The sequence below is a fragment of the Trichomycterus rosablanca genome, chromosome 16 (assembly GCF_030014385.1).
Source record: "Trichomycterus rosablanca isolate fTriRos1 chromosome 16, fTriRos1.hap1, whole genome shotgun sequence".
Taxonomy (NCBI): domain Eukaryota; kingdom Metazoa; phylum Chordata; class Actinopteri; order Siluriformes; family Trichomycteridae; genus Trichomycterus; species Trichomycterus rosablanca.
The window spans coordinates 16,383,864-16,672,221 of NC_086003.1; the positions used below are offsets into that span (position 1 = coordinate 16,383,864).

The following is a 288,358-nucleotide window of genomic DNA, read 5'->3' on the forward strand; positions in this document are numbered from 1 at the left end:
GGGTTAACTTAGACTTAGACAAACTTTATTGTCATTCATTATACACAAGTGTACGCAGAACGAAATTTCGTTGCAATTGGCTTGCACGGAATTTAAAAAAGTAGGTGAAAAAAGCATTGATACATAGTATCATAGAATTAGGATATAAAAGTATATCAAATAAAATATACAGCAGCACAGATTTAAACTATAAAGTATATGATGTAAGTGGCAGCACAGAATTAAAAATAATAGTATATGAATATACAAATAAATAGCAGCAGGAATTAAAATATAAAGGTATATATACAGTGTATCACAAAAGTGAGTACACCCCTCACATTTCTGCAGATATTTAAGTATATCTTTTCATGGAACAACACTGACAAAATGACACTTTGACACAATGAAAAGTAGTCTGTGTGCAGCTTATATAACAGTGTAAATTTATTCCTCCCTCAAAATAACTCAATATACAGCCATTAATGTCTAAACCACCGGCAACAAAAGTGAGTACACCCCTTAGTGAAAGTTCCTGAAGTGTCAATATTTTGTGTGGCCACCATTATTTCCCAGAACTGCCTTAACTCTCCTGGGCATGGAGTTTACCAGAGCTTCACAGGTTGCCACTGGAATGCTTTTCCACTCCTCCATGACGACATCACGGAGCTGGCGGATATTCGAGACTTTGCGCTCCTCCACCTTCCGCTTGAGGATGCCCCAAAGATGTTCTATTGGGTTTAGGTCTGGAGACATGCTTAGCCAGTCCATCACCTTTACCCTCAGCCTCTTCAATAAAGCAGTGGTCATCTTGGAGGTGTGTTTGGGGTCATTATCATGCTGGAACACTGCCCTGTGACCCAGTTTCCGGAGGGAGGGGATCATGCTCTGCTTCAGTATTTCACAGTACATATTGGAGTTCATGTGTCCCTCAATGAAGTGTAACTCCCCAACACCTGCTGCACTCATGCAGCCCTAGACCATGGCATTCCCACCACCATGCTTGACTGTAGGCATGACACACTTATCTTTGTACTCCTCACCTGATTGCCGCCACACATGCTTGAGACCATCTGAACCAAACAAATTAATCTTGGTCTCATCAGACCATAGGACATGGTTCCAGTAATCCATGTCCTTTGTTGACATGTCTTCAGCAAACTGTTTGCGGGCTTTCTTGTGTAGAGACTTCAGAAGAGGCTTCCTTCTGGGGTGACAGCCATGCAAACCAATTTGATGTAGTGTGCGGCGTATGGTCTGAGCACTGACAGGCTGACCCCCCACCTTTTCAATCTCTGCAGCAATGCTGACAGCACTCCTGCGCCTATCTTTCAAAGACAGCAGTTGGATGTGACGCTGAGCACGTGCACTCAGCTTCTTTGGACGACCGACGCGAGGTCTGTTCTGAGTGGACCCTGCTCTTTTAAAACGCTGGATGATCTTGGCCACTGTGCTGCAGCTCAGTTTCAGGGTGTTGGCAATCTTCTTGTAGCCTTGGCCACCTTCATGTAGCACAACAATTCGTCTTTTAAGATCCTCAGAGAGTTCTTTGCCATGAGGTGCCATGTTGGAACTTTCAGTGACCAGTATGAGAGAGTGTGAGAGCTGTACTACTAAATTGAACACACCTGCTCCCTATGCACACCTGAGACCTAGTAACACTAACGAGTCACATGACATTTTGGAGGGAAAATGACAAGCAGTGCTCAATTTGGACATTTAGGGGTGTAGTCTCTTAGGGGTGTACTCACTTTTGTTGCCGGTGGTTTAGACATTAATGGCTGTATATTGAGTTATTTTGAGGGAAGAATAAATTTACACTGTTATATAAGCTGCACACAGACTACTTTTCATTGTGTCAAAGTGTCATTTTGTCAGTGTTGTCCCATGAAAAGATATACTTAAATATCTGCAGAAATGTGAGGGGTGTACTCACTTTTGTGATACACTGTATATATATATATATATAAATTGCAATAGCAAAAAAAAGTGACCTGTAGAGTTAAAAATTGTTCATATCTATTTGTAGAGGTAGATAAATGAGTGCACAGAAGGGCATGGTGTCCAGTATTTAACCTTGAAATCGTCCAAAAGTGTTACGAGTTCAGTAGTCTGATGGCCAGGAGGAAAAAAACTGTTACAGAACCTGGTAGTCCTGCACCGAATGCTCCGGAACCTTTTTCCAGAGGCCAGCAGGGAAAACAGTCCACAGTGAGGATGTGAGGGGTCACTGATGATGTTCAAGCAAGGCACTTAACCCTCAATTGCTTAGACAGTACACTGTCACAGTACCGTAAGTCGCTTTGGATAAAAAAAAGCACCTGCTAAATGCTGAACATGTAAATGAAATGTAAATGTGATGGGAATCTCCAGTGACTGCCCTCACAAATATGGTTGTTGTTTAAATACCGACTTTCATACCTTATTTTACCGACTGAACTTCTAGTTTTAGTCTGTTAATTTTAGTATCTGTTCTTAATCAACTTCTAATTCATTTAAATGTCCTCTAGGCCACCCAAGGAAGATGAGTTATATTGAGTCTGGTTCCTCTCAATCTTTATTCATTATGATATTTGCCATCTGCTTCAGGGGCGGCTCGTTCCTTAGGGCGATCCGGCGAGGCACCACCAAAGGGCGAAAGGGAAGAAATTTTTCTATCACAGCTGTGACTGTTCTGGACAGCCTGTCTTGCCTCTGAATATCGTAGTCCAATCAGCGTCGAGTTGTGTTCCGTACAGTACCGCCCCTTTCGGATTGCTCTCATAGACTCTCGTGTTAAGGCTCTTTTTTTCGAACTGCAGGTGCTGCAATACATTCTGAATGGCTTCCGGGAGGGCTCGCACTTACATGCTTGCGTCACACGTAACCTGGTGTCGCGATCTCGTCACCATGACTACCATTACCTCGGTTCGGAGCAACTCCATCGTGTCATTAAGGGAAATAACATTCAGTCATCGTTGTAATCAGGATGAATTAGCAACTTAAGAATTAGGGCCACCCAGACCAAATTTAAACATCAAGTATCTACAAAGGGGGGGGAAATCATATAAGTTACACGTAAATTACAAGTAAGTAATGTAGTTTTTAAATTGTGAATTGTAATTGCACTTATTGTATCTCCCCAACTGTTTAATTGTACTTCTTTATTCATTGCACATCAGCCCCGATGCCGATCTTTATTCTGGATCTGCTGCACCTAAAATAAAATGCTATCTGATGAAGCCTGAATTAAATTGTTAGTGTGAAGGCTTTACTTAATTTTATGATTATTGGTAAAGCTGGTCTCTCTCCATGTTTAAAGTTGTTTGTGAGGGCAAACTGACAGATGATTTAAAATGTTAATTATTTAAGCTTTAATTTACCCATTGAACGTGTCACCTTGGCCATCATCGCAACAATTGCCCCCCCTGAGAGATTTGGCAGGAGCCGCCACTGATCTGCTTGCTCATTAAAGGTTTTTGGACCTGGAATCTGTACACACAAAGCGTCTTGATGACAATGTCGATTGTAGTATGTCGATTTAAAATAAGCGTGACACGAGCACTCACTGTGGTGCACTGTAGTACTTTAGATTCCGAGAACCCTGCGTGGGTAGGGGGTTTAACACCGATCTGCGGTTCATAGCGGAAAAAAAAGAAGGTGACAAAAACATCATACTCGCACCGGCGGCTGGTTTCGCCCCCTCGGTTTTGTCATCAATACGTAATGGAGGAAGAAAGCCGAAGCCAAACCCCCCTCCTCACAGAGAGATACATACACGCCGCGCGCGCGCACACACACGCGCACTCATGCTAACCTACGTCTATTAGCTTTGTCAACACGAGCTCCGATTTAATAATCACCCCGAACTTCGGACTTTGTGCAGAAACGTGAAGTTTATCTCAAGTCGTCGTGTCCTCGTCGCTCTCTTTTTCCTCCGACTGGCCTCTTGTCTCCCATATCAGAAGACTGACGAGTCAAAATATGACGTTAAAGTCGAATAAAAACGAACCGGCGGTGGTTTTGGAGCGGGTGAACAGCGCGCGCTCGGCTCTGTCAGACCTTTATTTGGAACAGCTGCTTCAAAACAAACCCAAAGCGGACAAGGTAAGACAATTCTGTGGAATAGAACTCTGTGTTCTTTCTATGGCTGACACAAAGAAGTCACTACTATATTATATGTGTGATATTTCTATTTCTATTATATTCAAATGTACACCGCTGTCTATGTGGAAGTCACATTTGAAAACTGAATTGAACAAATATGTACGAACATACACCGGGCTACATCTCGCATCCTGTGTAACCTTCCGCACATTTTCTGTGTATTACTCAAAAGTGCAGTCTAACACACAGCAAAACGACTCGACTCTCGCTTCCTTGGCTCTGTATGAATATTTTCGTTCGTGTTTTTTTTTAATTTTTTTTTTTAGGTTTTGTTTTCTGAGGTAATGGTGCAGGGTTTAACAACAGCCTCATCACTAAAGCGCAAAGGTGATGCTGGTCCGGACCAGCGCGGTCCGGTTTGTCTAAGCTGGTCGCTTACGAGATAACTTTAAATCAATGTAGTCCTTCAACACATTCTTTAACTAAAATTATCTCTTTGCTAACTTAAAAATACATTATTTTTTTGTATTTTGCCTAGAACCTTATGCTTCTGGGTGGTAATTTAGCACCATGAAGGCATTTAAGAACAAGTAGGGGAGGTCGGGGTTGGTTGCAGTGTTATCCGGGTCATTAAAGGTGCACTAGAAAACCATATGGGATTCAGTTTTTGTGCATATATTATAAATGTTTTCTGTCTGGTCATAAGTCCCTTATGTTTTTGTGTGAGAGATAAGAAATTAGGTGTTGCAAAGTGCTCCAGGGCCAACTTGGATTTGCTTTGATTCTGTTAATGTTATACATAATAGTATAAACAATTACATTTTGACCTGGGCATCTAGTGGAAAGTACACAGCTTTAAAAACTCAGTGGTCTTTATTTGTCATATATACACTGATCAGCCATAACATTAAACCACCTCCTTGTTTCTACACTCACTGTCCATTTTATCAGCTCCACTTACCATATAGAAGCACTTTGAAGATCTACAATTATTAACTGTAGTCCATCTGTTTCTCTACATACTTTTTAACCTGCTTTCACCATGTTCTTCAATGGTCAGGACCACCACAGAGCAGGTATTATTTAGGTGGTGGATCAGTCTCAGCACTGCAGTGACACTGACATGGTGGTGGTGTGTTAGTGTGTGTTGTGCTGTTATGAGTGGATCAGACACAGCAGCGCTGCTGGAGTTTTTAAATACTGTGTCCACTCACTGTCCACTCTATTAGACACTCCTACCAACTGTAGTTGGTCCACCTTGTAGATGTAAAATCAGAGATGATCGCTCATCTATTGCCGCTGTTTGAGTTGGTCATCTTCTAGACCTTCATCAGTGGTCACAGGACGCTGCCCACAGGGCGCTGTTGGCTGGATATATTTTTGGTTGGTGGACTATTTGCTCTGTGTGTTCCCTGAATCTAAGACTGAAGGCAACTGTAATTTAGATTTTTCACACATTAGGATCAGATACTCAATTCCAGTATTTGAAGTGAAGCACTTTCTGTCTCATATTCAATTGTGATAGTGTTTTTGGACAGTTCACAGCAGAGTACAGCTGACTGATTCCCCAGAGTGAAACTTGAAATGGGAAGTGACATGATCTGAAAAAATATGCTGCATTTATGTACTTTTGCTAAATATATAGAAGGTAGCATTTTCACAGTAATGAAAATACATTATAAAGCATATGTCACTATTTCACAGCTGTAAATAATTCATTTTAATGTTAATTCAAATTTGTATTGATATGCCACTCACAATCAACATATTCGTACACACATTTTTTAAGTATTTAATTTTCTGAATCTTTAGCCCTTTGAAGTTTTGCCCTTTGAAGTTTCGTCTATATATTAAATATGACATGATCTTAAGCTATCAATTGTTTCTATCCACTTGCCCAAAAACGGCTGTCAAAATGTAGGCTTCTTTAAGACAAAATATTAGTACCACTCCCAATATGGATTTATACTTCTAATCATCTTTACTGTCATTTTTTATTCATGTACATTAACCAGATTTATCAGTATCAGCGGTGATTAGCTGCTTTTTTCACATTGACCTCATTCAACACATGGCATGACTCAGCCATCACTATACTGCAATCTCAGGGTTTTTTTTATAACAGAATGCTTAACGCTGTTAGGTAGTGAATGATTTTGTAGTGTCATTAAGCAACTACCCATACGATAGATAGATAGATAGATAGATAGATAGATAGATAGATAGATAGATAGATAGATAGATAGATAGATGTTGTACACACCATGTAATTGAATAAATAGAATAAAAAATGTAGTATGTCATATAAAAAACTTAAGAAGTATCCTAGTTTTAAATATTTTAGATGAGGTATGTAATATGTGATATAATAGGCTGTTGTAGTGTTAAATAATAACAGATATGTAGTATAGTCTTTATAAACAGAGTGCTAGAACATGCTCCATGAGTCTGTCCTGATAGTAGTTTAGTGTTCAATGATGTCCCGATTAATCATAGAGTGTATGTGTCTCATGGTTAAAATGGCTTTTACATATGATCTTGATGATCAATAATACTGGATGATTGGCTTTGGCAAATCACACTGCAGATTAAAGACTTGATCATTATGGTTTATTTGTTTTTTGTCTGTTGGTTTGGTGGGGGGATGGGTTATTGAAATAAGGCCTTATTGTTACCTGAAAACGGTTCAGTGCCTTTGATCAAGATGCATTAGCTCTTCTGATTACATTAGAAACTAGAGACAATCATTTAAATGCTGAGATTGCATTAAAGTATATAATCTTTATATGTACTTGTAAGGAAGATGTACTAATACCAGGTTCATAGATGTCTGTGACACTTTTTAAATATACAAATTTAAACCATTTCACAGTTTTTAATTAGTTTACTGTAGGATTTGTTTTTGGAAGAAACTAAATGTGCTGGGTATCTATCAGGGTATTCCTAATAACACAATTGAGCCAAGGGAATGTTCTCTGGCAACTGAAGATGCTGACGAAAATCCTTACTGCAGGGTGTGTTTGATCAGGACTGCAACAGAACAGTTTGTTCAGTTCTGCATTAACATGCAGGACATGTATTACTATTACTGATTACTATACAAAATGCTATAAAATGTTGTGTGATTTTACTGTTCCAGCATTTTAACCAAAAACTGTACACACACTGTAGCTCACAGAAGTGAGGATGTAGTAATTTAATTACACTAGAACATGATGTGAACCTTTACAGAGCTCCACCAGAGATAGTATGGGCTTGTACAGCGTTTTCAGCATGTCAGCATTTTGTGCCAGGACTGATGCTAATTATAGTGTCGGGCAGCAGATTTTTATATCATTAACCTGTGATGACCGTTCATACTTCAAAAAACACAATCTGCCTTGTGAGCTTAACAATACCTCCAGCTGCAGAGTAAATCATTTCTGCTGTCATGTTTATCTATCTTAGGCATGTATCCGAGGCTAAGAAAGCCCACAATGCTATAAATAGATACTGTCGCTTCTCCACTCTTGTTTTTTCTTATCACTGCAGTGGAAGCAGGGAAGTCTGGGAAACAACTTAGAGCTGGTTGCATAACACATGTGGTGTCCCCCTCTCCACCCGGTAATTAACCATTTATTTTAGATTTATCTCAATCCAGTATAACACACAATGCCTGGAAAGTAATGTAGAGTCTGTTGTGCTAAAAAAGAAGCCCCCACTCCAAAATAAGCTTGACGGAATTGTACCTGATCACATGAACAGTTGTGCCATTATGTATAGGCCTTGAGGCTACTGTTTAAAGAAGACCCTGCACCAAAATTATTAGTTTAAAGTATGGCTGCAGGTTTTTTTGCTGTGCTCGGTAGGAACATCCTGTGCTACATTGCAGAAAGTGGAATGAAGTCATTATAAATTGGATAGAATCATTGTAAAGGCAAGAGGGGTTGGGTGTTCCAGCAGGACAACAGTAGACAAAATATACAATAAAACTGGTTTTGAATTTGATAAATCAAGCTAAAATTCAGCTCTTGAATTTGTCTTCTCAAAGTACTTCCCTTAACCCTGTCAATAATAAATGGACTGGACTAAAAAGTTCTGTCTGGGCCAGAAAGCCAATCAAAAATCAAAAAGCTTACAAACAAATCCATATAATAGGGCAACTTAACACCTACAATCCTAACTGCTTGTTTTATTGTACCTTGTCACTGGTAAAACTCCTTTCAAATGCACTTTAGTTAACTGCCACTCATAATTTCTTCAGTACGTCAAAGGTCATTCTTTAGCAAACAGGCGGTCATAGAATTGACACTCTGTAAGGGCTTGGAAGGACAAGTTGTTTTGCTGTAGTATATCATGTGACCTAACTTCAAAGTTCGCAAAATAGTTGTGCAAAAGAATGTAGCTTTTCAATCAGTAGTGGTACACCTGAAAAAAATAATAATCATGGTCATTTTTAGTCCAGAAGAAGAACTTGTAATCAGGTTCAGTTAACTTCTTATTTAATTACTTCATTTTTAAAGGTACATAAATGTGCTAATTTGACACACCTTATGTTCTTTTGACATCCCTAATAACAGGCTTGCTAGCTAACTATGTTTAAGCGGTGATGGCTTGTATTTACCACAGGTAGACAAAAGAATGGGAAACGCATATCAACAACAAACTTTACGAGATCCACCCTACCATAAAAACGGATGGGTCTCAATACCCCACAAAACTATGGGAACAAAGTATCTACACAAGATGCTGCACAGGTAGACATGGATGGGTTTCAGTATTTCAGTCTTAATTAGCATTTTTATATTCCCAGTGTTCATAGTGTTTAATGTTCCCAGTGTTACAAGGTGGGCTTGAGGGCGGCACGCTGGCTAAGTGGGGAGCACTGTCGCCTCAGAGCAAGAGGGTCCTGGGTTCGATCCCCAGGTGGGGCTGTCCGGGTCCTTTCTGTGTGGAGTTTGCATGTTCTCCCCGTGTCCACGTGGGTTTCCTCCAGGTGCTCTGGTTTCCTCCCACAGTCCAGACATGCAAGTAAGGTAAATTGGAGACACTAAATTGTCCAAGACGATATAACCTTTGATATACCTTCGATATAACCTTGTGAACTGATGAACCTCGTGTAATGAGTAACTACCGTTCCTGTCATGAATGTAACCAAAGTGTAAAACGTGATGTTAAAATCCTAATAAACAAACAAACAAGGTGGGTCTGAACCTATTGCTACCATGACCAAGATGGAAACGATTACTGGAAATTAATGGATGGCAGACAAGACTTTGGACATACACGTTATAAAACAGAACAGTTATTATTTTGTCTGTGTCCCATATCGCATACTACTTGTACTAAAATGTGTTGAAAATGTCATTACTATTCATTATACAGAACAACTTACACAGAATATGGTCCAAGGACAAACCATGGCAGCTTGCTGGTACCAAAAACCCTTAACCTTCTGATTAATATTCCAGAATTTAGTTTTCCATTTTGTTTTATTTCTCTCAGTCTAATCATTGCAATTCCTCTATTGCAGTTCTTACCACATACAGAGAGGCACACTGTGAAATCATACATCAGAGGTCACAGTTACACAGCGACATTGAAGCCCATTCAACCATGACCAACCTGACTCAAGATCTCAGCTTTGATGGGCTACCTGAGCACCCTAATGTTCCAGTACCTTAACCACTAAGCCACCACTGCCCAAAAATGCACAGAAACCACTGTTTTGTTTACCGGAACGTTCCCTTAGTTAGCTAGCTATCTTAACTTGCATGTCACATTACCGTTACTAAGTCAGTGTGTCATTTTAATTCTGAGAAATGTTATTTTACATATTAAGATGTTGCTTTTGTGCTTTGATACGAATTTCACCAAAACACTACATTTATAATAGAAATCAGCCCTCCAAAATGTGTTAAGCAGTAAAAAATGTTTTTGTGTTTAGTGGACATTATTCTTATTATCTAGCCAGGCCATAATTAACTTTGATCAGACTGTGAAACAGCAACCTCGAACCTAAAATGACTTTTAAAAAAAAGAACAAGATTTTGAAGAGGTAGAAAATGGATACAACGCTAAAAAAACTCCAGTAAACTTTCATCCACTAAAATATATTTCATGGAGTATTTACTAAAACATTTTGGGGTTAAGTAGCATTTCGAACCACTTCAGTGGAAATTTGTAAAATAAGTTTCCAAATTAGCAACCATGTTGATGCATTGGACATAATTTTAGTAGCAGCTTCTAAGGAATTGAAGGACTTTGTGTTTCAGTACAAGAGCATGGAAAACCTTTACCTGGAACAATATATTAGGATGTAATTCTGATAAGATAAAGCTGATAGCACAGCTTGATAATACTTCTGGAACTGCAGGCATATATCCCAGTCATTTTAAGTGCTGTTAATAATTCAGTGGCCTCACATTGCCTCGACAAAGTGTTTGCCCTTTCCTGATTTCCTAACTATGAAGCTAATGTTGCTAATACACTGATCAGCCATAACATTAAAACCACCTCCTTGTTTCTACACACACTGTCCATTTTATCAGCTCCACTTACCATATAGAAGCACTTTGTAGTTCTACAATTACTGACTGTAGTCCATCTGTTTCTCTACATACTTTTTTAGCCTGCTTTCACCCTGTTCTTCAATGGTCAGAACCCCAATTTTGACTAATTGGTTGCATTTGGGGGTGCTTGTTGGCTTAGCAGTCTATTGCGCTAGCCCACCACAGGCTTCTGTCAGCCAGCCGGGCATCTGTACAGAAATAAGTGGCTATGTCTGGGAGGTGCCTTGTGCCCAATTTTTTCCAGTAGGACTCGACCTGCCTCAACCCTGACCAGGATGATGAAATGATAAAAACGATTGCATTTTGGATAAGTATTTCTTTAAAGTTCAGACAGTAACCCTGTGCATGCATTTCTGGACAATAAATCTTACATTTAGGCGCTAGCCATGTAAAATGAAGTATAAAACTGACTTGTGGACAGTAGTAGGAAGTAAATGCTGAGTATGAGTCAGAGCAGCCTCTTGACTAATATCTAACCCAGTTTTAAAATACGCAGATGAACTGTGGCTGTTAACAGACCTTAGTTAGCATATTCCTTTGTTCTCTGGTCAGATAAATGAAGTTTGAGCTGAGCCAGGCTGTTTTGAGGTTCTTATTTCGTTGATCAGGGCAGGCTGTTCGGGCAGTTTCCTAAAGGCATGTGACTTCCTCTTTCCTGTGGCCTGTGCCAGCATTTTTTTTTTTAAGTCAGTTGCTCTGAAGGTGTTGTCACGTCTCTATCAGCTGGCAGGTTGTGCAAGGTCTAGTTAGAGGTTTCCACTACAGATCAGTTCCAACTGGTTCTGTTCAAAGTGAAAAATGTAAAAGCTGACATCTGAAGTAAACATTTTAGCAGTACAAGAACATTGTGTAAGGGCTTTTTTTTTAAGTGACCTCTGTGATATTATTTGGAGGGTAGGTGACATGGTGTTTTAGTTCATTGTGCTTAGTTACTATATTGTTTAAGTAACTTTATGAACTGAATCATTTAACACTGTACTCAAGTTAAACACTAATAGGTTCTTTTGTTTCAGTTGCTTGTTGAGTGGGTATGTTCATGATTAACCAACAAAACATTCAATGCAGTTAGATAAAAAAAAAAAATTACATTTATTTCCAGCAAGTGACAGTAACAAGGGAGGAAAACCCTGGATGGGACGCCAATCCATTGCCGGGCTTCAATTAGCACCCCTTCGTACATAGTCAATCATGTCTGTGTAGATGCCCAGCTGACCGATAGAACTGCTGAGATTCAAACCTGTAGAGCCACATGTGCTGTACCCCAATAATGTGATTAATTGTGATTAAAGTGCTCTTAATTAATCTGATAATATGGAACAATAGACAGCACTATTTGAATTATTGGTCAGTATCATAAATGCAGATGTAAATTTTGTCTTACATCTATAGTTATGCCAAACACAGATTTAAAGTACCAGCTGATAAACATCATTAATAATCAGTTAAATACTAACAGACACACTAACAGCATCTCGAAATATTAAACACATCATACAGTTTTTAACAAGCATTAATGTAGTACAGTAAGATGAACATAAAACATAACATAAAGCTAGTTCAAAATTCAGAACCTAGGTTTTAAATTGTAGCAGGTACTGGACAGTTCATTACAAGTGCCAACTAAATATGCTAATCACAATTAATAGAGATGCATTCAATAGATTAAAGCTTTACTGAACATTATTAATGTGGTTATTGTTATTATAAGAAGATAATCAGACTTCTACTTTTATACTGGAGCATGATGCAAAATATCCACACCAATTTGTTCCACATGTACAGATCCACATGTGCAATTATTAACATGTAGTCAGATTCCATACTGACATAGTGCAGCTTCTATTTGTGATTTTAATGTTTAATAGTTCAATCATGCCGCTCAGGTGGCGCAGCGGTAAAAATGCTGGAACCAGAGCTGGGATCTCGAATACATCGTATCGAAGGCTGAGTGGCCACATGAACAACGATTGGCCTGTTGTTCAAATGTGGCTGGGATATGGCGCCTGCACAGAAATAAGAAAAGAGTGCTCTCAGGGTGTGTCTCTCCGTACACAACGCTGAGCTGCACTGCACTCATCAAAGTGTAGGTGATAAGATGCACACGGCTGCTGCCTAAGTGTCTGAGGGGGCGTGGGTTAGCTTCGTTCTCCTCAATCAGAGCAGGGATCGGCAATGGTGAAGAGGAAGCATGACAATCGGGCAAATTGGACGCTCTAAAATATGGGAGAAAATGCATAAACAAAATATAAAAAAAAAAAAAAAATAGTTCAATCATTTATGACTATAAATACAACAAAGTCTTTTCTGTTCTAATCGGAATAGAGGTGCTTTCCCTGAATGAGTTTGTACAGTCTTAAATTATCAGTCTAAACTTTAAATCTTGCAGTTCAAATCAAAATGGATTGAATTAGCCTTTTTAACCAACTGCATTAATCGAACAATGATTTATCTATTGGGTCAGCTGATAATCATTAATATCTTTAGATTAAACATGTGCATGCACATGTACTTCCTTTCTATACTTTGTGTTTTAGGTCTCCCCTCCCACCCTGTTATGCTCCCTTGCTGAGAGTCCATTATCACACCAGAGCACTTGCGTTGATAAAAATTCCTTGATGTAATTACTTAGACTTCACTTAACCTTAATGCACCGTTCAAGTGCAGATCAAGGACAAGCAGACACAATCCCTCTTCAGAATATATCGGAATTACTTACCTTAAAACACTACATTATGAATTATAAAGAACATCTGATCAAACAATGATGCTAATTTAGGCTACACTGACATTTACATTATACACTGAGCTTCATCTGGATTTCCAGAGGCACAGTTTGTATTTGTTATTTTGATTGTCCATACTCAGAAACGTCAGGGTTTTATTTAAATGTCCTCTTAGGCTTGCCACAGCTATTGCGTGGTCACTTAATCACATTTCTTTTTTCAATTTAATTTCATTTTCATGTTTTACCATGTTTTAACCTGGTCAGGGCTGTAATGGGTTTGGTTTTCATAGTATCACTGGGTGCAATCCAACACACTTTAGACAGGATACCAATCCATCGTGGGCTCATCTCTAGCAATTTTAAAGCAGGAAAGGTCAGACAGAGCTTAGCCGTATTGCAGCTGCAACAGTAACTACTGTCTGGTTGATGTGCCAGCACAAGTAGTGGAGAAACAAATGGGGGATAGCGCGACTCTGCATGCCAGCTATGGCTCTCTGTAAGAGTCCATCGCAGGCTGATGATTAAAAAAATGGCCAACCTTTTTACATGTGTCGGTGGGAACAGGTGCTAGTGTTTTGCCCCTCTTGGCTAGCGTAGGGGTAGTGGAAGTGTGGAAATGGAAATAAATGCATAAAGACAATTTAAAAAGGGGTCAATGTCAATTGCGGTGAGCTTTTTTGATATGTTGTTGAGTATAGTAAAATACACTTTGGATGTCTGTGTAGGTTCTCAGTCATCCAGGTCATGGTAGTCTTAATTGCTTGAGTCGAAGGCAACTGGACGTCTTTTGGGTTTTTGAAGACATTTCACCTCTCATCCGAAAGGTTCCTTCAGTTCTAAAAGCTGATGGGGTACTTAACCCCTCCTTAGATGTGATCCTGAGAGTCCTTGCCCCTCCTTGCCATCATGTGTGTCGTTAGGGTCACATTGGTCAAGGTGTAAATGTAGGTTAAACCTAGAGGATGAATATTTGGGACTCCCCATTATCTTGAGGTGAAACGTCTTCAAGCACTCAAGAATGCTCTTTGGATCACTGTACATCCATCTCAGATCCTTTCCAAACAGAGGGGTTTGATGTTCTGTGTGTTAGGACACATTGTGACAATTACAAAGTCTCCCCATTAAAGTGACAAGGAAAAAGAATGTCATCTTTTCTTTACAAATAAACTGTGGCTGTGTTATAAAGTACATTTATTAAATCTTTTACATCCCGCACTACAATTTATTTAGAATTCTTTGGATTTGTTTAAGTAACCAAGTGAATGTTGCTGGCCACTTTATTTCATTATAAAGGTGGTATAATGTCTTACTAAGGAAATTCTTGAACCTTATAAGGAACTTTGGGTTTTTCAAGTTCATCTTACGTAATCTCCTTATCGTTGTCTCAGCACATGGGAGCAAAGTCCCATTCCTGGAATTATAGTCATAAAAAACAGCAGGACCTTTAGTCTTCAGTATGGTGATGCAGATCAGATTTACAGTCCAGTGCTACACGTGAGCTTGGAATTCATCTGCATTCAGAGCACTTAAAAGCTTAGTCATGCAATAAATCTTGGCATGCAGTTTGAATAGTTCTTGCCATCTATTAGGGTTGGGTGGTATGGTGCGTATAAGTGAAAGAGGTCTGCAGTATAATTAATCTATCCAGCAGTTGACTACTGAAATGTGCCTACCAGGTTTATTTTGGGTTGTATTCACCATCTCGAAGGGGTGATGGCACACGTTTCTCTTTAGCGCATGATTTAAGGGAAGTGCCATATTGATTTTCACCCATTGGCTTTAAAGCTGTATAGCCAATAGACTTCATGCATAATTCGTTAGCAAGACCTGTAATGAATCCCTTTTTAAACTACATATTGATAAGTTCAACTATAGACCGTACGAACTATAGACTAGGCTTTTTGTTGGTCTAACCTGATTTGTCCCAGAATAAGGCTCAAGACTTTATAGCACAAAAGTGACTCTTATCTTAGGGTCTTACACTCTTAGTAGCAAATTTGCATACATCTAATAGGGAATTGGTAAATTTCAGGCCTTATAAGTGGTGCCATCAAACCTATCAAAGCTTTCAAAAGCAATTTGCAGCTGAGAGCAACCTTGTTTTTCCAAGTTTCTTCAGGTGGATACTAGTATTTGCTTGATGTTGCTGAACAGTTCAGATCATTAAGCCAAACACAGAACCATGACAACCCTGTCATGTCTTTGGGATCTAGTGAGGCATTAAAATGTTAATGATTAATGTTTAACTCCGAGCTAATGGCACAGGTAGATATCTGCTATAAAGCACAGCTAAAAGGTTTTAATGTGCATTTTTGTGTGGTGGTGCTGAGTTAAAATACTGTCTGTTATGTATTAAAGCCACCAGGATTCATTTCAAAGAATTTGCATGTACTAATAAATTAATTTGATTTTGTAAACGTTTTGCCCCAAAATATTCTCCATTCTTAAAAATGACAGCATTTATACATTGACAGGATTTTACAATTTGGATAGTAGAATGGAAGCTATTTAACTATTTACTATGTTAGTTGTTTCAGGTTTAATGGTGTTTTCTCACAGTGGAGTGCTTCAGCCTTTGTTTTTTATTGATTTTTAAAGCACTGCAGATCTGGACTACCACAGAATGCCTCAATGTTTTCTACTCATCCATTCTTGGGTGTTTTTGGAATATGTGTTAGGTTATTATCTTACCCATAATAAACCCATGGCACAGCTTTCTAACACTGGGGTGTACATTTCTGTCCTAAATGCCTTAATAATCACTTAACAGTAGGGATGTAACAATGCACCACAATACAGTTAATAACAGATTTAAAAATATACGATTCAAATCAATTTGACATGTAAAATGAATCGATATTCACTTTAAACAGCAGAAGGCACTGGTGCTATACACCTTGCCTGATTGACATAACTAGCGCTATACGCCTGGTTGCCAAATTCGGGTTTTTGTTTTTGCCAAATTGGGCTTAATTCAAAATTGTTTTGCATAGTTTTACCTACCTCAGAAATAAAGGGGCATTCATTATTTAGATGAATAAAAGATAATCACAAATACAGTATTTTATTTTATTTTTTTTAAGAGAAATAATAAAAGGAAACTTTGTCATAATTTGTCTTCAATTTCAGTTTAAAAAATCAGGAAAAAATCATATCGTGAACCCAGTATCATGAATCGCATCGCCTCGTGGGTAGAGTGTATTGTTACATCCCTACTTAACAGAATGTGAATTACACGGTTTGGATGCCAAAATGGTCTTTTTAGCTGTTTTTAAGTGGAAGGGTACAAATAATTTTGGCCATGACTGTACTACTTGTGTATTGAGTGCATTGTATCATTGTAAGGTACACTAATGTACTTTTAGGCAAACACATTTCTAAAAGTATATACACCCCAATTCAAATGTTTGTAATTAACAAACTTTGGAAAATATGTTTTACTAGTCTTTTCACTGGCTTCTCACAAGTTGTTGCATATTACCACTGATCCAATATTAATGCATTTTCAGATGACCAAACAGACATCTGACGTGAAGGAACTGGACATGTACACCAATGGCAGCACTGGCCACATAAACGGCAAAGAAGTATTAAAGATGCGTGAGGTGGCCTTCGAAAAGCACCCATCAGAACCATTGGTACTGCACAATTGTTTTTAATTGTATTAATAAGAAAACTTTACTAAAGTATTGTTTGTGTGCATGCAAAAAGCTTACACTGTGTGATATCTTCTTACTTTACTCTGTTTTCTCACAGGGAGTAACTTTAAAGCTGAATGAGAAACAGAAGTGCACGGTGGCAAGAATATTACATGGGGGAATGATCCACAGACAAGGTGCATAAGACTTGTTTCACACCTTTTAATTACAATTACAGTCTTTTATTTGGTAGACTTTTGTGTCTGTTTGACTGAATACAATATAAACATAAGCACTTATTAGACAGTGTTAGACACAGTGATAAAAAAATGAATAAACTGTCCTAAATGTAATCAGTAAGTTTTGAATAACTTTTGGAGTACACTTTTAAACATAAATCAGATAAGTATTTTTTGTCAGAGCAAGTATAACTTAGTGTTCAAACATCCAACATTTACCATATAGACATAAAATTGACCTGCAGTACAGAAATAGCTCAGTTTATATGCAGACCAGGGCATCTAGAAACCAGTGGCGGCTGCTGGTCTTTCAAAGAGGGGAAGCTCATTGTCGGCTTACATCATAAAATTTGTCAATTTATTTATACATAAATTCTGCCCTCTGTTCCTTTTCAAGAAAATGGCCTGAAATGGGTTGCAGTTTGTCTTTCGACTTCACTCGCAAAATCCGCGATGGGACTGAAGTGATGGTGTAGAGATCAAAATAGCGGTCAATCAAAACGGGATTCAGCCTTTCGACTGATCCTCCAATCATCTTGCAGAAGCTCAGCGTCCAGACCCGCCCACAGCTCCATTCACCCCCAGAGACGCTCAGCGTCCGGGGGCGGGACAATATCGTGGCATTTATCCAATGACCGGCGAGTTTCGAAGCAATGAAAAAAAACCCTCTCATGCAGCCCCATAGAAGTGAAGAGACGCTCAGCTTCTGCGGGCAAATGCATTGACGCTAAGGGAATGTATGAGAAGTTGATTTGTGATACGTAGCTGATTCTGTCCTATTATTTTGTGTAACTATGTAACCTATCCATTATTAGTAAATGCTCAGTTTGATTGTAACATGAGCTTTAGAATGTTCACTACTAAACTAGCATGACTGTTTACTAAATATGAAATAATGTTGTTTTTTTATTGCGTTTTTTCCTAAGGTTTCTTGGACTAAATGCAATTACTTTTTAAAACTGTGTTTTGAACGAACTCGTCTTCGAGATGAACGTGTTCTAACGCATTTGAAGTCAATGAAATGTTAACACAACTGTACATATTTGACCATTTAATTTTTGACATTTTAGGGGAAGCTGAGCTTCCCTTGCAGTCTTAGAGAAATCGCCACTGCTAGAAACTGCTAGTTTTAAGTGCTGTACTGTAAACAGCCCCTCTAATGCTCTAATACTGGCAGATACCATCCCATTTATTACAGTACCTATCCATTATTAGTAAATGCTCAGTTTGATTGTAACATGAGCTTTAGAATGTTCACTACTAAACTAGCATGACTGTTTACTAAATATGAAATAATGTTGTTTTTTTATTGCGTTTTTTCCTAAGGTTTCTTGGACTAAATGCAATTACTTTTTAAAACTGTGTTTTGAATTCTTGCATTATGTTCCAAGTCAACCCTGCTAATAGAGTCAGAGATACGTGTGCTGTAAGACTAAGTTTCCATTCACTGACCACATAAATGTGAGAACAGAAACTGACAAAGCATACATACTCACAGCTGTATTAAAATAAGCATAAACAAATAATTTGGTTATAAACACAAACACAAAACACATACTAACACTAACACACAGAAAGTCACAACTAAACTAAATGCTGACAAGCTCTTCTGCTGTAGTTCAGTTCAGGCTTTAAGCAGCTTGAGATAAAGTACACATTTACAGTTTTTAGCAAACTTACAATTGTGACCGAATACAATGTAGGCAACTGAGATTGGCCCAACACTGGCAACTTGGCAGAAGGGGCTTTAACCAGCAACCCTGCAATAACTACTCCAGTACCTTAACCATGGAGGTACCACTGCATTGAGAGTAACACTAGCAATGTGGGTCACCAAACATTTTAAAAGTCCTGGTTTAGTATGACAGACAGAGGACTATGGACGGTCAGATTAACAAGGATATAAAAAAAAAGTCAGTTACCACCACCACCACCAACCATTAATGAAAGCCTTGGTCTGGCCAGCAGCCACATATAGATGTAAAGCCTGGACACTGAAGAAAGAGGAAGAAGGTGCAGTTATGCTTTTGAGAACAAGTGCATCAAAAAAAAAACTCATGGAGGAAAATGATGACCACTGAGGAAGTTTACAAGATGGCCAGAACAAAAAAGAAACTACTGAATCACATTAAGTTCCACAAGATTCATTACTTTGGACATGTAATGAGGCACCCACATGACAACCTTGAAGGCAGTGTTATGACAGAACTCGTAGAAGGATGATGAGGAAGACCAAGAATAAGCTGGATTGACAACATCACAACATGGAGTGCATTATCAGGGGCTAGTCTGTTACAAGTGGCATGGGACTTAAAGAAAGCTGATCAATCTGTGCAGCCAACCATCACAAAGCAATGACACCATAGTGACATGACATGGCATGTTTTTTTATTGACGTTTTGTGTGATTGCCTTCTAGGTTCTTTACACGAAGGGGATGAAATTACTGAGATCAATGGCAAGAGTGTTGCGAATCAGAGTGTGGACCAACTGCAAAAGATTTTGGCAAGTATATTTTCTATACTGAAAAATACTCTATACACTATATACATATACGGTGTATCACAAAAGTGTGTACACCCCTCACATTTCTGCAGATATTTAAGTATATCTTTTCATGGGACAACACTGACAAAATGACACTTTGACACAATGAAAAGTAGTCTGTGTGCAGCTTATATAACAGTGTACATTTATTCTTCCCTCAAAATAACTCAATATACAGCCATTAATGTCTAAACCACCGGCAACAAAAGTGAGTACACCCCTTAGTGAAAGTTCCTGAAGTGTCAATATTTTGTGTGGCCACCATTATTTCCCAGAACTGCCTTAACTCTCCTGGGCATGGAGTTTACCAGAGCTTCACAGGTTGCCACTGGAATGCTTTTCAACTCCTCCATGACGACATCACGGAGCTGGCAGATATTCGAGACTTTGCGCTCCTCCACCTTCCGCTTGAGGATGCCCCAAAGATGTTCTATTGGGTTTAGGTCTGGAGACATGCTTGGCCAGTCCATCACCTTTACCCTCAGCCTCTTCAATAAAGCAGTGGTCGTCTTAGAGGTGTGTTTGGGGTCATTATCATGCTGGAACACTGCCCAGTTTCCGGAGGGAGGAGATCATGCTCTGCTTCAGTATTTCACAGTACATATTGGAGTTCATGTGTCCCTCAATGAAATGTAACTCCCCAACACCTGCTGCACTCATGCAGCCCCAGACCATGGCATTCCCACCACCATGCTTGACTGTAGGCATGACACACTTATCTTTGTACTCCTCACCTGATTGCCGCCACACATGCTTGAGACCATCTGAACCAAACAAATTAATATTGGTCTCATCAGACCATAGGACATGGTTCCAGTAATCCATGTCCTTTGTTGACATGTCTTCAGCAAACTGTTTGCGGGCTTTCTTGTGTAGAGACTTCAGAAGAGGCTTCCTTCTGGGGTGACAGCCATGCAGACCAATTTGATGTAGTGTGCGACGTATGGTCTGAGCACTGACAGGCTGACCCCCCACCTTTTCAATCTCTGCAGCAATGCTGACAGCACTCCTGCGCCTATCTTTCAAAGACAGCAGTTGGATGTGATGCTGAGCACGTGCACTCAGCTTTTTTGGACGACCAACGCGAGGTCTGTTCTGAGTGGACCCTGCTCTTTTAAAACGCTGGATGATCTTGGCCACTGTGCTGCAGCTCAGTTTCAGGGTGTTGGCAATCTTCTTGTAGCCTTGGCCATCTTCATGTAGCGCAACAATTCGTCTTTTAAGATCCTCAGAGAGTTCTTTGCCATGAGGTGCCATGTTGGAACTTTCAGTGACCAGTATGAGAGAGTGTGAGAGCTGTACTACTAAATTGAACACACCTGCTCCCTATGCACACCTGAGACCTAGTAACACTAACGAGTCACATGACATTTTGGAGGGAAAATGACAAGCAGTGCTCAATTTGGACATTTAGGGGTGTAGTCTCTTAGGGGTGTAGTCTCTTAGGGGTGTACTCACTTTTGTTGCCGGTGGTTTAGACATTAATGGCTGTATATTGAGTTATTTTGAGGGAAGAATAAATTTACACTGTTATATAAGCTGCACACAGACTACTTTTCATTGTGTCAAAGTGTCATTTTGTCAGTGTTGTCCCATGAAAAGATATACTTAAATATCTGCAGAAATGTGAGGGGTGTACTCACTTTTGTGATACACTGTATATAAAAAGTGTTCCTGGACAATTTGGTCTTGGAGATAAGCAATTTCAAATGAATTTTATGGTTGTTGTTGTTACAGAAAGACACAGATGGTGTGGTCACTCTGAAAGTCATCCCCAATCAGCAAAACCGCTTACTGGTTTGTGTGGTAAGCAAAACTGTGCATAACTTGTATCATGTATATGGCTGAGATTTTTATGTTTTTTATGATTTTTAGGGCCAGTGATAGCTCAGTGGTTAAGGTACTGGGCTAGTAAGCAGTAGGTTGCCGGTTCAAGCCCCGCCACCACGAAGTTGCCACTGTTGGGTCCCTTAGCAAGGCCCTTAACCCTCAATTGCTCATCGTGTTCAGGTCATTGTGTAAGTCGCTTTGGATAAAAGCGTCTGCTAAATGCTGAAAATGTAAATGTTTGTCATCATTTTCATACAACTCTGTAGGTTTGTACTGCATTAATCCTTATTTCTGTGGAAATTAAACTTAATCAAAAATGTTAAAAACATAAATAATAATGTCCGGTCTTTAGGCTTTGGGTGGCACAGTTTAAGTTCGAATCTCAGCTCTGCTCCCGGCAAGCCAGGCACCCATACGGACAATAAGCTCGTCCCAGGGTTGGAATGAAGGACAGAATTCCTCATAATTGATGGAATTATGACCTCTGCCTGCACAATAAGATGGGGAATAATAGATATCAGTGCATGACTCTTAGTGCATGATACCTCTGTATGAAACCACCTTGTGCAGGTAAAAATAAGCAAGCCGCGCTGGGTACACAAAGGGGGGCGTATGCCTAAAAAGGTTGAAAACCCTGTGTTAAAGAACGTAGTTAGAGGTAGTAGAGGTAGCAAAATGTGATCAGCTGGTTGGGTACAACTAGATTTTTCAAGTCATGTATATTTCTGAATTCTTAAGTTAAAATTATAATCCTATAAAATGATTTTTGAAAGACCACTATGGACCACTATATATGGTATATATGGTATGGACCACTATACACTTTTTCTATTTCACTTTTCTTACAAAATCTCTCTTCTACAGCACTGTGTATCAAATAAAAGAAATTACACATGCTCTGTTTTTTATTAGGGGACTCCTGTAATCCTCTGAATCAGGTGACTATTTAGGCAACAGTAGTGGCTAACCATAGAAAATCTCATTTCTCCATTAAACACCTTGTAGATTTTATTTTTGCAGCCGCTAACAAGCACTTTTAGTTTCTATCCACACTGACTTTTTTATTACATTTTGTTTTACATTTAAGGAGGCATTATTTTGTCCCCAAAAATGTAAGGACATCTTACCATGAGCTTGTCAGTCATCCCATTCCAAAACCATAGTATTGCTAAATGGTTGCCCCTACTATATTCTTTACTCTTCTGGAAAGGCTTTTCACAATATTTGGGAATGTGTCTGTGAGAATTTGTGCCGATTTCTGGCTCACAATTGACTGTCCACATCATCCCAAAGGTAATCATTGGGATTGAGGTCAGTCCAGGCCACTGGCGTTCCTCCAACCAAATTTCATCAAGCCATGTCTTGTATGGATCCCTGAAGCAGAAAAGGGCCTTCCTCCAACTTTTTCCATAATGTTGAAAGCGTATAATTTATTATTTGTAATTACTTTTATAAATAAAACACTATGTACTAATGAATCCTAGAGCTTTAATGTATAACCCTTGATTTAATAGGTTTAATCATTGTTTTTAAAAGGTGCTTGTTAGCCGAATGTAAAAAATAATAAATACTGAAAGGCTACCGTTCTTTTCTTACGCCATCTGCAGATTAAAAAAATTAAACAGGATTATAAAATATGTAATAAGATAATATTAGTATGAACATCCTTTTAGTGAATAGTGTCTTTCATTTTATAGTGTTTTGCATTTTAGCTTCGATTTGCTAGCATTTCCTTAGCAGAGACTAACATCATAGCTGTATTTGACTTAGCTGTAGCGATTACATTATTTTTTCAGCATGCACTACAAAATCTCCAGACTTTTACTTTCATTAGTATGTAGCTTAATTTAGTTAAAAAGACTAGACTCTAGATATAAAAAAACAACATCTAAAGCCCAGAATGCCCACCAACATTTATGTACACCTATTGGCTATGTTATCATATAGGTGCACTGACTAGTTATCTGTTGCCTTGTACAATTTGTTAGCACCTATCTACCCATCTATTAGCACAAAAAGACCCTTAACCTTGCAAGTGTATTTGCATTTGATGTTAGTATCCACTACCTAAATCATAATTGTTTATTTGTATATGGAGTAGAGAAGTATGATGCTTTGTAAACAGCAACAGTTCGGCTGAGATTAGTAATTGTATACCTACACAATGCATCTGTAGGGTCAGTGTACCTGAAAAATGACTAATAAGAGTGCAGGATAGGTGTACCTAATAAATGGGCTACTGAGAGCTAGATGTACTAAGGTAATAAAGTGGATTTATGCTTTCTTATTGGAAAAAAAAAGCAGAACTGTTGTGAGGTAATTGTTATATTCATGCCATATATCCAGTACATTTAATATTCTACAGCTGCCAATTTTTCTTCCTTGCAGATGTATATGAGGGCTCAGTTTGACTACGACCCAGCCAAAGATGACCTCATCCCTTGCAAAGAGGCTGGCCTTAAATTTCAAACCGGAGACATTATTCAGATCATAAATAAGCAGGATCCAAACTGGTGGCAAGGCAGGGTAGAAAATTCTGGCAAAGACTTTGCCGGACTCATTCCTTCCCCAGAACTTCAAGAATGGTATGCGATTTTGCTCTAATTAAACTATACAGAATTTTTCTACAGAACTTTTAATTTATCCTATCATTTTTTCCGTTATTCCTTTTGTTTATTTGCTATACAACACTTATCATTTGACAGGCGTGTGGCCAGCAAAAGTAAGAGCAAAGCGGAGGCCAGTCCATCCTGTAGTCCTTTTGGCAAAAAGAAGAAATGCAAAGACAAGTACCTGGCCAAACATAGTTCTAGTAAGTAATGGATCTCTTTTGTATGGACCTGTATTTTACTCATAATTGCATATTTAAGGTTACTAAATAAGAATTTGGGTTTTTTTTCCCCAGTCTTTGATCAGCTTGATGTCATTTCTTATGAAGAGGTTGTTCAGCTCCCTGCATTTAATCGTAAAACCCTGGTACTTATTGGTAAGTATAAAATGTTATACATGTAATAAAGTGAAATATACAATGCATTTAGAAAGTTTTCAGACCGTTTGCCGTTTTGCATACCTTGTGTTGTGGATTTGATTTTAAAAGGATATAACTACCATATTACTTAACACTAGATTCCACATAGAGTCCCTGTTGCCTACGAAGAACCCCCACAGCATAATGATGCCATCACTAAATTTCACTAAATTAGGAATTGTATTAACCAGGTTATAGACCTGTACATGTAATTAAGCAGTAATCTTAACTAAGCAGTGACTTCTGTCTTTTGCCACTCTGCTTTATGTAAAACTCATTGTTATACTTACTATTTACATTGTAAAAAAAATTTAGCATTTATTTCAAAAATGCTTACAGGAAGAAAAATGCTAGTTGATGGATTGGCTACTCTTAATTCCACCTATGTGTATGACTGACTGAGTCGTTTCTCTAGGCAGGGTAAGAATCTGATCAATAGATTCTTTTTCTATTTTGTGTAGGTGCACCCGGTGTAGGAAGGAGTCATATAAAAAGTTTGCTGCTGACCAAATACCCAGAAAAGTTTGCCTACCCTGCACCTCGTAAGTAGAGTTTATATAAAATTCATATTTCTAGGTGTTGCAGTAATTATAGAAAGCTTATGGTTTAAGAGCCAAGTTGCAAATATGATTATTAGAATTAGAATATATTAAAAATGTCATCTAACCCTAATTCCCTAATTCAACCAGACACGACCAGACCTCCAAGAAAAGATGAAGAGAATGGCCAAGAATATTACTTCATCTCAAATGATGTGATGACCAAATGCATTGTGGGGAATGAGCTCCTAGAGTATGGCAGCTTCCAGGGCAATATGTTTGGCACCAAGATTGAGACCATTCAGAAGATCCATGAGCAAGGCAAGATCACATTGCTGGATGTAGAACCTCAGGTAAGTCAGTGATTTGCTAGTATAAAGCTTTGCTTCAATAAAACCTTATAAACCTTTGCTTTAATAAAGGTAATGTGTAAATGATGTGTTGTATTTAGTCTTGGTGACTGGACTTGGTTAGAATGAATTAAAATTAATTCAAGCTTTCACCAGAATGGGTTGATTGGCTGATTTTAATTACCCTTATAAATAAGTGGTTGAGTGTGTGATGCTCTGCACTAGATTGGTGCCCAGTTCAGTGTGTATTCCTGCCACCATAAGGGTGTAAAGCGCCCAAAACTAATTGATACCAGAGGAAAATAGACAAATAGAAGGGCTACTGTGGCTTAAATTGCAGATAGATTTAATACTAGTGAACAGAAGTAAACACACTATACATGAAACCCCCCAGTGTACGAAGCTGTGTAGTCGCAAGCAAATCAAGAGACCAACTGCACATTGGAACATGGCATCAGGACGGTCTGAAAGACTATACACCTTGCAACCTACAACAGGACATTTTCAGAGGTCTTGTGGAGTCCATGCATTGATGTGTCAGATCTGTTCTGATATCAAATCAAATTGGTGGTCATAATGTTTTGGCTCACACTGCTATTGGTTTTATATTTTTAACCAAGGCAATTTAAGTTTTTCAGTTTAAGTCTTTATGGTTCTGAAAATGATGGACATAATCTGATTCTTTTTTAGACTCTGAAGCTCCTCAGAACGGCTGATTTCGCTCCCCTCATCGTGTTCATAGCTCCAACCACCACTGGTAACCAGGTCAGTTATTTATCTTATATTGTTATTCAGAATCAGAATGTGTTTTTATTCAAAAATGTTTACTTTATTAGTCAAATATAAATTTTTACATGCTTGACCCATGTTCTCTATCTGCAGTCAGAGGCACTGCAAGCAATCCAAAAGGAATCGGACACTATTCTCAGCACGTACCGCCACTTCTTCGATGTGATTCTGGTGAATAACGATGTAGAGGAGAGCGTGAGAGGCGTCGAAGAGGCCCTGGAGAAAGCGTCCTCTACCCCACAGTGGGTTCCTGTGTCCTGGGTTTACTGAACACCCACCACCAGATCCTCCCTCCGATCAAACCAGGGAACCCTTTCTATTGTAAACCAGGTGCAATACCAAGTCATGAGACTAAGCATGAGTGTTAGTTTTAATAAGCAATACATTTTTGTTTGTTTTGTTTATCGAATTGAATGTAATGGAAGTTAAGACAGAAGTGTTAAAGGGGAGAGCGCTACGAGGTGCTAATAAATATCAGGTAGAAGGTGTAGGGTAAATAATGCAAATAGGACCGCTACTGTGCTAAACACCACATTTCAAGGTTCGACTTTGTGGTTTTAAAATTGTTGTATTATTTACGTTTGCTAACAAACAGGGAACTTGTGTACATGTCGACGGGTTGTCCAGATGTTTCAGCTGTCTTGAAGTCTTTGATCGTAAGAGATGTTGCTCATAAAGTATTATACTTTTGGAATAAACTAAAACATTCACCACTGGAAATTTTTTTCTTTGTTTAGTTTTAGATTATTTATTATTGTAATCTCATACATTATATAAGTAAAAGTATGTGAATACTTGACCATATAAATTTTTGGACGACATTAAAAATCACAGGCATTAATAAAGTTCTTTGTGATTTATTTGTGACATATCTTCATGACACCCACCACTTTAAAAACAAATTGAAGCCAAGTTGTGTCCATTCAGCCAAACCGGGCACTGATGTTGCATGAGGGCCTGAAGTTCCTTCAAACCAAACTTTTTTATATCGTGGACCTTGCTTTTTGAGGTACAGTCATGCTAGAAAAAATGCCTTCCTTTTTTCTGTGATTGGTTTAATACATACACCGACCAGCCATAACATTAAAACCGCCTCCTTGTTTCTACACTCGCTGTCCATTTTATCAGCTTCACTTACCATATAGAAGCACTTTGCTCTACAATTACTGACTGTAGTCCATCTGTTTCTCTACATACTTTTTTGGCCTGCTTTCACCCTGTTCTTCAATGGTCAGGACCCCAAAAACTTTAACCAATAAGGACCTTTACACACATCCCTAGAAATCCCAATAAATTACCAAAAAGCAGTCTATAAATAGATGCTTAATTGATCAGTATGGGCCAGCAGCAACAGCTATGGTAGGGAGTTCCCCCAACAGATTGCAAATACATACACTGATCAGCCATAACATTAAAACCACCACACTGTCCTTTTTATCAGCTTCACTTACCATATAGAAGCACTTTGTATTTCGACAATTACTGACTGTAGTCCATCTGTTTCTCTGCATACTTTTTAGCCTGCTTTTACCCTGTTCTTCAATGGTCAGGACCACCACAGAGCAGGTATTATTTAGGTGGTGGATCATTCTCAGCACTGCAGTGACACTGACATGGTGGTGGTGTGTTAGTGTGTGTTGTGCTGGTATGAGTGGATCAGACACAGCAGCGCTGCTGGAGTTTTTAAACACCGTGTCCACTCACTGTCCACTCTATTAGACACTCCTACCTAGTTGGTCCACCTTGTAGATGGCTAGTCAGAGCCGATCGCTCATCTATTGCTGCTGTTTGAGTTGGTCATCTTTTATCCATGATATTAATACCATTGAAATACAGCATAGCCAAAACCTCAATAGCATTGCAAGTATTTAGCTATTTTAAAACTTCAATAGCTGCTAAAACATTCATCGAATTTATCTAAAACTAATTTTATTGTATCAAGAAAAACCCACATAACACACTACAATATTTAATTTAAAACTTTTACCTTTTAATACGTAATAAAAAAACTGATTTTATCCATGATTTTAATACCATTGAAATACAGCATAGCCAAAACCTCAATAGCATTGCAAATATTTAGCTTTTTTAAAACTTCAATAGCTGTTGACATATTCATCAAATTTATCTAAAACTAATTTTGTTGTATCAAGAAAAACCCACATAACACACTACAATATTTATTTTTAAACTTTTACCTTTTAATACCTAAAAAAAACTGATTTTATCCATGATATTAATACCATTGAAATACAGCATAGCCAAAACCTCAATAGCATTGTAAGTAAGTAAAATTTATTTATATAGCACTTTTCACAGATAAGAATCACAAAGTGCTTTACAAAAACATTGCATGACAAAATATACACTCATTTACATAATAAACACAACATAAAATAAATTAAACAACAATAATAATAATAATAAATAAAAAAGCAAATAAATGATTAAATAAGAAAATAAAAATAAATAAACAATTCATTCAACATTAAACAAATGCCTGCTTGAAAAGGTAAGTCTTTAGTTGTTTTTTAAAAGAATTTACAGAATCTGCAGATCTTAAAAAGTTGGGTAGTGCATTCCATAATTTTGGAGCGTTTACCTCAAACGCGCGATCCCCACGAGTCTTTAAGCGGGAGCGTGGGACAGACAGCAAGTTCAGCTTGCTAGACCTAAGAGAGCGCCCTGATACATATGGGTGAAGTAGCTCTGATCTATACTGTAGATGGGAACCTGACCATGCAATGCTCTACAACCCCTGGCAAAAATTATGGAATCACCACTCTTGGAAGATGTTCTTTCAATTGTTTAATTTTGTAGAAAAAAAATAAATCACAGACATGCCACAAAACTATAATTTCTCAAACTGTCAACCCTCTGGCATTAAGAAACAATAAAAAAAGAAACAAATATAATAGTTGTGGTCAGTCACAATTGCTTTTTTTTAGATCAAGTAGAGGAAAAAAATATGGAATCACTCAAATCTGAGGAAAAAATTATGGAATCATTAGAAAACACTGCACCATTATTACTTTGTTGCACCACCTCTGGCTTTTATAATGGTTTAAACTCTCTGAGGCATGGAGTTAACTAATGACAAACAGTATTCTTCATCAATCTGCCTTCAACTGTCTCTTGCTGTTGCCAGATCAGCTTTGCAGGTTGGAACCTTGTCATTGACCATTTTCTTCAATTTCCACCAGAGATTTTCAAATGGATTGAGATCCGGACTATTTGCAGGCCATGCCATTGACATTATATGTTTTCTTGAAGGAAAGTTTTCACGTCCTTTGCCCTATGGCAAGATGCATTATCATCTTGAAAAATGAAGTCATCATCACCAAACATCCTTTCAACTGATGGAATAAGAAAAGCGTCCAAAATTTCAATGTGGACTTTGGCATTTATTGAAGACCATCTCCCCTGTGCCTTTACCCGACATGCAGGCCCATATCATCAACAACTGTGGAAATTAACATGTTTTCTTTAGGCAGTTATCTTCATAAATTTCATTGGACAGACACCAAACAAAAGTTCCAGCATCATCACCTTGCCCAATGCAGATTCGCGATTCATCACTGAAGATCACTTTTATCCAGTCACCCACAGTCCACGATTGCTTTTCTTTAGCCTACTTTAACCTTGTTCTTTTCTTTTTAGGTGTTAATGATGGCTTTTGTTTGGCTTTTCTGTATGTAAATCCCATTTCTTTTAGGTGATTTCTTACAGTTCAGTCACAGACATTGACTCCACTTTCCGGCCACTTGTTTCTCATTTGTTTTGTTGTGCATTTTCTGTTTTCAAGACATATTGCTTTAAGTTTTCTATCTTGATGCTTTGATGTCTTACTTGGTCTACCAGTATGCTTCCCTTTTACAACCTTCCCATTTTGTTTGTACTTGGTCCAGATTTCAAACACAGCTTACTGGGAACAACCAACATCTTTTGCGACATTCCACAATGATTTATCTTCTTGAAGGAGTTTTATAATCCTCTCATTTGTTTCAACTGACATATCTTGTGTTGGAACCATGATTCATGACAATCTGCTTTGTGCAACAGCTCTCCGAGGTGTAAGCACTCTTTTTAAACTGAAGAATAATTAGCAAATCTAATCTGCTGCAGATGTTTTGTTTTTAAACTGCAAATTACAGAGTGATTCCATAATTTTTTCCTCAGATTTGAGTGATTCCATATTTTTTTCCTCTACTTGATCTAAAAAAAGCAATTGTGACTGACCACAACTATTATATTTGTTTCTTTTTTTTATTGTTTCTTAATGCCAGAAGGTTGACATTTAGAAAAATGATTGTTTTGTGGCATGTCTGTGATTTATTTTTTTTCTACAAAATTAAACAATTGACAGAACATCTTCCAAGAGTGGTGATTTCATAATTTTTGCCAGGGGTTGTATAGGTAAAAGTCAAAATTTTATACTGGATCCTATACTGCACAGGAAGCCAGTGTAGAGATCTTAACAGTGGGGTTATGTGACACCGTCTATTTGAGCTCGTAAGTAATCTAGCAGCAGCATTCTGTATTATCTGCAACCGATCACAAGCAGACATACTAAGAGCAGAAAACAGGGCATTGCAGTAGTCAATACGAGATGAAATAAAAGCATGTATAATCATCTCTAGGTCAGCATTTCAAACTATAGATCTCAATTTGCTTATATTTCTTAAATGAAAAAGCAAGATCTAGTCAGCTGTTTAACATGTGTGTCAAACAACAATGACTGATTAAAAACAACACCTAGATTTCTTAAATCTGAATGGACAGCAGAGAAGAGAGGTCCAAGACCAATTTCAATTAAGGGAGTCACCTTATCAGGGGCAATAATCATGACCTCAGTCTTTTCTGCATTGAGCTGTAGAAAATTATTTGCTGTCCAGTCCCTAATAGCACCTACACAGTCTAAGAGTCTGCTTATATTATGCAACTCATTAGGTTTAAATGAAAAATATAATTGGATATCATCAGCAAATAAGTGATAAGCAATATTAAAACTATTAATAATCTGTCCCAGAGGCAACATATACAAAGAAAATAAAAGTGGCCCCAAAACTGATCCTTGTGGAACACCACAAAGTAGTGGAACAGAAACTGACCCAACATCTCCAATAGATACAGCAAAACTTCTCTCAGTCAGATATGATTTAAACCAATCTAGCGCTATGCCCGATAAGCCCACCCAGTCACGTAACCTATCTAGCAAAATTTGATGATCTACAGTATCAAACGCAGAGCTAAGGTCAAGCAAAACCAAAACAGAACATTCACCTGCATCAGAAGACATTAACAAATCATTGGAAACCCTCAAAAGAGCGGTCTCCGTTGAGTGTCCCTTTCGAAATCCTGACTGAAACTTATCAAAAATATTATATTTCTCCAGAAAAGCAGTGAGCTGGTTAGCTACCACTTTTACCACAATGGTATTAATTGTATCAAACAAAATCTTAGGATTTCTCTTGGATGATAAAATTAGATTTGCAAAATAAGCAGAACGAGCATCTTTTACTAAATCATTAAAAGAAAGACGAAGATCTTTTAAGTAAAGGCGGTGTACTTCCAACCCAGTAGACTTCCATAATCGTTCATAACTTCGGCACTTCCGTCTTAAGGAGCGGACCTCATCAGTCATCCACGGGACACTGTTATGAATGGCTCTAGACCTGGCCTTTACCGGAGCTACTTTATCCAGTATTGAAGAACAATGATTATTAAAAGACTACATTAAAAACTCAGCATTACTGCAATCTATCTCGAAATCACAACCATAATAAGTTAAAAATTGATCAATCGATTTCTGAGTTATAATGCGATGTGTCATTTTTTTAGGACAAAAATTTGCAACATTTCCAGACAGGTTAAAAAAGACCCATTTATGATCACTAATCAAAAGATCTTCACACCAGATATGATCAATATCTAACCCCAGAGAGAAAACAAGGTCTAAAGTATGACCACCCAAATGAGTGGGACCCGAAACAAACTGTTTAAAATGAAGAGACTCTGTAATATTAATAAATTCTGTAGCTACGCAATCAAAGAGATTAAAATCTCCAACCAGTAGAACATTGTTCAGCTTAATAACTGAGGTTAAAAAATCAGTAAACTCAGATAAAAACTCACCAGCTGGACCAGGAGGTCGATATATTAAAGCACAGTAAAATGGCTTTAGCCCTCCAACTTTTATGAATTGCAGTTCAAATGTAGTAAAGTCTTCAATATTTACTAACTGACAATTATATTGATTTTTCCAAAACACCGCAAGACCTCCACCGCGACCAGACAATCGTGGGGTCCCAATAAAAGAACAGTCCAGCGGGCAAAGTTCATTTAGGTGAACAAAATCCATATTTCGTTGCCAGGTTTCAGTTACAAACAGAAAGGCCAAATTGGTCCTAATAAATAAGTCATTTAACACGTGAGCCTTATTCCCCACTGAGCGTGCATTAATTAAGCACATTTTCACAGGGGGAGCCAACGAGGTTTCATTAGCTGAGGGAATCCGTCGAAGAGTATTGAAGTCCACTCCACGTTTTCTATCCCGCTCCGCATGTAGTGTTGAGACGGAGCGCACAGCTGACCAGATAGATGGAATCGCGCTGGGACTGGAATCGGACTGGGAGTAAACAAACTTTCTCCGAGAGCTCCTATGAATGTAGCGGCGCCGGCGTAAAAGTCCAAGTTGTTTTATTGCTGATAAACACGATGGAGTAGTGTAGTTGTTGAGTTTCCTCAGCTGATTGACAGAATACCTTAACATCGTGTGCGTGTGGAGATCAGCTGTAGCTGCTACTCGTGGAAGCGGTGCACAGGACCAGACCACAAGGCAGGGCACACCAGAAAAATTCAAGTCCAGGTAAAAAGTTCCTATTGTGAAACGCTGACAGCAGATAGGTAGATAACGAGTCACTGTAGCGCCCTCAAAGAGAATTATGGAGATAGTCCTGCAGTAGCCAAACGTACTAGCGCTCGCATCTTTTAAAATAACCCAACACACTCCATAGTCATCTATCAACAGGAGCGGTAGTGATTACAGGAGTGAATAAAAAGATGAAAATAAAAGAAAAACACGATAAAAGTACAAAAAAAAATACAATAAAATACAGTAATGGTAGCGGCAGCCAAATGCGCCAGCGTCCACCGTCACCATGACAACTAAGAAGTAAGTTAAGATTGTAAGTATTTAGCTATTTTAAAACTTCAATAGCTGCTAAAATATTCATCAAATTTATCTAAAACAAGTTTAAAACAGCATAGCCAAAACCTCAATAGCATTGCAAGTATTTAGCTACTTTAAAACTTCAATAGCTGTTGACATATTTATCAAATGTATCTAAAACTAACTTTATTGTATCAAGAAAAACCCACAAAACACACTACAATATTTATTTTTAAACTTTTACCTTTTAATACCTAATAAAAAAGCTGATTTTATCCATGATATTAATACCATTGAAATAAAGCATAGCCAAAACCTCAATAGCATTGCAAGTATTTAGCTACTTTACAATTTCAATAGCTGTTGACATATTCATCAAATTTATCTCAAATTAATTTTATTGTATCAAGAAAAACCCACATAACACACTACAATATTTATTTTTAAACTTTTACCTTTTAATACCTAATAAAAAAACTGATTTTATCCATGATATTAATACCATTGAAATACAGCATAGCCAAAACCTCAATAGCATTGCAAGTATTTAGCTACTTTAAAACTTCAATAGCTGTTGAAATTTTCATCAAATTTATCTAAAACTAATTTTATTGTATCAAGAAAACCCCCCATAACACACTACAATATTTATTTTTAAACTTTTACCTTTTAATACTTAATAAAAAACTGATTTTATCCATGATATTAATACCATTAAAATACAGCATAGCCAAAACCTCAATAACATTGATAAATATGTCAACAGCTTTTAAAGTTTTAAAATTGCTAAATACTTACAATGTTATTGAGGTTTTGGCTATGCTGTATTTCAATGGTATTAATATCATGGATAAAATCAGTTTTTTTATTAGGTATTGAAAGGTAAAAGTTTAAAAATAAATATCGTGTGTTATGTGGGTTTTTCTTGATACAATAAAATTTGTTTTAGATAAGTTTGATAAATATGTCAACAGCTTTTAAAGTTTTAAAATTGCTAAATACTTACAAACTTATCTAAAACTAATTTTATTGTATCAAGAAAAACCCACATAACACACGATATTTATTTTTAAACTTTTACCTTTCAATACCTAATAAAAAAACTGATTTTATCCATGATATACCATTGAAATATAGCATAGCCAAAACCTCAATAACATTGTAAGTATTTAGCAATTTTAAAACTTTAAAAGCTGTTGACATATTTATCAAATTTATCTAAAACAAGTGGTCACAAGATGCTGCCCACAGGGTGCTGGTGGCTGGATGTTTTGGTTGGTGGACTATTCTCAGTCCAGCAGTGACAGTGAGGTGTTTAAAAACTCCATCAGCACTGCTGTCTTATCCACTCATACCAGCACAACACACACTAACACACCACCACCATGTCAGTGTCACTGCAGTGCTGAGAATAACCCACCACCCAAATAATACCTACTGTGTAGTGGTCCTGACCATTTTAGAACAGCATGAAAGGGGGCTAACAAAGCATGCAGAGAAACAGATGGACTACAGTCAGTAGTGGTAGAACTACAAAGTGCTTCTACAACCCCTGGCAACAATTATGGAATCACCACTCTTGGAAGATGTTCTGTCAATTGTTTAATTTTGTAGAAAAAAAAATAAATCACAGACATGCCACAAAACTATCATTTTTAAAAATGTCAACCTTCTGGCATTAAGAAACAATAAAAAAAAGAAACAAATATAATAGTTGTGGTCAGTCACAATTGCTTTTTTTAGATCAAGTAGAGGAAAAAAATATGGAATCACTCAAATCTGAGGAAAAAATTATGGAATCACTCTGTAATTTGCAGTTTAAAAACAAAACATCTGCAGCAGATTAGATTTGCTAATTATTCTTCAGTTTAAAAAGAGTGCTTACACCTCGGAGAGCTGTTGCACAAAGCAGATTGTCATGAATCATGGTTCCAACACAAGATATGTCAGTTGAAACAAATGAGAGAATTATAAAACTCCTTCAAGAAGATAAATCATTGTGGAATGTCGCAAAAGATGTTGGTTGTTCCCAGTAAGCTGTGTTTAAAATCTGGACCAAGTACAAACAAAATGGGAAGGTTGTAAAAGGGAAGCATACTGGTAGACCAAGTAAGACATCAAAGCATCAAGATAGAAAACTTAAAGCAATATGTCTTGAAAACAGAAAATGCACAACAAAACAAATGAGAAACAAGTGGCCGGAAAGTGGAGTCAATGTCTGTGACTGAACTGTAAGAAATCACCTAAAAGAAATGGGATTTACATACAGAAAAGCCAAACAAAAGCCATCATTAACATCTAAAAAGAAAAGAACAAGGTTAAAGTAGGCTAAAGAAAAGCAATCGTGGACTGTGGGTGACTGGATAAAAGTGATCTTCAGTGATGAATCGCGAATCTGCATTGGGCAAGGTGATGATGCTGGGACTTTTGTTTGGTGTCTGTCCAATGAAATTTATGAAGATAACTGCCTAAAGAAAACATGTTAATTTCCACAGTTGTTGATGATATGGGCCTGCATGTCGGGTAAAGGCACAGGGGAGATGGTCTTCAATAAATGCCAAAGTCCACATTGAAATTTTGGACGCTTTTCTTATTCCATCAGTTGAAGGGATGTTTGGTGGTGACGACTTCATTTTTCAAGATGATAATGCATCTTGCCATAGGACAAAGGACGTGAAAACTTTCCTTCAAGAAAACATATAATGTCAATGGCATGGCCTGCAAATAGTCCGGATCTCAATCCATTTGAAAATCTCTGGTGGAAATTGAAGAAAATGGTCAATGACAAGGTTCCAACCTGCAAAGCTGATCTGGCAACAGCAAGAGACAGTTGAAGGCAGATTGATGAAGAATACTGTTTGTCATTAGTTAACTCCATGCCTCAGAGAGTTTAAACCATTATAAAAGCCAGAGGTGGTGCAACAAAGTAATAATGGTGCAGTGTTTTCTAATGATTCCATAATTCTTTCCTCAGATTTGAGTGATTCCATATTTTTTTCCTCTACTTGATCTAAAAAAAAGAAATTGTGACTGACCACAACTATTATATTTGTTTCTTTTTTTATTGTTTCTTAATGCCAGAGGGTTGACAGTTTGAGAAATGATAGTTTTGTGGCATGTCTGTGATTATTTTTTTTCTACAAAATTAAACAATTGAAAGAACAACTTCCAAGAGTGGTGATTCCATAATTTTTGCCAGGGGTTGTATATGGTAAGTGGAGCTGATAAAGTGAACAGTGTGTGTAGAAACAAGGAGGTGGTTTTAATGTTCTGGATGATCAGTGTGTCAGTCCAGGTTAAAGAAGATTACCATAAGATACAAAGCTACAAAACCAATAAACCAATCTCTTTAATTCTAGACATGGGGGTCTAAATTTTTCTTGGCAAAAATGGATTGGATATTTTGCATCATGCTCCAGCCTAAAGGAAAATTCTACATTTATTTAGATTGTTTGGTTAAGAGCTTCTGAAGAACTCAATACCAAACTTGTTAGCTTCCTGTTCTACATTAGTTTTTTAATGAAACATGTGACTATTCAATATGAAACTTAGTGATGTGTTTATGTTCATGATATTGGGCAGACATGACCATGTTATCCCTTAACAATGGCACAAATTGCATGCCTAGTATTAATCATTGGTGATGCACTGATGATAAAGGGAAATCCTAAACATTTGACTACTTAATATCAATAGAATCTAGCAATGATTGATCCAGAATTAAAAGTAAGACACTTAGGAAAAAAAAAAACTTATTTAATCAAACTCATCTGGTTTGAAATACAATTTGATCTATATACAAAATAAAGGATACATTTCCACATATGTAAAAAGCCAAAAACAGATTCACAACAGACTGCATTCGCCTTTAAACAGGAAACAAAAGTAAAAATGGGCACAAAGGGGACTGAACATGTTGGCCATTCTTCCAGTCAAGGCTTACAAAATAAACATAACCGCTGTTACACTTGTGTATTGCCTTTCATCTGGCATACATTTAATTACCACAGTCTGATACTTGTAAAAAGGAACTAGGAACACTGTACAGATGTTCATAAATACTGTAAAAATCATACAGCAGTTTTCATTGACCAGACTTTTTAAAGGACGCTGCTCGGGTTGCTTTGTACCGCTCCATCCCAGCAATAAGCATGATAGCAGTGCTGAACACTTGTCAGGGTTGGTTTGATGTAAATCTTGAGACGTCAACATCACTGTAGATGAAACAGATCGGGTGAGAGAAGGCAAACGGTTCCAATTCTGGGCCTGTGTTCACTCCATGTTCCATTTGCTTTGAGTGCTTAAGAGTCTTGGAGATGTGTTCAGTCTGATGCAGCCTCAGCTTCTTTAGCCTTCTTTTTCTTCTTCTTCTTTTTAGCACTCTCTGTGACCTGTATAAAGAATCAAAGAATCTTTATTAGGTGCTAGGTTAAAAAAAAGTGCACTTTAAAAGCATCTGAAGACTGTTACATTAGTGTTTGGCACCAAACATGGCAGCTATCCACTTTGAGCACTAAACAATAGGTTGTTTATTAGTGACACAGACTAGTCAAAAAAGCCCTGCATAATAATCATTCGACTTCTTAAAGGCCACATATTCATACTGTGAGACTATTAAATTTAAGTGCAAGCACCAATTTGCTTGATGGACCAATTTGCCAACATGTAACCTGAACTATCAGGTTCTATTCACTATTCAGGTTCTGAACTCACCACCAAGGTGCTGGACTCAAAAAAGGCAACAAAACCTGGATCATATTTATTAGGATTTTAACATCATGTTTTACACACTTTGGTAACCACTCATTACACGGGATTCATCAGTTCACAGTTCATAATGTCTAACACAGTCACATACAATTTTGTATCTCCAATTCACCTCACTTGCATGTCTTTGGACCGTGGAAGGAAACCGGAGCTCCCGAAGTAAACAAACACAGACACAGGGAGAACATGCAAACTCCACACAGAAAGGACCCGGACCACCCCCCACCTGGGAATTGAACCCAGGACCTTCTTGCTGTGGTTACGGTGCTACCCACTGAGCCACCATGCCACACCCCCAATTGGATCTAGGACAAAGACTAGTTAAATCATTACTGAAACTTGAGTTCTATCTGCAGTGGGGGGGGGTCCCCATTGAATTTAATTGAAGAAATCAATAATAGGGTTATCAATAATAACCTGTCAAGGGGGTCTAAGATAAAGGTTGAGAACCACTGCTGTAGCAGACAGACTTGCTCTAACGTCACAGCAGGCTAAAAGTAAATAACACTCTGAAACTCAGGTTAAGGACTGCAGGCTATTAGCACTTGCTGCTGCTAACTCAACTTCAGAAGCACTAAGGTTGAATCAGAACTCCCTCACATTGGACTTAGTGTATGACTCAGTGTTATTCACACAAGTGTGAACATTTAATTGTTCCAACCTGCCCAGGGCTTTCTAGAGGCACAAATCTTTTCCCTCATTGTATTTGCATTTGTATTTCATGCCACTGATTCTAAACCTTATTTTAATAAGCGCACCTCTGCTTCCTCTTCTGCTGGTGCTTCCTCTGCAGCATCAGCACCTTCGGCCATTTCCTCCAGCTTCATTTTCTTGTCTTTCTTCTTTTTCTTCTTCTCTTTCTTGACCTCGTCTGTCTTTGGAGTGGCGGGCGCAGCTTCACCTTCACTTCCACTCTCGTCCCGTTTTCTCTGAAGGTGAGAGTTTGACTAAATAAGCATAATGCCAAACAGGACCAAGCTAGTCCAACATAATAAGCCAACAACCAAACTGACCTTTGCTCCGGATTCCTTAGCCTCACCATCTTGAGCTGCCACCTTGGGTTTAGCACTGGAAACAAAGGGCCAAGCAGGTGTTAAAATAAAAAAAAATCTACTAGAAATATTAGAAAAGTTAACACAAGTTACAACAAGGAATGTCCACAGAACACAAGAGCTTGTCATACACAATGCAGACAAAACTGATCTGCGTCCTGTGTTGTGATGTAGCAGACAGACTCCCTCTAGAGTCACAGCAGACCAAAAAGGGATAACAGTCTGCACATATACTCCCATGTAATAGAAAATCAAAGCAAGTGTAGGATCAAAACAGCTACCTGTAGTCTACATAGCCTTCTTTCCACTCTGATGGAGTGCTGCCGTTTGGCTTGCCGTGTTTGTCCAGTAGCCCCTTCTGGATCATCATTTTCTTCTGACTGGCCTGAAAGAGACAGAACGTTGTTTTAAGAAAATAATTACTCTGTTAAAGGTACCTTACATTGTCAAATATGTGGATAAGGTTTCTAATTGTTGTACATAGCTTCCCATTACTAATGGGTGAGAAAATAAGCATTTGACCCACACTAGCTTTTAGAAAGCAAAATAGCGGCAAAAGAGAATCATACACTTACGGCCATGAAGTATATATGAATTATAGTGAACAATTTTGCTGGTGTGGCTTACCTTGGGGCCTAGACCCCATTTGCGAGGGTACGTGTCTCTTTCCATTATGACCCTCTTGATCTTTGCTACAACCCCGTGGTCACACGTGGAGATGACTGCCGTCGTCATCAGCGCTACAGCTGCAAGGCAAATAGATTTCCTTAAAAACAGATCGTTTGGCTATAACAGTCCAGGCATAACAGTATGTGTTATCTGCCATCAGTCTTGGGTGATAGATAGGAGGTCATCTTTGCACAGAGTGCTAATGCAATCTATAGAACATCATGTGGCTTTGGTTTCCAAAGGAAAGAGGGGTTATGAAAGGAATAATTGTTTACCTGTGCAAATCGCCTCTCCTTTAGTTGTGATGACGACAATGTCTTGGTTCACCTCGATACCATCTTCATACCGCAACACACCCGGTAACATTATTTTAGCACCGTAGCAGATGGCATTGACCTGATGGACAAACAAATATCCAGTAAATATAAACTATTTGGTCAATGGTATGTGGACATATTAAATTTGGTTGTTTTGCCCATTGCCAACAGGTGTATAAAAATATATAATGCTTTTAACATTTTTTAATCTGGTCCCACTATGGTTTTCAAAATGTAACCAAGCCTCCACAAGGGGGTATTCGTGTACAAGTTCATTTCATGTTTGTGATTGTTAAAATTGATTTATTTTTTTCTGCAACCCATTTTTGACTTGCGGCCCGTCGAGTCTTTCAGCATGATTATGGCCAGAGCACAAAGCAATGTATATTAAGACATTGTTTGACCTGAGCTTGGGTCTCAACCCAACTAAGAACTTTTGGGATGAATTAAACTAGTACTGCCAGCCAGACCAGCTCTTCCAACATTAGGACTTCACTGACTAATGACTGAATGGCCACCATATTCCCACAGATGGACTCCAAAGTCTTGTAAAAAGGCTTCTCAGAAGAGTGGAAAAAGCTACAAAGGAAAGAGCAATTCAGTATAAATGCCCATGGTTTTGAAATGAAATGTCCAACAAGCTCATGTCAGGTGTGCCAATATGTTTTTTCCTGACGGTGTACTTAGTCAAATGTACCATCAGCAGCTTCTGTGGCAGAGCTTTCTATTTTTTGTGTTTATTATGAATGATAAGCGTTTTATGCAAGCTTTAGAATGCAGATTTTGCAACGCTCACTTGATTTGACAGTGTTGACCATGTTACAGAAGCTTCTCATATGGGACAGACCTATTTCTGATGGATCCTGGATCACATCCTGACTAATGACCTAATACAATGTATATTTACCATGTGTGGTCAAAATAAAGTATCACTAGAAAACACGAATCCTCAACAATATGCCATTAACCAACACGTGCCAATAGGACAAGCAAAAACACATACCGCACTGTCCTTCATGACAATCCTCTTGTGGGAGACGAGCAGCTTCTCCAGGGGATAAATAACTCTCCTCAAGTAGCTCTCATCCTTGTTGTGGTCAAACTGCCACTGGGCATCCAATACATCATGCATGGTTACCATACAATCCTGAAATGTTAAACAAAACACGAGTCCAATTACATCTAAGACCTTAATTAGCAGGTGAAGATAACACCACAGTAGAAATTGTTGGCTGAAATACAGTAAGGAAGCAAGATGAATACTGCCTTTGATGGTCGTTCAGCCCTCTTTATACCAAAGATTAATTACCAGAACTGGGGAGGAGCCCAGACCTGAACTCAACACTTTGGACTTCTACACAATGACAAATCTCAGCTAAACTCGGCGGTTCAGACACAGCCATACATATTCCAATATGTATCCACTGCTGTGTGCACAACCCCCTAATATCAAGAAAAGCTGGATCACCACACCCCCTCCAACAAGAACCCAATCTGTGGTCACTTATTAATAATAATAAGCAAATGGAATGTGTTTATTAGTCATATAAACATATACACATTAAGGCAGTTGTAGCCTAGTGGTTAAGGTACAGGACTAGTAATTGAAAGGCTGTTGGTTCAAGCCCAACCACTGCCAGGTTGCCACTGTTGGGCCCTCGAGCAAAGCCCTTAATCCTCAATTGCTTAGACAGTAAATGGTCACGGTACATTTACATTTTCGGCATTTAGCAGATGCTTTTTATACTTTGTGACTTATAGTAAAACATGTACATTACAATAAAATGATTTGAACCTGTGACCTTTTGTTCGATAGCCCAAAGTTTTACCCACAAGGCTACCACTTTCCAGTTACCACAGAGCCACATTCATGTGCCAACCATGCCAAATAAAACAAACCTAGAAAAGCTGCAGGGTTGATTAAAGCAGTCAACCGGCCACATTTAAATCCCAAACCAGACTTGACACACCAACCAACATACCTTCTCACCCAGCACTCCAGACCGGACCCTCCTGAGCTCCTGCATCTGCCCTCCAACTCCCAGCAGCAGCCCCAAGTGAACACACAGCGTTCTGATATATGTTCCTGCCTCACAGCTAACCCAGAAAATGCCTGTAAAATAGAAACATGACTTCAGTGGCTGCTCTAATACCATCACAGGACTTGCTTATTAAATTGAAGCCATCAGTCTAGGGTGATAGATAATTGGTCATCTTTGCAGAGTGCTAATGCAATCAATATAGCATCATGTGGCTTTTTACATTATAATAGGCATACAAATGGACATCAGGTTTTTTTTACCAAGTCTTCTCTCTGGGTCATATTCAATCAGCTTGCTCTCGTAGATGGTCCTGACTCGGAGTTGGCGTTTTACTGCAGCTATAAGAGGTGGTCTTTGGAACAGGGCTCCAGTGAGGCACTCCAGAGCCTATGAATGGATCACAAGTCAATTAGAACTACATTTCCCAGAGAATTACTCTCAATTCTTCAGTTTACAGGTATGAAATCAGACCCATCAAATCTTCCTTGGTGAATCACGGCCCTCCAAATCTGCATAGCAACCAGCGTCAGCCACAGCAGTAAAACACTGCAGCGGAGACAAGGAGGCCAGCAGAAAAAGGAGGGCACAGAGACACTCAGAGAATGGATAAACAGGTTCATCAAGTCTCATACAGGGTAAGAAGCAGTACGATTTGATTGTAATAAAGCACTTAACCAGAATGACAAACTTACCCGTGCAAGCTGATGCTCATTCTCTATTGCATTGTGCAGCCGTACTATGCCCACGTACTCTTTGCCTGCAAAACACGGCAGAAGAGTACTGAGGAAAGGCCACTGGATTTGCTAGACGAAGCCATGCTTATAAAACAAAGCAGCTTCAAATATCAAAACAGCTATACAACAGATATAAATCAATAAAGTAAATCAATCAATCTTGTATTTTGTGCAAGATACTGAGGGTGGCCAACTAATAATGAATGGTTTAAGATCAGGCACGAACACTATGTATAAAGTCTAATCACATATACTGAATGGATGCTTACATGGGAGTGGCAGACACCCTTCATTCACATTATATTACTACTCGTGGACCACTAGTCTAGTGAAACTTACCAGCACTCTGCTGGGATTTGACCAATCGTGTTGCTTTATCAATGCACACAATTAGACAACCTGTGACTTTTGGGTCCAGTGTGCCGCTGTGACCCGTCTTGTCCACACGCAGGATCCGCTTGATCCAGGCCACTACTTCATGAGAGGAGGGATTCGCTGGCTTGTCCAGGTTAATAAAGCCATATCTGTGAGATTAAAGAGAAAAAAAGGGGTTATAACAAACTGGTATGATTAATATTGGAATCTTTTGCATGTGTAGATTAGAAGCCATCAGTCTTGGGTGATAGATAAGAGGTCATCTTTGCACAGTGCTAATGCAATCTAGAGCACATCATGTGGCTTTTTTAAAACGTGGTGTATTAGATAGATTCAAGTACCTGACATAATCGTTAATGTCTCTCTTCAGTGGATTTGAACCATGTGGCAGAGGAGTGTAGTGTGCTGTTCTTATGTTAAGCTTGTCGAAGTTCTGGAAGGTAAAAACAATCAAAATAAAATGTTAAATCATACAGAGAAAACATTTACTATGCATGTATATTCAATTATATCAGTGTTTTAGTTACATGAACAAAGCCACAATATTTCAAGGATAAAGTTAACTACTTATATAGTGCTGACAGTTTAAAGAATCACAGACAAGTCAGTCTTAATCTTTCTCCTAAATAAACTCAGTAATATCAGCACTCTCATACTAATCTAATGCTGATGTGCCAGGAAATTAAATATTTCATTATTCACAAAAAGACAGAGGTATAACTATCAAATCTTCAATGTCCCAAACATAAACACAACATACTTGCCATCTTCCCTTTGCACACTTTTTGGCCATATTGCGACTTTTTCTGGTCATAATGCCAACATTTTCAAATAATTATGTCTAAATTTAACCACTTTATTATTAAACTGTATATTTAATGGCCGAAATTTTATTCGCAGACACTAAACAGGATACTTTGTTTACGCCGTTTGAAACACCTCATTGCCAAATACAGACATGCAATTCCACTGCTTTACCTGCAGATGGCAAAAGCCCTTCACATTACATTGCTAATCTAGCATGGCTAACAGTTACATAAACGTATTTAAATAAAACTAAACTTACAGGCATGTATACTTAAAAACCATTTAAAAAAAAACATATTCATTATTTTAAAAACAGTTCAGACACGTCTAATACCCAATTTCTTTTCTTCCTGTCAGATACAGGGCTACTGGAAACTGTTGGCATTTAAGAAGCATAAAGGAAAAGAAGCTAATAGGGATGCAAACCTTCACAAAATTTTTATTTGATAACCAACCAGCTTACAGAGTCCCAAAAACATCAGTGTTTCATGTTTCAAGCCCTTATATACTGTAATAAAGTGTAATATAGTTCACATTGTAGTAAACAGTTTGCTGCTAGCACCTACAATTATGCTAATCATAATTGCAAATGCACGATGCAAAATATCCACATCACACAAATCTAAGTCAGACTACAGCATCACAGCTGCTTATTTAACGTACATAAATGCATAAAAAAAACCCACATACTAGAAACTCCAAATGTGTCTAGCCACAAAAACATATATATAGTTTATGCATTTTCACGTCCAATTGCATCATGCTGCCTCTCCACTAATGCCAAACCCAGCTGACTGAGGAGAACAAAGCTAAACCAAGCCCCCTCCGAGATAGATACATAGATAGATAGTTAATGCATTTTGTCCCTTTTAACACGTCCAATTGCCCGCTTGCGTCATGCTTTCTCTCCACTGATGCCGACCCCGGGTCTGATTGAGGAGAACGAAGCTAAGCCATGCCCCCTCCGACACGTGGGCAGCAGCCGTATGCATTTTGTCACCTACACTTTGACAAGCACAATGTGGATCAGCACTGTGTGCGGAGACACACACCCTTACAGCACTCCTTCCCCATCTCTGTGCAGGCGCCATCAATCAGCCGGCAGAGGTCGTAATAGCATTAGTTATGAGAGAGACCCCATCCGGCTTTAATATCCCACCCCATCTGAACAACGGGCCAATCGTTGTTCATGTGGCCACTCAGTCCAGCCGGACTCGATACAATGTATTCGAGATCCCAGCTCTGGTGTTCAGCGTGTGTTTTACCGCTACGCCACCTGAGTGGCGAGGGTTGGGTAAGTTTTAAATCGACTCGGTGACTATCAAGTGCCTGCTGTTGGAAACAATTTAAAATCACACATTTTAATGAACAGCATTAACCAAACAGTTATTAGTTAATTATTCAGATCCCCAGCAGCTACTATTTTTACAGAACAGACATCACAAGACTACAGATCTATGCACGGATTCAAAACTAAGAAATCCGAATGCAATCCAAATCGCAGCATTTTTAAAATAAATATATAGTGTGTAGTATAAAAAAATATATATATATTTATTTATTTATTTTTTGAGTTATCAATCAAAAGTTTATATTGGTGAGCATGTGATCAGATATGTCCGCTCTTCTTAGTTTGAGCCACTTTGGTCTCTAGCACTAGCTGCCTGAACCTTCAGATACTGAACCAGCAGAACACTGGAAGAGCAAAGAATGAACAGGTAGCCAAAAACCTCCACAAGCCAAAACGGCCTACAGAGGCTGCAGAGAGACCGTGTTGGCCACACTCAGAGAATGGATAAACTTATTCATCATTTACACATGCTTATTAGGACTGAACAAAAGTTACACAGGTTTCACTGAAAACATTTACCTTAAGCAGCAATGGCCACTGGGATGTGTCAAGCTTGGCCACTTTAGACTCAGGTTTGATGAGAAAGTCACCAGTTTCTTGGATTTCCTGTAAAAAGAGCAATAGTTAATAGAACTTGCAAAGTAAATGGCCACAACAAGGTAACTATACTAGGGATGAACCAACCTATGACTGCCAAATCAGTGTACTAGAAATGACACCATCATTCTCCATGGTACAAACACATGGAATTCTTTGTTTTGGGAACTTCTGGCATGCAAAAAACAACAAAACTTGGCCTACTATAACAGCATAAGTCTTTTGGTCTTTATTATATGCCATACTAACTTGAAATCTCCAGACACAATTTTTTACAAAAATAAATCAGGGTTGGAACCAAACACTGGAACCACATTTCTTCTAAACTTTTGTTTAAAAAGTACATTTGTACTGAAATTAATGTTATTTAAAATCTCAATTTCTGAATAGATCTAACTGGCCAAATAGTTATTTTTGTAATAAAATGAACCATAACATATGCAGTGATTTAAAAGCCTGCCTCTATAATACCAGTAATAAGACAAATTTAGTCCAAATTGGCAAGGTTGTTTAAAGCTTCAGAGCCCAAAACTCAAATCTAATACAGTAGACCCTTGAGTTAAGAACAGTTTACCATACAAACATTTGGTGTTTCAAATGATCTTTTTCAACTTAACGTACAAACAAATTTCAGATTACGAACAGAAATTCACGAAACATGAGACGCCACGAACAAGTTGACTCCGAGTGTGTCCGTCTCTGTGTCTCTATCTCTCTCTCTATCTATCTATCTAGTGAGCAAACATTCAGACGGTGTTTTCTTTATATTTTTTAAAATTAACATTCTATATTAAAATGTCCCCAGAAAAGATGCAGAGAAAGCGGGTTTTTTTTTTGTTTTTGTTGTATAATTACCCCTGCCAGTAGCTGTCACTCAGACAGAGGGGACACTGAGAATTGAAATGTGATGTGGGTTTTTATGTACAGTACTACTGTGTATTGTTGTTTAATACAGGAATGTCTAATCTATAATTTAAGGGCAAATATACTTGTATTTATAACAAAAAAGACCATTTAAGGCACTAGTTTCAATTACTTTTAAATAAGTTTTGAGTGTGAAATTAAACACTTCTAGACTTCTTTAACAGTGTGGTATATTGATAGTGATGCTGGGGATATACCAGCCAGTCAGGGCACAACAAAAATCTGAACTAGTTTGTGAATCCATGACAATCCAGTTCTACACAAACAGTAGGTAGGTAGGTACCTGAAAACTAAATTAAGATAATTGAAAAGGATGTTTAAAAAAATTACCCCAACTTCTTCATCGGAAATCTTCTTTGCTTTTTTCTTCTTATCTTTCTTAACTGAAGAAACTGAGGGGGGAGAAAATAACAGGATCTTAACACCAATGCTTAATGCCACACAATGTTAAAGCAGTTGCACCAAGCCCAAGTTTATGGGAAATCCTTACCACTCATAATTTGGCAAATTGGCAAAGTCACCTAGATGCAAAATAAAACTATAAAAAGGCCATACTGAATTGTTAATAAGGACCGTTTGACTAAAATGTTCCTACTTGTGTCTGATCTAAAATGAACGAGGCCACGTGGCTGATGGGAACACGTGGTGCACAATAAATGAATTAATTACCAAAAAATAACAAACCACCTCGTGATCTTTAATACCGATCTGTAAACTGAACTTTAAACGATCAAAAGTAATATTTAAAAAGCAGTCTGAGCTATTAAAAAATCGATATGTAACTATTAATTAATTAAAAATAGCCTAACTGTTAGCAACCAAGCAGCTATACCATTATAATTTACCAAACAAGTTAAAACTGTACAAGAAAGTTCCTTTAATTTTTCTAAATTGAATTAAAAAACAAAACTATTAATACATAATAACTGATCATGTCCATGCTCTTGTGCGCCATGCCTGCAGGACCTTGCACAGATCTAATCCTGAGACATTCATAAAACGCTAAAGAACATAATACAAGTGACACATTTATATAAACGCATTATTAATAATATTGTAATACACTAAACTTAAGAACTTAAAATATCAACAAAAAGGATGAAAAGATTTTAAATCTTTACGCACCTTCACCGTCAGCCATCTTCCCGATCTGTGAACCGCGGAACTCAGAACACGTGTGAGAATCTGCGCATGTCTATTTTACCATTTCATCAAACGCGAACTCTCAGTTCACGCTCACAAAACCTCGCGATAACAAAAAAACTGGCAGCGCTAAGCATCCCATACTACAAAACATTACGTTTTTTAAGCAACTCTTAATATTATTTTACACAAAATCACTCATAATGACAAAGTAAAACGTTAAAAATTAATTAAAAATAAATAAAAAACTGAACTCTCTCATTCACAAAAATAACCCTTTAATTCAACAGTAGAATACCACATGGCAGCATTTAAAGTTGCAAGTCTTTATCCAATTCTTCATGACAGATTCTCTCAAGTTCCGATTGTATGGCGAGGGTCTGTAAACTGCCCTCTTCAGGACTCTCTACAAATGTTTACTGGGTTTTAAGTCATGCTTTGCCTGGACAAAGGCCAGAGTGGCAGAGACATGCCCTAAAGCCACTTTGGTGTTGCTTTGAGTGTATGCTTTGGGTCAGTGTCGAGTTAAAAATGTAAACTGTCACCCTAGTTAGAGTTTTGCCCAAGTTCAGTTTTCATTTCATTAGATCAAAAAATCGTCTTCCTCATGTTTCTTTTACATGCTGTTTAGTAAACTCCAAGCAGGCTGTTACATGTCTTTTACTCAACACTGGCTTACATCTTGACACTGTTATTAATATCATTTTTTAAGACACCACATCTTATCTTATAATCTCTTATAATCTTTTATAAGGAAAACCACTTAGGCAATATTCTTTGGAGTACTCACTTCTTTAGAGAAATGCACTTCAAAAATAAGTCAAAAGTGGGGTTGTGGTTAGGTCATAATCATTTTAAGCCTTTAAAATGTGTTCACAAAAATAGGTTGAGAACCTTTGATTAGATCTAGGCCTAATATATTCAGAAATTGGTAATACATCTTAATATGTATTTATATCTTATCTTATTTATTATTATATTGTTATTTTTACTATTATATATTTATGCACATGCACACACATACACACACTCACACAACCAACACAGTCTTGATCCCTGAACTCATACAACTACTTAGTGACTGCATTACTTGCATCTTTGCACAATATTGCAACTTTACTTTAACCTTACTGTTTTTATATCTCTGCTGCTATAAAAACCCTACACTTCTAACTGTATATCAGAATGTTTTGACCTCTATTATCATCTACTCAGTACCATACATTTGTCTCTAGTCTTGACTCCTTTAAATACTTTTTAGATTAGAAATGTGTTTTTTGTATTTATTGTAGGCCGTTGTGTATTTATTGTACTGTTGTTTATCTGCACTGTGTATATTGTACTGTCTTGCACTTTTTGTTCTGTGTTGCACCCTGGCCCTGGAGGAACGTTGTTACGTTTTAATATGTACATGTACTGTATATAGCTGAAATGACAATATAGCTCTTGAACTATTTTTTCCCTCTGTTAAAAACTACTGGCTAAGCACTTAATTAATTATAATTAATGTTAATTCAAAATAATGTATATATTTTACTCTACTATTTACCAAAACTAGATTGGTTAGCATTAAGTAGTTCCTCTAAAGAAGACATGGTAGCACATGTGTTATTGTAAAATATTAATACTAACATGTTTAAACTTTTGAGACTTACAGTAACATGGCAATCACAACAATTGTTTCAATTTCAACTGTAGTTCCGTCTTGAGATTAGTAGGAACTAAATAAGCATTTAAATTACTTTCATTAAGATAAATGGTTGCCATCTCCTCTGGCCATATGTATAAAAGCATACATAAAATCCCAGCTTAATGGTGTTTGTTTACGACAACTGGGATGTTTGGTGTGTTTTTTAATTATTTGTGAAAATATTTAAAAGAACACAAAAAGCAAAGCAGAGTGGCACAGCAATGGTGTGATCCCGACACATCGTATACAATCCAATCCACACTTTTGCTACTGTCTACATGGAGTCTGCCATGTTTTCTTTAATGAATAAACACAAAAACACTTGCATTAACAAATAAGATAAAATCTGTAAAACTATATCTTTATTTGTAAGGTGTGATATTGAAGCATTTGAGTGTAACAGAACAATACAATAATCACAGAGTAGAATATACAAAATGCTTAATCAATCTCAATACAGACATTCCGTACATAATTAGCAAAGAGTTTGGCTTTGGCGGTTGATAGTACATGATGCCTGTACAATGCAGCTCACCTTCTCAAAAATAACTTGTAGTAAACAACAACACTCACTTCCAGTTCCATTTGATAGACACATTGTTTATAGAAGGCTCATTATGGCTGATAATGTTTATAGCTAATCTCAAGTTTGCATGTATTGACATGCTTGTATTTCAGACACAAGGACGTTCTTGGTTGTTGGATTTGAGCTTTTTGGTACCTTAAGAAGGCTTCTGCATCCCTTAAAGTAGATTTTCAGACTAAGTACCTAGCAGCACCCCTTTCAGCACATATACTGTAGTTTCCCAATGTGTAAATTTTTAAGTGCCGTTATGCCATATCCCTTGTAGTATTAACTGATTCTAATTACTAATAAGTACTATTTTGTGTCAGTACCTAGTTCATAACTATTGGTAACTGTTTAGCTAGTTGTCTAGTAATTTTAATTACTTATGTGACACATTAACCTCTGGGTTTAGAGCTAGACTATCTGACCTGATCACTGTCCATGCAAGTCAAATATAAGCTTGATTTTATGATACATTTTGACCAGCACAAACCAGTTTTTGTATCTTCATGCAATTTGTCTTCATACAATTAGTAAATACTGAATTACAGTCTCTTACACACATGTAAAATATTAAATAGATTCCAGGAATCAATGCTTCTTGTCAGATAGGTGAACATTAGTTCTTACCCTCTGACCACACCCTAATCTAACTACCTATAAATAGAGAAAACAAGTACTTAGCAATTTCATCTAATTTTTACTTAAAATATGAACAAAAACAGATGTTAATAAACACAGAGTAAAATATATTTAGCTGTTTAATATATGTTAATATATGTTTCATGTGTAAACTGATAGGAGTTCTTTGTTGGTACTTAATGCTTATTTAGATCCCATATAGGAATGTAGTTTGTTTAAAACTAATTTGGACTTGCAACTGATAAAATGCCTACCTTTTGGTAATTGTAATCTTTGATCATCACATTAAAAGAATTTTATGTCTGTTTGTACACAATTTACAGTGAAACACTTTACAGTGCCACTTTAAAGTAAAGAATGATCATTGTATGATCACTGAGATCAATGTATCATTATTCGAAGTGCCAAAATTACAATTGCCCATCCTACTATAAACTAATTTTGTAATATTCTTCTAATAATTTGGTAATAAAACCTACTGAATCATGGTTCTGTCATGATTCTAAAAATGTCTGGTGAACCAAAGTTCCTACTCCTCGATCAAAATACATAAAACAGCACAAGGTTCTCAAATGTACAGATTTCTGCATTCTGCAGCTCCATTGCAGAACATTTGGTAAAGCTGGTTCTTAGATTTTTGCCAGTCCTGACTTCTGTTTAGGCTTGCAGACCCAGCGAGCGAGCTGTGTTGAGTACATCATCTCTGGTTAAATAGCAGCCACAGAGCTGTCGGAGACCAGTGAAGGACTCTCTACCATGAAGTACCCGCCAGTTATCAATGAACAGGACCTAAACAGACATAACACAACACCCACCTTTTAGTATAATACAATTACACATTATTATCAGCAATAAACATTTATGTTATTAGTGTTATTAATGTTATATGGTATGAATAAAATACACTCAGGTTTTATTACCTTGCCAGGTTTGAGTTTGACCCACAGTTCATTCTCAGGCTTCCTCAGCTCTTCGGTAAGCTGCCTGTGAGCAGCATACCAGCGCTGCACCACGTCCTGAGGAACTGTATTTATCACGGCACGGTCGTAGTTGTTATACCTACACAACATAAAGGACAAAACTATTTAGTAACACTTTAGTAACATTACACAAATACCAGTCAAGACAGTTAAAGGTAAAAGTTTACATTCTTTGCACCCATTTGGATTTGCAAAATTTTCCCTCTTTAGGATATAGTAACAGTTTGGGTCGTTCTCCAACGTTCAGCATTCCTAATGTTTTAGACAGTCCCCCTTTTGCTGCCAAAACAGCCCTGACCCATCGAGGCATGGACTACACTAGACCCCTGAAGGTGTGCTGCGGTATCTGGCACCAAGATGTTAGCAGCAGATCCTTTAACTCCCATACGCAACAAACTGCGATACACTGTGTATTCTGACACCTTTCTATCAGAACCAGCATTAACTTCTTCAGCAATTCGAGCTACAGTAGCTCGTCAGTAGCTCGTCAGTTGGATCGCCTTCGCTCCCCACGTGCATCAAAGAGCCTTGGCCGCCCATGACCCTGTCACCGGTTTACCACTGTTCTCTTCCATGACCCTGTCGCCGGTTTACCACTGTTCCTTCCTTGGACCACTGCAGACAGGGAACATCCCACAAGAGCTGCAGTTTTGGAGATGCTCTGACCCAGTCGTCTAGCCACACATTTTTCCTGCTTCTAACACATCAACTTTGAGAATAAAATGTTCACTTGCTGCCTAATATATCCCACCCACTAACAGGTGCCGTGATGAAGAGATAATCAGTGTTATTCACTTCATCTGTCAGTGGTCATAATATTATGCCTGGTCGGTGTATATTCACATGTAAAGGTTAACAGACCAGCGGCATTTTGCTTGCAATCCAAAACTGTCAAATTGTTCTATAGAATGCAGCACCACACTGATATTTATTTCAGACCTTTCTCCCTTTTTGTGTGTTATTAGCAAATTCAACATCAATCTCAATTCAAATTTAACAGTTAGCTGTTGGAAATAAATTAAAAACGTCATATTTTTTAAACTGCCAGCATTGATCATTGATACTTACTAAATGCAACAGAAGACAAATATCACATTTACGCTGTTGGTACTACTGGTATAGTCCACTGTCTGTCAGTGTTTTTTAAGTGCAACTTTTTATAGTTATGCAGAACACTAATAATAAGATGACAAAGAAAGATATAAGATATAAAATAACATTCATACCTGATCATGAAGACTTCATTATTCCATGGGTACACACTGAGCACTGGGCCGATGCCAATCATATGGTTATGGTGGCTGCCAAGGTGCTCAATGTACTCATGTTTGATGGGGACATGAGAGAGGAGTTCAAAGTTCTCAGGTGACTGCTGGAGCACCTTGTTGGCAGAGTAGAAGCCATCCACCAACAGTGTCCTGCCTCCCGTACCTTCATGCCTCAGGCAGTGGAACACCTGAATCCTGAAATACAGCCAGGTAGATAAAAATGAAAATGAATTAGAATTTTCAGGGATATTTAAATATAATTCCTAGCCAAGTATTTAACCCCCAAACTATTGAATTTGGTGCTTGGGTGGCAGAGCAGTAAACTATGCCAGCCCACTACCACTGAGATCCACACTTGATCTAAATAAACTAATAAGAGACCATGCTCACACATACACACACATAAACACACAAGACCAAGCCATGCATCTGTTGTGTGTTCTCAACACACCTTTTGTTATTGTTTTGCCTTCCCTTCTGAATTTTGCCTGAGTCTGTGTACAGTCTGTATAACCTCACTTAATCATTAATCACCTCGAAGGACATTTGGATACTTCTGTTAATGTTATGTTTATCTTAATTTGGCTTTTTGACATCTTGGATTAGAAATTAGACTTTAATATTTAATAAACCTCTCTGCTTCTTAAATGTCATATAATAACACAGAGTGGACAAATGGAAAAAAAATTATTTGCTGATTACGTGTTCGCTGCCTACACAGAGCCTTGGTTTCAACCCAACTGAACACATTTGGGATGAATTAAACCTGGATTAGTGCCCGACCTCACTGACTCCAATGACTAAATGGGCATACATTGCCATAGACACAGTCCAAAGTCTTGTAAAAAAGGCTTCTCTAAAAAGTGTATGAAATTAAAGCAACAAAGAAAAACGGAGCAATTCAATACAAATGCCCATGGTTTCAGAATGGAATCTCCAACAAGGTTATGGTCAGATTTCCCAATACTCCATGTATTGAAGTATACTGTATATGTGTAGTATTGTGGTTAAAATCATAGTGAATGTGGTTAAAATTTTATACAGATCTAATGCAGATACAAGAAAAAGAAAATACAGTATAAAATGTGCCTAAGAGTATTTGACAGTAATTTCTTAATCCATTGTCTTTTCAGCACTTTCAAAGCAGTCAGAAATTGTAAAACAAGCATCCGTTGACTGGTACAAAGTAGGATTGTTTACTTTTTTATATACTTACCCACAAGGCTCTTGGAAGTACGCAGTGTCAGTGTGGCGGTCCAGGGCCAGCTTTGTGTATGCAGTGTCTCCACGAGATAAATCAGAAGTAAAATGCCACATACGTCCATAAATCGTTTCTCTGGACATATAAAAAAACGTCTGGTCAGAGGACCGACTCAAAATAAAGCAGATGAAAAAAAAGCTAAGCGTGGAGCCCTTAGCGGAACCCCTTTTCACCCATGCATTCTGCACAGGTGCCTCTCTCTCTGCTAATCAGGGTCCTTACACAGCATTTGAAGACCCCACCCACATAATCCGGTCATCCTAGCAGAAACTCTGCAGGCACTGCCAATTATGCCTGCTAGCCGACCGCTGGCAACGCCAAGTTTCGAACCGAGGAGTTTAGAATCTCTATTTTTTTTAGTGCATTTTCTCCCTATTTTTTTAGTGCGTCTAATTTATACCTAATTGCGTTATGCTTCCTCTCTACTACAGCTGACCCCTGCCCAGATTGAGAAGAGTGAGACTGTCACATGCCCCCTCCGACATGCGCGCAGTAACCGACTGCATTTTTTCACCTGCACGAGGTGAGTTCATATGCTGATCAGCTTTGTACACAGAGGGCCACACCCTGATCAGCATTATTCCTCGGCTCTGTGCAGATGCCATCAACCAGCCAGCAGAGGTCGTAATTCGCTCAGTTATAAAGAGTCCCTATCCGGCTTGTCCTACCCTATGAACAACAGCCAATCACTGTTCACGCAGCTGCCCAGACCGGCCAGATGGCAGAACTAAGATTCGATACAATGTATTGGAAATCCCAGCTCTGGTGTGCTAGAATGTTTTACCACTGCGCCACCTGAGCGGCCTAATTTTATATATTTTTTAAATAATTAAATGGTGCTTGATTAAATTACCCTTCATGTAACCTATATGTGGCAACCCTGATACTGACTTAAACGATACACATATAAAATACACATATAAACATACACATACACAAACTCTGTATTGCAACTAAACAAGCATGCACTCACCTAAGAATGCTAACTCGTTTAGACACTGTCTCTGTGGCATCTAATGTAGCAGGTACGTCCTCTACAAATGCAATTCCGTACAGCAAAAAGTTATTCAAGAAATTTTTCAGCTCCTCGTCACAGCTCATAAACTTGTCCCAGCTGGCAGAAGGTATCTTAGCATTCGTGTAAATCTCAGAATTCCACAGGATACGTGGTTGCACGGCGCTTAATTTCTGGCCCTCGTAGCTGTTCTTTAACAGCCAGGCCAGGTTGTAGCGTGTAATATGACCATCAGGCCCTGCAAATGACAAATCAAAGAAACATCTATTACTAATTACAAGTTAAGTATGCAATTACAAATGTGGGCTGGGCTATGAAAGTGCTTTTACATCCACGTATATGTACAGTGCCTTGCAAAAGTATTCAGCCCCCTTGAACTTTTCAACCTTTTGCCACATTTCAGGCTTTAAACATAAAGATATGAAATTGTAATTTTTTGTGAAGAATCAATAACAAGTGGGACACAATTGTGAAGTGGAACGAAATTTATTGGATATTTTAAACTTTTTTTTTAAATAAAAACCTGAAAAGTGGGGCGTGCAATATTATTCAGCCCCTTTACTTTCAGTGCAGCAAACTCACTCCAGAAGTTCAGTGAGGATCTCTGAATGATCCAATGTTGACCTAAATGACTGATGGTGATAAATAGAATCCACCTGTGTGTAATCAAGTCTCCGTATAAATGCACCTGCTCTGTGATAGTCTCAGAGTTCTGTTTAAAGCGCAGAGAGCATCATGAAGACCAAGGAACACACCAGGCAGGTCCGAGATACTGTTGTGGAGAAGTTTAAAGCCGAATTTGGATACAAAAAGATTTCCCAAGCTTTAAACATCTCAAGGAGCACTGTGCAAGCGATCATATTGAAATGAAGGGAGTATCAGACCACTGCAAATCTACCAGGACCCGGCCGTCCCTCTAAACTTTCAGCTCAAACAAGGAGAAGACTGATCAGAGATGCAGCCAAGAGGCCCATGATCACTCTGAATGAACTGCAGAGATCTACAGCTGAGGTGGGAGACTCTGTCCATAGGACAACAATCAGTCGTACACTGCACAAATCTGGCCTTTATGGAAGAGTGGCAAGAAGAAAGCCATTTCTCAAAGATATCTATAAAAAGTCACCTGGGAGACACACCAAACATGTGGAAGAAGGTGCTCCGGTCAGATGAAACCAAAATCGAACTTTTTGGCCACAACGCAAAACGTTATGTTTGGCATAAAAGCAACACAGCTCATCACCCTGAACACACCATCCCCACTGTCAAACATGGTGGTGGCAGCATCATGGTTTGGGCCTGCTTTTCTTCAGCAGGGACAGGGAAGATGGTTAAAATTGATGGGAAGATGGATGGAGCCAAATACAGGACCATTCTGGAAGAAAACCTGTTGCAGTCTGCAAAAGACCTGAGACTGGGACGGAGATTTATCTTCCAACAAGACAATGATCCAAAACATAAAGCAAAATCTACAATGGAATGGTTCACAAATAAACTTATCCAGGTGTTAAAATGGCCAAGTCAAAGTCCAGACCTGAATCCCATCGAGAATCTGTGGAAAGAGCTGAAAACTGCTGTTCACAAACGCTCTCCATCCAACCTCACTGAGCTCGAGCTGTTTTGCAAGGAAGAATGGGCAAAAATTTCAGTATCTCGATGTGCAAAACTAATAGAGACATACCCCAAGCGACTTGCAGCTGTAATCGCAGCAAAAGGTGCCGCTACAAAGTATTAACGCAAGGGGGCTGAATAATATTGCACGCCCCACTTTTCAGTTTTTTATTTCTAAAAAAAGTTTAAAATATCCAATAAATTTCGTTCCACTTCACGATTGTGTCCCGCTTGTTGTTGATTCTTCACAAAAAATTTAAATTTTATATCTTTATGTTTAAAGCCTGAAATGTGGCAAAAGGTTGAAAAGTTCAAGGGGGCTGAATACTTTTGCAAGGCACTGTATATCTCCGATTCTTGTAACTCCACATGTCACTCCCTTGTCAAGCCTTGTGTCTCTGCTCCTGTCCAGTGATTGTTCCTCTGTTTCTTGTTATGAGCCTAAATTAGTTTGTTTATAGGTACACACTTGTTTCTTTTTCTTTTTTTTCCCCAAGTATTCAAGTATCTGCACTGTTTTCCTGTTCTTAGTTCTTAGACCATTTATCAGGATTGTGGATTGTGATTTGTGGACTTGAATTAAAATGAATCTTGGATTTACACACTTGCGTTCTGTCTTTCCTCTTTCCATTTTACATTTCGACTGATTTTGATAAAGACTGGAAAGCAAAGTTGGTGTTTATTTATTACAACGTACTGTAGATTTGTTTGTTTGTTTGTTTATTAGGATTTCAACGTCATGTTTTACACTTTTGGTTACATTCATGACAGGAACGGTAGTTACTCATTACACAATGTTCATCAGTTCACAAGGTTATATCAAACACAGTCATGGACAATTTAGTATCTCCAATTCACCTTACTTTGGACTGTAGGAGGAAACCGGAGCACCCGTAGGGGTTTACGCAGACACAGGGAGAACATGCAAACTCCACACAGAAAGGACCCGGACCGCCCAACCTGGGGATCGAACCCAGGACCTTCTTGCTGTGAGGTGACAGTGCTACCCACGTAGCCACCGTGCCGCCCACGGACTGTAGAAAACATAGATGTAGTCTGAAGGTAGATCAAAATAGTTATAGTAGCCGCAAAAAAAGTGAAAGTACCCTTTTAAGAGACACAATATTGTGCAAGCACAATGAAACTTGCACACTTTTTTTGCATTTTTATTCTTTGTAATGGCAAAACGTTTCTAAACATTACAAGCTTATACCAATTTTTACCAATGTTTTTAGGAGTTTTACAGTTGATACGTGTAAATTGGCAAGAGGCACGGGTTGCAGAATTATGCCCACCTGCTATGTCATTAGGTGACTGTCAGCAGCATTTTTTCAAATAAAAGTCTTTGTGTTTCATCAGCATAAATTCTCTGCAGCTTGGAGAGTCCTTTATATGCTGGCTTTGTTGGCCTTTTTGCCACTTTCTCTGTGGTAGTGTGTTTCGCTGGGGGTTAATTGCTGATGCCCATCTGCCAACAAGGATGTGTAGCCTTATGTCCCTGAGGGGTGAACATTTTTCTTCTCTGGACGACCGTATTGAGTGTGATACACTCTACTCTACGATTAAGCAACCTACATGTTGGGTTTAGTCTTCCTGGTCTTGCAGGTATGGGGCTTTACCTGTCTCTTCAGTGACAGGGCGTGATTTATCCCTTTACAGAATTGACAAATCAAAGCCAGTGTGTGTAGCTCAGCTTATCAGCTCTTACAAAATTATCTAGAAAAGTTGGTGGTTAATTATTTCTAAAGGTACTACTAAAGATACTAATGCAGTTTTTTTTCCTATCTTTTGGGTTATTTGATTTGGTTATTTGGTTTAATTACGTGCTTCTGTGAGTGTGTGTGTATATGTGAGTGAAAGTGAGATTGTCATCTAATGCAGGGTCTTTAAAAAGTAGGCTTCAAGGCAATTTAAAACATACAAATTACCATTAAAGTGCTGTTGAATCAAGTGTTTTGATTTGCTTCAGCTTGTTTTTGATTGCACTATGGTCTTGTATTACTCTGCCAAATATTATTAAATGTACATGGTAAATATCTAATCAGGACACAGTGTTCAGAATTCAGGACACATAAAACAAGGTCATGCTGACATACTAAAAACACCTCCATGACAACTAATCAAGTGTAAGTGTCTGACTGGTCCAGTTATCAGCTGAGACAAAATAATGGTACTATATTAAACTTAAAAAGCTCATAAAATTTTAGTGACACCAACCTTGAACCCATGAGGGTTCTCATGAAAGTCAATAATCAATGTACCGGAGATGTGTTTAAAGTGTCTGCAGTGGTTACAATATAACTATTTAATTACACTTGTACAGTTTAGTCTCATCTTTTACAAGTCAAAGTTCATATCTTTCCTATAATACGTTCCTATAATCCTAGGATAGAGTTGAACTTTAGTTTTGCAACAGAAAGGTTTGAAAGCAGAAAAGTTTATAATAACTAAAAAAAGAATGTGATAAGAACTAACAGGACTAGAGTCCCAAAATAACTGAAGAAGTATTTATTTAAAGAACCTGAATTTGACTGATATATTTGCCCAAGATCGACACGATGTAATTACAAATCAATTACAATTTTCAGGGCTATAGTGCTTATTCGAGCTAATGCGCTGAAGCTGAACTCAGCTTTATATAACGAGTTCAACTTGCCGCAGAGTGTTTGCTCTATGCATGTCAAAGCCAGAGTAGGGTTTAGTACCCCAACTTATATCTAACTTGTATCTATATTTACAGAATCTATGTAATGTTTTCAAGGGGTTCTAAAAGCTCCACTGTACTGAGGCATTCACAAACAAATAACAATGTATAACATGCATATCGTTAACACCCATGATGAGTTAATGTGTCATTTTTTTGGAAATAATTACTTAATACCTTGATTACTATAATAATAGTGAAAATGTTAATGCTTAAGTATAACATGCGGTCTAGAAATACACTCCCTACACTTTTTGACAGATTATTTTTTTCACTCGTCTTGCTCATGCACTAGGTTTTTGAAAAACAGACTACCCGTACTCCCCATGTCACCCCAACAAATCTTCAGTGTATTTTTACTATCATATTAATAAAAAAAAACAAGTGTAGAAATGGCCCCCATTGTATAAGAAGTTGTGCAGTGTGCATTTTATGATGAACACATCACAACCAAGGTTTTCTCTGATATTGTACTTTTATGCAGACCTAAGTATCTTTTACCAACCAATTGTTTTTTAAAGTTAGTTTTTCTTTTTTTTAAAGTAGATTTGTTATTATTATTATTACTATTTTATGACTAGACTTATCTGCAGGAACCCAAACCTCTGTTGAGTATTGTGAGCTGTGCAGCGAGTTTGGAATGTAGAGTAGAATGCAGTACAAGTTTGGAATGCAGAAATGCAACATTTAAAGACAAAGTTTCAAGTCGTCCTAGTCATTTAAGTACTTACATGTGAGGAAGAGGTTTTCTTCGTCAACCCTGGTCTTCGTGGGCCGGATGTTAAGGTCAATGGTTCCGGTGTCCAAGTTACGCTGGTTGGTTTTGGAGTTGTAGCATGAGGCAGAGCGGCAGTGGTCCCTCAGCCACACGTAGTCGAAGTGCATTACAAGACCATTGTAACGGAATTCTGCACATTGAGGCAACATGTCAAATAATAGCACTGGTTGTATCCTTTACGCAAGTTTTTCATACAGAGGTTTTATATTGTTACATGTTTAGTCCTGTTAAGACCTGTTAGACAAAATTAAAGTGTGTTTGTTGTTCGACAGTCAGACCCAACATTAAAAAGCTTCCAGGTTTAACAAGGAGCTCAAGTCCTTAGGTCCTGACTGACATCTAAACAGTACTAAATTTGCATAATCTTGCATAACTGTGGACATGACAAAACACACAAATGAGATAATATACAAATTAAGTTTTAGGTGCTGTTTGTTCATGATGACATAGTTTAGACTGCTTGGGCGTAGGCAGAGCAATAAAGACTTTGTCTTTATCTTTGACTTTGTTTGGTTATTATTAAAGCAAGATAATTATCTACATTATTATATAGGGGTCTGAAAAGGTAATGACCTCCTTTTTTTTTTTTTTGTTAAACTCAATGATTCACTTTTTTTTCCTATTATATTTGTGAATTTTCTCCCATTTTCTCCCAATTTAGCATAGTCAATTTGTCTTCCGCTGCTGGGGGATCCCTGATTGCAGTCGAGGTGGGTATATTGCTTATATATTGTGTATTGGGTATATTGCTGCCCATGATTCACAATTATCAAACAAATATACAATATTACTCAAAAAGAACTTCTAAAATGTATCCCACATTTATATCACCCTTGTGATGGGATTGTCCCCTTTAATATAATAACTGGTTGCAACACCTTTTACCGCAGCAAAACACTTTCTATAATTTAGTATAAATACTTATTTCAACTAGATTAAATCATCAAGAGGACATCAGCAATACAATATATAAAGTCTTCTTAGTGATAAACCTCACAAATAAAATTAGCACAGGATAAACGTGTTTCTGTGGTTGTCTGTCCTTCAAACCCATATGTTTGCATTGGATAAATTAACCACAGTCCATATGCATCATGGAATGTAGCTGTTATTACAACCAACCCAACCCATAGTCAGCGGGATCACTTTTATCTTGTTTTATCTTATCTTATTTTATTCCTGCAATATAGAGATGATGGAGATAAAGTTCCAGATCAATAAAATAATTTAAAACCTTCCATTTTTTACCATTCAGAAAGAGTTTACCCTGGATAAGCAGGATTGATTAAATATGGAGATTAACAGAGATCAAAATACTTTTGATTTTTAGATTTTGATTTGGAAAGAATGAGAATTATACCAATAAGGTCCCTGTAAAATACATGGATATGTTGCTTTGTAATTAACTCATTAAAAATAAGTGAGATTACAGACCAATCACTAAAATAAAATCACAGAAAGGCACCTGTGAATGATGAAATTTAATGGATCACGTAATTTAATACACTCCTATAATGCTGGTAAAGAGATTTTAACCCACTCCCATTCTCCACTAACTATATTCAATTCTCCTGTACTTGTACCTGCACCACTACTCAATTTTCACAGAAAACCTGTTTAAGCAACGCCGTCGTTATTTATTCTCAGCTTGTGCCAGGGCATTAACTAGACTGCAAGATTCGCTGTTACAGTAACACGAGATACTTTCATAGGGAAATCTACGTTGGAGTGAATCCTCTAAATATCTGACCACAAACTTGTTGGACATCCTATACCAAAAATATGGGCAATAATATGGGTGTGACCCACCCCATCCAGCACTGACACTTTAACATCTATTCTTCAGGCATATCTTTCAACAAGATTTTGTAGTGTGTATATATCTGTGCCTGTTACGTCAAAAGAAAAATCTTGGCTTGTGGTCGACATTCCAATTCATTCCAAAGGTGTTAAGTGGGGTATGATCAGGGCTCTGAGCCTTCCTCAAACTGTTGTCACAAAGTCAGAAGCATGTGATTAATTTTACATAATTTTTAACACCTGTTGGCAATAGGTGTGACTGAAAGACCAGAACTCAGGGGTGTCCAAATTATTTTGGTCATTCAGTGTCTTTTTATTATTTAAGCCTTCAACATTTCAAAATGTTGAAAGAGAAATGTTTTAAATTCTAAGAAAAGATAAGAGATGAGATATGACTTTATTGATCACATAGGGTAAATTAACCAGTTACAAGTTAAAAGAAAAGAAAGAAAGAAGGTAAAGTAGTAAATGTGTAGTTATTTACACTAAAATGATTCCCCTTAAAAACAAGTGATGTACTTATATTATTGTGAATATACCCAGCTACCCATTGTGCAGGTACCTCGACCGGCCAGCAGAGACTGTAATTGAAGCAGTGATGTGGAAAACCTGCTCATCATTATCTCTACATCCTACAAAAACACAGCCAATCGTGTGTCTGGGCCGATTGACACACTAGCGGTTTTATCAGGTTTGTACAGGTTCCTACTTAGTCAAAATCTTAATGTATCAGATTATGCTGTACAAGTCACCTACCAAAGCAGTTGTCCAACAGTTGCCAGGTACAACTAGTTTGAGGTTCTGTGTGTTGCCATCGCTTGCTTCTGAACTGAGTGTGTTTGTTCGCAGCCACGACAGGAGCCCATCCCCAGCTCTGAGGAACCAGCTGACGGGTGACTTGCAATCCGGCGAACATTCGACTTAATGCCATGACCTAGAGATTTAAAAACAATGTTAACAAAACATTTCCAGTTGATTTTAATAAAATATGTCTGAAGTTAGATTGAAAGAAGTGTTAAACATTATGGACATAAACCAAAATACAACCCCATATCAGAAAAAGCTGGGGTGGTATGGAAAATGCAAACAGTATGCAGACAGTATGAACCCAATACAGTTTTGTCTGATCAGCTTCATTTCATTTGTTAATATACGTCTATTCTTGCATTTCAGGTCTGCAATATATTCCAAAAAAGCTGAGACAGCAAGCATTTACCACTTTGTAATATTTCCATTCCTTGTCCCAATACTTAAAATACATTTTAACACAGAGAATACCAAATAATTACGAATTTCAGGTGTTATTTTGTCCCATTCTTCAAGCAAACCAGTCTTAGAGTGTATAACAGTACAAGACTGTCGTTGTCACATATTTAATTTCAAAATTCCATACTGTCCCAAACTTTTCTACGTTGGGGTTGTTAGATCTAGAGGTGTAATAAAAATCAGGTAGAACTGAACAATGATATAATGAATACAGTGTTCCCTACACATTTTTCAGTTAAGTGTGTCTGCAAAAATTTTGCCTGTTTAATCTACAGAATACTTGTTGGGTCAGGTACTAATTTGGAATCTGAAGGTTTAGCTCAAAATCAACATTTCAGCTCATTTCAAGTTCGTCTGACAGGGCTTAAGTCAGAGTTCTGTATTCCCACCAAAGTTGTCAATCCATGTTTTTTTAAACCTCGCTTTGTACACAGTGGCACAGTCATGCTGAAACAGGCAGAGGGGTTTCTCAAACCATCTGCTGGTGTAGCACATTTCCAAAAAATAAGAAGAAAATACAAAGTTCAAAGTAAAGGGAAATGTTATCAGATGTATACTAAGTGGAGTAAAAAGTTTAAATAAAAAAGTGAAGTGAAATTCTGGCTATTTCCTGCTGCTGTATAGTTGTGACACTGGTATTCCTCATTTCTGTGATATACCTGTCACATGAATCCACCCTGGACTCCAGTTTTGCCTACTGGTTGTGGGGCAGTTTCTTGTTTAGTTTTTTTGTTTTTGCTGATCATGTATAGTCAGCCTGGCCTTTCTATTCTCAGTTTTGCTTTGTGGCTTTAAACGGAAATGCTGGGTTACACAGAGCTGAGATCCTCCGTCACAGAAAGGTGAGTGCCTTGCAATAAAGGCGCCAGATGTAACCTCATGCCTGAGTTGTTAAGGGATGAACCCAAATGAAGAAGACTAAAACAAGGCAAAACAATACTGTGACTGACAAGACATGACATCAAAAAAGATAAATAACAACTGACTAAATAAACAAAATAATGGAACTCCAAAAACAGGTAATAAACCGAAATCTAACCAAAGCCGCTGCCCAAAGCAGAGCCGAGAAAAGACAGGTCGCTACATTACTAAGTAAGTATAAAGAATGCTTAAAAATCCCAACAACACTGCTGCACCTGATACACTCATATGGTACAACACACACTACCATGTAATCCCCATGTTAATGTCATTGCAGTGCTGATAATTGTCCACTACCCAAACATTATCTGATTGATAAATAATGTACACGGGGTGGGAAAGGGGTGGCAAGGAGGCTTGGTGGGTAGCACTTTCGACAGGAAGGTCCTGGGTTTGATTCCCAGGTGGAGCACTCTGGGTCCTTAAACATGACTCTTTGTGGGTTTCCTCCAGGAGCTTTTGTTTCCTCCCACACTTAATTGGAGATACAAAAAATTGCCCATTACCCATGTGTTTGTGTGTATGTCGACCCTGCGGTGGACTGGCGCCCTTTCCATGGTGTTTCTTTGTGCCTTGCGCCCATTGACTGGGATAAGCTCCTCCCCCCTTCATTGGGATAAAAGGTTTATAAAGTAAGTCAGTGAGCAAGTGAGTAAATCAGTAAAGGGTGGGAAAGTGTACACAGCAACAGATGCAGTGCTACAGTCAGTAATTGTATACCCACAAAATTCATCTGTATGGTAGGTATATGTCCTAAAATAAATAATGAATGTTTGTGTACCTAATACAGTGCTTTACCCTTCCTACCAGGCATGTTTTGGAGTAAGGAATATGTAATGTAACTGCTTTAATTAGCCATTAATAGAACTTGGTCATGTTTATACTGAATGCAACTTGTTACATATTTACTGTCTAGGCTTTAAAAAGTAAACCTTTACACAAACTAAACAATTAAAGAGTTAGGATTAAACATGTGGGTTGTAAAGGCTCCCTGCATGACAAAAAGTCTGACTGCTCTGTCTAACAAGAAACCCAGGCTCTGATCCTTGCCAATTTGAAGGAGCTTAGAAAAATTGTTGCAATGCATGATGCTAAAAGAGCCCACAAAATCATTTTCATTCGTTGGCTGTTTTACCATCGCTTTACACTATTCACGCAGCTTTACGATTAAATAGATGGTCAATATCTGTCACATGAATTATGCAACAAGAAGGTGGATTTAAAATAGATTATGCAACAACATAATCCATTTAAGAGAAGCAAAAAATGTGTGGAATTGCCAAGTCAGAGTGCAAACTAGGGATATCAATGATTAAACGGTTAACCAAAGTCAGTGTTCAATTAACATTGTCAGTTTATACAGCTGACCTTTGATTTCAATTGAATGAGACCTACAGGTCTCTACAGAGTAAGAGTGCTGATTTAAAATACACCCTCGCCCACCAACAGTGCACATGCACCAACTCTGTGTACAGATGCATAAAAAAATTCTAATCAGAACAAAAATAATGGCAATAATAAACCATTGAGCTATTACACATCAAAATGACAGGTGAAGCTGTTTTGAGTCAGTGCAGAGTCTAAATAAGGTTTTCTACCAAAATGATGTGGATATTCTGCATCATGCTTAACTATACACATACAACTGTGTGAATCATTGTATAATAACCACTAATAGTTTTTCAAAAATGTTAAAGATATCGACAGCAATTTGATTAGCACGTTTAGTTAGCGTTAGTAATGAACTGTTCACTACATTTTTGGATTGGTGAGGGATTTTGGGATCTCTTGTGTCTTTTCTATCTAATCTTTGATGGTGTTTAGGTGCAGTGCTGTTTGGATAAAATATCACTCCCTATTTCTGCTTCCTAATCTCCCAAAATAAAAAAAACACTGTATAGAGCCCTGAATTCATCCCCTTTAGGCATATCTACAATGAACTGGAGCAATTTGTTAGCCAACATCAAACAATGTTTAACTTCAACGCCTGACTTCATTAATGCTCTGTTCACTGAATATGCACAATTTACCCTCAGACTTGTGGAAAGCCTTCCCATAACAGTGGCGGCTGTTCTCGCTGCAAACAAGCTTGTGGTCAGGTGTCAGGTACAGATAATCAGCCATTTTGGAACTGTTTACAGCAGAACTATAACATAACCTAAGAATTACTGTTCATGCAAGACTGGTCACCTCACCACTGTGCAAGTCTGATTAGCAGCTACATGTTATTACAACATACTGTATTCACATGTTTGTCTGCATGTTCAAAACAGGACCTGAAAACACAATGACTGTGCTATTATTTTGGGTGGAGTGTGTTTATTATTGTGGTTTGCATGGATGAATGGATGGATGGATGGATGGATAGATAGATTGATAGATACTTTATTTATCCCAAGGGACATTATTGGCCTCCAGTAGTTAAACAAGCAATAGAAGAGAAACTAATACAAATAAAGCAAGTAAGGTGTTGCAAATGTACATCGTGCATATACACCGATCAGGCATAACATTATGACCACCTCCTTGTTTCTACACTCACTGTCCATTTTATCAGCTCCGCTTACCATATAGAAGCACTTTGTAGTTCAACAATTACTGACTGTAGTCCATCTGTTTCTCTACATACTTTTTAGCCTGCTTTCACCCTGTTCTTCAATGGTCAGGACCCCCCATAGGACCACCACAGAGCAGGTATTATTTAGGTGGTGGATCATTCTCAGCACTGCAGTGACAATGACATGGTGGTGGTGTGTTAGTGTGTGTTGTGCTGGTATGAGTGGATCAGACACAGCAGTGCTGCTGGAGTTTTTAAAAACCGTGTCCACTCACTGTCCACTCTATTAGACACTCCTACCTAGTTGGTCCATCTTGTAGATGTAAAGTCAGAGACGATCGCTCATCTATTGCTGCTGTTTGAGTTGGTCATCTTCTAGACCTTCATCAGTGGTCACACGACGCTGCCTACAGGGCGCTGTTGGCTGGATATATTTTAGGTTGGTGGACTATTCTTAGTCCAGCAGTGACAGTAAAGTGTTTAAAAACCAGGAGGCGGTTTAAATGTTATGGCTGATCGGTGTATACAATATACAGTATGCAAAAAAGTATGTGCAAATTGTGCATTTGGTACAATAATAAAAATAGGAGCAGTAGTGTATCTATTCTTATAAACAATATATACATATATATATACAGTATATATGTATACATATAGAAATAAAGATATAGTAATAGTTATAAATATACACAATATGGATGTGGAAGAATGTGGATCAGACCAAATTTTGAGCTCACAACTGTACTACAGTAAAAAAACCAGAAGATATTAAATTAATATTTATAATAATTAATATTATGTGCTGTCTTGAAGTCATGTAAAATGTATGTATGTGTAATAAACCAGTAATTAACAGTATTGTAACGAACTATACATGTTATTACTTATTTAAATGCACTAGTGTTTTAGGTTCATGAACTAGGTCTAGAAAGTCTCATATAAAATGTATAATGTATTTGAATTTTATTATTTGTTGTTTTCTGAGTGAAAAGAAGTTAACACATCCTCTGCATTGAAAAAATACCTTCTGCACATTTTAATTTACAAAAAAATTGTTAATGTGTATTTGCTGAAATGAACACATGGAAGTGTGCAAGCTTGTCATGTGCAAAAGTTATGGTTTACATTTTGGTTCTTTCAATATGGTCAATTCTAACATTTGCTAAAAAGGCAGTATTTAAGTTTGTTCCATGTTTACAATGTGCTATCTTAGAACATTAAGTTTGTTATGTAGTGTCCATTATTTTGCATTAGACTTTAATGAAGCATAGATAGCTGTATGAAGTGAATCTGTATGCACTGAACATAGTACTTACTTCTGAAGCGCCTTACAAGGATTGCTGGGTTGGACAACCTCGCTCTTACAACTCCAAATGTACCTTTAATTCACACTTATCCAGAAGACATCCGTTTATAATCAGGAATATGATTTAAATAAAATTATAAGCATAACAAAGACCACACAGCTTTAGCCTCCCGCCATGCGACTTCGTAGAACCGAGCCACGTTCAAGACTTGCGTACACAAAGCTTTATATATCGATAGTGTCAGCGCCCCGCCCACCAGTGCACTGACGTCACTTACTAGACCGCCTAGCTTTTCCCTTGTGCACAATGGCTACTTTGAAAACAGACTTAAAATGATGTGAAGTATTTCAGTTACCTCTAATATTGGAATATTGTCACACTGAATTAATTCATTACAAATTATTACACAAAAGGAAACTTTACAAGCACAAAACTGTTAGTAAAACATTATCCAACATGGATATATATACACCCATGGGTAGGGTTGCCAACTTTCAGAACTGGAAATAAGGAACACCCTGGGCTGGCGGGTTGGCGGAGGGCATAGGGTGGGGGTAGGATGGCAGCTGTTTACCTGAGTGGGAGCGGGGGGTAGGCGGTTAGGGTTGCACCTTTAAAAAATATAATGGGTCTTACACCGTCATAGGTAACATTTGTTCTTAATAGTGCAAACAACATTTTTACATAATCCATCTTCACACTGACATGCAGCCCCGGTTCTGGACTGCGTTGCTCAGGGGGGCAGTGAGAAAATATGGGGGGGCAATGCCCACCCCAGCGCCCCCATAGCACCAGCCCTGCTTGTGTTACTTTAGTTTCGCCCTAAGCTGGAAAAATATGCGTGATGCGATCTGTCCACTGCGCTACTCAAACAACGGTGTATTAAATAGGTTGTTATGCTGATATGCCTACGCACACACGGCGTTACTAAGACTAAAAGTGAACACTACTTAAAATAATAACCAAACGCTTTCTAATTACCACGGTAGCAGCAGTTTCTTTCTGTTTTATACATATCGCCCTGTCTCAGTCTAATCTGCAGCATTTCTTTCCCATTGATAAAAATACGGAACAAAGCATATCAGTTCAATACGGAACGCGACGTTTAGTTTCCAAATAAGGAACGATTCCGTATTTTATTGGATGGTTGGCAACCCTAATATACACCCATAGGGTGTATATTTCTTCAGCTGTGTGAGGTTTGAGGGGTTTCTTGCATGCACAGCCCGTTTCAAATCACCCCACAGCATCACAATAGGATTAAGATACGGGCTTTGACTTGGCCATTCCAGAACTCTCCATTTCTTTCTTTCTGGAGGCCTCAGAGAGCTCTTTAGATCTCACCATGGTGATAACACTTACTTCAACAATCAAGAGCCAACCAAACTAATGTCTGAGGTTTAAATAAAACTCCAATGTCCTCTAACGATGGTCTAATTATTGCAGCTGATGTGGTGCACCTGATTCTAATTTTAGACATTTTAATAAATGTGGGGGTGTCCCAACTTTTTCCTCAAAATAAATTTCCATTTTTGTTCATTACATTTTACAACTTGTGTATAAAAGTAATTTTTAACGTCTTCTTGTTTAGTTATATAATCTCCATCTCTCAATACAAAGCTCAAATGTTCATATGTTTAAATACTGTATGTTCAAAAAGACAAAGGTTTTCATGGGGTGTCCTAACTGTTTCACATGACTGTATATCACCTTGATGTCTCTTCTTTACTCAATCTAACATTAAAACAAAAGAAATTCCACCATAATAGTCAGGGTTCGAGTACATCTAGTGACAGTTAAAAGTAAAATGAAAATTAGAACTGAATAAACAGTAGGCACTTACTTTTTTCCCCCAGAGGTGATATGCTTGTTGGATAACTTTGTTCCTTAAACAAAGAGAATTTAATTTACAAAAGGTTTTGTGCTTTATAACAGTTTGCATATATTCTATGTGACAATTATACCAAGCAGAAACATTTTTATATATTTTTTTATTTTCACTATTACAATTATTATTATTAATATTAATAATTATTGTAATCTTAATAATATTACAGTTATTGCTTTTTATAATATATCTGTTTTTGGTAAGCATCTAGGTTACAACCTTTCTGTGGAGTAGCTAGTGGGGTTGAATTAATAAAGTTTTGTGCTTTATTATGATTTGCATATATTCTTTGTGACAATTATACTCGCTTACTCTCACTGAATTACTCACACCTAGAGGCAATTCAGAGCAGCCAGTTTACTTTCTGCCAAGTTGTTGGATGTTGCAGAAAACCAAAAACCTCAGGAAAACCTTTACAGACATGGTGTAAAGATGGGGTGAAACTATTCACAGACACTGGAAACAATGGAAAACCCAGGGCCTTGGCAATCATGTTAGTGTGCATTACCCACTCTACCAGAAACACCCCTTTACTGTCCTGTAACTTCAATTCAAGCCAATCTATCTAACTGAATATGCAAACACATTATTTCCAAAAAAGAGAAAATCTGAAACATTGGGTAGAGAGGGGTAAAAGTTAATTAAATAAAAGAACTGAAGATGTAAGAAGTGCATATGGTTACAAAGAATTGTCCAGCACAAATAAATCATGTTTACATAAAACACAATGACACCGTTATTGAAAGATTGGATGACCTATAACAATATGTGAAAAAAATACTTCACTGAACATTGAACAATTGGCTTAGGTTGGATTAGGGAGTGCCTATGTGGCTTTGACCCAAAGTAAGCCTTGGGCAGAGAAGTGTTCATTACCCACCACTGAGCAAAGGCCACCTGTGGTAAGATTAAGAAATGTTTGTCTATGGACTAGGTTAGTGTCCAAAATACTGACTTTAAGTTCTCCAAAATATGTAATTTTATATGCAATTAATAGAAAGAGAATTATAAAATCTTTATTACTAAATACATTATACAGTATATATGTAAACACACAAATATGGCCGATCAGGAGTATACATACAGACATAATTGCCTTTGTCTGCCTAGGCCCTGCGATGGATTGGTGTTCTATCTGGGGACATTGTACCCAGGGATTCCAGGAACCAACCGCAACCCTGACCAGAATAAAGTACTGGAAAGAAATGAAAATAAAATAAAATGAAATTATTACTAGCAGCCTGTCTATCAACAGTCCAGTACCTTAGTCACTAAGCTTTTGCTGATTTATTATTTCTCTTTATAATTTATATTTTCTCTATTGCAATTATCATTTTTAATATTAATAATTCGTGTAATATTAATAATATTACAATTATTAATATATAATATATCTGGTTTTCTGGTGAGCATTTAGGTTATAGCCTTTCTGTGAATTAAGTAGCTGGTGGGGTTGAATGAATGAATCAATCTTAGCATTCTTCTTTTTGCTATTCCTGTTAAGAGTCGCCACAGCCATATTCATCTACATACGTCTATGCATCTCCTTCCATACTGCATCCATAAACCTTCTCTTTGCCTTTCCTCTCCTCCTCCTGCCTGTGGCTCCATCCCTAGCACCCTTCTCTCAATATAACTATTACTCCTTCTCTGCACATGCCCAAACCATGTCAATTTCTCTTTCTTAACTTTGTCTCTAAAACATCCTAACTGTGCTATCCCTCTAATGAACTCATTCCAAATCATGTCCATCCTTGTCACTCCCAACAAGCCTAAAACTCACAGGCACTGTACAAGAAAGGCCAGAGTAGACTCAATTTGTTGAAGAGGCTCCGGTCTTTTGAAATACAGGGGGCCGTTCTCAATTCCTTCTATGTAGGGGAAAGAGGGACAATGTCCAAGCTTTCATTCTTAATGGAGAACACCTCTCAGCCAATGTGTGAGACAGTGGCAGCACTGGGCAGCTTGGCAACAGGGTTCTCCACCTGCGTATATATTTTTTTTATCTGTGTTTTTTTTAACCTTTTTTTAAAACCTGTTGTACTTTTATAAAACAGTGCAATGTTGTTCAACTTTTTTAAATTTGTAATTAAAAATTTTTTTTATATATGTTTTTATATATCTCTACATAAAAAATTTTTTTTAGGTATTATTTGGGTGGTGGATCATTCTCTGCACTGCAGTGACACTGACATGGTGGTGGTGTGTTAGTGTGTGTTGTGCTGGTATAAGGGGATCAGAAGCCGATAAAATGGACAGAGAGGGTAGAAACGAGGTGGTTTTAATGTTATGGCTGATCGGTGTATGTGTAAACACTTTTATATCTTGTGGGATAATACAAGGCTATCTTATCGAACAAGAGTCGCACCATCTTTATCTTTACCACCTCCAGCTCTCTCTCTTGTCTTTTTGTCAGCTCCACCAACTCCAAGCCATACAACATATTATGCCTCACTACTGTGTTGTAAACTTTATCTTTCACTCAGGCAGAAACGTTACTCCTGCTACTTACTCTACGCCACCCACTTCACCCTGCCTGCAGGGCACTAACTAAAATAAACCGTGCTACCGCCCTGGTGGCGGTAAGCGGAACTGCATGCAGCGCGGCGCTGGTACAGCTGTGTAGCAGGAACCGCGACTACTCGACATTCAGGAAAGATGGCGACCAGAGTCCTTCAGAGCCTGGGGAAGGGCCTGCACCAGGCTGGGACAGGACTACGGTCCAGACAGCAGGTGGCTTTAACTATCAGGTTAGAGCTGCATTTCAAGCTTAAGTGTTTAACGGAAATGTTTAATTCCTGAATTGTTTGTGTTCTTACACTTTAAGCCTTTGTTTACTCTCAAACCCAGTGCTAACAGGCTAGGCTAGTAGCACGTTAGCCCTTTAGCTGTGTTTGAATGGTCTGTAGGCGTCACATCCTTCTCTCAGTTTAGGTGGTTCAGATATTTTGCAGCTCTTATTTCGTGTGGTATGTATGTCAGAAGAAACGTTTCTACAGCATTAAACTGGACATGAAGTTACTGCATGGATTTGTCTGCAGTTCTTATCTTGAGGGCAATAAAACCTTTAGCTATTGAGTTTCAGCTCAAGGTCATTTTCAAACCAGTATAAGACTTAACACTCTGGAATTGTTTTAATGACCTGTGCCTGTTATGGACGTTCTGAATGTCTATTTAGTATAAAATAACGTACATTGACTTAATTGTAAATAAAGGGTGCTTAGAAAACAATTCCAGCGATGCCTTCTACTGTCTATGGAAAAATGATCAGTTTCCCAACACCAAAATATGCAGCTGTTTAGGATAATTAATTTCACCTTAATAAATTGTTGTCTGTTACACCATTATTCTTTCTATATGAAAATTTGCATAATAATAATTTGCATAGTTGGCTACATTTTTATTGACAGTTGGACAGTTTTCACAGGATTGAATGGATTTACTGCAACTTTCGTAATGCTGCCGGACCCCCGATTACACTGTATTTAGATACATCCAATTACCATGTGTACTCAGGAGACCCCTACAACTGGCTGAGGACGTCTGCAGCCTAGTGCATGCCTGCCAGTCTTTTACTCCAGCCAGCAGATTTTTACGTAGAGCAGTAATACAGACTCAAGATCATGCTACACTGTCTGTATTTTTCCACCGCCTGTACAGTACAGAAAGGACTGTGATGTTTGTGGAAAAGTGCAGTGGTCCAGCATATTCGACCGCTACATTATCCATCAGCTGATGTGTGGGGTCTGCATATATGCAGCCCTTAAGGACAGGCATTAAAACTGAAGCTTAAAACAAGCTCTTTGTTTACTTTATCCTGGTCAGAGTTGTTGCAGGTACTTGGTGACTCCTGGCACAGAGCAGGAATACCCTGGACAGGGCGCCAACCCATTGCAGGGCTTCGGCTACTCCTCAGACATAGCCAATCATGAGGAGATGTTCAGCCAGCCAATAACAGGGTCAGTGGTAGCCTAGTGGGTAGAGCTTTGGGCATTGGGCTATCAACTGAAAGGTTGAGAGTTCAAATCCCAGCTCTGCCATGCAGCCACTGTTGGGCCCTTGAATAAGGCCCTTAACCCTCTCTGCTCCAGGGGCGCTGTACAATGGCTGACCCTGCGCTCTGACCCCATCTTCCAAACAAGCTGGGATACATAGATGAAGATATATAGTTATATATGACAAATAAAGGCATTCTATTCTAACATTCGATCCCTGATACCACTGCACCTGAGCACCCAGGGTGTAATTATTTTTCTTTTTTACCTTCAGGAGTCTGTCTGCATCTTCGAACCTACACCGTGAAGACAGCTGGTTCAAATCTCTCTTTGTAAGAAAAGTTGACCCCAGGAAAGATGCACACTCTCACCTGCTGGCCAAAGAAGAAGCTCAAAACCTGTACAAAATTCAGTGTACGTCTCATTATCCAACACACAGATTACTCGCGTGTATCAAGCACAGATTTCCATTGCAACAGTTTGCTACACATTGCTACACATTGTTTGCTAGGCAAGATTACAATAGATTATGTAGAGATGTGCTCCATTAGTCAGTAAAGGCACAGTCTGTTGCAGTGCATAACATGCCTTTCTTTTACAGTTCACAATGTCAAGCCAGAGTGCCTTGATGAATATAACAAACTTTGGTAAGATCATCCATATTGAGAAGGTGCTGTGTAGTAACTTGTGTTTTGTTAAATTCTGCTCACTAGTCTCAATTTAATAAATATACAATCAGCAGTAGTTGTTTGGCTTTTTAAACTGCAGTTTTTCTCTGATTGCTTTCATGGTTGGGATAATAATAACTAATTTGCACACTTTATTTGTAACTTGTGTTGTGCTTATTAAAAGAGAGTGACCTTAACTTTTAAAATTGATCATTAAAAATCAATTGTACTTCAGTTTCTGTTATGTTTTTCCTCTACATTTTAATTAAATTTCAGAATGTTTGTAATGCTAATTGAAAGCTTTGTTGTTCTGAAATGTATAATCTGAAGATTAATGTCAGAAACTAACATGCTAATACACTAGATCAGTTGTTCTTCAATATGTTTCTCTTAATATGTAACACCTACTTCTGCACACACAGTGAACAAGTCTTACCATCTATCCATGCTGACCCTAATTATCCATGTGAGCTGGTGGGCACCTGGAACACGTGGTATGGGGAGCAGGATCAAGCAGGTGAGTCTGAGTGATTTTCAGTTACTTTTTTTAGTTACAAATGCATTTGCTAAGGTTTTGGCACACACAGTGAATACATTTCCGATATGTAATAAATGCTAATGAACATATGCACCATAGAAATAGCTTGTGTTTGTTTCTCCTATTTTTCTTTTAGTGCATTTGTGGCGATACAGAGGAGGCTACCCTGCCCTGACTGAGGTCATGAACAAACTTAGAAAGAACAAGGTGTGTATCCGAGGCAACTCCTGTGACATAAAACCTGTTCCATACTACTAAGAACTTACAAAATTCAGAGTCAGTTCCATCAGTAATTTATTAATTAACTATTCTGTAGTCTGTAATAATAACAATAAATATTATAGCACTTTTGGGCACTTAAACTTAATTCCATTTAATTGGGGAGCAGTTTAATTCAACATTTAAAAAACCAGTGTAAATATGTGTGAGAACTGCTAGTGGACTTAGAATATAAAACAAAACCCCTATATCACAGCAATACTTTTGATAGGATTGTGTCTACATCAGAGCACCACTGCACTATATGGACATCCCTGTTCACTCAAGGGAACCTTATATGTCAAAATTGTCACTGTTTAAAAAAAAAAAAAAATGCAAAACCAGGCCTAAATAAGTCAGAAGCATTTTGTAACCAAATGCTGTGATTGGTTAATTATTGGCAGAAGTACTTTTTAATTCAAGAAATCAATGACTGTTAGCTGGTGACAGAAAACTGTGATTTCAGTCACACTACTACATGACAGGATGCTCAAACTTTTGCAAGTCACATGTACTGTTTTAATATTTTTGATGTGTTAAATTCAGCATAGAAATAGTAATTTTTCATAAGTATTTGCAAACATATGTAATGTTTGCACCATGCAGATTGCTATTTATTTGTTATTTCCAACAATAAAGCAAACCAAATGAAAATACAACTGTAGTAGTTATCTACACAGCAAAAATAGCTTGATCTCTTAAGTCTTTAAATTAAAATGCATAACCATAAAGGTTTTGAAATCATAAATACAGTTTACAGTATTTGCTAAGGAAAAGTTCTCATGGCGTTGTTTGCTTTTCTGATACTTGTTTCTTTCATATTGGCTACTTTCATTGCTGTTTACTAAAATGGCTAACATGAAAATTTGTATCTAAACAGGAATTTATGGAGTACAGAGAAAACCGAGGAAGAATGCTGCTGTCCCGTAGAAACCAGTTGCTCTTGGAGTTCAGCTTCTGGAACGAGCCTGTGCCCAGAGACGGACCTAACATATACGAGCTCAGATCCTATCAACTCAGGGTATGAAATGTATAACAATAATGTCTGTGTATCAACATATATTTCATCAGTAGGGTATATCAGTGTTATATTGGTATTCACTGTATTCTGTAAGTTCTCTAAGTTACTATAATAAAAATTGTCATTGAATTGCATTATATGGCCAAAAGTATGTGAACACGACCATAAGCTTGTTGGACATTCCATTCCAAAACAATGGGCATATGTGTAGTGTTGGCCCCCAATTTGTGGCTGTCACAGTTTGCTGTTCTGGGAAGGCTTACCACAACATTTTAAGGAATTTGTGCCCTTGGGAGAAGAGCATCTGTGAGATCACACATTAATGCTAGACAAAAAGATTTGGCCTGGAATTCGTGGTCTGATTTGTTCCTCGAGTAGCATTGAGATGATGTCTTTGTTTCCCCATTGATTATTGGGGTATATTGGGGTATAACGATATGATTCCAATATTATCATGTGCCTCTACTTTAGTTATGATTTGTTAGAAGATTAGTACAGTGGTACTTTTTTATTTTAGTTTTTTAATTTTCTCTAGATAACTATCTTTTTTTTTTTCTTGCAGCCTGGAACCATGATTGAATGGGGAAATTACTGGTAAAGTATACTTATAAAACTGTTTGCACAAGAATGTGTATTTTTATTTGTTTATTGGTTTTTAAAACCAGATTAACTGGTTTTATTATTGCTTTTGCAGTTGCTGAATTTTGAAAAAGGAGGGTAATACGCCTTGTAAATAAAACATTTAAACTATGAGCTCAGTCCACAATGGATAGATAATGTATATGAATAAATGCAAATGACCTTTTCTGCCTGTCTTAATTTGAATACATATTATTGCCTGCTGAAATTTGTTTTAAAAAAATGATAAGCTGACATCCTAGAATCATTCAATTCTGCATGTCTATGCAATACTGTATCATTCAGCTGAAATTAATAATTGAAAGCTTTACAAATTCATGTTTGGTTTGACTATGGACATTATTGCATGCATTGTTAAGGTAAGTCTTATGTAATACAAATGTGCCAAATATTTTGTGTGAATAGGACATTATCATTGTTTGAAATGCTGACTTGTAAAAAAAAAAGAAAAAAGTGCACCATCTTGTAGTTCTGTGTTTTTATATATCAAGTCAAAAAACATTAGTGGTAAACAAACAGTCAACCTGTAAGCAGAAGCAATGTACAAAATAGTAGGTTCATCATCCTGAACCTTACCGAACTCTTCCTTACAGTTGTAGTTCATCAATGGTCTTTTCTTACACACATCTCGGTTAAGGTCCCAACAATGCATAGACTTTGACTTGGTCATTTCTACACACAACCTGGAACCATTACATTTTGCAGACATGTCTCCTTGTGAAATCCATACCACAATGTACTGAGGCTGGAGGGTAAAGAAGGTCCTACCCAGTATAAGTATAGTGTTTCTAATAGTTGCCAGTAAGTAAATTTGATGACTGGTAAACAAAAAAACACTCTTTCCTGATGTTGGGTATAAGATCTAATAAAACCAGATTACATTTTATGTCTTTGTGTATAAAAATCACAGAACTGAATGAGGATGTGTTTTTTTCTTTTCTTTTTACAATTGGATGAGTATGATCATTTGATCTCCATAGAAACTGGCATAATACTGGAAGTGCTTTTATATGGTTTTAACAGGGCCCGGGCTATTGAGCTTCGGCAGCAGAACAACGAGGCTGTAGGAGGCTTCTTCTCACAGATCGGAAGTTTGTACATGGTACATCATCTATGGGGTAGGTGAACTTCTGATGTAATAATCAAGTCAAATTTATTTGTATAGTGCTTTTTCAGTAGTCTGGTCAAATTTTGAGTAATTAGTGTGATTGCAGTAGGCCATCATAATAGTAATTAGTGTGCTTGCAGACACCTGTCTGAGCAAAAGTATTCACACGCACACCAACTAAATGCTTACACACAATCACCAGTCTGAGCAAAACACTTACAATGTCAACTATCTGAGCAAAAGTATTTAGACCCCCACAAATTACATACTTGCACACGCACAATCACATATCTCAACAAAAGTCTTCAACCCTCCCAAATACTGTACCAGTGCTGATTTGGAATTACACTTGCATTTTATTCAGGAAATGTATCTATATAGTTTGTGTTTGCCCCCTTCCCAGTTTCTTTTATTTTTGGATATTTGTCACACTTATTTTGTGTTTGATGATCTAAAACATGTGTATGTTTTAACTGATTATTTATGGCCTTATTTATGGAAGCAAAACTTCCATTATAAAACGGATAGTTCCGGTCCTAAAATCTGATTGGCTGAGCCGCGTTCGAAGCCGTTGTAAAATCCCTGATAAACGCACACCTAGGACCACCTCACATCATTCCATATTAATACGCCACTAAGAAGAAATAGTTAATGTTATTTTCGCCCTCATGTTGCCTAGCAACACTGTTAATCGAACTACCTGGCATCGCAGAAGAATGCTTTATTGTAAGTTTATACACAATAAATACATTTATGAATTAAACATTGTTGTATTTATTGTATTTTATGTTGACCGCCGTTTTATAAAAGCAATAAGCCACTCGAGGCTGTGCGTTACTGCTATGATTTTAGCACGGGGAAAGAAGTTTTCATCAAGAAGTCATCCCCGTGCTAAAATCACAGTAACGCACGGCCTCTCGTGGCTTATTGCTTTATTCAGCCCTGCCTGGGCTATATGAAAAAATAATTGCCTCCTTATCTACTAAATTATCCAAATTCAATTGACAACTGGGTTCAGTTTCACTAGCCACATCCAGACATGATTACTGACAGACCAGTTGAATCTAAACATCACTTAAGTACTAACTCTTTACTAAAAATCGAACAGCTTTACCACTGTTCACAATACTCTCAGACTTTATCTCTAATGCCTAGTGCACACTGTGCTATGATGTCAGATTTTCCTTATTAAGGTTCCCAGGCTTCCTGTGTGCACTATGCAATGACTAGTTTCAAACCTAACAATTTAAATACAGGTGATACAAAATCATAAATAAATAATGAGGGCAGTGATAGCTTAGTGGTTAAGGTGCTGGACTAGGAAACAAAAGGTTGCTGGTTCAAGTTCCGCCACCACCAAGTTGCCACTGTTGGGTCCCTGAGCAAGGCCCTTAACCCCAATTGCTCATCGTGTTCAGCTCATTGTGTAAGTCGCTTTGGATAAAAGCGTCTGCTAAATGCTGAAAATGTAAATGTAATGAAGATTTTTAAATGTATTTAAACATCCATGTTTAAGATCCTAAATGATCCTAAAATATATTTTGCATCCCCCCTTCCTTATCCCAATTTAGTTATGTTACATTTCTTATTGCAATTTCTCTGCTGCTTGTACCACCCTCACGTTGGCCGAGAAGGGCTGTAGACTAGCACCCACCTCAACTGTCACCAACCTTCTCCAAAAGGGCAGCAACGATGTAAATCCTATTCAACATTTTCTTCCTCAGATTCAGCCAACTGTGTCTGTTGAGCACTGATCCAGGCCTGTAGCTGAGGCTTGACCTTAAACGTTTGAACTTTTCAAGGTGGTGGGCTAGCATATATGCCCACTTCACCTCCTGAGCACCCACAGTACACATTTAAGAGTTCGAATAGCTCTGTATCAGCAACTAATATAATTTGCAAGCCCCATTGCAGTTGATTGTAAGTTTTTATTCAATAGGAATTTTGTGTGAAGTCAGTGTGAGTCACTCTTGATCATTTTTTTCCAGCTTACAAAGACTTGCAGTCAAGAGAGCAAACAAGAAATGCAGCTTGGCAGCATGAAGGTTGGGATGAAATCGTCTACTACACAGGTGAGTTTTGAAGAACGTAATCCAAAACAATAGCACTTTTTTACATCATCTAATGGATAATAAATGTGTTCTTGTTTTTTTTTTTTATCTTTAGTTCCTCTGATTCAGCACATGGAATCGAGAATAATGATTCCCATGAAGAGTTCGCCTTTGAAGTAGCTTCCCCCCTCCAATAACCAGAATTACATGGCAAACTGATTTTAGAATATTAAACAGTTTCAGTCGTTTTGCACTGCTTTTGATTTCTGCTCATTTGTAACATTCTGACCTTTTTCTTGACTCTGATTTACTTCTTTTCCCATATTCACTTAGTCAATTTATTAGTTTTGTTAACAATTCAATTGAAGCTCTTTTTCATAAAAAATATTTTTAAAACCAGGGAAATTAATAGTCTAAAATGCTGTCAAAGATTTATACACTAAAACACATACGGTTTACGCACAGACTTTTGGAAGTGCATTCTGTTTCTGATTTTGGTCACAATGCTTCTCTAATTTTCATTCAAACCCAATCAGGATGTTTTGACTCTTCATATTTTGGGCTCTACAGGTTGCTGTGTTTTTTTCTTAAAGAGGTTTGGCAGCAGATGTGTTGCTGCCTTTGTTTTGTGAGTCCTGAAAGACCTACAGCATGGTCAACATCATTAATTCTCTCTCTCTCTTTCACATTCAGAAGACATTGATCAGCTTGCATGCAGTTTTGCCAAATAAACACCCTAATTTGGGACACTTCAGTCATCTATTTGTCTTTCATATTTACTGTAGGTAAAATCTCACAGGTAGTTGAGATTAGTCCAGGTTTTTTAACGTATGTCCCATTACTTTTGCTAATTGTACAGTTTGTATCGTAGTTACGAACTAATGCAATAGCTGGACATATTGTAATTAAGTGGGGGAGGGGGCAAAATGCCTCTTTCCCCTTAAACAGATCAAACCAATTGAACCTTGTTAACTTCAATTTGCAGATGTGTTTTATGCCTGGTTTATTTCTGTCTTACATTATGTCATTGCCTGTGTAATGCATTTCTCTGTGTTTTCTTTTAATCCAGTGGTAGACCCTTTAAAACAGTAAAATACCCTTGTTCCAATTGTCAAAAAACTCAAATGTAGGTCTGCCAAGCCAAACAGATTTTGTGAGGAACTGAATTATGGATGGATTTGTTATAGTATAATGTGGTTTTATTTAACATCCACTGCTTTATTAAAAGTAGATGTACATACTGAAATAAATTTATGATTGAACCTCAGGAATGTTTCTTTTTTGATGTGCACTGATGATCCTAATTATATTATTTTTGCTGACTGCTTTGATTATGACAGTTGAGATTTGCATTGGTAGGGACATTTCTATTGCAAATAAATAAAATGAAAAATTCACTCAGCTCACTATGATTTTTAAAGGGGGAGGAAAACAGAAGAAAACCTACACATTTATGCATAGACAAACTGACAAAAAGTGGGGATTAATCTAGGGTCTCAAGGGCCTTAAAGCTGTGCAAGGCCTACACTTCCTACTGTATGCCACCTGCAATATTGTTCTTCTTCCTCGGCCTTTGTCCCGTTCGGCTGCGGGGTTGGCTCTCTGCGGATCATGATCCGCATTGATTTGGCATGCCCTTCCTGACACAACCCTCCCTATTTTATCCGGGCTTGGGACCGGCACTACAATGCACTGGTTTGTGCATATAGCGGCTAGGTATCTATAGGACAATTCAGTGTTTCCAATTAGCCTGGTGGCATGTTTTTGGACTGTGGGAGGAAACCCACGGGGATAACATGAAAACTCAGCACAGAAAGGACCCGGACCGCCCCGCCTGGGGATCGAACCTAGGACCTTCTTGCTGTGAAGCGACAGTGCTACCCACTAAGCCACCGTGCCGCCCCTGCAATATTGTTATTCAATATAATTTCACATTTTATCTTCCATAATACATAATCAGCCACATACATCATGGTGTACTGGTGTCTGTATTGGAATTTCTGGGATATATCGAAGTTGTTGGAGCGTAAATGGGATGGATTTTTACTTGAGCCTTTTTTATAATACATTTCCATTGAATATTTCCAAAAAATACACCAATAAGCTACATGATTAAAATTACTGACAGGTGAAGTGAATAACATTGGTTATGACATTGATATCATCAATCATATTACACCAATGGCACCTATCGAGGGAAAAGAGATATTAGGCAGCAAGTAAACAGTTAGTTCTTGATGTTTTGGAAGCAGGAAAAATGGGCTCAAAGTATCAAATTGTGCTGTTCAGGCAACTGAGTCAGAACATCTCCAAAATATCAAGTCTTTAAGGAAGGACAGCTGGTAAACCTGTGACAAGGACATGGGCAACCAAGGCTCACTGTTGCGGGTGGGGGGTGAAGGCTAGCCCATGTGATTCCACATAAGAGTAGCACAAACTGCTGAAAAAGATATTGCTGGCTATGAAGGAAAGGTTTCAGAACACTGCATTGCAGCTTGCTGTGTACAAATACCCATACCAACCTTCCATGACTGAAAACACCTACAATGGAGGTGTGAGCAACAGAACTGGACCATTTAGCAATGAAAGAAGTTGGTCTGGTTAACTAGTTTTCTTTTACATAGTGTAAAAGAAACAGGTGTGTGTACATTGCCTACCTGGGGAATAGGCAGCACCAGGTAGCACTATCGGAGGAAAGCAAGCTGTCCTGGCATTTACGTGAATGTTACTCTGACACATACCACCTACTTAAACATTCCCATACGGCATTGTCCTTCTTTAGCAGTAAAGTGTACCCTACCAAACTAAAAAAAATCAGGAATGGCTTAAGGAACATGACAGCAGTTTAAGGTGTTGATTTTCCTCCAAATTCCCTAGGTCTTAATCCCTAGCTCTTTATCTGTTGGATGTGCTGGACAAACAAGTATGAACCATGGATGCCTCACCTTGCAACTTACAGGACTTAAGATGATCTGTTGACATAAAGCCAACATAAAGCTAACTAAAGATGGCAATGTTTTGCTCCTTGAGATGGTAAGATAAAGTGCTCTGTATTTGAACCCAGACTTGATCAAGAAGATCTGTTGCTAATGTCTTATTGCCATGAAACACAGGACACATTTAGTTGTTTTGTGGAGTCCAAACATAGAGGTTCTGCTTTTTGTTTTATTTGTACAAGCAGCCTAGTCAATGGCAAGTTTCTTACAATTCTAAACACAAATCAGTCCAGAAGCAGGACATATGTTGACAATGGATTCATGAGACCATATTGGTTTTTTCATTGCTCAGAGGTCCAAGTATTGTGCTTCTTGCATAAACGTATTTGACTTTAGAATATAATTTCTAAATGGTGGCCCTGTCACGAATTTTAGCTTTAAGAAGCTCACACATACTTTTATCATGATATTACACTGTAGACGTGATCATTCAGTTATGTGGTTATACATTAGGGACATTAATCAACCTTCAGTAGATACTTCGACGTGCAACCACTGTTTCCCGTTTTGCTGATGCTTGCCTTTGCGCTTTTGTGGCTTTTAAGACTTTGATATATTACTTTTTTTTTCCAGTTATGTGACTGGTGTTCTTGCAGTTGGGGCATTTACTGTCTGGTTTTGTTGAAAAATCTCTTTGTTAGAACATGTTGCTATAAAGACCTATGTCAAAATGTTGCTGTATCTCTTGTAATGAGCAATCAATATAATAAAAAACACTTATGCAGCTGTTATTGTGAGTAAGTCACTTTAAATGAGTCTTTACTTTTTGTGCCATTTCTATCACTGTCTGCACTTCTGCGTTTTCCAGATTTGGTCAGACATCTTCGTCTAACCAGGTTGGCTTTGTGAATGACAGACGTCTCAATTATCCAATCAGCAATGCGTTTATGCTGGCCTGTGCTTGTTTATCCAATCAAAGTTTTAGGTAGGCGGGGCTAAAAACCGGGCGTGTAGAGGTTTCTGGAAGGCTGCGAGCTTAATTCTCTTTCCACTAGCCCGTGTTAGCAATCTCACGAAGTAGTGGAGCCGTGTCAGAATGACTGCAGTAAAAGCACTAAATCCGAAAGCAGAGGTGGCCAGAGCTCAGGCTGCCCTCGCTGTGAACATTAGCGCCGCTCGGGGACTTCAAGATGTGCTCAAGAGTAACCTCGGACCTAAAGGAACCATGAAAATGTAAGTTTGTTCGGTCTCTGTTAGCATAGGCGCTAATAGCGCGGGCTGTATCCTAACATGCTAATATTCCCTACAAAGGCGCACTATTTAGGGTTTTAGATAATGACTTTGCACACTATATGTAGTACACTACGTAGTAAATGGTTTGCTATTTGGATGTCGGCCCGGATTACCTCGCGTTTCCTTGGTAGTTGTATTTAAAAGAATAATACATAATGCTTAGTCACTGCGAGTATTTTTGATGTATGTGCGAATAAAACGCATTTAAGTGCTAAACCTACCACAAATTATTAAATTCTATCTTTAAAGTAAGTTTAGCGTGCTGATATAGCTTAGCATTTTACGAGTCATCCACATGGTGTCTGCTCAACTTTGCTAGCTAGCGGCATCAAACGGCTCACAATGACCGGCTAACGTTTGCTAGCTAGCATCTGGTCCACTTGGACAGCCACTGCGTGACTGTTACAGGGAATTTATTGTAGGTACAAATGTACAATTTGCTCATTCTTTAAAATAAGCGTACAAAAATTACCATATATATTTCTTCGTAAAATTGAAGTTATACGTGCATTTTATTTGCGAGCATCCTGACCACCTGCTCCACCCTCATATGGTTATGACTAACGATTTGTCTGTCTAGTTGCATTAACGATGGTTGAACAAATGTAAATAGCACTATGCATTAGTGTGCTGGAAAATATCTGTTTGGGGTTATTCAGTTAGTTTATTAATATATATATATTTTTCTTTTAAGCTGATGCAAAAAGCGATTTTAACATATTTTATCTTGGTTTCCTTAGGCTGGTATCCGGCGCTGGAGACATAAAGCTAACTAAGGATGGCAATGTTTTGCTGCATGAGATGGTAAGATTAATTGATCGATTTTTTTTTTTTTTTTTTTTTTTTTAATAAATTGTTTTTAAAAATTTTTTATTTAATTGTTTACATTTTTCCCACCTTTCCCCCCAATTTTTCTCCCCTAATCTAGTTGTGTCCAATTACCCTGATTATCGCGCTCTATACCGATTCAACCCTTCACCGCTGACTGAGGACGCCTCTCAACTGACATACGCCCCCTCCGGCACGTACTGTCAGTACAGACGGCATTTTTCACCTGCACGAGTCAAGTTCATACACTTGATGGGCACTGTGTATGGAGGGCCACACCCCCATCAGCATTATTCCTCAGCCCTGTGCAGGTGCCATCAGTCAGCCAGCAGGGGCCGCAGTCGCACCAGTTATGAGGACCTATGATCCGACTTTCTTACCCTCTAACCCTGAACAACAGCCAATCGTTGTTCATACAGCCACCCAGCCCAGTCAGATAGGCAGAGCTGAGATTCGATACAATGTATCCGAAACCCCAACTCTGGTGCGCTAGTGTACTTGACCGCTGTGCCACCTGAGCGGCTAATTGCTCTGTATTTTAACCCAGACTTGATCATGCCCCAAGTATTTAAGATAACAAACCCATTGTGTCTATTTTAAATTGTGTTTATTTGAAGTTGTTTAAAAAAATGCATGATTGGGACAGTGGTGGCCGGGACAGTGGTGGCCTAGTGGGTACAGCTTTGGGCTATCAACCGGAAGATTGGCGGTTCAAATCCAGGCTCAGCTATGCAGCCACTGTTGGAGTCCTTGAGCAAGGCCCTTAACCCTCTCTGCTCCAGGGGCGCTGTACGATGGCTGACCCCAGCTTCCAAACAAGCTGGGATACGTGAAGAAAAAATTTCATTGTACTGTACAACTGTATATGTATATATGACAAATAAAGGATATCTTATCTTATGATTATGAGTCAGGCAACTTAAGGACTGGCATTTTCAAGAGTTCAAATTGTCACTTCAACTCCCTCATATGTATAAATTCTTGTCTGCTAAACAGGATTGAATAATTACTCTAAAGATTTTTGTTGAATATATGTCATCTCTTAAACTGACGGTATGCTCTGAACTTCTGCTTTGGAGAATTTCTCATGCTTTGTAGCTAGTAAAGTGTGTGGATGAATTACTTAATGCTTTGCTCTTTCTGTTGATTGTTTTACTTGCAGCAAATTCAGCATCCAACTGCCTCCTTGATTGCTAAAGTAGCCACAGCCCAGGATGACATTACTGGAGATGGTACCACATCCAACGTGCTCATTATTGGCGAGTTGCTGAAACAGGCTGATCTTTATATCAGTGAGGTTGGTAATCATGTGCTGTTTGTTTGACAAAATTGCAACTCGGTGTATATTAAAAAGAAAGGTAAAGTTTTTCTGTCAAAAAATTTAATTTAAAATACAATATTTACAATAGACATTACTCACATGCTGTGATTTTCCACACATTAAAGCCACCAAATCTTAGATTTGTTTTCCTGAATTGGCCAGTTTTGGTTTAGTATTGTATGTTTGGCCAGTACATAGAGTTGCAGTGTCTTAATCATAGCAAATGAAAAAGGTGGTTTAGGCCATAAAAATAGACCCAACTCAAGTCTATGGCTGACAAAGACCCTGTAAGACCCTTTATTTATTATCATTTTGCTTGGTAGTTCAGAAACCTCCCTTTCTTGCATTGTCATGTAAGTGTTTAAGTGTGCATGGTGCATATATGTGTTTTGTGAATGCCTTTGGAAGGAAAAATTTGTTTAAGTTTTAAGGCAGACCACGTCTTTGTGCCCTCTTTTTAGGGTCTCCACCCCAGGATCATTGCTGAGGGCTTTGAAGCTGCTAAAGACAAGGCACTCCAGGTGCTGGAAGAGGTGAAGGTTACCAAGGAGATAGACCGTGAGATTCTGGTCAATGTGGCCAGGACCTCACTGAGAACCAAAGTCCACACAGAGCTTGCTGACCTGCTAACAGAGGCAAGTTATTGTATTTTATTTATGTCACATTTTCAGCTTGCAGCTGTTTTATAAAGCCAGCATCCCAGTCCTTCCTTTGTGTAATGATCTGAAACCTTCAAGTATGACTTTATAGAGGTTCCCTCCCCAGGCTGCATGTTTTAGTTCTTGCCACAGCGGATCTGGTATGTATACCAGACTGTGTACAGTTTTCATGTCAGATGCCCTTCCTGATACAGTTTTATCCTGGTGTAACCTATCTTGTTTAAACTTAAAGTAATATAATTAAAATGTGCCTAAAGTCTGACAGTAATAAACAGACCCTAATGCACAGTGAACACCCATGGGTGCTTCTATAGCTCTCCTTGGTCTTGAACTGTGCTACAGTAAAATGTGGTATATACCTCTGCAGTACAAGACACTTGTTTTTCGTTACATGTATTCATGGGACCAGCACAAATCCATTTTTTGCATTTTGTAAACTGTGGTGCAATAAAGAAATGTTGATCCTGCTATCCTGCTGCTCGTATTTATGAGACCAGCATCTTTCATAAATATTTGAACTTTATACCGAAACATTTTATTCCACTTGTCAGTCATAATCATTCATAATTTTGTTGGCACAGAAATTTATTCTTTGTACATAATCTATGCTAAAACAAGCTGTATTTCCCCCCCTCAGGCTGTGGTGGATGCAGTGTTGGCCATAAAGAAACCTAACGAACCCATTGATCTTTATATGGTGGAGATTATGGAAATGAAGCACAAAACGGACAGTGATACACAGTAAGAACTGCTCAGCTGCATGTGTTTTTAGTGCTCACACTAATCGTGGGCTTGAATTACTATTGGCATGGCCGAATTCTGTTTTACTCTTTCTGTAGTAAATGCAGTCAGACACCATGCAAGATTACCATGCTTCCTTTCACTGAATTTGTGTGGTAGCTTTTATATGTTATCACTAATATGAAGGGAGCATACAGTCATTATACAGAGCAGTTTGTTGAGAACCCTTAATTATAATTTGTTTAATTCCAAAAGTGTTTTATCTCTCATTTAAGGGGTTTCTTTAGGTCAGAGTATAAATTTATACAAATGAAGTTGCGCTGACTTAATCAGAACCGTACAGGACCCGAGTTACTAAAATCTGTGTAGGCCTAAGTATAGCCTTAACTGTTGATGTTTGTGTAGTGGTAGCTCAGCAGTTATGATACTGGACTAATAATCAGAAGTTTGCTGGTTCAAACCCTATTACTGCTTGGCTGCCACTTTTGTACTTTACGCAAGGCCCTTAATCTTTAATTGCTTGGGTCAGTTTGTTTACAATTTTTCGCTAAAAGCTGTAAATGTTCAGTTAAGCTTGTTTTAATTGTTTGAACTGTTTATTTTTTGTGGTTTAGATTGATCAGAGGTCTGGTGTTGGACCATGGTGCCAGACATCCTGACATGAAGAAAAGAGTGGAAGATGCTTACGTTCTGACCTGCAATGTCTCTTTGGAATACGAAAAAACGTACGTCCAGTTCGTTTTTATAACCACATAACACTTGCAGTGTCAATATTTGAAAAAGGTAATCAGGTACACCTATTTTTCATGTCGTTTATTGGCCAGTTTTATGTGTATGCATTTTAAGTATTACTAACTGGAGCCTGTCTGTTGCCTTGTACACTGTGGCAATGCTGGAAGTAGATCAGGAAACATTGGTAAAAGGCTGGAAAATGAATCCACATGCACTGTATGAAATTTTTGGATTTGGACTGTTTTCTGCTGCCTAGGGCTAATTAGAAAATGTCCAAATGCACAGTGAACACCCATGGGTGCTTCTATAGCTCTCCTTGGTCTTGAACTGTGCTACAGTAAAATGTGGTCTATACCTCTGCAGTACAAGACACTCTGTTCTTGCTACATGTATTCATGGGACCAGCACAAATCCATTTGTCTTAGTTTTTTAATACAACTTGTCATTTTACCGATGTACAAAACTTTGCTGAATACTGAAGGTCGACCTCAAAGCGAGCAACAAAGGCATTGTCAAAAGAAATTAACTGATGTTAATTTTAACCCTCTATCTATCAAGGTGCACATTTTACTGAGGCCAGCACCTGCCCTAAACAAATTGAAAGGATTGTGATACAGCATTGACCCTTATGAACAATAAAACACACAAAATGCATGTGTTTGGGCTTGTAAATAGCCAATTGGCAACAGGTACAGAACCCCTGATGTACAGGATGTTAAGAAACGATTTCCTAGTTGAATTTATAGCCCTGTAGTCCTTAATAATAAGGAATGTGCAATAATGAATTATGCTCTTTCCACAGTGAGGTGAATTCTGGCTTCTTTTACAAGAGTGCCGGTGAAAGAGAGAAGCTGGTGAAGGCTGAAAGGAAGTTCATTGAGGAGCGTGTGCGCAAAATCATTGAGCTGAAGAACAAAGTCTGCGCTGACAATAACAAGGGCTTTGTGGTCATCAACCAAAAGGTAGTTACGGTTGTTATTTATGTATTAGTGAAGCCTGTTTTTAATAACAATTATAATCTCAGAGCCTTAGCCCCACAATCATTAATGTTTTTTGCAGAAGAAAAGTATATCTATATGTAAAAATACATTCTTATTTATGGCATTGTGCACAGTGAACACCCAGGTCTGCTTGAATAGCTTTTCTTGGTCTTGAATTGTGCTACAGTAAAGTGTGGTCTATACCTCTGCAGTAGAAGATCTGCTGTTCTTACTTACTGTATTCATGGGACCAGCACACTCCACAAAAAATACAAAATTTGCCATTCAGCAGTATATGAACTTTGCTCCCCTTTCACACAGGGCATCGATCCATTCTCCCTAGATGCTCTGGCCAAAGAAGGCATTGTGGCCCTGCGTCGGGCAAAGAGGAGGAACATGGAAAGGTACAGTGCATGGTCAGCCCTTTATTTTTGGCTTTGTAGAAGAAACTGTTAACACATCCTGCAAGCATGGCTGAATTCTGTTTCACTTTTCCTGTAGTAAACACAGTCAGACACCATGCAAAATTATCACTCGTTCTCTGACTCAATCACAGTGGTACCTTTTGTATGTTATTACTAATATGAAGAGAGCACACAATTCATATCCAGTTCACCTAAAGTCTTGTGCTGTATTTATGCCTGGGTTTGGATAATCTCTTGTGGGAGATGTGTTCAGATTTGAACTGGTGAAGCCGCACCTGTAAACATGTAGTTGGAGAATGCCTTGTATTTTTTTTATTAATTATCCTTCCCATTTCAGACTGACCTTGGCCTGTGGTGGGGTTGCGATGAACTCTGTGGATGATCTTACTCCTGAATGCCTGGGCTATGCTGGTCTCGTCTATGAACACACACTGGTTAGTTTACAGACTCTTCGTGCTTTTTCAAGGATTGACCAGACAGATTTTGATTTGGGCATATGTTCTCCTTTTGTTATTTAAAAACAATAAGAGCAATGGACAATGCATAAGCACAGATAATTTGCCCATTAACACAGTTAATTGATGACAAAAACATACAGATAATGTTTATGCTAGATAATCAATATGAAGTTCATGTATGTCTTTGCTTGTCCCTCTGCTGAAGACATTCGGTTCAATACAAACCCAATTCCACAATGTTTGGTGGTGGTGATTAAAGGGGGGAGCTACAGTTTATTAAATTTATGGGTTCACACTTTTTTTTTTTCCCTTCACAGATGATGTTTACTGTTGTACTGATCATGTGTTTTCTTGAGCACATGAAGTAATGGTTTTTCTATATTTGTGGTGTTTGGTACAGGGAGAGGAGAAGTACACGTTCATTGAGAAGTGTGGAAACCCACGCTCAGTTACACTGCTGATTAAAGGGCCCAACAAACACACACTGACACAGATTAAAGACGCTGTGAGAGATGGTCTGCGCGCAGTCAAAAACGCCATTGAAGATGGTACGTGCTTTGCTTACTTCACTACAAAACTCATCTTTTAAGCTACTGTGTTTGAATATGCAAAATCTGGGGTTCAAAAGTGGCCATGCTAAGCATTACCATTTATCTACCGAACAGGTTCTGTTGTACCAGGAGCAGGAGCTTTTGAGGTGGCTGTGGCAGATGCTCTGGTGAAACATAAACCAAAAGTGAAAGGCCGGGCGCAGCTGGGTGTGCAAGCGTTTGCTGATGCTCTGCTCATCATTCCAAAGGTAGTGTGATGACTTGTGGTGTAACTATTGTTACCATTTAAAATGAATTCATAATATCTACTAGAGCTTTATCCTCATAGTCACACAAACACTAACCATTATACACACAAGTATAGAGAGCAAATTGACCCCCTACTTTGATGTTTAAAGACTGAATATATTACTCAGCCATGATAGTAGCCATAGCAGCTGATGTGGCATTAAGAATTAAACAAATAAACTAACTAAAGCTTTCGATTACAAAAGCAAAACGAGTTTCATGTCAGATGTTCAGGTGGTGACACGGTCACAACTAATATCCAGCTGGGCATCTACACAGACATGGTTGGCTATGTCTGGGAAAGAAAGATGGGCTGAAACCCTGTGAGGGTTGGGCACCCTGTCATCTTTAAATTTTTCAGTGAAATTTGACCTCCCGTGACCCTAATCAGGATAAAGCGGTTTGTTACTGTTTTACATTTTGGCATAAAAAAAATAGGTGGCACTTTTCTGTTTTTTTCATATACACTGTAGCAAACATCTGCAGAACTACAGCATGGTTGTCTGTGCTCTTTGCAGGTCCTGGCCCAGAATTCAGGCTACGATCCACAGGAGACACTTGTGAAACTGCAGACTGAATTGAAAGTGTCAGCACAGCTCATCGGTGTGGACCTGAGCACAGGTGTGTCCCTAAGTATTTGGACGCTTGCATTTACCCATATTAATTTATTTAACACACATTATAGCATCTTAACAATGTTTTTCTGCATTCCCTAGGTGAGCCTATGTTAGCTGCAGAGGCTGGTGTTTGGGATAACTACAGCGTTAAAAAGCAGCTGCTTCACTCATGGTAAGTAAAGCTAAAGCACTTAGTAGCTAATTATGGAAAATCTGTTTTTTAAAAGGGGTAACAGAATGAAAAAAAAAACTCTGTAAACATAAAACAGTTAACAAAGCTAGGTGACTGCTTGGCCACCCGATTCCCAGGTGGGACGGTCTGGGTCCTTTCTGTGTGGAGTTGTCCGTGACTGTTTGACATTAAAGACTTGAACTGATGAATCGCGTGTAACCAGTAACTACCTGTCCTGTCATGAATGTAACCAAAGTGTGTAAAACATGATATCAAAATCCTAATAAATAAATCAATTAAATGTCTTTTTTAAGCCTGGGTAATTATATTTTTGGGATCCCAAACCTGGCACTAAGTGCACATTGGGGCAATCACTCACCCAGTGGACTAGTTAACAAAGTGTCTGTGTGGGAAAGGGATGTCTTAGACATTCGTATCATAGGATGACAAACTGGTATGTCATTTTATACTTATACCTACTCAAATGTTTTAGGACATAGGACATGAAAATCCATCAAGACTAGCACTTGTAAGTATCTTTTTAAAACACATTTTTCAGTTTTTAACAAGTTTTTCTTTTGCCCCCTTAGCACTGTAATCGCTAGCAACATTCTGCTAGTAGACGAGATCATGAGAGCCGGAATGTCCTCCCTCAAAGGCTAAACTCACTGAGCATAATAAACCGACGGGTTGAAGAAGACTGCAGGTGACCTGTGGTTTGACGCTCAGATGCCTGGAGTACTGCGCCAAGTCCATCTTGCCTGGATTAAACAGCGACAGCAACCCACTTCGTTATATGTCCGCTAGTAATTTTCTTTCGGAAACGTCACTCTTCCACTTATCAGTTGGGTTATTTATGAGATTTGTTTAAAAAGCACTGAACTTTGTACCCATCAAATGTTTTGGTTTATGAGAAGTCCATGAGTGTCAAATGCCCTCCATGACTTATTAAAGAAACCAATAATCCTTATCAAACAAAGAGATCATACTGCGTCATCTATACCTTTAACATTTTTACTTAAACAGAATAAACACAGCATTCAACAGCCTTGTCTCCCTGTTTACCAGTTAATTGCAGTACAGTATACTCACCTATACACTAAATCACACCTTAAGGCAATATAAAGTAGCTAGTTCACCTATGTTTTGGGATGTAATAAAGAACTGGTGTGCAAGAATAGATCCATTGGGTTTAAACCTAGGTCCCCATGACCTTGGTGCTACATGGTACTGTGCCACTTTAATTAGAACAGTGAATTTTCAGGGTTCACTGTATACCATGGACAGTTTACCAGTGCAGTGCAGTATACTCACCTATACACTAAATCACACCTTAAGGCAATATAAAGTAGCTAGTTCACCTATGTTTTGGGAGGTAAGAAGAAACTGGTGTGCAGGAATAGACACACTGGGTTTAAACCTAGATCCCCATGACCTTGGAGCTATATGGTACTGTGCCACCTTAATTAGAACATTGAATTTTTAGCGTTTACTGTACACCATGGATGGTTTACCAGTGCATTGCAGTGCAGTATACTCACCTATACACTAAATCACACCTTAAGGCAATATAAAGTAGCTAGTTCACCTATGTTTTGGGAGGTAAGAAGAAACTGGTGTGCAGGAATAGACACACTGGGTTTAAACCTAGGTCCCCATGACCTTGGTGCTATATGGTGCTGTGCCACCTTAATTTGCCACTGTTCACCCCAGCTGATACCACTGCCCCACAACTGCTGTTCTGTTTATTAATGCATTTTGCATGTTTTATTTTGCATTTTTTTATTATGCATTTTGCTGAACAATATAAACTTCATTAATATTTTCTCCAGTATCAGTCAAAGCCTTTCAATTTTCATAGCACGTTAACATTGTTAACCACACTTGCAGCAGCTGTACATGGCAGCATTTTGATAGTGTCATTGTGTTAGAAGACATTTGTAAACCACTTTAAAATTAAGGCAAAGCAACACAAATTGCTTAACATGTTAGTCCTAATATTTGCATCTAAAAATACAAGACAAATAACTTAAAGTTAACATCAATTAGTTATTCAAGTGAGATGCGTTAAAATACTGTTTATATACATTCATATACATTTTGATCCATAAATTCTTCACAACAAAGAAAAAGAAAAAAATAATTTCCATGTTAGGTCTATTTATCTCTTAAATATATGTATGGCACGTTTTAATATGCACCAAAATAACTCCACTTTGGTTTTGCAAAACACACAAATCTTTTGTTTTATATTAATGTCCATAGTTTTTAATATTTGGCTGTCCACATACTGACCACATTATGTAGTTTTTAAAGAACTCAGTAAAGCCACCATTGTTCTATCTCGTTGCTGGATTCCACATACTAGTGGCATCAGATCATTCAGCATTCTGTCCATTTGCATTTACGTGCTGGTGTTAACCTCACTTCATCATAAGGCAATGTTCATATAATTCTAATACACGATTCAACCTGAAGTTCATCACAGAGGATGTGTTGCAAACCAGAAAAAAACTCAAACAAGCAGCACGTTGTTTTGTATTAAGCACACGTGTAGGTCAAAATGGCTAGAAAATATCTTTGTCTTTCTTGCTTTTCGAACAGTCTGTACATTTGTCCACTGTCAAATTTCTAACGTGTCAGGATATCATTTCAAATCTGAATAACACCAAACTCCAATCCAGATCACTCGACTGTTTTAGACTAGCTGGGTCATCCAGAGCACTCGGGTTCATGGTTTTGAATCTTTGAAGTGAAGGCCACTTTCTAGAACAGTCTTGCCTGTTTCTTCAGCTCGTTTTGTTTCCACTGTGCCAGGCGCTCAAAATCGGGCATGTTCATCCCAAACACCTTGTAGAACTCATCTGGGGATAAATGTCTCTGCAGAAAATTAGCAAACATTAAAAAAGCATTATTAATAATGTGTAGTGATTAGTGGTTTAACAATCCTATTCTTCCCAAGTGGATAAACAAAGCATTATTAATAATGTGTAGTGATTAACAATCTTATTTCTCCCAAGTGGATTGATAAAGCATTTCAGTGTGTTATTTTATTTTTGTTTCCATAATAAATATGAAATATTAATTTATTAAGATTTTAACATCATGTTTTACACTTTGGTTGTATTCATGACAGGACAGGTATATACTGTATGTTACACATGATTCATCAGTTTAGGTTCTATGTCAAACACATGCAAACTCCATACCAGTCCATCGCAGGGCAGACACACACACACACACACACACACACACACACACACACACTCATACACACACCCATTTACCTATAGGGCAATTCAGTGTCTCCAATTAACCTGACTGCATGTTTTTGGACTGTGGGAAGAAACCGGAGCTCACGGAGGAAACCCCCGCGGACACTGGGAGAACATACAAACTCCACAAAGATAAGACCTGGACTGATCGAACCTAGGACCTTCTTGCTGTGAGGCGACAGTGCATCCCACTTCATGTAAAGCATAATCTGCTTTTACGGTAGCCATACTTAATGGCTGTTTGATCTACTTGTTTGAATGTTCACCCAACATAGATCTAACAAATGGCTTGAAACAACTATATGACCAATTTTCTGATACCTAGTTATGGACGTTTAAATTTTTATTTTTTTGTTTTTTAAATAATTTTTCCCACTTTTCCCCCCCAATTTTGTCCCCTAATATAGTCGTGTCCAATTACTCTGATTGCGTCCTCTTGACTGATTCGACCCTTCACCGCTGACTGAGGACGCCTCTCAACTGACATACGCCCCCTCAGTACAGACGGCATTTTTCATACACCGACGGGCACTGTGTACAGAGGGCCACACCCCCATCAGCATTATTCCTCAGCCCTGTGCAGGCGCCATCAGTCAGCCAGCAGGGGCCGCAGTTGCACCAGTTATGAGGACCTATTATCCGACTGTTTACCCCTAACCATGAACAACAGCCAATCGTTGTTCATGCAGCCACCCAACCCAGTTGGAAGGCAGAGCTGAGATTCGGTACGATGTATTCGAAACCCCATGTCTGGTGCGCTATACTGGTGCGTATTTTACTGCCCACATATTCCGGTGATCACTCCCTGCAGGCACTGCCAATTATGCCTGCTAGATGGCTACCTGGGCGCCTAATTTTTATTTTTTAAAATGACTTTCATTCATTTCGGACAGCATGGTGGCTCGGTGGGTAGCACTGTAGCCTCACAGCAAGAAGTTCCTGGGTTTGATTTCCAGGTGGAGTGGTCCAGGTCCTTTCTTTGTAGAGTTTGCGAGTTCTCCCCGTGTCTGGGTAGGTTTCCTCTGGGTGCTCTGGTTTCCTTTTACAGTCCATATACATGCAAGTGAGGTAAATTGGAGATACAAAATTGTCCATGACTGTGTTTGACATTAAAACCTGAATCATGAATCATGTGTAAAGAGTATCTACCTGTCCTGTCATGAATGTAACCAAAGTGTAAAACATGACATTAAAATTCTAATAATGTCCTCACACCCCATGCTGTGAACCACTGATTGTTCAGTGTGCATCTGTGGTTTTACCTCCAGTCTCGTTCTGTCCACATCACTGGGGAGCTGGTTACGCCCTCGAAAACTGACGATCAGATCCCGATATGGATATATCTGCAGAAAGTCAAGAGCGTGATGAAATGAGTTATAAAGGCTGGTTCATACTTGTAAAAGAGTCTACAAAGTCAGAGCTGGTTTGATTTTAGCATTATTATACTAAATGTATACTATATACAGTATACTCTGTATACTACTGTATATATACTATTTATACTGTATATAATGTATCTAGTCTCTAGTGGCATAGCAGCTGGGTTGAAATTGTCAACTGCTTGTTTCTATGTGTGACAGCGGACTGCTTGTCCCTATGTGTGAGTCAATTTCAAAATGTGTGATGCCCTATGCCGAACTGGGACCAATTTCCTCCTCTGCACCCAATAAGTGCAAACTAAGCAAAATCCTAATTTATGTTTTTTTAATAACCATTAAAACTGCTCCCTGTAATAGACTCGGAGGACTCGGGGGTGCTGGTCCAAAACCCCTTGTTTTATTAGCCCGCTGTGATGTTGCTCACCTTGTATTCTGAAACAGAGGAAAGAACAATCGATTCAATATTCTTGTAATTTAGAGCTTGCTTTACTTATATGCACACAACATATGGCCTGAATACCAAAAGTATGTAGACACCTGTCCATGAGCTTGTTGGACATCACTTTCCATACTGTGTGTATTTTCATATAAATGTTTGCAGCTACAACAGCCTCCACTCCTTTTTAACAAATTTTGGAATTTGTCTATATTTGTGCTTATTCAGTCAAAAACCAAAAGCAAGAACAGGCACTGATGTTGAATGAGAAGGCCTGGCTCACAATCAGTGTTCCAATTTGCTCTGTGCAGGCCACTGAAATTCCTTCACTTTTTCTTAAACTCTTGCCTTAAAATTAAAAACATATAATTGATTTTTAAACCTGTGAGCAATGAGTGTGATCGAAACAGCTGATCTCAGTAATTAAGAGAGGTGTCTACTTATTTTTGGCTATTTAGTGTAACCTTCCTAAGTATGTTCTTTTACCTCTGTATCCCCAGTTCACTGCATTGGTGCTGTCATAATGGAAGAAATCAGCACTGTGGGGCTGAAAGAGGAAGAAATCAATAATTTTTCTGTATAATGAATAGTTTAGCTAAAAATAAAAGTACAGTCAGCCATAACATTAAAACCACCTCCTTGTTTCTACACTCACTGTCCATTTTAACAGCTCCACTTACCATATAGAAGCACTTTGTAGTTCTACAATTACTGACTGTAGTCCATCTTTTTTTCTGCATACTTTGTTAGCCCCCTTTCATGCTGTTCTTCAATGGTCAGGACTCTCACAGGACCACCACAGGGCAGGTATTATTTAGGTGGTGGATCATTCTCAGCACTGCAGTGACACTGACATGGTGGTGGTGTGTTAGTGTGTGCTGTGCTGGTATGAGTGGATCAGACACAGCAGCGCTGCTGAAGTTTTTAAATACCGTGTCCACTCTGTCCTCCACTCTATCAGACACTCCTATCTAGATGGTTCACCTTGTAGATGTGAAGTCAGAGACGATCGCTCATCTATTGCTGCTGTTTGAGTTGGTCATCTTCTAGACCTTCATCAGTGGTCACAAGACACTGCCCACGGGGAGCTGTTGGCTGGATATATTTTTGGTTGGTGGACTATTCTCAGTCCAGCAGTGACAGTGAGGTGTTTAAAAACTCCATCAGTGCTGTTGTGTCTGATCCACTCATACCAGCACAACACACACTAACACACCACCACCATGTCAGTGTCACTGCAGTGCTGAGAATGACCAACCACCTAAATAATACCTGCTCTGTAGTGGTCCCGGGAGAGTCCTGACCATTAAAGAACAGCATGAAAAGGGGCTAACAAAGCATGCAGAGAAACAGATGGACTACAGTTAGTAATTGTAGAACTACAAAGTGCTTCTATATGGTAAGTGAAGCTGACAAAATGGACAATGTGTGTAGAAACAAGGAGGTGGTTTTAATGTTATGGCTGATCGGTGTATACATGGAGATATTGCTTAACTGTGTCTGTCACCTTATTTTACTATTTTAAACAATAGACCATTGAGCTTTTTTTAACCATTGTAATAAATTACGAGCTCTTACTCTGTTTAGGCCGTTCCTGCCGTATCCAGGTAATGAGGCTGATTTCGAGATGAAGGAATCTGTAAGAAAAAAAACATACACCAACACAGGTAAACATATCAGTACACACTCTGACTCAGCACTACTGTAAGTAGGTTACCACACACAGGAACACACATCAACATGTGATTTATCTTTACAGACAGTAGAGGGAGCTCTTGGCATTATTGAAAATTACAGTAAAAAAACCTATATAACATTCTATCAATCGCCATAATACAAGGCCAAATGTATATGGACACCTCTCCTATCAATAAAGTTTCAGCCCCACACAATGCTAAAATTAATGACATAAAATCACATATATGCTTTATGTGTAGACAGATTGAGAAAGGCGCTTTTCAAATCTTGCATGATTGTACTCCTGTGGTTCATAAAGACATGGTTTGACAAGTTTTATGTGAAGGAACTTCAACCTGCACTAAGCCCTGACTATTACTCATCTGAACAGCTCTGAGATGAATGTCATGAACCAATAGCAAACCAGGGCTTGACCTCACAAATGCTTTTTGACTGAATGGGCACATTTCACACTCACAAGTTTTGTGGAAAGCCATACCAGAAGAGGAGAAGCTAGTACAGCCATAAGGATTTTGGAATAAGATCTAAATCTAGCTCCTGCTCATGTGTCCACTTACTTTTGGCCATATAGCGTATGTAAATACCTAATTGAAATAAAGGGTTTGGCTAAGTTGGACATACCTATTGCAAACAGGTGCACAAAATCAGGCACAGAGCATGCCAGCTCCTTAAACAACGCTGGCAGTTGGACATGTGATACTGAAGAGCTTTCAATGTGAAACTGTCAACAAATTTATCATTTCAAGCAGGACAGTACATCAAATTCCTGTTCTGGTGTTCAATGTGCTGTTATTGTCGTGAAAACATCTAGAAGTAGCAGCTTAGTGATGAAGCAGTATACAGCACTTACACACAGAACGGGGGTGTGAGTGCTGTCTGTTCTTGGTTGCAACATTCACCACTGGGAACACACTACTGAGCAGCAAAAATCATACAGCTTTTTAAGAAGCTTAACAATTTGTGTTTCAGTGGCAGAATCAAACAAGTTTTGGATAAGCAAGTGCAATGCCAAAGTAAGGTGAACAAAAGCACACTGCCATTGGTGCACATCTGGCAACCTAGCCAATTCTTCTAATTTCATGGATTGTTCATCTGGAAGTATATGGATTTATAGAAATACCTCTTGAGCACTCATACTTTACTCTGAGTTTGGCAGACGCCAGGAGAATGATACATGGGTCTTTTATGTATTCATGTTCTCCCCTTCTCTCCCAATTTAGCATTGGCAATTAGTCTTCCACGTCCGAGGAGGGGTGTGAAGTCCACTGAACCCTTCTTATTCACCCACACTTTGATGGATTTTCACTAGGGATGTCCCGATCCGATCTCAAAGATCGGGATCGGGGCCGATCAAGGCATTTTTTAATTGATCGGAATCGGCTTTACTAAACCCGATCTTAATCCCGATCTTTTGTGTTACTTCAGCATGTCCGCTGTGTGGAAATACTTTAAATTGAAAAGTAAAACAAGTCCAACAGTGAAGTGTAACGTCTGCAGTGTGAGCGTTTCACGAGGCGGTGGGAGCAGAGCTGCGTTCATGTGTGAGAGTGTGTGTGAGTTAAGGATCACACCGGTTTACAAAACAACGTAGTGATGCACTCGTTTAATAAAGAAATAAATGCACAGTATATTCACATATTGTCGGGAGCAGAACACTTTATTAACTTCTTCTGTTACGGTACACTGCAGAGCTATTTAGTTGTTAAACATATACACTGGATTAATTTGAATAATTGTAATGTACTTGAAGTGTGCACTGTGTGAACAGTATTATCCAGTTCTTATCTAGACAATATCTAGAAAATACAAGTATCGGTTTGAGAATCGGTATCGGATCGGGATCAAAATTAATAATCGGGATCGGTATCGGGAACAAAAAAACGTGATCGGGACATCCCTAATTTGCACGTCACATGCTGATCTTTACATTCCTCCACTTTTGTACAGATGCCTCAGGCTTCTAACCAGGGTCCTTACACAGCATCGAAGACCCCACCCCCTTTTTTAGTCTGGTCTTTTCCCACCCAACAGACTAGTGGGCAAAATTTTCTGCTGCTGGCACTGCCAATTGTGCCTTCTAGGGGGCACCCAGCCAACTGGCAGCAGAGCTGAGATTCCAACTCGAAGAGCTCAGAATCCCAGTGCTGGTGCTCTAGCAGAATATTCTTCATGTGCCACTTGGGCTCCAGTCAATGGAAATGTTAATGCTATGCTATACTTAGGGCAAGACACTTTTGTTTAGGGGTTGGACAAAATAACTGAAACACCTGGTTTTAGACCACAATAATTTATTAGTATGGTGTAGGGCCTCCTTTTGCGGCCAATACAGCGTCAATTCGTCTTGGAAATGACATATACAAGTCCTGCACAGTGGTCAGAGGGATTTTAAGCCATTCTTCTTGCAGGATAGTGGCCAGGTCACTACTGGTGGAGGAAAACGTTTCCTGACTCGCTTCTCCAAAACACCCCAAAGTGGCTCAATAATATTTAGATCTGGTGACTGTGCAGGCCATGGGAGATGTTCAACTTCACTTTCATGTTCATCAAACCAATCTTTCACCAGTCTTGCTGTGTGTATTGGTGCATTGTCATCCTGATACACGGCACCGCCATTGGATGCACATGGTCCTCCAGAATGGTTCGGTAGTCCTTGGCAGTGAGCATCTAGCACAAGTATTGGGCCAAGGGAATGCCATGATATGGCAGCCCAAACCATCACTGATCCACCCCCATGCTTCACTCTGGGCATGCAACAGTCTGGGTGGTACGCTTCTTTGGGGCTTCTCCACACCGTAACTCTCCCGGATGTGGGGAAAACAGTAAAGGTGGACTCATCAGAGAACAATACAATGTTTCACATTGTCCACAGCCCAATATTTGCGCTCCTTGCACCATTGAAACCGACGTTTGGCATTGGCACGAGGGACCAAAGGTTTGGCTATAGCAGCCCGGCCGTGTATATTGACCCTGTGGAGCTCCCGACGGACAGTTCTGGTGGAAACAGGAGAGTTGAGGTGCACATTTAATTCTGCCGTGATTTGGGCAGCCGTGGTTTTATGTTTTTTGGATACAATCCGGGTTAGCACCCGAACATCCCTTTCAGACAGCTTCCTCTTGCGTCCACAGTTAATCCTGTTGGATGTGGTTTGTCCTTCTTGGTGGTATGCTGACATTACCCTGGATACCGTGGCTCTTGATACATCACAAAGACTTGCTGTCTTGGTCACAGATGCGCCAGCAAGACGTGCACCAACAATTTGTCCTCTTTTGAACTCTGGTATGTCACCCATAATGTTGTGTGCATTGCAATATTTTGAGCAAAACTGTGCTCTTACCCTGCTAATTGAACCTTCACACTCTGCTCTTACTGGTGCAATGTGCAATTAATGAAGATTGGCCACCAGACTGGTCCAATTTAGCCATGAAACCTCCCACACTAAAATGACAGGTGTTTCAGTTATTTTGTCCAACCCCTGTAAGTGCACAAAGTGAGGTCCATAAAGAAATAGTTTGCTAAGTTCCTATTGGAGGAACATGACTGACCTGTGTAGAGCTCTGCTGTTACCTTCCTCCAACAGAGCAGGTATGAACTGCAACTCCATACCAAGCCTTATTACTTATCAGCAGTGTCCAAGCTCATTAATGCTTATGTGGCTTAACAAAAGCCTGCTGTCATATTGCAAAATCTAATGAAAAGCCTTCTTTTCCTTGAAAACTAGAGATTGTTCTTTTTTATTAATGAAAATACTTTTAAAACGTGATGGTTAGTAAGTACTTATGGATGTGATGTTCAGGGATTCACATTCTTTTGGTCCTGCAGTGAACATTCTGAAGCTCAGAATTTGTTTCTTGGAGCATGAAATTACATTGCAGAGATTTGAGAGAAAGAGCAGAGATCAGTCAGACACTTAAACAGCACTTGGCTGTACAATGATAGAAAGACGAGAAGACATGAGCTGTAAATGACTCACCGCTGTCTGCGCTGTACTGGGATCTGGGAGCTAGATAGAGAGATGGTGGAGAAAAAGAATAAAAGATAAAGTTACATCCTGTGTGTTTATAAAGGCTGTACTTCCTAGATTAGAGAGAGAATGCTGGTTGCTATGGTGCTACCAGGCATTAATATTAAAAACAGGGACATAACTAGGTAGCTGAACTCAACATCATATCACCAAAATATGTGGACACAAAACCAATAAATAAATTATTTGATCAGTAAGCTTTTATGAACTCCAACAGTCTGAGCAGAGCCCTCAACCCCACTGAAGATCTTTGAGATAAACTGGCCTTTTCGTTGATGCTCTTTAGTGCAGCGGTCCCCAACCTTTTTTGCACCATGGACCGGTTTCATGTAAGATATAATTTCATGGACCGGCGGAGGGATTTAAAATAGAATAACTATAGAATGGAAAATCAGTGTGTATCCTGAGCTTTTGTTGCTGCAACAAGACGCTGCTCCCACCTAGTGGTGATTGGGGATAATAACACCCAAAGAGTATTGGAAATGTAATTACTCTTGTAGTGATCTCGAATTATTTATTCTTTCTGTGCGGCCCGGTTATAAATGACCCATGGACTGGTACTGGCCCGAGGCCCAGTAGTTGGGGACCACTGCTTTAGTGCCTGCCGTCACAAATGCTCTTTGACTGAAAGAGCACAAATTTACACAGACACACTGCAGAATCTTGTGGTAAGTCTTTACAGATGAATGAAGGCTGTTATAGACAAACTCCATATTAATGCCAATGACATGGGATGTTCGACCAGATCATAGTCAAGTGTCCACAAACTTTTGGCCATTTAGTATAGATGAGACTATTTCCAGAACTGTTAAACATTAAAAGTAGTTCAAAATCCTGTAGCTTTGTCCAGACTTATTATGATCCATAAAAAGAGTACATAATGGCATTTAAGCAGCACGGTGGCTCAGTGGGTATCACAGTCACCTCACAGCAAGAAGGTCCTGGGTTTGATTGCATGTTCTCCCCGTGTCTGCATGGGTTTCTTCCGGATGCTCCGGTTTTCTCCCACAGTCCAAAGACATGCAGTTAGGCCAACTGGAGCTTTCTAAAATTGCCCTTATAATAACCATTACTATCTATTTACAATAATTTATCTTTGTTGGAGAGCTGGAGGTTATCTAGAGTATTCAATGTATACCCAGTGAATTCTTTTTGGACATATGATTTAAAACCGGGTTGTGAGACTTCTATACTGTGCCAAAAGACAGTCACATTTTTATCTAGCCTTTGTCACCACCTTAGTAGTCCAGTCAAGTTTACGTAACTATTGTTACACTGGGCGCATATCAGCAGAAAATCAGTTTTAAACTCTGTTTGTACTGTGTTTGCTTGGGTAATGTGTTCTGAAATGGAGAAAACCTCCTCTCCACTGGGCAATTTTTTGGCAAATGTGGAGTCACTGAGGCATCCACATCTGTGAAAATATAACTGTTAAATGGCAATACAGACCATTAAGAGGAACTAAAGTCAGGTCAAACACATTACAGGTTATTATTTATTAGAGCAAATGTGCAAAAGGGATAGGAGACCAAGCTTAGTAAATCACACTCATTTTATTGAATGTGTTTCTTAATAAAAATATGTCATGCAATTGGCTCTTAACCCCAAAATACTCATATTTATCAATACCCTTATGCCTACACACAGTTTATGCAACCAGCAAGGGCTTTAGATAAAATGACTGATAAACGGTTAGTTGCACTCTAGATTACAATTCTCATTCTGGCACTGAGGAGTTTAATCCCAGCAAAAGACAAAGGTCAGCTGACTGTGTGTGTGTGCGCAATCATGGAGGACAAACTGCATCAGTAATCCACACTCATGTCTGCAGTCCATCACCCTTAGGTTGGGGTGTTGATAAGTAAAGATTCAAAGACTGTATTGATCCAACATGAATCATTTCAATGCATGATAAAGTCCTGCATTTGGATTTAAAGGTTATATTACACTGGCAAACAACAATTGATCTAATGTTTATTGCTTATTGATCAATTATTCAAATAATTTATACACGAGGAAACTATTATGCATTGAGATAATAAACAGGGAAACTATTGTGCGTCAGTAAAGTGAAAAGACTCCATCTAGGACATTACAGCTTGGACAAACCCCATTGCCAGAGAATTTTTATTTTTTTATTTTTATTTATGCATTTTCTCCCCTTTTTTCTCCCTTTTAGCGCGTCCAACTGCCAAGCGCCCGATTGCGTCATGCTTCCTCTCCACCAATCCTGATCCCTGCTCTGATTGAGGAGAATGAAGCTACCCCCCGACACGTGGGCAGCATGCCGTATGCATCTTATCACCTACACTTTGACGAGTGCACTGTGTAGGGAGAGACACACCCTGAGAGCACTCTTTTCTCATCTCTGTGCAGGCGCCATCAATCAGCCAGCAGAGTCGTAATTGCATTAGTTATGAGAGAGAGACCTTATCCGGCTTATTCCCACCCATATCTGAACAACAGGCCAATCGTTGTTCATGTGGCTGCTTAGCCTAGCCCAGAGCCGTAGATAGAGAGAGTTGCGACACTCCTTGATCTCGCCGCTACGCGGTCACGTGGTTCATGTAACCCTCAATAGTTCCAAACAAACCCGGCGCTGTCATGTTCTCAAATGGGACAGGCAGCAGTAAATGAAATATTAAACGGCAAATAATAAACATTTGTACAATTTCTGGGTATTTTCAACTGCGTTTACATTTACTGCATCTGCTTTAATGTCAATTTGGTATATAAAGTGGAAGATTGATGTTTATAATGACTTGTTAATAGGTCGTTCTTGTTAACACACAGTACATTATAATAGCATACATTACATAATGCGATATCATTAAGTAGTAGAGACAATATACAGTATAGACATTAAAGTTTTTTATGTTTTGTTTTTTGCATAAACTAATCTCCCTTCACTTTCCTGAGGATTCATAATAATAATCATTTTGGCTAAACACTAAGTCATGTGCTGGATTCATAAGGTTTACCTGCACTGAATGAACAGATTGATAAACACATTACCGTACCAAAAACATTATAGTGCAGGTACATGAAAAAGCATTCATTCATCTCTTATTTCATGAGTGATTAATAATTGATTCCTACATGTAATACATTAATGAATTCATTATGAATATGCACTAGTTCATTTTGTCTAATGTAAGTGGTGGACAAGGTACACAAACCATTTAGTTGAGTTAAAGTAGAGATATCCAAGGTAACATATTACTCCAGTAAAAGTAGTAGTAAAAGTAAAAATACTCTTTACCTCCACTAAAGTACTAAACTAAATTTACCTTCAAATGTACTTAAGTATGAAAGTAAAAGTATAATGATTTATTGTGGTTCTAATGTTTTATGATCATTTCTGTAACAAGACTCTTGATTAATCAACTCATTTTAGGTGAAAAGACTCGTGTGTCATTAATTAAGCTTAACTGACTAAGCTAAATTGGGTTATACCTATTAATTAAGATAAACATGTAACATTTAGTGCTGAGCAAATGCTAAACAATAACAGTATTAAGTATATTAATGACATTAAATTCATAATTTTTTTAAAACAAAGCAACATACAGCTAAAAATGTTTGATAAGTAGTGGAAATGAATGGGGCTCTATGGGTTGTTTGGAACTATACAGAGCTCCACAACCCGGAAGCTGCGCAGAAAAAATGTCCCGCCCCCTTTCCAACGGTTCCCTATGGGAGTGTCGCCACTCTGTTCTCTCTACCGCTCTGGCCTAGCCCGCAGGCAGAGCTGAGATTCGATATGATGTATTCGAGATCCCAGCTCTGGTTCCAGCATGTGTGTTTTACTGCTGCGCCACCTGAGCGACCCATGTTTTTTTTTTTTTATTTGATGCCTGCAACACACCTAAAAACTTGGGACAGGGGCAAAATAAGAGTGAAAAGTTATTTTAAAGCATTTAAAGCAGATGAATTCATTACAGGTGAGGGTGGCATGATTGGATAAAATAAGGATCCACCAAAGGCTCAGTCTTTGCAAGCAATAGGGGTCGTTGCGAAACACCTAGGGCCTAGGGCCAAAGATTAATGCTTAAAGTAATGTTAATGATGCGTTCAAATGCAAAGAGGCCAAAGTCTGCTGGACTGTCAAGTAATGATGATGGTTAGAGTAAATATGAATTTTCTATGAAACAGTGTTGTGAAATAACTTACAACTTTAAAAAAAATAGCACTCTAGCAGTTAAACTTTTACATCCTTCTAAAATTTGATGTAGATATAAACATGAACCAACATACTATAATTGACATTTTTTCTACATGTATATAATTTGATATTTTACTTTGAATTTATATTGTACATTAATGGAAAGCAACTTAAAATTGTAACAAAATACAGTGCAAGCAATCAAGGGTCCAACAATGAATGTCACGAAACGTGACAGTGGTGGAGCTTGAACCAGCCAGCTTCTGATTACTAGGCCAATACCTTAACCACTGAGCTACCTGAGGACAAGACATGCAAAATAACTCAATCACAGGATGAATTTTCAAAAATCCAATATTGTCTTGAATTTTGATATTAGATTACATTAGTTTTAAAATTTCCACAGTATTGGTAAAATGGATTATTGGTAAATGCCTGGGGATCAGGACAACCCACATCTCAGCCTCCAGTTAATATTGTGATATGAAGGCAGGGATTACGTCTCCTCATGACAGAATGGCCCACTGTTTTTCACTGACTAATTTAATTACAGGAGGAACCATGCAAGCAACCAGGCATTCTCATTACTCAACCTTTTTGTACACACACACACACACACACACACACACACACACACACACACACACTGTATAGGCATCCTCTTGAGAACAGCGACTTGACACTACATACACAAGTAAATACAGGTGAACACAGCAGTATTTTAAATGCTCTTTGACAGTTTTAACACTAGGTCAGTTTGAGTATTTATGAGAGAAAAGACACATGGTGGAGATCTTTGCATTGTGGTGAAAGGAACTCGCCTGCACTCTAACATCAGCAAGAAAATGAGCTAGTGGTGGATGAGCTAATGTTTGGGAGACTCTGAGGTCAGCTGTATTTTGGTAAGAAAGGGCTGAAATGGTGCTGTCCTACTGGTAAATGCCAGAGAGTACCCAGGGGGTCCATTTCCTTACTGTCCTTGGTGCAATTAAATGATCTTTCAGTTTTTTGGACCCTGAACAATCTTTAGTTGTAGTTTATAAAACACATCACAACTAAAGCAAATTGAGTGTTCGCTTGGTGTATCATTTAACTTTTCTTAATTTAAGGCAAAATCTACCTCTGCAGAGTGATAAATCTTGATTTTCTTGATTCTAATAGCAACTGTAACCAGCGTAAAAAAAAATTAAGTAAAAAGTTACATTCCTTTACATTAATTGACATGAATGTTCGAATTGTTTTGTATTTGGTGTGACCATATTGATAATAGGTAAACTATAGCTGCAAATTTATTAACTTAAACTTGTAATGAGTAGATTAAATCAACTTGATAAAAGATCTCTTAACAAATTATTAAGCTTATATGATTTGTAATGTAAAGGTGTATAAAATCTGAGAAAAATTCTACATAGAACCATGTTTAATAGTGGTCTCAGATGCATAGTTGGCATTGTATGTCCAAAAAGCTCATGTATCCACATGCGGGCATGCTGGGATAGTACGTAAGCTGCTAAAAGGTAAAAAAACCCACAACATTAACAGATAGCTTATTGGTGTTGCTTAAACTCCTCAAACCAGGTCTACTGCTAAATGTTGCTGTGCGGTTCCCACACAGCCAGCTGTGCCATCATGCAGCCCCTTAAGTTATTATGTAGGGTATAAATCAATGGTTTAGTGCAGTTTAACAGTAATTTCTTTACTTTTGGACTTCTGCTGGATTTCAAAGTAACTAACAACTACCAAAACTAGATTTTTACTGGACCATTCCAGACATGAGTGTAAGTACGCAGTTGTGTAAAAGTATAAAAAGCGGAATCTTACAGTCGTTAACTGTGTTACTGTAGCCCAGATTGGACAGGGTTTCTTTGCTACCGCTTCGAGAGTTGCGAGCACTGGCCCATGGGTCGTTGTCATAGGAACCAGACCTGGCCTTCATCTCCTCCTTCAGGATCCTCCTCCCGATCCCAGCCTGGATCTGGAGAGCAGAATGAGAGGGAGTCCCTGAAGCATGTAGAGAATGATTACATGATCAGGAACTGGATGGGTAAAAAATAAGTGAGATGCAAAGTAAAAATACAAATGGAGTGTTTGTACTCTGTTAATATTATGAGTCCAGCCGTCCTCCTCTCCTCCTGACGAGAACCTGCGAGTCCGGGGAACTGAAAAAGAGTGGTATAAGGTTGACCCATCAGTCTTGAAATGTTTGGGCCCCTGTTATTTTGATTATTTTGATTAAGCAGATCAGCCATAACATTAAAACCACCTCCTTGTTTCTACACTCACTGTCCATTTTATCAGCTCCACTTACCATATAGAAGCCCTTTGTAGTTCCACAATTACTGACTGTAGTCAATATGTTACTCTACATACTTCTTTAGCCTGCTTTTACCCTGTTCTTCAATGGTCAGGACCCCCCACAGGGTCACCACAGAGTATGGATTACTTGGGTGGTGGATGATTCTCAGCACTGCAATGACAATGGCATGGTGGTGGTGTGTTAGTGTGTGTTGTGCTGGTATGAGTGGATAGGACACAGATGCACTGATGGAGTTTTTAAACACCTCACTGTCACTGCTGGACTAAGAATTGTCCACCAACCAAAAATATCCATCCAACAGCGCCCTGTGGGCAGCGTCCTGTGACCACTGATGAAGGTCTAGAAGATGACCAACTCAAACAGCAGCAACAGATGAGCGATCGTCTCTGACTTTACATCTACAAGGTGGACCAACTAGGTAGGAGTGTCTAATAGAGTGGACAGTGAGTGGACACGGTATTTAAAAACTGATCCACTCATACCAACACAACACACACTAACACACCACCACCATGTCTTTGTCACTGCAGTGCTGAGAATGATCCACCATCTAAATGGTACCTGATCTGTAGTGGTCCTGTGGGAGTCCTGGCCATTGAAGAACAGGGAGAAAGCAGGCTAAAAAGGTAAAACAGAAATAGATGGACTACAGTCAGTAATTGTAGAAATTCAAAGTGCTTCTATATGGTAAGTGGAGCTGATAAAATGGACAGTGAGTGTAGAAACAAGGAGGTGGTTTTAATGTTATGGCTGATCAGTGTATTTATTCTTTATTCTCTAAGCCCCACAGTCATACCACATTATGTTATATATAGTTTAGTTTACCCCAATGTGTTTGGAGGCAGACAAGTAGAAATAACCATATAGCTGATTTGACCTTTTACATAACAGGTCAATTGAGTGTCATCATGATAAATCAATTGAGCTCAAACAAAAGGCAAGCAAAGTGTGAAATATGCTTGTGTCATAAAATATGCCGGCACATGTACCAAAAATAGAGCCCCTAAGGGTTCATTTTAATACCTAATAAACAATAACAAAAAACAGCAATTCTAACTAAAAACAATAAGCTAATCTTTCTAGCTAGGACAGACAATTCCATAGACAATTCAATTTTCACTTGAATATCTACCTTGGAAAACCCTTAAGAAAAAACAATCAAGGACAAGAACAGCATTAATTTACACACCTTTTGGTGAGTCACTGTAGTGGTAGTAGTTAGAATGCTGGTAGTAGTCAGGAGAAGAAAATGGGGAGGGAAGGATATCCTCACCGTTTTTAGTCTTCATTGCTTCATTTTCAAAATTATCTAAAGAACCAGACAAAATGTTTTCATTACTAAGGCTGAATTTACAAAGACGTGTAGCATTTGTCAGAAACACAGTTGTGAGATTGATCTGAATGAAAATAATGTATTGATAAAAACACACCAAAGCATGCTGATGCATTACATTTGCATACTATTGTCATCTAAAGGAGCGTTTCCAAACATTTTTGCACCACCGACGGGTTTCATATAAGATATAATTTCACGGACCGGCGGGGAAGGGAGGATTTAATAACATTGCTTACAAACGATGTAAAATGAGCTTTTTTCGCTGCAACGAGACGCTGCTCCCACCTAGGGGCGACAATAAGACAATAACACCTGAAATAGAAGCAGTGAAAACTGCTTTTCTAGCGATCTCTAATTATTTATTCTATCTGTGCAGCTCGGTAATAAATAGCCCACGGACTGGTACTGGTCCGCGGCCCGGTGGTTGGGCACCACTGATCTAAAGTGACTCACTCTTGGTTCACCAGGTTCAACGTTCAACTTGGTTACAGTAACTTTTGAAACTATTTAAAAGAGAAAGTATTGTAATAGGGCGGGTAGCGACTCGAAAGTGAAGTGTGAGGTGAAGCCCCGCACCTGCACACAAAAACATCTGCAGTCCGCAATGGAGAAAGCGGATAGAACAGGGACAGCGCAGAACTGGCATATCTCTCCTTATTTCACAAGTTATAGGAATGATGCACTTTTTGAAAGTAGTCGAAGTTGTTCTTGTCGATGTAGGCTGTCTGAAAAAGTTTGTTCCCTCATGTGTATCGACTATGTGAGAAAGTCAAAGTGTGAAGGATGGGTGAGAGGTCCAGAATTAATAAGGAAAGAGATGCAGTATTAAGATAAAAAATAATCCTTTAGAGTGTGCTCTCTATCTGACCCAGAATAACTAAGGCAAATTTTGAGATGTAAGGAGTAAAAAGGGAAAATAAAAGATCTAAATCTTAAATTAATCTTTTTTGTCAAGATTCATTATGTTACTTTATTTAACAAAAATAGACTGGCTACGTGGTGCAGCATTCTAATATGCTATCCCATCACCACAGAGAGATAGAGCTTCTGAGTTTAAGTCTCAGCAGTGCTTCAGGCACTCAGGAGTCATAATTGAGCACACCCCATTTAGCACACTCAATTTTGTCTTCCGCTGCTGAGAGATACCAGATTGCATTCAAGGAGAGCATGTCACTTTACATGCCTCTTCTGACACGTGCACAGCCCTCCTCTTCTCGTCCCTGCATTCTGCACACTCTTCTGCCAATATCCCGCTGCGCCACCTGGGTGCCTCCAGAGAACTTAATTAATGTATCACTTTCTCTTTGCATAACAGAGTTTAAGGTTGCATTTCTTAATGCAGCAACAGGCTGTGTTAAGTGACAACATTATTCAGAATTTCTCCTGGGTCTAAGTGGCTATGTTTATCACAAGAGTATTAGGGTGTTTTATGCAGTGCTGAATTTTATATGGTTACACACATTAAACAGTGGTTTCCTACCTTGGGCTGCATGGAAGTGAAATTTCCTTCTTTGAATATTTTCGCAATTTTAAATACAGGTTTCACTATCATTTTGTCCCTGTCCCAACTTTTTTGTGTGTTGCAAGAATTATATTAAAAAATTTGTTTATAATAACTAAATGCAATTATGCATGTCATCTTTTCTTTAAGAGAATTAACAAATGACAGATTCTTTAATTAATTCTACAAAATGTCCAAACTTTTCTGGAAATGGGATTTGTAGATAAATAAGAATCAATTTATAGACATACAGAAAAGATACTTACAGAAAAGATGGATCACCAGGTAAAAGAACAGCAGAAAAAAAGAGGGGGAAAGAATCAGATCAGTGTTGGTAATAAGAGGATGTAGGATATATCAGGAATAGACAAAGGAAAGTTTTGTGATACTTATATGACACAGCAGATGGAACATTTGCACTAAGGCAGGTGACATATAGTGGTTCTAAAAGTTTCTCAAAACAATACTCAAGAAACATTTATACACACTGAAAAAAAAGATCTAAATTAGGCTTCCTTGACACATGGGCAGAAAACAAAGGCAGCTAAAAGTAATAGTATTACAAATAACAAAATGTTCTTTTTTGGGATACAATAAATGGTATTTAAATTTTTTTTGAAAATTCATAGCCATGACTTCTGTATCAGCATTTAAAATTCTGTAATGTAACCAGGATTTGTTTTAGAACTCATGCTTTGTCTATAAATGTCTGTTATTGCCCAGGTTCTGCCATGTATGAAAAAAAAGGTTTATTAAAGAACGTTTTAACTACATAAATTACTACACAAATTTTGTTTAAACAGTTGCTTAAATAAAAATCTGTTTAAATTTGTATGTGCATTTTTTCACCCTGTTCATAACTTTTCATGCATCGGTTTATGTGTATATTTTTTATTCATGAATGCTATGTGTTTTTGTATTGTAATTACAGCCGTGCTTAACTTTAAGGTGCTGTTATTCTACCCTGTGGTCCTAGTTTGCACTTTTTCTATTTTTTATTTATGCATATTTTTCATTTTTCTCCCAAATTAGCAAAGCCAATTAGTCTTCCGCTGATGCAGACTGTTTTTTTTTGCAATTTACCAGCTAACATTTAAATAACAGTACTTTTACTTGAGCTACATTCTGGTACAATGTTTAATGTGGCATGTCATAATCAAACACCTAGTTATTGCTTTTACATACTAATATATTGGTCATGTCCAATTATAGAACAACAATCAGGGCGTTGTGATTAGTTTGATGCTAATTATTACAAATTATACATTTCTTAAAACGTCATGTTTTATATTCTTTTTAAATTTGTAGTAAATGCTTTCTGCCGAAGTCCTAAAAAAGAAGATAGGTAAATAAAATAGAGCAACTACTAAAACTAAACAAAAAAACCCACAAAGCAAAATAAATACTAGTTAATGTCATGCATTGGTCCAACTACAGTGTGTAAAGGTAGTTAACGCAATCTGGTCTTTTAATTGTTAATTTAAAATATATTCTATTATCTATTTAAATATTAATTGGCACATTTAAAGCTTGTCTCTAAACCCAGTAACATTACAGCCCCTGAAGTGTGGAGCTAGATTCCGATAGATAAAGTTTTTTTAATGGTTTTACAAAGAACATGGTGGCATTATGAGCAAGCACAACTGGTGCTGGAGACACCACACTCACTGCAAAGCACAGGAACACAGTGCTGCTCATTATCTCCTGAACAATAGAAAGAATTGCTGTTCTTTTATTTAAAAAGTCACACAAATACCATTTTTCTTATAGATCGGTGGCTTTCTGTAGATGTTGGCCTCAGCAGTGGCTAAAGACAAACAGACAGAAAGGAATAGAAGGTAAAAACTAATAGAGAAAGCAGCAAGAATTCCACATTACAGAATAAACAATACATAATTACTGCTTAAATTGGATTCTCTTATTTTGACCTTTCACCTTGGAAAGGTAGCTTAGATTTAATATTGACTGAAAATAGACCATGATTATAAGCCAGTGGGCAGCAAAACAAACACAATATCTTTTTAAACACTGAAAAAACCATTATCCAACTGCCATTTTTCTGTGTGGGACAGACAGTGTATATTAACTGTAAACTACCTAAATATATAAAATATGCAATATAAAATAATGGTGCATATGGTTTTATATTGTTATTTACCTTTAAGACTTTTAATTTCTTGTTAGTAATTATGACTGACTCTCTGTGGTAAACCAATTCATTGAAAAATACAATTATTATGAAGTCTAACAGAAAACCCAAACAGGATTTTCTGCTGAAACACTACCCATATGGTTGCAGGAGATGAAATCAACTTGACAGCACTATTTTAATGTGATGCCTGCAACACACTCAAAAAGTTCTAACTGGGCAAAATCAGAGTAAATAGTGGTGGCTTACTTCTTTGTACCAAACTTTGTGAGATACCCGTCAGTTTAAAAAAAACATTTCTTTATGCAAGATTGGAAATAATTTAGGTGTTTCACCATCTTCCAAACATAACATTGTGAAAAAGTTCAGTAAATCCATAGAAATCTCAGTCCATGTAGGGCAATGCTGGAAACAACTACTGAATTTAGGTGCCTTTTAAGCCCTCAGATGGCATTGCATTAGAAACCATCAGACTACTGTGATGACTATACAACATGGACTCAGAAGTACTTTGGAAAACCATTGTTACCTAACACAGTCTACCGCTGCATCAAGAAATGCAATCAAAACTCTACGCAAAAACATATGTGATTTTTCTGGGCCCAAGCACATCTTAGATGTATTGTAAGACAGTGAAAATGTGCTGTGGACTAATTAGTCCATGTCTAAGCTTGTTTTCACTGTGTTCACTGTGCCAAAAAGAAAGAGGACCATTCAGACCATCCAATCATCAAAAGGTGATTGCATATACATATGTGAAAGTACCATTTACTCAGAGGTGTATACTGAGACTAAAAGAGACATATGCTGCCATTAAAGGTCATGATTATGTCAGCAAGAAAATGCCAGGCCTCATTTTGCACACAATATTATAAGGGGATGCATAAATATAAGGTGTTCTACACGTATATTTTTTACCAAGCAGATATTGTCAAATTTCAGATCATAGTCATTTTATTTTTCTCCTTAACTATATATCAGTACTGTTCTAAACAGAGGTCAAATTGCCACGGACTGGATGCTCATCAGATTTAAATAATTCATATAAAAGCAATCCAAAAACTAAAATTATCCATGTAAATTTTGCTGTTCATGCTGCAGTTAAAAAATAGTGTCACATGTCTGACTGCAGTTTAACTAAATGGAGAAATGAATTAATTTATTTACCTATTCAGTAATAATTTATATTAGGATGATGATGCCTACATCATGTGATTTTACACACAACAGCCTGGCTTTGTAGTGTAGAGTGTGTGTGCTTGGCTGGCTTGCCAGATCTTGTTCTAACTGAAAATGTATGGTGTATCATAAAGAGAAGACCTTATGCTAAAAGGAAATTTGTCCAGATGTTCAAATGTAATCCAAGCAACATCAAAAAAATAAAACTATGCTGTGAAAAAGAAGAGTACACTGTCCACAACCAAGTGAGCTTTGGCCTACTCCTGATCAGGGTAAAGTGAGTATGGTGCCATCCTGAAACACTGTGTGCAAGGCTGAAACACATCCCGGGCAAGGGCAGCAATCCATTGCAGTGCATCACACTTAAACGTTTACTTATTTACACCCAAAAACAATCTAGAGTATTCAATTTATCATTTCCAAGGTTTTGAAAGGTGAGAGAAACCAGGAGTGTCTGAAAGAAAATGGGTGAAAATGGATTTTTATAGTCGTGAGACCTTTATTTCAACTCTATTTAAGTGGTTATACTATCTATTGATGTTCATTTGGAAGGACATAATCTCTGTGACAGCTGAAAAAGCATCTTTAGACATATTACCTTTGTCCCAGAGGTGCAAAAAGCACATGCACAAAACACAAGAGGATATTATGGCTATTTCACACCTGGCTTACTTGGTTGAGGGCATCATCGCCATCATCATCATTATCATCTTGTTGTATGTTTTCAGAAATACCAAATTCTAATATACTATTTGTGCAATCTCAATGTGTTGTCTGCTGTTTGCACAATTTTCTATTTTGGATGGGCACTCTAGCCAGCATGCATTCTTGTCTTGTGTCCAGTGTTTCCATAACATAGCTCATGGGGACCTGAATTCAGTCCTTGCTTCTGGTAACTGTCTATGTTCTCCTCCTCACTGTGTGGGCATTTTCCGGTTGGTTTCTGCCAACCTCCAAAAACAACAGAAAATGGATTGGCTGCTTTAAATTGTTTTAGGTATGATATGTGCATCAGTGAATTAATGTTCAGCATTTGCACAAAGTATGAAGGTGGCCTTGGTCAACCTGTCAGGTGTTCACATATTTTTGGCCATGTAGTGTATATAGAGTAAATAAACTGATCAGCCATAACATTAAAACCACCTCCTTGTTTCTACACTCACTGTCCATTTGATCAGTTCCATTTACCATATAGGAGCACTTTGTAGTTCTACAATTACTGACTGTATTCCATCTGTTTCTCTGCATGCTTTGTTAGCCCCTTTTTATGCTGTTTTTCAATGGTCAGGACTCTCCCAGAACCACTACAGAGTGGGTTTTATTTGGGTTGTGGATCATTCTCAGCACTGCAGTGACACTGACATGATAGTGTGTGTTGCACTGGTATGAGTGGATAATACACAGCAGCTGATGGAGTTTTTAAACACCTCACTGTCACTGCTGAACTGAGAATAGTCCACCAACCAAAAATATACAGCCAACAGCGCCCCATGGGCAGCGTCCTGTGACCACTGATGAGGGTCTAGAAGATGACTAACTCCAACAGCAGCAATAGATGAGCGATCGTCTCTGACTTTACATCTACAAGGTGAACCAACTAGGTAGGAGTGTCTAATAGAGTGGACAGTGAGTGGATTTAAAAACTCCAGCAGCGCTGCTGTGTCTGATCCACTCATACCAGCACAACACACACTAACACACCACCACCATGTCAATGTCACTGCAGTGCTGAAAATGACCCAAATAATACCTGCTCTGTGGTGGTCCTGAGCATTTAAGAACAGGGTAAAAAGATATGGACAGAAAAACAGATGGACTACAGTCAGTAGTTGTGGAACTACAAAGTGCTTCTATGTGGTAAGTGGAGCTGATAAAATGGACAGTGAGTGTAGAAACAAGCAGGTGGTTTTAATGTTACGGCTGATCAGTGTACTGTATATAGGCTCATTTCAAATACAGCAGACTAATTTTTTTCTAAAAAATAGAACATTCCACAATGTATATGTTAACATTTTATTTAATAGATGTAGGATGTCCATATATGCAACAAGCAGTGCAAGTTGTTAAAAAATTGTTTAATTAATAGATGCATTATTTCATATTTTTTGTTTACGTAGATCAGATTTATATAGATTAAAATATTGATGGTTTTGAGTAAAGCTGCTTAGTGGAAGCTGATTGGTTATCTAAGCATTTTGTGGTCACTTGCATATGATGATTTTTATTAGATTAACATATGCCGTAACATTTCAACCAACTAATACAAGCTTTTAAGCTGTTTTAAAACTGGAAGTAGTATTCAAGTGCCTAAATGTTTCATTGGTCCAAATGGCCTCAGTTCTGGCCATTAAAAAAATCTACTAGATACTCACTGTTAAATAATGGCATATGGATCAATTACACTGGATCTGTGACTCTCTTGAGTGTTTTTGGTGTCTGTGGTTGCAGAATTATTTATTCAAGAAAACAACCCCATGAGCTTTTTTAAAGCTAAACAGCATGGTTTCATTTCTTTTAAAACATAAGTGATTTAATTATTAGTTGCTCTTTAATAAATCAATTGACAAGCAAATTAAATGAGTAATGATTAATATGTAATGAAAAAGTTATAAGTATGTATGTGGCTGGAACAGTCATCAGTTTTGTAAAACCTGCAGGCTCTAGAACATTAGCTTGCCAAGGCTGATAGTGGAGTTTAAATGAAGGGCAGTTTAAATGAAGAAAAAAAGCAACAGCCTACCTGGAACATGAAAATGCTTGGGTGCTTGGTACGCGGTGGGTGTGTTGGACCTGGCATCAAGCTGACTGAAATAGGGAGAGCTCCTGCCACTATCAGTGCCTGAAGTCAGCCCAAGATTAATCAGAGCGACAAAAAGCAAAGCATGAGTGCAAGATGCTCACTTACCAGGATTTTCACTGCGTGTAAGCAAACATGCTAACCAATGAGGGATATTCAGTATTGTGACAAAAAAGTACACCCTATTATTTATTGGTTCAAATATAAGTAGTACTAACCTTAAAGTGATCAAGTTCCGTATGACACTTTATACCCCGTCTTTTTTAGTCATAATTTTCAAACTTTAACACGTTAACTGACAGTAAATCTCTGGATGCAGAGACATCAAACATTTTGGCTTTGGGAAGATTGGCTACAGTTTAGTCCAAATTACTTTATTTATATGCCAAAAATTTGGTTTATAAAAGATAATGTAGTACACATTTATTAAATAGAATTGATGGAACTGTATGAACGTATTCTGCAGAATCTCGGCGCTGGTGTGCAGCAAACAGTATTTTAAGGAGTTAATATGTAGATAAAGCGTCTTTTCTTTGTGGTGTTTTTCATTAAAATAACTTTAAGGTTACAAATTACTGTGTCAAATTACTGTGGGTTATACATTTATATGTCTGTGTGTTTGTGAACATCAGTTTGGGGTGTGTGTTTAGACTAAAAAGTGAGCATTAAAAAGGGTTAAAAATATAAAATTTCTTGGTCTTATTTAAACTTTTACTTTTAGTTTTAAAAGTATGCATTTAACTGCTTATAAAATCTTGCAGCTTAAAGAGGGTGTACTTCCTTTTTCTTGTCACTATATATGAGTATGGTCAGCCTAAAAACACAAGTATGCGTAAACATGCAAGTCAAAAAGACGAAACTAAAGGAGCCATTGCAGTTTGCCTTTAGAATTCAAAGGAGGGACAAATATCACCAGTAAACATTACTAAGCCCATAAAGTTTACTGATCTTTAAGTTTGAAAATTAAAGGCAAAAATAAAATTAATGTGATTAAGATCTTATACAATTCCTGCATCCAATTAATGGAATTTAACTTATAACAAATGAATTGCTTTGTTTATATTCCTTCAGCTAAACCTGAGGAAAATAGTTACATGCCACGTTTTGGAGAAAAAGTGCTGGCAAAGCTGAGTTCTAGGAGCCACTGTGAAAAGCAGAAACACTCTCATAGATGAAATGCAATACAAACTGGACCTGGAAACTCACAATAAAGATTTTATGGGCATAGTAGTCCTATTTTGGCCAGTGGTAGACCAACTGTCAATGTTTAACGGCTTCGGGTGCCATGGACTGACACATACCAAAAGATCTATAAGATCTATAAGAATTTGTCTATGTCACCTAAAGTGAAAAGTAATAATAAATATGTAGAGCTTATCTTAAAATATAGTTCATTTTATGTAACTGGCTACATTTCAGCGGAAACACATCTTCAAGAAAATCCAGCTCAGACTGGAATTGGACAATACCACACTTTATGAAGACAAAACTGCTGGATGCTCTCCTGAGGCGAGGCTGTCTCAGTCGTCTGTGTGCATCTGAGTGTATATGTATAAGTGGAAATAGAGAGTGGTACTGACCGTAGCGGTAATAGAGCTGAGGGGAACGTGGTGCGGCAGGTGACATGGCCTGACGACTGTACGTCAGCGAGTCAATGTAGCCTGGGCTGGAGGATCGTCGATGCCTGAAGTCGAAACTGTCATAGATTTCCTGTCAAATAGAGCGGGAGACTGTTAAACACAGCCGCAGTAAAAGGTAAACACATCAATCACTAAATTTACTGATAATAATAACAGAAAATTTGAGACATATCTGACATTTTAGTTAATTTAAACAAGGGTAAAGATCACAGAATTCTTATAACAACAAACACACTTCCAAGACAATACAAAACCATGGACAATAAACAAATGTAATAAAGTTATTAAACAGAATTGAACATAAGAGACATAAAAGACAACTCCAGCCACAACAAAACACGTCTAAATAAGGTACATAAAAGGCCAGAAGTATGCAGACACCCCTTTTATCTGTCTATAAATAAATAGTTTGCTGTTTGGTGTGAAATAACTTGAACGACCTACACAGAATCCCTTTCTGAACACTATCAAACACATTTGGGATGAACTACAACTGAAGCCAGGTACCTGACCTTACTAGAGCTCTTTCAAATAAAAAATCCCCACCGTCACCTTTTAAAATCTGGTGTACAAAGTGTGTATGGGTATGTTCAGGTGCTGGGTGTCCACAAACTTGACCATATATTGTTCCTATTTGGTCACATTTAAGTCTTGTTCATTGTTCACTGACCACTGCTGTATCAGGGGTTATATAATTCTGGCCATTTAAAAAAAGCTTCATTACCTGAGAATATGGAGAAAGATTTCCCAGAGACTGCAGTTAGCGCAGGAGAAGAAAAGAAAAGAGGAAAATGAATAGAAACCAAGTGAACACAAATTAATTTCACACTCCATTACTCTTCTTCCAGTTTCTTCCAGGACCATGCCAGAAGACACCAGAAAATAAACCAACAGAATAGGACTGACTTGAATAAGGGATTTTAAATGGCAAAACAGCCGTTGTCGTAATTTGTTTTTATTAAAAACATGTTGTAAGCTATGCAGCATGAACTTTAATAGACAGACCTAGAATTCATGCAAGCTTTATTAAATATATTAACACTTCATTGGCAATTAATGCAAACATGAGCTTGAGATTCATCTCAATACTGTATATTCATGCAGATAATTGCTTTCATTCAGTGAATCCTTGGCACCAGTACAGCATTTGGCAAACATAATTCTGCCATACATTTAAAGGTTACAGCCTTAGCTTGAAGTAGGATGCAATATAGATCGCCTTAAGGGACGCAAAAATAAATGCGGTAAACAGAAGTAAGCCAAGGCCGATAGCAGTACTTCTAAGCCTAGCATATAAGTACCTCCCCAAAGCTGTAACGCTCTAGCCTGTCATCAGAGAGGTATCTGTGATAGGCCTCGTAGGGAATGAGAGTTGGCCGCTGCATGCCATATATAGCATTAATCTTAGGTAATGTGGCCAGGGCTTTGTAACCGAAGATCTCATTCTCCTTGGCCTGGGAAACATACAAAGGACAAGGGCAGAAAAGAAGAAATTGTAAATATAAGACGAGAAGGAAAAAAGAGATTCTGAACAGACAAATTTTATTCTAGATGGAGGCTGGACCTGAAGTTGAAGCAGGACACGGTCTGCATGTAAAGTTATGTCGGCACAATGTATTAAGAACAAATTTATTGAAACGAGTGCTTTTACAGGTGTTTACAGGTGTTTGTAATAAAATAAATGTATATTTAGATTTGTGTATTGTATATTAAGATATGTATTGCATGAACTGTATTGCTTGAGTTTATTAAATGCACACCATGTGTTTAACACCTTTACAAAGGTGTTTCTACGTTAGGGATCACTGTGTAGCAGTGCACAACATTATCACTAAATGTATTATATATGTATTTTTTTCTTCATAACTAATTTTTGTATTAATTATGAACAATATTAACACCAAAAATCCTTCCTGTACATGTTATGTAAAGGCCAGTACTTATCCTAGCAGTCCTGGAATATAAGAGCATGGGGCTCTTGTTTTAAATAATACGTTTTTAAATAATGAGCTGTGTGGCACAATCGTGATGGCCCCATGCCGACAGCAGCCAATAAAAAATTACATAGGCTCATATCAAGACGTTTGGTAAACAGTGTTTACATTATCAGCACTGCTACATAGTTAGCCATAGTCATCACAATTCTGTTAGCCACTACTAAAAGCAAGTCAATATAATGAATCAAATTGACACTTTAATACTAGACAGCTCTGGATTTGTAATGACTTGCATTAGTCAAGTCTAGTCAAATTTATTTGTATAGCGCTTTTTACAACAGGCAGTCTCAAAGCAACGTTACAGAATTCTGTAGAGCAAGTCAAGGGTGACAATGACAAAGAAAAACTCCTTTAAAATGCATGAAAAAACCTTGAGAGGAATTAGACTCACCAGGGACCCATCCTCCTTGGGTGGCCTGGAGAATAATTTAAATGAATTGGATTACCAATAATGGTTATGTTACTCATATTCAACTCCTGCTTTAAATTAATGTGTGCATTTGTGACTTTATTGATGAGTTGTGTTTGTGTTTGGACTCATGAAGTAAGTAGGTTTATGTATAGTTTCACTGACGGGTCGGACACTGCCCATACAGGCCTTATTGTGGCAGAGATGCCACTGCACCTATAATACGTGTGGTCACTATTGTTCTGTTAATTAATAATAAGTATGCAAATGCTAATCCACCTATTATGATTTATCAAGCTTGGTAGAAATACATGGCCTGGCCTTGTGAATGAATTTGTAAGAGCTTATTTTAAGCACAGACATGGCTGTAGTTCTGGTAATTGTTACTTAGCAAAGATATTTGATACTGAGATATTGATATTGAGAGCATTTTAGAGGCATCATGCTTATAGACTCATTTATTTATTTAAAATATCTAAATAAGAGATCTAAGGGTTAACATCTGAGTTGAAATAAGTTATTAGAAGCAATTTGGTCTATAGCAACTCAACTCAAACATTCACTCTTACAAGTATGTTAAGAAAAAAAGCACCTTAGAACCCACAACATGTCAAGCCCTGAGGCAGATTGGCCCCAACAGCAAAAAAAAAGGGTTCAAAGACAGTTACATAACCGTCATTCCAAATTCTGAGCTGAACATCAGCCTGTTGTAGCAGGAATCAAGATTGATCAGACCTGGCAGTGTTTGTTTTACAAGTTTTTGCCCACTGTAGCCTCTGATTCCTGTTCTTGGCTAACAATGATGAATCTTGATGTGGTTGTTCCACATCAGCATTAATTCATTAATTTATTATCAATTATTTGTATTTTTTTCAGTAACTGTTTTATCGTTATAGCAGCTGTGGTTAGTCTGCAGGTTTTTCCTGGAAGATAGAGTAAACGGCTGGCATATGCACTAGGCTGGGTGTTAGTTGATTACCGAGCATCAGTAATTTTAACAAAGCTACCAACACAGCTACAATTTATGTCATCATGAAATAACTGTTTACTACTTATAGAACATAGAAATATCCAAAACCTAAACACTAAATAATAGACTTTAATTTAGTTTTTAATGTCTTGCATATGCAAACAACCCAGATGACAGTGCAGCAAAAAAAGAAAAAAAAGATCACAAACTATCTAAATCTTCCTAATGATCATGAAATATTGTGGGTAAACAATGCTCAAACCTACTGAGATCTGGCACAACCTGCTCATGGTGCACTGCAGAATACGAAAAAAAAAACCCACACTAGGATATGATAAACACAACCTGCTGAAAACAAGCGTTAGTCTTTATTAGCCTACTTTTTGACAAGGAAGATTAAGCTTAATATTGCCCCATTCAAACCGTAAAGCATGACCCGAGTATGTGATTCTGCGCTTGTATATAAAATATGAGAAAATGAGCAAAGAACAGAATCTCATTAACTTGGTGTGCAAGAAAGCAGTACTTACACAAATGACACGGCTGGGAGAGCCTATACTGGAGCCAGGAGGGGAGATGGAGGCCTCTGAAGTGCGTCTTAGCTGTGAGAAGACGTACATGCCTTTATAGATATTATCTGTATACATGCATACAGTGGATTAAGACATTTTTTGGACTTTATTATGTTGTGGATTTGTCTGCCCAAATACAGATATACGTATAAAGCTTGTAGTGATGTATCCAAGAAAACTTGCAGCTTTAACTGCTGCCAAATGGGTGTCTACAAGGAATTGTATAAAAAGGTCTGAATACTTTTGTGAATGATTCAAAAAATGGCAATTATATCCATTCAGATTCAATTCCACAACACAATTAAGTATGCAAAACGTCATAAGGTCAGAATACTTTCTGAATCCAGTGTATATATTAAAACATGGGTCTGTATTTATATATGGCAACTTATAAAGACTCTCAGATGTTAATAATACACAGGAAATTCATTTCCAGACTTGCACTACATTTATGTATAAGCAGATTATCTGGGCAGCCCAGTTGAGATGATAGATATAACCTATAATCACTATTTGATATATTTTCATGAGTAACCTTGCAACTGTAAAACAAACAATAGCTGTTATACCTAAAAATACTGGGCTAATAAAATTGCGAGTTTGAATCTCAACAGAGTCACTGAACTAGCCAAGCATCCACACAAACACAAGTGGCTCTGTTTGAGGGAGAGAAGGTTAGACTGGACAGGATGTCCAGATTTTAAGATAAAGATGGAATCATGGTACCAACAATACTAAAAAGTGTTAGTGATAGCTCAGTGGTTAAGGTACTGGACTAGTAAACAACCACCAAGTTGCCACTGTTGGGTCCCTGAGCAAGGCCCTTAACCCTCAGTTGCTCATTGTGTAAGTCGCTTTGGATAAAAGCGTCTGCTAAATGCTGAAAATGTAAAAAGTATAAACCTAGATATCATTTTTTTTTATTTTTCTCCAATTTTCCCCCTTAATTTTCTCCCCTAATCTATTTGTATCCAATTACCCTGATTGCGTTATGCTTCACCTCTACAGATACAACCCTCCACCAGTGACTGAGCCTCGCAACTGACACACGCCCCCTCCGACACGTGTGCAGTACTGACTGCATCTTTTCACCATAACAAGGCAAGTTCCCATGCGGATCAGCCTTGTTCACGGAGAGCCACACCCTGATCAGCATTATTCCAGCAGAGGTCGTAATTGCACCAGTTATGAGGAACCCTGTCCGGCTTTTCCCACCCTGTGAACAACAGCCAATCATTGTTTATGTAGGCGACCAGCCCAGCCGGATGGCAGTGCTGAGATTCAATATGATGTATTTGAAATCCCAGCTCTGGTGTGCTAGCGTATTTTACCACTGCGCCACCTGAGTGCCCTAGACATAATTTTAATAGGTGTGATCCTTTCAGAAACAAAGATCTGTTTGTATCTAAAAATGCTCCATAGAATAGCAAAATTAAAGCTAGTGGGGTACGTTTTCTAGCCACAGCACTGCAGTCGAACTTCAAAACAGATATTAAAATAGGAAAAAGTAGTTTCGGACTGGAACTCTTCATATATTTAATACTTCTAATATCACACACAATTTGGAAAAACATACTTGATTTTTTCAAGCAACACTGAGTTCTGGATACTTATGCGCACAGTTTATGAACTGCCTTCTCACTATGTACATGTAACTCAATTCTGACTACAATCCAAATATCAATAGAAGTACATTTTTAAACATTTCTAATACCAGGTTAACTTCTTACCCTGAGCTTCCTTTCAGTTTTTGCAGCTTGTTTGCACATCGGATGCCACACATCAGAACCTGCAACACAAAATAATTTGAAAAGACTCATTTAAGCTTAGTGTTTAAAGGCTATTAATTTAAACACGGAAAGCGTTCACCACCCAACCTTTTCTATACAAACCTCTGTGCTCAGTATTCATCCCTTGTACCTCACATGCTCATCAAAGAGATGAGTTTTAGCATCAGCACTTCTGGACAACTCCCACTTATCACACGAGACACGAAGGGTCATTTATTAGAAAAGAAGCATTAAAGCTCAGCGGTTGTAATTCTTTTCTTCTCTCTTGCTTGTGAATTCTAGCTCAGCATCCTTCAAGATTACCAACACACACACCTACACACACACACTGTGTTCTGTGTTGCACCCTGGTCCTGGAGAAGCGTTGTTTCCTTTCAATATGTACTTGTATAGATCTAAAATGACAATAAAGCCTCTTGAACTTACACACACACACACATACACACACATTTATTTGACTTTAAAATAGAAAAATAGTAATTGTGGTAAAATCTAAACATTTAAATAACTTCTCAGGTCTTAGATGACTCATTAGGCAGGTCAAGACTTATCATTAGGAATCAGCTGGTGATTAGCCCAAAGCGTAATTACTTCTCTGGCGCTTTAACCTTTTTGTTAACACTCATCAAGCATGGGCTGTTCTAAGCAAGAGATAAAGCTAAAAATGATAAAATAAGCTAACTGCGTCTTTCAGATGTTCACATGCTGGTTAAAAAGATAAGCAAAACCCCTGTAATACAGCAAATATTTAGGTACAACATCATGAAGCCAGATGCTAAACATGTGACCTATAAGGATTTGCCTACCAGTGGTGCAGGAAACATTGACAGTTGATGAAAGAAAGGATTCCAATAAAAATTAACAAGTTCTGGAGGCAAATGTGACAATCTATTAAGAAACTAAAGCTAAAAAGACGTTGGCTTCCACAAGAGAACAAATCTAGCTTGAACATGATTAAAATGAATTAGTTCATTCATTTATTCATTAATTCATTGTCAGTTTTCCCACTGATTTGGGTCTGATTCACTGGAACGAAAGGTAGGGAATGGCCAATCCATCACAAGGAAGACACAATTTTTAGTAGCTTTAATTAGCCTTTGGGCTTGTCAGGGTAAACCATGGCACCCAGAGGAAACCCATGTGGATACAGAAAGGAACCTGGCCACCCATCTGGGGAATGAAATATAGGCTTGCTGTGAGGTGATAGCACTACCTGTTGTGCCACCATGCTGCCCCACTATTACTATTCACTATCACTATTATTAATGTGGGCAAAGCTGGCAAATAATCATGAGGCAAGCAGCTACCTGCCATATCTTTAGCACAGCTCAGCAACAGAATAGCAAATAGTCAAATAGTAATGATAGTCTGAAGTTTAAATGCTTTTTCTGCATTGTGATTGCTAATTTCACACAAAACAGCTTTATAGATCCAGAATTAGCCATTTATGACCTTTATAGCCTGTTAAAAATGTTTTGTTTAGGGACATTTTAATAATTAATAATAGTTCATCTGCAAATTCATCTTTCTTACTCTAAGCCAGACTATTTAAACTCTTGTGCTATAATATTAAATTGTGCTGGCAAAGTGGACATAGAGTGTAAAGCCCTTGGACTTCATTTAAATCCTTTTGGATTCAGTGGCCATAATCTAGATTTAATGTCAGTCTCACCAGCCCCATCATCATCAATGCAAAAGTCCTTCTCAGCAGATTTTGGAAATCAATATTCCTCTAGTACATTAAGATTGGGCTTAGTGCCCTACAACTCGTAATCGATTAACTTAGGACTTTCATTAGGGGACTATTAATCAACCGCATCAACCACATACAAAAAAAGTAATACACTTTGTGTTTGGACTGCATGCAGGTACAGTACATGCTGTCACTGAAGCTTAAACAGTAATTTCAAAATACATTGACAAATTCTTTTCTACAGAGGTCTGAACAAATACACAGGTTCTTCTCAGTCCTGTTTATTGTACAACCCCAAATCAGCTGATATAACCACATTGGCAAGGAATTACTTTGGCAAACCTTTGCCAAGCACTACAATACAGAGTTACATGCACAAATACCACTTAAACTTTACTGTGCAAAAAAGAAGCCTTATGTTAACCATGTCCAGAAGTGACATCGACTTCTCTTGGCTTGGAGGCATCTAAGATGGACCATCACACAGTGAAAACATGTATTGTGGACAAAAGAATCAGTACTTTAGATCTTTGGAGAAATGGGCGTCATGTGCCCTGGACCAAAGACAAAAAAGACCATTTAGACTGTTATCAGCAACAAGTCCAAAAGTCAGGGTCTGTCATGGTAAGGGGTGTCAGTGCCTAAGTTAAACTGTGATGGCAGCATTAATGCAGAAAAGTACTGAGATCTTAGAGCAACATATGCTGCCTTTAAGACGTCATCTTTTCCAGGGACATTCATGCATTTTTCAACAAGACACATGCTGCTCACGTTACAAAGGCATGGCTGCGGAAGAAGAGGGTACAGGTGCTGGACTGGCCTGGCTGCAGTCCTAACCTGTCCCCAATAGAGGATGTGTGGAGACTTTTTGACAGAAAATATGACAATTGCAAGCTCATGTTTGCAGAAAGAATGGGAAAAAAATAACACATTAAACACTTAATCACTTGGTATCCTCAGTGCCAAATCATCTTTTAAGTGTTGTACAGAGTGGTAAATTTACAAAGTGGTAAATGCTTTATAGTCCCAATTCTTTTGGAATGTGTGAAATAAAAGTGTTTAATGTTGAGTTTACTGTCTGTAATTCTTTTTATTCAGCTGTTTAATACTCTACCTCAACAAAGCAGAGTGTTTGAGTTTAAACTCAGTAGTGTCGTTGCCTGACAGCAGTGGTGGTGATGGTGGGGTTTCACATGGAACACAGAGTGATTTTTCATACAGAATATGGCTTATTTATTTATTTATTTATTTTTCACTGCCTTTTTGGTAAGTGTTGCTCCTGAACTATACAGTCTGGTTGATTTGAGCATTTGAGCTGTGTAGACTTTTTAAGGACTCCCTTAGGGTATAACAGCAAGTGTCTGTTAATAACAGTATTTCATCTTTAAGGACTCCCTTAAGGGGTAATAGAAAAGGTGTTTTAATAACAGTACTGCAGTGAAAAGATTGCATTTGTTTTATTTACTTCAGCGGGAAACACTGGGCACATGCCAGGAATACCCTAAACGGGGTGCCAAATTATTGCAGGCCTTCGGCCTCAGACATAACCAATCATGTCTATGTAGATGCCCAGCTGACTGATAGAACCGTTGAGATTTGAACCCAGAACTCTGCAGGCTTATCCAAATTCCTTCTTGTGTATTCTAATTGACCCTTCCTTTGCTTCTTACTCTTTAGTAGCATGCCTCATGGAGTCCTAATGATGCCTCATGGAGTCCAAATCTAATGATTGTCAACAAAACATTTGTCCCAGCCTTCATCAGGTCATCCTCTAAGTCTTAAGTCTCTAAGTCAGTAAGACAGGGGGTTTGTTGGATTTTCCATTCCAAGAGCATTAATAAAAGTGCCCCAATTTGTTGTATCTGTTTGCACAATTATGTTGAAATGCCCCAAATGGCATAGTAATTAACAGAGATTCATTAGAAAACAGAACATTTTAAATACATCTTATAAATAAATCAACATTTTCAAGTAGTATCCCACATGCAGGCCCTTAGTTAATCTGTGCCTCATCTGGAATCTTTAGTTTATAGTTAATTTCTAGGGGGTAATTTAAAAAATACCAATATTTAACCTAAAGCATAAACACACAGGCTTTACTACCAGTTGCAACTGCAGATTGAGAACTCTTATACAACACAATTTATTAACTGCTGACATAAATCTCACCTTAAAATAAATAATAAAACCCATAATAGAACTGATACAACAACGTTAACAAGTTTTATATTTCTAAAAATTGAGTAAACTTGAAGCAGGAAAGCAGAGCTGTTTAATGCAATGCATGGTAAATGCTGCACAGTACAGGAGCAAGACAGCTGTCTCCAAAATAATTAAACCATGTAAGTGTCAGCACTGTTTTTAAGGGTGCATGCAAAATGTCAATATGAAATATTAGCAGGGGTGTAATATTTAAACCTGTTCTATCAAGCTACAAATGAAACAGAGGAGAGGCACTGCTTTAGCTGGTGAGCTGAGCAGCAGTGTCTCTAACCACACACTACTTACGCTACACTGATCAGCCATAACATTAAAACCACCTCCTTGTTTTTACACACACTGTCCATTTCATCAGCTCCACTTACCATATAGAAGCACTTTGTAGTTCTACAATTACTGACTTTAGTCCATCTGTTTTTGTACATACTGTTTTAGCCTGGTTTCACCCTGTTCTTCAATGGTCAGGACCCCCACAGGACCACCACAGAGTGGGTATTATTTAGGTGGTGGACCATTCTCAGCACTGCAGTGACACTGAGTGTATATTATGCCTTAAATAGTCAACTTATCATTTGTGGTGAACACATTATTATTGTAGTATGATATACGAGACACGGTAGCTTTCTTCAAGAACTCTACTCTTATTGGCTGTTTTTAATTGTCTGGCCAGTGCAAAGTACATGACTTTAACTCCTGATGCTCATAATGTGAATGTCTAGTTGTTGATCAAGTTAAATCTGGCACAAACTCACACTGGCTGGAAATAACATAATGTGGAATAGGCATAAATAAGCTACCCAGAAGACCTAGACTACCCACCTGTCAGGTACATCTCCTCTCCCTCGGTGAACATCATCTGACAGCGTGCACAACGCGCACAGGTAGGGTGATAATGCTTTCCACCAGCCTAGTACACAGACAGAGAGAGACAGAGATTTTTTCCCTTTCTTATATAGACTTACAGATGGTCAAAATTAAAAGCAAGCGATTAAAACGATCTTCTGACTTGAAGAATTTGTAAATGTAAATGGCCTCTTGTTTTATTTCCTGTCTGTGACTAATTCTGAAGTGTTTTAGCAAGCTGCAGCTGCATCTTTCAAAATGATCCAGTTTTTTTATTCAACTGTCTTTCTAGTCCTCTTGATAGCTGTATATCCAAAAAGACATAAAGAGATTAAAGCAGGTGCTATTTCTGACAAAAAAAACTGTCAAATATGCTAATTACTATCCGTTTTAAATTCATGGACATATCTGCAGCAACATTTCTTCTTCATATAACAGGGGAAAAGGCATCAAGCTATGCTAATTAGTGTTTCTCTGAAAAATATTTCCTCTTCGTGCTGCTAGAAATTCGTAATGGAGGTTCTGTTTTGTGGAAGGAAACATACATCAAAAAGTTGCCATACTTCAGCTTTATGCTCTAACTTGCTGCTTTACTTTTCAAAAATAAAGCTCTTGAGTCTATGAGACTCAAGTTTACCAATCCTGTCTCTGACGTACACCCGTGGCAGAGCTGTCGATAGGGCACGTTAAGTCATTATGACACCAGCATTAGAAAAGATGCTCTATTTATAGAGGCTTCTCTGTATGCACTCGGAATACATTTGTTATGCAGACCACACTTAGCTCATCACATTGATTTCAAGGACCTTTCTGGTTAATTTGATGCATGACAGAAACACTTTAGTGTTGATGCATCGGATGATAAGGTGATCAATCATGTAAATGTTAGTAAACCTGTCACGCCTACAGGTGAGTGTGAAAAATAATTAGGTATATTTGGGTTTATTCAGACTTTTGTATCTAAATAGGACATTGGATTGTGTTTGTATTATTTGTGCTTCTTGTGGTAGCAAATAAAGATGATTTGATCTCATTTAAAAATGAAATTTAAATGTACAAATTAAACAAATAAAATATAAAAAGTGTGCTTTCTGTAGAGAAATATTTGCATAAGCCCAATTACAAAAATCAAATAAATAAATAAAAAGTCAAGAAAGCATCATGCTTCATTAGCCATCTAGTTATTAGGTCAATTAAAGTTAAATATTGATTTGTTTTACCTTTTCAGTAGCTCTTTTTTACAGTTCATTGTATTTTGGATTTGATTTTGAATGAGTTTTGCAATTACAGCTGCAAGTTTTCTTGATATAATCTTTGCACACCTAGATTTGGGCAGTTTATCCTATTATTCATGGCAGATTCGTTTAAGCTTTGTTAGATTGAATGACAAGCATATGTGAACTGACATATTCTAGTCTCTCCAGAGATTTGTAATGAAGTTAAAGTCTGGGCTTTGTCTGGGCTCCTCTAATACATTCAGATACATCCCTTTAAGCCTGTTGTTTTAGCCATTGAAATATGAACTGTTTGCATGATCATGGGAAAAGGTTTTTTCAAGGATTTTTCTATATTTGGCTGCATTTATCTGTCTGTCAATGAATGGCATGAGCAGTGCGTGTTTTTCACCAGACAGGGTGCATATGGACTCCTTATGTTGCCAGAGTCCTTCGTATGCTGTTTAGCTAACTCCAAGTGAGCTGTATAAAATATGCCTTTTATTCAACAGTGGCCTGATTAATGGAATATTGTTGAAAGGGATTGTTGACTGTTAGGTTCTTTGTTACCTTCCTAAACATGGACCTTCTTGCTTGGATGGTCAAATTTAGGAAAGTTCAAGGCTGTGCCAAGCTTATTCCATTTCAGAATTATTGAGGCTACTGTGGCCCTGAGAACACTCAAAGCCTTAGATATTATTTTGTATCATACCTTGTTTTTTGTTTACTTGAGTATCGACCGGTTCCTTTCACTTGCACGAGGCGGGTTCATATGGCGCTCAGAATTACGTACAGAAAGTCACACACTGATCCCCATTATCCCCCATCTCATTGTGCAGCCACCACTGATCAGCCAGCAGAACTGCTGCTGTAATTGCAGCAGTTATGAGGAACCCCGCTCCAGCAATTTCACCTTACAAGCTGACGAGCCAATCATTGTCTGTATAGGCGCCACTCAAAGCCTTAGATATTATTTTGTATCATACCTTGATTTTTGTTCTGACAATGCAATGTAAATATGGGCTCTTATAAACCCAGGTGTGTGCCTTTATTAACTATGTCCAATCAATTTATATAGCAACAGATGGACTCCAGTTGAATAAATGAAGCAAAATGCACTTGACCTCAATTTGGAGTGTCTTTGAAAAGAGTAGTTTTGTCATATAAGAGATTTCCATTACAATTTTTAATTATCAAAAAATTAAAAACATGTTTTCTCATTGTAATTATAGGTAATTAGGTATAGTTGGATGGGCAATATGACAATTATATATATTCAAAATCAGCACAAAACAAAAAAGTTTTCAATACTTTCTGAATCCACTGTATATACATTTGAACTGAATGCAATCAAATATATATGTCTATCATATTTATATATACACAATTTTGTTCATATCTATAAATACAAAGTTAACATATGTGTAAATTTAAAATCTGTACATACACTGAAGAATATTTACTATATTTATTAACAAAGCAAAAAGGGTTGAATACAATTCCATTCACTGTATATAACATCTGTATCTGTATTTAAATCAAACCATGGAGGACGAGAAAGTAAGGAAAGCTATAAAATGGTCAGCATTTGAATGGTACAAGATCATGCCAAACATCTAAAAATAGGGATTGCATAAGCAGCCCACATGCCAACTATAAAAGATAAAAAACAGCTCCTGTCCAAAAAAATGCATGTGCAGATTTAAAACATATACAGCTCTAACTGTTTCTGTATATTTAATATTTAATATTGAAAGACTTTGCCTATTGGCTTGGATGAAAAAATGTTTATTATTATGATTAATTATAGTGAATAATGTATGTAAATCAGAAGGTCAACTTCATTTGTTCATTTGTAGTCAGCTATATTAATCACAAAGTATTAGAAATACACTGCTGATATACTGCTAGGTTACCTCCAGCACTCTTCCACTGATGTATCTGTGGCACGTCTCACACCGGATGCCAAACTGTCTGTGGTAATCTGTCTCACAGTATGGGATCCCATCTCTAAAAGCAGAGTAAAAAGCATGATTTTGTGCACCACTTGTACTGTAAATGACCTTTGAATCTGCAAATGTATTGTTTCCAGTATTGTGTTGTGTGACCTTTTTTTCTCACAAATACATTTTTCCACAAAGAACAAAGTGATGTGAAGTGGATTTCAAAGAGGCTAGCAGATGCATACTTGCTAATGTACTCCCCAGTCAGGACTGAACCACAGGTCTGGCATTTAAAGCAGCTGATGTGCCACTGCTTCTCCAGAGCCAGCAGTGACTGGCCGTGAGTTATCTCCTCCTTACAGCCTGCACATTCTGACAGAAAAAAGATGTATGAGAACGCAGGAGAGATTTTATCGTACAGTCAGTCAAAAGGAGACTAGTAATTATTCAACTGAATATCACACTGACCTTTGATTAAAGTAAATTCTTCTTTTTGCATTACACTACAGTAGTTTACATTTTCTTTTTTTCTCTTTTTTATTTTCTATTTATGCATTTTACCCAGTTTTCTCCCAATCTAGTTGTACCCAATTTGTATTATTACCTCTTCTACTTTAGACCTTCACTCCTGATCTAGGAGAGCTGCAACTGTCACCCCCCCCCCCCCCCCCCAACATTTGCAGTATCGACTGCTTTTCACGTGCAGATTCATATTGCGCTCAGAATTACATACAGAAGGTCACGCACTGATCCCCATTATCCCCCGTGTCATTGTGCAGCCCGCAGAGCTGCTGCTGTAATTGCAGCAGTTGTGAGGAATCCTCTCCAGCAATTCCACCCTCCGTTGAGCAAATTATTGTCCGTATAGGTCCCCGGTATCAGTGCTGAGGTTCAAACTCACAAGTTCGAAATGTCAGCTCTGCTGTGCTAGCATGTTTTTACCACTGCGCCAACAAAGCAGTGTTTTTTCTTGTGTGTTCTGATGACATCTGTTGTATGACACATTCACTATGATGCTGTTTGCCCCATCCACTGCTTGTGCTGACACTTGGCCAGACAGTAGGAGTCACTGTACAGCAACAATGATGTGTTTTCTAACTAGCCTTTCCTTCCTCAGACAGGGTAGAGCACTAGCTAAGCCATCTAAATGCCATAAATAAGGTTAATAAACCTTACAGAGAAAATATTTCTAGTGCTCTAGGGTCTAATGATTGTCTTTCTCACAGCTCTAGACTTAAAGTTTAACAATGCACTTGGTGACCCTTTAAAAAATGAAAAAGAGAAATCAGATAAATCCTAGCTGTCAGTAGGGTGGATCGCTTTCTAACAGTGTGATTTATTCTACAGTGTTTGTCTATAAAAAGTGCATAGTGCATGGCTGTATGTTGATTGTATGCACTTGTTAGCAATATTCATCCATTTATTCATTCATTCATTCATTTATTCACTGTCTCACTTACGGCAATTTTAGTAGCTCCAATTAGCCTGAATGCATGTCTTTGAATTGTAGGAGAAAACCGGACACCCGTATGAAAACCCACATGGACACATGGAGAAAATGCAAGCTCCACACGATAAAGACCCCTGCCGCCTGGCTGAGAAATCAAACCCAGGCTGTTTTTCCTGTGAGGGGACAGTGCTATCCACTGCCCATTGTGCTGCCCTGTTAGCAATACGAGTAGCTAAAACAGCTGAGGCAATACTAAGAAAGTGTGTCTACATACACTCCATGGCCAAAGTACCTGGACACATCCATTGCTGACAGGTGTATAAAATTACTTCTATAAAATAAAATGATTTGCTTTCAACTTAGTGGCCCTGCACAGTGACCTGCACAGATTTGGAATTGGATCATCAATTGCAAGCCGTGCCTTCATATTAATGTCCATGGTTTTGGTATTAGATGTTCAACACACTGGTCAGACGTTTACATACTTTTAGCCATACAGAATAGCACAGTGTATTTACACCATGTGCGGCCTGATAAAAGCAGACTATTTAAAGTGATGGACTGTTTATGGGCCATGGACTGATGACTAGAGACTGCAGGCAGTGTATGTGTGTGCCTAACAGAGACAGCCAGAAGAATTAGGTTTAAAGATGATTTATTGGGGTGCTGGAGTCTTTTCTCAGCAAAGTTTAAAAGCTGAACCCCTCATTTATTCTTATAGGGAAGTGTGTACAACGTTTTACTTCCTTTCCTCCTACTACAAATACATAACAAGTTATCCGTACTGAAATTTAGTGTCCGTTCTAGTGTAGGCATGCAGCAGTAGAGAAGAAATTTGATTGGCTATTTGGATACGACTAGGGAGGAAAAAAGTGTTCAACATTTTGTACACTTTGTACAATTTTTTCCCTTTCTTAGCAGAATTGCTATCATTCAGTCACATTAAAGGACTTTCAAACATGAAGAGTAAACAGCAAACAAAAGATGAATCTGATATTTTAAAGAACATCTTATGATGTCACTGAATGATTGGCTTTCTCTGTTTTCAAGCTCCCCCATAAATGTTCTGTGGTGACTGAAGAGTAATGTAGAGGAAAGTTTATGACAGTGGGCACTTCTGGATTTTTTATCTTCACAGTTTGTGCACAGCAAAATCTAAAGCATTATAATGGTTACTGTAATCATTCTTACGACTCGGCCCGTGGATCTTAACAGGTTCGTTGCTGCCGACGAGTTTGTGGGAGCACTGCTGACATACACACTTCTTCCCGCAGAAGGTCACCCTGTCTCCTATGGGGAATGGCTTCCTGTGACACAGCGAGATGAAGCATGTCAGGTCATGTACACACAACAGCAAACACAAACCCCTGGATGATAATGAAACAGCTCAATACATCAGCTCAATACAAAGGTGTGTCTTTAGGAAAATTGCCCCCCCTTGATCTGCCCAAAATGTCACAGTGCAGGATTTTAAAAAGCCTTCTGGTTTTGGTGGAGCTCCATAATTTAATTACTTCACCACAGTTATTTTAGGCAATCTGTAATTATGAATATAAGAAGCATTACTGCATGACTGTGTGACACTACACGTAACTATATAGAAGGAAAATATGCAACTGCTGCGATATTTTAATTATGCAATGGATCTTCACTTTACAACAGCAGGCACCAAAACATTCTACAGTGTTATAAAACTGGGTGGCACAGCCTTCTTATTCCTAACTGACTTCTCTGTGACCATATGCATAGGGCTGGTTTGACTGCACCCATTACAAAGTACTGTACATAAAACAGTGATTTCTTGCAAAGGGTGGGAAGAAAACCCAAACTGTCACCCAATGCTAAAAATAAAAGTAGTCCAGACTGCAAGATGTAACAAAATAATTACCAAAAACAGGTCTGTCAAGAAATAGAGGCTGTTGTAAGATGTGCACCACCATCCATAAGCAAGCTTATGTCACCATGAGTTAATTGTCATAGAAAAACAAGCCTTATAGAAAAAAAAAGCATAATGGCTTAAATTATTAAATGGTCTACAATGGTCTAACAGTATCTGCACTTGTCTGGTTTATACACCCTTTTATTTTTAACTCCTGTTTGTACCATCTATCTGGGCACGTGTGTATCGTGAGCTCAGCAACTCATGGTGAGCTACCAAATTACATTACAAGTAAAGTTAGCATTCCTGAGATTGGGTTCCAGCCCTGCAGCTGAGACCTGTCCTAGTTTGCTTAGATGCCATGCTGACACATAGCACCATTTTTGCACCATTTTTGAGTCTTTTAAAAGTGACAGCAGTTTACCTTATTACCTGGGCACAAATAGTACACAAATTACCCAATGCTTGAAGAAGTTTGAAAGTCGAAAAAGGCATAGTGATACGATTGTGATGTTTATGGATTTTTGTTGACTTGATAAAATTGGATGTAAATGTATTGGCTCATCATTTCATATATATATGTGGGGAAAATAAGTATTTGATCCCCTGCTGATTTTGTAAGTTTACCCCCTTACAAAGACTTGAACAGTCTATAATTTTTATGGAAGGTTTATTTTAACAGAGAGAGACAGAATATCAACAAAAAATCCAGAAAAAAAACATTAAATAAAAATTATAAATTAATTTGTATTTAATTAAGGGAAATAAGTATTTGATCCCCTACCAACCAGCAAGCATTCTGACCCCCACAGGCCGGTTATGTGCCCATGAGGCACACAAATTAGTCCTGTCCCTATATAAAAGACACCTGTAACAGAATCAGTTTCTTCCATTCAAATCTCTCGACCACCATGGGCAAGACCAAAGAGCTATCAAAGGACGTCAGGGACAAGATTGACAAGGCTGGAATGGGCTACAAGACCATCAGCAAGAAGCTTGGTGAGAAAGAGACCACTGTTGGTGCAATAATTCGAAAATGGAAGAAATACAAGATCACAGTCAATCGCCCTCGCTCTGGAGCTTCATGCAAGATCTCACCTGGTGGGGTAAGAATGATTCTGAGAAAGGTGAGGTCAGTCCAGAATTACACGGGAGGAGCTTGTCAATGATCTCAAGGGAGCTGGGAGCACAGTCACCAAGAAAACCATTAGTAACACACTTCGCAGTGCCTGCGAAGTCCCTTTGCTCAAGAAGGCTCATGTACAGGCCCATCTGAAGTTTGCCAATGAACACCTGAATGATTCAGAGAAAGCTTGGGAGAATGTGATATGGTCAGATGAGACCAAAATTGAGCTCCTTGGCATCAACTCCACTTGCCATGTTTGGAGGCAGAGAAATGCCCGGTGGGGATGGTGTTCTTGGGGTCATATCCAGCATTTCTCTGCTCCCAGCTCCCTTGAGATCATTGACAAGCTCCTCCCGTGTAATTCTGGGCTGACCTCACCTTTCTCAGAATCATTCTTACCCAACGAGGTGAGATCTTGCATGGAGCTCCAGAGTGAGGGCGATTGACTGTGATCTTGTATTTCTTCCATTTTCGAATTATCGTGCCAACAGTGGTCTCTTTCTCACCAAGCTTCTTGCTGATGGTCTTGTAGCCCATTCCAGCCTTGTGCAGGTCTACAATCTTGTCCCTGACGTCCTTTGATAGCTCTTTGGTCTTGCACATGGTGGTCGAGAGATTTCAACGGAAGAAACTGATTCTGTTACAGGTGTCTTTTATACAGGGACAGGACTAATTTGTGTGCCTCATGGGCACATAACCGGCCTGTGGGGGTCAGAATTCTTGCTGGTTGGTAGGGGATCAAATACTTATTTCCCTTAATTAAATACAAATTAATTTATAACTTTTATTTAATGTTTTTTTTCTGCATTTTTTGTTGATATTCTGTCTCTCTCTGTTAAAATAAACCTTCCATAAAAATTATAGACTGTTCAAGTCTTTGTAAGGGGGTAAACTTACAAAATCAGCAGGGGATCAAATACTTATTTTCCCCACTGTATATACTGTATATATATATATATATATATATATATATATATATATATATATATATATATATATATACAGTGTATCACAAAAGTGAGTACACCCCTCACATTTCTGCAAATATTTCATTATATCTTTTCATGGGACAACACTATAGAAATAAAACTTGGATATAAGTTAGAGTAGTCAGTGTACAGCTTGTATAGCAGTGTAGATTTACTGTCTTCTGAAAATAACTCAACACACAGCCATTAATGTCTAAATGGCTGGCAACATAAGTGAGTACACCCCACAGTGAACATGTCCAAATTGTGCCCAAAGTGTCAATATTTTGTGTGAGCACCATTATTATCCAGCACTGCCTTAACCCTCCTGGGCATGGAATTCACCAGAGCTGCACAGGTTGCTACTGGAATCCTCTTCCACTCCTCCATGATGACATCACGGAGCTGGTGGATGTTAGACACCTTGAACTCCTCCACCTTCCACTTGAGGATGTACCACAGGTGCTCAATTGGGTTTAGTCCATCACCTTTACCTTCAGCTTCCTCAGCAAGGCAGTTGTCATCTTGGAGGTTGTGTTTGGGGTCGTTATCCTGTTGGAAAACTGCCATGAGGCCCAGTTTTCGAAGGGAGGGGATCATGCTCTGTTTCAGAATGTCACAGTACATGTTGGAATTCATGTTTCCCTCAATGAACTGCAGCTCCCCAGTGCCAGCAACACTCATGCAGCCCAAGACCATGATGCTACCACCACCATGCTTGACTGTAGGCAAGATACAGTTGTCTTGGTACTTCTCACCAGGGCGCCGCCACACATGCTGGACACCATCTGAGCCAAACAAGTTTATCTTGGTTTCGTCAGACCACAGGGCATTCCAGTAATCCATGTTCTTGGACTGCTTGTCTTCAGCAAACTGTTTGCGGGCTTTCTTGTGCGTCAGCTTCCTTCTGGGATGACGACCATGCAGACCGAGTTGATGCAGTGTGCGGCGTATGGTCTGAGCACTGACAGGCTGACCTCCCACATCTTCAACCTCTGCAGCAATGCTGGCAGCACTCATGTGTCTATTTTTTAAAGCCAAACTCTGGATATGACGCCGAACACGTGGACTCAACTTCTTTGGTCGACCCCGGCGAAGCCTGTTCCGAGTGGAACCTGTCCTGGAAAACCGCTGTATGACCTTGGCCACCATGCTGTAGCTCAGTTTCAGGGTGTTAGCAATCTTCTTATAGCCCAGGCCATCTTTGTGGAGAGCAACAATTCTATTTCTCACATCCTCAGAGAGTTCTTTGCCATGAGGTGCCATGTTGAATATCCAGTGGCCAGTATGAGAGAATTGTACCCAAAACACCAAATTTAACAGCCCTGCTCCCCATTTACACCTGGGACCTTGACACATGACACCAGGGAGGGACAACGACACATTTGGGCACAATTTGGACATGTTCACTGTGGGGTGTACTCACTTATGTTGCCAGCTATTTAGACATTAATGGCTGTGTGTTGAGTTATTTTCAGAAGACAGTAAATCTACACTGCTATACAAGCTGTACACTGACTACTCTAAGTTATATCCAAGTTTCATGTCTATAGTGTTGTCCCATGAAAAGATATAATGAAATATTTGCAGAAATGTGAGGGGTGTACTCACTTTTGTGATACACTGTATATATATATATATATATTGTGGTTACTGTCTATCAGAAAATCCTGAAGGATTATGTCTCAGATTATGTCTGAGACATAAGAGCAGTTCCACCTCTGAATGACTAACAAAATTACATTTTTGGAGATGCCTAGTCAAGGTCTCGACTTTTTGTGGGTTCCCTTATTTAGAACCTATGGCAGGATTTTTAACTGGCAGTTCATGTTCAAAAGCTCTCAAATATGGCTAAATTGAAGTAATTTTGAAAAGAAGAGTGGGCTTAAATTGGCCACAGGGATCTGAAATACTGAAATATTAGAAGTGTTGTAGTTGGCACAGCCAGTTATTAAGATTAAAGGGGGCAGTTATTTTTACATAGTTGTTGCATACATTTTTCTATATTAAATGAAATAATGTATTATAAAATATTTTGGTGTACTGTATAATTATTCTGTACCTGCAGATGGTGCAAACAAAGCACTTTGGGTGGTAAGCACGGTTTAACGCTGATACCACCTCCCCTGCGATGAATTCACCACAGCTGTCACATTTGGTGCCATAAAGGCGCTGGTAGTCCTCGGTGCAGATGTACTCACCAGCCTGCTGGAAGAAACCGGAATGTGCCAGGTCACAACCGCACACTGCAAACAAAAAATAGGTGGTTTTGAGAAACACTATAAAATTATTTACCATGTGAAGCTAAAATCTGTATTAACACAGTTAGTTGATGCCAAATCCTAATCCAGTGCAGTTTTAATCGTTAAACCGGGGGTCTTCAGTATTTTTAGGCAAGTGACACTATTATAATGGCTCAAATGGTTTGCAACCCCATAACAATACCACCATTAGCACATTTTGTAGTGCAGTATAGTTAATAGATTCATATTTGACTAAATGTTAGCTGGAAAGGCCGTAGCCACTGATCGATGGTGGGTAACAAATCTACCAGTAAGGGGGGAGGGGGGATTTAGTGGTTCCTGTCATTCTAAAACATTTCTGTCATATCAGCAACTGATGAACACATGAACGAATCCTAATATTATGCAAAGCTAGTGGAATATGTTTGTTCATTATAATTACATTTGTATTTGTGTGTGTGTGGGGGGGGGGGCATTCTGTGCATATCTAAATATTTGGGGAATAGGGATCTTTACATTTTACGTTTTCGGCATTTAGCAGACGCCTTTATCCAAAGCGACTTACAGTACAGTTACAGTATACAGTTTGAGCAACTGAGGATTAAAGACCCACCAGCAGCAACCTGGCAGTGGTGAGGCTTGAACCAGCAACCCTCTGATTACTAGTCCAGTACCTTAACCACTAGGCTATGGCTTGCCTTTATCCCTAGCTGCATTTCATGTGTCCTCACCCATTCTAATGTTTGCACCCATTTCAGCTGCATTTTCTCCCATTTTCCTCCTGATTTAGTGCACTCAGTTTGTATTCCGCTGCTGAGGAATACCCGATTGCATCCAAGGAGAGCACGTTGATGTACACGCCTCTTCTGACACGTTTACAGCCCTCCTCTTCTCGCCCCTGCATTCTACACAGGTGTCTCTTCCGCCAATCAGGGTCCTTACACAGCGTATGAAGACCCACCCACCCACAGTCCGGCCCCCACCCTGCAAATACGGTGGCCAATTTGTATCTGCTGCAGGCACTGCCAATTATACCTGCCAGATGGCACCCAGCCGACCAGTGGCAACACCGAGTTTCAAACAGAGGAGTTCAGAATCTCGGTGCTGGTGTGCTAGCGGAATATCCTGCTGCCCCACCTGGGCACCCTACATTGATGAGTTTTAACTGTGTTTTGTTTTCATTCATGTGTTTGTTTCCACAGACCGATGCAAGGTGTCAGCGGTAGTCATAACCTATACTAAGCGTTTCTTTAAAGTGATTGCTTTGATCACAACCCTGATTTTGTATGTTTGACTCTTAGTTTTTGTATCTTGTCTACCAACCTTGTTTGTGATTTGATCTTGAGTTTTGGATTGTGTTCTGGATTTTTTGCCTTTAACCTATTTGCGTAAAACCCTAAATATAAAAAAGGATGGTGCTTAATTCACTGTACATTTTGTTCATGATTATATCCTTGGGTGCCAATAATTGCAACACATAATTTTGTTAAATGTTGTGTTTTAAAGTGTTATATTTTCTTAGTTAGAAATTTTCAACAATTGACACTGTGATCTGTAGCGAAAAAAGGGAGAAAGACAAAGAAGGCCTGGAGAAATTGAGGTATGCACTGAAGAGAAGGGGAATGAAAGTTAGCAGGTGTAAAATGAAGTACATGTGCATAAATAAGAGGAAGGGTGGTGGATAGGTTAAGTTGCAAGGTGTTGTGGTGATCAATGTGGATGAGTTTAATTACTTGGGGTTAAGTGTACAAAGTTATGGAGAATAAGGTGTGGAGTGGATTGCGCAGAGTTGCCGGAGTACTTTATAATAGAATGATGAGGATGCTATGTCGTATGGCTTGGAGGTAGTGGAACTGACGAAAACACAAGAACGAGAGCTGGAGGTGGCAGAGATGAAGATGATCAGGCTGCAATTCTCACTGGGAGTGACAAAGATGGACAAGATTAAGAATGAGGTTATTAGAAGGACAGCGCAGGTAAGATGTTTTGGAGACAAAGTTAGGGAGGGGGGTTTGAGATGGTTTAGGCATGTGCAGATAAGGGATGAGAGTTATATTAGGAGAAGGGTGCTGAGAATGGAGATGCCAGGCAGGAGGAGGAGAGGAAAGCCAAACAGAAGGTTTATGGATGAGGTGACGGGAAAAATGCAGTTGGTTGGTGTGACAGAAGAAGATTCATTTGCTTTGGTGACCTTAATGCAAACAGCCAAAAGAAAAAGCTTAAACTTTCAAACAATTAAGGAAGAATCAAATTAGGGGGTGTTTGGAACACAATATCGGCATAAAAATGTTTATTTGCAGCTATAGCCATAAAATTAGGAAAAAGTCATGAAGTATTAAGCTGATTGAAAAACACCAAGCATATTTAGTGAGCTGTTAAAGAGGCTCCGGGGTCTCAGGGACCCCAAACAGAACATGAGGGTTAATAAAAATACCAGCAGTGCTGGAGCTGACTGAATACAACACAGCAATTCCGGCATTATGACTTACTTTTACTACCACTCTTACATAACGCACCCTTGGGTTTGACAGTTCATAAACTTTTATTAAAATTTTTACTTCAATTATAAACTGAGCATCCGATTGTACAAACAGTAATTAGCAGTTTTTACAGTCCCAGAGGTCCAGTGCAGCAGTGTACATCAGCATTAGCTCCACATTGATCTCCTTCTTATTTATTCTTCTTCACACTGACATGTTGCAGCATGCCAACTACCCCAAGGCCCTTCATCACATGCTGGAGCGTCTATGTGTGTGTGGAGAGGTCAAGCTGGAGGACTGAACCGCTCCCATTGCCAGCCTTCCCACGAACCCTGCTGCTATGATATTTCCGAAGTAAAGTAGTCTTTGCTGTTTAACTGACACAATTCATTTACTTCATTTACACATTGTTACAACAATGATATTAAAAAGGCATTAAAATATTTACCCACCAACCATTTTTTACGTATAAATCATCAGTCTGGCATTTATAGCATGTAGTAGACGACCTTTTTAAATACCAGCTGGAATTTAGTAATTTGTTACAAGACATTGGCTTTTTATTGGCTGGCTTTTTTATCCTTTTATTTATCTTGTACTTAATATAAATGTACATTGGAAAGAAATATTTGGCAGCTGGCTAATGCCAAGTTCACACTACACGACTTTCCAAGTTGTCAGGTCGCTGTACAGTTTACACTACACGACTGGATCTCTTGTAATCGGGAGTCTTTCAAGTCGGTGTGGCTTTCACACTACACGACTGATCGGCGATAGGGGGTTTCACACTACACCATCTATCACCAACTGGAATCGCAGGTGAAAGCTTCTCTGGTCTCCCAAACTACATTTTGTCACGAAAACAAATGCGAGAAGTGACGAGGGGTTTAATGATACCACGTCCAAAAATGCACGTCTACAAGTAGCGAGCGATTAAAGTTTGTGAGCTGATGTGCAGCGTAAAACCAAGAAGAAAAAATAAATGAATCTGAGTTGATTGGCTAGGCGAACAGCATAAATTGTTCTACAGTGAGTTGGAGGTTAATAAATATTTTTGCAATGCATTGTTGGTGTTATGTTTTGTAGAGAACGATAAGGTCAGAAATACTGTAAAATGTGTGTGTATGCCAGTGTATTCTGATATAAACTATATAATGCCCCTGTCCCACCTTTTTACAACTCCTCCCCTGCGTTTCCCCTCACACCGTATCTTGCTTTCTCATTGGCTGTTCAAAATAGCACTAATTGCCAGTTGGTGCAACTCATATCCAGATATTTGACATACCGATTTAGAGCTGAGTTTCGATCGCTGAGCGAACGCCGAGTTGCTCCCGAGCCGGCAAATCTAGCGCCGACCAGTCGGCAAGCGAAAATCAGGGCAAAAATCGGGTGTAGTGTGAACTAGGCATAAGTAACTTGTAATTTGTTAAAATGTAAAAATAAGTAATTTGTTTAAATGTGAGGTTACAACACACTCTCATCGTGGCCCTTAATATCCACTACAAACACAAGAACATCACAATGTATTGTCTTGTCTTCATAACGAAACCATATTGGTGTGATATCATTTAAAGTGTAAGCCAGTGTTCAATACTCTTCTGAGCTCTGTGGTACTGGTCTAGTAATCCGAGGTTGATAATTCAAACTCCATCATCGCCGGCGCTCAGGTGGGGCAGCGCTAAAACACACTAGCACACCAGAGCTGACATTTCGAACTCGTTGGTTCGAAACTCAGCTCTGCCATCCGGTTGGGCTGGGCGCCTACATGAACAATGATTGGCTGCTGTTCATAGAAGGTGGAAGCTGGAAAAGGAAATCATTGAGGCAATTACGACCTCTGCTGGCTGATTGATGGTGCCAGAGTCTACAGATAATGCGTTGATCAGTGTGTGGCTCTCTGTACACAAAGCTAATCTGCATATGAAATCGCCTCATGCAGGTGAAAAGATGCAGTCGGCTACTGCACACGTGTCGGAGGGGGCGTGTGTCAATTTTGCTCTCCTCAATCAGGGCGGGAATCAGCATCAGTAGAGAGGAAGCGTAATGCAATTGGGTATTTGGACACGCTAAAAGTCAGGAGAAAAAGGGGAGAAAATGCATAAACAAAAATATTTTAAAAAAAACTCCATCATTGCCAAGTTGCCACTGCTGGGCAAGTTTCTTAACCCTCATTTGCACAAATTGTATTCTGTCACATTGGTTATCGCTTAGGATAAAAGAGAACGCTGCAAAGGTAAATGCACGCCACAACAGACAGAGACAAGGCAAAATAGAATTCATGGGGGGTAGCAGGGTGGAATCTGTTCACTTCTAATCTGACATTTGCAAGCATAACACCTGGTTTTCCCCAAACCTTTTCTCTTAATGTTTTACAAACAGCTTATGATCAACTTCTATGGAGAGTGTAAGGTCATCTGTCCGTGAGCTGAAGCTGAGGTAAAATTGAGTTTTAGAGCAGGACAATTACTTTATGAATAAAAAGAATAATTTCATTTGGAGTAAAACTTTGAATTGGAATGGGCAAGAAGTGAAATGGAATGATAGATACACATTTTGGGCATATGCTGCCATCTATAAGACATTTACATTTAAATTTTTAGCATTTAGCAGACGCTTTTATCCAAAGCGACTTACACAATGAGCTGAACACAATGAGCAACTCAGGGTTAAGGGCCTTGCTCAGGGACCCAACAGTGGCAACTTGGTGGTGGCGGGGCTTGAACCGGCAACCTTTACTAGTCCAGTACCTTAACCACTGAGCTATCACTGCCCAGACGTCTTTTTCAGGGATGTCTCTGCTTATTTCAGCAAGACAGTGTCAGGACAAGTTATTACAACAGCATGGCTTCGTAGTAAGACAGTGCAGGCGCTAAACTGGCCTGCCTGCAATCCAGACTTCCCTTGAAAATGTGTTGAGAATTATAGTATATGATTTGTTATAACATTATATAACTTATGTGCATTACTGTTACTAGGGTTGTAAAAATGTAAGTTTAACACATTAATCATGTATGTTTTCTAGCCTCAAACCCAAAAATAACCCCAAATTCAGAACAGTGGGAACCAAAAATGGTCAATTATTTTTACAGCACTATAAAAATGAGTCTATTTTAGGGTAGTCAATTAGTATATTTAAATGTATGTAGAATATTTATTAGGTTTATGTACTGTGTATTTTTAATAATTTAACATTTCTCTTCAGACCCACAGGAGCTCATTGAGAACCACTTATATTTCCCGTTCAAATGTTAGTCAATCCGTATTTTAATTCTGTATAATATTAGATATATTTAATCTATTATATCAGATAAAAAAATATATGTTGTCCTTTTTGTATGACGTGCATGTTTTTTCAATATCTTTTCTCTGAAATACTTTTGTGTGGCGCACCATAGCTCTATGCCAGCTCTCAGTACACTAATCACTTCTTCACAAAAACACACACACACACACACTCGGAGACACGAACGGCAGCCTGCACCAATCCAGTCACCACAGAGAAGAGGCTTTTAACTCCCTCCACAGACATCTGCACACCCTACAGTTTAGCTTCTCTTTCCGGTGCCATGCATAATTCAACAGCTCCATAAATAATATCTGTGTGTGTGTCTTTCTAAAGTCTTCTGTATTGGACTGATCTGGGACTGCATGGAAGATGTATGTGTGTGTGTGTGTGCAGGAGTGTGTTGAAAGTGTAAAGGTTGATTGTGTATTTATCAACAGCCAACAGACACAATTAAAATTCTGCACAGCAGGACATGCTGTCCACCCCCTTCTCCTCCCCTGCCTTTCTTTGATAATGACGTGCAGTACAATTACTTTTATCGCACCACTTTGTGTGTATGTGTGTGTGCGCGCGCGCGTGTGTGTCCTTAGCAAGTCTGATGAGAAAGGCTGAAAGAGGCAAAGCATGTTGTTATCTCTGCCTCTTTGAAATTGCTACATTTCAGGCCTGCACTTAAACTTAAATTTAAATTTACATACACTTATAAAGGACATGTGTTTCACCAGTGTTTGGATTTGAGTGATTCTCTGACTGAATAATGGAAAAAACAATTATTTCTTCATTTATTAGGACTTTAACGTCATTTTTTACACACTTTGGTTACATTCATGACATGACAGGCAGTTACTGATTTCACAAGATTCATCAGTTCAAGTTTAATGTCAAACACAGTCATAGACAATGGACTGTGGGAGGAAACCAGAGCTCCCAGAGGAACCCACACAGACACAGTGAGAACATGCAAACTCCACACAGAAAGGACCTGGACCTATCTATCTGTCTGGAGGTGGAAAGTTGAGTTTTCTTTAAACTCCTTTTAACAACCTTTTCTTGTCTTCTGATTTCATAACTACCTGTGTGTCTGTCTGTTGTTTGTTTGACTGATATGCCTGACATTGTTCCTGGCTACTATTTGTAGCTGAACACATCCTGGACTGGAGTTTTGTTGAGTGGTGACATAGCAGCTTTCTTGTACTGCTGCCAGTTTCCTGGGTTCCTGGCAAGCATTTGGGTTATAACTCACTTTTATCCAAAGCGACTTACACAGTGAGCGGAACACAATGAGCAATTGAGGGTTAAGAGTCTTGCTCAGGGACCCAACAGTGGCAACTTGGTGGTGGCGGGGCTTGAACCGACAACCTTCTGTTTACTAGTCCAGTACCTTAACCACTGAGCTATCACTGGCCCTTTTATCATTTAAATAATGTTAAAAATAATTATTAAATCCCAAATTCCCAAAACTGTCCCAACTTTAAATATACGGTTAAATATAACATTTTATGTGTAATGTTGGTACAGGGCAAAATAAGAGTGACATTTAAAAAAAAATCCACAATAAGCAGGTGAATTGTTAACAGGCGACTAAAAGCTCAGCAAGCAAAGATGAGTTGTGGCTTACTACTTAGTGCCAAGGGCATTGTCAATCAGTACAAAAAGAACAGTTCTGAATGTGAAAACACAAACATTTTAGGTCATTCACCATCTACAGTGAATAATATTGGTGAAAGATTCAGGGAAATTCCCCTTACAATACTTTGTCAATTAGTCTCTTAAGTTCCCATACTATTGAATGTGTTATAAACCATGCACGCTGCTATCAGCTCCACTGTATTTCAGCACACACACAAACACACATAAAACACACACAGCTAGTACAACCAATGTTCTGCTTCTGTCAGCAAAATACCACTCTGACCTTTTATCATCCTGCCAGAAAAAATTATATTGGACTGGGGTAATTCCTATTAAAGACAGGTCACTTCTCACAGGGAAACCCCATTTTTCAGGTCATTCACCATCTACAGTGCATAATATTGGTGAAAGATTCAGGGAATCCTGTTGAAATTCCCCTTACAATACTTTGTCAAGTAGTCTCTTAAGTTCCCATACTATTAAAAAGTATTAATAATTGGAAAGGTGATGTACTATGTGTGCATACATTTTACCAAAATAGTATATAAGAGTAAAAAATGTGGGTGTCAGGGCAAAATACTGATTTGCAAAGGGGCCCAAATGTTCAAGCAATGCCTTTGCCCTTTACTGCTGATAAGTGTTAACATTTATTCAGCACATTCTGTATAAACCTTACACACTGCTATCAGCTCCACTGTATTTCAGCACACACACAAACACACATAAAAACACACACAGCTAGTACAAACAATGTTCTGCTTCTGTCAGCAAAAATACCACTCTGACCTTTTATCATCCTGCCAGAAAAAAATGCTATTGGACTGGGGTAATTCCTATCAAAGCTAGGCCACTTCTCACAAGGGAAACCCCACTTAGCCTGATCAATATGCACAGTAGAGTTCAAAAGTCAGAATACATTACAAAGAAGTGCAATAGGGCCAAATAGGTGGCAGAAAGTGATAGTAGTACCTTAAAAGTAACTAAAAAACATTGAGCATGCCAAAAGAAAGATGAATAAAAGTTTTCATTGAAGAGAAAAAGGTTCACTTCTGTTTTTACTGATAGAAGGATACAGTGAGTGTTAGGTTGCTCCCATCCTTTAAAATAGGAGCAACCTAATCTGATTTACAGATCAACTCTCCACTTACCACTTATCAGGTAGTCCACCAACTTATTCAGATGTCACTCAACAACCATAGGGTGACATCAAGAAATCAACAAAAAAACAATGACAAAACGCAGCTGGAGAAAAGTGCAACAGGCTGCTAAGCATAGGGCTGAAGTCATGCAAAGCTAGACAAAGTCATTCTTTAATTAGCAGCAATGCATAACCAGACTTAAGTTTGCAATAAAACCATAAGGATTAGACTGTAGGACTGTGAATGATGAATAAATCAAGCCACATACAAGTTATTCTGGAAGAAAACTTTGTTTCCCAACTCTGAGGATTGTTTTGCCACTAAATAAGGCCAATCAATATGTGGAAGGACCACCAAATAAAGAAACTGTTATTGTCAGCCCAATATCCAAACCTAAACCCCACTAAAAACTCTAAAATGTAAGAGTAAGATCGTCAAACACCAGCAGACAAAGCCAAAATGCTATTTTTGTGCCATAATTACTAATAGGTGCAGTTGATTCCTACTTCTTAAAAGACCAATGTTTACATACCTAATAAATACCTACATTTTGTATGCTATGCATGCACCATACAAGTGTTTACATGTATATAAAATCATACTGTAAATTTTTATTTTTATTGCTTGTTTTTATAGTTAGTGAATGTTGTATGTTGTATGTATGCAAGAAGTTGTTGTTGTCTGATGTGAGCTGCTGTAACAACGAAATTTCCTACAAAGGATCAATAAAGTATCTATCTATCTTCTTGATGACTTAAGGGATGGAGTTTCTGGAACATCCTGTCTTCTGTTTGTTGTTCTCTCTTAATAGCTGTCTGCAGCCATATATAAAAATACCATGCCACAGTTTTTGGCACCCATCAATTTGAACTAAATGTGGCTTAAAAATCGTAATAATCTTTTTCTTTTTAAAGTTCACCTGGTCATTTAGGAACAAAAGGGCCAAGTTGTCTCAGGCTAAAGACACTAAAGACTCTAAAGTAAATCAGACAATAACTACATAATTAGGTCCAAAAAAGGACCTAAAAGCCCAGAGATCTTGTATTAACAAATGCACTTAAATCATTTGCTCTGAATCCTATCAAGTATTATTAGGCAAAATGATTTCATGTTTTGCAAACACAGGGTACATAAAGTACTTAAAGCAACATTTAATAAAGGCTCTTCATGTTCTCGAAATGAACATAATTATTATGTTTAAAGTCTAAAAGGTCATTTTCTTACAAACAGCCTTTTACATGTTTTCAATCATGTCATTAATTTCTCAACTGACAGATTATATAAAGCGAACGCTTAGAATTGTGGTTTGGGATTCAGCCAAAGAAGGTTATTAACAACTGGCTTTCTTGTATCCTTAATATGAGAACACAGAAACCAGAAAATACTGAAAAGGTTGGTACAATATACATAAGAAAACCCCACAAAAATATTGGTCTATTCTCCTACCCATTAGATGCCAAGAGAAAAAAACTAATGCTTAATTGTGCAGCTTTGGATGACAGCTGACTGTCACAGTTAAACACTATTTTAATTAATCTAGTCTCTCATTATTTAATACATGGTTATGTCATTGTACGTTCCATAAAATGGTAACAAATCTCATGTCTCATGTGTATGTGTCACGCCCCTGTAACCAGGAGCACATGGTTGGGGTGGTTTTGCTTATAGGTTCAAGTTGACGCCCCCTCATGATTATTGGACAACAGAGCTAATGATCCACAGCTGAACCTCATTACAGGTTGAATGTTTAAGGTATTTAAAGGCCATGCCGCGGATCATTTCGCACAACCTATTTGATGGTTGCTTTGTATCGTAGTTGTTTGGAGGCAGGCTCTGAGCATCATGTATATTGCTTAGAAATAGCTTAGAGAATCATGTCTGGTTTTGTGTTATTGTCTAGTTCATGTTGAACATTAGGATTTAGGGTAGTTTGGGATCAAGTTTCTTGTCATAAGGCCTTCGTTTAAAAATATTCCAATCTTTTTTAAATGGATAATGAAGCATAATGCTTACACAACACCAATTAGTATTCCATTTTAGGGGTTTAACTTTTTTGTGTCCCCTCCAGAGCTTTAAATAAAATTAACATTAAATAAACTGCCTAATGTAATTAAATTATGCTATTAAAATACTATAAACAATAGCTGTTAATAATAAACATTTTGAAATTTTAGCACATTATCTGAGATAGTTAAACATATGATGTTGCAAGACTTTTAAGTTTAAGTACACAGACAGTGTGCCAAAATCTCTATCTGCCAGCTGTGGCAGGCTGATTCTTTCAAATTTTTACTGTTTTTTTTTTTACTGTGCTGTAAGCTTGCAAGTAGCAACTGCTCCGATGCAACTGCAAATGTCTTTGAAATGTTTGACTTTGCCCAAAACATGCCAAACTTATCAGTGATATTCTAACAAGCTAGAGCAAGTCACACTGCCTTTGAGATCACATAAGAGTGGAAAAGCTATGATGGCTTGAAAACAGGCCAGTAGCTGGGGTGAAGACGCAGGGGCACTGTCCCCTAAAATTCAAGGCCAGATTTTAATAGATTTTTAAAAAGATTTAAAAATTAAGAAATGCATTAAGACTTTTGGCTTAAAGCTGAGTGGAAACTAAGTTTTATTAGGGTGGGAGCAAACTTAGTCTGAATTTTATAAGCCAGTCTACAGTATGCCTTCTGAAGGCAATAAAAATGCCAGTACAGTGGTACCTTGTAACTCATCATCCCCTATACTCAAAATCATTAAAACTCAATGCCCTTTGTTGAGAAATTTGTACCCCTAAACTCAACGTTTCTTTTAAACTCAACGCGTTCAGTTTGTTTTCTAATAATGTATTTAAAATTTAAAATTAACAATAAACAGTCCGATGCATATGTGTGCATATGAGACAAAACTGCATTTGTGTGGAATAACCATCAGATTCACTCTGAAATAGTCTACATGTAGCTGTGTTTAGCTGGAGTTTCCTCACTGTTTCACTTTTAAACTTGTGTTACAGCTCAGAGTTCTGAGAAATTTTAAGAATCAGCTTTTCATTTCAGTGTTTTTATACATATGTTTTATATTTGCGTTATTTTCAGTGTATAAGTGTATAAAAACAACCCCATAAGCCTAAAATATATGTAAGTTCACGGGACCATGGAACGCAATAACGGGTTTCCCATACATCCTTATGGGAAAAAGTACCTTGAAACTCAACACCTTTTAAACTCAATGCCAGTCCCAGAACCAACTGACGTTGAGTTTCAAGGTTCCACTGTACTCGAAAGGGACTGCATTACAAACCAGACCCTAGTTATTAAGTAGTATGTCTAATTAGTGTAGTACCCATAGTATAGTTAAACAATATGTAGCACATTTGGATACAGTTTAGGATAAATTACTTATGTATGTTGTACAACATCTGCTTGAACTGGATCAAACATAAAGCCAATTTCTAAAACATGGCTTTTGAAGATTTAGGTTGTTCACTAAAGTTTGAGATGTTGTGGTATTATATCATATTAGTCTATTAATGTCTATTAATTTTAGAGCATAGAAACAGTGGTGGCTCAATGGTTAAGTAGTCATTTGGGGCGAGCTGTTGTTCTGTTCTGGGGGTCGTTTGGATTTAAGGAATCTAAACCCACATGAAAAGAGTTCTCTCCACAACACTTCACAACACTTGCTCAATGTCCTACATTTAAGTTGACAAGCCTTTAATATTGTGTGTTTTAGAATTTGACTTATTATTTAATTATTTTATATATTTTAGGTATTTCAATGCACAGCCTGTATGTGTTGTATTAATTTCTGAAAAGTGGCACTTCATGTTGGTCCAAAATAGCACAATGATACTATCGCAGTGCACCAGCTTAGATTTATTACAATATTTCACAACCCTATTCAATAAAAACATTTTAATCAGTCAGTGGCTAAATTAGATTGGCTACAGTATGTAAATGCGCAGTCATTTAGCAAAGTGAAGTGAACAGCTAGTTTTGCTAAAGAGTAAAAAGATGATAATTCTAATGCTGAAATTGGTTTCATACATTATTTAGGTGATTTATTATTATTAGGCATAGCGAGACTTAAATGTACTGCGAACCAGCTGATATCCAAATCATTATTGTCATCTAATGAACCTGCGAATGGTCTTTCAGGGCATCATCCAATCAATAAGTAGTCAATAATCAAAAATAAGGAATAGTTTTATTTGGTGGAATAAGAAATCAAACTAGCCTAAATAATTAACAGAGATTCTTACAGGTTTAAGCTGATTATTAAGTCTAAAGCATATAAGCAAATCCTCTTTTGGGTATGTAATTGTATATGTAAGTACGTGTCTGTGTACATTACATGGTCAAAAGTATGTGGACCTTTGTAATTAAGGGATTTGACTACTTCAACATTTGCATAAAATAAACAGCCATGCAATCTTAACAAGCATTGGCAGTAGAATGCATCATACCTAAAATCAGTGCCTGGCAAACTATAAATTATTAAGGTTTAAATATTAAGAATCAACAACGGCTCAGTTGTGAAGCAATAAGCCACACAAGGATGCAAAATAAAACTGCAGAGGTTTGAAGCATGTAGTCCTGAGTTCAAGCAGTTACTGGCAAGCTTGAAACCACCAGAGGAAGCAACAACAGTTTTAGTTTAATCAGTTTTAGTAAAATCAATTCATTTTAACAATACATAATTATCTCAAAGCAGTTTTACAAAGAGAATTACTCTAAAACCCTTAATATTCAAGCCGATGGCAACAGTGGAAAAGAGAAACCTTCTACTGTTCTTAGATAAAGAACATCAAAACTCTTTTGTGGTATATTAGTCTGAAAAGAGTCACAAACCTGTTTCTAAGGCTCTAGAACTCAGATCACAGAAAGTAATTACCATTATCTTTATAAACAGGAAACTTGGAGCAGTGATAAATCTACCCTGAAGTGGCGGGCGTGCAAAATTATCCAACGGCTCAGCAACCATTCATCTAAGGAATTAAAGAAGGTCTTGGCAAAAAAAAAAAACATATTAAGAACTGCAGATAGCTTTAGCAAGTGGTACGATGGCTTGATGGATAGCACTGTCACCTCACAGCACGATGGTCCTGAGTTTGATTCCTAGGTGGAGTGGTCTAGGTCCTTTCTGTATGGAGTTTGCATGTTTTTACTGTATGTGTGTCTGGTTTCCTTTTACAATTCAAAGACATGCAGTCAGGTTAAGTGGAGTTAATAAAAGTGCCCTAGGTGTTTGTGTGTGTGCACCCTGTGATAGACTGGCAACCTTTCCAGGGTGTTTTCTACCTTTCGCCAGTGAATCGTACCCACCGCGACCCTGAATATGATTAAAGCTATAATAAAACAGAAAATGAATTAATAAAAATAGCTTTTGCAATTAGCTAAGGTCCAAATACATAAATATGACAGACTCAACATTTTTGAGTAATGTTTGATAGACTAACAAACTGATTTGTAAATTTTTTTTAATGCATTTTCTCCCAATTTTCCTCCCGATTTAGCGCACTCAATTTGTCTTCCGCTGCTGAGGGATACCCGATTGCATCCGAGGAGAGCACGTCGCTGCCCACGCCTCTTCCGACATATGCACAGCCCTCCTCTTCTCGCCTCTGCATTCTGCACAGGCGTCTCTTCCGCCAATCAGGGTCCTTACACAGCCCACCCACACATAGTTCGGTCCCCAACCTGTAGATACGGTGGCCAATTAGTATCCGCTGCAGGCACTGCCAATTATGCCTGTCAGATAGCACCTAGCTGACCGGTGGCAACGACGAGTTTCGAACTAAGGAGTTCAGAATCTCGGGGCTGGTGTGCTAGCGGAATATCACGCTGCGCCACCTGGACGCCTACATTTGTACTTCTTACAATGTCCCAATTTGGATGTTTGCAATCCACTCTGTGCACACTGGTGATCCTTGACACTAAAATGACATCCAAGTTAGCCCTTCACTTACATGTGTAAAGCAATTGGCCTCATCTTTACATGGATTTTTAAAGAAAGCTCTAGGATTACGCTACTCTCTTTGTATTTCTCGGTTTATTTTGTTGGACCTCTGACAAGACCGAAGGAGAGGAGTTGATTCCACATCATCATCATCACAGCACTGCATGTGATATTCTGCTGTCTTTATACTTCTGGCCATGTAGTGTTAGCCCATCTAACATACTTAGGAGCACTTTAAAAATGGCTGGTTAATGCATTTCCCTTGCATGATTTGTCTTATCTTCTTTTCATGAATGATACCATCACTTCCTCTAATGCTTATTCCCCCAGTAGCCCTGAGGGACAGGAAGAAAAAGGGAATGCTGTAGACAGGAAAATACAGAGCCAAGTCCTTCCATTCTGAAGAAACCCACAAAGTACAAAGCCCGACACTGACATTGTTTGACCACAACTCCCAAAAGTCACTTGTTCTACGACTGGATGCAGCCCAAGGACATTTGCTAAAATTTCCATCACTGTCGGATCCCATAATAACTTAGTGTCCTTCCAAAACAGCAGTGCTTTTATGCATTGCTGAGAGACCGAACGAGGCAGATGATGATGTATTAGTAGAAGATGAACTCCTGACATCAGATGATTTAAAAGAACCCTTCGTCCAGAAATGCTAATGCTACTAATAAAAATGAAAGCTAGCCGGGCCAGTCAGCAGTATGCAAATGTAATTTGTCAGCGACCATTTCTTCAGAAAGGCAGGGATTTTAAGCTGAAAGGAATGTTGACTGTGGACAGATCATACAGCTGTTAAAACAGCAGAATCAATATTGTTAAGTGATTGCTCTGTGCTGAAGAATGCAGTGCTTAGTGAATAGTACAAATGAACTGAATACGTAGAGGACACATTGCTGAAAGAATAAAATAGGAGTTTCATTTACCATAAATTAAATTATGCCAGAGTGTTATTTATCCTGCTTCTTTCTTCAAAGGGATTTTCCAAACCAAATGTATTTTTTTCTATTTCTATTCTATTTTTTTTTCTATTTATTTATGCATTGTCTTCCTTTTTCCCCAGATTTTAGTGTAGCCAATTAGTCTTCCACTGCTGGGGATCACGATTGCGTTCGAGGAGGCTATATTTGCCTGCTCCACACCCCTTCTGACTCGTGCACAGTCCTCAACCCCTTGTTTTTCGCCTGCACTTTCGTGGATTAGCACATGAGGCTCATCCACTTGTGCATACATGCCTCGGTTTGTTGACCAGGGTGCTTACACAGCGTTTGAAGTCCCCACCCACTAAGTCCGGCCTTTTCCCACCCAGCAGAGTGTGGCCAATTTTGTCCACTGCAGGCACTGTCAATTGTGCCTGCTAGATGGCGCCCAGCCGACTGGTAGAAGAGCTTAGATTCAAACCATGGTGTTAAGAATCTCAGCACTGGTGTGTTAGCGGATTATCCTGCAGTGCCACCTGGGTGCCCCAATGTATTTTTTATTATTTTATTAAGGCTTGTGTAATTCTATCAACCTATCAACCTAAAAGTTATTTAAAGTGGTTGTTAGAAAGTATTCATACCCCTTGACATTTTTTATTCTTGATTGAGTTTGATTTTATTTTATTTGATACACCTCACTGTCACTGCTGGACTGAGAATAGTCCACCAACCTAAAATATCCAGCCAAAAGCGCCCCGTGGGAAGCGTCCTGTGACCACTGATGAAGGTCTAGAAGATGACCAACTCAAACAGCAGCAATAGATGAGTGATCGTCTCTGACTTTACATCTACAAGGTGGACCAACTAGGTAGAAGTGTCTAATAGAGTGGACAGTAAGAGGACACGGTATTTAAAAACTCCAGTAGCGCTGCTGTATCTGATCCACTCATACCAGCACAACACACACTAACACACCACCACCATGTCATTGTCACTGCAGTGCTGAGAATGATCCACCACCCGAATAATACCTACTCTGTAGTGGTCCTGTGGGGGTCCTGACCATTGAAGAACAGGGTGAAAGCATGCTACAAAGGTATGTGGAGAAATAGATGGACTACAGTCAGTAATTGTAGAACTACAAAGTGCTTCTGTATTGTAAGTGGAGCTGATAAAATGGACAGTGAGTGTAGAAATAAGGAGGTGGTCATAATGTTATGCCTCGTCGGTGTATACTGTACATGTGTACAGTAGAAATTCTTTTTCCGCATATCCCAGCTTGCTTTGGAAGCTGGGGTCAGAGCGCAGTGTCAGCCATTGTACGGAGCCCCTGTAACGGACAGGGTCAATGGCCTTGCTTAAGCGCAACTGTATTTGCCTGGATTTTGCCTGGATTTAAACCGACAGTCTTCCGATTGATAACCCAAAGCTCTTCTCACTAGGCTACAACTGTCCCCATCTGTATTATTCATTATTATTATTGGAAGGAATTTGGGGCTAAAATCGTGTACTGTGCCTTACCCAACTCAGAAGTCTACAAGTTCAAGTGTTAGGTCCAATTAAAACCATCTTAAATCTCATCAATTTTAGTTGACGGCTAAAATAAGTCATATGCAGGAAAATGTTTACTTCTTGTTGTTTTGTTTTTGTTTTTTGATGATGAGAAACAATAAGTCATGCCATGTGACTCATCATTTTTTCTTTGTTTGGAAAGTGGAAATCAATTTCATGCATGATTGCTAAAATGGTGGAAGAGTACAAACCTTCTTTTATTGACTTGTCACATCTGATGGCTTCTTAGCATGACTGCATTGTGGACTTGCAATGATTTTTCACAGACCTGAATACACTACATTGAACCTGATAGCTGCTACCATACAGCAAGTGGAATCTGGAACTGGACTGTCACTGACTGAGTAGCAATAGTCAGTGGATTCAAATAAAGGTAATGATCATAGAGTAACCATATTCAGAGTGTTACACCAGGAAGGTCTTTATGAAAAAGTTGCAATTAAATTTTAGGCTTAAATCTAACAAGGTATATAAGCTAGGTAAAATGCTGATTATAAATCCCCAATTTAGCTTAGCCAATTTGTCTCCTGCTGCTGGAGACCCCGATCACGTCCGAGGAATGTACATTTGTCTGACACACGCTGTGCACAGTCCACCAACCCCTTCCTTGTTCACCCATACTTTACTGGATTTGTGCGTGAGGTTAGTTTCACACACGGAGAGTTATGCACTGATCTTCACATTCCTTCCAGAACCAGGGTCCTTAAACAGCAGCAAAGACCCCAACCACTTTTTAGTCTGGTCTCTTTTCCCCCCAGCACACTTTTAGTGGCCAGTTTTGTGTGCTGCGGGCACTGCCAATTGTGCTTGCTAGGGGGCACAGAGCTGAGATTCAAATTTGGGAGTTCATTCCAAAGCTAGGTAAAATGCTGATTATAAATCCTATGATGTATCATATTAGGGAGATGTGTTTAAGCAATAAGGACAAGCAGTCTAGTCAGGATTGCTTGAATGAATAATGTACCATAAAAAAAGCAGAGTAAGAATTATACATTGAACATCATATTCATGTATGTTTATATATTATATTCATTATACCCTTATTCATGCCTGGAAGAATGCAATTTCATACACCCTTAAAGTGGACCATACCATTTCTCGTCTCGTCTGCCTTCACTCTTACTATTGGTTGCGTTGTTAAATACACTTTATTGCTTTCTGAGTTTCTAAATCAGATCAACTACATATTAATGCATGCTGACATCAACTAGTTTCTAAGTTTTGCCTAAAGTTACAGTTTAGCTACCTACCGAGTCCCCCCATACCAGAACTGTTGTTTTTTCTTCTTTTTTTCTGCGTACAGGGGTCCAAGTATTAATTAGAAGGGGTCAGACCTCACAATCCCCCTGTAATTCAGACCTTGATAAGAAAAACTCTACCAAAAGGCTTAAACTAGGAAGAAAGTTAAGACAAAAGGTTTAAGCACACTGAAGTAAACCAAGGGGATGAATACTTGATGTATACATAGCCAACATTTCAGGTTTTTTTACTTTTATTTCAGTTAAAAGGCACTCTATTTAGAAATACTTAAAACTTGTGTTAACCATTTGAATAAAATATATGTAGAGATCTGACCTTGGTGATGGAGTGTGAAGAAAATGCATAAAACCATTGAGGGAACCCCCCCCCCCCCCCCTTTTTTTCCATCAAGGCAGGTCATTAGAGCAATAGGACCACTGATGAAACACAGTGGGGGATAAAAAGCAAGAGAGAGAATGGCAGCGCAGAAGAGTAATACCAGTTCAACAAATGAGAAACCTTGGTGCTGGAGCAGAAAGCCAGTTAGGTTATCTTTGCACCAAGCTCCAGATAAGGCATCATGTTGGTTGGGGTGGGTGATGGGTCCTGCGGTGAGAGGTATGGTTGTCAAAGCAACAGCATATATAAAATAAAGTAACCACATTAGCCTTTGTCAATTAGGGAAAAAGATCTGGCCAATCAGCCGAATCCCCTGAGATTACTTCTAATACTGACACAGACTGCCATTATAAGTGCTTTCAATGATGGACAGGAATTAGCATACACACTTTTGCTGTTTTATTTATGCATTTTCTCTTCTTTTTTCCCAATTTAGCTTAGCCTATTTGTCTTCTGCTGCTGGAGACCCCGATCACGTCCGAGGAAAGTACATTTGCCTGACACATGCTGCCTCCAACACGTGCACAGTCCACCAACCCCTTCCTTGTTCACCCATACTTTACTGGATTTGTGCGTGAGGTTAGTTTCACACACGGAGAGTTATGCACTGATCTTCACATTCCTTCCAGAACCAGGGTCCTTGAACAGCAGCAAAGACCCCAACCACTTTTTAGTCTGGTCTCTTTTCCCCCCAGCACACTTTTAGTGGCCAGTTTTGCTGCGGGCACTGCCAATTGTGCTTGCTAGGGGGCACAGAGCTGAGATTCAAATTTGGGAGTTCATGCCAAAGCTGGTGTTCTAGCGGATCCCAGAGCTGGTGTGCTAGTGTAATAATCGCTGCGCCACCTGGGTGCCTAGCAAACAGACTTTGACTGGCCTGTAACTACACAGCTTGATAGGAGGGTTCTTGTGTTGTGATGTGTGTTGTGACACATTCACCTCATCACCAGTATGAAAATGGTCTGCAATCTGAGCCACAGTAGCCCTAGCTGGTCTGTACCAGAAGCCATGTATTAATGTCTATACAGTTGCTTTTATATGTTTAAACAACCCTCCACCAAGCTGAATTATCAAACACCACCATGCACACTAGACACAGTATGAGTAGCTTGGTGAGAAAATGTAGCACTCCATACCTTGGCAGGTGAAGCACTTGACATGGAAGTGTTCATTCTGCACTCGCACCACTTCTCCTTTACACATGTCTCCACAGCGGAAGCAGGAGATAGATGCTTGTCCACTGCTTCCACCATAGCTGGGATGTTGGTAGGGCCCTGCAAAAGAACAGGAAGAGATGAAATATAGAACACAAAAGACATACACTAAAGTCTGACTGATATCAAGGTGCCCCAAGCATATCAGCTATCTTCCAGAATCAATTACAAAATGTTGATAATGTCATAAAATGGTATGTAGCTATAATTATTATTTAATAACACTTTAATAACACTAGGTGTTGATTAGTCTGAGCTCATCATTAACTTAACAAGGGTTATAAAATGCCCTGTGAACAGTTAAGGTTATGAACCATTATAAATATTTTAATGTCCACTCATTCACTCACTCAACCATGTTCAGCGGGTGAAAGTTTCCTCACAAAAGTACACAGTATGATACTGTGAGAAAGGTACATATGTACCTTTGCCCATAACTTGCTGATCAACTTCCAAAATTCTTTTACAGTTAGACCCAACACAAGGTCTTTTTACTTATTTAAAATATTGGTTACCATGACTACAATTTGTGTCTCTGCTCAACAACAGCAGACGACAACATTGTAACACAAGATTCATTTTAATCCTGCTTTAAGGTTATTAACTGTATGAAATGAGTTTACTTGCTGAATGTCCAGAGAAAAACTGGAAAAAGAATACATTTTGATGCATAAGATCTGTAAAACTGGTACATATTAAAGATAAAAGCAAAGCGGCTGACTGCAAAATACCAACCTATAACAGCACAGTGCAAGTTTAAGAACTGGTACACAGCCAACAGGACAAACCTTAGACCCACTGGTCAAATTTCTAGAGAAACTGGATATAGTCAATCATCAGGCTGATTTATTGATTGTGATCTGGCACTGAATCAGTAAAATAATATTTAAGATTGATTAACATTTGGCAAAGTTATGGGCAAAGGTACAGAAATCTCTTTTTTAGACTCACAGTTTAGATTTATGTCTGTCATTACCAGTTTAGCATAATTGACTTATGTGCTTGAGTACCTAACAGAAACTGGATTTTGTAGGTGTACAATCGTGTAACATTGCTAAGCACGAATGTTGGGCTCACTGTTTAAAGATGTGATGGAATGACAAATTACAATAAAAAGCAAGACAGAGAACGGCAGTGCAGAAGAGTAATACCAGTTCTACAAATTAAAAACCTTGGTGCTGGAGCAGAAAGCCTATATTTGCACCCCAAGCTCCAGATCAGGAATCAGTGGTTGGGGTGGGTGATGGGTCCTGCGGTGAGAGGTATGGTTGTCAAAGCAACAGCATATATAAAATAAACAAGTAACCACATTAGCCTTGGTATATATACAATATATATACTGTATATATATATATATATATATATATATATACAGTGTATCACAAAAGTGAGTACACCCCTCACATTTCTGCAGATATTTAAGTATATCTTTTCATGGGACAACACTGACAAAATGACACTTTGACACAATGAAAAGTAGTCTGTGTGCAGCTTATATAACAGTGTAAATTTATTCTTCCCTCAAAATAACTCAATATACAGCCATTAACGTCTAAACCACCGGCAACAAAAGTAAGTACACCCCTAAGAGACTACACCCCTAAATGTCCAAATTGAGCACTGCTTGTCATTTTCCCTCCAAAATGTCATGTGATTTGTTAGTGTTACTAGGTCTCAGGTGTGCATAGGGAGCAGGTGTGTTCCATTTAGTAGTACAGCTCTCACACTCTCTCATACTGGTCACTGAAAGTTCCAACATGGCACCTCATGGCAAAGAACTCTCTGAGGATCTTAAAAGACGAATTGTTGCGCTACATGAAGATGGCCAAGGCTACAAGAAGATTGCCAACACCCTGAAACTGAGCTGCAGCACAGTGGCCAAGATCATCCAGCGTTTTAAAAGAGCAGGGTCCACTCAGAACAGACCTCGCGTTGGTCGTCCAAAGAAGCTGAGTGCACGTGCTCAGCGTCACATCCAACTGCTGTCTTTGAAAGATAGGCGCAGGAGTGCTGTCAGCATTGCTGCAGAGATTGAAAAGGTGGGGGGTCAGCCTGTCAGTGCTCAGACCATACGCCGCACACTACATCAAATTGGTCTGCATGGCTGTCACCCCAGAAGGAAGCCTCTTCTGAAGTCTCTACACAAGAAAGCCCGCAAAAAGTTTGCTGAAGACATGTCAACAAAGGACATGGATTACTGGAACCATGTCCTATGGTCTGATGAGACCAAGATTAATTTGTTTGGTTCAGATGGTCTCAAGCATGTGTGGCGGCAATCAGGTGAGGAGTACAAAGATAAGTGTGTCATGCCTACAGTCAAGCATGGTGGTGGGAATGCCATGGTCTGGGGCTGCATGAGTGCAGCAGGTGTTGGGGAGTTACATTTCATTGAGGGACACATTAACTCCAATATGTACTGTGAAATACTGAAGCAGAGCATGATTCCCTCCCTCCGGAAACTGGGTCGCAGGGCAGTGTTCCAGCATGATAATGACCCCAAACACACCTCTAAGATGACCACTGCTTTATTGAAGAGGCTGAGGGTAAAGGTGATGGACTGGCCAAGCATGTCTCCAGACCTAAACCTAATAGAACATCTTTGGGGCATCCTCAAGCGGAAGGTGGAGGAGCGCAAAGTCTCGAATATCCGCCAGCTCCGTGATGTCGTCATGGAGGAGTGGAAAAGCATTCCAGTGGCAACCTGTGAAGCTCTGGTAAACTCCATGCCCAGGAGAGTTAAGGCAGTTCTGGGAAATAATGGTGGCCACACAAAATATTGACACTTCAGGAACTTTCACTAAGGGGTGTACTCACTTTTGTTGCCGGTGGTTTAGACATTAATGGCTGTATATTGAGTTATTTTAAGGGAAGAATAAATTTACACTATTATATAAGCTGCACACAGACTACTTTTCATTGTGTCAAAGTGTCATTTTGTCAGTGTTGTCCCATGAAAAGATATACTTAAATATCTGCAGAAATGTGAGGGGTGTACTCACTTTTGTGATACACTGTATATATATTAGGGCTGTCAAACGATTAAAAGTTTTAATCGCGATTAATCTCAGAATTTTACATAGTTAATCGCGATTAATCGCATTTAAAAAAATCTGTGTAAATGTTATAGAAAACAAGGATTTTAAGTGAAATGTTACAATTAAAATGGTGAACACATTTTATGCTAAATGTACTGATGTTAAAAACTGCTGGGACAAGAGAAAACTGTAAGGGAGTTTTATTCACTCACATATTATACTATCCAGCAGAGACCCTTGACTTCGTATATATGTCAGATGCGTAGTTATTGTAACAGACTTTTCTGTGGTTGTATCGTGACGATGGTTTGATGGACGTTTCTACACGAAGTGAGTGTGTTTTCACTAGGGATGCATCGATACCATTTTTTCCCAACCGAGTACAAGTACAAGTATTTTTGTACTCGCCGATACCTATTTAGAATGATGCAATCTGCATTATGGGATAGTGGAGTTTTTAGTGTAAAATAGTGCAGTGGAACAGTTGCTTGCCATCACTAATTGTAAAAAAAAAAACACCGCACAGACATTATTGAGAAAGCTTCTGATAAGCTAACGTAAACGTTCATTAATAAACGCACGTAATTAACGTTGTGCACATCATACATGCGATGCGATTCTGCTGATTGAAATATTTACTTTAAAAAGATAATACAGTCCGATCCCATCTGAGCCGATTCTATCAGCACGTTCGTGGTTCACCTCGGTAAATCGTAAACGACTCTGAGTCGACTCCCGCTCTGTGGTAATAATTCAGATTCAGAATACTTTATTGATCCCAGAGGGAAATTATAATAACCAGTATAATTAAGCCTGAGCTTTATAAGGTAAGCGAGTCACACAGAATGTTCTGTAGTATTTGGTGTTTATTTACAACCGCATCATTCATCATAACAGTAAACACGGAGAGATGACTGAGAAAAGAAACTTACGCTGCGCTTACAATGAATCGATTCTTGAATCACTTGTATCGACACTGTGAACAGAGAATTGAACACAAACAGCGGTCGCTGCTTTTGTAACCGGTTTATCTTCGCTGTTAGCTCTATTTTTAAGGGTTTTTTTTGTCAAACGGAACTAAATAACATTAAACGTGCGTGTGAGCGTGGTCAGTGAGAATAATTCAATCTGTCTCCCGTGGGTGAAAAATTAATTGCTTTAGTTTTAGAAGTGAAAAAATCTCGTAATGTAATTAGTGCGTTAACGGCACTATTTTTTTAAATCTCGTTAAATTGAGATTGCGTTAATGCGTTATTATCACGTTAACTTCGACAGCCCTAATATATATATACAGTATATATGTGTGTGTGTATTTTTTTTTTCCTATTTTATTTATGCATTTTCCCCAATTTTCTCCCAATTTAGCGTAGTCAATTTGTGTTCTGCTTCTGGGGATCCCCGATTGCAGTCGAGGTGGGTATATTGCTGCTCACGCCTGCATTTTGCACCTTTTTATCTGCCAATCAGTGTCCTCACACAGTGTTTGAAGACCCCACCCACATAGTCCAGTCATCCCGCCTTGGCAGAACCGGTGGCAACGCTGAGTTTCAAACCGAGGAGTTCACAATCTCAGCACTGGTGTGCTAGTGGAATATCCCGCTGTGTCACCTGGGCGCACGAATTACAATATTGAATATAAATAAGGCAATGTCTTTAGTGTATTTTAGCTATATAACATCAGTAGTGCTAAGAATTGACTGGAGTACTTGAAAGCACTATGATACTGGACTCTTGCTGGTTTGTCAAATGGCAAGGGAATTCTACAGTTTGCTACCATGATGCCAACTGGAAAAATAAACAGGAACTGTTTTGATATATGGGCTGGGCCTCTTAGTTCCAGTGATGGAAAATCTTAATATTTCAGGACACAATACAATATAATTCTAGGAAATGAAGTGCCAGAACATCACGTCAGCGAATCTAGTGAAAAAGGGGGTCCAAACTTATGTAGCATCATGTTTTTAGGAATAGCATGGTGCATTCTATTCGTATTGGCTACAAGCACCTAGATTCCATACAATTAATTCAAATAATCCAATAAACTTTTACCAAGATGCTATGTAATGAGCACTAATGTAATGATCATGATAAAACCTCTCTCCATTTCTCTCTCTTGATGGTGTGCTTTGCTACAGATGGACTTTTCTGGATTTGTCTTTTGTCTTCTTCTGTGGAAGCAAGCTATTCAGCCTGTATTAGTCATTCTATTGTTGTTGCTACAGTGTTGGCAGAGCTGCTCGTGCCACTCTATTTTGCTATAATATACCCTGATTAAGCATACAATACTAGCATTATGCTATAATGGACAAAGGTACTGTTCCAGTGGGTGAGGACTTTACACCAGTATAAACCTGATGGATCATACAAGTTGACAAATAAGTGAGAGACGATAAAGGGCAAAATTATTTTGATCAGTTTTATATTCTCTGACTAATCAAATTCTTTTATTACCAATAAAGAGTTCAACTGAGCATCAGTAGCTTAACACAGGTTAAATTTAAACTTAGAACTCAGTGATAATGCTTTATACAGGGTGAGTCAAAATTAAGTTAACACTAATGGATCTATTCCCTGTAATGTGTGTCCGGGCTTTAAATGGTACTGTTGTTCGCTGGTTTTTGTGTGTTGAACAAGATGGCGAACAGATTGAGACTGTCCTGTAAATCATCTTACACATATGAAGTATGTTTTGTGAATAAATGATTTCCGCCATTCGAGTGTTAGCAAAATTTTGACTCACCCTGTACTTGCTGCCCATGAGAGGACTATAGAACGGATTCAATTCAGTTCTACAAAAGAGAATTTATGAACATTTCACATCTAACATCCCTACAACTAAGCTATTAACATTCCACCATGCCCTGTGGCGTGCACAAAATGTTTTATTCCATGTCTGGCTAGATTTCCTTTGAATAATTTAGTTACCTTCACCTTCTATAACATGCAAAAGGTGAATTGGCTGCTTTAAATTACCCCTAGGTGTGACTGTAACTATATGTGTTAACCCATGATGAACTGGTGTCCTTCACAGGTGTATTTCTTCCTTGTGTCAAGTAGTACTGAGTACCACTGACACCAGACCCATCGTAACCCTGACCAGGATGAAAAGCTTGGTGTATAAGAACAATAAAATTGTACTGTTATAAACACGGTGAATATGTGTTTGGGTACCCTGTTTTTTTTATCTACCTATCAAAAACTTGCAGAAGGCCGTTCAGGTGGCGCAGCGGTAAAAACACACGCTGGAACCAGAGCTGGGATCTCGAATACATCGTATCGATTGGCCTGTTGTTCAGATTTGGGTGGGATTAAGCCGGATAGGGTCTCTCTCTCATAACTAAGGCAATTACGACTGATTAATGGCGCCTGCACAGAGATGAGAAAAGAGTGCTGTCAGGATGTGTCTCTCCGTACACAGTACAATCTGCCTTCTGCAAGTTTTTTTTTTTTTTAATGTATTTTCTCCCCTTTTTCTCCCTAAGTGTTAGTGAATGAGTGAGTGAGTAAGTAAGCAAATAGATTGGTGTCCTGTTATACATTAGCATCCTGTCTAGTCTGGCCCAGTGTTATTTCTATTTTATATACAGTGTATCACAAAAGTGAGTACACCCCTCACATTTCTGCAGATATTTAAGTATATCTTTTCATGGGACAACACTGACAAAATGACACTTTGACACAATGAAAAGTAGTCTGTGTGCAGCTTATATAACAGTGTAAATTTATTCTTCCCTCAAAATAACTCAATATACAGCCATTAATGTCTAAACCACCGGCAACAAAAGTGAGTACACCCCTAAGAGACTACACCCCTAAATGTCCAAATTGAGCACTGCTTGTCATTTTCCCTCCAAAATGTCATGTGATTTGTTAGTGTTACTAGGTCTCAGGTGTGCATAGGGAGCAGGTGTGTTCAATTTAGTAGTACAGCTCTCACACTCTCTCATACTGGTCACTGAAAGTTCCAACATGGCACCTCATGGCAAAGAACTCTCTGAGGATCTTAAAAGACGAATTGTTGCGCTACATGAAGATGGCCAAGGCTACAAGAAGATTGCCAACACCCTGAAACTGAGCTGCAGCACAGTGGCCAAGATCATCCAGCGTTTTAAAAGAGCAGGGTCCACTCAGAACAGACCTCGCGTTGGTCGTCCAAAGAAGCTGAGTGCACGTGCTCAGCATCACATCCAACTGCTGTCTTTGAAAGATAGGCGCAGGAGTGCTGTAAGCATTGCTGCAGAGATTGAAAAGGTGGGGGGTCAGCCTGTCAGTGCTCAGACCATACGCCGCACACTACATCAAATTGGTCTGCATGGCTGTCACCCCAGAAGGAAGCCTCTTCTGAAGTCTCTACACAAGAAAGCCTGCAAACAGTTTGCTGAAGACATGTCAACAAAGGACATGGATTACTGGAACCATGTCCTATGGTCTGATGAGACCAAGATTAATTTGTTTGGTTCAGATGGTCTCAAGCATGTGTGGCGGCAATCAGGTGAGGAGTACAAAGATAAGTGTGTCATGCCTACAGTCAAGCATGGTGGTGGGAATGCCATGGTCTGGGGCTGCATGAGTGCAGCAGGTGTTGGGGAGTTACATTTCATTGAGGGACACATGAACTCCAATATGTACTGTGAAATACTGAAGCAGAGCATGATCCCCTCCCTCCGGAAACTGGGTCGCAGGGCAGTGTTCCAGCATGATAATGACCCCAAACACACCTCTAAGACGACCACTGCTTTATTGAAGAGGCTGAGGGTAAAGGTGATGGACTGGCCAAGCATGTCTCCAGACCTAAACCCAATAGAACATCTTTGGGGCATCCTCAAGCGGAAGGTGGAGGAGCGCAAAGTCTCGAATATCCGCCAGCTCCGTGATGTCGTCATGGAGGAGTGGAAAAGCATTCCAGTGGCAACCTGTGAAGCTCTGGTAAACTCCATGCCCAGGAGAGTTAAGGCAGTTCTGGGAAATAATGGTGGCCACACAAAATATTGACACTTCAGGAACTTTCACTAAGGGGTGTACTCACTTTTGTTGCCGGTGGTTTAGACATTAATGGCTGTATATTGAGTTATTTTGAGGGAAGAATAAATGTACACTGTTATATAAGCTGCACACAGACTACTTTTCATTGTGTCAAAGTGTCATTTTGTCAGTGTTGTCCCATGAAAAGATATACTTAAATATCTGCAGAAATGTGAGGGGTGTACTCACTTTTGTGATACACTGTATATATTTTGTTTATGCATTTTCTCCCCTTTTTCTCCCTTTTAGCACATCCAATTGCCCGATTGCATCATGCTTCCCCTCCACCAATGCTGATCCCCGCTATGATTGAGGAGAATGAAGCTAACCCACACCCCCTCCGACACGTGGGCAGCAGCCGTATGCATTTTGTCACCTACACTTTGACAAGTGCAATGCGAATCAGCACTGTGTATGGAGAGACACACCCTGACAGCACTTTTTTTTCTGTCTCTGTGCAGGCAGCATCAATCAGCCAGCAGAGGTCGTAACTGCATTAGTTATGAGAGAGTCCCTATCCGGCTTTAATATCCCGCCCCTATCTGAACAACAGGCCAATCGTTGTTTATGTGGCCGCTCCCCACATGAATAACCATGAATAACCACAAACTAAAAACACTGTGAACAATGCAAGTGTGCCATGAGGTTCAGCAAACACCTTTAAAAAAACAGCACTTGACTGGCTTGTTTATATTCCTCTGGCTAGTCACATTATCGGCATGGCACGAAGGTCCTTCTATTTCACCCCCTGTCTTCCACAGTTCACCTTAGAATTAAATGTGCTTTTATTCTATGCACATTAAAATGAAAAACAAATTGCTATAATATTTTCTGTAACACTTTACCACACTTTGCGTGGGATGTAAAAGCACACAATAACTGAACTGCATAAATAGAGACTGCATATTTATAAGAGCAAGTAAAATAATTAGTGGCTAACAGCAGTAAAATAGGCTGGTAGAATCACCAACTGATTTAGAGCTCTAAACTAGTGGGTGAATAGTGAAAAATCTCCAGTTCCCTGAAGGTAATCAGAATAGAGAATAGAACTTCTGTTCCACAATCAGATGTCATCCTGTCAGTATTGATTTACCGTCAGGGTTTTCACGAGGCAAATCTGATCCAGAAACTTCAGTGTTTGGCAAGGATGCTTTGACTTCCTTCCCCAAAGATCATGTGCGGAGGTATGATGAATTTTACATTTAAGTGGGAAATGTGCAATATGTGTACCGTATATACACATATATGATTGCACTGTACAAAGACGCAGTCAGTTCCAAAAATATTGGTACTTTTGGAAAATTAAAAGGCCACGTATTGAAATATATGAAAATATATTGCGTAAACAAAACCCTAAACATCACATTGTCTGTTATACTTACCAGTACATCCATTATGTTTTTCACGACAAAACCTCTTTGTGTTGGTTGCCAAAAATGCTTTTGTCTGACTTAATGGTTCAAGTCAAATTTCCAGTAGTTCTCAGCAAACCTTAAGCATTTATGTTTCTGGTTAGACGAAAAATAGGCATTTTTCTGCAGTTTATTGACATGATGGTTGTGTCTATTTTTACTGATCCCAAGATGCTAGTAATTCCTGGATATTACCAACATTTACCCATGGGGACAAATAAATACTGTGCCCAAATTCTGGCAGGTTCATTACAGCTCCAGTTCATCTTTTTTTAATATTTTCTCCCATTTTTTCTCCCTTTTAGCACATCCAATTTACCTGATTGCGTCATGCTTCCTCTCCACCAATGCCGATCCCTGCTCTAATTGAGGAGAACAAAGCTCACCCACGCCCCCTCCGACACGTGGGCAGCATGCCGTATGCATCTTATCACCTACACTTTGACGAGTGCAGTGCAGCTCAGCACTGTGTATGGAGAGACACACCCTGAGAGCACTCTTTTCTCTTCTCCGTGCAGGCGTCATCAATCAGCCAGCAGAAGTCGAAATTACATTAGTTATGAGAGAGAGATCTTATCCGGCTTAATCCCACCGATATCTGAACAACAGGCCAATCGTTGTTCATGTGGCCGCTCAGCCTAGCCCGCAGGCAGAGCTGTGATTCGATACGATGTATTCAAGATCCCAGCTCTGGTTCCAGCATGTGTTTTTAACGCTGCGCCACCCGAGCGCCCCGTTCTTCTTCTTTATTACTGGCTAACATTGGATATGGAGATTTTTGTCATGTATTATTTTTGTCACTGTCTGATTTATAGAGGTTAACACACTTTAATCCAATTTAAATCGTGTACATTCCAATATCCCTCCGACTAAGGATAACTGCCCTCTGGATATAAGTAAATATAAGATAAAATATAAATAGCAACATCCTTAATTTATTTTGTTTTATAAGAATTTCAAAGGTTGCCAATAATTGTGACACCTGGTTTTGTCAGATGTTTAACATTTGTAATAGAATCCGTTTACTGAAATATAAGAGATGTTTCACCCACAACACGTGTATAAAATCAACTGTATAAGATTTATTATGTGCCTTTAACTTTGTGGCAAAGAGCTTTGGAATGGTCCTTTCTTGTTTTAAAATGAGGTCCATAAAGAAGTCTAGTTACATTGTAAACTCATGCACAACCATCCATGCTGGCCAAGGAGTTCAGACTAGCATCATCACCAACACCATGTTTTTCTATTTATCATGACAGAAGTATTTTTTACCCTTGTGCAGATGCCTTAATCAAACAGCAGGTGTTGTGATTGTAGTGGCAACAAGTCAATACCCCATACGGTCTTGCTTCCCAGACACAAACCAGTCTGTAAAGCACCTGTCCTGACTGGTGGCACAGCTGAGGATCAAACCCGGGTCTCAGTGGTGGACAGCTAGTGTAACAGACTTCTGTTTTACCCGAGTGCCAGTAAATACTTGATTTGACTACTTTGATGTGGAGAAACTAAACTGTAGTCTAAACAGAGCCCTGACCTCAACCAAATTAAAACAACTGGGATAAACTTGAGGAGCACATTTCCACGAACACACTTCCAAAGTCTTTTATTGCAAAAAACATGTGAGGGACTTCATATAATGATTTCAGGAGAGGCAATAATTCTAAAGCTTGTCACTGTGTGCTGAGAAACCAACACAAACTGGGGTACCATCTGTCTATTTACTTGCTTTATTATTCATTATTACAGGGAGTTTTTACTGCTCTGTTGATATCAGTATTATTAAACATGAATACAGTTGCTTTGAGATTAAGAAGACCCAATGCATTAAACTTCCATTCAATAATTAGTGTGCTGAGTTTGCTTCCAGTGGCAGCTTGGAACTTTGTTGCGAGTGCTGCAAATCAGGACGTGGTTTCTGTAATGGCAAGTTCACACTACAGGACTTTCAAGGTGTTCAGATTGCTGTACAGTTCACACTACACAACTTGATCTCTTGTAATTGAGAGTCTTAAGTCATTGTGGTTTTCACACTACACGGCGATAGGGGGTCACACACAACACGATCTATCACCAGGACGAATCTCAGACGAGTCTATCTGGTCTCCCAAACTAGCAAGCAATCAAAATGTTTGTGCACTGATATGCAGTGTAAAAGCAAGTAGGAGAAATAAATGAATCTGGGTGAAAAAGTGGATTTTGCTACACGACCAGCATGGATTGTCTGTTCTGCAGAGCGACTTGGAGGTTTTGCAATGCAACGTTGGTATTATAATTTGGCGAGGACGATAAGTCACAAATACTGTAAAGCTTGTGTATGCTTATGTAATCTAATAGAAACTATATTATGCCTCTGCCTCATACATTTACAACTCCTCCCTCGGGTTTCCCTTCTATATCTTGCTTTTACTACAATCACAACCTGATTGCAACATCTTTCACACTACATGATTTTGAGTCGCTGACAGGTCCAGATATTTTATTTTATTATTATTTTCGAGCCCCGAGTGAATGCCGATTTGCCTCCGAGCTGCCACATCTAGCGGCAACCTGTTGGCAAGCAAAAATCAGGGCAAAAATCGTGTAGTGTGAACTAGGCATAAGCTGACATTTTTCAAACTGCCTGTTGTCAAAGTATCAGTGGTATCCCATGCTAATAATTACTGAACTCTTTAGGATGACTAATGTCTGTCTATTGAAAGTTTTATGTTTATATATGAATAAATGTATGAGTAAATGCATGCACCAGTGGGCAAAATGTATAACTGAAATAGCCAAATCCAGTCAGAAGGAGCGTCTTTTAGCCATTAAATTTTTGGAAAGTCTTCAAATAACTGAGGCAAACTGCCAGCTACAGTTAATGCTTCCTAAATAGGGAACCCCCTTGAAAAGGGGTATTGCAAACCACTTCATCACTAATAGCCCTCTTAGCGGTTCAGAGGTGGTGCTTTAAGTGGATGTCCTGATATGAACTTGGCTCTTTGACAACAGTGCATGTCAACAGAGCACAGTAAGCAATAGGAGTGGCAAATAAAACACACTTTCCATTGCATTCACACCCTCAAACAACGTGAAAAAAACAATGGTAAAACCCGAGTGGGTGATATTCAAAATTTCGTGACTGCTGCCAGAAACTGAATAACAATGGAACACAAATATGAAATAAACAAAGAAGCATTTACATGGGTGCTGCTCCGAAAGGCCAAAGATGTGGGTGTTTTAGCACAATGTAAGATATTATGAGGAAACTTGGGTTTTGCAAGGTTTTTCATATTAAACAAGCACTCATGAATGCTGGTATACAGAAGAACAGAAACAGACATTGTGAGCGATCGTGAGATTCTAAACTATAGTAAATAAAATGGAGACTATGTAGTGAATATAATAGAAGCTAGGGTCTAAAGATAAAGGTCTTGAGAAACTAATGGAAAAGAAAAAAATGGTGGCTGGAAGCTGGGTAGACGAGAGGATGTCTATAATGGAAACTTCCTCTCTGTGGTTGTACAGTAGTATTAATACAGTCGTAGTGAAAGAGCATATATCTGAGTTATTAAATGACAGGAAAAATAAATAGTTGATGAGCTTGAAGCTGTAATGTATGATGGCGTATTAGGGCAACTTTAAAGAAAAAATGTTTAAGCTTCATTTTCAAGAATAGTCGTATTCGATAGTTTCGATATAGTTTCGATTTCGAGAATAAAGTGGAAATTATTTCGAGAATTAAGTCGTATAAGTTTCAATTTCGAGAATAAAGTTGAAATGATTTCGCAATTAAAGTCGAAATATTATGGCCAAAGCAACCTCCTCATGTTAAAATGAATGACATTCATGTTTTGGTAAAGTTATACTTTCGTATTGGTTTTACAAATAAAGAAATCACCTGGCACATCAGCACCAGTTTGTTATTAGTGTAAGGACGCTGAAACGGCTTTGCAACAAAGTGTTTATTTAGAAGAATGTGCGCCACCGGTGCACTCGGCATCTGCGTCGTCGCCAGTACTTCAACCGAGCCTTATGATAAACTAAGGCCGTATGGCATTGCTATAAAAGGTTGCACTGACAGGTTTAGTCATCATGTCATATGGATGGAAGCGTACAATACAAACAACGACCCAGAAATAATCACAGGTTATTGGATAACCACAGTAACACACATTGGAGGCTGCTGATCCAAATACTGAGACCCGTGCTTCTCTGGACTGACAAGCCTACGACCGCTGCACACTCTTTGGCCATAATATTTCGACTTTATTCTCATTATCATTTCGACTTAATATTTTTTACAGTGGCCCTAATCCACCTTCGTAGTAATGCAAATGCTTACAAACACTGTAGATCTTCCTTTAAGCAAGCCAGTATTCATAAACTTCCCAAGCTTCCATATTATAAGAGTACGAGTAAATTATAACAGCAATAAAGATCAACTAATTGTAGACAATGGTTCCAAGTCATGTCTAAAAATTCTAAATACAGGTTGTTTAAAAAAATAAACATGTAAAGACTTGATGAGAAAGTTTGTTTTGTTTTATGACAATTGTAAGGGCAACTTTACTTTTGGTGTTAGTTGAAATGTAAACCAAGAAGGACAAATAATAGGTAAAAGTGCCCTCACCAACCACATAATATGTAAAAGCATTTTTGTTAAAAAACAAAAAATATATATCTTTGCTTGTTTCTATTTTTTTCCAACATGCTCTGTGATAAATACACACAAATAATCCCAGGTGGCCCTTAGTGTGGTTTGGCTGTGATGCCTCTGTCTGTTACTGTTCTGCCATCTGGGCCCAGAACTGGCGCCAGACTTCTGGGTGCCCCCCTCCGGAACTGGCACCATCTTCCTGCACCCACTTCTGTCTTTACTTTGGCTTTTGCCCACATCCTGATTGGTGTTGCTAGGTAAACCACAAAAGTTCCAAAAAATGCCATGACGACGTCACAGCCTCTGACCAATGGTGACTGGTGAGTCGGACCATGTGCAAAACTTTAGGAGTGTTGCCAGTGAACTATGAGGAACAGCTCTTGTCTCCTAATTCTTCTGATATACAGCTCAGAGCCTGAGCAATTTTCTCCTTCCCAAAGCAGGCTGTTAATCAAGCAAGTCCAGATATTATAGGAACTTGAAGTTAAAGGATTCATGAGCAGCTGTAGTCAGTTTTAATTTAGGTTTCAGAAACTCTGTTAATTTATTACATTCCATAAAATAGGAACACCTGAGGTAAAAGGAGTGAACGGATGGATTTACTGCAGCTTGTTGACACTTAGCATTAAACACTGTACTTGGACAGTAAGTTTTTTGTGATTGTCTATGGCTGGTACATTTACATTTTTGCAGCACTTTTATCCAAAATGACATACAGTTGTGACAGTATACAATCTAAGCAGTTGAGGGTTAAGGGTCTTGCTCAAGGGCCCAACTGTGGCACCCTGGCTGTGATGGGTCTTAGTCAACCTTCTAATTATTAGTCCAGTACCCTAACCACTAGGCTACAACTGCCTATATGGCTTCTGGTTAACATAGCAGGCAAAATAATTACCTGATACAGCCAATCAGGTGTTTAAACACGTCATCATATGTGCTTGTGTTTGGTCGGTTTGATACACTGCAGACACACTCTTTGTGAAAAAGTTTGGACAACCACACAGTAAATTGTAAACATACAGGAGCAACTCTAGCTTTATAGCAAACAGTAAATTAAATAACCTTACAGAATGAGTCCACAAAGTGTTGAAACACCTACAAATAATCTATTATGGGTTTAGGCTCCCATTTACTAGTTATTATGCCAGCTGTACACAAGCCTAAGCTCACCATTTCAATGCCAATGCATTTTTTTTAAGTGGCAAAGGTAAGCCTGATGGATGTATCTGGGTCTAGTAGATGACAGAACTATGGCAGTTGCACACAAGCCTAAGCTCACCATTTGCAATGCCAAGTGTTAACTAAACTCATATAAAGCGAATTGGCATTTTTTTTAAATGACAAAAGAACTGGAAGCTTGATGGATGTATATAGGTTTAGTAGATGACAGAACTATTGCAGTTGCACACAAGCCTAAGTTCACCATTTGCAATGCCAAGTGTTAACTAAACTCATATAAAGCGAATTGGCAGTTTTTTTAAATGACAAAAGAACTGGAAGCTTGATGGATGTATATAGGTTTAGTAGGTGACAGAACTATTGCAGTTGCACACAAGACCAAAGTTCACCATTTGCAATGCCAAGTGTTAACTACAGTCATGTAAAGCAAATTGGCTTGGAATTGGCGTTTTTTTGAAGTGACAAAGGACTGAAAGCTTGATGGATGTATCTAGGTTTAGTAGATGACAGAACTATTGCAGTTGTACACAAGCCTAAGCTCACCATTTGCAATGCCAAGTATTAACTAAAGTCATGTAGAGTAAATTGGCTTGGAATTGGCATTTTTTGAAGTGACAAAGGACTGGAAGCCTGATGGATGTATCTCAGTTTAGTAAATTACAGAACTATGGTAGTTGCACACAAGCCTAAGCTTACCATGTGCAATGCCAAGTGTTAACTAAAGTCATGTAGAGTGAATTGGCTTGGAACTGGCATTTTTTGAAGTGACAGAGAACTGGAAGCTTGATTGAAGTATCCTAGTTTAGTAGATGGCATAACTGTGGCAGTTGCACACAAGCCTAAGCTCACCATTTGCAATGCCAAGTGTTAACTAAATTTGTGTAAAGCAAGTTGGCTTGGAATTGGCATTTTTTGAAGTGACAAAGGACTGGAAGCTTGATAGATAAATCTTGGTTTAGTAGATGACAGACCTATGGAAGTTGCACACAAGCCTAAGCTCACCATTTGCAATGCCAAGTGTTAACTAAGCTCATGCAGAGCAAAGTTAGTGTCAACTCTGAAATTTGGTGTAGGGGGAATAAGTGTGGAAGTGTGGACCTCAGCAAAATCTAGTGAAAAGCCTGTCCAAAAACAATGTTAGCTGTGTGCATACTCAAGCCAGTGTAGTGTACCTATCCATTTAATTGACAAAACATTGAGAGCTTGATGGATGTATCTAGGTTCAGTAGATGACAGAACTATTGCAGTTGCACACAAGCCTAAGCTGACCATTTGTAATGCCAAGTGTTAACTAAAGTCATGTAGAGTGAACTGGCATGTTAAGTGACAAATGACTGTAAGCTTGATGAGTGTATCTCGGTTTAGTAGACGACAGAACTATGCTAGCTGCCCAAAAGCATAGTGTCAATTCTGAAATTTGTCAATTTTACCAATTTGAGTTGGTAAAAGGTTTAATTACAATTACTTACTTGCAAATTGCCTGTGTTAGTTGTTCCACTTTTTCTGTAAGGTCTATCGGTTCAGGTATCTACTCAATATGTTTAATTTGAGCTCTGTCTCTCCAAAGGGCTATAGTCCATATTCTTTTAGGGATGCTTTCCAAAAGTGCCAAAGAAGAGGAAAAGGATAGTAAAACATCAGCAAAAAGAGAAAAGTGATGAGAAATATTTACCCTCATCTTGTTTTTTTTTTTTTTTTTTTAGATGTTGAAGAAAATCTAACAATCAGTGCCCAGAAATATTGGATAATGTTAAAATAGATACATTATATGGACAAGTATGGGGATTTTAGTGTTTTAGCCAGAACAGTTGCTAACAGGTGTAATAAATCAATTATATAAATTATATTAAATGCTTCCAACTTTCCAGTAACAGTCTAGGAAAGACCCTTTCCTGTTCCAGCAAAGCTGTGCCCCTGTGCACAAAGCAAAGTCTATAAAGACATTAAAAAAAACTCTGCTCAGAGCCTTGGCCTTAGCCCCACTGAACAGCTTTGAATTAAACTGGGCCTTCAATTGAAGCTTTCTTAACCAACATCAGTGCCCAGCCATACAAATGCTTATTTGACTGGCTATTCAAAGACTTGTGAGAAGCCTTCTCAGAGGAGTGGCTGTTGTTATAGCTGAAAAGATCACATACATGTCATTCTGTTATGGGATGTCCAACAAGCTCATGGTCAGGTGTCCAAATACTTTTGGCTATATAGTGTATATCAAGACAGAGCAGACATCAACATATTCCAATGTAGGATCTAATTCCTCTGTTGTAGTCACTAGGCCTTACCTAACATGATGACTTCATGAGCTTTAACACAGACCTATAAAATGACATGGCCATATGGTCAGCTGTAATTTCTGTAAAATCATAAAGTACCTAGGTCCACTAAATCAGACGGCAGAAGACATAATGACGTCCCATAAAGTCTGTCCGTATGGTGTTCTTTATGAGGCTGGCAAATGGACAGATGAGCTGATGCTATGGCTGACGTCCTCATTCTCATCCTGAATGTACAATGAAGTACATTTACATACTGTCCATAAAGCTCATCTAATGATTTCAATAATTCAGCTGTGCTGTTAGTGCCAAAACCAGTACAATTCAAGCACTGGGAATTCAGTTTTTTTTTTTTTAGTTTATTTTAATGCAGAAAAAACGCAACATTTGTAATGTACTATTTATTTGAAGTGCATGACTAGGGGCTTAAATGGGTTTACATTTACAGCATATAGCAGAAGCTTTTATCCAAAGCGACTTACTATTATGACTGAATACAACTTGAACAATTAAGGGTTAAGGGCCTTGCTCAGGGACCCAACAGTGGCAACCTGGCAGTGGTGTGGCTTGAACTGGCAACCAGTACCTTAACCGCTAAGCTACCCCAGCCCTGCAAATGTTTTGCTTTTGCTTTTGAGCCAAGCCAAAGCCAAACATCCCAAATGTTAAATAAGTCCCAGAACTGGCAGCAAATTAAATCAGTTCCTGCCGCAAGTTAAAAACGCTCACCAAAACCTGTTATGTGTAACTCGATTTTGCTAGTTTCTAGTCTCTGTGCAATTCAAAGTTAATAAAGCACTACAGAAGTGATAATTAAATAATTTGACGATTTGCCATCACAGCTTACACAGCCTGCCATTATATATGGCTGCATGCCATTATCAGTTAGAACCAAAGGATGAAAAAATACAACAAGCGTATTCGAGTGGTTAGGTGAATAAAACAGGTTAACAACATCTTATCCTACTAGACACAGTGTGTAATTAGGGCTGCCAGCTGGCCCACATGCTCATCTAGAGTGCTTGAGGGCTTGGAGTGGGGGCATGGCCAGTGCTATTTTAATTGCAGTCAAAAGAACAGCTTAAATCCAGCACTTCATCCACACAAAACAGAGTTAGCCCAGGCCAAGTATTTAGTACTGTACTTGTAATTGTTTTATTGTGATAATTTTATGTGGTCACATGCAATTCTAGACTAATACAGGTAGGATAAATATTCATTTCCCAATAACTGGAAGACTTCCTTTAATATGCAACACATTACCTCGCCAGTTTGTGACAGTTAACACCTGTGTAAGACCTTTGTAGATTAGCCAAATGAATAATCTCTATATGTGGTTTATCAGTATGGTAGTAAATGTTTATTCATGCTTTCGTTGTTTGTTTTACCACCGCTGTATCCTATTCAGGTTCACGGTGGGTACGATTAACCGTGTAAAAGGTGGGAAACACTTTGAACAGTTCACCCTATAAGTAGGGCCCTACTAAATTTATGGGAAAATTTGCGGTAATAATTTTTTAAAATCACAGAAAAGTGATTAAATTACACTCATAAATTAAATTACAGAATCAGTGAAAGCTACAATACACACCACAGCCTACCTTAATGGATACATAAATACTCGTCCGTGTTTTGACAAACATAATTGGTTGGGAGTTTTCCAAAATTAGTCTAACCAATATAACCGAGCAGCTTGTTCTTTTGAGCACAGACTACAGAGAGGAGATGATCATGTGTGTAGAAAAGCACACTTTCCAAATCCCCAAAGGGACAAAATTCACTCAATACATAAACATACCACAGTAAAGTCTCTTATACTAACATGAATTTTCTATTTTTCCCACCCCCCGCCCCAATTTTCTCCCCTAATCTAGTCGTGTCCAATTACCCTGATTGTGTCCTCTATACTGATTCGACCCTTCACCGCTGACTGAGGACGCCTCTCAACTGACATACGGCCCCTCCGGCACGTCCAGTCAGTACAGACTGCATTTTTCACCTGCATGATTCGAGTTCATACACTGACAAGCACTGTGTACGGAGGGCCACACCCCCCATCAGCATTATTTCTCAGCCCTGTGCAGGCGCCATCAGTCAGCCAGCAGGGGCTGCAGTTGCACCAGTTATGAGGACCTATGGTCCGACTTTTTACCACTATGAACAACAGCCAATCGTTGTTCATGCAGCCGCCCAGCCTAGTCGGAAAGGCAGAGCTGAGATTCGATACGATGTATTCGAAACCCCAACTCTGGTGTGCTAGCGTACCACTTTTTACCGCGACACCACCTGAGCGGCCTTACACGAACATATTTATGATGCCGTATGAGTGCTTGGACCACCTCATATTGCACCTCATATTTCATACACTACGCGAATGAAAAATGTTAAATCGCTAAACACAAACTTTACATTTTTATTTTCACAGCAAATCAGAAATTACAAAACAGAAGAAGTGGCTCACTTAACAGAAAACGGCTCATTTCACGGTCTGTGATGCAATTTTCACGGCCGTGAGTTAAGTAGGGCCTTACCTATATAAGGATCTATAATTAATCAACTTTAATCATTAAAAATAAAGTGTTATTGTTATTACTTGGCCAGTGATACGTTGTTGGTACTTGACAACTGCTAATACTGTATAAACCTCTACTGTTTTGAGCTTTAGATGTTACCCTTTGCTATTCTGATATTCTTCTTGTCAGACTTTCCCTCTGTCTTTACTTACCTGATCTATTAGACTCTTTACTTTCGCATTCAGTCACTTGCTAATCATTATAGACAGATGTGATTCCTCAAAGGCTACTTTACACTCTTGACTGCTAATTAAACTCTTTTCCTTTTTTCTGTCCTCTCAGATAATTAACTTGAATAATCTTGAAGAGTGATATTGCCTGTGAGCAATCTTTTGTCTAATGTAACCCAGTTTCTGCTTAAAAGAAAACAAGCAGTTTTATTCATCCCTTGTAAGTGGACAGCAGGACAGCTGCTGAGTGGGTTATAGTAACTAATTTCTTGGCTCATATTAAATTTTGCTTTCAGCAGGTTTTCCTCTTCTCTCCTACGATAAATGCTTTGGCAGTCGACCAGCACAGATGCTACATTTAACCTCCTGTAGTTCACTGTATTTATTATTTACATATACGCTATGCATGACTATATATGACCGCTGTACATATTATTCATCGTTGCATTTTAAAATGTGCAATTTATAACCATCTTATTGTTGTCAGCCTTACTTGGTATCATACTAGAACACTTAAATACACAGACAGCCTGACCATTCCGATTGTCAGGAACTTCCGCTGCTTAACAAAAGAATGATGCGCATTACAGGCATTCATAATAGCTTAATTGAGCTGCGGTTCATGCCAGCATTTCACTCTAACCTCGCCACTTACCTGAAATGAGAACTACTGTATTGGCTGTCTGTCCTGAAGAGGTTCATTGATGTAATAGTAGTGCACAGACGATATGAATCCATAATCCCATTCACAACCTACTGCTCAAGCGTTTCAGTCAGGTTAGACCACATAAAGTCCACTGTCTTATCTTGGTCTGGACTGTGACATCATACTATTATATTCATATATATATATGCTTGAGGTCTTCACTAAAATGTTTTCTGAAATCATGATTCCTGGACTGTATGATTTAATACAAAGCTACCTGTAGATTCAATGTTACATGGATAATATGCATAATGTCCACTGTCTCACCTCAATCTTGACTGTGACATCACTAATGACATATTAGACTTGTTATACACTTGGTATTAGACTTGTTATACCTCTGTGAGTGTGAAAGGTTGTGTTAGGCCCTCATCCTACCCTCATTTACATTTTCAGCATTCAGCAGACGCTTTTATGCAATATGCAGTCTAAGCAATTAAGGGTTAAATGCTTTGCTCAAGGGCCCATCAGTGGTAACCATGGCAGTTGTGGGGTTTAAACTATCAGCCTTCTGCTTTCTAGTCCAGTACCTTGACCGCTAGGCTATGGCTGCCCTCTATGACTGATCCCAGCGTACAAACCTGTACTCCTCTTTGCCAGAATCTTGTTAACATCTGTATTACATAAAAACAAACTTCAGTTACATTTAATCCTACTTCAACAGTAAATGACAGATTTGCAGACTGAACAGTATTTCAAACTATTTACTCTGAAACCCCATGTGACCAGCACTTATTAAAAACTTCCAGATGTACATACCATGACCAAATGTATTTGAACACCTATACATTTTTTCTATTTATTTATGCATTTCTCCCCTTTTTCTCCTAGCCAATTAGTCTTCTGCGTAGCCAGTTAGTCTTCTGCTGCTGGAAATCCCGATTGTGTTCGAGGAGGGCATATTTGCCTGCTCCACGCCCCTTCTGACGTGTCAACCCCTTATTTTTTGCTTGTGCTTTGGTGGATTCGCACATGAGGCTCATCCACTCCTGCACAGATGCCTCAGTCTGCTAACCAGGGTACTTACACAGCGTTTGAAGACCCCATCCACTTAGTCCGCCCTTTTCCCACCCAGCAGACTTGGTGGCCAATTTTGTCTGCTGCAGGCACTGCCAATTGTTCCCGCTAGATGCCGGTTAACCAACCTGTGTCAGAGCCGAGATTCAAATCTTAGCGCTGGTGTGCTAGCGGAATATCCCGCTGTGCCACCTGGGCGCCTTGAACACCTATACATGAGCTTAGTAAACATCCCATCTCCTTTCTAGGCAGTTCCTATAGCAATGGTGTTCAAGTTAATCTGTTTTGTTTCACTGTTGTTTCTCCTCCCTGTTTAATTCATTGGTTGCTTCCCTAACGTGTCTCACCTTCAGTCAAATCCTGTCTCAAGACCTACCACCAGTCCCTGCCAGCCTCTTGATCCCGCCTCCAGACGGTGGTCTTGTCCCTTCTCTTGTCTTGTTTACAACCTAGCAGTTCCTGCAGTTCTATTCCCTGTCCTGTCACCAGTCCCAGATGGCCTTCTAGTCACTTCTCCTGTCTTGTAACCACCGCCTGTCAAGACTGTCACTGACTGTCCCCACCTGTCAAGTCTCTGTTGAAAGGCTAATGACTGTGTCTAGGGTTATGTGGCAAAATCAGCCTCAAGTCACCCTGTGCAGCAAAGACATTACGCCTTAGGGTCTAGAAAACTCTCAATTCAAAAAAGTTTTGTTTTGCTTTAGTCTTCCCTCCATGTAGTTCATTGGTGGATTCCATAATGTGCCTCACCTGTTGTCTATGTTACTCATACTTAGTTTTGAATTTAAACTCTTGGTGTGTCAGTCTGCTTTGCAAAGTGTTGTTCTTGTTAGCGTCAGGCCAAGCTTGATTTTTGTGTATCATTTATTCTTAGTGTCTTGCTTCTTGTGTATGACCACTGCCTGTTTTTGGGTAATGATTGTGGATTATACTTACGCTTATTAGCCTGATTTTGCAATTCTGTCTGTATTCTTACAGACTTTGATGGTAATTTTTGAAACAGCCTGTATAAAATACTTGCAGAGCATTTCCAGTTGTGTCTTACCTCTTCTCACTATGTGTCTATGCACTATGTGCATTAATATGGAGTTGCCCAAGCATTTTATTGCTATAACATAAGATTTTATAGTGTATCTGTGAGAATTTAGAATTCCCTATCAGTTAAAGTAGCATTTATAAGGTCAGACACAAATGCTGCCTGATTTGCAATTATACATATTTAATCTTAAACAAACAAAAAATAATAATGTATTGTAATAAAAGAGTATGTCATGACTTTGCATGTTGAGAAACTATTAAGTAGAGGCAAATAATCCTGCTAGCTTATTAGCTAATTTACAATTAGTGACATAGTGGTCTACATAAACCAAAAACACACTGAGTCAAACCTGTTGTCTGGATGCCAACAGTCCCGTTCACATCTGTTTCACATCTGAAACCTTGATTTCTACTTCAAAAAGAACCTTAGATGTAGACTGAACAGTATTTTAAACTGTTTACTGTGGTGCCCAGTGCAGGCACTGGCATAAATCTTGATAATCACTAGTGTGTTTACAGAACAGACATCAATGCTGTTCACTTTCAATAAAACATAAAGGGTCACTGTGGGTCCAAGGCCTGGAACACTGGACACAAAGTGAAATTACACGTTAAATGGAAGTCCTTTGCTTCTTTTAATTCTAAAATCAAAATGTTTTTTTTTTTTTTTTTTTTACTGAATGAAGTGGTTTCTTGCTTGACAGGAATCCTTTAAGCCCATGGTAATGAAAAGCTTGCTTGACTGTGACCAGTGTCATCCTTGTCCTCCAAGCAGCTCTCTCTCTCTCTAAATATATATATTTATAGATTTGCCTAGATTTAAGATGCTGTGTAACTGTTAAATGTAACAGTGTGGATGAACAACCACACTAGACTGGAGCTTGGTAACCTGAATTTACAGTAAATGAAAAACAAAACAAAAAAAAACCCACAGGGATTAACTGGATCAGGTACACTAAATTGGTTACAAAACAAAGACAATTCTTTTGGGCCACTGTTTGGCTACATTAAGCAAACATACAAACACAAACAAACATAAATAAATTTAAAAGCTTACTGTAAATTTAGGTACAAATCAAAATCAAACCAAAGTTGCTCTTTGTTTTGCCTGGCCACTAGTGTGTGCTATATTATTATAAATCAAGCATAAAGTAATAGATTTCTGAAGAATTACAATGCTATAGAAAAGTAACTGACCGCTTAATCAGTCACAATGACTTTGTGGCCAATTAAACACAGGACTTGTTGTAAGGTTAGCAATATCAAATCCCACACATTTAGAGGGAAGATGTGATCAATTTTACTGTCATGTGAAATTTGTCTTTTTGTGAACTACTATTGCTTAGCATGCTAAGAATTTATAGCAACAGGGGGTGACAGAGGGGCTTCTTTAATCTAATCCCTCATGTTCCAAAACTAATTGAATAGGCAGGTCTGAAGGATTTATTTGCTTAGATTCGTATTAGTTTAAACGTTGATTGTCAAATTATGAGTAGATCTAATAAGAGCTCATTATATTATTATGTATGTATTATTAATTTAAACATCTGGACCTCTCTGATTTTTACGTTTAATGATCTAACACAATTTACTGAAGGAAGTATGTAATAACAGATAACAGAATTATTCAATTAATTATTCAATTGCTTTTTCATACCACTGTTAATTTTACATCCACAATCACTACAGTATTATTCAGTTCTTTACTTAGCTGAATTTGTGAATTATATAAAGTCCATTCATCTACGATCATGTACAACAGACTTAACATAAATTAACACAAATTACAAGTAAATTTAGGTTTGTTGAACGCTGCACACGTTCATTCAACACCACCTTGATTTTAGCAATACGAGCCAGTTATTGAATAGACTTCTACATGTTGTTATTATAGTTTATAGAGCGCATTCTTACCATTCGTGTTCATCATGAAGTGTCCTTTATTTCAGCACTATTCGAGTATATTCCACTTTCTTTCTTTTTTTAAGAAAGGCAGAGACACGTCAACACGTTTACCAGTGTCAGTGAACACTCCACTGGTTCTGCACGCCCAGTCCTTCAGACGTCTAGTGTGGTCGTGCCCTCAGTCCCAGCCCAGTTCAGCTCCAGTATAAGCATTAGCTGCTCCGATACACTTCAACTCCTGAGTAGGATGCACTGAGGAAGGGTGTTCCCTGTTCCACTCGCACAGAAACAGATTTACACCCCTGACGTTGTTGGATTGTAACACAGCCAGTCCAGCACTGGTATGCAGTGGTGCTGAGTGCAGCGTTCATCCAGTATGGATGGATGGATGCATGGATGGATGGATGGATGGACGGACGGAGTTGCTGCTGTGGTCCGTTATGGCTGTATGCAGTGTCCCATACCGGCGCTGGATGTTATGCACTCCTCAGCCTATTTTAAAAGGCTTTCATGTGTTTAACTGGTCTAAACAGAGACAGTTCTCATCGCTTATACCTGTGCAAAGATGCTCACAGGACAAAAGAGCGTCTCTGTCCCTCTTAGTTTCACCTGAGAGCCGATACAGTGGTCCAGCAGCTAACAAATCCCACCCGCTGGACTTTTTCGGTATTACAACGTTACACATGGAACAAGTTTCAGTTCTTAATTCTAGGTAGTTGCCTACATGGTTATGTCCATAACATTAAAACCACCTCCTTGTTTCTACACTCACTGTCCATTTTATCAGCTCCACTTACCATATAGAAGCACTTGTAGTTCTACAATTACTGACCGTAGTCCATATGTTTCTCTGCATGCTTTGTTAGCCCCCTTTCAAGCTGTTCTTCAATGGTCAGGACTCTCCCAGGACCACTACAGAGTAGGTATAATTTGGGTGGTGGATCATTCTCAGCACTGCAGTGACACTGACATGGTGGTGGTGTGTTAGTGTGTGTTGTGCTGGTATGAGTTTTTAAACACCTCACTGTCACTGCTGGACTGTTGGTCCACCAACCAAAAATATCCAGCCATCAGCGCCCTGTGGGCAGCGTCCTGTGACCACTGATGAAGGTCTAGAGGATGACCAACTCAAACAGCAGCAATAGATGAGCGATCGTCTCTAACTTTACATCTACAAGGTGGACCAACTAGGTAGGAGTGTCTAATAGAGTGGACAGTGAGTGGACACGGTATTTAAAAACTCCAGCAGCGCTGCTGTGTCTGATTCACTCATACCAGCACAGCACACACTAACACACCACCACCATGTCATTGTCACTGCAGTGCTGAGAATGATCCACCACCTAAATAATACCTGCTCTGTGATGGTCCTGTGGGGGTCCTGACCATTGAAGAACAGGGTGAAACCATGCTAAAAAGTATGCAGAGTAACAGATGGACTACAGTCAGTAATTGTAGAACTACAAAGTGCTTCTATATGGTAAGAGGAGCTGATAAAATGGACAGTGAGTGTAGAAACAAGGAGGTGGTTTTAATGTTATGGCTGATCTGGCTGGTGTACAGTTGCAATAAAAAATCTTCCAGTCTTTGTGAACTTTTCTGCAGAGCTTGATGTTGCTTTAAATTAAGTCTTTATCAATTGAATGATGCAGCAAATGAACAAATAAAATGAATGTCGTATTTTAGAGTAGCAGGATATTTTGTTAATAGTGCCATACCACAGTTATTTAACCAATATGCAATAATACCTACCTACAAACCTGCTGTTGGTCTGTAAGAACTAACAGTAGGATACATTGTAAACTGTATATCAACCCTTAATTTGCTTCAGCTGTGTTCAAGGTGTGTTCCAACCATGGTAAAAACTAAGGAGCTGTCACAAAATGCTGAGAGAGTAAATCATTTCATTTAGGGCAGTGGATATAAGAAGATTTTCAAAATCCTGAACACTGTTAGAGACACGATCAAACACGCGCAGCAGCAAATATGCCTGGCCGTAGGGAAAAGATTTTATCTAGATGACTTAGAAGTCTCATTAGAACAGAGAATTAGAAAAAAACCTGATGAAGCCTGGAACAAAATGTGTCAGTGGCAACCATAAAAAGGTCACTCAACTAAGGACTTCATGACCAGACCCCATGACACACGCTACTCTTGACCAAGAAGGACAAGTTTTATGAAGTGATGAATCAGAACTGGAACTGTTTGCTCATACGGGTCAGCGGTTTGTCTGGTGCAAGACTAGAAAGAATACTATCCCCATGGGATAGCATGAGGGAGGGTCAGTGATGATGTGGCCATGTTTTTCATTTACATTTGTGTCATTTATTAGACACTTTTATCCAAAGTGACTTACACTTATGACTAAATACAATTTGATCAATTGAGGGTTAAGGGCCTTCATTAACTGTGTAACTGGCATCATGGTTTCTCAGAAATACCCAGGCGTTTTGATGAGGAATGCTGTGCCTTGTGTAGTTAAATTAAATCTTAGTAATAACTGGACTTTCTAGCAAGACAGTGATCCCAAGAACACTGGTTAAGCTTGGTCAACCAATCAGCAGCAGCAGGGGGTATAGCTCAGTGGTAGAGCATTTGACTGCAGATCAAGAGGTCCCTGGTTCAAGTCCAGGTGCCCCCTAGTGTCTATAGTTTGATATATTTACGTAAGGTTAATCATTTTACAAAAATTTCCCTCTGGATGATTAACGTATCCATCCATCCATCCATACATCCATCTTAAACCAAAGGTTACAAAGTAAACACCAGCGGTTGATTTAACACCCTGCTAAGACTTAAGCAAGTTTGTTCAATATTAAGTTTTTTATCAGCAATATTTAAATATTTTATTGTGTAAAACACTGGACAGTGAGAGTTGGTAAAACCAGAGACAGTAACAGTAACACAAGACAAAGGAACAGAGTTAAGCACACAGAATTATCTTTTCTAAACATAGTAAAATGGAAAAACTTGAATGTTTTAGCTAGAGGGATTTTGTAAGGGATGAGTATTTTGTATGAAAAGTCATGCACTGATCTCTATTATTCCCTGTCTCTGTACAGGTGCCATCAACCAGTCAGCGGAGGCAGCAGGGGGTATAGCCCAGTGGTAGAGCATTTGACTGCAGATCAAGAGGTCCCTGGTTCAAGTCCAGGTGCCCCCTAGTGTCTTTAATGTGATTTATTTACGTAAGATTCATCATACGAAAATTTCCCTCTGATGAATGAAGTATCCATCCATCCATCCCTCCCTCCATCCCTCCCTCCCATAGGGGGTATAGCTCAGTGATAGAGTATTTGACTGCAGCTCTAGAGGTCTCTGGTTCAAGTCCGGGTGCCCCCTACTATCTATCTGTCCATCCATCTTAAACCAAAAGTTACAAAGTAAACCCCAGCAGCTAATTCAACGCAATCCATAACATTAAAACCACCTCCTTGTTTCTACACTCACTGTCCATTTTATCAGCTCCACTTACCATATAGAAGCACTTGTAGTTCTACAATTACTGACCGTAGTCCATATGTTTCTCTGCATGCTTTGTTAGCCCCCTTTCAAGCTGTTCTTCAATGGTCAGGACTCTCCCAGGACCACTACAGAGTAGGTATAATTTGGGTGGTGGATCATTCTCAGCACTGCAGTGACACTGACATGGTGGTGGTGTGTTAGTGTGTGTTGTGCTGGTATGAGTTTTTAAACACCTCACTGTCACTGCTGGACTGTTGGTCCACCAACCAAAAATATCCAGCCATCAGCGCCCTGTGGGCAGCGTCCTGTGACCACTGATGAAGGTCTAGAGGATGACCAACTCAAACAGCAGCAATAGATGAGCGATCGTCTCTAACTTTACATCTACAAGGTGGACCAACTAGGTAGGAGTGTCTAATAGAGTGGACAGTGAGTGGACACGGTATTTAAAAACTCCAGCAGCGCTGCTGTGTCTGATTCACTCATACCAGCACAGCACACACTAACACACCACCACCATGTCATTGTCACTGCAGTGCTGAGAATGATCCACCACCTAAATAATACCTGCTCTGTGATGGTCCTGTGGGGGTCCTGACCATTGAAGAACAGGGTGAAACCATGCTAAAAAGTATGCAGAGTAACAGATGGACTACAGTCAGTAATTGTAGAACTACAAAGTGCTTCTATATGGTAAGAGGAGCTGATAAAATGGACAGTGAGTGTAGAAACAAGGAGGTGGTTTTAATGTTATGGCTGATCTGGCTGGTGTACAGTTGCAATAAAAAATCTTCCAGTCTTTGTGAACTTTTCTGCAGAGCTTGATGTTGCTTTAAATTAAGTCTTTATCAATTGAATGATGCAGCAAATGAACAAATAAAATGAATGTCGTATTTTAGAGTAGCAGGATATTTTGTTAATAGTGCCATACCACAGTTATTTAACCAATATGCAATAATACCTACCTACAAACCTGCTGTTGGTCTGTAAGAACTAACAGTAGGATACATTGTAAACTGTATATCAACCCTTAATTTGCTTCAGCTGTGTTCAAGGTGTGTTCCAACCATGGTAAAAACTAAGGAGCTGTCACAAAATGCTGAGAGAGTAAATCATTTCATTTAGGGCAGTGGATATAAGAAGATTTTCAAAATCCTGAACACTGTTAGAGACACGATCAAACACGCGCAGCAGCAAATATGCCTGGCCGTAGGGAAAAGATTTTATCTAGATGACTTAGAAGTCTCATTAGAACAGAGAATTAGAAAAAAACCTGATGAAGCCTGGAACAAAATGTGTCAGTGGCAACCATAAAAAGGTCACTCAACTAAGGACTTCATGACCAGACCCCATGACACACGCTACTCTTGACCAAGAAGGACAAGTTTTATGAAGTGATGAATCAGAACTGGAACTGTTTGCTCATACGGGTCAGCGGTTTGTCTGGTGCAAGACTAGAAAGAATACTATCCCCATGGGATAGCATGAGGGAGGGTCAGTGATGATGTGGCCATGTTTTTCATTTACATTTGTGTCATTTATTAGACACTTTTATCCAAAGTGACTTACACTTATGACTAAATACAATTTGATCAATTGAGGGTTAAGGGCCTTCATTAACTGTGTAACTGGCATCATGGTTTCTCAGAAATACCCAGGCGTTTTGATGAGGAATGCTGTGCCTTGTGTAGTTAAATTAAATCTTAGTAATAACTGGACTTTCTAGCAAGACAGTGATCCCAAGAACACTGGTTAAGCTTGGTCAACCAATCAGCAGCAGCAGGGGGTATAGCTCAGTGGTAGAGCATTTGACTGCAGATCAAGAGGTCCCTGGTTCAAGTCCAGGTGCCCCCTAGTGTCTATAGTTTGATATATTTACGTAAGGTTAATCATTTTACAAAAATTTCCCTCTGGATGATTAACGTATCCATCCATCCATCCATACATCCATCTTAAACCAAAGGTTACAAAGTAAACACCAGCGGTTGATTTAACACCCTGCTAAGACTTAAGCAAGTTTGTTCAATATTAAGTTTTTTATCAGCAATATTTAAATATTTTATTGTGTAAAACACTGGACAGTGAGAGTTGGTAAAACCAGAGACAGTAACAGTAACACAAGACAAAGGAACAGAGTTAAGCACACAGAATTATCTTTTCTAAACATAGTAAAATGGAAAAACTTGAATGTTTTAGCTAGAGGGATTTTGTAAGGGATGAGTATTTTGTATGAAAAGTCATGCACTGATCTCTATTATTCCCTGTCTCTGTACAGGTGCCATCAACCAGTCAGCGGAGGCAGCAGGGGGTATAGCCCAGTGGTAGAGCATTTGACTGCAGATCAAGAGGTCCCTGGTTCAAGTCCAGGTGCCCCCTAGTGTCTTTAATGTGATTTATTTACGTAAGATTCATCATACGAAAATTTCCCTCTGATGAATGAAGTATCCATCCATCCATCCCTCCCTCCATCCCTCCCTCCCATAGGGGGTATAGCTCAGTGATAGAGTATTTGACTGCAGCTCTAGAGGTCTCTGGTTCAAGTCCGGGTGCCCCCTACTATCTATCTGTCCATCCATCTTAAACCAAAAGTTACAAAGTAAACCCCAGCAGCTAATTCAACGCAATTAAGTTTTATATCAGCAATATTTCAATATTTTATTGTGTAAAACACTGGACAGTGAGAGTTGGTAAAACCAGAGACAGTAACACCAAAGACAAAAGTTTTTTTACTAGAGGAATTTTTAAATTACAAAATATATTTTTAATTAATTATCGTTTTATACTTGTTTTTAGTAACACACAAACGAAAGTAACACCACAAACCACTTTGACATGAAAGACCCAAATATTTTACCTTTATGTCATAACTGCTCTACTGCAAAAAACAAGGCTAAAATAACCTTTAAAAATACTAAACAGAGGCATAAATGGCATTCTTCTGGTATGGTCCAGCTAACAAAATTACGTTCTGAGAATGTTCCCCAAACGTTCCATTTTGGTTGTGGGAACGGTTGCTCATAACATTAGGAAAACTTTTACATAACGTTAGTGAAACGATAATAGATTTATGTTCCCTACATAGTGCACTAGATTGTATATTAGAAAAGAATTTATGTTTCTTACTTAGTGCACCAGATAGTGTACTAGATAATAGACTTAGTTAACGGATTTAGGTTCCCTACATAGTGCACTAAATTGTATATCAGATAACGGATTTATGTTCCCTACATAGTGCACTAGATAGTGTATTAGATAACGTATTCATGTTCCAAACATAGTGCACTACAAAGTATAACTAGATGATGATTTGTGTTCCTTACATAGTGCACTAGATAGTGTATTACATAATTAATTATGTTTCCTACATAGTGCACTAAATTGTATATCAGCTAACTGATTTATGTTCCCTACACAGTGCGCTAGATTGTATATTAGACAACTGATTTATGTTCCCTGCACAGTGCGCTAGATTGTATATCAGATAACGGATTTAATACGCGATCGGGGAAAAAAGTCTGTCTCGCCTGCGTGCGCGTGCGCTCTTGGCCGCTCCTTCTAGATTCCGGGAGATTTTATCTGACTTGCGGGCATCAGGGAGCCGCTATGCGGGAGACTCACGGAACTTCCGGGAGACTTGGGATGTCTGGCAATGGTTATTCTGATATATCAAAATGATTTAATACATCTATCCTGGTGAGAGTGGCACAACTGGTAGAGTAGGTGCTACTCAGCAACGTTCTGTGGTTCTGTAAAGCAATAAGCCACGAGAGGCCGTGCATTACTGTGATTTTAGCACGGGGATGACGTTTTTGGCACGACGCGAAGCGGAGTGCCTAAAACTTCTTTCCCCATGCTAAAATCATAACAGTAATGCACGGTCTCGAGTGGCTTATTGCTTTTATAAAACGGCATTCAACATAAAATATAATAAATACAACAATGTTTAATTCATAAATGTATTTATTGTGTATAAACTTACAATAAAGCATTCTTCCGCGACGCAAAATAGTTCGATTAACAGTGTTGCTAGGCAACATGAGGGCGAAAATAAGATTTAATTTTTTCTATTCAGTGGCGTATTAATATGGAATGATGTGAGGTGGTCCTAGGTGTGCGTTTATCGAAGATTTTACAACGGCTTCGAACGCGGCTCAGCCAATCAGATTTTAGGACCGGAACTATCCGTTTTATAATGGTCTTTTTGCACGTTCGCATGTTCTTCCGAGTTCAAACAGGTGTCTGATAGAATGACTTCACTAAACCGGCTTGGGTGCGAGTGAGGGAGTGAAAGTAAGTGTGTTGCACTCAGCGGGTGGCACAAAGACTCTGGCCAGAAAAAAGAATTAAATGAAAAACATGCATTAAAACATGATCTAACAAAATAACCACAAGGTGTCAGTGTTGTTCTAAAAATGTAGTCGTTCAAACTGCGCTTTAAAACTACAGTGTTTGAAAACTATAAAAAGAAATGGTTATGTCAAACCCTGAAATCATCTGACATTTGTCTTCAACTATAATTAAATAATGTTAAACGGACAAACCTTTGGCATTACAACCCCAAATTAAAAAGGAAAAACTAAGAAAAACAGTGCTGCAAACCAGAAATGCAGGAATGGATGTGTATTAACAAATGAAATGAAGATAACCAGACAAAACGGGCACTGTGGGTAGCACTGTCACCTCACAGCAAGCTCACAGCAAGAAGGTCCTGGGTTCGATCCCCAGGCGTGGCAGTCTGGGTCCTTTCTGTGTGGAGTTTGCATGTTCTCCCCGTGTCTGTGTGGGTTTCCTCCAGGGGCTTTGGTTTCCTCCCACAGTCTAAAGATACGCAGCCAGGTTAATTTGAGACACTGAATTGTCCTATAGGTGAATGGGTGTGTGAGTGTGTGTGTGTATGTGTGTCTGCCCTGCGATGGACTGGCGCCCCGTCCAGGGTGTTACTGTGTACCTTGTGCCCATTGAAAAGCTGGGATAGGCTCCAGTACCCACCCCGTGACCATGATTGGATAAGTGGTTAAGACAGTGAGTGAGTGAGAAACCAGACAAAACATTAAATATCTTGGGTTCATATTGTCTGCAATAAAATAAGTCAATGTAAGAAACACTGTGGTTCTTTTCATCTCTCTTGGCACAAAGTCCATCTTTTAAGGGAAGGCGCTGTGGCTTGGTGGTCAGCACTTGCTGTCACCTCACAGCAAGAAGGTATTGGGTTCGATTCCCAGGTGGAGCGCTCTGGGTCCTTTCTGTATGGAGTTTACTCCCACAGTCCAAAGACATGCAAATGAGGTGAATTGGAGATACTAAATTGTCCGTGACTGGTTTATTTTTATTATTTTTTTTAAATGCATTTTCTCTCCCCTTTTCTCTTTTAGCGAGTCCAATTGCCCAATTGCGTCATGCATCCTCTCCACCAATGCTGCTCCCTGATCTGATTGAGTAGAACTAAGCTAACCCACGCCCCCTCCAACACGTGGGCAGCATTCCATATGCATATTATCACCTACACTTTGATGAGTGCAGTGCAGCTCAGCGTTGTGTATGAGAGCACTCTTGAGAGCACTCTTTCCTTATCTCTGTGCAGGCGCCATCAATCAGCCAGCAGAGGCCGCAATTGCACCAGTTATGGGAGAGAGACCCCATCCGCCCATATCTGAACAACAGGCCAATCGTTGTTCATGTGGCCGCTCAGCCTTAGCCGGCAGGCAGAGCTGAGATTCGATACGATGTACGATATAAATTTAAACTGATGGATCTTGTGAAGGCAGTAACTACCTGTCCTGTCATAAATGTAACCAAAGTGTGTAAAACATGACGTTAAAATCATAATAAATCTTTTAGCTTTTGGTGGATTCTTCATTTATATCCCACCATGATACCATCACTTGTTACTAATTCACTTACTTATTGTGGAACATTTCAAAACAAAAATTTACCCTTATTTTGTCCTTCCGAATAATTCAGTGTGTTGTATATATTGGCAAAATACATTTTAATCAGTGAAAACATTGGAAATTGTTTATATTGTTAAAATAAGCTAAAAATGAAAAAATAATTTATAGCATTTTGCAAGATGTTCCAAGATTTAAAATTAAACACAGAACTAAAATTCAGACAAGGTGCCAAAATGGTTGCCCCTGCTACCAGAAACCACTGCAAACCAGACATGCAGGAGTGGATGTTTATTAACAAATGAAATAAAGATAACCAGACAAAACATTAAATATCTTGAGTTCATATTGTCTGCAATTAAATAAAAGTTAATGCAAGAAACACTGTGTTTTTATTTGCATTAACACTTTATTTGCACTGTCCCAACCTTTTCTGCTTCGGGACTGTATTACCAAGGTATAGCAGTTATTGAGCAGGGCTGTCTACTGTTATGAAATGGCAGAAGGATATGAGCTGTTTTCAGTTTTTCAGAATAAATATTTAAATATCCTGGTATTTCGAATGAGTTAGAGAAGACAGCATTCACCACATATCCATGGCTATACACGTGATGCAGACCAGTCAATTTTACTTTATTCCTTTAGGGAACCCTGTGAAGTGAAAACGGTCCTCACATTTACATTTCCTCCACCGAGTAACTATCTGCCTGAAGATGTGTTTTTACAGTATCTGTTTAGAAATCCTTTATACTGTGTACTTCTGTTACCTTCCACATTCCAAAAGCAAGATTGTTAGCTTGATCACTTGAACTTCTTATAATTAATATTACATAAACTAATGTGAATTGGCAAAAAATGATGTAAGGAAATGTCCATTAAGGTTATTTTTAACCATCATAAAATAAAATTGTAAGAGATGGGTTACAGAATTATGCCCACCTGCTGTGCCATTATAGCCAGGGGACATGAAGGCACAGATGACTCATTGTGTCAGTTTTTAGAACCAACACTCCCAGCGCCTCACTGAGTGTTAATTAGCTCTAGGTGAAGGTCCTGCGGTTTCCCCCCACAGAGGGTCTGTCTGTCAGAAATCCTAGTGAGCTGCCTATGTCAGCACTTTTTTTCAGGGAACTCTGCCATCGTTGTGGCACTTTTTAGCAGTCATAAATGAACCACCTTGGACAGGCGAGCTGCTTGCAAAAACGGTGGCCTCCACTTTTGGATTCACAATGGCACGGGCTGTGCCAGTAGGTGGAGTGGCTGTCCTGCTCTTGTAGTTCCCATTGTTTCTTCCTTATTTTCTTTATTTTGGTTGTTTATTGTTTAGATCTTGCAGGTATTAGGCTGCACCTTGCACCTTATTGCCATGGCACAAACCACACCAAACTGTTGTCCAAAGTTGAAAGCATGTCATCATATATAATTTTTGATTCTATATTATTTAGTTGTTTGCTAGCAATTGGTGTGGCTGAAACACAAACTCACTAGTTACAATTGGAATTTCCTCCTTTTCTCCCAATTTAGTCATGTCTAATTCCCTTTACTATTGCTTACTGGCCTAGAAGGGGCAAAAACTAGCATCTACCTTGTCCAACACATGTGAACTCACAGGCTGCTTCTTTACAACAGCCAGCGGTAGATGTACCACCGCTTCTCACTTTAGTGCCATGAACAGCAGACCAGCAGAAGTCACTGTTGCAGCAGAAATGAGGAAAAATCATATCTATTCCTTCTGCAGATATGGGAAGCTGTGTCTGTTGGGCCCCTGGCCAGGCCTGTGGCGCCTCTAGACATCATCTAACTCTAGAGCTAAAACTGATGATGGAGTACTAAGTAAAAAACATTGCATGTGCAAATTGAAAGTATATTAAATGACAAAAACAAAAGTGGTCAGACTTGTTTATAGCAGGTTTTTCAGTATTTGTCATCATAGCTGATAGGACTGACAAAACCGCGATGAAGAATTTGTTTTTTAATGATCATCCTAGTCAGTTTAATTTTGCTGATGTATTTCTCTTCAACCTTACCTGAAAACCATTTATTATGTTGCTACTGCGGTTTTCAGGCCAGAGCTATCAAACTAGATCTGGTCGTTTATATTCATGATATGTCCTTTTGTTTTCATAACTGACTCTGGTGCCTTTTCTAATGAGTCCTCCCTGTTGCCTTACGAGCATTGTATTCTGTTTATGGCTGTTCATAACTGACTCTATCACATTATTTTCTAGTTTTTTTCCTGCCAGGGGGCATAAAAAAGCAGGTACATTGTGCCCATTTATGCAGAAAATACATGTATAGTGAGTGTCAAAAGTTTACATGCACACTTTTACTTTACGTAAGTTGCTCAGAGGCCCAACAGTACTTAACAGGACTTAAACTTTTAGATTACTAGGCTTGACTGTAGTCCATCTGTTTCTCTACATACCTTTTTTGCCTGCTTTCACCCTGTTCTTCAGGACCCCCACAGGACCACTACAGAGTAGGTATTATTTAGGTGGTGGATGATTCTCAGCCCTGCAGTGACAATGACATGGTGGTGGTGTGTTAGTGTGTGTTGTGCTGGTATGAGTGTATCAGACACAGCAGCGCTGCTGGAGTTTTTAAATACCGTGTCCACTCACTGTCCACTCTATTAGACACTCCTACCTAGTTGATCCACCTTGTAGATGTAAAGTTAGAGACGATCGGTCCTTTATCTATAGGCCAGTCTAGAACCTGCACTCTCTCACTATAATGCCTTCCTGCTGCATGCAGAATGTGGCTTGGCATTGTCTTGCTAAAATATGCAGGAACAACCATCTACAACTACTGTAGATAGTAAACACATGTTGTGCCATAAGTAACCCAAGCCACTGGCACTAACACATCCCTATACAAAAATAGATGCTGGCTTTCAACCTAATTGAGATGGTCCTTTTCATCTTTTGACAAAAAGCACACTGTCTATTATGTTCAAAATAGTTGGTTTCCACTTTCCACTTCACATCAGTTCCTCTCAAATGGGCCCAGAAAAGTTGTTACTAATCAACTACAAGAGATGGCTGTCTATTAATGTAGAAGTTTTATAATCAAATAGATGAATCAGTTATCACATTCCCCTTTGGCAGCTAGCGACACTCGAGAGCATTCACAGTGCGATATAAATGAGTGAGGGGTGAATAAAGGACAGAGGGATGAATAGAATGTTTCAAATCGATCGTTGGGTGGTAATAAGGTGTCATGTCAGTGAGAATGTATCATAGCACTAATGTTCATAGTATGGATTGTGTGTCTATTTCAAGAGTTCAGCTCATCAGTTGGAGGTTGTTCAATAGATACATGTCACTGATAACCTGCCATAAACACTGGTCATTACCGATCGGGGAACAATGCTGAAGACAAAGAACAGACTGTTCAGGTTTTTAAAAGCTTTTCCAGTCTGTTCTTCAGATGCTTTTCATTGAAAAGTGCTGTCATTTTCAATAACTGCTACATGCAGACTGGAGATAAATGGGGACAAGTGTCTGAGGTGTCACTGAATCATATCTTTTACTGCTGATTTAAAACTCAAAATACAGTCTATCACTTACATGTTTAAAAAGCATTTTTCAGGATAACAGCTTTTTAATTGGGTTGTTTTAATAATTAAGTCACAGAAAAAGTACAGTTGCAAAAACACGTCACATGTCCCATGCAAGTGTTTGTAACCTTCTGGTGGTGGTGCCTAGACCAAGCTCTAGGTGTCGCTGTTGTAGCAGTGTAAGTACAGTAGACCCTTGACTTACGAATTTAATTGGTTCCTAAGGGCTGTTCTTAAGTCAAAGGGCTGTTCTTAAGTCAAAGGGCTGTTCTTAAGTCAAAATGTTCGTTAGTTAAACTTATTTTTCCCATAAGAAATAATGTAAATATAATTAATCCGTGCCAGACCTCCCAAACCCCCTCCTAAAAGGTCTTTTTTGTTATAAATTCAAGTATATTTTCCCTTAAATCTTAAATTATAGAGAAGACATTACTGTAATAAACAATAATAAACAGCAACACACAGTAGTACTGTACTGTACATAAAAAACACATCACATTTCAGTACAGTACGTGTGCTGTACCATACACCATAATACATTTCCTTCTTTTTATATAAAATGTACCTACCAGAAACAACAACTCTCATATTTCTCTATTATTTCCTTCCTTATTTCAATAGTGTTGTATTTTGTAGGTGTAATTGCATGAAAGAAAGAATACTTTACTGAGCCGTTTTCCTTCTTCTCTCTCACTCACTGTCCCCGCTGTCTGATACACAGTGACAGCTACTGGCAGGAGTAATTATACAACAACAAATAGTGATTTTTTTTTATTTTCTCACCACTGCACTTCCTCTGCACCTTCTTTGAGGCCATTTTAATATTGAACTTTACAAAATATTACTTACCTGGCAGGGGAGATGATCAAGAAGGTGGTTTGCCCAGGGTGAGGCTCAGCTATTGCACTCCGGCTGTGCTGACTCCTGCGAATTCCCCAAATGTGGGAATCTCGACTGCATAATTTCTGGTAGTGGGGGACTGCGTTCGCACTCTCCCCGATATTTTATAGGGACAGTGGTAGCCTAGTGGGTAGAGCTTTGGGCTATCAACCGGAAGATTGGGGGTTCAAATCCAGACTCTGCTATGCAGCCACTGTTGGGTCCTTGAGCATGGCCCCTAATCCTCTCTGCTCCAGGGGCGCCAAACAAGCTAAGATATGCGAAGAAAGAATTCCATTGTACTGTACACGTGTATATGTATATATGATGAATAAAGTATATCTATATCTATATAAAGAAAACACTGGAAAAACACTGTCCGAATGTTCACTCACTGTATACATACTGTATATAGAGAGAGAGACGGTTGGAGTCAACTTGTTCGTGACGTCACGTGTTTTGCAAATTTCGGTTTGTAATCTGAAATTTTTTGTATGTTAAGTTGAAAAAGATCGTTCGTAACCCGAAATGTTCATATGGTAAACCGTTCGTAACTCAAGGGTCTACTGTAGAATGCCCTTATGTGTTATATATACATATACAGCCATACAGTACAACAAAATTCTTTCTTCGCATATCCCAGCTTGTTTAAAAGCTGGGGTCAGAGCGCAGGGTCAGCCATCGTATGGTGCCCCTGGAGCAGAGAGGGTTAGGGGCCTTGCTCAAGGGCTTAACAGTGGCTGCAAGGATTCAAACTCTCAATCTTTCAGTTGATATCCCAAAGCTCTACTCACTAGGCTACCACTGTTTCTTAGTAACTTCCCATCTGGACTTCCCTCATTTAAAAGTGCCCTCCTACAAGGGCACAGATGAGACTCAAACTTAGGTATATGCTCAATGAACTGTATTATGATAAATAATGCTGGACTTGTCCTTTTCAAGAGTCAAACATTCTCCTTGTGGTCAGGAGCAGAGTAATGTAGCTGGCACATATCCAATATTTCACTTTCCTGTCAGACTTTTTCAAGAAGATGAATGACATTGTCAGTGTATGACTACTCATGGAGGTCTGTGCATCTATGAAAGTTAAAACTGAAACATACACTGATCAGCCATAACATTAAAACCACCTCCTTGTTTCTACACTCACTGTCCATTTTATCAGCTCTGGAGTTCTACAATTACTGAATGTAGTCCATCTGTTTCTCTGCATGCTTTGTTATCCCCCTTTCATGCTGTTCTTCAATGGTCAGGACTCTCCCAGGACCACTACAGAGCAGGTATTATTTAGGTGGTGTATCAATCTCAGCACTGCAGTGACACTGACATGTTGGTGGTGTGTTAGTGTGTGTTGTGCTGGTATGAGTGGATAAGACACAGCAACGCTGATGGAGTTTTTAAACACCTCACTGTAACTGCTGGACTGAAAATAGTCCACCAACCAAAAATATATCCAGCCAACAGTGACCCGTGGGCAATGTCTTGTGACTACTGATAAAGGTCTAGGAGATGACCAACTCAAACAGCAGCAATAAATGAGCGATCGTCTCTGACTTTAAAACTACAAGGTGGACCAACTAGGTAGGAGTGTCTAATAGAGTGGACAGTGAGTGGACACGGTACTTAAAAACTCCAGCAGCGCTGCTGTGTCTGATCCACTCATACCAGTACAACACACACTAACACACCACCATCATGTCAGTGTCACTGCAGTGCTGAGAATGATCCACCACCCAAATAATACCTGCTCTGTAGTGGTCCTGTGGGGGTCCTGATCATTCAAGAACAGGGTGAAAGCAGGCTGAAAAAGTATGTAGAGAAACAAATGAACTACAGTCAGTAATTGTAGGACTACAAAGTGCTCCTATATGCTAAGTGGAGCTGATAAAATGGACAGCGAGTGTAGAAACAAGGAGGTGGTTTTAATGTTATGGCTGGTCAGTGTACACTGTATTAGAGAAGTGGTTAAAGAGCTTTTTATTCACCTAAACTTCCTGAAACTTGAATCTAAAAGAAAATGGTGTGATTTCCTACACTGTTATTCTGAGATGATTAAAACGGCTTGAACAGGATTAAAAGAGTGATCATGAGAACACTTGAGCACACTCAGTGTGCTGAGGCTAATAGAGTGGATGAATTTCTTATGACACAGGATCTACACACAATCTGTAGGTCTGGACTATCAGGCAAACGTCATCCTAGTCATACCTTAAGTATGTCATGAATTTAAATGATCTGGGCGTCGTCTCCTTCTTTACTTACATTCTAGATTCCATGGATGGTGAAAATACAATTATATAAATAGACAATTAAATGTTTTAATGACTCTTTGATAGCTTTGACATTTAAGCAATATGGTCTTCATTAGTATGATTAGACACCCAGTGTTAAAATGATGAGCTTGTGAACTGTGAGCAACACTTCCGTACAAGAAAAAAAATCTCCTCTAGTAAGAACAATTTCCATTTATGTCACTCAGTGAAGCATGTGAAATCATACCAGACCCAACGTTTTCTTGTTAGCTTAGTTTTGAATTTATGAATCTTGGCACTGTGAGTTGTCTTGATCTGTGAGATGTTTTGTTCTTTCGCTGTCCTTTCTTGCGCGTACTTTGGTTACCTCCCACCTTGCAAAAACAAAATCTTCCGTAGTTGTCAGTAAGTGAGGTAATTGGTGAGCGTGAGTTGGTTGGTCGGCACTCTGTCCAGAGTGTATTTCTACCTTGCAGTGTTTGTGGGTGAAACTGGAACCGCTACAACACTGATCAGAATTCAGAAATAATGAAATAATGAACAAATAATGATAATAAAGCAAGAAAAGTTGCATTAGATTATATTACAGTGACAATATGAGAGAAATAGACAGATCTATAGATAGATAGATAGATAGATAGATAGATAGATAGATAGATAGATAGATAGATAGATAGATAGATAGATAGATAGATACTAATAGATACCCTCTAAGTGATCATCTATGACTTTCTGTTTCACTGAGGTGAAAATATGAGGTGATACAGAGGCCAAATCCACTTAGATTGTCTTTTTGGCCAAGATACATACAGGAGTTTGATGGTAGAAAGGTCTTATTTCCTAAAATGGGTAGGTATTGGCACCCTGTTCAGGATATTCCTGCCTTGTGGCCAGCATTCCCCATAAAGCGTTTGATAAAAATGAATGAAAAAAAGAAATACACTATATGACCAAAAGTATGTGAACCCATGTTAGTATGTTCCATCCTGTTCCAAAACCATGGCAATCATTATAGATCTGCTTTCTTTTATGGCTATAACAGTGTTCACTCTTCTTCTTTTTTACAAGATTATGGAGTGTGTCTGTGGGAGTTTGTACCAATTCAGTCAAAATAACATTTGTGGGTCATCACTGGCTCACAATTTGGCAGTTTAATGTAGCTGTATGGACAAAAACTGCAGTTACACAGCAGAAATTAGAAAATGTGGTTGTGGACACGGTGCGACCTTAAGCTTTTGACCTTTCAATGCATTTCATTTCCTAGAGAGCAGTTGTTTCATGGACAGCTAAAACCCCCTGATGTTTAATTAACATCGAAAGCTAAGGATTTCCACTGTAATTAGGGCTGGGCGGTATGACCAAAAAACAGCATTTTTTAAAGTTCTGACGGTTTCACGGTATATCACGGTATGCTATTTTTTGTATAACCGGGACTTTTTATATGTCTGTGGCTGATTTTACTGTCATAGAATATAAAACGTTTTTATTTCAACATGTAAAAGATAAAAGCTATATCAGCATTGCATTTAACCTCTATTGTAAATGCTTAGAACATTAGACATTAACTGGAACCATATTCTATGGTCAGATAGCCAAAAAAATGATAGTTTTTGGCAACAAACCCTCAAGGCTTAAAAAGATGGGTGATTACAGTATGGTGAAGTATTTGTGATGTTCTGGGACAGTAACTAGAAACCTTCTTAGCATACATGGCATCACAAAGTCAATGAAGCAACAAAATATTTTAACAAAAAATTTGACTGCATTTGCCAAGAAGCTACAAATCTGTTGGCTTTTGGAACAGGACAATGATCCAAAACAAAAATGTCAAAATACAAAAATGAATCAGCACAAAACCAAGCATAGAATCAAGCTTTTGCCAGAGCAATTTCAGTCCTTTGACATTAGAATGATTAGAGTCCTGTGGACTGAGTTAAAAACAAGAGTCTGAAAAGAAAACCGAGGAGCTTGAAGGATCTAAAAAAAGATAGATTTTTTTGGTATTCTTAGATTTGTTGCTCTGTTTTCTCCAAACACATCAAGCATTACAGAAGAGGAAAATATGCAAGGAAAGTATGTACGGGTACCAATAACTATGACATGCTCACCTTCATTCATTTATTCACTGTCTGTTTTACCACCGCTTTATCCCATTCAGGTCCAATGGGTCCGGTTCACTGGGGCGAAAGGCAGAAAACACCCGAAATAGGTTGCCGGTCTATCACAGGCCAAACACACATACACACATATATAGGGTGACTTTAGTATCTCCAATTAACCTGAATGCATGTCTTTGGACTGTTGGAGCAAATCAGAGCTTTCAGAGGAAACCCACACTGATGTGGGGAGAACATCCAAACTCCACACAAATGGACCTGGACCGCTCCACATGGGAATCAAACCCAGAACCTTCTTGCTGTGAGGCAACAGTGCTACCCACTAAGCCACAGTGACACCCTGTACCTTAATTAAAGATTAAATGTAGTTTAGATTTTAGAGCCATTTTTTTTAACTATCTTTATTAAGGATGCTAATAATTTTGAAGCTGACAGTTAATACATGCAGCTGAAGCACCATAAAACCAGAAAGCAAAGGCGCCCAAGTGGCACACCGGGATATTCTGCTAGCACATCCGTGCTAAGATTCTGAACACTCTGGTTCGAATCTCGACTCTGCAACCGGTTGGCTGGGCGCCATCTAGCAGGCACAATTGGCAGTGCCTGCAACAGACAAAACTGTCCACTGAGTCTGCTGAGTTAGAAAAGACTGTACTAAGTGGGTGGAGACTTCAAACGCTCTGCAAGGACCCTTGTTAGCAGACCGAGGCGCCGGTGCATAAGTGGATGAGCCTCATTTGTGAATCCAGGCACGGGCAAAACAGTAGCATGCGCATGCGTCAGAGGGGGCATGGAGCAGGCAAATATACCCTCCTTGAACGCAATCGGGATCCACAGCAGTGTAACAGTGATTGGCTATGCTAAATCAGGAAAAAAAGGGACAAAATGCATAAATAAATAGAAAAAAACTAATAAATAGCATAAAAATTCATGTTAATTTACATTAACAGCATTTAGCAGACGCCTTTATCCAAAGCGACTTACTGTACTGTGACAGTATACTTTCTAAGGAATTAAGGGTTAAGGGCCTTGCTCAAGGGCCCAACAGTGTTAACCTGGCAGTGGTGAGGCTTGAACCAGTGACCTTTCCATTACTAGTCCAGTACCTTAACCACTAGACTACAACTTAACATACAATTTTAATTTTAATATTCAATTTTAATAAACTTAAAATTTAATATTTTATCCTTTATTGTTACAGCTCTAGCCCTGCCCGGCTCCCAGAGCACATGGGCTTGTGCTTTTAGTTTACACCCCTCTTGTCTCCACCCCTGCATTCTAATTTGCCTTCCCGCTCATGATGATCACCTGTTCCTTTGTTACATAATTGTCTTGTGTATAAGTTACCCATGGTTTCAAGTGAAAAGCTGTTGGTGTAAAATTAGGTTGAAATTGGATAGGAAAGCTTAGCCTTAAACCTCCTAGCTGGCCATGTTTGTAGCCTGACCTTTGGTCTATGTTCTTTATATTTTATGTTATAGTTAGCTGTAGTCCATGTGCCTTGTTTTAGCCAGACCTAGAAGTTCATGTTCCTTGTTGTAGCTTGGACATGGTGTACTCTGAATATCCATGTTCCTCATAACAACCTGACCTTAGTATAATCTTAGTCTTGGTCTCTGCCTTGTCCTTTCTTGCTGCTTCTTATGTTCTAATTAGCAGTTAGCTTAGTTTTAGCTTAGGTTTTAGCATTCCTTATTTAGTACAGTTTAGGGAAAACATTAGTTTGGGCTTTCTGATTGCTACCATGGTTAGCGCAGAGATCCGTATTGGTAGTGTAGCTCTCCCTTGTGTTCACAGTGTGTATTGTATAAAAACCAAATATGCCATGTCCAGACCTACTGTCTTTGAACTACACTTCACGTTGTTCCATTTGCCCATTAAGCATTATTTTGAACACCTTGTGGCAATGCTTTATAAATGAAATGTACCCGAGTCTCAGATTTTTATCACTTTCATTTCCAGAACCTGAAAACTGTAGCCACCTTTGTTTTCTTTAGTTTGAGTTGATCAACCTGTTTTAACGTGCTTGGGAGTACTTTGGGAAACCTTTATTAGTCAACACATTGTCTATGAATCTATAAAACTAAGCAAGCAAAGACTCCATCTGAAAAATAAGTGATATGTAACAACATCCAGAAATGTTTTACTGATGCAAAGTGGAAACATGCACTGTGGTCTGACAAGTTCTGCTTTCAAGTTGTTTTGGTGTATTTAGGGTTGTCTCACTGCATGTGTTGTAACAGTGTGGCTTTTGTAGAAGTGTGTACAGGTGCTAGTCACATTCTGTCTCTCATTAAAAACCTGTTGTGCATATAAGACAGCAGAGATCTCAGACTGATTAGCCGCTGAAAGATTATATCATGCCAGAACGTTAAATATTTCTCTTTCACAACTTCAACAGTTGTAGATCTTAGTTCCTACGTGATCAAAGAATGTTGTTACAAGATAATCCACCGATCAGCCATAACATTAAAACCACCTTCTTGTTTCTACACTCACTGTCCATTTTATCAGCTCCACTTACCATATAGAAGCACTTTGTAGTTCTACAATTACTGACTGTAGTCCATCTGTTTCTCTGCATGCTTTGTTAGCCCCCTTTCATGCTGTTCTTCAATGGTCAGGACTCTCCCAGGACCACTACAGAGTAGGTATTATTTGGGTGGTGGATCATTCTCAGCACTGCAGTGACACTGACATGGTGGTGGTGTGTTAGTGTGTGTTGTGCTGGTATGAGTGGATAAGACGCTGATGGAGTTTTTAAACACCTCACTCTCACTGCTGGACTGAGAATAGTCCACCAACCAAAAACATCCAGCAAACAGTGCCCTGTGGGCAGTGTCCTGTGACCATTGATGAAGGTCTAGAAGATGACCAACTCAAACAGCAGAGCGATCATCTCTGACTTTACATCTACAAGGTGGACCAACTAGGTAGGAGTGTCTAATAGAGTGGACCGTGAGTGTATTTAAAAACTCCAGCAGCACTGCTGTGTCTGATCCACTCATATCAGCTTAACACATTAACACACCACCACTATGTCAGTGTCACTGCAGTACTGAGAATGATCCAGTACCTAAATAATACCTGTTCTGTGGTGGTCCTGTGGGGGTCATGACCATTGAAGAACAGGGTGAAAGCAGGCTAAAAAAGTATGTAGAGAAACAGATGGACTACAGTCAGTAATTGTAGAACTACAAAGTGCTCCTATATGGTAAGTGGAGCTGATAAAATGGACAGTGAGTGTAGAAACAAGGAAGTGGGTTTAATGTTATGGCTGATCGGTGTATATATACAGCTCTCAGCTTACAAAAGAGTGAAGAAAGAGATCAGATCTGATAATGGCAGATCCCTCCCACTATGCTTAAAAAAGTGCAGAATGGGCACACACCATCAAACGGTTACTTACAAATTTAACATGAACACAAAATGGAATACAACTATGTACATGTAAGCAAATCACTGATTTAACCACAAAACCCACTTTTAAACACAGTAAAATGCTTAGAACGTGGCCGAACGACATAATGGGATACCACGCTGCCCCAGCCGGTTACCACAATATACTGTATACAAAGCAATTAAGATGATTAGTTAAAAAAAACATCCAATATCTTGTCCTGATTACATGGCAAAAAGTGGTTGCAAATAATTGCTGTCTGCTTTTATTTAAATTTTTCCTACTACTTGACTTTTTTTTTTTTTTAATTGGTGGTAAAATTGGTTTGTAAAACATTCAGATCTAATAATATAATTGATGCATGTATAAACAGATGACGACTGAAACATTCATAGGGAACGGTTTTGTGAAGAAAGCCATTGTGGCTAAACAAGTGTATGAATTTTTGACATGCAGTACACAGTACGCCATGTCCAACCACATTATTCCTTGTTTGTTTAAAAAGAAGAGTAGAACATAGGGGGGAAAAAATCCTGAACAGAAAGTCTGACACACAGAAGAAAAATGCAGGTATCTACTTTGGAGTCTACAGTACAGAATTGAAGGGCAAAAGGTCAAGTATGATAAATGGTTTGGTTTACATTAAACAGCAAGACAAGTAACAGAAATAAGTAAATAACAAGACAGTAGGTACCTGGTTCTTGTTCGAGCTAGACATTAAATAACGTAAAAGGCTGCTTAGAGGGTTTAACACACAAAACACTCCAGTTTTCTTGGGTCCAGCCTAGAGCTTCCTGTTTTAGTGAAGAAAAACAAAGCGCAAATCTACTTCACATACACTAAATTGTTTTAAATTTGTACCTATAAAAATAAACCAAGATGATGGATTTTTATACATAAAGCCAAAGTATAATCTATATAAACTATATGGCCAAAAGTATGCTGTATTTAAAAGGTTCTGTGAAAAAACTAGACATTAAACATCTCTGTCAGTACAAGAGGTCTGATAAAACATTCATGAAACCGTACAGTTACATATATACACTGATCAGCCATAACATTAAAACCACCTCCTCGTTTCTACACTCCCTGTCCATTTTATCAGCTCCACTTACCATATAGGAGCACTTTGTAGTCCTTCTGTTTCTCTGCATGCTTTTTTTTAGCTTGCTTTCACCCTGTTCTTCAATGGTCAGGGCCCCCACAGGACCACCACAGAGCAGGTATTATGAGGTTTAAACTTAAACCATAGTATTTAAATGACCCATCAGCTGATCACCTATAGATATAAAAATTAAATTTTTACAAATATACTGGCCAATGTTTTTGTTTATTGTATTTAAAGAAATTAAATAAGTGTGTTGTAAGAATCTCATATCTCTTGCTATTAACATTATAGAAATGTTTCCAAGAGCCCTTGATGCCACCATAGCCTTAACTAATCACAAATGTGGCATAGCTAAATTACTAAAATCTTTTGACACTATGTGTGAAGGGTAAAACCCATTTTAATAAATGTGTGGGGTAAAACCACTACAGCCAAAACCACTAGAGCTCATAATTCTGGTATCTGTTTACACGCTCAAACCTGGCAGTTTCGAAAGCATTTAATAAATCGCTAACCACTTAGTCACGACATGGTGTGCAGGAAAGGGAAGCACCATACAGTAACCAGCCTGTGAGTCACACCACTGTACATCCTGCAGACCCTAAATAAATTAATACAACCAAAACACACTATATTAAAAAAGCTACATAGTCAAGTATGATTTTAAAGTAGTGCTTAAACATGCTGGTAGTCCTGGTACATGTGCACAGGATCAATAAAGACGGTTGTTATGAAAATGTTTAAATGTATTACTAAGCACTTTGTCACCACATGGCATGCAGGCAAGGGAACTACTGTACAGCAAACAGCCTGTGAGTCACACCACTGCCCGTCCGGCAGACCTTAAATCAATTGATACAAACAAAACATACAGTACACTATATGGACAAAAGTATTAAGACGCCTGACCTAAGCAGAATGGGCATTTATATTTAGTTGCTTATTTATTCCTTTATAGCTTTAATATCATCCACTTTTCTCTAAAACCTTTCTACAAGACTTTGTGGGAATTTTACTATTTTATTTATGCATTTTTTCCCTTCTTCTACCAATTTAGCATAGTGCTTCTACTGCTGGGGACCCCGGGCCTTACACTTTGTCATTGACCCCACCTTTGTTATGCATTTTCCCCCTCTTTTTCTCCCAATTTAGCGTAGCCAATTCACTGCTGGGGACCCCGACGGTGTCCAAGGAGGGTGTATATTAACCTGACACGCACTTCCTCCGACATGTGCACAGTCCACCAATCCCTTCTTATTCTCCCATACTTTACTGGATTTGCATGTGAGGTCACCTTGCTTACAAAGACCTATGCCCCGATCTCTGCACTCCTCCACTTTCTGTACAGGCACCCTGGGCAACCAAGGTCCTTACACAGCGTTGATAACCCCACCCCTTAATCCGGTCTTTTCCACCCAGCAGAATGGAAGCTAATTTTGTCTGCTGCATGCATTAGCCAATTGTGCCTGCCAGAGGGCGCCCAGCCGACCAGTAGGAGACCCAAGATTCGAACCCACCCACCTTTTTAAGGATATTCTTTTCCCACCCAGCAGACTAAAATGTGACTAGTGGCCGCATTATGTATGCTGCGGGTACAATAATTGTGTCTGCTAGGGGGCGCCCAACCGAACTCCCGGCGCTGATGTGCAAGTGCGTGGCCTAGTACCCATTCAGTCAATGAGATCAGGCAATGAAGTTGGAACAAAAGGCCTGGGTCGCAATTCAAGTTTAATTCATCCCAAAAGTGCCTTAGTTGGGTTGCGACCAGGGCTCTCTGCAGGCACGTGAAGCTCCCTTGTACACAACTAGTTGCTGTTATGTTAAAAATATATCATTTACCATTCAATATTTATATTTATATATACCTGTTAGCAATGGATGTTGCAGAAACGACTACAATCAGTCATTAGAATGGGTGTCTACATACTTTTGGCCATATATTGTATATAAAAAGACTTGAATAGGATTTTACAGTGTTATGTGTAAAAAATATAAATGAAGCGGCCAGCAGAACTCACCCATGTAAATGAAAATGTCATGTTATATTTCAGTTGGGAAAATATGTCAGTAATACAAACTGGAAACCGCGCAATTACAGTGAGGACACAAAGTTAGATAAAACAAATAGCACAAGCTGAGGTACAGCATATACTGTAGATAAGCCAGTAGCAGAATGGATAAACAGAGAAAGCAGCTGGATAAGCTGGTCTGACATCCAGTTGGTAAAATCAGTAGCCAAAAATGTCCAGTACAGCCTGCAATACTAATGAAATTAGTTATTGAAAATCATTAACAGCAGAACAAGAAGATGACATTTGTTGTTTTATTTTATATACATTATATTGACAAAAGTATACGGACACCTAAACATAGGCTTGTTGGACATCCTCTTCCAAAACCATGGGTATTTATATTAAATAGTTCCTTCTTTTCTTTGTAGTTTTAATATGATCTAATCTGTGCAGGAAACTGGAGATCGTTTGCACACATCTATTCAAACCACATCTTTATAGACCTTTCTTTGTGCCTTCATGTTAATAGAGAAAGGGGATTCCCCCAAAATGTCCCCGGACAAAGTTAAAAATATATCATTTACATCATATCATATCATATACACTGATCAGCCATAACATTAAAACCACCTCCTTGTTTCTACACTCACTGTCCATTTTATCAGCTCCACTTACCATATAGAAGCATTTTGTAGTTCTACAATTACGAACTGTAGTCCATCTGTTTCTCTACATACTTTTTTAACCTGCTTTCTCCCTGTTCTGAAATGGTCAGGACCCCCACAAGACCACCACAGAGCAGGTATTATTTAGGTGGTGGATCATTCTCAGCACTGCAGTGACACTGACTTGGTGGTGGTGTGTTAGTGTGTGTTGTGCTGGTATGCATGGATCAGACACAGCAGCGCTGTTGGAGTTTTTAAACACCTCACTCTCACTGCTGGACTGAGAATATTCCACCAACCAAAAATATATCCAGCCAACAGCACCCAGTGGGCAGAGTCCTGTGACCACTGATGAAGGTCTAGAAGATGACCAATTCAAACAGCAGCAATAGATAAGTGATCGTCTCTGACTTTACGTCTACAAGGTGGACCAACTAGGTAGGAGTGTCTAATAGAGTGGACAGTAAGTGAACACGGTATTTAAAAGCTCCAGCAGTACTGCTGTGTCTGATCCTCTCATACCAGCACAACAGACACTAACACACCACCACCATGTCATTGTCCCTGCAGTGCTGAGAATGATCCACCACCTAAATGATACCTGCTCTGTGGTGGTCCTGTGGGGGTCCTGACCATTGAAGAACCGGGTTAAAGCAGGTTAAAAAAGTATGTAGATAAATAGATGCACTACAGTCTACAAAGTGCTCCTAATAGACAGTGAGTGTAGAAACAAGAAGGTGGTTTTAATGTTATGGCTGATCAGTGTATAATTTGTATACACCTGTTAGCAATAGATGTGGCAAAAACAACTACATTCAATAATAAGAAGGGGTGTCCACATTTATAGGTATGTATGTATATATATAAAATTTATTAAATTTTTTTGCATTTCTTCTGTTATACAAGTACACAAGTGTTTGGCCTTTGTTGTATTTTGCTCTTCATAATGTGCCGTGCAGTGAATGTTGCCAAGCCACAAACACGCATATAATCCAAGTAACTGTGCACACACAAATGATAACAGTCACCACATTATCATTTGTGGTACACCACAACCAAGAAACGGGCAGAGAAAATTATCACTGACTCCTCACACCCTGGACATTACTTTATCCAACCCCTCCCCTCCGGCAGGCGCTATAGATCCATCCACATTAAAACCACCAGATTTAAAAGCAGTTTCTTCCCACAGGCGATCTCCCTACTAAATAAATAAATGACTGATAATACATAACACGTAAGCGTAAAAATATTCATCTGTTGCCAAATTGACTACACTGTAGTACTCATCCTACATGTTGTGCACTTTACTGTTTTGTAAATATTTCAGATGCTGCTAAATTACATATCTGTATATTGTGTGTATATAATCTTATAGTTTGGATAATTTTGTGATTTTGTGTTTAATGTTTAATGTATACGTTGCTTGTACACTGTATCGTACCATTACTAGAGAGATACCATCAGCCGGAAACAAATTCCTTGTGTGTATCCACATACCTGGCCAATAAATCTGATTCTGATTACACCATGGTAAACATGCCCAGCTTTGTTGTGTGTTGCAGGCATCATTCTAAATGTCTAATTTTGTGAATACGTTTGCATTTAGAAATATTTAGCCCCCCTCACCTTTAAACATATGAGATAGAAAATAGTCGTATCTAATTACCCGATTGCATTACGCTTCCTCTCTACTGATGTTGATCTCCACCCTGATTGAGGAGAGCCAAACCTAACACACACCCCCGACACGTGTGCAGTAGCCGACTGCATCTGTTTTTACCTGCATGAGGCGAGTTCATATGCGGATCAGCTTTGTGTACGGAGAGACACACATTAATCAACGCATTAAATGCAGGGGTGCCAAAAATTGTGGATTGTGTGATTTTTATTTCAAATTCTACAAAATGTAAATTTCTTGTAACTAATTAATTAAATCCTCTAAACCTTTTTTTTATCAGATGTGCCAATAAATGTAAAGGGAGTCTGTAGTTGTAAAAATGGACACACCCCACATTTTTTTCTGATTTAACACTTCAGCTGCATTGGTTTCCATTGTTGTGCAATGTACAAAACGTTAAGGGCGGGAGGAGTAGTAATTGGTCATGTCTGAGAGACTGAGAGAGAGCTTATAGTCCGGATTTAGCGCCATCTGATTTACACCTTTCTGGAAGCTCAAAGAAGCTATAAGGGGAAGAAGATTTTCATGTGATGATGATGTGAAAGCAGCAGTGCATCAGTGGCTACAAGCTCAACTAAAAACATTTTTTGCTGGTGGCATTAAAAAGTTGGTACGACGCTGGGAAAAATGCATCAGAAGGTGAATATGTAGAAAAGTGATGTCATTTGTTTTTTTAAATTCTTTAAAAAAGTGCAGAAACTTTTTGAAGAACCCTGGTACATATGAATGAAATCGCTATTCGTAGACAACTTGAACAAAATGAGATGGCCAGCAGCAAGGAGTCACTGCAGAGCTCTCTTACCTATACAAGTGGGTAGCACTGTCGCCTCACAGCAAGAAGGTCCTGGGTTTCATATCCAGGTGGGCGGGCCAGGTCCTTACTGTGTGGAGTTTGCATGTTCTCCCCAATGTCTGCGTGGGTTTCCTCCGGGGGCTCCGGTTTCCTCCCACAGTCCAAAAACATGCAAGTGAGGTGAATTGGAGATACTAAATTGTCCATGACTGTGTTCGATATAAACTTGTGAACTGATTAACCTTGTGTAATGAGTAACTACCGTTCCTGTCATGAATGTAACTAAAGTGTAAAAACATGACGTTAAAATCCTAATAAACAAACAAACAAACAAACAAACCTATACAAGGTGATAGGATTAGCAGACATAGCTTAAAAAAGACACAGCAGACACAGCTTATTCCCCCTCTGTATGTAAAAGAGATAGAGTACCTGTAGCAGAATGGGTAAACAGAGTAGAGCAAATAGATAAGCTGGTCGATAATCCCCTAATACTAATTGAATGTTTGAATGCCACAGCCTGGATTTGTTGCAGACTGTGTTTACCATTTAATTACTACAATGTTTGATCGTATAACAGCTACTCCCAGCATAATGATGTACCATGTGACAAAATACAATTAATCTCATACATATTTGATAAAAGTGGCAAACTCTTGAGATGAGTTCACCTTCCTAGACGCCAGTTCATTATCTGCAAATACTTTCCCACAACAATCTAAATAAATCTACATAAGTGTATGTCTACTACAACTTGCCTGTACAGGTATGAACGCTATTGAAGAACATAAACAAACAAAAATGTACTAAAATGACAGCTTGTCTGATTACACTGGTAAAACATATGCCATTGTGTGACTACTTCCACACATTGCATGACATATACAGGCCTAGTCAGACAATGTGGTTATGCCCAAAGGAAGTGAAACATGAACTTACCATCTGTACCAACAGAAACACGACTTCAGGTTTCAATTGCAGTTGTACCTTGTAACTTCATTTCCCCTAAACTCAAAATTTTTAAAACTCAATGCACTTCGTCAAGAAATTTGTACTGCCGTTTTGTTTAGCGCTTGGCTTGAGTGGTGTGGTAAAACGTCATCAAAGTGCGAATATGAGACAGATCTGCATTTGTGTGGAATTCACTCTGAAAGCTCCACATGTATCTCTCCTGTTTCACTTTTAAGCTTGTCTTAAAGCTCGGGGTGCTGAGAAATTGTAAGAATCAGCTTTTCAGAGAGAGTGTAAAATGCTTATTGTTAAAAAAAAACTTAATTTGACTTAATGTAATAAAAGAACAACACAGGAACAGAAACCCCTCTTAATTATTACTGCTCATAAGTTCTCTCCACTAATGAAGTTCCTTGCTTGTTTAGTACAATAAGTCACGTTAAGCTTTGTGCTCCATAGGAAATAACTGAACAGCCAGCACAAAAACGATTTTGCCACTTCTCATGTGAATGCGCCTTTACTGAACAAGCTAAGGAAGACGATATTCCTAGATCAAGCATCTCCACGATTAAGAATCATAAGGAAACAATGTAAAGGTAAAGTGCAGGTTATATTGTATTTTATTAACAGGAACACATTAACAGGTTTCCCATACATCCTTATGGAAAAAATACCTTAAAACTCAACGCCTTTAAAACTCAATGCCTTTGAAACTCGACGCCACTCCCAGAACCAGCTGACGTTGAGTTTCAAGGTACCACTGTAATTTTATTGTAAGAAGATAATCAGTCTACCAGTCACTTTACCACCCTGAATTTGTCTTCATGAATAGTAAAGACAATGCACGAGTGGCACCCAAATTCCACTCCACAAGCTGGGCACTGATGTCGGTCAAGAAAGCCCCAGTTGATGTTCCATTTAATTCCAAAGCTCTTCAGTGGGGCTGATGTCAGGGCTCTAAGTAGACCACTGGAGTTTCTTTAAACCAAGCTTTTTCTTCATGTCTTTGTAGAGCTTGCTTTGTCCACAGTCATGCTGGAACAGGAAAGAACCTTCTGTAAACTGTTGCTGCAAAGATGAAGCATGTAATTTCCTTTATATAATTAATTTATTACACCTGTGACTGAAAGAAGTGGTGTCCCAATACTTTTGTCCATAGTGTTTCTCAGCCTGGAAATGTTAACAACTCTGACGCCTCAGCAAACCACAGCAAAGCTCTTATCTCCAAATGGATAAAAATCCCTCTCCCTATCAAAATCACCTTCCTGAGCACATCAGTGACTCATCCAGAAAGTAACAAACATACCCAAGAATCTACAGGTCTTGTTCAGCTCTAAGAAGGTTAGCTTTCGTGTATTCATTATTCAAAAGGAACTTGACATAAATATAATTTTGGGTAAAATTGCAAGGTGAAAGCCACTGCTAGCTTTTACTGCTAGTAGAAAGATTTTCTCACATTTGCTAAAAATGTTTTGGGCATACTGGTGGCACAGTAGCTGGTTTTAAGTCAAATTAGTCATCACAGAAGTGCAGAAGTACTTTTTTGTTGGACTCCTTGTAGGTAGAACAGCTTCCACTCTACTGGGAAGGCTTTCTACAAAATTGTCAAGCATGTCTGTGGGAACTTGTGTCTATTTAGTGTGTAATGTAAAATGTACCTTCTGGTTAATAAACTTTATCTGGCACTGAGAATATATAATGTACAGTATCTGTTCATTTAAGTAAATCTAGTAAAATAAAATAAACACCTTATCATGTATCTTAAAATGTGAATGAAGCATGTATTTATAATTATATGAACATTTTAGCCTAACTTGAAAGCTTCAGCTAGCCACAACTTCCTGTTTTACAAGGATATAAATATAAACTGGTACAGATACCGAGTTGCTTTAGTCATTCATTAAAATGCGGAAGATTAGCGAAACTTCTGACTTTCTTGAAGCATGCAGTGCTTATAAAGACATACTTACACTAACTAAACACATGTTCATATCCGCTGTTAAGGCAATAATTAGGATGTGTTGTTAACACCCCCTCATTTCCTGACTATGGGTGGCCATTAACATGCCACATACTACTGAAAGCCTACACTGATCAGCCATAACATTAAAACCACCTCCTTGTTTCTACTCTCACAGTCCATTTTATCAGCTCCACTTACCATATAGGAGCACTTTGTAGTTCTACAATTACTGACTGTAGTCCATCTATTTCTCTACATACCTTTTTAGCCTGCTTTCACCCTGTTCTTCAATGGTCAGAACCCCCACAGAGCAGGTATTACACTGATATGGTGATGGTGTGTTAGTGTGTGTTGTGCTGGTATGAGTGGATTAGACACAGCAGCTCAGCTGGAGTTTTTAAATACCATGTCCACTCACTGTCCACTCTATTAGACACTCCTACCTAGTTGGTCCACCTTGTAGATGTCTATTGCTGCAATGGTTACACAAAAAGAATTTACCATAGTGCAGGATATGTGATATTTCATGGCTTGTTTCCTCTTAAACCCTGGCAGTAATGCTATGATATTCTAGACTTCATAAAATACCAGGAAGTTTGAAATCTGAAAAATTTTTTCCCAGCAAATCTGAACACATCTGCAAAGCAACTTTTCGATCTTTCAGCAGGATTATGATCCAAATGTCACACCAAATGAATTGCTGACCACAAAAGTAAGATTTATAAAGACAGGATTTGACTAGTTGTGTGCAAAGGAGCTCCAGTTGCCTGCACAGGTCCTTGGGTTCAATTTTGGATGAATTAAACTTGGACTGCAAATTTTCCATCACCAGTGCCTGACCTCACTGATTCTATTGACTGAATGGGCACAAATTCCTACAAACATACTCTAAAAAAAATAGAAAGGCTTCCCTGAAGAGTGGATGAGGATGAAGAGTGGATGTTAGAGCTAGAAAAGAAATACAGCGGAACCTTGATTTAATGGACCACCATTTAACAGTTTACCTGACAAAATGTGGAGAATCAAATGTCCGGTGCAATTGTTTAATGTGCAAGTGCAAGTGTACCAAGACCAGTAGTGCAGTAATTGTCCACTAGCAGGCGCACGTCTCTCTGTTTACATAAGTGAGAGGCTTTGGTTAGTTTGGAGCCTCGCTTTGTTCTCGCCATTTCCTCTGTGTTTTATGCTTAGTTATGCACCAGCACTGCTCCAGTAGCCACCAGCAGTGCTTCAGACTAATAGAATAATAGATACTCACTATACGATCACGGCAAAACACATCTACTCCACCACATGAGGTAAATAAAATTTCTCCCCTATTAGTAAAGTACACCAATTTTAATATGTATTTACGGCTTTTACATTACATATTGATACACTGATCAGACATAATATTATGACCACCTTCCTAATATCGTGTTGGTCCTCCTTTTGCTGCCAAAACAGCCCTGCAGCTGTGATGCGCTGTGTATTATGACACCTTTCTATCAGAACCAGCATTAACTTCTTCAGCAATTTGAGCTACAGTAGCTCGTCTGTTGGACCGGACCACACGGGCCAGCCTTCTCTCCCCACGTGCATCAATGAGCCTTGGCCGCCCATGACCCTGTAGTCGGTTTACCATTGTTCCGTCCTTGGACCACTTTTGATAGATACTGACCACTGCAGACCGGGAACACCCCACAAGAGCTGCAGTTTTGGAGATGCTCTGACCCAGTCGTCTAGCCATCACAGTTTGGTCCTTGTCGCCCATTTTTCCTGCTTCTAACACATCAGCTTTGAGGATCAAATGCTCATTTACTGCCTAATATATCCCACCCACTAACAGGTGTCGTGATGAAGAGATAATCAGTGTTATTCACTAAGTGTTATTCACTGTAAGTGGTCATAATGTTATGCTTGGTCGGTGTATATCTATTTATGTTGTTCATTTTACTGTTTTAAAAAAAAAAAAAAAAAAAAAAAAAAATTCGCTGTTTCGGAAAATCGCATTTTACAGACCAGTGCTCCCCCCGTTTTAGTCCGATAAATCGAGGTTCCACTGTAATTCAGTAGAAAAAACAATGGTTTTGGAACTGAATGTCCAACAAGCTCATGGTCAGGTGTCCCCAATATTTTGTCCATATACAGTAGTGTCTTTATTAAGCATTCTAGAAGTCTGGGTGTGCCTTAGTCAGGCAGGCTTAATGCTTTGTTCTGTCTGCGTTTGGAAGCTTACTAACATCAACATTTAGTTTACTCGAAGAGTCGCCACTAGATGGAGGAGAGTTATAGATGTAACAAACACATTTCAACATTGGCTTTACAAATGTACACGTTTTAATTCTTCACATTTCACAGTTGGCAGATGGCTCAACATAGAAAAATAAATAGACAAAACACAGTCATGAAGCATTTAGTGCTAAATGCACTATAAGTAATAAGTTTAGATTCATGAATAAAAGCATTTTTAGGTGGAATGACAAAAAATGAATGAATACATTCTCTGGGGTGTGTTTTCATTGTACAATGACATCTACAAACAGATTTTTTAATGCTTTTTAACGATAGGGGCAATTGCGTACACTAATGGACGATTTTATATGGTATACCTACCTTGTACGTACATTCTTTTACCATTGTACAAGCTAAACCCACCATAGATGCACATTTTTATCCACCAGTGCAAAGGGACCTTAGACTGACCAGATTATTTGGGTGGTGGACTATTCTTAAAATAGAACAGCAATGGCACTTCCAGAACATAATAGTGACAACTGTGTGCGTTTCTCTGGTATTTTAGAATCAGGTACAGCAGCTTTTAATTACTGTTTACACTTACTGGCCTCCTTATTAGGCACACATAGCCTGTTAGCACAAGTTATGAGTGTCGAGTTAAAGAGACAATGCACAATGTTTGTTCATCCTCTTTAAGCTTACTGAAACTACGGTGTTAGAAAGCCCAACAACACTCCTGCATCTGATCTACCAGTACGAGTACATTACACACTACCATGAAAATTGTACAGAGTAAATGCTACACTACATTTTATACCTACAAAGTGAAACAACACAGTAGGTATACAACATAAATAGTCATTGAACGTACGCACAAGGTGGGTGAACCTAATAAAGTGGCCGGTTAGTGTAGGCCCTACCATTATCTATAATCTATCTATAATCAGTGGTTCTCAACTTTTTAGCAATAAAACACAGAAGTGACATCCAAATATTTATATATATAATACTTATATATTTTTTAATATTTACCTTTTATTAATATAATTATTATATTATGTTCATTTAGGAAACACTGTGTACAAGGCTCCAATTTATTACAGACCTTCATTTACTAAGACCTAGAAACAATTTACAGTTGCCAGTCTATTATCTATGCACGGCATGGTGGCTTGGTGGGTAGCACTGTCACCTGACAGCAAGAACATTCTGGGTTTGATTCCCAGGTGGAGCACTCCCACAGTCCAAAGACATGCAGTCACGTTAATTGGAGATACTGAAATAGCCCTAGGTGTGAGTTTGTGTGTTTGTTTGTCCATCTTTCGCCAGTAAACTGTACCCCCCCACAACCCTGAACAGGATAAAGCGGTGGTAAAACAGACAATAAATACATGGATCTGTTATCTGCATTATTTTGGAAGTCTGGAGAAAAGCAAAGCACACAGAGACAAAAGAAGAAACATACAGAACGTCCTGCAGACATTGATGGGTAAGGATCAAACCCAGGTCCCAGCTGCAGTGCAACACCCACACTACCAGCTGTGCCACATTTAACCATTATTAAATAGTTATCATATTACAATAATTTATTTATTTGTTTTTATTTACAAATTACTTTATTCTAGTCAGGGTCACAATAGAGCAGCCGAAATCACCCAGAAACAGAGTGCCCGGACAGAGTGCCCATCAACTGCAGAGCAATGCATGTTTACACAATCACTCTCTCATGCCTGTGTTTGAAATGAGAAGATTGAAATGTATATTTGTAAAGATATCCTCTAATTTACATAAATCAACATTTTATGACTTTGAATGTGGTCTGACTTTGAATATATTAAAGATATGAAATTTTTTTTGTTGATATTAAGTGTGGGTAAAGTCACTGGAATTTCTAGTTTTTAATCTACCAAAATTTTCACTGATTAATGATATTATTATTATTATTAATATATTATATTATTATTATTATTAGTTTTGAATTGGTCATAATTCCAGTAATTGATTATTATGATTATGATTATTATGATTATGATTATTATTATTATTATTATTATTATTATTATTATTATATAGTTTTGAATTGATCAAAATTCCAGTAATTGATGATTGTTATTATTATTATTATTATTATTATTATTATTATTGTTGTTGTTGTTGTTGTTATCATATAGTTTTGAATTTATAAAAAATCCAGTAATTGATAATGATTATTATTATCATCATATAGTTTTGAATTGATAAAAATTCCAGTAATTGATGATTATTATTATTATTATTATTATCATATAGTTTAAAATTGATCAAAATTCCAGTAATTGATGATTATTATTATTATTATTATTATTATCATCATACAGTTTTAAATTGATCAAAATTCCAGTAATTGATTATTATTATTATTATTATTATTATTATCATATAGTTTTAAATTGATCAAAATTCCAGTAATTGATTATTATTATTATAATATAGTTTTAAATTGATCAAAATTCCTGTAATTGATTAATTATTATTATTATCTTATAGTTTTAAATTGATCAAAATTCCAGTAATGTTTGATGATGATCATTATTATTATTGTTATTATTATCATATAGTTTTGAATTGATTACAATTTTTATGTAATTTTAAATTGATCAGAATTCCAGTGATGGATAAAATTACAAGACATTATTATTATTTTTATTATTGTCATTATCACTATTATTATAAGATGCAGCTTTTTTTATACCAACCAGCAGCGGATTCTTATAGACAACTTTAACATGTATGAACGATAGCACTATTATCTCTATATTCTTCTATTGCTTGTGCTGGCGTTGTGACCAGATAGTAGAAGTCACTGTTGTAATGTCAGGAAGGTAAATGTCCATCTGGCTTTTACTCCCTCAGACACAGCTAAATGCAGCTGCTAAGTCTACATTACTTGACTGGAAACATGAGCTCACATCCAATATTAAAATAATTATTAAAAGAAATTGAATCTGTTAGCTGGGTGCTAATTACAATTACACTTACACCTATCAAGCTTGTTTAGATTGACTGGTAGTGAATGATTGACAGGGGGCAGGAATGCCACCTGGAGAGCAGGATCAGCAGGTAAGCTTCCTGTCATGCCATAGCTTGTTGAAATCCCTAACAGTCGTGTAAATGTTATTTGTTTATTTAATTGAAAGTGGTCTTTTTAGACACCTAGCTTTCGCAGTACAGGGGCCACACAGTGGCGCAGTGGGTAGAAGGTCCTGGGTTTGATTCCTTTTCTGTGTGGAGTTTAAATATTTTCCCAGTGGTCTGTGAGGGTTACCTGAAGGTGCTCCGGTTTCCACCCCCAAGTCCAAAGATGTTAAGTCAGGTCAACTTGAGCTACTAAAATTGTGTGGCCTCGGATGGATGGGTGACCTTTCGGCCAATTAATTACCCTAGCTAACACTATGTATGTCGAATCATAATAAATATGACATATTCTGAAATGCTTGGCTAGTATCCAATAAATAAAAGAATAAATAAATACATAATTGTGTGCAAGCTGCTAACATATCAGAACTCATACACTGGGTATTACCTAAGATTAGAATATGGGCGACATGTTTAGTAGTGCTAATTTGACAAATGTGGTGGATGTTGTGGTTTATTTAAAACATTTCTAGTGTAAACCAGTCTGCTATTATAAGATGGCAGGAAATCACAAGTACATCGTGATCTAGTATATTCATAGATGGCTATCTATTACCTACATACTGTATAGCTAAGGTAAAATATTTACCCTGGTATGCTATAAAATATCTGCAACTCTTTTTTCATTGATTACACAATATGTGGCCAAAGGTATGTAGACACCCTTCCTAATAATTGAATGTGCTTGTTTTTGTCACATATATTGCTAACAGGTGTATAAAATTATATAGCAAATGGTAAATTATATGCTTTTATTATTGTGGTAGCAATGTGGGGAATCCTCTTTCTCTGTCAGCATGATTATTCCCATAAGCACAATCTAAAGTCTACTAAGACATGGTTAAACAGGTTGTGAGCAAAAGAGCTCCAGTTACCTATACAGAGCCCTGGTTTCAACCCAACTGAACACTTTGGAATGAATTAAACATGGATTAGTGCCTGACCTTAATGACTCTATTGACTTAACGGGTACACATTCCCTCAGGCAAACTATAAAGTCCAGTAAAAAGGTTGATGATATTAACACTACAAATGTCCATCAAGGTCATGGTCAGTTGTCCCAGTACCTTTGTCCATATAGTGTATAATAGTGATCTCAATGATTAATGTGGTAGTGTGCTAGGTTAGGTTTATGACATGGCCCAAATTCATTGTTAGTCATTATTTCATAGTATTATATAGCTAATGCCTTTTTGTACATATATAAACATGTATAGTCTATACAGGTACAAAGTACCTACATTCATGGAAGTGTTCCAATAATTCAGTCAAGGATAAAAACATTGGTTTGGTTTGTCCCTTACAGGCGTAATTAAACTTTTAACTTCAGCTGTACATCATTTTAATGGCTTTTAATTGCCAGTTTTCCAAGAAACAAAGTAAATTATTTCAAAAATCACAATATTTTAGGGCTTCTGTTCCTGCATTATATTTCTATGCATTAATAGCTGGTCAATGTACATACACTATATGTCAAAAAGAGCATTTGTGAGGTCAGGCACTAATGTCGGACAAGAAGGTCTGACTCAGAGTTAAGGTTCCAAATTCCTCCCACAGTTGTTCAGTGGGGTCGAGGTCAGGGCTCTGTGCAGGCCACTTGAGATGTACCTCAAACCAAGACAAACCATGTTCGAATGGTCCTCACAAACTGTTGCTACAGGGTTGAAAGCGTTCAGAGTCGTGTCCCAATACATAGTCTAGCAGCATGTTGATCAGTAAACCTCTCATTGACAGTGACATGTGCCTTGTATCCCTCTGCACTGCCTAGTTTGGCCAGCAGGTGGGGAATGAGGTCCGGTTGCATGTAAGAGATTGACTCTTGCATCTCATAAGCGTTAATTCGCTTTACGTTTCCCTATATATCATGGCTTCTTAGTTCTCTTCACCAGCTCTTTTTTTGGCATACATGCATTTCTCTGAAGCCGCGATGACGGATCCCTCAATGTTAAAACCACTTTATGAGTGGAAGGCGCTAGTGAAAGGGTGGGGAGTTCTCAGTCATAGCAGAGAGTTTCCTGTTTGTCCAGTTCTATTTTCTGCGCTATCCCTTTTCTATCCTTTGTTTCCATTGCGGGTTGCCTTTGATTCGTTATTTTGTTTATAATTATCTGACCACCCCTTATCTTGTTTTTAGGATTCTACCTTGATTAAATATCTGCAAATGGGTTCTGTTTCTTTTCTTGCAGGTGTGTTAGGATCACACAGTTACAATATTATTGATTATATACACCTACTAGCAATGGGCATGTCTGAAATATCTAAACTTAATAGCTAGGAAAGGTGTCTGCATACTTTTGACCATAAATTCTATGTAGCCTTTACGCCTGACCGTATTTTGATGCAACCCAGCTGTTGAGAACCACTGATCTACCCCGACTTTATCTACAGAACTAACAAACAGTACCTTTTTACGCTTTACCCAATGTAAGCAGTTCACGCATTTGCACAACAACTATGACAGCTTTCAAAAATACAATCACACACACGACCGAATGTACAACCATATTCCGTAGCAGCAAGCTTGTTCACACCCATACCAATAACCAGATACAGTAAGGGAGCTCTGGTAATGTTAAACAGCACAGCACTGGCATATATGCACGGTAATGAAAGGAGATTCCAGCACATGATGATTACATAATCGGTCTGTCAGGAGGACCAGTGTCAATCTTCCTGTTTTGGTAACTAGGCTCTAACATTACCTTACGCTCCCTTGACAATGCTGTAAACACAAACAATATTATACTAAAGTAAGATCTGGCACAATATCAAGAGATTTTTTTTGTCTCTGGTTTAGCAGGTCTGCCCTTTTGGATCGTTTGCTCAAGAACCTCTGTAAACATTGCACACCAACACTGTGCTGAACGCAGAGCACGTAACAAAAATGGTAAGCTTTATAAGGAAGAATGCGATGCCTCGTCCTTCCAAAAGCACTACATTGTCTTGTTGCCTAAAGTGTATGACCAGTTTTAAGTACATTCTCTGACAAATCACTGTATTGTTGTACTGAAGGGTGCCAATCATGTCGCATTCTCTGTTCTTGCACTAAAATATGATGGGCTTAATATACTAGGCTCCTGTTTATCGCTGAAGAGGAGCAAGATGAAACCTAAAATGATTACTTGATGGAAATGTTAATAGGGGAAGGTTGAAGTACTCTTCCACTTTTTCCTTTTCGTAAGGGCAGCTGGTTATATCACAAGCAGCAACCTTCACCTGTTGCTCCTTGTCAGAGGCTCGGATTTCCTCCGCCTTTAGAAAAAGGGGCGCTGGGATACAAGTCGCCTTCGGCTTGTAATGGAATGTAAAAAGTCTGTCTTTAAAAACACTAGGGTGTTGATCTCTGATCAGCTACCATTGTTATTAATGACATAGTGGTCATTTGGATAAAAAAATCCAAGATCAATTTTCTCACTGTGACAAGACGATCCAGGCATCAGTGGCTCAATTTTTATAACATCCTTGAGCAAATGAAATGACATTATTACAGTGAAGACATGTGCCAAAGGGTCATGAGGTAGCTAAAAGTAAAAGTATCCACACTGTAATAATATAGCCACCGTCCTAAATTCAAGTTGTCCTTAGCTTTGTACCTAAATTGAGATAATCAGCAAAATGTGCCAAAAACCGTCTAACCCTTTGTGCCAGAAACATTGTAATAGTGACAAGAATCAGCGCATTTTCATGTGTTCACTTACCAGATGTTTCTGAAGTTATTTAAACGCAAGAGAAGGTTTCTGAGTGTAATACATATTTAAATTACAGATGTTTTATTACAATTCCCATTTGTGTTTGAGGTCCTGCTGGCTGAAGAACAAGTGCCCAGCTCTATCATTCCACAGTTGGGAAAAGATGTCAGATTCGAGCTGGAACCCTTCGCACGTACTTGCCAGCTGTGGCCATCGTAGATATATCCGGATTTGTTCAGTGTGTAAGAAAACTGAGAGCTTCTCAGACACAGGATCTCCTGAAAGGCATATCTGAACTCAGGACTTCGACAGTATATCAGGGGATTAAAGGCTGAGTTCGCATAACCGATCCAATTCAAGATCCTGAAGGGTGTCTTGATGTCTCCCATTTCCCAGAGGTTGGATGCCACGTTGAGCACGAAAAACGGCAGCCAGCAGAGTGTGAAGGTGCCCATGATGATGCCCAGCGTCTTCAGCGCCTTGTGGTCTTTCAGGCAGAACCGAGTCTTGCGGTTCCTCACTTCGATACCGTCCTGCGAGGTTTCACAATGTAAACGTATGCGCCCTTCGATGCGGTCGATTTTCTGCAGCTGCCGGCGGGCCTCCTTGTAGACACGGGCATAGACGAAAACCATAATCACCAGAGGGATGTAGAAGGACACGATCGATGAGGTCACTGCGTAAGGTGCGTTGGTGTTAAACTCGCAGCAGTTGGGATCACGCCGGCAACGCTTGGCTTCAAGACCTGATGACACCCACCACTGCATGTGGATCGGCAGGAAGGATATAAGGGCTGCCACAGCCCACACCACCAGTACTATCCAGCAGGCCTTGCGCTTAGTAAGCACCGATTGGTACCTCAGCGGCCATGTGATCGCCAGGTACCGATCTAAAGCGATCACACACAAAGTCTCAATGCTTGCTGTCACGCAGAGGACATCGGTGGCTGTCCAGAACTCGCAGAAGAAGTTGCCAAAGTACCATTTGTTTAACAGGATGTAGCAGGCCCCGAATGGCACAACCAGAAGTCCCATGATCAGGTCAGCGCAAGCCAAAGAGCTGATAAAGCAGTTAGTGACCGTCTGTAAACGCTGGAAGCGTGCAATAGCAGTGATGACCAGAATGTTCCCGAAGACGATAGCCAGGACCAGAATTCCCATCAGGATGCCAAAGACTACGATTTCTACATCGCTGTACTGGGGACCACCTTGGGGTGACAGGGACGATGCATTTGACTGGTTTGATAATGTAATGTTGTCCACTTCCATGATCTACAGTATGAAAAATAACCAGAACAGAATCAGGGTGGAAGCCTCAAAAATTAGCTTTCAAAGCAATACATACAATAATCAAATTATATATATATTTTTTTTTTAAGGAAACTAAGGAGCATTTGTTCTAACTGTGTGAATAAACACAAACCAATAAATATTAAATATGCACTCACCTCAAGAAGCACTCTCCACTCCTCCAATCAACTCATGTATTTCAAAGATCCATAAAATACTTTTATTATATTCCTTTAGTATTCCAGCAAACCGTTACCTCAGAAAGTGTTTTTTAATTCACATTTTGCTCAACAGTTGGTGCTCAGAGACAGTTCCTCTTCTTGCTTTCTTTTTCTGTCTTTCCTGCTGTTCTTGTGCTTTCTCTCTCTCTCTCTCTCTCGCTCCTCTGTCTCTCTGAGCACTCGCGGCATTTGAGCACATGAGGGCTCAGTAACTGAATGTGCTTTTGACTACCACCTAGAGCCTTATAACAGCCAGTGACATCATGGCCCAAGCAGCCAACCAGAGGCTTTGATTCCTGTTCAGATCCAGACAGCTGTGCTTATGAACTGTGGTGATCTTTTCTGTATAAAAGTAAACAAAGAAGAGAAAGAAAAGTCTTCTGGGTTCATTCTTATTATTTGACAGGTTTCTGCTGAATTATTTTTAACATAAAAACAACAACAACAACAAAAACTGTATAAAAATAATAATATACCTAGAATCAGTACAATGTGTGTAATATTAATTCTACTGTATATAATATATAATAGATTTTTAACTTTGTAGCAGAAGTTTGGGAAATTACCATTCCAATACCAGCATGACTAAGGTTCAGTGAACGAAGCAAAGTCCATTAACACACAGTTTGTTGGTTCTCATACCCTAATTTCAACCACACTGGACACCTTTTTGAATAAACTAGAATGCTGATTGCAAGCCATACCATTTTATCCAGGCGGCACGGTGGCTCAGTGGGTAGCACTGTTGCCTCACAGCAAGAAGGTCCGGGTCCTTTCTGTGCAGAGTTTGCATGTTCTCTCCGTGTCTGTGTGGGTTTCCTCCGGGAGCTCCGGTTTCCTCCCCACAGTCCAAAGACATCCAAGTAAGGTGAATTGGAGTTACAAAATTGTCCATGACTGTGTTTGATATAATCTTGTGAATTGATGTACCTTGTGTAATGAGTAACTACCGTTCCTGTCATGAATGTAACCAAAGTGTAAAACATGATGTTAAAATCCTAATAAACAAACAAACAAACCATTTATCCCATTGTACCTGACCTTACAAATGCTCTTTCTGACCAAACAAGCACAAATTCCCACATACAACCTTAACAATACTTAAAGTAGCCAAATATAGTAGACCATTTAATTCTATTGTACCTGACCTCATAAATGCTCAAATTTTACATAATAAGCACAAATTCCCACTTACAACTTTAACAAAACTTGAAAAAGTGAATCAGGTAGTGTGTGACCCCCTACTGCCGATCAATCGTGTAGTGTGTAAACCATAATGATTTAAAAGACTCCCGATTACAAGAGGTCAAGTTGTGTAGTGTAAATGTACAGCGATCAACTTGAAAGCCATGTTATCCTATTGTACCTGACCTCATAAATGGAGGCCTGGATAGCTCAGTCGGTAGAGCATCAGACTTTTAACATGAGGTTCCAGGGTTCAAGTCCCTGTTAGGTTGTGGTTTCTGTCTGTTTAGTAGTCACTTGAGGCAATTTGTCTTTGTGACAACTTAGGTTAAGTTCTGAGAGTTGGTTTGCAAAGGAAACCCCTTGGTACAATGCTGTTTGCATAGCTATATATGTAACTTCATTGAATCTGTCCTCTAAATTGTTTGTCACTGTTGGGCCCTTGAGCAAGGCTCTTTACCCCTTCTGCTTGCAATGTACAGTATACACTCTCAGTTGTAAGTCGCTTTGGATAAAAGGTGTCTGCTAAATGCTGAAAATGTAAATGCTCTTTTTGACAAAATAGACACAAATTCCCTCATGTACCTTTGACAAAATTTGTGAAAAAGTAGCCAAAAATAGGCGGGAAGGGGGGTGCCTTTATATTAATGCCTATATTTTTGGAACAGGATGTCCGACAAGCTCGTGTATTTATAAACAATATTATTTGGCACCCATAAAAGCTTTATACAGACAGACTGAGGTATGTTTCCAGAGGCATGTTTAAGGCATGTTCACTGGAGGGTTTAGGAACTTTTAAATGCAGTTATTTATGGTGTACTGTTTTACTGGGGTAGAAATATGGTGGCACAGAGGACATCTTTTATTTGTCAACATGGAGATGATTAGAAAGTACACAAATTAAATGAAAACAACTACACATCTAAATATGGCACTACGTCAATATTCAATGTTAAGACATTAATTCAAATGTTCTAAATAATCAGAGTGGGCGGCACTGTCGCCTCACAGCAAGAAGGTCCTGGGTTCGATCCCTAGGTGGGGAGGTGTGGGTCCTTTCTGTGTGGAGTTTGCATGTTCCCTCTGTGTCTGCGTGGGTTTCCTCCAGGCGCTCCGGTTTCCTCCCACAGTCCAAAGACATACAAGTGAGGTGAATGGGAGATACAAAATTGTCCATGACTGTGTTTGACATTAAATTTGTGAACTGATGAATCTTGTGTAACGTTTCTGTCATGAATGTAACCAAAGTGTGTAAAACATGACATTAAAATCCTAATGAATAAATAATCAGATTTGTTATGGACATTCCTGGAAGAGAACACAAGTGTATTTTGTCCTCGCACACAGTGAGTGAGGGCGCCCTAAATTAATCATTTACTTAAACTAAACCTTTTACAGCAGGAGTAATACAGGGCAATCACCTTTAATATAGCAGCTTTGGGTGCTCCTATGGAGTAGAAGTCTAATGGACTAGCCCACCACTACTGAGAGACTCAGAGTCAAAAGTGCTCCTTGCCTGGTCTGGTGTTCTACAGACACAGTTCGGCCTGTTTGTTGACTCCTGTTCAGTGACTCGTGTTGCCTGGTCAGAAAGCCAACCAAGAGTGGTTGAGAAATACAGAGAGCCTATTGTGATCCTCTACATGTCAAAGCTCTTTGTAAGAATCTAAACAAATAAAAAAAACTGAACAAATAATTACAATCATTTAATTTAAGAACAAATACAGTGGATTCCAAAAGTTTTCAGCCGGATTTGATTTCGAATACCTTTAAGCTACACTTAATCAAACATAATGCAAAGAGTCATTTTGATTCAAAAATGAATCAAAAATCTAAAACTGATATATCTTAAACAGCTTTTCAGATACGTCATTCACTACGTTGTAGACGGCCAACTTCAGGAAGGCTCATGGCTGTGTGTCACTTCTTCCACTTCAAAATGATCAGAATCAGATTCAGAATCAGCTTTATTCGCCAGGTATGTTTGCACACACAATTAATTTGTTTCTGACTGTTGGTAGACTTGTTACCATCATGGGAACATAGAACTAATGGAACATAGTAAAGTGGACCCTTGACTTACGAATTTAATTGGTTCTGAAGGGCTGTTCTTAAGTCAAAATGTTCATTAGTTAAACCTATTTTTCCCATAAGAAATCATGTAAATAGAATTAATCCGTGCCAGACCTCCAAAACCACCTCCTTACCTAACCTTTCTAATGTCTGCTGTACCATACACAATAATACATTTCCTTCTTTTTATAAAATGTATCTACCAGAAACAATGATAACTCATATTTCTCTATTATTTCCTTCTTTATTTCAATAGCGTTGTATTTTGTAGGTGTAATTTCATGAAAAAATAACTTCCTTCTTCTCTCTTACTCAATGTTCCCTCTGTCTGATACACAGTGACAGCTACTGGCAGGAGTAATTATACAACAACAAAATCGCTTTCTCTGCACCTTCTCTGGGGACATTTTAATATAGAATTTTACAAAATATAAAGAAAACACTGGAAAAACACCGTCCGCTGTCCGAATGTTCGCTCACTGTATATATATATATATATATATATATATAGACAGAGACGCTCGGAGTCAACTTGTTGGTGACGTCATGTGTTTTGCGAATTTCGGTTCGTAATCCGAAATTTGTTCATATGTTAAGTTAAAAAAGATCGTTCGTAACCCAAAATGTTCGTATGGTAAACCGTTCGTAACTCAAGGGTCTACTGTACTTGGATGTCTGGCTTAAAAACAGACTGGACTAGCGGGCCAGCACAGAGGCTACTTTCTGAGAAAACTCAGGTGCTTTAATGTGTGCAACAAAATGTTGACTATCTTTAACCAGTCTGTTGTTGCAGGGACTGTCTTCTTTGCTGCAGTGTGTTGGGGAGGCAGCCTCAGAGATCAAGAAAGCTGGCTCAGTCTTGGGCTGCTTACTTGACAGTTTCGAGTTGGTGGTTGGAAGGAGGTCACTGAACAAACTCTTAACCTTACTTGACAAATCATCACATCCCCTCCTTGACCTACTAGTCAGACAGTGGAGCACTTTCAGCAACAGCAAATGAGTTGTACCAGCAGCGTTTACAGTGTATAACACTTAACTGTGTCGGGACATCATTGGACACTGAGCCACTATCAGGATGGACTCATGGAGCGTGATTTGGCTCTCTGTTTATGGAGCCTACATTACATTACACTCCTGTTAATATTTACTGCAAAGAACACATACAACAGTTAAGTATATTACATAATATTTACTGCAATGACAACGTTTTTTTATATATTACATACCATATTTCTTATTCTGTTTATATAAAAACATAGTGTTGTACAATAATACTTGTTTAATTTAATACTTGTGTACTTTAAGGTGCCCAGGTGGCGCAGCGGGATATTCCCCTAGCACACCAGCGCAGAGATTGCGAAACTCCTGGTTGCCACCGGTCGGCTGGGCGCCATTTAGCGGGCATAATTTGCAGTGCCTTCAGCAGACACGTTTCTGCTAGGGCGGGATGACCGGACTATGTATCTGTATCTATCTACTGTATCTGTCCGTCTGTCTGTCTATCTGTCTGTCTGTCTGTCTGTCTGTCTGTCTGTCTGTCTGTCTGTCTGTCTGTCTGTCTGTCTATCTGCTGTATCTGTCTGTCTGTCTGTCTATCTGTCTGTCTGTCTATCTTTCTGTCTATCTATCCATCTATCTATCTACTGTATCTGTCTGTCTGTGTCTGTCTGTCCGTCCGTCCGTTTGTCCGTCCGTCTGTCTACCTACTCTATCTATCTGTCTGTCTGTCTGTCTGTCTGTCTGTCTGTCTATCTATCTATCTATCTATCTATCTATCTATCTATCTATCTATCTATCTATCCATCCATCCATCCATCCATCCATCCATCCATCCATCCATCCATCCATCCATCCATCCATCCATCCATCCATCCATCCATCCATCCATCTATTGTATGTGTCTGTCTGTCTGTCTGTCTGTCTGTCTGTCTGTCTGTCTGTCTATCTATCTTTTTACAATTTATTATATAGACAGAACAATATACAACATACAGGTTATCTACATGCTAAACAAAATATTACATACGTACAGTGTATCACAAAAGTGAGTACACCCCTCACATTTCTGCAAATATTTCATTATATCTTTTCATGGGACAACACTATAGACATGAAACTTGGATATAACTTAGAGTAGTCAGTGTACAACTTGTATAGCAGTGTAGATTTACTGTCTTCTGAAAATAACTCAACACACAGCCATTAATGTCTAAATGGCTGGCAACATAAGTGAGTACACCCCACAGTGAACATGTCCAAATTGTGCCCAAAGTGTCAATATTTTGTGTGATCACCATTATTATCCAGCACTGCCTTAACCCTCCTGGGCATGGAATTCACCAGAGCTGCACAGGTTGCTACTGGAATCCTCTTCCACTCCTCCATGATGACATCACGGAGCTGGTGGATGTTAGACACCTTGAACTCCTCCACCTTCCACTTGAGGATGCGCCACAGGTGCTCAATTGGGTTTAGTCCATCACCTTTACCTTCAGCTTCCTCAGCAAGGCAGTTGTCATCTTGGAGGTTGTGTTTGGGGTCGTTATCCTGTTGGAAAACTGCCATGAGGCCCAGTTTTCGAAGGGAGGGGATCATGCTCTGTTTCAGAATGTCACAGTACATGTTGGAATTCATGTTTCCCTCAATGAACTGCAGCTCCCCAGTGCCAGCAGCACTCATGCAGCCCAAGACCATGATGCTACCACCACCATGCTTGACTGTAGGCAAGATACAGTTGTCTTGGTACTTCTCACCAGGGTGCCGCCACACATGCTGGACACCATCTGAGCCAAACAAGTTTATCTTGGTCTCATCAGACCACAGGGCATTCCAGTAATCCATGTTCTTGGACTGCTTGTTTTCAGCAAACCGTTTGCGGGCTTTCTTGTGCGTCAGCTTCCTTCTGGGATGACGACCATGCAGACCGAGTTGATGCAGTGTGCGGCGTATGGTCTGAGCACTGACAGGCTGACCTCCCACGTCTTCAACCTCTGCAGCAATGCTGGCAGCACTCATGTGTCTATTTTTTAAAGCCAACCTCTGGATATGACGCCGAACACGTGGACTCAACTTCTTTGGTCGACCCTGGCGAAGCCTGTTCCGAGTGGAACCTGTCCTGGAAAACCGCTGTATGACCTTGGCCACCATGCTGTAGCTCAGTTTCAGGGTGTTAGCAATCTTCTTATAGCCCAGGCCATCTTTGTGGAGAGCAACAATTCTATTTCTCACATCCTCAGAGAGTTCTTTGCCATGAGGTGCCATGTTGAATATCCAGTGGCCAGTATGAGAGAATTGTACCCAAAACACCAAATTTAACAGCCCTGCTCCCCATTTACACCTGGGACCTTGACACATGACACCAGGGAGGGACAACGACACATTTGGGCACAATTTAGACATGTTCACTGTGGGGTGTACTCACTTATGTTGCCAGCTATTTAGACATTAATGGCTGTGTGTTGAGTTATTTTCAGAAGACAGTAAATCTACACTGCTATACAAGCTGTACACTGACTACTCTAAGTTATATCCAAGTTTCATGTCTATAGTGTTGTCCCATGAAAAGATATAATGAAATATTTGCAGAAATGTGAGGGGTGTACTCACTTTTGTGATACACTGTATATACAAATAGAGAAATAGCATAAGATATAAAAGTAAATAAAACAAATGTCTCTTGCTTTTTATCCTGACAATGCAGTATTTATCAATGTATATTGCATTACATAATCAATGTTTATTGCATAACATAATCACATTGATTACATAATCAATCTACATTGCAACAGATGGATTCTAGACACATTTAAAAATAATTAGAGCAAACAGGATGCACCTGACGACAACTTGGATTGCCACAACAAAGAGTCTGTATATTTTTGTAAATAATAGATTTGCTTTTTTGTTTTTAAAACATACATTTTAAATTGATTGATTAGACTACCAAGTATGTTCATTGAAAATCAAACCCACAACAAATGATATGCAAAGTCAAAGGTTCTGAATACCTTCTGAATCCACTGTAAATAATTTATTTAGCGAGCGGTGGCTTTTCGCTGAGTGCTATTTTATTAAATTCATGCTTATATTTTTTCTTATTAAGGTCACATGAACAGAGAGTAGAAATTTCTGCAGGTCTTTTGATGTTACCTATTAGTCCCTCAGCAATGCTCAAAGCACTCATAGAGTTATCCTTTAGGACAGAGAAAAGAAAAACAGAACTATGTTTTCTTCGTTTGGAGATCATTTAGAAATGCATTTGTAGCCTATTCCTGCTTTATTTATTTCTAATTATTATTCTAAAATCTGTCTGAATGCAGCAAGGTCTGTCATTGTGCACAAAGGCAGTACATTATTTCACATGCTGACCACTTGTTGACTGACCTTATAAATAGTGAATAATGTTGAATTAATAATTTTATCAAATGTATTTGTATTTGCATAATGTAGTAGCATCATTACCCTTCACAGGAACTAACATGCCTAGCTGGTATTCAACAAACAGATTTATTTAGCGTTCTAACACAAAGTAAAGCATGAGAACACATTTTCACTACTCTAGAGTCCACTTGTGTAGTGCTTTACATCTCAATCTTTGCTTGGCATTCCGCTTCATGATTTAAGACCTGTATACAGTAGTTTGGCCTTGGAAACCCATTTAATAAATGAATCTAATGAAGGACCAGTTCTTTAAAGATGCTTTTCTGTAAGACCTTAAACATATATACTGTATATATATATATATATATATATATATATACAGTATATGGCCAAAAGTATATAGACACCACCCCTCCGGTGGGCGGTCCGGGTCCTTTCTGTGTGTCCAGGGGCGCCAGTGTAGAACTAGGCATAAGGTATCATTGGATGCTCATTATTCAGTCAGTTTATCGCTTTGAAATAAGGTACCTTAGTAGGCAGCATTTTAAGGCATCCAAGAATTTAGACAGCCGTTTTGTTGGGAGTGTGCATAGGATGATGTAAAATGCGTCTATGTAGAGAGCTCACTAGGTTTTCAGACAGACCTATATATTTTTATATTTCTATACTTTGCTGTTCTCGCTTCTGTAACAATGCAAATTCCCCCTGTTGGATAATAAAAGGCTTATCTTATTTTATGTCATCTTAATACGGAGGTGTTTCCATATACTTTTTTGCTGATAATGTTGTTGTTTTGGTTTATTTTAAAGACTTTTGCTTGGCATAGTCTGCCAAATGTCATAAATATAGATGTTTTCTATTCAGATTTGATTACTATGCCATAGGTCACTGAGATTATAATATGAACATTAACCTGAGAGATCCTCAGAAACAAATGAGATCTGTGATTCTTAAATGTCAATTCACTAGCTTCTCTGCTGTTACGGAATGGCGGATAGTCACAGGGGTGATTAACAATTACATATTCATAGCCACTCAGGTGGCGCAGCGGTAAAAACACACGCTGTACACCAGAGCTGAGATCTCGAATACATTGTATCGAATCTCGGCTCTGCCTGCCGGCTGAGGATGAGCAGCCACATGAACAACGATTGGCCTGTTGTTCAGATAGGGGTGGGATTAAGCCGGATGGGGACTCTCTCTAAGACTAGTGCGATTACGACCTCTGCTGGCTGGTTGGTGGCGCCTGCACGGAGATGGGAAAGGAGTGCGGTAGAGGGTGTGGCTCTCCGTACACAGCGCTGTACTGCACTGCACTCGTCAAGTGTAGGTGATAAGATGTTCGATTGCTGTGCACGTGTCGGAGGGGGCGTGGAGCAGCCTCGTCATCCCCAATCAGGAGCAGGGACCAGCATTAGTGAGAGGATGATTGACGGGCAGAAATTGGATGCACTAAAGTGGGAGAAAAAAGGGAGAGAAAAAAACCCCCCAAAACAATTACATATTCATGATTATTCAAGGTCCTGGAACTAGACCATTTTTATGGCTTAAAGAGTGAGACCAAACCTGGCAGTACATTAACTGATTGTGTCCTTTCTTCATTTCTGCTTTATTTAAAATCCATTTAGAATTTGTTTGCTTCTGCCTTAAGTGCTGTCCTGTGGGGCATTATATGCTTTCTTACCCCTTCCTGAGGGATTCTAGGTGGTCCCACTGGACTCCTGTCAAAATGAATTCTCATCCAGCTACATTGTGTTCAGTCAGGAAGACTCAAATATCTACTATTGTTTGACCTTTGAAATATATAGACGGTTCATGCTAAGTGCTACCTAATATTGACAACATAGTTTAAATTATTTACATTTGTGATCTTTTACTTAGATAATACATGACCAAGGATTTGTGGACACCTGAAATATTTACATTACAACCAAAATCACTGGCGTTATTTGCTGTCTTTACTGTTTTTTAAATGCTTTTCATTACATTTTGAAATACACTGATCAGCCATAACATTAAAACCACCTCCTTGTTTCTACACTCACTGTCCATTTTATCAGCTTCACTTACCATATAGAAGCACTTTGAAGTTCTACAATTACTGACTGTTGTCCATCTGTTTCTCTACATGCTTTTTTAACCTGCTTTCACCCTGTTCTTCAATGGTCAGGACCTCCACAGGACCACCACAGAGCAGGTATTATTTAGGTGGTGGATGATTCTCAGCACTGCAGAGACACTGACATGGTGGTGGTGTGTTAGTGTGTGCTGTGCTGGTATGAGTAGATCAGACACAGCAGCGCTGATGGAGTTTTTAAATACCGTGTCCATTTACTGTCCACTCTATTAGACACTCCTACCTAGTTGGTCCACCTTGTAGATGTAAAGTCAGAGACGATCGCTCATCTATTGCTGCTGTTTGAGTTGGTCATCTTCTAGACCTTCATCAGTGGTCACAGGACGCCGCCCACGGGGCGCTGTTGGCTGGATATTTTTGGTTGTTGGAATATTCTCAGTCCAGCAGTGACAGTGAGGTGTTTAAAAACTCCATCAGCATTGCTGTGTCTTATCCACTCATACCAGCACAACACACACTAACACACCACCACCATGTCAGTGTCACTGCAGTGCTGAGAATGATCCACCACCCAAATAATACCTACTCTGTAGTGGTCCTGGGAGAGTCCTGACCATTGAAGAACAGCATGAAAAGGGGGCTAACAAAGCATGCAGAGAAATAGATGGACTACAGTCAGTAATTGTAGAACTACAAAGTGCTTCTATATGGTAAGTGGAGCTGATAAAATGGACATTGTGTGTAGAAATAAGGAGGTAGTTTTAATGTATAAAGTACGATACCTGATGTTTGACAGTTCATTCTGACTCACAGAAAGCATTCCAATTCATTCCAGAAGGTTTGAATAGGCTTGAGGTCAGCATTCTATACAGTAAACTCGTTTACTTCGTGCACAGGACTATGCTCAAATTGGAACAGGTCTTCACTTTTCCCAAATTGGAAAGAAACTAATGAGCCCAGCCTGAAATAACTCATCTTAGGCTTGTACTTTGCTGCTTGGCCATATTACCTCAATTGAAAAAAAAACTCCTGATGAGCAATTTTTGTGTGGATTTTGCTTCCAGGCTTTTCAGAACCCTGTTTACTAGTGCATGTTATTATAGGAAGAAAACTGGACACTTTTCTTTTATAATAACAGTCTTACAGCCCAGACAGCTCTAACAGGGCAGAAATTTGACCAACTAATTTGCTGTATAGGTGGCAATCTGTTTAAAATTAAAAGGCATTGATCTCTTTAGTATGAGTCTACTGCCCATATTTTATAATGGTTTCTTATTTGAAAATAGTAATTTTTACCATCTGTTAACAATGGGTGTGGCAGTAATAGCCACATTAGAAAAAATAATAGAACAAAATTGTGGCTTTAAATCAGGGGTGTTAAACTCATTTCCACATCTGCATTATGGTGGCCCTCAAAGGGCCGATTGTAACGTATCCTGCTGTGATTGCAGTCTGCCTTTTAAAAAAAATATATTTTCATTATGCATTTTTCTCCTCTTTTTCTCCCTTTTTAGTGCGTCCAATTGCCTGATTGCATCATGCTTCCTCTCCACCAATGCCGATCTCTGAGGAGAACTCAATGCCTATTGAGGAGAACGAAGCTAACCCACGCCCCCTCCGACACGTGGGCAGCAGCCGTATGCATCTTATCACCTACATTTTGACGAGTGCAGTGCAGCTTAGCGTTGTGTACGGAGAGACACACCCTAAGAGCACTCTTTTCTCATCTCTGTGCAGGCGCCACCAATCAGCCAGCAGAGGTCGTAATTGCACCAGTAATGAGAGAGAGAGAGACCCCATCCGGCTTAGTCCCGCCCATCTGAACAACAGGCCAATCGTTGTTCATGTGGCCGCTCAGCCTTAGACGGCAGGTGGAGCTGAGATTCGATACGATGTATTCGAGATCCCAGCTCTGGTTCCAGCGTGTGTTTTTACCGCTGCGCCACCTGAGCCTTAGACAATTTGTTGTTTTTCTTGGAGGCTAAATTCTGTGTTTGGTGTCAAAATGCCAAATTTATACTGTATATTTATAATGTATAAGTACTGTACATTTATATTGTACTCCTTTACCACAGACACGGCCTCATAACACAAGAAATGTACCGGTTTTTCTTCTTGAAGCACAAACTTGTATTCACTTTCCCATCTTTCATGAAATTACCTCCTTCTGCTTCAATTTTCTTTTCTTGTACATTTTGGGATTATTTGTAAATATTTCTCAACATCACTTGTTGGAAAACTGCCTCAGTTAAACGCTGATGTTGAAACACTGCCATCTAGTGGCGGGATGCGGTCACTTTGCGGGTCACAAAATCGTGTATGATTTTACAGTGTATTTTAAGACAATCATACATCTTTTAAGCTCTCGCGGGTCACATAAAATGACGTGGCGGGCCTTGAGTTTAACACGCGTGTTATAAAGCCACTAAGGGGGAAAAATCCCAAATAAATAAGGTTGCCAAAATAACAGAAACAAAGTAATAAATGAAAGACACGAAAGCATGTGCAGTCCACAATGGAGAAAGTAGATATAACAGGGATAGTGCAGAACTGAGAACTTCGGCCAGCTGCAACAATACAGTTCTTGGAAAAAGGGACACACAAGAGACTTTCAGAACCAGTCAGATCACCAGAGCATAAGCAAAACCCGAACTCCGCCAGCTAGCACACACCATGCCTAATGTGGATTTATGGCCAGAGTTTACGGAAAAGGAATGTCATGTTGTCTCTGGGTCAATCCGCCCTCCCAGGATGGTCCCATTATGAGGCTTAAAACACTGCAACACTGGGGTTATTGCCAGAAAGTAAAAGAATGCTGTTATAGAACACAAGTGGAAGACCGGACCGGCACAGTGTTACGTTTTCAGAGAAATGCAAGTGTGTCAACAAAGGAGCTGCAAGTGTAAAAGAGAGAAAAAAACTCTGAGGAGGCACAGGTGTTTGTCAATCATCAGGAGGCTGACCCATACATCATCTGCGCCTCCGTGCCCCCTCTGCCGGCTAAATGGCAAAGCAGAAGGACACGACTACATTCAGAATCTGCCACATTACCATAAGTGAGTCACAAGGACAGTTAAGAATCTTTACAACATACTTGTTGTTATGCCTGTTATGTAAAGCACCCTAATAGGTGCAGGATGTTAAAGGTTTGTTATTATTCTTCAGAATGTTTTATCTTTTCACATACGCCGGAGGATGCAAGACCTTAACTTGCAACGTGGGCGGATTTGCACGTTAGTTTTCGCTTTAGCTTTAGCACTTTAGGGTACTTGAGTAACCACCACAAGAGAATAAATTCACAACAATCACAATCACAAACCACATACCATTGCTACACATACGCTTAATGAGCATTGTATAACCTTTTAGGGTCACATATGAAACATGCAATAAATCCCTAGATGATTGGTTAAAAAGTTTTATGTTTAATACACTTAAAATTTATTTGTACTTGCATGCTTTGACAGTCTTGGGATTTAATTATTTATAAAACTTATCTTTGTACTTATAAAACATTATTAGTTGGGCAGAATAGAAAGTAATTTATACCTACTAAACTTTGTAGCATGGTCTTCTAATTTCTTCTAAGTTATAATGATTGACTATAGCCAAGGACTTCTCTGTGCTCATATACAACCCCAAATCAGAAAAAGTTGGGACAGTATGGAAAATGCAAATAATAAAAAAAACACAGAGTTTCTTACATTTACTTTGACTTTTATTTGATTGCAGATAGGATGAACCTGAAATATTTCATGTTTTAGCTGGTCAACTTCATTTCATTTATTAATAAACATCCATTCCTGCATTTCAGGCCTGCAACACATTCTAAAATAAGTTGAGACAGTAAAGCATTTACCACTTTGTCATGTTGCCATTCCTTTTCACCACACTTAAAAGACATTTCGGCACCGAGGATACCAAGTGATTTAGTGTTTTAGCTTTTATTTTGTCCCATTCTTCCTGCAAACACGTCTTAAGATGTGCAACAGTACGGGGTCGTTGTTGTCACTATTAAGAACAGGTCAGGACTGCAGGCAGGCCAGCCCAGTACCCGTACCCTCTTCTTTTGCAGCCAGCCGTGGTTTTGCATTGTCTTGTTGAAAAATGCATGGACGTCCCTGGCAGCATATATTGCTCTAAGATCTCAATGTACTTTTTTGCATTAATGCTGCCATCACAGAAGTGTAAATGACCTTTGTCAAGGTCACTGACACAGCTTCATACCATGACAGACCCTGGCTTTTGGACTTGTTGCTGAAAACAGTCTGGATGGTCCTTTTCGTCTTTGGTCCGGAGCACACGGCGTCCATTTTTCTGAAAGAAAAAGACCTGGAATGCTGATTCATCTGACCACAACACGTCTCCACTGTGATGGTCTATCCTAGATGGCTCAGAGCCCAGAGAAGTCGACGCCACTTTTGAACATGGTTAACATAAGGCTTTTTTTTTGTACAGTAAAGTTTTAAGTGGTATTTGTGCATGTAAATCTGTATTGTAGTGCTTGACAAAGATTTGCCAAAGTAGTCCCTCACCCATGTGGTTATATCAGCTATTGTTGAGTGGCGGTTCTTGATGCAGTGCCGTCTGAAGGATCGAAGATCACGAGCGTTCAGCTGAAGCTTGTGCCCTTGGCCTTTACACGCTGAAATTCCTCCCGATTCCTTGAATCATTTAATGATATTATGCACTGTAGAGGGGGTTGTAAATAAGGCTAGTTTGACTGCATCCAATAGAAGTACATGAAATGTTGGTCTCTTACTTCTGAAAGGAAATTCATTCTGAAATCAATTTCAAAATCATTTAACCACATCATGACCACAGTAGAGAGGCAGTCACTGTTTATCTCATCAGTTCTTTGAAGACGCTTTTCTGTAGCATTACTATACAATTCATATCAGATGAACCACTGTTTTGTATGGCCAAAAGTATGTAGACACCCCTCCTAATGATTGAATTGAGTTGTTTCTGCTACAGGAGTGGCATGGTGGTGCAGTGGGTAGCACTGTTGCCTCACAGCAAGATTGGTCTGGGTTTGATTCCCCGGACGGACGAGCAGGGTCTTTTTTGTGTGGAATTTGCATATCCTCCCTGTGTCCATGTGGGTTTCCTCCAGGTGCTCCAGTTTCCTCCCACAAGTCCAAAGACAATCCGTCACGTGTGAGTGTGTAAGTGAAAGTGTGTGTGTCTGTTTGTAAGTTAAATGCTTTTAACATTGTGGTAACAGTTTGGGAAACCCCCGTTCTCTTTCAGCATGATTACACCACTGAGAACAAAGCATGGTCTATAAAGATATGGTTTGACTAGTTGTGTGCAAAGGAGCTCAAGTTGCCTACACAGATGCCTGGTCTCAACCCAACTGAACACTTCTGGGATAAAAGCCATCATCTCTTCCAACATCAGTGCCCACAGTGCACACATCAGTGCACACACTCTTAACATCTTGTGGAAAGATATGAAAGCTACAAAAGGAAAATGGAGCAATTCACTATAAATGCCCATGGTTTTGGAATAGGATGCCCAACAAGCTCACGGTCAGGTGTACCAATATTTTTATGCATATAGTGTATCTTCTAGAAATAACACATGCATAAAACAACCTTCTGAAAAGAGTCTTTGAGGACTAGAAAGCTCGGATATCAGTTGCTCCTGCATGAAGGGACTTTTCAGAGGGTCTTTTCAGAAGCTTCATTTCTTTTTCATATCAAACATCTATATCATGGTTAAGATTTGACTTTCTAAACGAGGAGACTAAAATCCATTTTCATGGACACAATGAGTGAGTTGTCAAGGTCCAAGAACTGTTTATTCATTCCTTTATTGTTTGTTTTACCGCTTTATCCTATTCAGGGTCGTGGTCCAATTCACTGGTTGAAAGGAATGAAACATCCCAGACAGGTTGACAGTCCGTCACAGAGCAAACACACATACACATACACACACACACTTACACCTAGGGGGACTTTAGTTAGTTAGTTAGTTAGTTAATCCTCTTCGCTCCGGCTGGAGCATAACAACCCAACATATCTTCTCCAGCCGTCGCGGTCTTGGGCATGCCAGTGTATTTCCACCGTTCTCCACCATGTGCCCAATGGCCTGCCTCTCTTCCTCTTCCCTGGTGGTGCCCATCTGTGTGCAGCATGTGGATGTCTGGTCTTGTTCATCCATAGGACGTGGCCCAGCCATCTCCAACGTCTCTGCTTCACCTCGTCTACAATGTTGTTGATGCCTGTGCATCTGCTTCCAGTATTTTCTGAGGATTCTACGGTGGCATCGCCCTCCGAAGCCTCTGAGCCGACTCTCTATCTTCTTGTTGGTTCTCCAGGGTTCCGAGGCATATAGGAGAACTGAGCGAACATTTGATTTGTAGATTTTCAGCTTGGTGTTCATCTGCAAGACTGATGATTGATTAAAAAATCACATTATTAGGAGGACTTTAGTATCTCCAAATAACTCAACTGCATGTCTTTGGACATGTTTTTGGGAGGAAACAGGAGCACCCTGTGGAAACCCACACAGACACTGGGAGAAAATGCAAACCCAACACAAAAAGAACCCAACCTGCTCCATTTGGGAATCGAACCCAGGACCTTCTTGCTGTGAGGTGACAGTGCTACCCTCCAGCCAATCTACTCAACTAATAAAGTATTTTAAGACCATCAAATGTCACCATGCTTTGCCATTTTTGCCTTGTCCTATGTTTTACAAGGCAAGAATTATAGGTATTGAGACATAAGCTTTCCAGCAATGTGTGTGACAAACTCCGCCCGCAAGCAAACCATCAATGCACATCAAAGCCAAAAAATGCCCGTCTGTATGCAGCCTCATGCAACCACATCTGCATGCTGTACGTGCACGCACAAACACAACAAATAATCACACGCAATCACTGGGTACACACGGTGCCTTTTTCACACATACACTCAACTCAGACACTCATCTCTCAGGGGAGATGTGAATGGTGAAATCAGTTTGGGAAATGATTTGCTTGCTGAACTTTCCACAGGATGCCTGGCATACAGCTTCATCTCTGCCAAGTATGCCCTTCTTAGCCAGTGTCAGTACCCAGGCAGTATGTTTGGTTTTGAACTTAGTGCCCTCGGCTTCCTGAGGAAATATAAGCCCACAGAGACGCTTAAAGACCCGTTTACTCACTATGACCGTTCATCCTGTGGGCAACTTTGAGTGTGGCATCTGTGAATTGTAAATGCTAAGTTTTTAATGTGCAACCTAGGAGCAACAACAGCTCAGCAAAACCGTCCACACAGTCTGGCCACACAGTTTAATAGAAAATACTCAAGTGCCCTAAAGCACATAAAGCTAAGCAAATCTATCCTCATTGGAACACACAATATTCCAAACGGCCTAAAAGTAACATTAGTATAATAGTTGTTGTCTTTATCCATCCAATAAAAAAATATAATAGCAATGAAAGATCTTCAAAAAGTTTCCGCACTTTTATATTTTGGTTGGAAATGGTGAGGGCAGGAGTAGTAGTAATTGTTTGTGTCTGAGAGACTAAGAGCCAACTACACAACAATACCACTTGAAAATGGCATTGCTTAATGTTCGTTCACTACTTTTCACAAAAAGTACTGTACTCAGTGAATTTATATCTGACAGTGAACTAGACTTTTTCTGTCTCACTGAAACTTGGCATAAACCCTTGGATTATTTTACGTTAAATCAGACCACGCCAATGGGATACTCGTATATTGATGAACCTCGTATGGAAGGGCGAGGTGGTGGTGTTGCTGCAGTCTATAGGGATGATATTAAAATAACCACTTTGTCTTTTCCTGCTGCTCTTTCTTTTGAACACCTGGCTTTCAAGTTGTCAGGGCCTACTCCTCTGGTCACTGCTGTAGTTTATCGTCCGCCAAAGCCAAACGCTTCCTTTCTCTCTGATTTTTCAGATTTTTTAACCCAGCTTAGTGCCCTCTCATCCTCTGTACTGCTTATGGGTGATTTTAACATCCATATTGATGACAACAACTGTAAATTTGCCAGGGAATTTTTGGAATTGTTACAGTGTTTTAATTTCACACAACATATACATTTTCCAACTCATAAAAAAGGTCATACTCTTGACCTTGTCTGCTCTACTGGTGTCCTAGTTCATCAGCCGTCCAGCCATGACCTTACTGTCTCTGATCATTTGACAATCATCATGGACATTGAGGTCACTAGGCCCATCACTAGAGCTAAACGTAAAATATCCTTCAGGAATCTTCAATATATCTCTCCCTCTGCTTTCTCAGATTCTCTTGTTAAAAAGATGTCTGTCTGTCCTGTACTGTCTAGTAATTCATCTGACCTTGTCGATTACTATAATGACATACTCGCCTCATGTCTTGATGAGCTGGCTCCTTTGAGAACCAAATTTGTTTCATTTAGTCATTCCGCACCATGGTACACAATTGAGCTTCACCAAATGAAATCCCGTAAACGCCAGCTTGAAAGACTTTATAAGAAAACCGGTCTAACAGTACATTATCAGATTTATTCTGATTATCTTCAACATTACAAAGACGCTCTTACGGCAGCCCGATCCACTTACTATTCCGAACTCATACATGCTGGATCAACAAATCCTAAGACTCTCTTTTCCACAATAAATAAACTTCTCAAACCAGTTGACAATACTACCAATTCCTTTACAGTTGACAAGTGTAACTCTTACCTCTCATTTTTTCAAACAAAAGTTGAGAATATCCACAATTTTCTGACAGTTTCCCCTGTCATCTCTGTTTCTCCGCCTATCTCATCTCAATTTATTACCCAGCCTCTGTCTCAGTTCTCACCTGTGTCTCTTTTGGACCTATCTGAGATCTTAACAGGGATGCGAAGCTCCACTTGTGTTTTGGATCCTGCTCCATCAAAACTTGTTAAGGGTTGTTTTCCAGTTATCTCATCACTTATCACAGAGATAATCAATTCCTCTCTTAGTTCTGGCTCAGTCCCTCAATCACTCAAATTGGCTGCTGTTACTCCCATACTTAAAAAACCTGGACTTGACTCTAACATTATGAGTAACTTTCGGCCCATTTCCAATCTTCCATTTCTGTCGAAAATACTGGAACGTGTTGTTGCCTCACAGCTCAAAGATCACCTAAATTCCAATAATCTATTTGAATCATTTCAGTCTGGTTTCCGCCCCCAGCACAGCACTGAGTCAGCCCTCCTCAAAGTCACAAATGACCTTCTTCTTTCCTCAGACTCTGGACAAATTAATATTCTCGTCCTCCTTGATCTTACTGCAGCTTTTGACACCATTAATCACTCCATTCTTCTGTCCCGCCTTGAATCCTCTGTCAACATCACTGGTACTGCCCTTTTGTGGTTAAGGTCATATCTCATAAACAGACAACAGTTTGTTAATATCAACAATTGTAGTTCTGCCATTGCTCCACTGTCCCAAGGCGTTCCCCAAGGCTCAGTGTTAGGTCCCCTTTTGTTTATTCTTTATATGCTCCCCCTTGGTGACATCATACGTCGGCATGGTTTACATTTCCACTGCTATGCTGATGATATTCAGCTTTACATCTCCTCCAAATCCATTAATACTGAACTTCACTCCACTCTGACAAATTGCATCACTGAAATGAAATTGTGGATGAAAGCTAATTTCCTCAAATTAAACTGTGAAAAATCAGATATGATCATTGTAGGTCCTACAACCCTGGCAAAAACCACAAAAAATTTTCAAATTACCATTGATAATGACACTTTGTCTCCGTCTTCTAACATCCGAAATCTTGGTGTAATTTTTGATAGCAACCTCTCTTTTGACCGCCATGTAAATCACATCACCAAAACTGCTTTCTTTCATCTAAAAAACATAGCACGTCTACGTCCATCACTCTCCTTTTCTGCCGCCGAAACCTTGATTCATGCTTTTATTACATCCAGAATTGATTATTGCAATAGCATCCTTTATGGTACATCTAACAAAATCCTAAAAAAACTTCAGTATATCCAGAATTCAGCTGCTCGCCTCCTTACTCATACTCGCTCCCGTGATCATATTACACCTGTTCTACAAAAACTTCATTGGCTTCCCGTTGCTCAACGCATTCAATTCAAAATTCTTCTATTCACTCACAAAGCTCTCCATAATCAGGCCCCATCCTACCTCACCGACCTGCTCCATCAGCACATTCCCTCCCGTAGCCTTCGCTCTTCTGAGGCTAACCTACTGTCCATACCCTCTAGGACCAAGCACCGGACCTGGGGTGACAGGGCCTTTTCCATAGCTGCTCCATCTTTATGGAATGCTCTCCCCAAACACCTACGAGATTGTCCTGACCTGTCCAAATTCAAGTCACTTCTCAAAACTCATCTATTCAGAGTGGCATTTAACTTGTAACAACACAAAATAAATGCTTTTATTTTTGCTATTCTTTTTAATAGTTTTTATACTTAGATCACGACAGAAATGTGAAGTCCTAGATCCTAAAACTTGTAAAGTTTTCAGTTTCCTGATTGCATGTAAATCTGTCCTGTTTCTGTCTAATTTTAAGAAATTGTTCTATATTTGTTGTTCTCTCTCATAATTTAGCTAATTTTTAATGAACTGTCTTATGCTGCTCTCTTTGTTTTTATCTTAATTATTCTTGATGTTGATGTACTATTTTGATTTTGTACTATGATTTGTATGGTGTATGTACGTATTTGTTTTGATTATTTGTCTTATGTAAAGCGTCTTTGAGTATCTTGAAAAGCGCTATATAAATAAAATGTATTATTATTATTAAGAGAGAGAGCTTATAGTCGGGATTTATTGCCATCTGATTTCCACCTCTTTGGATGCTCAAAGAAGCATTAAGGGGAAGAAGAGTTTCATGTGATGATGATGTGAAAGCAGCAGTGCATCAGTGGCTGCACGCTCAACCAAAAACCTTTTTGCTAATGGCATTAAAAAGTTGTTATGACGCTGAGAAAATGCATCGGAAGGTGACTATGTAGAAAAGTGATGTAATTTGTTTTTGAAATTCTTAATAAATAGAGTAAAATAAGTGATGAAACTTGAAGTGAAGAACCCTCGTACAAGGAGATCACACTTGTGTAGACATAATTTGCATTATTGATCAGAATGGGCCAGAATCAATTGCTTATGGATAAATATGTAGGGAGCCAGACGTGCTGGCCGAAAGATTGCTGTGACATTACGGTCTGGGCCAGCGGGGCTGGCCATTACATAGGAACAGGTTAAGAGCTTCATGGATTGGGTTTCATTGACGAGCAGTTGTACACAAAACTTTAAAAGCTACGGTGTGAAAGAGTAATTGCCCCCTTCTTATGATTTTAAATATCTTAAATATCTTCTCCAGTGGTTCGCAACCTGGGGGTACATTTTGACTCCTCTCTCTCTTTTGAACCTCATATTAGGGCCTTGGTTACACCTCTGCAATATTGCTCACCTGCGCTCATACAATCATACAGTCTCTTCAATATGTGCAAAACTCTGCTGCATGAGTTCTTTCATATTCTAGAAATCAGCTCATGTCATCTCAATTCTTTATCAACTACACTGGCTACCTGTCCCACTTCATATTCAGTTACGGTCCTTGGATAGTGGTCTCTTGTCAGTTCCAAAATTCAGATTAGTTACTGTTGGTGGCGGATCATTCAGTGTTATTCTCTGCCTTTGTTATTCATTTTCTTCTTTTAAAACTCAGCTAAACACCTACATTTTCTCACAGTACTTCCTTCCTCCTCCTCTGTCCTAAGTGTTTTTTTCTATCTCACCTTTTGACATGTAAAGTGACCTTGGATATAAGAAAGCCACTATATAAACAACTAATTATAATTAATGTTATTGTTATTATTATTAGTAGCAGTACAACATTATATTAAATGGCAGTTTAATTAAACAGTTAACTACAAGGGTTCTTCAAAGGTTTCCGCGTTTTTTAAACATCTATTTATTAAGAATTTTTAAAAAGAAATGACATCACTTTTCTACATAGTCACCTACTGATGCATTTTTCTCAGCATCGTGCCAACTTTTTACTGCCATCAGCAAAAATGGTTGGGCGCATAGCCACTGATGCATCGCTGCTTTCACATCATCACATGAAAATCTTTCCCTTAAAGCTTCTTTGAGCAGTCCAGAAAGGTGGAAATCAGGTGGCGCTAAATCCGGACTATAAGGCCACAAACCCACAAATAATCTAATATAAGTCACAATTTCTCTAATAAGTTATAAATGGTACAATTGAACTGTTACATAATGTCACAGTTGCATAATTTGTTATATTCACTGATCAGCCATAACATTAAAACCACTTCCTTGTTTCTACACTACATGTAGAAGCACTTTGTAGTCCTACAATTACTGACTGTAGTCTATCTATTTCTTGACTTACTTTTTTTTAGTTTTCATCCTGTTCTTCAATGGTCAGGACCACTACAGAGCATGTATTATTTAGGTGGTGGATCATTCTCAGCACTGAAATGACTGACATGGTGGTGGTGTGTTAGTGTGTGTTGTGCTGGTATGAGTGGCACAGCAGTGCTGATGGAGTTTTTAAATACCGTGTCCATATACTGTCCACTCTATTAGACACTCCTACCTAGTTGGTCCACCTAGTAGATGTAAAGTCAGAGATGATCGCTCATCTATTGCTGCTGTTTGAGTTGGTCATCTTCTATACCTTCATCAGTGGTCATAGGATGCTGCCCATGGGGCGCTGTCGGTTCAATATATTTGGTTTGTGGACTATTCTCAGTCCAACTGTGACAGTGAAGTGTATAAAAACTCCAGCAGCGCTGCTGTGTCTTATCCACTCATACCAATACACACTAACACACCACCACCATGTTAGTGTCACTCTGTAGTGGTCCTGGGAGAGTATGACTGTCTTAAAATACACTGTAAAATTGTACATAAACTGCGTCTCCTTTAATGCATGCCGATTTTGTGACCCGCACCGTGAACAAATCCCGCCACTAGATGGCAGTGTTTACACATCAGTGTTTAACTGAGGCGGTTTTCCAACAAGTGATGTTGAGAAATATTTACAAATAATCCCAAAATGTGCAAGAATAGAAAATTAAAGCAGAATGAAGGTCATTTGATAAAAAGATGTTAAAGTGAATACAAGTTTGTCTCTTGTGTTGTGAGGCCGTGTCTGTGGTAAAGGAATACAATATAAATGTAGATATACTGTACATTATAAATATACAGTATAAATTTGGCATTTTGACACCAAACACAGAATTTAGCCTCCAAGAAAACCGACAAATTGTGCAAGACTTAAAAGGCAGACTGCAATCACAGCAGGATACGTTACAATTGGCCCTTTGAGGGTCACCATAATGCAGATGTGGCCCTTGGTGAAAATAAGTTTGTCACCCCTGGTCTAGACCATAACTGCATTATCTGGCCCCCTTGACATTTTGTACACCTTGATGTGTTTTGGATTAGATTTTTATATGTCTATAATTGTCTTTATGGGTGATTAAGTGAAGATTTATGCTTAAAATGGCTTAAAATGGCATTAAAAAGTAGCTCTGTCTGGGGTTTGATTCCCCGGCCTGCCAGCCAGATTCCTTTCTGTGTGGAGCTTGAATATTCCACCTGTGTCTGCATGGGCTTCCTCTGGGTGCTCTGGTTTCCTCCCACAAGTTTAAAAACATGTGCCAGGTCATTTGGAGCTATTTCACATATTGCCCTGAATGTGTGTGTGTAAATATCATGAGAGTGAGTCAACAAGTGCGTCAGTATTACAAAGGACTGGCAACATGTCCAGGGGGAAGCCAATGAATCAGACCAACTGCAACCGTGACCCTGACCAGGATAAAGCGGTGGTAAAACAGACAATAAATGAATAAATGAATGAACTGATGCCCTGTTCATGGTATATTTCTGACTTGGGACCATTGTTTGTGGGTGGAACTGTGAAGTTAAATAAAGTAGAAGGAATAATGCAATACACATTGGGTTAGGTTGGCAGCTGGTAAACTGGGTATCGCTAATAAAATGAGTCATAGGGAGGTGTGTTCACTGCTTACTCTGGTCACTGTATGGTAGAAGTTATAAATGTTTGCTTGGCTGTTAAAATATGCAGAAAGTATTGGCTGCTACAATTGCCGGAGTGTGTGATGCCTTTTTCAGGGTGAGTTACTGCCTTGTGCCTCGAGTTTTTGGGTGGTGCTACACTCACCATGACGCTTACAAGGAAAAACCTATTAGCTAAAATGAGTGACATCTGTTTAAAAAGCACACATGACGTCATATGAGATAAGCATGGTTATAAGCTGACTCGTGCATATTTGATTTCATAGATCAGAGCCTGATTGGTCAAAACAATTGATGCACTTGACGTGTGGACAGAGTTTGCCATGACGCAGAGGGGGAAAGGCGTGAATTGCAAAGAGGTAAGGCTGTATTAGATTGCACTCTGGATGGGAAAGAGATTTAGTGGGGTGGAAGGAAAAGGCAGAGAAAGGCTGTTTCCTCTTGGGCAATGATTCCACGAGATGGCTTAATGCCAGTTTTGAAGTCAGAGATCATTGTGATAAGACTGATTTAGAATGGATGGACTGTGTATACGACTGCACTGAATGTGTAGATGAATGGCGAGGGTGGGAGGGAGTGCAGCACTTTTAACGCCTCGCTTCTTTGTTCAGCCTGTTTAGTTTGATTTTTTTTTACTTATTCTCTGTTGTACATTTCTTTAAAGTCACTGCAAGGCTCTTCCAGTCTTATAACACTACTGTCATCAGCACCACTGTCAATTATTTACAGTCCAGAGAAGGAATAAAAATGAATAAATAACTCCTACCATGGATTTAGAAAGTATTTAGACCCCTTGACTACTTGCACACTTTATTGTGTGGTGTATTTAATTTTGAATGGATATAATTGGCAGTTGTACTAATCTATGTACACTTAATTACCATGCAGATTAAGTGAAAATATGTTTAAGGAATGGATAAATGCAACCAAATACCGTAACATTCATAAAGAAAACCTTTCAATATGACAATGAGTCAAAGCATACAGCCAAAACAACACTGAAGTGGCTTGAAAAACAAATCTCTTAAAGGTTTTGAGTGGCCCAGACAAAACCCAGATTTTGCATACATCTACAGAGAGTCCTGAAGATGGCTCACAGATACCTGCCATCCAATTTGACCAATCTTGAGAGGAATTTGTCATGAAAAATGGGGTAAATTGCACCACCATGTCGAAAGACACATCCTGTGGTCGTGGAAATCTTGATCTTGATCTGTTTCAGAAGGGTCAAATTATTGGCATGCATCAAGAAGAGAAAACATCTAAGGAGATTGCTGAAACTACTAAAATCGGGTTAAGAACTGTCCAACGCAGTATTAAAAAGTGCAAGGACAGTGGGGAAACATCATCTTCGAGGAAGGAATGTGGTCGATAAAAAAAACTTGAATGATCGTGATCGGCGATCACTTAAACGTTTGGTGAAATCAAATCAAAGAAAAACTACAGTAGAACTCAGGGAGAAGTACAGTAGAACTCTATGTTTAATAATGAAAGTAAGAGCATTTCCACATGCACAATGCGAAGGGAACTCAAGGGATTGGGACTAAACAGCTGTGTAGCCTTAAGAAAACCACTTGTCAGTGAGGCTAACCGGCAAAAACGGCTTCAATTTGCTAGGGAGCATAAAGATTGGAGCAATGGAAGAAGGTCATGTGGTCTGATGAGCCCAGATTACCCTGTCCCAGAGTAATGGGCGCATCAGGGTAAGAAGATAGGCGGCTGAAGTGATGCACCCATCATGCCTAGTGCCTACCGTACAAGCCTGTAGGGGCAGTGCTATGATCTGGGGTTGCTGCAGTCGGTCAGGTCTAGGTTCAGCAACGTTATGTGCCCAAAGAATAAGGTCAGCTGACTACCTGAATATACTGAACCACCAGGTTATTCCATCAATGGATTTTTTTCTTCCCTGATGGCACGGGCATATTCCAAGATGACAATGCCAGGATTCATCTGGCTCAAATTGGGAAAGAGTGGTTCAGCACATGGATTGGCCACCACAGAGTACAGACTTGAACCCCATTGAGAATCTTTGGGATGTGCTGGAGAAGACTTTGCGCAGTGGTCCAAATCTCCCATCATCAATACAAGATCTTGTGGAAAAATTAATGCAACTCTGGACAGAAATAAATGTTGTGACATTGCAGAAGCTTGTGGAAATGATGCCACAGCGAATGTGTGCCGTAATCAAAGCTAAAGGCGGTCCAACCAAATATTAGTGTGTGTGACCTTTTTTTTTGGCCAGGCAGTGTACAATAAAAAATACAATAAAACCTGCACTTTGCCTTTACTCCTTTATTGTTTTCTTATGCTTCTTAATTTAGGAGATGCTTGATCTTTGAATACTGAATACTGAATTTCTTAAGTGAAGAGAATTTATGAGCAATAATAATTAAGAGAGGTTAAGGGTTCCTGTGTCGTTCTTTTAATACATTAAGTCACATCAAGCGTTTTAGACTCGGAAAAGCTGATTCTTACAATTTCTCAGAACCCCGAGTTATAACACAAGTTTAAAAGTGAAACAGGGGATATCCAGCTAAACACAGATACAGTGTATCACAAAAGTGAGTACACCCCTCACATTTCTGCAGATATTTAAGTATATCTTTTCATGGGACAACACTGACAAAATGACACTTTGACACAATGAAAAGTAGTCTGTGTGCAGCTTATATAACAGTGTCAATTTATTCTTCCCTCAAAATAACTCAATATACAGCCATTAATGTCTAAACCACCGGCAACAAAAGTGAGTACACCCCTAAGAGACTACACCCCTAAATGTCCAAATTGAGCACTGCTTGTCATTTTCCCTCCAAAATGTCATGTGATTTGTTAGTGTTACTAGGTCTCAGGTGTGCATAGGGAGCAGGTGTGTTCAATTTAGTAGTACAGCTCTCACACTCTCTCATACTGGTCACTGAAAGTTCCAACTTGACACCTCATGGCAAAGAACTCTCTGAGGATCTTAAAAGACGAATTGTTGCGCTACATGAAGATGGCCAAGGCTACAAGAAGATTGCCAACACCCTGAAACTGAGCTGCAGCACAGTGGCCAAGATCATCCAGCGTTTTAAAAGAGCAGGGTCCGCTCAGAACAGACCTCGCGTTGGTCGTCCAAAGAAGCTGAGTGCACGTGCTCAGCGTCACATCCAACTGCTGTCTTTGAAAGATAGGCGCAGGAGTGCTGTCAGCATTGCTGCAGAGATTGAAAAGGTTGGGGGTCAGCCTGTCAGTGCTCAGACCATACGCCGCACACTACATCAAATTGGTCTGCATGGCTGTCACCCCAGAAGGAAGCCTCTTCTGAAGTCTCTACACAAGAAAGCCCACAAACAGTTTGCTGAAGACATGTCAACAAAGGACATGGATTACTGGAACCATGTCCTATGGTCTGATGAGACCAAGATTAATTTGTTTGGTTCAGATGGTCTCAAGCATGTGTGGCGGCAATCAGGTGAGGAGTACAAAGATAAGTGTGTCATGCCTACAGTCAAGCATGGTGGTGGGAATGCCATGGTCTGGGGCTGCATGGGTGCAGCAGGTGTTGGGGAGTTACATTTCATTGAGGGACACATGAACTCCAATATGTACTGTGAAATACTGAAGCAGAGCATGATCCCCTCTCTCCGGAAACTGGGTCGCAGGGCAGTGTTCCAGCATGATAATGACCCCAAACACACCTCTAAGACGACCACTGCTTTATTGAAGAGGCTGAGGGTAAAGGTGATGGACTGGCCAAGCATGTCTCCAGACCTAAACCCAATAGAACATCTTTGGGGCATCCTCAAGCGGAAGGTGGAGGAGTGCAAAGTCTCAAATATCCGCCAGCTCCGTGATGTCGTCATGGAGGAGTGGAAAAGCATTCCAGTGGCAACCTGTGAAGCTCTGGTAAACTCCATGCCCAGGAGAGTTAAGGCAGTTCTGGGAAATAATGGTGGCCACACAAAATATTGACACTTCAGGAACTTTCACTAAGGGGTGTACTCACTTTTGTTGCCGGTGGTTTAGACATTAATGGCTGTATATTGAGTTATTTTGAGGGAAGAATAAATTGACACTGTTATATAAGCTGCACACAGACTACTTTTCATTGTGTCAAAGTGTCATTTTGTCAGTGTTGTCCCATGAAAAGATATACTTAAATATCTGCAGAAATGTGAGGGGTGTACTCACTTTTGTGATACACTGTACATGTGGAGCTTTCAGACTGGATTTGACGGTTATCCCACACAAATGCAGATACATCTTATATGCGCACTTTGATGACGTTTCACCGCACCGCTCAAGCCGAGTGCTGAACAAGGCGGCTGTTCATTGTTAATTTGAAAATAAATAAATAAAAAGCTGAACATGTAGAGTTTAAGGTACATGTCAAGTTTAAGGGTACAGGTTTCTCCACAAAGGGTTTCGAGTTTCAAAGATTTTGAGTTTAGGGGATGTCGAGTTACAACGTACCACTGTACTTTTTTGAATAAGAGATTTGAATTAACCCAAAAAAATTTATAAACGGGCGGCACGGTGGCTCAGTGGGTAGCACTGTTGCCTCACAGCAAAAAGGTCTTGAATTCGATCCCCAGACGGAGCGGTCCAGGGGACCACTTATAATCTTCATCTTAAAAATACCTTTATTTTGTTTTTTCTTTTTAAAGCATAATCATATTTTTATTTTATTCATGTCAAATATATATATTTTTTTATGTGTTGTAAAGTTGATGTATTCCGTCTCTGCCATTGTATTAATTCTACCAAAACATTTCCTGCGGTCAGACCCCTCAGATCTGGATTCAGTACAACCTCACATTGTAATTTTTAGTAACAGTACAATTTTTATGCAAAAGACGAGAGCTTATCTAGTGCTATCAGGTTTCGTTGGTTACTGGAACTAGTAGGAAGCTAAGAGCATATTTACAAAAAGTGTGCTGTTTTTATGTCAGGGCTTCACCTAGTGGTGCTACTTAAACTGATCAGCCATAACATTAAAACCACCTCCTTGTTTCTACACTCACTGTCCATTTTATCAGCTCCACTTAGCATATAGAAGCACTTTGTAGTTCTACAATTACTGTAGTTCATCTATTTCTCTACATACCTTTTTAGCCTGCTTTCACCCTGTTCTTCAATGGTCAGGACCCCCACAGGACCACCACAGAGCACTGCTGTTTGAGTTGGTCATCTTCTAGTCCTTCATCAGTGGTCACAGGATGCTGTCCACAGGGAGCTGTTGGATGGATGTTTTTGGTTGGTGGACTATTCTCAGTCCAGCAGCGACAGTGAGGTGTTTTAAAAACTCCATCAGTGCTGCTGTGTCTGATTCACTCATACCAGCACAACACACACTAACACACCACCACCATGTCAGTGTCACTGCAGTGCTGAGAATGATTCACCACCCAAATAATACCTGCTCTGTAGTGGTCCTGGGAGAGTCCTGACCATTGAAGAACAGCATGAAAGGAGGCTTACAAAGTATGCAGAGCAACAGATGAACTACAGTCAGTAATTGTAGAACTACAAAGTGCTTCTATATGGTAAGTGGAGCTGATAAAATGGACAGTGAGTGTAGAAACAAAGAGGCGATTTTAATGTTATGGCTGATCGGTGTATATCCAAGTACTTATATCCTTTTTTATATCTATTTTCTATTCTGTCTCACAATTCTGTAAAAGCAAAATAGACTATTCCAAACGATTATAAATAGGTCTATAAAATTACTAGCAGGAGGACTGTAAACAAGCTAGTCTGGCTGTGCTTTTTAGATAAAACTTTCTCAGTCTTTGATCAAACATGCATTAATTACATTGTTTTAAAGAAATATTGCTTTCTACACTCCAAATATATGGCCAAAAGTATGCAGACACCTGAAAATACCCATGCCTTGACAAATGGTCTTTTGGATTGTAGGTCAAGCCTGTCTACAGTAAACTAGTTAAACAGTTAAGTACCTATATGACTCTCACTCTGTGGACAAAGGCACAGAAAAGAAAAACTGTTGCCATGATGTTGGAAGCATTTAATTTGTTTTAGGGGTGTCCTATTACTTTATGCCATTTAGTGTTATGGAAGTGTACTCTGCTCAGTATTTATCTTGGTTTATGTCAAACCTTTTTAACAGTGTAAGCTTTGTGACACATGAGAGCGTGTTTATTAATCTCATTGTATTAAGCACCACTTATTTTCCCACTAGTCATGATCAGGCCCTTCCAGTCTGAGGATGTGTAATAATAATAATAATAATAATAATAACAGTAACAATAATGATAGATAGATAGATAGATAGATGGATGGATGGATGGAGGTCTGTGAGAGCCAGAAATCTTGCTTGTTTGTTATTGACCAAATACTTATTTTCCACCATAATTTACGAATAAATTCTTTAAAAATCCTATGTGCAAAAAATATAACAATATAGTTAAAAACTGCAGTAATTAATTAATCAATAGAAATTATAATTAAAATATGGCAATTTTATTTCATACCAGAGTTATATTAACCTAGGTTTTACAAAATGTGATGTGTTTAACTTTAGTCCCCTTACACTTGAAAGGAACAAGAATGTCACGGCAGGCATAGGATTTTAAAGATCATCGCATCTGTTCTTTTTTGTGACTGAATAACAGGAAAACAAATTTTTTTAAATGTTAAAATGTATTTGAGCTTGTTACAATAGACTAAGCCAAAACCACACACAGAGTTACATTTGGTGGTGTAGAAAGGCTGCTGATTTCCTGTTAGCATTTATGATTAACTATAGCCGGCGACTTTTCTGTACCTATTTATCAGGGCTAGTTTGACTGTTCACTTCAAATGGTCAAATCAAATCCAAGAACCATAAACATGCCTGCTATTATTAGAATTAGAAATGTTTAGAACATAGCTCGCTCCTGCTGTTTCTTTATTCATGTAATCAGCAACAAAAATTGCTCAAAGCAGAGGCTTGTTTTTGCACTGCAAGCTCTAACACCGTGAAGCTCACTTAAGTGTGGACCCCATAGTGTTCCAGCAGCTTTTAATTCATATAAGACCTGGAGCAATTACTTTTCTTACTCAACTGTAAGTCTTTTATAGGTTCTACATGATAGGTTTCCTCTGGGGTCATTTTAAAATGCAGAAAATAGACAGACTGCTCTAAATTGCTCTTTTACAACCCAAATTAGAAAAAGTTGGGAAAGTAAGGAAATTGTAAGAAAAAAAGAACACAGTGTTACTTTTATTTCATTGCAGAAAGTATAAACCCAAGATATTTCATGTTTTGTCTGGTTCTTCATTTCATTTGTTAATTTACATCCATTCCAGCATTTCAGGCCTGCAACATATTCCAAAAAAGTTGGGACGGTAAAGCATTTACCACTCTGTAATGTTGCCATTTCCTCTCACAACACCTACAAGACGTTTTGGCACCAAGGATACCAAGTGATTTAGTGTTTCAGGTGCTATTTTGTCCAATTCCTGTAAACACGTCTTAAGATGTTTCGAAATTCTCCACACATTGTCTATTGGGGACAGGTCAGGACTGCAGTCAGGCCAGACCAGCACCAGTACCCTCTTCTTACGCAGCCATGCCTTTGTAATGTGTGCAGCATGTGGTTTTGCATTGTCTTGCTGAAAAATGGATGAACGTCCCTGGAAAAATGTCACCTTAAAGGCAGCATATGTAGCTCTAAAATGCCAATGTACTTTTCTGTATTATTGCTGCTACACAGAAATGTAAATTACTTTTGCCATTCACACTGACACAGCCCCACGCCATGACAGACCCTGGCTTTTGGACTTGTTGCTGATAACAGTCTGGATGGTCCTCGTCTTTGGTCAGGAGCATACAGCGTCCATTTCTTCCACCAAAAAATATCTAAAATATTGATTCGCCTGACAACAATACACTTTCCACTGTGTGATGGTCCATCCTAGATTCCTCCGAGCCCAGAGAACTTGACACCACTTTAGGACATGGTTAACATAAGGCTTCTTTTTTGCACAGTAATATTTTAAGTGGCATTTGTGCATGTAACTCAGTATTGTAGTACTTTACAAAGGTTTGCCAAAGTAACCCCTTGCCCATGTGATTATATCAACTATTGATGAATGATGGTTCTTGGTGCAGTGCCGTCTAAGGGATCAGAGATCACAATTGTTTAGCTTAGGCTTGCACCCTTGCCCACTACGCACTGAAATTTCTCCAGATTTCTTGAATTATTAAATGATATTATTCACTGTAAAGGAAGAAATAGAATCTTTTTTTAGAGGTACATTGTTTTTAAACATTTTAAAATTTTACTCATGTATACTCATGACAAACTGGAGATCCTCTGGTCATCTTTGCTCCTTAAAGCTTTTTGTGGCTTTTGTACCAAATCTTGATGCCATTCGCCTGTTGATCACCTGTTTTAATTCACGATATTATATATTTCAGGCCTTAAATGCATATTGATGTATTGATGTATATTAGCAAATTAAGTTGACCAGACAAAACATGAAATACCTTGGGTTCACATTTGATATGAAACAAAAGTCAAAGTAAATGTAAAGAACACTGCATTTTTATTTGCATTTTCCATACAGCCCCACATTTTTCTGATTTAAGGTTGTATTAGATTTGCATCACATGTAGTGCCAGGTGTTTGTGTTTGGCACTGGACCAACCATGGTACTAATTAGAATGGAGCAGTTACTGAAAATTAATAAACAAATAAAGGCGTGCATGGCTAGCTGTGTCTCAAATCACAGCAAGTCACTTTAATTTTTTGGCTGTGTCTCAAATCACAGCAAGTCACTGTAATTATTACATACCTAAAACAGATTTGAATATTTGATACGCTTTGATTCAGTGCTCAGTTTTAAAGCATTATGAAAATAAAACGTATTTAAATTCCTTTTTTGAGCACTATAAGGACATTGCTTGAAGAAGCTTTGAAGATGATACTCCAAACCTATGGAACAGTACACATAAAAAGATTTTTAAGGACCTCCAGCAATTCAGTTTGTCATTGTAAGCCTGATTATTAATCGTTATCTACTTTAAGCATCAATTATGCTTTATGATTGTTGTTGCAGTTGAAGATGTGTTCTTGGATTAGGCATAACATTATGACCACCTTCCTAATATTGTGTTGGTCCCCCTTGGTTCACTTCTTCAGCACTTTGAGCTACAGTAGTTCATCTGTTGGATCGAACCACATGGGACAGCCTTCGCTTCCCACGTGCATCAATGAGCCTTGGCCGCCCATAAACCTGTTGCCGGCTTACCACTGTTCCTTCCCTGGACCACTTTTGATAGATACTGACCACTGCAGACCGGGAACACCCCACAAGAGCTGCAGTTTTGGAGATGCTCTGACCCAGTCGTCTAGCCATCACAATTTAGCCCTTGTCAAACTCGCTCAAATCCTTACGCTTGTCCATTTTTCCTGCTTCTAACACATCAACTTTGAGGATAAAATGTTCACTTGCTGCCTAATATATCCCACCCACTAACAGGTGCCGTGATGAAGAGATAATCAGTGTTATTCACTTCACCTGTCAGTGGGCATAATGTTATGCCTGGTCGGTGTATATTTCTAAGACGGGGATCTCCGTTTATATCAGCTTCTGCTTCCAGACAGAAACCCTCACTATACATCACTTTCTCCCATAACTAACTTATTAAAAAATAATGTACCCAGGCATGAGTGGCATTTCTGTGGACTCCTTAATAAAATGAAAAGCATAAATAAGAAATGCTCATTTTCAAATCAAGATGAGAAATTTCTCTCCAGCGTTCTTTGATTTAGAGAAATAATAAACTGCAGAGCATCCTTCCTTCTCTTATTTTGATTCAACAAATGAATCTACACAACACAATTCCAGAAAAGTTGGGTTAGCTTGGAAAATCAAATCAATCTGTAAATCCACTTTGACCTATTTTTAATATATTAAAATTCTGAAATAAAGGCTTACAGTATTACAAAATAGTTAATACGGGCACCTCAGGTGGCGCAGCGGTAAAAACACACGCTGGAACCAGAGCTGGGATCTCGAATACATCGTATCAAATCTCAGCTCTGCCTGCTGGCTAAGGCTGAGCGGCCACATGAACAACGATTGGCCTGTTGTTCAGATGGGCGGGACTAAGCTGAATGGGGTCTCTCTCTCTCATGACTGGTGCAATTACGACCTCTGCTGGCTGATTGATGGTGCCTGCACAGAGATGAGAAAAGAGTGCTCTCAGGGTGTGTCTCTCTGTACACAACGCTGAGCTGCACTGCATTCGTCAAAGTGTAGGTGATAAGATGCATACGGCATGCTGCCCACGTGTCGGAGGGGGCGTGGGTTCGCTTCGTTCTCCTCAATCAGAGCAGGGATCGGCATTGGTAGAGAGGAAGCATGACGCAATCAGGCAATTGGACGCGCTAAAAAGGGAGAAAATATAAAGAGAAAATATAAAACAAAATAGTTAATACAGGGCTAATTTAAGAGTAGGCTTAATTTACGGATAACAGTGGATAGCGCTGAGCAGTCAGGGTCCTCACTTTGTGAAGTTTGCATTCTTTCAACAAGGGCTTCCTTTGGGTGCTTTGGTTTCCTTCCAGAAGTCCAAAGAAGTGTGAAACAAGTGTGAATGTGTGTGTGAATTTGTGTTTGTGTGTCTGCCTTGTGATGACTGGGACCTTTCCAGGGTGTTTCTTGCCTTTCCTGTTGTGCAATTTGATTCAAGCTTCTATTAGACAATTTGACTCAGGCATCTATTGTGTAATTTATGCTTCTTATGGTCAATTTGACTTAAGCATCTATTGTGCAGTTTGACTCAAGCTTCTATTGAGCAATTTGACTCAAGCATCTATTGAGCAATTTGATTCAAGCTTCTATTAGACAATTTGACTCAGGCATCTATTGTGTAATTTGTGCTTCTTATGGTCAATTTGACTCAAGCATCTATTGTGCAATTTGATTTAAGCATCTATTGTGCAGTTTGACTCAAGCTTCTATTGAGCAATTTGACTCAAGCATCTATTGTGCAATTTGATTCAAGCCTCTTTTGGTCAATTTGACTCAAGCATCTATTGTGTAATTTATGCTTCTTATGGTCAATTTAACTCAAGCATCTATTGTGCAATTTGATTCAAACTTCTATTGTGCAATTTGATTCAAGCTTTTATTGTGCAATTTGATTCAAGCATCTATTGTGCAATTTGATTCAAACTTTTATTGTGCAATTTGATTCAAGCTTTTATTGTGCAATTTGATTCAAGCATCTATTGTGCAATTTGATTCAAACTTCTATTGTGCAATTTGATTCAAACTTCTATTGTGCAATTTGATTCAAGCATCTATTGTGCAATTTGAGTCAAGCTTCTATAGTGTAATTTGATTCAAGCTTCTATAGTGCAATTTGATTGAAGGTTCTATTGTGCAATTTGATTCAAAGTTCTATTGTGCAATTTGATTCAAGCATCTATTGTGCAATTTGAGTCAAGCTTCTATAGTGTAATTTGATTCAAGCTTCTATTGTGCAATTTGATTCAAGCTTCTATTCTGCATTTATATCATTTTGGTTGAATGATCTAATCATTTAGCATTAAAAAATATAATAAAAATAACGAGGCTATCAGAGGCTATCAGAAAGAAGGCAGTATTTTTGACACCATTGTTTGGAAGGTGTAAATGGAACTGTAATCTATTACTCTTCCAAATCTGACAGATAAAAACCAAACAGTATACGTCGCGTGTAGACGAGCTGCTGAAGGAAGTCAGCATTTTGCCATCTAATGTGTAAGCACCGGATGCAAAGAGGATGAGAAAAAGGTCACTCTGAAGCAGAGTGCTGCCTGTCCCCATCTGACTTCCTTTGTTGTGTGAGGGTCAGAGAGTAAAAAAAGGAAACTTCTGCTTGTCGGTGTAAATAAGGGAAGGCACATTACCCACACCCTGCATCGCAAGCCAAAAACCTTTAGAGGTGTGCCCCATAATCACACAATACAACATTCATTACATTCTCCAAAATCAATGTAGCTCTGAGTAGAATAGTTACACTTAAAGAATGAACTTAAAGAAAGCAATGAACAAGTTTAGAAACAGTACGTATAACACATGCTCACATAATACACTATATGACCAAAATGGCCATAAGTCCTGGAACAATGGGCAATTCCAAATGTTTTGGGTAATTAAAAGCTGCCTCCATCTCTTTGCAGGAGAGGCTTTCTTCAAGATTTTGGAATGTGTACCCAAATTTGTGATTGAAATGTCAACTCAAACTGCAGCAATATATGAGCGATCGTCTCTGACTTTACATCTACAAGGTGGACCAACTAGGAGTGTAGGGGTGTCTAATAGAGTGGACAGTGAGTGGACACAGTATTTAAAAACTCCAGCAGCGCTTCTGTGTCTGATCCACTCATACCAGCACAACACACACTAACACACCACCACCATGTCATTGTCACTGCAGTGCTGAGAATGATCCACCACCTAAATAATACCTGCTCTGTGGTGGTCCTGACCACTGAAGAGCAGGCTAAAAAGATATGTAGAGAAATAGATGGACTACAGTCAGTAATTGTAGAACTACAAAGTGCTTCTATATGGTAAGTTGAACTGATAAAATGGACAGTGAGTGTAAAAACAAGGAGGTGGTTTTAATGTTATGGCTGATCGGTGTATGTAGTTCAGTTTGTGGCATGGCTGCTTAACTTCTCATTAGTGATTATATTTGACTAGAGCTGGTATGTGCTTGTGTAAATAGAGCTACTTTGACTGCACAGTTACAAGCAACATGTAACACTGGTTTCTGTGGTCAGAGAGAAAACCAGAACTATCATTTCATGCTGACAGCTTTTCTTTAACTTCAGTCAAACCTTCAGGTGCTGTGTCACGAATCAAGCTTCCTTGCTCTCCTGGAACCATGTTTACATGCCACGCCCCTCTCTCCAGGAGCACATGTTGGGGGTGGTTTGTTTAGGCTGTCAAGCCTACGCCTCCTCTCTTCTGATTGGACTGAAGCCAGTGAACAACAGCTGCTCCTCGTTTTAGGTGAAATGCTGAAGGTATTTAAGGGAGCAGCTGTGGGTCATTAGGCAGAGGCTATTTTGACTTCTCATGATTTTGGGTTGATGTTCATGTTGGTTTAATGATTGTAATGCTTTTGGTTTTGTCATGTTCTTGTTAGTTCATGTTCAGTGTTGGTCTTGTTCATGTTCTTTGTTAGCAATGTCTGTTTAGATTCGTGTTAGCATTTCATTTAGCTTTAGCATTGTTTATGTTTAGTTTAGTGTTAGCATTTAGATTAGCATTTAGCTTAGGGCATCTGTTAGTGTGTCTGGTCTTATGCAACCTGTTCTGAGTCTCTGTTATTATTAAATATTTAGTTAAAACATCTCTGCGTGTGTGTTCTCCTCCTCTTGTCTCGTCCTAGCCCAAATACGTTACATGCTGATTTAAAAGCAGTGGCTTTTTTGTGATGCAGCATCTAAGCTTAGCTTGATATAAAGCAAACTTAAGAGTGTACTGTAAAAGGTGTTTCAGGTGCTTTGATGTTTTATTATTATTTGACCATGCTTACAAATGACGATGACAATTTGAGTTTCCTTTACAACATTATTTCACTGCTTTAGATACATTGTATTAGGTCCAATCAAATTATCCTTATTTAAATGGTCACATAAGTCACTTGATGTATAGACGATCATTATTACTTTAGGGTCAAGCAAATAATTTTTTTTACCTATGTATTTGTCAAAGAAAAAAAAGACAATGAGCATGACTTGCTTTTGGAGTCAGCACTGCCTAATCATAACACAGAAAAGCAAGTAGTTTGAAACATATTATCTCAGATTAGAAGCTTACCACAAAAATTTGGCGTCACAAAAATGGGTGTACAGTAAAACAACTGGCATCAACCAGGTTTGTTGATTAAAGTATTTGCAGATGAGGATTAAAAATTCCAGGGTTATGAAGAGAATACAACAGCAACTTGACAATGCATCTCAGATGGAGTTGCAGCAGTTTTGTGTTTATTTAATCTGATTAAAAAAAATACTTAGAATGCATCTAAAGTGTAGCATATGGGGTGGAGTGGGGTTAAGCATCAGTAGAGAGAGTTTGGGGGATGAATGAAAGGTTTGATTAGCGGAATGGTACGCTTGACTTTTCGTTATGCTGAGATTCAAACCTGTGTGCTCCTCCTGTACAAATCTTGAAGTCTATCTTTGAAATATACCCAAATAACATTTGTGATTTCTGAAGGCCTGGCTTGCAATCAGTGTTCCAAATTATTCCAAAGTCTTCAATGTGGCTAAAACACCTTAGCTAAATTACTAGTAGAGGTTGGGGAGCTTAGGTGGCACATCGTTAAAACATGCTACAACACCAGGGCTGACTTGTGAGTTCAAATCTACCCCTATACAGACAATGATTGGCTTGCCCGAGGGTGGGAATGCTTGAGGGGGTTCCTCACGACTGCTGCAATTATGACCTCTGCTGGGTGATCTATGGAGCCTGCACAATTAGACGGGGGATATCGGAGATCAGTGCGTGACTCTCTGTACGCAATACTTATTTTTATATGAACCCGCCTTGTGCAGGTGAAAAGAAGCAGTTGGCTGCTGCACGTGTCGAAAAAAAAGTGTTAGTCAAAGCTCTTCTCGGTCAGGAGTGAAGGTCTGCAGCAGTAATGAAGGTCAAAAATGTGCAAAAAGCAAAATGTGATTAGGTAATGAGATACGACTATATTGGACGGAAAATTGGGAAAGGTCGGTCAGTGTCACTCATATACTTGATACTATTAAATAAATCTTAAGTGTCCTTCAAAGATTACACAAAAAGCACAACTAACTTATGTAAAAACCTCTTTAGAAATCACTATTGAACACTACCGAACATGACACCATGATACCATTGTACTTCAAAGGAAGTATTCAGGATCTTGTGCTTGCAAGACCACCTTGTTAAATACAATGAAGGTAAAAGTGGCATTGTACACTTGACTTACTGACTACATATCAAATATTTAAACATGGGGATTGTAAATATTAAATACACTCCAAGGTCCTCCATGCTTAATCAGGATCATTTAACTACTCAATTAGAAATTCCACAGAGGTCTTGTTAAAGACAACCTAACAACCTGGATGTATTATGTACACAGCCCATACAGCTAACTGATTTACATGAACAGGATGAACAAAAATCCTACCCAGATATTCACCTTCGTGAACCTATATATTAACAATACAATACAACCATACAGTGGTACCTGTACAGGGCTAGTGATAGCTCAGTGGTTAAGGTACTGGACTAGTAAACAGAAGGTTGCCGGTTCAAGCCCCGCCACCACCAAGTTGCCACTGTTGGGTCCCTGAGCAAGGCCCTTAACCCTCAATTGCTCATCGTGTTCAGCTCATTGTGTAAGTCGCTTTGGATAAAAGCGTCTGCTAAATGCTGTAAATGTAAATGTACCTTGAAACTCAATGCCAGTTGGTTCCAGAAGTGGCGTTGAGTTTAAAAGACATCGAGTTTCAAAGTATTTTTTCCCATAAGGATGTATTAACTGCATATATTTTAGGCTAATGTATAATAATAGGGTTGTTTTTGACACTTATACACTGAAAATACCTCAAATATAGTATGAAAAACACTGAAATACAATTGAAAACAGGTAAAAATCCATATAAAAACACAATAAAACCTGCACTTTACCATTACTTCTTTATTGAAGGATTTGCAGTATATTGCAGAACAAATATTTAAGATAAATTATTTGTACTTAATAGTGTCATTAATCAACACATTTGTGCCTTTTTGGCTCTAAAGCTCTGTCAGACTCTGTCCATACACATGAAATTTACCCCTCCCCCATTTCTTCACATCAGTCTGTGAAAAAGCAAACTGAATCATTTAGAAACGACTCTTTTCAAATGAATTATTCATTGGAATCGAATCAGGGAGCTGTGCTCTTGTCAATGGCAAAGATTCATTTGTTTTGCTCACTCTATTTCATTATGTTGTGCGTAAACACTTTCATGAATCAGTTCATTTGTTCGGTTTTCGTTAGTTAGATAGACAAACACAGTTGAATATGGATTTACATATTCTGGAATCATTCTGGAAATATTCTGAAAACATACAAGAAGGCCGCCAAGAAGAAAAACAAGTGGATTATATCCCTAATGGAACAACACACGGATATAGATTTGGTCTCAATTTGAAGAAGAGAAACTCAGGTAAGCAGCGGTAATGATTGTATGCTGGGTCGCGGTGTTGCTGTTTACCGTGTGCTTTATCATTGCATAAATGTGATTGTGAGATTCTGCTGGTTTGTTTGATGTAAATATTTGTATGTTTTACCACACTGCTCAAGCCGACCGCTAAACAAAGTGACAGGCACACACACGTTGAGTTTAAGGGAAACGTCGAGTTTAAGGGTACAAATTTCTCGACGAAGGACATCGAGTTTCAAAGATTTCGAGTTTAGGGGACGTTGAGTTACAAGCTACCACTGTACCCAGTAAAACACCCAGTTTGGAAAACAGGCAATAAAATCTACCAAAACGTTGGAGTAACCAACATTCAATGTTATGTTTTAATATTTCACAGGCATTAGGCAGCGTCAGTCCTTAGGCAAGACAAGGAATGACAAACAAGTGGTCAACTACTACTTTACAACAGAAAGTATTTTGACATTGTACCTGTATGTAAATGTGAACAAAAAGTATATGGAACCACAGACACAGATATGCAAGTATGCAGCAGAGGTTTATTATGCTTGCCCACCACAGCTGAGATCCGAGTTAGAATTTAGGTTGTGCTATGAAGCTTCTGGCTATCTACACAGACATGATTTACTATGTCTGAGAGGGTATGGCTGAAGCTTGTACTGCATTTGCGCTCTGTTCATGGTGTTCCTGCCTTGTGCCCAGTGTGGAACCAGGCTGACAGTGACCCTGACCAGGAATAAAAATAAAAAATGCTACTATATTAAAATGTATAAATGTAAAGGTTACATAAACATAAATGTAATTTGTAGATGGCTTCATTATTTAACATTTTGTCATTGATCGTAAAAAATAAGGAGTTTTCTAGAAATGCAGAAAATGCTACAGTCAAAGATAACGACTTGAACGTTTCTGTCAGTACAACTGATATGATAATCCACAAGTGGAAAAAAAATGGAAAAAAACACTTGTCTGTGGGTTGTGTATGATCCCTAGAGCACAGTACCTAAAGTCAAGTATGTGGGTGGGAGCATCATGATATAGGGCTGCATTACTGCTTAAAGTACTGGAGCATTTTATGTCAACGGATTAATGAATAGGAGCATAAACAGTGGAATGATTTCTTCTGACCCAAGGAAAGCTCTATTTATATGGACACAGTATTACTAAGTGTATTAGTGATAGCTCAGTGGTTAAGGTACTGGACTAGTAAACAGAAGGTTGCCGGTTCAAGCCCCGCCACCACCCAGTTGCCACTGTTGGGTCCCTGAGCAAGGCCCTTAACCCTCAATTGCTCATCGTGTTCTGCTCATTGTGTAAGTCGCTTTGGATAAAAGCGTCTGCTAAATGCTGAAAATGTAAATGTAAAATGTTATAATCACTAATAAGGAATATAGCAGCCTGCTACAAAATGAAATGACATTATACAAGACCCAGCATATTTTCAAAAAAACCACAAAGAAATGTATGAAATAATTTACTTATCTTATCACTTTAGATTTAGTGGGCAAAGAATTCTAAAGAACATTTTAAAGCTGCTAAAATCCTAAGTGCTAAGTGCAAAGTTTGACTTCATCTGTATGTCTTCAACTATATATTTCAAATTAGAATGTTCAAAAGTGTATTTTATTATAAAAAGTAAAGTGACAGATGTACTTTTTTAATAACCAAGGGAGAATTAATGCCCCTTAGATGTTTCATTTCATTGAAAGTAGTTTTGAACTATTGCTAATGGAAATGTCAAATGGCTTTGAACATTCATACATTATTTATATAAAAGCCACCAAGTACAAAAATTCTGTACTAGCCAACAGCAATTTAATCATTTTCTTTTCAAACACACATGATATAAAAAATGCCTAAAAAAGTAGCCGTTACATAAACTTTGACTAAGAAACTGTTTAGCCTGTAAAATACTAAATACTATACTATGCCTAAAGAACACAGCCAAGTCACACCAGTTTTGACCACTATGTGTTAGCATTTGTAATCATTCTTCCTTTGCCTTTGATGGATGGTGTTGAAGCCAGGGCTCGATGCAGGCCACTGAAATTCCTCCACACAAAATCTGTCAAACCACATTATGACAGACCTCACTTTATACATTATTATTATGTATTAGTATTATGGAGATACTCCTTCGTAGTCATGGTGATGGTGAACGCTGGCGCATTTGGCTGCCGCTACCGTTGCCGTATTTTGTTTTATTTTATTTTATTTTTATCGTAATTTTCTTTCATTTTCATCTTTTCGCACACTCCTGTGGTCACTAGCCATTTGTGCATTTTTGGGTCGTGAGAGATAATGCTGGTGCGTTTGAATGCCGCTTCTCCCCCGGTGAAACTGTTTGAACGGAAACATTGCACGAAACATTTGACTGGATTTTATGCATTGGATTTGGGATCTTTTTTACTGTGCTTGTGCTGCTGATGCTTCTATGATGTGGAGCGGTGTATCCGGAGCAGTGAGAGTTAGCGGATTAACTGTTTTCTGTGTCCGCTGCTTTGTGTAACATCTGCTGTTGTGTCTAACTGTCAGTGTGGATGGTTTTGAATTGCTCCTTTGGCTGCTGGGATTGGATGGCTGGAGTCTCTGCAACTTTTCTGGTCTAGACAACGTCTCATCATGAGGATGGAGCGCTCTTACAGTGAACTCTATGCTCTGGGACATTCACGGTATAAACCTCCAACATCTTTACTGCTCCACCGCGACCCTGGTATTTTGCAAAGGCCTAAATATTCCCACCGAGCCTCAGGTCGGACTTCTGTTTACCAACAGCATGCTAACAGCAACATTCCCTCACTCTGGTCACTGCAACGCCGTGAGGTTGCCAAGGTGATGCTAGGCTCCTCCCACCAGAAGTACAGAAATCTCATCTGCAGCAGCGTTCAAACCCCCTCAAAACATCTTTTCCAGCTGACTCAGAACTGTGCCACATGTTTGGTGTTTCCTATGTTTGTAAATGTGTATTTTATTTATTTCTTGCTTAGTAAATGTGTATTTTATTTATTTCTTGCTTAGTAAATGTGTATTTTATTTATTTATTGCTTAGTAAATGTGTATTTTATTTATTTCTTGCCTAGTAAATGTGTATTTTATTTATTTCTTGCTTAGTAAATGTGTATTTTATTTATTTATTGCTAAATGTGTATTTTATTATTATTATTATTATCGTTATTATTATTTTTTTTTCTTTTTTTTTTTTTTTTCTTTTTTTTTTTTTTTTTTGCTTAGTAAATGTGTATTTTATTTATTTTGCTTAGATTTTCTATATTCTTATTCTACAGTGTCCTTGGGTGTCATGAAAGGCGCTTTTCAAATAAAATAAATTATTATTATTATTATTATACACAGGGCACAGTCATGCTAGAACAGGAAACCATCTTTGCCAAACTTTTGCCACTAAGATGTTAATGTATACACCTGTTAGGAATGAGTGTAGCTAAGAATCTGAATTCAGTAATCAAATGGGGTGTCCACGTACTTTTGGCCATGTAGTGTATTGTTAATTTTCACATATGGATTGCATTGCTTTGGTATATTGGGAGTCAAAATAACCAACATGATCTCTATAATGTCAGTAATATAATGTATAATATAAAGTCTATAATGTCAGTGACAGATTTTATATTGATATACTGGTGTATTAATAAATCAAGTTTAAGATGCTTTATTGTCATTTCAGCTGTATACAAGTATACAGTACATGCTAACGAAACAACGTTCTTCCGGGACCAGGGTGCAACACAAAACACAAATGGAACAACACAATATACACAGTGCAATAAATACAGATAAAAATTGCATTCCCCCCCAATTTTCCTCCTCATCTAGTCGTATCCAATTACCCGATTGCATTATGCTTTCTTTCTACTGATGTTGACCTCCACTCTGAGTGAGGAGAGTCGTGACTAACACACGCCCCCTCCAACATGTGTAGCCGACTGCATCTCACGTAGCGCATGAAGAGACACACCCTAATCACATTATCCCCCGTCTCGTAATTGCATCAGTTATGAGGAATGACCTCCGGCATCCCCCTTGAACAACAAGCCAATCGTTGTTCATGTAGGTGTCCAGCCTGCTGGATGGCAGAGCTGAGCTTCAAACCGACAAGTTTGAAATGTCAGCTCTGGTGTGCTAGCGTGTTTTACCGCTGCGCCACCTGAGCGCCTAAGAAAGTAAAGGGACAGGATTACAGACACTACGGGACCAAAGACAAATGTGGTGTTGGCCAGTACGTGATACTGAGTAATTGTCAAGTGGGAGAAAAATATATACAACATATTTATTTCTGTTTCTGTAGCAGAGATTTGCAGAGATTGGGCTACATGATATTTAACAAAATTAGGTAATAAAAAACCCTAGCACACCAGAGCTGACATCTCGAACTTGTCAGGCTGGGTGCCTGCACAGACAATGATTGGCTTGTCCGTCAGGGCTGGTTGCCGGAGGGAAATCCTCATAACTGATGCAATAACGATCTCTGCTGGCTGATTGATGGCGCCTGCACAAAGATAGAGGATAATGGAGATCAGTGCTTGACTCTCTGTGCGCAGGACTGACCCCAATATGAACTCGCATTGTGCAGGCACAAAGATGCAGTCGGTACTGCACACGTGTCGGAGGGGGCGTGTGTTAGTCACAGCTCTCCTCGGTCAAGAGTGGAGGTCAACAGCAGTAGAGAGGAAGTGAAACGCATTGGGGTAATTGGACGGGACTAGATGGGGGGGGATTGGGAAACATCTCATGTCTGAGCACTCAGAAATGCAGTGTTTATATCTGCTAATTCCTCATCTCTATGACAGCTATAAATATGTTACGTCTGGTATTCGGTTTATTTACAGATTTTAATGAAGTATTTGGTGTTCAGTGAACTATGATGTCTTAGCTGTCACATTTAGTAGCAACAACTAAGTTCATTGTTTCTATTAGTATAGCTAATATATACTGTATGGCCTGAAGTGTGTGGAAGCTGCTCCAGTTTATTGAGTTAAGATGTTTCAGCTACATCCAATGCTAACATGATAAAATGAATAATATAATATAAATTATGTTGGGAAATTTTTCTGTTTAGGCATGATTGTGTCAATGTGCACCAGGAGAGGCCTGATAAACATGGTTGCAATAAACATGGTTTGACAAATTGGGTGTGAAGGAACTCCAGTAGACTGCTGAGCCCTGACTTTCAATACTAGATCACGCAAATAGTCTTCTGACTAAAAGACCCTGTCCTATCCTTAATTTCCTTCGGGATTAATCCCTAATTTCCTTCGGGATTAAAGTATCTATCTATCTATCTATCTATCTATCTATCTATCTATCTATCTATCTATCTATCTATCTATCTATCTATCTATCTATCTATCTATCTAAAAGGATGCTACAGACATACTTAAATTTTTTATTATTTTTTTTAATATTCAACTTACAGCATCTTCAAGCATTTCACAATAGCAGGTGAATTGCTAACAGCTGGGGGAATCATGATTGGGTATAAAGGGAGAAACCGCCAAGAGCCCAATCTTTGCAAGCAATGATAGGTCATGGCTGACAACCAGTTCTCAGTTCCGTGCCATCCCTGTCCTATCCCCTTTCTCCTTTGCTGGCTGTGGGTGTTCTTGTGTAATTTATTTGTTACTTTCCATTATTTTGGCCACCTTATTTATGTATGATTGTCCCATTTTTTTGGCTTTTTAGCCACAGTATTATTCTACCTTGGTCAGACATCCTGCACTTGGATTCTTTTTCATTCTTGCAGGTGCAGGGCTTCACTCAGAGGCACAACCAGTCTCATTAATGCAAGATTCCAAGTAATTTAGGTCTTTCACAATCGAACTTGCATAATATTGTGAATAGATTCAGAAAATCCAGAGAAACTCCAGTCCCTGTAAAGCAAAGCCAGAAACCACTGTTAAATGTGTGTGATCTTGGACTTTGTGTGACAATTGGACTTTGTGGTTGGGGTCTTCAAACGCTGTGTAAGGACCCTGATTGGCAGATAAAGAGGCACCTGTGCAGAGTGCATAGGTGAAAAAGGGTTCCACTAAACCCTTCGGGGTCGGAGGAGGAGTGAGCAGCAATATACTCACCTCGACTGCAATGAAAGGATCCCCCAACAGCCGAAGACAAATTGACTACGCTAAATTGGGAGAAAATGCATAAATAAAATAGAAAAAAAGGCTGTTTGGAATTGTAGCAACTGATGGCAGATAACTCTTCCAAAATTCTTCCCAATATGATGAACTGACTTGTTGGAAATGTGGAACAGTTCTAAACAGTATTGTTTTATGTTTGTCTGTGGAGATTTTGAATATGTGTATGAATATTCCCTAAATATGAATCTGCATAAGAATGCCTAGTAAACATTCTCCCACAATAATGACTAAACAATGTGTGTATTTGTTATTTCCCTTACAAAAAAATGAACAGCCCTGGTGGTTAAAAACAAGTTTCAAAGCTGACACAGTATAAACAGATGGTTAAAAAAAGTACTTCACTCCTGCTGTTTTGTAAAGTGCCGTGGTTACGGATGTGTAAGGTGGGGTTTCCTTTAAGTCACTGCCAAGACGCAGAAGAACAGACCATAAACTCCGTCATTCTGAACCTGGACTCTGAACGCTCTGCAACAACACAATAATTTTTTATTGCTTTGAGCCCGCAGTGGTGATGCAGTGACAGTTCATCCATTCTGAATGATCAGAGCTCTGATACGAGTGTGCATCATCAGTCATGTTAGCAATGGTGAATCCAACAATTATGGGAGTTTATGATGGAAATACTGAGTCTAAAGCCATTTATATGTACACAAACCCAATTTCTGGAAAAGCTGGGACATTTTGTAAAATGCAATAAAAAGAATCTGTGATTTGTTAATTCTCTTGAAACTTTATTTAACAGACAGAAGTACAAATATAATATTTCCAGTTTGATTGTGTTTTGCAAAATACAGACAAATTTAAAAATTGGATGCTAGCAACACACTCAAAAACATTGGAAGTTTTTTTTTTCTTCATGCATTTTCTCCCCCTTTTCTCCCTTCTTGGTGCGTCCAGTTGCCCGATTGCGTCATGCTTCCTCTCCACCAATGCCGATCCCTGCTCTAATTGAGGAGAACGAAGCTAACCCACACACCCTCTGACACGTGGGCACCATGCCGTATGCATCTTATCACCTGCACTTTGACGAGTGCAGTGCAGCTCAGCGTTGTGTGCGGTGAAACACACCCTGAGAGCACTCTTTTCTTATCTCTGTGCAGGCGGCATCAATTAGCCAGCAGACGTCGTAATTGCACCAGTAATGGGAGAGAGACCCCATCCAACTTAGTCCCGCCCATATCTGAACAACAGGCCAATCGTTGTTCATGTGGCCGCTCAGCCTTAGCCGGCAGGCAGAGCTGAGATTTGATACAATGTATTCGAGATCCCAGCTCTGGTTCCAGCGTGTGTTTTTACCGCTGCGCCACCTGAGCGGCACGTTGGAAGTTTTTTAAATGACATTTTTTAATACTTTGGAAAATAAAGATGAAAGGACAGTTGTAGCCTAGTGGTTAAGGTACTGGACTAGTAATTGAAAGGTTTCCACTGGGGCCCTTAAGCAAGGCCCAATATACCGTCACAGTACTGTAAGTCGCTTTGGATAAAAGCGTCTGCTAAATGCCGAAAATGTAAATGTATTTGTTGCAGTTTTGATGGTGGATTTTTGCACATTTAGCTTTATACATGTTTATTTAATCGATTTGTACACCCATTAGCTTTGGTAGTTAGTTTGGTAAAGAAAAAAAAGAACACCTGAACTCATTTAAGCCCTTTATATTTAAAATATTTATATTTTATAAAACTTTATATTGCTGTGGAACTTGTGGAACACTACTTGGTCTTCCTTAGTCTTTAAATAGTTGGACACCTTTTGTTACCACCATAATTTTAAAGCTTTGATTAACACTGAAAACGTTTAAAACCCAGGTGGTGCAGCAGGATATTCAGGTAGCACACCAGCACTGGGATTCTGAACTCCTGAGTTTGAATATCATCTTCGCTACCGGTCGGCTGGGCACCCCCTAGCAAGCACAATTAGCAGTGCCTGCACCAGACAAAATTTGCCACTAAAGTCTGCTGGGTGGAAAAACATTGGACTGGGAAATGGGCAGGGCCTTCTATGCTGTAGTAGGCATGCATCGGAAGGAGTGTGTGTAAGGTAAATATGCCCTCCTTGGATGAGATCGGGGTCCTCAGCAGTGGAAGACTAATTGGCTACACTAAATTGGGAGAAAAAGGGGCAGAACATGCATTAAGTAATTGCAAAAAATACTGTTTATTTCACTCCACTACTATGAAGAATTATTTTCATTGTAGCCTTCTTATAGTGCATCCACTTTTGGTCTGTCTGATCATGGTTTGGTTGCAAATGATCCAGTTTTGGCAAAGCATTTTATCTAAAAATTTTAAGTTTTACTGTGATTTAAGTTTTGGCTCCTGACACATTAACTTAATTCTGTTGCAATGAAAATAAAGTGCTCTATTTATAACAGGTGAATGATGGCTGCAAATGTATTAAATGAGCTTCAGATGAATAAATTAAATCCAGAATGTGTTACATGGTCAGTTTTACAAAGTGCTTACTGGCTTTTCACTAATATATTTATGATGGTTGTATGATTTGTAATGAAAAACATTGTAGTGTATTCAAGAAAAAATGCAAAATGGAAGCACTTTTACTAGCAGTCTTAGACTTTTAGCCCCCACTGTATGTCAGTGCACAATTCATCAATAACAATAATTGCTGTAGCACAGCTGCTCTGTGTTTTGCCGCTAATGTCTGTCTGAATACACTAGCCACGAGGCAAGCCCTCTTGCCATTCTTCTAGCAGCAGGGTTAAACAGAAGAAATCAATGGCCCCTGCGTGTGGATGGTAAGGTCTGTATTGATCGTATGATGCCTGTTTACTTCAGGTGACCCTTCTTGCACATATTGTACTGAGCTTTTTGTAATGTCTCTTCCAAATGATTAAATTTGATCGTTGTCGTAGCTCAGCATATGCATTTATTCTCTGGTCATTTTTTTATGCTGGATGTCAGATTTGGTACCAGCACACAACAGAAAGAGCTTACTGTGGAACAAATATTATTATTCATTGAAGCAGATGCATGATCGCCCAGGGGAAGCTATTATAACAGCAAATGTTGTGTCTTATGTTGTTTTTATTCAGCACTGGACTCAAAAATCCTTTTTGGAGGATTTCCATGAAGGAAAGATCTCACGTAGAATGAGTCAGAGGTAATGATGGCTCTAACACCGTGACGCAAGCCCAGGCTTTTTCTGCCATGCTATTTATGATGTGTTTATATTTCACTATCTTTTAATATAAATTATTCCTGACAGTTGTTAGATAACTAATAACACCTGACCATGAGCCTGTTAAATATCCCATTTCAAAGCTATTGGCATTAACATGGAGTTGCCCCCCTTGTGGTTTTAGCAGCCTCCGTGCTTTTTGGATATTTCTCATAAAGTTTTCAAGTGGGTTTGCGGGAATTTGTGCCCATTAAGTCAAAAGAGCATTTGTAAGGCTGGAATTGATCTTTAAGGTAGAAGGTGTTGTCAGTTCCCCTGCAGTAAACTTAACAAACCATATATTGGCTGTGGTTGAAACACCTGGACTCAATAACTAAAGGTGTGTCCACATACCTTTGGCCATAAACCGATCAGGACCACCACAGAACAGGTATTATTTGGGTGATGGGTCATTCTCAGCACTGCAGTGACACTGACACGGTGGTGGTATGTTAGTGTGTGTTGTGCTGGTATGAGTGGATAAGACACAGCAGTGCTGATGGAGTTTTTAAACACCTCACTGTCACTGTTGGACTGAGAATAGTCCACCAACCAAAAATCACCAGACAACAGCGCCCCCTGGGCAGCATCCTGTGACCACTGATGAAGGTCTAAAATATGACCAACTCAAACAGCAGCAGCAATAGATGAGCGATCATCTCTGACTTTACATCTACAAGGTGGACCAACCAACTAGGTAGGAGTGTCTAAAAGAGTGGACAGTAAGTGGACACGGTATTTAAAAACTCCAGCAGCAGTGCTGTATCTGATCCACTCATACCAGCACAACACACACTAACACACCACCACCATGTTATTGTCACTGCAGTGCTGAGAATGATCTACCACCTAAATAACACCTACTCTGTGGTGGTCCTGTGGGGCTCCTGACCATTAAAGAACAGGGTGTGGCTAAAGTACTTACAAGTCATTAGGAGAGGTGAACACTTATACACTATATGGGCAAAAGTATTGGGATACCTGACCATGAGCTTGTTGGACATCTCGTTCCAAAAAAATTGGCTCCTAAAAATTGAATTGCTCCTTTTTTCTTTATAGCTTTGATGTCATTGACTCTCCAGGAAGCTTTTCAAGGCTTTGGAGTGTGTTTGTGGGAATTTGTGCCCAGCCAGTGAGGTCAGGCAAGGTTGGAAGAGAAGGTCTGGTTCACATTCCAAGTTTAATTTAATCCCAAAAGTGTTCAGTTGAGTTGAGACCAGGGTTTTGTGTAGGTAACTGGAGCTCCTTTGTACACAACTAGTCAAACCATGTGTTTATAGACCTTGCTTTGTTCTCAGGGGCATAATCATGCTGAAAGAGAAAGGAAATTTTCCAAACTGTTGCCACAATGTTAATAGCATGTTTACTGTAAATAACATCTTATACACCTGTTAGCAATGGATGTGGCAGGAACAACTAAATTCAATCATTAGTGTCCACATACTTTGGCCATTTTTAATGGCATAAATGACATAAAGCCCTGACCTGAATGCTACTGAACACTCTAGAAAGAAATCAGAATGTCAACTGTGAGCCAAGTCTTTTTGTCCGGCATCAATGTCTGATGTCAGTGCTGGTCCCAAGCCCAAATTAAACAGGAGGGTCGTGCCAGGAAGGGTACACATAAAAACTGTGTCTGGTATGTGGACCAAACCCGCTCTGGCAACCCCTATATATCGATCAGCCATAACATTAAAACCACCTCCTTGTTTCTACACTCACTGTCCATTTTATCAGCTTCACTTACCATATAGAAGCACTTTGAAGTTCTACAATTACTGACTGTAGTCCATCTGTTTCTCTGCATGCTTTGTTAGCCCCCTTTCATGCTATTCTTCAATGGTCAGGACTCTTCCAGGACCACTACAGAGCAGGTATTATTTGGTGGTGGGTCATTCTCAGCACTGCAGTGACACTGACATGGTGGTGGTGTGTTAGTGTGTGTTGTGCTGGTATGAGTGGATAAGACACAGCAATGCTGATGGAGTTTTTAAACACCTCACTGTCACTGCTGGACTGAGAATAGTCCGCCAACCAAAAACATCCAGCCAACAGCGTCCCGTGGGCAGTGTCCTGTGACCACTGATGAAGGTCTAGAAGATGACCAATTCAAACAGCAGCAATAGATGAGCGATCATCTCTGACTTTACATCTACAAGGTGGACCAACTAGGTAGAAGTGTCTAATAGAGTGGACAGTGAGTGGACATGGTATTTAAAAACTCCAGCAGCGCTGCTGTGTCTGATCCACTCATACCAGCACCATGTCAGTTTCACTGCAGTGCTGAGAATGATCCACCACCTAAATAATACCTGCTCTGTGTTGGTCCTGTGGGGGTCCTGACCATTGAAGAACAGGGTGAAAGCAGGCTAAAAAAGTATGCAGGGAAACAGATGGACTACAGTCAGTAATTGTATTACTACAAAGTGCTTCTATATGGTAAGTGGAGCTGATAAAATGGACAGTGAGTGTAAAACAAAGGAAGTGGTTTTAATGTTAGGCCTGTTCGGTGTATATATGACTACAGCTTTTAAAGAAATACATTTTTCACACAGGGGCAAAAAATAGAATGTCCTAAATTACACCATTTTTAAACAATCCACAATAAGCTGGTAAACTGAAAACAGGTGAGGGTCATAAAAGAGGATCCATCAAAGGCTCTTTCTTTGCAAGCACAGATAGATCATGGTGTACTACTTTGTGCCAAACATCATGAGAAACAAAATTCTCAATCATTTCAAAAGGAAATCCAATCAACCACACAGCTTTGTGAAAAGGAAACCACTGTTAAATGTGTGTAACTGTAGTAAATATAGCAACATGGGCCTGAGAAACCTGTTGTCACATAATACAGTACAGTGGGAACCCGAGTACTGTTTCTGAAAATATGTACGTACATTGAGTTCTTCATGTCTGCAACGAAAATGACCGTACAGACTGTTATCAGTAAAAGGTGCAAAAGACAACATCTGTCATGGTATGGGGTGGCATCAGTGCCCACACATATGTGAAGGTACCATTGACATCCTGTTTCAAAACCACTGGCATTCATATTGTATTGCTCTCTCTTTTCTTTGTAGCTTTATAATCCACTCTCCTGGGAAGCTTTTCCAAGTTCCAAAACTTGGAAGTGTGTTTGTGGGAATTTGTGCCCAGTCAGTGAGGTCAGGCTCTGAAGTTTGAAGAGAAGGTCTGGCTCACAATCCAAGTTTAATTAATCCCAAAAGTGTTCAGTTTGGTTGAGATCCCGGGCTCTAGTGCAGGCAATTAGAGCTCCAATGCACACAACCAGTCAAACCATGTCTTTATAGACCTTAGTATAATCATGTTGAAAGAAAAAGGGAATTCCCCAAACTGTTGCCACAATATGGACATTGAGTTCTCCATGTCTGTGACAAAAATTACCGTCCTGACTGTTATCAGTAAAATATGCAAAAGCCTGAGGATTTTATCTGAGGATTTTAGAGAACTATATGCTGCCATCAAAGCGGGGTTTTTACTGGGAAGTCATAAATGACTAGACCCAGAGTGCATGTACTTGACTGTTTTGCCTGCGGGCCCAGTTCTGTCTCCTGTGTGAAATACATCGATCAGCCATAACATTAAAACCACCTTCTTGTTTCTACACTTACTGTCCATTTTATCAGCTCCACTTATCATATAGGAGCAATTTGTAGTTCTACAATTACTGACTGTAGTCCATCTGTTTCTCTACATACCTTTTTAGCCTGCTTTCATCCTGTTCTTCAATGGTCAGGACCCCCACTGGATCACCACAGAGCAGGTATTATTTAGGTAGTGGATCACTCTCAGCACTGCAGTGACAATGACATGGTGGTGGTGTGTTAGTGTGTGTTGTGCTGGTATGAGTGGATCAGACACAGCAGTGCTGCTGGAGTTTTTAAATACCGTGCCCACTCACTGTCCACTCTCTTAGACACTCCTACCTAGTTGGTCCACCTTGTAGATGTAAAGTCAGAGATGATCGCTCATCTATTGCTGCTGTTTGAGTTGGTCATCTTCTAGACCTTCATCAGTGGTCACAGGACGCTGCCCACAAGGCGCTGTTGGCTGAATGTTTTAGGTTGGTGGACTATTCTCAGTCCAGCAGTGACAGTGAGGTGTTTAAAAACTCCATCAGCACTGCTGTGTCTTATCCGCTCATACCAGCACAACACACACTAACACACCACCACCATGTCAGTGTCACTGCAGTGCTGAGAATGATCCACCACCCAAATAATACCTGCTCTGTGGTGGTCCTGTGTGGGTCCTGACCATTGAAGAACAGCTTGAAAAGGGGCAAACAAAGCATGCAGAGAAACAGATGGAGTACAGTCAGTAATTGTAGAACTACAAAGTGCTTCTATATGGTAAGTGGAGCTGATTAAATGGACAGTGAGTGTAGAAACAAGGATGTGGTTTTATTGTTATGGCTGATCAATGGACACCAAGGAATGTTGAGCAACTAATTTTATATCGAGCAAGACTGGGCAAACAATTAAGTAATGTGATTAAAAGTAAAGGTGATGTAACAGTTAAACATGCCCCTATTTTTTTTACACATTTTATTATATAATTACTATAATTGCAATATAATTCTTATTTTCAGAATGCAGTTCAGTTAGTCAATGAAAACATTGGAAATATTTTCTCGTGTATATTTATAAGTTAAATAAATGTTCATTCAGAGAATGAACAAATCACAGATTCTTGTTTGTATTCCATCAAAAAAATATTTATGATCATACCTCAGTACTATGAGGAATCCCAGTGTGCTTAACCTTACATAATCTCTGCTGGTCCTGCCTTTGTGATAGTTAAGAAAATTTAAAATGTTCAAATATAGTCCGCACGTGTCCTCCACATTCCACATGACTAGCAGTACGCCCATTACTCAACACTGTTATGACAAGCAACAGATCCATGGACTTTGTAAATCTAACATGGGGTCGATTCCAAGTACATCTAAGAAGTTAGGACATACCAAGTGCCCCACAGCTTGGAATTTTACACTATATGGACGAAAGTATGTGTACACCTCACCTTATAGATAGATAGATAGATAGATAGATAGATAGATAGATAGATAGATAGATAGATAGATAGATAGATAGATAGATAGATAGATAGATAGATAGATAGATAGATAGATAGATAGATAGATAGATAGATAGATAGATAGATAGATAGATAGCAGTGGCGATTTCTCTAAGACTGCAAGGGAAGCTCAGCTTCCCCTAAAATGTCAAAAATTAAATGGTCAAATATATACAGTTGTGTTAACATTTCATTGACTACAAATGCGTTAAAACACGTTCATCTCGAAGACGAGTTCGTTCGGAATCAGCTACTTATCACAAATCGACTCGATTTTGTTAACTTACAGTGGTGTTCAAAAAAATAGCAGTCCAACACCATTAACTTGATAAATCAATGTTTTTAGTAGAAATGCTATTTCTACATAGCAAAAAATTTACTTGAAAGTGTAGTAGAGTATTGAAAACAAAACAAACCCAACAATTAGGACATGCATGCCGTTCATTCTGAGTAATCGAAGCATTGATTGAAAGGGGCTTGTTCAAAATAATAGCAGTGAGGAGTTCAATTGGTGAAGTCATTTATTCTGCAGAAGAATGGGTGTCAATTTTGGCCCTTATTTAATGTAGGAGGGTGGCAAATGTTGCACAGGTTGGTCATAGCGCATTTCCTTCTGAAATACTGGGTAAAATGGGTTGTTCCAGACATTGTTCTGATGAACAGCGTACAGTACTTTGATTAAATAGTTGATTTTAGATGGAAAAAACATACAGAGAAGTGCAGCAATGATTGGCTGCTCAGCTAAAATGATCTCAAATGCCTTAAAGTGACAACCAAAACCTGAAAGATGCAGAAGGAAGCGTGGAACTACTGTTTGAATGGATCAAAGAATAGCCAGAATGGCAAAGGTTCAGCCAGTGATCACCTCCAGAAAGATCAAGGAACATCTGAAGTTCCCAGTGAGTACAGAAGATGATTAAGTGAAGCCAATTTACCAGCAAGAACTCCTTGCAAAGTCCCGTTGTTAAGAAAAAGACGTGTCCTGAATGGGTTTAAATTTCCCAAAGAACACATCGACTGGTCCAAAGAGAAATGGCTCAACATTTTGTGGACTGGTGAAAGCAAAATTTTTCTTTTTGGGTCTAGTGGCCGTAGACAGTATGTCAGATGACCCTCGAGCACTGAAATCAAGCCAAAGTTCACTGTGAAGACAGTAAAGCATGGTGGTACAAAACTATGATATGGGGATGTTTCTCATACCATGGTGTTACGTCTATTTATCGCATACAAGGGATCATGGATCAGTTTAAATATATCAGAATACTTGAGGAGATCATGTTGCCCTATGTCGAAGAAGAAATGCCCTTAAAATAGGTGTTTTAACATGACAATGACCCAAAACATCTTGGTTACAGACAAACAAGATTGAGGTAATAGAGTGGCCAGCCCAATCCCCTGACCTCAATCCCATAGAGAACTTGTGTTCTGACATCTGAAACGCGTTTTTTTGAGGCAAAACCCAAAATTGCAGAAGAACTGTGGAATGTAGTCTAATCATCCTGGACTGGAATACCTGTTCAGAGGTGCCAGAAGTTGGTCGACTCCTCTGGACGCTGAGCTTCTGCAAGATGATTGGAGGATCAGTCGAAAGGCTGAATCCCGTTTTGATTGACAGCTGTCGCTGGGAGCTTCAGTACCATCGCAGATTTTGCGAGTGAAGTCGGAAGACAAACTGCAACCCATTTCATGCCATTTTCTTGAAAACTAACAAAGGGGAGAATTTATACATTTATATATAAAAAAATTGACAAATTTTATGATGTAAGCCGACAATGAGCTTCCCCATTTTGAAAGACCAGCAGCCGCCACTGATAGATAGATAGATAGATAGATAGATAGATAGATAGATAGATAGATAGATAGATAGATAGATAGATAGATAGATAGATAGATAGATAGATAAGATAGATAGATAGATAGATAGAACTACAAAGTGCTTCTATATGCTAAGTGGAGCTGATAAAATAGACAGTGAATGTAGAACCAAGGAGGTGGTTTTATGTTATGGCTGATCAGTGTACAAAACAATTTGTTGGAGTTTAACTGTTATGCACCCCTATGTCACCCCTCAAAGTGGACTTGACTTTATACTTTGGATGGGCATTATGTTGCATAACCCAATTGTGCTTAAGCTTCAGATTAAAGTCTGATGACTGTAAATTCTCTAGAGAACTGGCAGAACTTATTATTCCACACTACCACCACCATGTTAATTGTTGGTGGTGTCCCTATTGTCCAATGTTCACCAGTTGAAACGGCATAAAATCTTCCAAAATGTTCCACTTTTAACACCATTCTCCACTGCGGGTAGGTGAAAAGATGCTGCCGGAGACTACATGTGTGTCAAGGAGGCACATGACACTCTCAGCCCTCATTGACTGTGTAAGGGAAGTCGTACTATCAGCAACAGGAGGAAACAGCTAGTTTGAGAGCAAATCAATGTGTTTTTCATCAAAGTGAAATTGTCACACTAGTCTTTTAGTAAGCGGTATTAAAATTTAAACTGTCATAGAGAGCATTTTTGCCCTGTCTCTTACTACTGGTGGAATCATGAATGCTAATCTTATCTGTGGTAATCTTATCTTATCATGTTAGCCTGGGTTTTTTGTAACAACCTGGATGAGTCATCAAAGTGCTGAAGATAATAGCTCTCATTGTGGTTTGCTAGAGTTTCAAAGTTCAAAAAATTGTTTTGTAACCATTTCCAAGCTTATACATTTTAATTGAAATCTCTTTTCGAATGTCTTTTAATTACCGTTTGTGTTCTGCTTGTTGAGACTTTTAGCATAATATACAGTACATTGCTAGAAATGTTCTATTTAAGTGATTTGAGTGGATTTCACAGAAATAGCAGTAATCAAGCCCAACATGTCCAGTATAATGAAACCCAATTAATAATTAAATTTGATTAATCAACAAAAAGGCAGTTGACTTTTTATATAGGGTAGCTGGTCTTAAATGGCTTTTTTCTTTTAATGTATGACCATCTAATGTTTATTTACATGGGCAGTTGTAGCCTAGTGGTTAAGGTACTGGACTCGTAAGCAGAAGGTCACCGGTTCAAGCCCCACCACTGCCAGGTTGCTGCTGTGGGGCCCTTGAGCAAGGCCATTAACCCTCAATTGCTCAGACTGTATACTGTCACAGTACTGTAAGTATCTTTGGATAAAGGCGTCTGCTGAATATGTACATGTAAAAATTTACTTCTTCAGATACATTATGGTTGTGTTTATACTTGTCAGCTTTGGTTTTGCTATTGCTCTGTTAGTGTGCTTCTTTACGGTAACTGGGAATGTTTCTTTTGAACATCACTGTGCACCAAATAAGCAGGGGGTTTTGGTCTATTTCTAAACAAGTTCCTTTTCTCCCCAGAATTTTCTCCCCTAATCTAGTCGTACCCAATTACCCTGATTGCTGACTGAGGAGCTTCACAACTGACACACGCCCCCTCCGACACGTGTTTAGTACCGACTGCCTCTTATCACCTGCACAAGGTGAGTTCATATGTGGATCAGCCTTGTGCACAGAGAGCCACACCCTGATCAGCATTATTTCCCAGGTGCCATCAATCAGCCAGCAGAGGTCTTAATTGCACCAGTTATGAGGAACCCTGGTCCGTCTTTCCCACCCTGAACAACAGCCAATCATTGTTCATGTGGCCGCCCAGCCCAGCCGGATGGCTTCTAAACAAATTCTAGTGTGATTTGTTTTGATCGAAACAAACATGAAAGAACAAGCATGAAAGAACAGGGGGGTATTCCAGAAAGCGGGTTTAACAAACTTCAAACTTAAACCTGAACTCCGAGTTGACTTATCTCACCGTGTCATAGCTGGAGTTTTCGGTTCCAGAAAAGCGGATCAATGTTAGATTACTCAACTCTGAGTAGATTAAACCCGGCAGAAGCGCGTTCACGGTTGTCTATAAACAGGCATTCTCAATGGAGTGGCGATAAATGGATTCACCATGGATGTGAATGAAACAAAAAGTAGCCCGTCACATTTTACACGAATAGAACTATTAAATTAAATGTTTGCGTATTCAGATCCTGAAAATGTTTTAGACGTAATAGTAATACAGCCGTGTCCGTAAAAAAGAAGTCGCAAATGGTAAAAAATGCTTACAGAGTTAATGCGTGAGTTTAAATTAATAAAAAAAATTTAACCATTATTCAACATTTAGCAGAAGGATAGGGCAAAATTGTTTAATATGTCAGTTTTTACACGTTTTTTCTTTCATTTATTCAATCTAGGTGTAATCCAAGTGGAATCAGATGTACATGGCAGCAGATAAAAATGAAACACAAAACTGTCTATGTTCAAGGCATGTTCATTACATGTAAATCATTAGTTTGCAGTGCATAAACTGTGGAATATTAAGAACTGCATTGGTACAGTCTGAACACTTTTTATTGCCATCTCTTCAGTGATTGGTGGAGTGGTTTTGAGCCTCCTGCAATTGTTAGTGATCTAAATGTCCCTATAGATCCTAATAAATATAAATAATGTTCTTTAATACAAAAAAAAAAAACACTGTTGAAGGACGATAAAGAAACCATCTCCGCTGCCTCAGAGTGGGATGATATTGGGAGGCCTACAGAGGAACAGTATATGTTGAACATAGAGCATGGCATTTCATTTGATCTACCATGGTAATGTGTGTGACTTTCCTCTAACAGAATGTGATGGGCAGTTCCGAATCAAATGAGGGACCATCCACCTCCAAAGCTCAGCTTAGAACAGTAAAAATGTCTTACCAAATATCTGAAATATTTAGAACACATTAAGCTATGTTTGATCATAACATGCTATTTTTGTCTCTTTCTTTCAAGTTGGGTGTAAATAAAATGTACTATACAAGGTCTATCTGGAGAAACAAACTGCAAAGTGTGATCCTCAGGTGGAGCATATAAAACAGACAAGGCTAGAAATTCAGTTGCTTGAATTTAAGATGGGTGTCGGTGCTAAGGGTGTATAAATATAAATGTTCTCACTAAAGAATAAGGACAAGGAAATGAACTTGTTGCATTGTTTTATTTTCAGTGATCATGCCATTTGGCTTCAATATTTGTAATGTGGGTAGCATCACATAAGATCTTAATGAAAGCATCTCCATAAGATGGAGAACAGTAGGTTGCAGAACATGTATTAAATGTTACACTGTTTTATTTGACATTTGTTCATTTTTTAAGATAATGGTCACAACCTATACATGGAGGGATATTCTGTCTGCTGTTCAAATAATAAAAGACAACATTTTAATAAAATAAAATCCACATCTGTCAGCTACCCACCCACACACAACTGTAACATATATGTTACAAAAAAATGTGTACAAAATAATACTTGAACAGACCCATAACAGGACAATTGCAACATTCATTGATATGTAGTAAAATCATATGTTTTAAGTAACAACCATGTTTGGGGTTAATTACTACAATCAATTTAAACCACAAATGATTTTAGCGTACTAAACTGTGTGTTTAAGGTATTCTATATCAATCCATAACAATCCATCCATAATGTTATAATTAATGTTGTAACAAGCCTTTTTATTAATATTGTGATTATTGTGATTAATAATGTTGCAGCTGCCCCTTGTGGCAACCGTCCCCACTCTCCACGAATTGACTGACTGTGATAAAAACGGAAAGGTTTGAGAATAAATCCAGTTTATGACTCGTTCCCGACAAAGATCTCTTCGAATAATTTGCGCGTCGGTATCCACTGGATCCTGGAGTAAAGGACACGCCGGGTTTGCATGAGAAAAGTGTGTGTAACCCCGGGTTAGGTTTAAGTTAACCTGCCAGCGAGGGGTTTCTGGAATACCCCCCAGGGTGCATTTAAAACTATTATCATTACAAGCATAAATGTGCAGTGAAGGAATGTCTG

The 288,358-nt window shown here is 38.9% G+C and overlaps 7 protein-coding genes, 1 long non-coding RNA gene and 15 other non-coding genes across 27 annotated transcripts; 14 read left to right on the forward strand and 9 right to left on the reverse strand.

Annotated features, from left to right (window-relative positions):
* The first annotated feature begins 3,763 nt into the window (after nt 1–3,763).
* Nucleotides 3,764–27,160, forward strand: mpp1 (MAGUK p55 scaffold protein 1). The gene is made up of 12 exons (XM_063011217.1): nt 3,764–4,065; nt 16,851–16,979; nt 17,098–17,176; nt 19,637–19,722; nt 21,502–21,570; nt 23,983–24,179; nt 24,300–24,406; nt 24,500–24,580; nt 25,084–25,164; nt 25,312–25,514; nt 26,202–26,276; nt 26,394–27,160. Exons 1-12 carry the CDS (start codon nt 3,943–3,945, stop codon nt 26,568–26,570), a joined length of 1,407 nt encoding a protein of 468 aa, XP_062867287.1. The 5' UTR covers nt 3,764–3,942; the 3' UTR covers nt 26,571–27,160.
* A 5,801-nt stretch (nt 27,161–32,961) lies between these two features.
* Nucleotides 32,962–63,500, forward strand: LOC134330126 (uncharacterized). 4 transcript variants are annotated; one of them, XR_010014980.1, is made up of 5 exons: nt 32,962–33,168; nt 42,769–42,953; nt 61,425–61,473; nt 63,122–63,254; nt 63,413–63,500. It is a non-coding gene; the product is annotated as an uncharacterized LOC134330126 (long non-coding RNA). The 4 variants fall into 4 exon arrangements; XR_010014983.1 differs by having other exon boundaries at nt 42,776–42,953; XR_010014982.1 differs by lacking the exon at nt 32,962–33,168 and adding an exon at nt 33,454–33,474.
* dkc1 (dyskeratosis congenita 1, dyskerin) lies at nt 37,207–48,271 on the reverse strand. Its single transcript, XM_063011106.1, has 15 exons — nt 48,232–48,271; nt 47,437–47,498; nt 46,105–46,191; nt 43,769–43,860; nt 43,392–43,576; nt 43,011–43,075; nt 42,579–42,705; nt 42,259–42,389; nt 41,280–41,423; nt 40,235–40,355; nt 39,918–40,036; nt 39,572–39,675; nt 39,252–39,306; nt 38,997–39,167; nt 37,207–37,862 (listed from the first exon to the last, which is right to left on the reverse strand). The coding sequence occupies exons 1-15, from the start codon at nt 48,245–48,247 to the stop codon at nt 37,794–37,796; spliced, it is 1,548 nt and encodes a 515-aa protein (XP_062867176.1). The 5' UTR covers nt 48,248–48,271; the 3' UTR covers nt 37,207–37,793.
* Nucleotides 40,111–40,187, reverse strand: LOC134330996 (small nucleolar RNA SNORD83). Its single transcript, XR_010015068.1, has one exon. It is a non-coding gene; the product is annotated as a small nucleolar RNA SNORD83 (small nucleolar RNA).
* LOC134331010 (small nucleolar RNA SNORA36 family) lies at nt 41,500–41,628 on the reverse strand. Its single transcript, XR_010015081.1, has one exon. It is a non-coding gene; the product is annotated as a small nucleolar RNA SNORA36 family (small nucleolar RNA).
* Nucleotides 42,457–42,531, reverse strand: LOC134330998 (small nucleolar RNA SNORD83). The gene has a single exon (XR_010015070.1). It is a non-coding gene; the product is annotated as a small nucleolar RNA SNORD83 (small nucleolar RNA).
* Nucleotides 43,657–43,731, reverse strand: LOC134330997 (small nucleolar RNA SNORD83). Its single transcript, XR_010015069.1, has one exon. It is a non-coding gene; the product is annotated as a small nucleolar RNA SNORD83 (small nucleolar RNA).
* On the reverse strand, nt 45,840–46,052 carry LOC134331015 (small nucleolar RNA SNORD17). Its single transcript, XR_010015086.1, has one exon. It is a non-coding gene; the product is annotated as a small nucleolar RNA SNORD17 (small nucleolar RNA).
* Nucleotides 50,280–68,711, reverse strand: tmlhe (trimethyllysine hydroxylase, epsilon). The gene is made up of 8 exons (XM_063011107.1): nt 68,624–68,711; nt 63,320–63,497; nt 60,717–60,893; nt 55,632–55,911; nt 54,614–54,733; nt 53,356–53,592; nt 52,070–52,208; nt 50,280–51,938 (listed from the first exon to the last, which is right to left on the reverse strand). The coding sequence occupies exons 2-8, from the start codon at nt 63,492–63,494 to the stop codon at nt 51,807–51,809; spliced, it is 1,260 nt and encodes a 419-aa protein (XP_062867177.1). The 5' UTR covers nt 63,495–63,497; nt 68,624–68,711; the 3' UTR covers nt 50,280–51,806.
* Nucleotides 68,712–73,136: 4,425 nt separating this feature from the next.
* Nucleotides 73,137–82,047, forward strand: LOC134330050 (protein NipSnap homolog 2-like). Its single transcript, XM_063010978.1, has 10 exons — nt 73,137–73,252; nt 74,772–74,911; nt 75,099–75,144; nt 75,588–75,682; nt 75,840–75,910; nt 76,842–76,982; nt 77,545–77,576; nt 78,645–78,739; nt 80,718–80,801; nt 80,896–82,047. Exons 1-10 carry the CDS (start codon nt 73,161–73,163, stop codon nt 80,958–80,960), a joined length of 861 nt encoding a protein of 286 aa, XP_062867048.1. The 5' UTR covers nt 73,137–73,160; the 3' UTR covers nt 80,961–82,047.
* A 2,708-nt stretch (nt 82,048–84,755) lies between these two features.
* On the forward strand, nt 84,756–93,827 carry cct6a (chaperonin containing TCP1, subunit 6A (zeta 1)). The gene is made up of 14 exons (XM_063010977.1): nt 84,756–84,949; nt 85,750–85,813; nt 87,000–87,134; nt 87,620–87,793; nt 88,455–88,558; nt 89,173–89,283; nt 90,093–90,252; nt 90,592–90,674; nt 91,033–91,129; nt 91,554–91,701; nt 91,819–91,952; nt 92,511–92,613; nt 92,709–92,781; nt 93,372–93,827. Exons 1-14 carry the CDS (start codon nt 84,813–84,815, stop codon nt 93,442–93,444), a joined length of 1,596 nt encoding a protein of 531 aa, XP_062867047.1. The 5' UTR covers nt 84,756–84,812; the 3' UTR covers nt 93,445–93,827.
* Nucleotides 88,624–88,755, forward strand: LOC134331011 (small nucleolar RNA SNORA15). Its single transcript, XR_010015082.1, has one exon. It is a non-coding gene; the product is annotated as a small nucleolar RNA SNORA15 (small nucleolar RNA).
* Nucleotides 89,568–89,702, forward strand: LOC134331014 (small nucleolar RNA SNORA22). The gene has a single exon (XR_010015085.1). It is a non-coding gene; the product is annotated as a small nucleolar RNA SNORA22 (small nucleolar RNA).
* Nucleotides 90,739–90,870, forward strand: LOC134331012 (small nucleolar RNA SNORA15). The gene has a single exon (XR_010015083.1). It is a non-coding gene; the product is annotated as a small nucleolar RNA SNORA15 (small nucleolar RNA).
* A 719-nt stretch (nt 93,828–94,546) lies between the features above and the next one.
* LOC134330452 (actin-binding LIM protein 3-like) lies at nt 94,547–186,999 on the reverse strand. The gene is made up of 22 exons (XM_063011591.1): nt 186,798–186,999; nt 161,745–161,882; nt 141,812–141,995; nt 136,968–137,083; nt 134,572–134,698; nt 134,300–134,393; nt 131,146–131,233; nt 126,354–126,412; nt 124,582–124,653; nt 120,616–120,745; nt 118,979–119,077; nt 114,667–114,717; nt 111,263–111,382; nt 110,635–110,691; nt 109,851–109,915; nt 109,578–109,731; nt 103,541–103,570; nt 99,450–99,508; nt 98,358–98,418; nt 97,860–97,867; nt 97,319–97,399; nt 94,547–95,661 (listed from the first exon to the last, which is right to left on the reverse strand). The coding sequence occupies exons 1-22, from the start codon at nt 186,811–186,813 to the stop codon at nt 95,548–95,550; spliced, it is 1,923 nt and encodes a 640-aa protein (XP_062867661.1). The 5' UTR covers nt 186,814–186,999; the 3' UTR covers nt 94,547–95,547.
* A 2,358-nt stretch (nt 187,000–189,357) lies between these two features.
* trnac-gca (transfer RNA cysteine (anticodon GCA)) lies at nt 189,358–189,429 on the forward strand. Its single transcript has one exon. It is a non-coding gene; the product is annotated as a tRNA-Cys (tRNA).
* Nucleotides 189,430–189,879: 450 nt separating this feature from the next.
* On the forward strand, nt 189,880–189,951 carry trnac-gca (transfer RNA cysteine (anticodon GCA)). Its single transcript has one exon. It is a non-coding gene; the product is annotated as a tRNA-Cys (tRNA).
* A 107-nt stretch (nt 189,952–190,058) lies between these two features.
* trnac-gca (transfer RNA cysteine (anticodon GCA)) lies at nt 190,059–190,130 on the forward strand. The gene has a single exon. It is a non-coding gene; the product is annotated as a tRNA-Cys (tRNA).
* Nucleotides 190,131–192,035: 1,905 nt separating this feature from the next.
* trnac-gca (transfer RNA cysteine (anticodon GCA)) lies at nt 192,036–192,107 on the forward strand. Its single transcript has one exon. It is a non-coding gene; the product is annotated as a tRNA-Cys (tRNA).
* A 450-nt stretch (nt 192,108–192,557) lies between these two features.
* trnac-gca (transfer RNA cysteine (anticodon GCA)) lies at nt 192,558–192,629 on the forward strand. Its single transcript has one exon. It is a non-coding gene; the product is annotated as a tRNA-Cys (tRNA).
* A 107-nt stretch (nt 192,630–192,736) lies between these two features.
* On the forward strand, nt 192,737–192,808 carry trnac-gca (transfer RNA cysteine (anticodon GCA)). The gene has a single exon. It is a non-coding gene; the product is annotated as a tRNA-Cys (tRNA).
* Nucleotides 192,809–200,541: 7,733 nt separating this feature from the next.
* Nucleotides 200,542–200,700, forward strand: LOC134330987 (U1 spliceosomal RNA). Its single transcript, XR_010015064.1, has one exon. It is a non-coding gene; the product is annotated as a U1 spliceosomal RNA (small nuclear RNA).
* A 15,471-nt stretch (nt 200,701–216,171) lies between these two features.
* Nucleotides 216,172–228,324, reverse strand: adrb2b (adrenoceptor beta 2, surface b). 2 transcript variants are annotated; one of them, XR_010014996.1, is made up of 3 exons: nt 228,049–228,324; nt 226,611–227,872; nt 216,172–216,593 (listed from the first exon to the last, which is right to left on the reverse strand). XR_010014996.1 is itself a non-coding variant. In XM_063011394.1 (2 exons), the coding sequence occupies exon 2, from the start codon at nt 227,867–227,869 to the stop codon at nt 226,667–226,669; it is 1,203 nt and encodes a 400-aa protein (XP_062867464.1). In that variant the 5' UTR covers nt 227,870–227,872; nt 228,049–228,324; the 3' UTR covers nt 226,511–226,666. The 2 variants fall into 2 exon arrangements, 1 of the variants encoding a protein (XP_062867464.1); XM_063011394.1 differs by lacking the exon at nt 216,172–216,593 and having other exon boundaries at nt 226,511–227,872.
* Between the last annotated feature and the right edge of the window lie 60,034 nt (nt 228,325–288,358).

Coding starts and splice junctions, on each gene's coding strand:
- LOC134330452 (XM_063011591.1), bottom strand. Junction 134,699..136,967: donor TAAGATCCACGGGCCGAGTC/GTAAGAATGATT, acceptor TTTTTCTGTCAG/AATGTGCAGGCTGTAAGGAG. Junction 109,916..110,634: donor ACAGGACCACTACAGATCAG/GTACCATTTAGA, acceptor ACTCTTTTTCAG/TTCCCCGGACTCGCAGGTTC.
- adrb2b (XM_063011394.1), bottom strand. CDS start 227,869: ATGGAAGTGGACAACATTACATTATCAAACCAGTCAAATGCATCGTCC.
- LOC134330050 (XM_063010978.1), top strand. CDS start 73,161: ATGGCGACCAGAGTCCTTCAGAGCCTGGGGAAGGGCCTGCACCAGGCT. Junction 75,683..75,839: donor TGGGGAGCAGGATCAAGCAG/GTGAGTCTGAGT, acceptor TTTTTCTTTTAG/TGCATTTGTGGCGATACAGA. Junction 77,577..78,644: donor ATTGAATGGGGAAATTACTG/GTAAAGTATACT, acceptor TGGTTTTAACAG/GGCCCGGGCTATTGAGCTTC.
- dkc1 (XM_063011106.1), bottom strand. Junction 43,076..43,391: donor CAAATCCCAGCAGAGTGCTG/GTAAGTTTCACT, acceptor CGTGTTTTGCAG/GCAAAGAGTACGTGGGCATA. Junction 37,863..38,996: donor CAGCAGAAGAGGAAGCAGAG/GTGCGCTTATTA, acceptor TTCTTTATACAG/GTCACAGAGAGTGCTAAAAA.
- tmlhe (XM_063011107.1), bottom strand. CDS start 63,494: ATGGCATTAAGTCGAATGTTCGCCGGATTGCAAGTCACCCGTCAGCTG. Junction 55,912..60,716: donor AGAAAACCTCTTCCTCACAT/GTAAGTACTTAA, acceptor TGTCATTTGCAG/GGCCTGATGGTCATATTACA. Junction 54,734..55,631: donor AAACGAGTTAGCATTCTTAG/GTGAGTGCATGC, acceptor TTATATGTCCAG/AGAAACGATTTATGGACGTA.
- mpp1 (XM_063011217.1), top strand. CDS start 3,943: ATGACGTTAAAGTCGAATAAAAACGAACCGGCGGTGGTTTTGGAGCGG. Junction 19,723..21,501: donor ACCAACTGCAAAAGATTTTG/GCAAGTATATTT, acceptor TTGTTGTTACAG/AAAGACACAGATGGTGTGGT. Junction 24,180..24,299: donor TCCCCAGAACTTCAAGAATG/GTATGCGATTTT, acceptor ATCATTTGACAG/GCGTGTGGCCAGCAAAAGTA.
- cct6a (XM_063010977.1), top strand. CDS start 84,813: ATGACTGCAGTAAAAGCACTAAATCCGAAAGCAGAGGTGGCCAGAGCT. Junction 87,794..88,454: donor TTGCTGACCTGCTAACAGAG/GCAAGTTATTGT, acceptor TCCCCCCCTCAG/GCTGTGGTGGATGCAGTGTT. Junction 91,702..91,818: donor CAAAAACGCCATTGAAGATG/GTACGTGCTTTG, acceptor TCTACCGAACAG/GTTCTGTTGTACCAGGAGCA.